This window comes from Pleurodeles waltl, chromosome 1_2, assembly GCF_031143425.1.
Source record: "Pleurodeles waltl isolate 20211129_DDA chromosome 1_2, aPleWal1.hap1.20221129, whole genome shotgun sequence".
In the NCBI taxonomy this organism is placed as follows: Eukaryota; Metazoa; Chordata; class Amphibia; order Caudata; family Salamandridae; genus Pleurodeles; species Pleurodeles waltl.
Window position 1 is genome coordinate 1,277,360,502 of NC_090437.1, and position 288,358 is coordinate 1,277,648,859.

At 45.6% G+C, this 288,358-nt stretch overlaps 1 protein-coding gene across 1 annotated transcript; it reads right to left on the minus strand.

The window, feature by feature from the left end:
• Positions 1-76,531: 76,531 nt before the first annotated feature.
• Positions 76,532-201,108, minus strand: DDRGK1 (DDRGK domain containing 1). The gene is made up of 9 exons (XM_069204951.1): positions 200,953-201,108; positions 161,915-162,061; positions 128,018-128,124; positions 126,486-126,587; positions 107,692-107,814; positions 98,579-98,617; positions 80,217-80,273; positions 78,337-78,385; positions 76,532-76,905 (listed from the first exon to the last, which is right to left on the minus strand). Exons 1-9 carry the CDS (start codon positions 201,038-201,040, stop codon positions 76,733-76,735), a joined length of 885 nt encoding a protein of 294 aa, XP_069061052.1. The 5' UTR covers positions 201,041-201,108; the 3' UTR covers positions 76,532-76,732.
• Positions 201,109-288,358: the final 87,250 nt, after the last annotated feature.

The following is a 288,358-nucleotide window of genomic DNA, read 5'->3' on the forward strand; positions in this document are numbered from 1 at the left end:
TACCCCAGTGCTTCAGGGCCTTCCTACTGGGGTTGGCTCATGATGTGCCTTTAGCTGGACATTTGGGGCAGGACAAGACCTTTGAGAGGCTTGCCACCCACTTTTACTGGCCCCTAATGCGCAGGCACTCAGATGCACATTGCAGGTCTTGTCAGACTTGTCAGGCAAGTGGCAAGAGTGGAAGGAAATGTAAAGCTCCCCTCCAGCCTTTGCCTGTTGTCAGTACTCCCTTTGAGAGGGTAGGCATTGACATTGTGGGGCCTCTGGATCCCAAGACAGCCATGGGCAACAGGTTTATCCTGGTCTTGGTGGACCACGCCACCCGGTACCCAGAAGCCATTCCTTTGAGATCAATCACTTCCCCTGTGGTGGGTCGTGCATTGATGGGGGTTGTTACTCGCATGGGTTTCCCCAAGGAAGTGGTATCTGATAGGGGTACCAACTTCATATCCACGTATATGAAGTCTCTGTGGAAGGAGTGTGGGGTAACCTACAAGTTCACCACCCCTTACCACCCCGAAAGTAATGGTCTGCTTGAGAGATTCAACCGCACCTTAAAAGGCATGATCATGGGCCTGTCAGAGCCCTTGAGGCGGAAGTGGGACGTCCTCTTGCCATGCCTTCTGTTCGCCTACAGGGAGGTGCCTCAAAAGGGACTTGGGTTTACCCCCTTTGAGCTGATTTATGGCCACCCTGTGAGGGGACCCTTGAGTCTGGTTAAGGAAGCTTTAGAGAAAGCTCCTAGTATACCCCCCCCAGGATGTATTCATTTACATGCTGGCTTTGAGAAACCAGACTCTCCGCTTCAGGAGTCTCGCTCAGGAGAACCTGGAAGCAAGCCAGGAGGACATGAAACGCTGGTATGACCAGAATGCCACTCTGGTCGAGTTTCAACCTGGACAAAAAGTGTGGGTGATGGCACCAGTGGAGCCTAGGGCACTCCAGGATAAGTGGACTGGGCCATTTGAGGTGGTGGAGCGCAAGAGCGAAGTCACCTACCTGGTGGACTTGCGGTCTCCAAGGAACCCATTAAGGGTCCTGCATGTCAACCGCCTCAAACCTCACTCTGAGCGGACTGAACTGTCAATGCTCCTTGCGACAGATGATGGGGTAGAGGAGGAGAGTGAGCCTCTTCCTGACCTCCTGTCTGCAGGAGAGAAAGATGGGTCAGTGGAGGGAGTGATCCTCTCCCCCTCCCTGACTGAGGAGCAGCAAGGTGACTGTTGCCACGTGTTGGGACAGTTTGCCTCACTGTTCTCCCTGATCTCAGGAGTCACACACTTGTGCACACATGATGTGGACACTGGGGACAGTACACCTATTAAACAGAAGGTTTACAGGGTGACTGACAGGGTTAGGGCATGCATTAAGGATGAGGTATCCAAAATGCTTACCCTAGGGGTTATTGAGCACTCCAGCAGTCCTTGGGCCAGCCCAGTGGTATTGGTCCCAAAGGCTGCTACACCTGGTGCCACTCCAGAACTCAGGTTCTGTGTGGACTACCGGGGACTGAGGGGCCCAAAGAGAGGTCAGCATTTTCTACACCAGATGGACACTTTCAATTTAAAGTGATGCCATTTGGGATGAAGAATGCCCCTGCCACCTTTCAGAGGTTGGTCAACCAGGTGTTGGCAGGACTGGATGAGTTCAGTGCCGCCTACTTGGATGACATTGCTGTGCTTAGTTCCACATGGGAGGAACATCTGCAACACCTCTGGAGAGTGTTAGAGGCCCTGCAGAAGGCAGGCCTCACTATTAAGGCGAGCAAGTGCCAAATAGGGCAGGGTTCTGTGGGGTACTTAGGACACCAGGTGGGGAGTGGCCAGGTGGCACCCCTACAGCCTAAAATTGACACGATTCTGGCTTGGGAGCCTCCCAAGACCCAGACTGAAGTGAGAGTCTTTTTAGGTCTCACAGGATATTACAAGAGGTTTGTTTAGGGATATGGTACCATGTTACCCCCTTAACTGAGTTGACTTCTAAGAAGCAACCCAGGAAATAGATCTGGACAGAGGCTTGCCAGAACGCTTTTGATGCCCTGAAGGCTGCCATGTGCACAGCACCTGTGCTGAAGGCACCTGACTACTCCAAGGAGTTTGTTGTGCAAACAGACGCCTCAGAGCATGGTATTGGAGCACTACTCTCACAGCTTAATGAAGAGGGCCTAGATCAACCCGTAGCCTTCATTAGCAGGAGGTTACTACCCAGGGAACGTAGGTGGAGTGCCATAGAACGTGAAGCGTTTGCTGTGGTCTGGGCACTGAAGAAGCTAAGACCCTACTTGTTTGGGACTCACTTCCGAGTTCAGACCGACCACAGGCCCCTGAGATGGTTAATGCAGATGAGGGGTGAGAATCCAAAACTGTTGAGGTGGTCCATTTCCCTACAGGGGATGGACTTTACGGTGGAACACCATCCTGGTACAGAGCACGCCAATGCTGATGGTCTGTCCAGGTTCTTCCCCCTTCGTGATGAGAGCTCCCATGAGGTTGGGTAGTTGCTACCCACTTTCAGCTGGGGGGGACATGTGTTAGAATTTTCATCCTTGGCGTGGTCTCCCTTAACTTTTTGCCTCTGTTCCCCAGGTTGTTGATGTGTGCTGGACTCTGATTTTACTGTTTTTGTTACTCTGGGCATTTTACCACTGCTAACCAGTGCTAAAGTGCAAGTGCTCCTTTACAAAATGTGTTTGTGATTGGTTTATCCATGATTGGCATATTTGATTTATTAGTAAGTCCCTAGTACAGTGCACTAGAGGTGCCCAGGGCCTGTAGTTCAAATGCTACTAGTGGGCCTACAGCACTGGTTGTGCCACCCACATAAGTAGCTCTGTAATCATGTCTCAGACCTGCCACTGCAGTGTCTGTGTGTGCAGTTTTAACTGTAAGTTCAACTTGGCAAGTGTACCCGTTTGCCAGGCCTAAACCTTCCCTTTTCTTACATGTAAGACACCCCTAAGGTAGGCCCTAGGTAGCCCCAAGGGCAGGGTGCAGTGCATGGTTAAGGGGTAGGACATATAGTAATGTGTTTTTATATGTCCTGACAGTGAAATATTGCTAAATTAGTTTTTCACTGTTGCAAGGCCTGTCCCTCTCATAGGTTAACATGGGGGCTACCTTTAAATCTGATTAAAGTGTAGATTCCCTTTGGGAGCGGATGGACATGTGGAGTTTGGGGTCTCTGAGCTCACAATTTAAAAATACATCTTTTAGTAAAGTTGATTTTAAGATAGTGTGTTTGAAAATGCCACTTTTAGAAAGTGAGCATTTTCTTGCTTATACCATTTCTGTGACTCTGCCTGTTTGTGGATTCCCTGTCTGGGTCAGTTTGAAAGTTGGGCTGGTTGCACCTCACACTAGACAGTGACACAAAGGGAGCTGGGGTGTAGCCTGCATATCCTGATGAGCCATCTGTGCTAGGAGGGAGGGGAGGAGTGGTCATTCACACCTGAAAGGGCTGTGCCTGCCCTCACACACTGCAGTCTCCAACCCCCTGTTGAGTGTCTGGGGCCTGGCCTGGGCAAGGCAGGATTTCACATTCCAAAGAGACTTTACTTTGAAGTAGGCCTACTTCAAAGGAGAAATTGGGTATAAGAAGGGCACCCAAAACCACAGACTTTAGAAACACTTCTGGAACCAAGAGGAACCTCTGCCTGGAAAAGAGCTGAATAGCTGAGGAAGAAGAGCTGCCCTGCCTGGGACTGTGCTTTGTGGAGCTATCTTGCAGTTGCTGATTCTGCCAGAGTAAGAGGGCAAAGACTGGACTTTGTGTGCCTTCCATCTTGAGAAGAAATCTCCAAGGGCTTGATCTTGAGCTTGCCTCCTGTTGTTTGAAGTCTCAGGGACAGCAAAGACTTCTCTCTGCCAGCACCTGGAGTCTCTGGAGAGACTCCTACTCTGCCCTGTGGTGCCCATCCAGTTCCTGGGACCCTGAAAGGAGAAGCTGGCAGCCTAAAGACAAGACAATCCACGCACAGAGAGCCGTGCGGGGAAAAGATTGACGCAAATCCGATCTGCGGCTGAAAAAACGACGCGCCGCCGGCTCCGCAGCTGAGAAACGACACTTGCGAGAAACGCGACCGAAGAATCGACTCACGGAGCAGGAGAAACGACGCGCAGCATCGCTGACGGAGGCTGGGAGATCACAACCTGCGCTGCGGGATTTTCGGGTCATCGTGCGGCTGGATTTTTGACTCAAGTACCGTCGTGCAGAGTTATTTTTGACGCACACCCGCCCGTGCAGGGTTAGTTTTGACGCACACCAGGTACATTTTCACTCTATCAGCGCTAGTGTGTGTTTAAAACTACTTAAAGACTCTTTTTGCATTTTTATTGATAACTTGACTTGTGTATGCTGGATTTTTGTCGTTTTGGTCTTGTTTTGTTTAGATAAATATTTCCTATTTTTCTAAACTGGTGTTGTGTCATTTTGTAGTGTTTTCATTAAGTTACTGTGTGTGTTGGTACAAATACTTTACCTATATAACAAAGGGTACACTGTTCCAAAAGAGTCTGTCTATACGGGCGTTCACGAGTAGGTCATATCATAGGAGTGCCCTCAAGCATCAGTTCCGACGCTAGGCATCATAAAGTGGTAAGCAGGGGTTAGCTGAGGGTGATTCTCTTTTACCCTGACTAGAGTGAGGATCCTTGCTTGAACAGGGGGTAACCTGACTGTCAACCAAAGACCCCATTTCTAACAGAGAGGATGAGGGAAAACGAAAAGGGGGCATGTAGGAAGAAGATGACCTATGGAAGTGATACAGTAAAAAGGAAGATGTGAATAAGCAAGAAATGATGAGGAAAAGAAAGTAAGGGGTGAGAAACATAAAAAGGAGAGAAAAGGAAAAAAGAAGGAAGGACAATAAGAACAAGCAAAAGGTGATCGGTAACCAGAGGGCAGGCAACAGGATTGAAAGGGACAACTAGAAGGCTATCAGGGCAACATCAGCGCACTAGTTCAATAGGTTAATCTCCTAGGTAACAAAAATGATTAGTACAGTAGTTCAGTGGTTTTGCACATGATTGCTGCCTAATAGCTGTCATCCAGGGGGTTGTTTTGTAGCTGTGTTCCTCAAATGTAACAAATTGAAAAATTGAGTAAAACAGATTTTTTTAAAAAGGAGATAGGCAGACAAAGATGACAACCAAAGAGGTCAGACATAAGCAACGAGATGAGTAGAAGAGAAGCATAGTCAAGATATTGATTTGATAGAGAAAGCGTAGAAGGCGAGAGAGGACATGGAGATTAGAGAGAGTTTGGGGAAAAGAGAATGGTAGGATGTAGATTGAAGAGAGAGGAGGCAGGATGAGGGAGTAGTAGAGGAGAATGGAATGGGAGAAAGAAAAGTGGGGAAGTTAAGGTGCAAGGAGACAAGATAAAAACGTTAGAAAAAGAGAGGAACAAGGTAAGGACAAGCGAGAGAGATAGACTGGAAGTGGATAGAGATAAGAAAAGGTGCGGGAGGAGACAAGAGATTCATGACGATAGCAACGTGACAGGAATGGTAGGTAGAATGATTAGGGTCGCAAGATTCAGTATCACTGGTGCTCAGGGGTGCAAGGAGCTCACTGCGACCCTGTAATGGACCTCTTTTAATACCAAGCCAAAGGTGAGGGGAGGTCAATTTTTTCTGGTTTAAATCAAGGCCGATGATACCTTTGCTGTGCCACTGAATGAGGTAGCTTGCACACGGCACATACTTGCATATTAAATTGTTGCTTTCTTCAGTGCACGCCGCCTTGACTGTAGTGCACGAAGCACCTATATTGCCGCACATAAAGGAAAAAAATTTGAGGGATCATTGGTTGGGACACAGAGGGTTTACAAGCATATGGGCATCTACTTACCAGTTATCAGGGCATCGCATTAGGGTGCCGGAAGCAAGTGTGAATGAGAGTGTGCGTACCAGCGCCAACTGTTACCTGGGCTCTGTGCCTAGGCATGGGGTGGATGTGAGGGAGTGAGTCTGAGCAAGAACGAGTGAGTGCTGGGCAGCCCTGTGGTGCTGCTGAGGACTTGGGTTCTGCCAGGGAATTCATATGGTTGGCTGAGGCCACGGGTCTAGTTGGGAGTGTGGTTTTACTGTGATACACATTGTGCTAAAACTGTCAGCCCCAGGCGCTCCCTGGATTGATTGTGGGTAACATGAGGGTGGACCTAGTGCTGACAGCAGGTGCACACCTTATGTTGGTACATGGAGGGAATGTATGGTTCCCTCAAATGCAGTGTTTAATTTGAGCCAGTGGTTCCCGGTGAGGTGCACCGGCACTTATTTTATGGGGCCAGCACTTATTTTTGTGCATCAGACATTTACTACGAAAAAAAATGTCACAAAGGGAGAAAGCACAAAGCTGCAAGAGTAAGCTGAAAGGGCAGAGGGTGGCTGTAAATTGATTAAAGAGGCCCGAGATGGCTTTAGGATAACGCTGCCTCAACGTTCTGTGCTCGCACATTTAAAAGTAGCCACGTGTTTCAAAGGAGAGCTTTGGGTTTGTATTTACAAATGAAGCACTGCTCAAATGTATATGCAGTGGTCAATGTTTAACTCCGTTGGGCCTATTATCGTGTATGTGTTGTTCATTGAGAGTTTATATTGCATATTGTTGTGTGCTTATTGACATTTACGCTGAGATCACATTGTAATCAAACTGTGTTAATCATGTGTGTGTTGAATACAGTTTTTCCATACAATCAACCTGTGTTGTCTCTTATTGGGGTCGTTCTCCTGGGGTGTTGTGGGAACGTGCTGTGCTGTTGCTTTACACATTGCCTCCAACATACGCTGGACTGCTCCGTGCCAAGCTACCCAAGGGTGTGCACAGGTTATCTAACAGGTGTACATGACCACCCCAGACAGGAGTGACACATTCCACCTGGTTGACCATAGCTTTAGCCAACTGAACCGAGCCGCCTCCAACAGTGCTACATTGTACATCACATATGCAAAAAGGCTTAAAGGATGGGTTTTGCACTGAAACGGTGCCCTTTCAATACAAAATCTATAGTTCAGAGAAGGCCCACACCTGTGCGCTATTGAGCAAGCACGTGTATGTTGTTGCAGGGCAGTCAAAAGTGCACCAGTGCTGGCGGAGAGAAAAATGTCCCATATCCTAATTGAGATGGTGCATTTTTCTCTCGCTCTCTGAGGCAAGGTAGAGCAGCAACTATGGCAGATGCACTTTGTTGCATCAAATATTAGTAAATCTGGGCCGCGGACTGTAACCTGCAGAAACTGACCTCAGCAGTTAGCAACCATACCATAAGTTGTGGCAGCAGCAAAGCATGTGTGCCTTGCACGTCGAAAAGAAATGAGAAGTGTAGAATCCATTGGTACCCCTTTCCCCTGCTTTGGTGGTAAACTGATTGCTGTACGGGAACTGCTAGACAGACACACGCACGCTCCCTCCCCTCCCCCCCTGACTTCTCTCATATTCGTAGCTATCAAATAGCGCAGCAGGTGCAATGACACCGGGGCCCAGGGATTGGAGGGCCCCAGATTGCTCCAATTAGTGTTGTTTTTACTGCCACTCCAGGGGATGGGCGCCTAATTTCCTTGCTTGCATTAAGGCCCGTGGTAAACTTTGCTAAGCTGCTGCTCTATTTCATATATTTCCAATGTTCTTCCAGTTTTATTTCTGGAAGTATGGAGCGAGACCAGGTGCGGCAATATTTGGAATTTGAAGGCTACAGCTGTTAAGTTTTACTGCCCGCGCTGTGTTTTACAACCGGCTCCATTCAGCAAGAGGCTGCCACGGAAACCAACGCGGTGAGGATGTTTCCATGGAAACGGCCCCTCGCGGTTCCATTACTGTGAGATAGACCCGAGTTTTATGAGCGATGGGTGGTAAGAAATAAAAAGTGGATTTTTAAGAATTATGGCTTTCTAGAATGCGAGCAATCCTGCACGTGATGATAAAATTGCTGCTGTGAGTCAGGCTTCAGCGGGCACAAGCAGCTCTTCAAACTAAGTTGCTTACAAAGGGTTCTAGCAGTTCGATCACCTGATGATGCAATATCAATGAGAACGCTGGGTCAAAGGTCTAATTGCTTGCTAATCCTTGTGACAACTAAATGAGTCTAGCTTGACCCGATTGCAGAGCATGGCATATGTCCTCAGCATTATCCCTGTTTGTCATCGGTAAATAAAGGACTCTCCACAATGTGCCTCGATTAATGGTAGACAATTTATGCGGGTTTACACATGCGTGTAGTTAAGGAGACCATGCCAATGGTTTGCAGAAATGAGCTACTGTTGCCATCTCAAAGGTTACAATAACCTGCTGCGATAATTGTGGTCGGTGTTACCGCATTCTGTAATTCTGCTAGAGGAGGGATCGTTATTTATGTGCAGTATTACCCTGGCATTACACGCAACCCCCTATTAATTCATGTGGAATGGGAGTAACATGTATAAATCGATATTAGCAAGCCAATTCAGGCTTCTCATTCTGGACATTTTTCCTGGGACAAACTCTTTCACGCATGACCCGGAGGATTTCTCACTAGAAACCCATTACCACATGTGGTATCACTGCATGCTTTCTAATACTGATTTAGGTAGAAACTCTTCGTTCGCTCAAATATTTATTAAGAGACAAATATTATGATAGCCACAGAGTTTTACATGAGCTGTCTGGGCGACAGCGAGCCAGGAGGGAGCCACATACATAAGACGGGGCAGCTGCTACGGCCACACGAAGACCCCTTGAAGCTGAGAGCCTGGGTCCGTGATTACCAAAGATAACACTGCCACGGAGTTGGGTATCTCTTGTCTGGTGTTCCAGCCGGGTCACAGGAGCTCTACTTTGCAGAATGTTGAGGCTCCACTGTGCATCATTTCACTGCTGGCTGTTGTAGGTGAGGTGCACCTGAACGTACCGAAGCCAGATGTTCTCCTAATACTTGTAGGTGAGCGGTAGAATGAGCCATTTAGTAATGGGCCAAGATGAGAGCAGGAGGTAGAGACAGCGTTTAGGTGCTCATTGCATTACCACGAATCTCATCTTGCACAAACAGCAAAGGCAGAAAGTAAGGGAGAGTACACCGCTGGAAGAGCCATTGCCTGGCCAGTAAAGAAAGGTGCTGCAGGAAGACATATTAGGGTCAGGCAAGTGTGAGCGAATGACGTCAATTCCTCAGGCATCTAAACCCGCACGAGGCAGTGCATGAGTGCGTCTCCAGATCGCCTGCAACCTGAAGAGTGACATTGTGGCCCTCATTCTGACCCTGGCGGTCGGCGGAGAGACGGCGGTCGGACCGCGAACAGACCGGCGGTATTAAAAATGGCATTCTGACCGCGGCGGTCCCCGCCGCGACCGACCGCTACTTCTCCACTCCGACCGCCGCGGCGGTCATGACCGCGGGGCTGGAGTTTGCGCACTCCGGCCCCGCGGTCGTCCCAAGACCGCCAAGGGTATTATGACCCTGCCTACCGCCGCGGTTTCTTGCGGGCGGGAACCGCCGTGCGAACCATGGCGGTAAGCACTATCGGGGCCAGGGAATTCCTTCCCTGGCACTGATAGGGGTCTCCCCCACCCCCCACTACCCACCCGAGTCCTCCCCCCACACCCTCCACCCCCCTGCCACCCCCCAGAGGTGGTACGAACCCCCTCCCCACCCCCACCCCGACATGCACATACATGCACCCCGACATGCACACACCCCCAACATGCACATATACACACCCCCTACACACACATACACAACGGGGACACATACCCGCACACATACATGCCGACATGCGCACCTGCCGAACAGCACACATTACCCATAGACACAGCAGCACCCCTCTACACACTCACACGCACACCCCCATGCACGCCCACATCACACAACACCCCCCCACCCCCTCCCCTCACGGACGATCAACTTACCTTGTGCGTTGGTCCTCCGGGAGGCGACGGGAGCCATAGGGACGTGACCGCCAACAGAAGACCGCCAACAGAAGACCGCCACACAGAAATGTGGGTCGTAATTCTGTGGGCGGTGTTCTGCTGGCGTGGCGGTGGAGGTTGACCAGTCTCCACTTTCCCGCCGACCGCCAGTGTGGCTGCTGGCGGTTTTCCGGCGGAACGCTCCCAGCGGTCAGAATGCGCACAGCGGCACACCGCCGCGGTCGGCGGTCTTCACCGCGGCGGTAACTCAGCGGTCTTGCGAAAAGACCGCCAAGGTCAGAATGAGGGCCTGTGTGTCTATCCCAGCGTACAGCCGTCAGCTGCCATCCTGGAAGCAGATTAGTGTGTGCATAACGGTGCACAAGAGAGCAGGGCATCGGTGCTCCACAGCTTTGGCCATAAACGTCTCAGAAGGTGGTGAGTTTTAACACAACGGCACAGGAGAGTGGATAGAGACACTAACCAAAACATTTGGGGATATGCACAACAACTATGCTTTAAGACCTAAAATTCTTGGATGTGTTTCCCAAGGTGATCATAAGTGCCAAACTGACAACTGAGTGCATTTGTCTAAGAGACTCATTTCAGAAAGAGAAATAAAAACTATGCTTGCACAGTTCAGAATATTTGAGGAGAGATCACTGTGTTCTGGTACTTCGGTGATGGGCAACCATGTTTATAATCTAGGTTTAAATTGGTGCAAATGTGTTGTTAATTGGGGTGCAACCATGTGTGTACATCTTTTTGAGGGGTTGTTTTCCCATCCTCTGGAGCAACGTAAAGGGCACAGTGAGCACTTCCAGTTTTCGGAGGAGACACAAAGTGCTTTAAACTATTTTGCACACGAAGCAAAATGTTACTCCAGCTCCCTTTTCCCTTCCTAGTCCAGAAGAATCAAACATACAGTGGGCCAAGCCGAAGAACCTTTTTGTGAGCTATGCACAAGTATGTGGTATGAATCTGAATGCAGAACGGGCTACTTCACTGGTTGGGTGCAGAGGGACAGGAGGTTTTATAGAGCTCACCAGAGCTGAGTAAAGAGAAGAAGAGAACTCTAAATGTGCTATGAGGTTTGCATAAGGAAGTTGGCGCTACATTTCTTTACTCGTTTGAGCACAATCCTTCAACAATTTAATTTTGGGTTCAGGGTGGAAGGCAAGGATGAATAGGTGGGGGACTACATCACTAACTTAAGGAAGCTTGCATCTACCTGCAAATTTGGACCAACAACAAAAGAAAGGATAAGAGACTAATTTGTTTGGTGGTGTAAAAGCAATATGATAAAGGAAGAACTTTGGTTAAAAAAGAAGACACATTTGAAGGAGATGGCTGGAACTGTGAGAGGAGATGAACACATGTTGAAGTGTATGGGTGAGTTAAGTACGGAGAAGGAAGTAAAGGGAGTGTGTTTAAAGGATGCTAGAAAAAACTGTTTTGTAAAGGAGAGGAAAGTGTCACACGAAGAAAAAAGAGATTTGGGTAATCGTGTTATAGATGTGGGAATCTAGGCCAGAAGGCAAATGTGCAGGAATGTCCACAGATGATTGTGGCATGTAATGTAGAAAAGAAGAAGTAGTGAACGAAGAAATTATATTTCAAATAGGAGGTTTGGGTAATAACAGTCCTTCAAAAGTGTTAAGAGTTGATTGAGTGGAAATTTGTTTGATGTTTGACTCTTGTTCTCATACAATACAACGCATCTCTAAAGACCACTGCTACCAGAGAGAACACCCACAAGTGACCTAACTGAAGACATCCTAAATGATGTCACAACAGGAGTGAAAGAGTAGGCTCTTAAGGCTTTTTCTGAAAACATCTTCTTTCAGGTTACTTTTGAGACCAAGAGGGAGAGCATTCCAGAACTTTAAGGCCAGGAAAACCAAAGATCTACCTCCTGTTCTGGCCTTGTGAATACGTGGGAGCTGGAAAGGTTTTAGTTGATTGGATCTCAGCAATCCCGTCTGGGCATAAGGCATAAAGCGGTGGCAGAGATAAAGAGGACCTTTGTGGGTATCAGTCCTAAATGCAAAGATGACTGCCTTAAACTGAACCCTTTTATTTACTGGGAGCCAATGAAGGTGCCGTAGGTGTTCTGCTATTGCTGCCGGAGGGATCTTGAGAATCAGACAGGCAGCAGTGTTCTGAATGACTTGAAGAGACAGGATCAGGAAAGAGGACAGCCCCAAGTACAGACTGTTGGCATAGTCAAACCTGGAAGTGATTAAGCCATGGACTAACATTTTGCAATTCTCGATGGGGATAAGATACATCCTTCTTAAGGATAAAGAAACAGGTGGAGGATAATTCCTCGATTTGGGGCTCACAGGTCAGATTAGTGTCAACCCTATCCCCATATTTCTTACTAATGGAGCTGGAGGGGGGCACCCATTTCAAATGGCCACCAGATGCTAGTACCAGGAGAGGTCTTGATGCCCCAAAAAAATCTCAGCCTTATCTGAGTTAAGTTTTAGACAGCTTGAATTCATCGAGTCAACAACTGCTTTGAGACAGAGTTTAAAGGAGCACCGGGTTGAAGGCACATTTTCCTGAAAAGTCAAGAGGAGTTGGGTGTCATCCACTTATGACACGACTCGGACTTCCCAAGATTTGACTAATTTTGCCAGTGGCTCCAGGTTAGAAATGGAGTCTCTAGTTGGCAGAGGTATACACCCTTGTCCAAGTAGGGACCACAATCCTAGTCAGGGTAACTCACACACAATCCAAATTATCTTGTGCCCACCCACCCTCTGGTAGCTTAGCATTGAGCAGTCAGGCTTAACTTAGAAGGCAATGTGTAAATTATTTGTGCAATAAATCATGCAATGACAGTGAAAATACCACAAACATACACCACAAAGGTTTAGAAAAATATAAGATATTTATCTGAGTAAATTAAGGTGAAAACGATCAAGATTTGATAATCACAAGTTGAGATATCACTTTTGTATTGATAAGACGAGTCTTAAGTCTTAAAAAAAAATCAACAAATGTCTCTTGCATGAACAAAGTACCTGGTATGCATCAAAATTACACTCACGAAGACTACAGAGGAGGAGATGCGTGGAAAAAGGAAGGTATGCATCGGATTTCTGGGCTCGCACAGACGATGCATCGATTATTTTCCACGCAGCAAGGGCTTTGCATCAAATTCCGGCATACAGACCTGAATCCTCTTTACGATGTGGTGTCTTTTGACGCCCAGGGACGATGCATGGAAATCCTGGGTGTGCGGGACAAAGTCACGGATGCTGCGTCGATCTGGTGGGCGATGGGTTGGAGTTTCTGTCCCACGACAGGCGCTGCGTCAATTCATCCCACAGGAAGTCGAGCTGCGTTGTTCCATCTCGGCGATGCATCAGTCCGGTGGGCTGTGCATCGAAGTTCCGGTTGCAATGCTGGTGCTGCGTCGAGCTCCACTCGGGGAGCCGGGCTGCATCGTTCCGGTTTGGCAATGCAGTGATTCTTTCACTGCTGGGGAAGATGTGCGCCGATTCCAGCAGGCTGTGCATCGATTTTTGCCGCACAAGGAGTTTCCTTGCAGAGGAGAAGTCTTTTTGGCCCTGAGACTTCAGGAACAGGAGGCAAGCTCAATCCAAGCCCTTGGAGAGCACTTCTCAGCAGAGCCAGAGGCCAGCAAGGCAGCAGGGCAACAGCAAGGCAGCAGTCCTACACAGCAAAGCAGTCCAGGTGAGTCCTTTGGGCAGCCAGGCAGGTCCTCTTGGCAGGTTGCAGGATCTGGTTCAGAGTGTCTGACCAAGGAAGTGTCTGAGTTGGTAGGGTAAGGGACCCAATTTATATACCTAAGAGCACCTTTGAAGTGGGGGCGACTTGAAAGAGTGAGTTTGAAGTGCACAAAGTCCCCTTTCAGTACAACTCTATCTGCCAGGGTCCCAGTAGGGGGTTTGGCAGTCCATTGTGTGAGGGCAGGCCTCTGTCCTTGGAAATGTGTGAGGCCCTCCACCCTTCCAGCCCAGGAAGACCCATTCAGTATGCAGATGTGTGCAGGTGTGACTGAGTATCTGGTGTTTGTGGTTGTCTGGATGAAATGCACAAGGGAGCTGTCAACCAGCCCAGCCATGGATTGAAGACAGGCTGTAAGGCACAGAAGGATTTCAAGTACAGAGAACTGCTCACTTTCTAAAAGAAGCATTTCTAAAATTGTAATACAAAATCCAACTTCACCAGTAAGCAGGATTTTGCATTACCATTCTGGCCATACTAAATATGACCTGTTTACCCCTTTCTGATCCGAATATACCACTCAAACAGTATATGAGGGTAGCCCTAATGTTAGGCTATGAAAGGAGCAAATCAAATCAAATCAAATCAAATCATTAACATTTATAAAGCGCGCTACTCACCCGTGCGGGTCTCAAGGCGCTAGGGGAAAAAGGGGGGGGTTATCGCTGTTCGAACAGCCAGGTCTTTAGGAGTCTCCGTAAAGCGGAGTGGTCCTGGGTGGTCCTGAGGCTGGTGGGGAGGGAGTTCCAGGTCTTGGCCGCCAGGAAGGAGAAAGATCTCCCACTCGCCGTGGAGCGGCGGATGCGAGGGACAGCAGCGAGTGCGAGGCCAGAGGAGCGGAGGAGGCGGGTGGGGACGTAGAAGCTGAGGCGTCTGTTGAGGTATTCCGGTCCCTTGTCGTAGAGGGCTTTGTGTGTGTGGGTGAGAAGTCGGAAGGTGATCCTTTTGCTGACAGGGAGCCAATGCAGGTGTCTCAGGTGTGCGGAGATGTGGCTGCTGCGGGGTATGTCGAGGATGAGGCGGGCCGAGGCGTTTTGAATGCGTTGCAGGCGATTTTGGAGTTTGGCTGTGGTCCCGGCGTAGAGGGTGTTGCCGTAGTCCAGGCGGCTCGTGACGAGGGCGTGGGTCACGGTTTTTCTGGTGTCGGCGGGGATCCAGCGGAAGATCTTGCGGAGCATGCGGAGGGTGAGGAAGCAGGCGGAGGACACGGCGTTGACTTGCTTGGTCATGGTGAGAAGAGGGTCCAAGATGAAGCCGAGGTTGCGGGCGTGGTCTGTGGGGGTCGGTGCGGTGCCGAGGGCCGTGGGCCACCAGGAGTCGTCCCAGGTGGACGGGGTGTTGCCGAGGATGAGGACTTCCGTTTTTTCAGAGTTCAGCTTTAGGCGGCTGAGCCTCATCCAATCTGCGACGTCCTTCATACCCTCTTGTAGGTTGGTCTTGGCGCTGGCGGGGTCCTTGGTGAGGGAGAGTATAAGTTGGGTGTCGTCGGCGTAGGAGGTGATGATGATGTCGTGCTTGCGTACGATGTTGGCGAGGGGGCTCATGTAGACATTGAAGAGTGTCGGGCTGAGTGATGAGCCTTGGGGTACGCGGCAGATGATCTCGGTGGGTTCTGAGCGAAACGGAGGGAGGTAAACTCTTTGGGAACGGTTTGAGAGGAAGGAGGCGATCCAGTCCAGGGCTTGGCCTTGGATCCCGGTGGAGCGGAGGCGGGTGATTAGGGTGCGATGACAGACGGTGTCAAAGGCAGCCGAGAGGTCGAGCAGAATGAGGGCGACTGTTTCACCGTTGTCCATCAGGGTTCTGATGTCGTCAGTGACTGAGATGAGGGCGGTTTCAGTGCTGTGGTTGGTTCGGAATCCGGTTTGTGAGGGGTCGAGCAGGTTGTTGTCTTCCAGGAAGGTGGTCAGCTGTTTGTTGACAGTCTTCTCTATTACTTTGGCTGGGAAAGGCAGAAGAGAGATGGGGCGGAAGTTTTTTAGGTCGCTCGGGTCAGCCGTAGGTTTCTTTAGTAGGGCGTTGACTTCGGCGTGTTTCCAGCATTCGGGGAAGGTAGCAGAAGAAAAAGAAGAGTTGATGACGGTCTGGAGGTGCGGGGCGATGATGTCGTCGGCTTTGTTAAAGATGAAGTGCGGGCAGGGGTCCGAAGGTGCGCCGGAGTGGATAGAGGTCATGATGGATTTGGTTTCTTCCGTGTTGATGTGGGACCAGTTGTTGAGGGTGATGGCCGTGGATGCCGGTTCGGTGGTGTATGGATGGGTCTGGTGTCCGAAGCTGTTGTGGAGGTCGCTAATCTTGCGATGGAAGAAAGTGGCGAGGGATTCGCACAGATCCTCTGAGGGCGTGACGGCGTTGGCGTTGGCGCTGGGGTTGGAGAACTCCTTGACGATGCTGAAGAGTTCTCTGCTGTTGTGTCTGTTTTTGTCCAGTCTGTCGGTGAAAAAGTTCCTTTTGGCAGCGCGGATCAGGTGGTGGTGTTCGCGGGTAGCGTTCTTGAGGGCGGTCATGTTGTCAGCGGTGCGGTCCTTGCGCCAGGCTTTCTCAAGGGCGCGACAAGTTTTCTTTGATTCTTTGAGGGTGTCAGAGAACCAGAGAGGTTTTTTGGTGTTGGTCTGTCGATGCGTGCGTTTGAGGGGAGCAAGGATGTCTGCGCAGTTGGAGATCCAGTTTGTGAGGTTGAGGGCTGCGTCGTTGGGGTCGGTGGTGAGGGTGGGTTGGTTGGCGGCGAGTGCGGAGAAGAGTTGCTCTTCGGGGATCTTGTTCCACTGTCGACGAGGGATGGGTTGGGTGCGGAGGTGGCGGGTCTCGCGTCGGAATGTGAAGTGGACGCAGCTGTGGTCGGTCCAGTGTAGGGCGGAGGCGTGGCTGAAGAAGACGTGTTTGCTGGCGGAGAAGATGGGGTCAAGCGTGTGTCCGGCGATGTGGGTGGCGGTGTTCACCAGTTGTTTGAGGCCGAGGTTGGCGAGGTTGTCGAGCAGGGTGGTGGTGTTGGGGTCGTTGTTTTGTTCCAGATGGAAGTTGAGGTCACCTAGGAGGATGTAGTCCGGCGAGGCGAGGGCGTGCGGGGAGATGAAGTCGGCGATGGCGTCGCTGAAAGGGGCGCGTGGCCCGGGAGGACGGTAGACGAGGGATCCTCTGAGGGTGGTCCTCGGATCGGTGCGAATCTGAAAATGCAGGTGTTCAGCGGCGAGAGGGGTGTCTTCGGTGGAGGTGGTGACGCTGATGGAGTCTTTGAAGACGATGGTGATACCTCCTCCTACCTGGTTGGTGCGGTCTTTTCTGGAGATCTTGTAGCCTTCAGGGATGGCAGTGGCGATGTCAGGGGCCGAGGAGGCGTTCATCCAGGTCTCCGTGATGAAGGCGACGTCCGGTGCTATGGAGTCCAGGAGGTCCCAGAGTTCAATGGCGTGTTTGTGGACGGAGCGAGCGTTGACTAGGATGCACTTGAGGTGGTTGATGGCGCGTGGGCTTGTGGTCGTGGTTGTTGCGTGGTGGAAGGTGCGTTTGCAGGAGTTGCAGGCAAAGGGTCCATGGGTGCGTTTGGGGTGAGCTTGGAAGCAGGTGTTGGAGCGTCCTGGGTTGAGGGCGTGGAGGGTGGTGGGGTCGTAGCGGGTCAGCGGGGCTTGGGAGAGCTGGGGACCAGGGGTCGTGGCGCTGGGCGCGGGCCATGCGCGGATGGGCGCAGACGGGCTTGCCTCTGGCGCGCCCGCTGCGCGCGCCCGCTGCACCGTCGCGCAGCGGCCGCCATATGAGGTAGGGGGGGGGGAGGGGTCAGGTGGGGGCGAATGGGAGTTGGGGGGCGGGGGCGTGCAGGAGGTCGCGGCGGGAAAGCGCGAGGGAGGGGGGACAGGTAGAGTGAGAAGAGCTGGGGGAGGGGGGTTTAAGGGTGGAGGGGGGTGAGTGTTAGGAGGTTTAGGAGATAAGGGAGAAAGATAGGAGTAGGGTTGAGAAGATAGGGGAGGGGGGGTTGTAGAGGTGGGTGAGGGTGAGAGGTAGAGTGAGAGGATAGGAAGATAGGTAATAGAGGGGGTGAGGGAGGGGGGGAGAGATAGAGAAATAGATAGAGAAAATAGATAGGGAAATCGATAGATAGAGAAATAGATAGAGAGATAGGAAGATAGGAGGAGGTGGAGAGTGAGGGAGTTAGATAGTGGGATAGAGAGATAGAGAGATAGGTAGATAGGAGGAGTGAGGGAGGTAGATAGTGAACGGGTTAGATAGGAGACATAGAGAGGGGGATGCGAGTGGGGGAGGGGGATGAGGCAGGAGCAGGAGGGCAGGCGCGGGGAGAAGAGGACGGAGGAGGCAGAAGAGCCGAAGACAAGAAGAACAGAAGACAAGAAGAACAGAAGAACAGAAGAACAGAAGACCGGAAGGAGAGAAGAAAGGAAGATCAGAAGACCGGAAGGAGAGAAGAAAGGAAGACCGGAAGAACACAGAAGAACATAGAAGAACACAGAAGAACACAGAAGAAGATACAGAAAAACGAAGAACAGAGGGCAGAGGGCAGAAGACCACAGAAGAAGATGAGGAAGAAGAGAAGAAGAGTGAAGACGGGGGAAAGAAGAGTACAGAAGAAGATTACAGACGAGGAGCAAGGAGGAAGAACAGAAGAACAGAGAAGAAGAAAAGAAGCAGGAGCAGGAGAGAGGGTGAGTAGCGCGGGGCAGAGCGAGGGGCTGGGAGGGGGGGGGGTACTTACTGTGAGGTGGGTCTCAGGAACTCAGGAACTCAAGAACCTGGAGGAGCTGTAGCGGCAGGGGGAGCGACCTACCCTTGGGTCAAGGGTCGCTACCACTGTCGCGCAGCGGCCGACATATGAGGTAGGAGGGGGGGAGGGGTCAGGTGGGGGCGAATGGGAGCTGGGGGGCGGGGGCGTGCAGGAGGTCGCGGCGGGAAAGCGCGAGGGGGGGTGACAGGTAGAGTGAGAAGAGCTGGGGGAGGGGAGTTTAAGGGTGGAGGGGGGTGAGTGTTAGGAGGTTTAGGAGATAAGGGAGAAAGATAGGAGTAGGGTTGAGAAGATAGGGGAGGGGGGGTTTTAGAGGTGGGTGAGGGTGAGAGGTAGAGTGAGAGGATAGGAAGATAGGTAATAGAGGGGGTAAGGGAGGGGGGAGAGATAGAGAAATAGATAGAGAAAATAGATAGGGAAATCGATAGATAGGGAAATAGATAGAGAGATAGGAAGATAGGAGGAGGTGGAGAGTGAGGGAGTTACATAGTGGGATAGAGAGATAGAGAGATAGGTAGATAGGAGGAGTGAGGGAGGTAGATAGTGAACGGGTTAGATAGGAGAGATAGAGAGGGGGATGCGAGTGGGGGAGGGGGATGAGGCAGGAGCAGGAGGGCAGGCGCGGGGAGAAGAGGACGGAGGAGGCAGAAGAGCCGAAGACAAGAAGAACAGAAGACAAGAAGAACAGAAGAACAGAAGACCGGAAGGAGAGGAGAAAGGAAGATCAGAAGACCGGAAGGAGAGAAGAAAGGAAGACCGGAAGAACACAGAAGAACATAGAAGAACACAGAAGAACACAGAAGAACACAGAAGAACACAGAAGAAGATACAGAAAAACGAAGAACAGAGGGCAGAAGACCACAGAAGAAGATGAGGAAGAAGAGAAGAAGAGTGAAGACGGGGGAAAGAAGAGTACAGAAGAAGATTACAGACGAGGAGCGAGGAGGAAGAACAGAATAACAGAGAAGAAGAAAAGAAGCAGGAGCAGGAGAGAGGGTGAGTAGCGCGGGGCAGAGCGAGGGGCTGGGAGGGGGGGGGGTACTTACTGTGAGGTGGGTCTCAGGAACTCAGGAACCTGGAGGAGCTGTAGCAGCAGGGGGAGCGACCTACCCTTGGGTCAAGGGTCGCTACCACTGTCGCGCAGCGGCCGCCATATGAGGTAGGAGGGGGGGGAGGGGTCAGGTGGGGCCGAATGGGAGCTGGGGGGCGGGGGCGTGCAGGAGGTCGCGGCGGGAAAGCGCGAGGGAGGGGGGGGACAGGTAGAGTGAGAAGAGCTGGGGGAAGGGGGTTTAAGGGTGGAGGGGGGTGAGTGTTAGGAGGTTTAGGAGATAAGGGAGAAAGATAGGAGTAGGGTTGAGAAGATAGGGGAGGGGGGGTTGTAGAGGTGGGTGAGAGGTAGAGTGAGAGGATAGGAAGATAGGTAATAGAGGGGGTGTGGGAGGGGGGGAGAGATAGAGAAATAGATAGAGAAAATAGATAGGGAAATCGATAGATAGGGAAATAGATAGAGAGATAGGAAGATAGGAGGAGGTGGAGAGAGGGAGTTAGATAGTGGGATAGAGAGATAGAGAGATAGGTAGATAGGAGGAGTGAGGGAGGTAGATAGTGAACGGGTTAGATAGGAGAGATAGAGAGGGGGATGCGAGTGGGGGAGGGGGATGAGGCAGGAGCAGGAGGGCAGGCGCGGGGAGAAGAGGACGGAGGAGGCAGAAGAGCCGAAGACAAGAAGAACAGAAGACAAGAAGAACAGAAGAACAGAAGAACAGAAGACCGGAAGGAGAGAAGAAAGGAAGATCAGAAGACCGGAAGGAGAGAAGAAAGGAAGACCGGAAGAACACAGAAGAACATAGAAGAACACAGAAGAACACAGAAGAACACAGAAGAAGATACAGAAAAACGCAGAACAGAGGGCAGAAGACCACAGAAGAAGATGAGGAAGAAGAGAAGAAGAGTGAAGACGGGGGAAAGAAGAGTACAGAAGAAGATTACAGACGAGGAGCGAGGAGGAAGAACAGAAGAACAGAGAAGAAGAAAAGAAGCAGGAGCAGGAGAGAGGGTGAGTAGCGCGGGGCAGAGCGAGGGGCTGTGAGGTGGGTCTCAGGAACTCAGGAACCTGGAGGAGCTGCAGCGGCAGGGGGAGCAACCTACCCTTGGGTCAAGGGTCGCTACCACTGTCGCGCAGTGGCCGCCATATGAGGTAGGAGGGGGGGGAGGGGTCAGGTGGGGGCGAATGGGAGCTGGGGGGTGGGGGCGTGCAGGAGGTCGCGGCGGGAAAGCGCGAGGGAGGGGGGACAGGTAGAGTGAGAAGAGCTGGGGGAGGGGGGTTTAAGGGTGGAGGGGGGTGAGTGTTAGGAGGTTTAGGAGATAAGGGAGAAAGATAGGAGTAGGGTTGAGAAGATAGGGGAGGGGGGTTGTAGAGGTGGGTGAGGGTGAGAGGTAGAGTGAGAGGATAGGAAGATAGGTAATAGAGGGGGTGAGGGAGGGGGGGAGAGATAGAGAAATAGATAGAGAAAATAGATAGGGAAATCGATAGATAGGGAAATAGATAGAGAGATAGGAAGATAGGAGGAGGTGGAGAGTGAGGGAGTTAGATAGTGGGATAGAGAGATAGAGAGATAGGTAGATAGGAGGAGTGAGGGAGGTAGATAGTGAACGGGTTAGATAGGAGAGATAGAGAGGGGGATGCGAGTGGGGGAGTTGGATGAGGCAGGAGCAGGAGGGCAGGCGCGGGGAGAAGAGGACGGAGGAGGCAGAAGAGCCGAAGACAAGAAGAACAGAAGACAAGAAGAACAGAAGAACAGAAGAACAGAAGACCGGAAGGAGAGAAGAAAGGAAGATCAGAAGACCGGAAGGAGAGAAGAAAGGAAGACCGGAAGAACACAGAAGAACATAGAAGAACACAGAAGAAGATACAGAAAAACGAAGAACAGAGGGCAGAAGACCACAGAAGAAGATGAGGAAGAAGAGAAGAAGAGTGAAGACGGGGGAAAGAAGAGTACAGAAGAAGATTACAGACGAGGAGCGAGGAGGAAGAACAGAAGAACAGAGAAGAAGAAAAGAAGCAGGAGCAGGAGAGAGGGTGAGTAGCGCGGGGCAGAGCGAGGGGCTGGGAGGGGGGGGTACTTACTGTGAGGTGGGTCTCAGGAACTCAGGAACTCAGGAACCTGGAGGAGCTGTAGCGGCAGGGGGAGCGACCTACCCTTGGGTCGCTCCCCTCACAGCAGTGGAAAAAAACGAGTGTAGGAGTTTTCCACTACCAGGACATATAAAACACATAGGTATATGTCCTGCCTTTTACCTACACAGCACCCTGCCCTATGGGTTACCTAGGGCCTACCTTAGGGGTGACTTATATGCATCAAAAAGGGGAGTTTTAGGCTTGGAAAGTACTTTTAAATGCCAAGTCGAAGTGACAGTGAAACTGCACACACAGACCTTGCATTGGCAGGCCTGAGACATAGTTAAGGGACTGCTTATGTGGGTGGCACAACCAGTGCTGCAGGCCCACTAGTAGCATTTGATTTACAGGCCCTGGGCACATGTGGTGCACTTTACTAGGGACTTACAAGTAGATCAAATATGCCAATTGAGTATGAAACTATGTTACCATGTTTTAAGGGAGAGAGCATATGCACTTTAGCACTGATTAGCAGTGGTAAAGTGCGCAGAGTCCTCAAGCAAGCAAAAAAAAAGAGGTAAGAAAAAGAGAAGGAGGAAGGCAAAACGTTTGTGAGTGATGCTGCAGAGAGGCCAGTTCCAACACTCAAGATATATATTGAAGAGAGGGGGACTCAGGGACAAGCTCTGAGGCACACCACACTAAAGGTTTTGACGTAGAGATAAAAGGTGGGAGAAAATCAGCCTAGGAACAGTCAGTAATGAAGGACTTCAGCCATAACAGGCCTTGGACTCTAATGGTGATCTTTTCTAGAATATCAAACAAAATAGCACGAGAGACCATATCAAATGCAAAAGAAAGGTCAAATAGCATTACCATAACAGGAGTATTTAAATCCCATTTTTTTTATACATTCTGAGACTTCAAGCAGGGCAGACTCAGTTTGGTAGCCTGCACGAAAACCCAATTGGGAGTCGTGCAACAGCTGATTAGGCTACAGAAAATGTGAAATCTGCTTGTTTACCCTTTTCTCGAGTAATTTGGCCACTGTAGAAAGAATTAAAATGGGTCTAAAATTGCTGAGCACTTTAGGGTTCTTAAGCAGGGGAAGCAGCAGGGCTTGTGTCCAGCTGGAAGGAACCAACCCTTGATACAAATGGTCATTTAGAAGTTTGTTTAAAATTGGATTCACTGCAGGAGCAGCAGGTTTTAGCATGGCAGGGGGGAACCAGACTTGTAGCATGCAAGTTCAGCTGCCGATGCCTCTAGGGTTATAGGGACAAAGCTGGAAAATGCCAGACCAGGATAGAAGTTGGTCGTCTCTCCTTGATTGGTGGGGTCTGCACTGGAAATAGTTCATAAATGGTTTTAATTTTCTTAAAAAAGAAGTCAGAAAGGTCCTCACATACCTCCATGGAGGGAGAAAGGATTTTTTTTTGCAATGTGAGATAGAAAAGAGCGTCAGAGAACCAAGGCGCAGAATGTTTTAATCTCTTTGAGGTGTGAGATTTCAGAGGAGCAATGGAGTCAAAGGCTTCCGTCAGCCAATTATTAACGCATTAATAAACATCCTGCACTAAATTTCCTGTCCCGCGACAGGGGGTGGACTGTAGCGACTCCATAAATTGGGAGTCAGAAATTTTATGCCGTGGTCCAGACAATGTCTTAGCCAGTCCTTGCGTGCTGCAAGAAGCAGCAGAGACTACGTTAAAAAGAACCAAAATGTGGTCATACCAAGTAAGTTTCAGAACCGGATGCACCAATATTGTCACTGGATTAGCTAAAATGACATCCAGAGTATGGCCTGCTTTGTTTGTAAGGAACTTAATTAATTGTTCAAGGGTGAATCCTTCCATAAAAGACAGAAATTGCTGGGCGGGATTATTATTAGGATTGTGAATATGAAGGTTGAAATCTCTGGGTACCAGGTAATTGGCATCAAGAGGGTAAAGTTGGCCAAGAGCATCAATAAGGAACTGTAGAGGTTTAAATGGACAGGTTCTGTCAGGTACCATAAGTACATGCAACCCATTAATGGTTCCCTAGTTCTAAAGTCACCACCGCAGTCCGAAACGCCACATTCTGGGTAGAGGGAGGGAGCCATGCAGTAGCCACATTAAAACTCGGCTCGTAATGGGCACGAGGTTCCGACAGGACCTTGAGCTGAGCCTGAGCAAGCTTCAGGCTCGATCCTGGCTTTAGCTTTCAGTGGTTTGACAACCTTTAATAAGGCTATGAAGAAAATTCATTCAAAATAATTTTAAGCTTTTTGTCAAAAATATAATTCACCAATGAAAATAGAGTTTTGATTTGTGTACTAGAAATATAACTTCTGAAATATTTATTTGTGTCACCTAGGAGCAACTGGAATTAAAATTAATTTGGGTGACCACTTCTAATCTAGTGTCTACCTATGCTCCAGTGACTGTGGCCTCGTGGAGGACAATGTAGCTACTTCTGGAGGCAGAAAGCCTGAGGCGGTGAAAATAGTAGCTACTTAGCAGGAATGAGTCACCAGGTAAATACCTAAACAGGTGGCAACAGGGGGACTGCCACAAGAGTTTCCTCTTTCATATGGAAAATCCACATTGGGAACCCAGATATTAGCAACTATTCAACCTCTTAGCCATTTAGATATTCTTCTGTTGTAACACCAAGAGGGAAATCTGATCCCTGGACAGGAAGAGGGTATGGTCCCTCATTTCCACAGAGGTAGACCAGAAAGGGCTTACAAGTTAGGAAAGTTTGGGGCGATCTTGAAGGATGTACTCTGACAAGCTTTAGGTCAATTTAAAAGGGAAGCACTGAATAATGAGGTTATTTTTCCATGGAAAAGGAGCCAAAATCGGCTGTAGGAAATTCTAGAATCACTGGCGTGTGCACAGGATAAGAATGGCACCTCACCACCATTTCCTTAGAACATTCCTAGACAGACCCAGGAAAACACCTAAAGGGAGAAAGACAATTCTGCCTACTGCTGCAGATGACTCATGGACTCCACTGACACCTAAGAACTGGAACTTCCCTCAGAGGGTCATCGAGCTGGTCTCCTATTGCTGCTACATGGACATACAAGGAAGAATAGCGACCTGCTCTGGTGAAGATCAAGCTGCCAGTTATGAGTGAGCTGCAGTGGACCTTGAGAGCTGGAGAGGAAAATTGTGCCTTGAGGACCTAGGGGTTATGGAGAGACCAGGGGTGCCTTTTCGAGCATCCAGACGCTTTGGGGACTTTATTATGTTTTTAACAATTGAGAAGATAGAGGCAAGGTGAAGAAGTTACCCCAGAGAAGGTGTGCACTCGATGGGCATGATTTACCAGTTCATCCTGCCAGGAGCTTTCTGCTTCAGCAGACCCTTGCACCATCCGGTGAAGATTTCCTCATGGACCTCTGCCCAGATAAGGATTCGGAGCTCCAGAAAAGGGACTATGGACCTTATTTACAGTTTGGAAGACTTTACAAACATGAGAAAATGTCATTTGCTCTGTATTACAGGTGCACAATAACCTATGGCACTTGAAATAAGGTGGCAGGAGATACCCCCAACATTTAGCAGTGTCCTGCCCAGCAAACTCTAAATAAGGCCTTAATCATGAAGGTAAAACCTAGGACTGGGGTTAGGTGCCAAAGTTACTCTAACTGTCATGCACCTTATTCCTCTGCAAAATCCAGTTTTGTCGCGCTCTGAGCTTTTGGCATCAAATCGTAAGACTTAGCATCATCTTGATTAAGAGATAGTTTTTCCCCACTGAAGGATTATGAGAACCAGAAAAGTAACAAAGTCCCTTGGCAAAAAGTTTGAACGGTGTGTTTCACTAAACATACGTGCACCTGGGTCCATCTCTGTCAGCCTGAAATCGTGCCTAGTTTCCTGTCTATTCAGAACGTGTGACACTTACTGGTGCCTTGTATTTTCTTAGAGTTTTTTGCCTTAAAAAACATATCTTGGATTCTCCTCATCTGATTTTAACCATGTTTGGAATATTTTATTTTTCATTAGATATTTCTTGATTTTTCTTAATTGATCTGGGAATTTAATTGTTTTGAGTTTTTAATGTAATTTTTTTTGGTACTGCTTGAACCCAGAACACACATCTTTGGGCAATCGCCTGTATTTATGTCGTATCTACTAAGAGATATGCAGAGATTCACCTAGAACTGTGTTTTAACAGAAAGGATTTGGTTTATAAGGTTGATAGTGGCACCCTGTTACAAAGTTACAACTGAGTTACGGACAAGTTACACCTTAATAGTTACTTTGCTCTTTACATAGCAGTGGGCATGATCCTGCAGCAGTGGCCGCCAAATATGTCAGCATTTTCAATGGGCAAAGATAGATGGTGGACAAGTGCAATCGGAGTATCGAAACAATCCTAATCTCTCTTTAAAGCTGTGCCTAGAAGAAGCATTCAAAGACTTAGGATCCACCAGTAAGAAATAGCGATATCCAATTCTCTGGTGCCCCCACCCCAGGACCACCCAGTTGTACATTTAACTTTCTAGTGCACACGTTCAATACCATCACTTCACCAGATTTACCACCACTGTCTGCTGCCTACATTTTACCGTTACCTAATTTTGTTATCTCTGGTGGTATCCCTAATTTTACATTTGTTTGTTGTAACATATTTCCTTGTGGATCTGGTCTTGGGGTTTTTACCTTCAGAGTGCATTTATGTTTCCTTCTTTGCTTTTGCCTATCCTTCCTGGGCACAAAACCCACAGAATTTAGAAACCTGATGAATCAAGCCAAACATATATCTCTGCAGGCCACCAGACAACAAGTCCTGGCAAAGCCAATAGATCTGGGTACAATGTGCTAACACATGCGGCAGTAGCATATTAAAGCAAGACACCTAGGAGTGAGCCAGCAGGGCAGACAGAGAAGCCTATATTAGTAAAATAGTCCCTCACTAAGGTCAAAGCAAGCACTCAAATGGAGGCAGAAGAATACACCCCATCATCCAATAGCAGTAGGTGAAAGATACCTCCTTCAATGGGCTGACCCAGACATGATTGACGAAGTCTGAAGCCAATAGTTCAAAGAGGATGGTCAAAGAAAGCCAATGATTGTAAGGGACTGACCTAAACCTCATTCTTTGTATATTGTTAGCAATAGGTCCAATCAACAGCCCTGCTCTTAAAACCAAGAAGTAAACACAACTGCAGTACCCTCTGGAAACCAGGGTATGGAAAAAAATCGGTCCACTAGCCCCCTACATATGAGGGCCCCAAAACCTGACTAGGAGTGAATAAAGAAAGATCCAATCTACATTTTTCTCAGGGCCACTGCCTTTTTTCTTCTGTTTTATCTGCCCTGTTTATTCTGTTTTATTTCCTACTGGCTGTCTTTATTTTCTATTTTCCGGCCCTCGTCCTTGCTTGCATGCACCCACATCACGTGTCACATGTGAAACGGCTAGGAATTGGCATATGGGTAAGATGGCGCAGGTCTAGGCCAAATTAGATGTGGGCATACCAACAAATAACAAAGGCGAGCCGAGCAGAGACAAGGGTCGGCTCTGGCTCTAAGATCCCATGTACGAGCCGAGCCTTGAAAATATTTGCCATGTGAATCCCACAGCATCCTTCGTGTTAGATTATGATATGGGTTTTTAACAATCCTAAAAAAGTGTATTTCTTTACACACAGAGGTGTGTCACCTTAGTACATCAGAATATTTCTTTGCATCGAGAAATATTTATGAAAGTAAGAGCTTTTAAATATGCACAGAAAATCATTCCTGCCCCCCACCCACACTGGAGACAGTTAGTGAACTATGAGGCAAGTCAGTTGTTATTTGTACCCCATATATATGGCCTAGATTCCTGTGTCTAGAGCAACATTTTGGGCTATTAAATTAAACACTAGTGTGCACTCGTGAAAATGAACAAAAAGGAGGCCTGGTGAAATAAAGTATATATCTGTGATCACACAGTTTGGTCAAGCAAGGAAGGTGGTATTGATCCAACATTTCCCAGTTTCACATTGTGCAACTGCTAGATGGGAACCTCCTTCTGACTTTAAAAGTTAATGCTTTTGTCATTAATTCTTGGAGGACGAGATTACAGCATCAGTGACAAGCAGGATCCACATTTCATTGTTGGCAGTTTTCCATAGTACAAACCTTACCCAAGGACATAAGAGTGCTTGTCTATAGACAGAGAGACACAGGCTAGGTTGCCCCTTTCTTTTCCACAGTACGGTTTGCCGGGGTTGGCAGGATGCAGAGCCCAGGTGAGGATTTGAACATGGTTCCCATATTGCATGGTCGCCAGCTGTAGGCACTTAGCCACATCATCTCCCCTGAAAGCTCGGCTGTTTTGGATTCGAGGTTCCAACAGGACTTTGAGTTGAGCCAGACTTCTGGCTCGAGCTTTCAGAGGCTCGCCCACCTCAAGCCAAGATACATCCTATGTCCCCACAGTAACGCGCTAAGTGGATGCACCATGCAGGCTGACATCCCAGTTGCAGTGCGACGAGGGGGCAGAATTTGCCTTGTACCAAGCCACTACCGACAGAGTTCTGGCCAATAGCTCTGCGCACGGTGTAGCATCCTTCCCAAAGCATGGAAGCTACTGATCCCTGGAATCCCACGTAGATGGTCATATCTGCTGTTGCTCATGCGTATGAGGTGGGGCATGGTCATGTAATCCTAACTCCTACCAACAGGACAATGTAGAAAGGAAGCACCAACATTTTCCTAAAACAGAACAATAATGACAGCTTGTTGTGCGCTTGAATGACATATTTTTTTACAGTACTTCAATCTTTTTGATAGTTAAAACTTTCGTTTTATATTTCAATAACAATTAGTTAAATAATGCATCGCAAATAGTTAAATATTTTAAACTGTTCGGCTTAGGGCATGTACATGCACAGAATACCATAAAGGGCACACGTAGGGGTCGGTGTACTCCTCTACATGAGAGGCTTGCAATCAGCAATGGTCATGTTCTGCAGGGTTTGGTGACAGCTTGTGAACACAGCAGAAGATGGAAAGAGAAAGGACTAACAATTGATTGGTCACCCTCTATTAAAATCATTGGTTAATATCCTTGTCACATCAGCATTGGCAGTCGCAACAAGACTAAAGCCTGTTTAATACAAGCATTGATAAAGTCCCTACTAAATTAAAAACGCGTCTCGCGTGCATGTTTGGGTGTACTTTTGTAAAGGCGGAGCTCTGTTTCGTCTGTGAGCTGCATCTGCCTAGACCTCTCCTACAGTTCCCTGGACTTAAAAAACTCAGGACCTCAGATACAAGGCTTTTGCTCCACTGTTGCGGATTTTTTTTTGATGCAGTGTTGGCGCTAGCAGTGCTTTACACTGCTCCAGATTTACGAACTGGCACATTCGGCTCAATGCGTCAATTTGTAAACCTTTGCGTAACATTATACCTGTGCCTGGTATAATGTATGCAGGGTAGGCGTTCCCACGGGCAAAGCCACGCAGAACTGATGCAGTGAAATTTAGAACATTTCACTGCGCCATACTGCAACTTTTATTGGCTGCTTGTAAGGAAATGCCTCCTTGGCATGGTTACCCCCTGACTTTTTGCCTTTGCTGATGCTAAGTTTTGATTGAAAGTGTGCTGGGACCCTGCTAACCAGGCCCTAGCACCAGTGTTCTTTCCCTACACTTTGCTTCCACAATTGGCACAGACCTGGCCCTCATGTAAGTCCCTTGTAAATGGTACCCCTGGTACCAAGGGCCCTGATGCCAGGGACGGTCTCTAAGGGCTGCAGCATGTCTTATGCCACCCTGGGGACACCTCACTCAGCACATGCACACTGCCTCACAGCTTGTGTGTGCTGGTGGGGAGAAAAAGACTAAGTCAACATGGCACTCCCCTCAGAGTGCCATGCCAACCTCACACTGCCTGTGGCATAGCTAAGTCACCCCTCTAGCAGGCCTCACAGCCCAAAGGCAGGGTGCACTATACCACAGGTGAGGGCATATGTGCACGAGCACTATGCCCCTACAGTGTCTAAGCAAAACCTTAGACATTGTAAGTGCAGGGTAGCCATAAGAGTATGTGGTCTGGGAGTTTGTCAAACACGAACTCCACAGTTCCATAATGGCTACACTGAAATCTGGGAAGTTTGGTATCAAACATCTCAGCACAATAAATGCACACTGATGCCAGTGTAGGATTTATTGTAACATGCACCCAGAGGGCATCTTAGATATGCCCCCTGAATACCAACCCAACTTCTAGTGTGGGGCTGACCAGTTTCTGCCAGCCTGCCACAACCAGACGAGTTGCTAGCCACATGGGGAGAGTGCCTTTGTCACTCTGTGGCCAGGAACAAAGCCTGTACTGGGTGGAGGTGCGCTCACCTCCCCCTGCAGGAGCTGTGACACCTGGCGGTGAGCCTCAAAGGCAGGGCATCCCAGCTAGTGGAGATGCCCGCCCCTCCGGCCACTGCCCCCACTTTTGGCAGCAAGGCTAGAGGAGATAATTAGGAAAACGAGGAGGACCAGGACAGCCCCTAAGGTGCTCTGAGTTGAGGTGACTCCTGCATTTAGAGATCCTCCATCTTAAGTTTGGAGGATTCCCCCAATAGGATTAGGGATGTGCCCCCCTCCCTTCCGGGAGGAGGCACAAAGAGGGTGTAGCCACCCTATAGGACAGTAGCCATTGGCTACTTCCCTCCCAGACCTAAACACACCCCTAAATCTAGTATTTAGGGGCACCCAAGAACCCACGAAATCAGATTCCTGCAACCTGAACCAAGAAGAAGGACTGCTGAACTACAAGCCCTGCAGAGACGACGGAAGATGACAACTGCTTTGGCCCCAGCCCTACCGGCCTGTCTCCTGACTCGAAAACCTGCAACCAGCGACGCATCCAACAGGGACAGCGACCTCTGAAGCCTCAGAGGACTGCCCTGACCCCCAGGACCAAGAAACTCCTGTGAGCAGCGGCTCTGCTCAACAACCTGCAACAAACTTGCAACTTTTCTACAACTTTAAAGACATCACTCTTCCCTCCGGAAGCGTGAGACTTCACACACTGCACCCGACGCCCCCAGCTTGAGATCCAGAGAACCAACACCACAAAGCAGCTCAAAGCAGGTGTAAAATGGACGCAGGGCTTTTTCCTATGGGGGACCTCCTTGCATTGCTGGAGTAGCGTCATGTTTTTGACGCTAGTTCAGCAATGCGTGAGTTTAGCTCCAAAAGATACGTCAGGATTTCTGTTGCCATGGACTCTTTATTGTAATTACAGCATATCCATGGTATAGTTAGTGGAGTAGGGCAGCACAAGAAATCTGATGCATGGGGCTGATGCTTCAGATTCTTGGAAATGAGGCCCTCAGTACTTGCATCCAGCTTCCCTCCTGGCCATCGGGCACAGCGTTGGTAGCAGTGATTGTTAACCCTAACTCTTGTGGACCCCCTCTAATCGTTAATGGAATCTGCGGACCCACCTCCCCCCCCAAAAAGAAACAAAAAAAAAACATTACTGCAGTTCGGGAACCCCAGTCTAAACAATTTATAGAATTCGACCCTCAAAACAATAAACAAAAATACAGAAACAAGTATGCATCAGACAAATACACACATGATGAAATATTTTATTTCATTCACAAATATACAAAAATCGAAGTTTTTATTTTAATGAGAAAGTGGAACGTTTCTACATTTGGTTTCTAATTCTAAAGGATGAAACAAAATGCCAAACTGTAGCATACCACTTAGTATTTTTGCACCCAATGCATGCGATCTTTTTATTGGTGCTTCAGTGGAGGCCACGGATCATCCATACTGCGGTCTCTTTGGCTTACTGGCGCTGCCTCAATGAATAGAGTGAGGATACCAACTTAATTTTTAACCTCCAATTTAAAATTCCTTCACAAGTAAAGAACATTTTAAGATTTTTTCAATTTTACAGTTTGCTTCTTTATTTATTTATTCTTTATTAATCTGATAATATGTCTTAGTTTCCAGGAAATAGACTCTCTGAGTAGGTGTTCCAGACCCTCTGTGTAGGTGTTCCAAACCCCTGGAGGTCCACGGGCCAAAGGTTTAGAAACTGATGACCTAACCAGATGTTTACACCTCTCCCCCTGACCTCACGCCCCGCCCGCATGCAGGCAAAGCAGCATGGAGTTTATAGATTAGACCACACATCAGAGAAGGGAGGCCTTTGCTCCACTGCAGATCTGATTTCCACACAGAGGTTGGGATTTAGTTGCCTTCCTGGGTAGCTCTTTGGCCAGATAACTATAGGATCTAAACCTAGCCTGGAGGAGTATATGAGGCCCCTATCCATAATAAGTCTCACCAAGGAAACCCATTGACCATGTATGTGAGTGTCAGTATGCCCTCCAATGGTTTCCCACAGAAAAGCAGGTGCATTTTAAACTTTATATCATTGCTAAAGTCTTTAAATAAAAAGGTGCTATTATTTGTCAGACTCTCCGTCACTGCAGGAGGCTCTCACTCAGATCTAACAATCTCGTATTTTTATTATTCATTCCGAGAGCTCCTAAGAGCTGAGCAGGAGGGAGAGCCCTGCAGTTTCTGAGTCTGCCTCTGCGGACCGTTCTTCTAGTTTGTATCTGAGTAAAGAATGGTTTATTTGGATTTAGTAATAATAATTATTTTCTTTGTCTAAGGATATCCTACTTTCTAATCCATCAGGTTTTAATCTACTAGCATCATGAGGACCCAGGACGTACATCTGCGCTCTATAAATATTTGCTCGTTTTGTCATCAACCGAGAAAGAACAAGGAGAAGTTGTGCCCTCTAAGTTCAGAAGGGAAAGGAAAAGGTCTGCTGCACTTCTGCTATCCTGTAGATCTGAAGGCCTACCTGGTTTTGCCGTTCTAGAAGCCCAAAGACTGTCTGGGGTAGACAGGACCGGCCTGTGACTACATTGGGACGCCAATGCATCCCATCAATCTTTGCAATTCAGAGAGGCTCCGTCCCAAATGCATGTGCAGTGGTGTGGAGTAAAAAGGTTGTATTATCTCTTGACCATTGAGAGCTTTCTTATTTTCCTTTCCTCAGCAGGAGGACCGACAAAATTCTCTTCCCAGATCTAGCCACTTGGAAAAACCATACACAGTGGATAGGATCCCTAAACCCCTCTCACTGTTCCCAATGGCCTTTCCCTATATGACTCCTGCCACAAGCCCAGGCTTCCAGGCACCATCATCCTTGGTCAAGGGCTCCAACTGTGCAGCAAAAGGCCTACACCTTGGACTAAGAGTGCATTCCAAGGTAAGACTAAGTACTGCTTGGGTTTCTATCATGTTGCTTCTTCCCTTAGGTGTAGGGAATAGAAGTTGCCTATTTATACCCCTTGGTTTCTAATGTGCAAATTATATCATTTTAAGTGCTGCTTAAGGTATGGAAGGTTACATGTATTCCTCCCAGATCTCTCTTTTCCAGAACGTCTGGTTGCCATGTGGTTCACTGGTGCATACAGAATTTGTATGTATGTATGCATAATTGTGGTGCCTGAACCTAGCAAGAACACAATCAAATATTGAACCTTGGCAGGAGTCTGGAGTTAAAATTCAGGATTATTTAGAATGAAGGCGGTGTTCGTGGGTGCCAGGTTGAATCATGCAGAGATGTAGTGATCTCTAAAGAGGTGGGACTTCAGCTTACTTCTAAATTACAGAAGACTTGAAGGAGCTCTGATATCAATGAGGAATGCTGTCGTTTCAGATCATGGGAGCACAGATGTCTTGTCTTTTGCAGTGTTTTTTAAATTTACAGTCTGGGCTGCTGTTCTGATGTCAGGTTCCAGGAGGTAAGGTGTCACTTTCTTAGAAAGGACGGTTGGTAACTTATGTCTTGATTTTCTTAGCCTGGGTTGTTTGTAGGTGATGTCAGTGTGAAGACTGAAACTAAACAATACTACAATCAACGTCAGGTAGGGGATGAACCTATCCATGCTCATTTTGGAGAGCCAGGTGAACTTCCAGTTGTTTGTTACTATTGGTGAACAGTTGAAATCCTATCTTGGTTGGGTTGAGTTGTAGGTAGGTGCTGGACATCCAATTCTGAATGAGTACAAAGATAGGTTTTAAGTCGATGAATGTCATAAGTGGTGGAGATTTTCCAGGAGAAGTGTGAGTCATCTACGTACTGATGGATCTTTATGCTGATGTAGGTAAATATAATACTAAGGGGTTCCATGTAGAGGTCGAACACCATGGGAGCTATGTTGGAGTCCTGGAGTACTCTGCATGAGTTTGGTAGTTTCAGTGCTTAACTTGTAAATTAAGAAGCTGGCAGTCAGTCCAATTAACTGTCAGTGCACCCAATGCCAAGGCTGTGTACTCTTGATTTCACCTCATGCCTCTTTAATCCTCCACAAGACACTGCCTGTCGCAAACTCTTGCAGGTTTGCTTTTCATGATGTGACAGTTTTTCCTTCTGATGCAGACAAATAGGGCGGTCCCAAAAATAAGTACAGTTAGCTCATTCCAGCAGCCAGTGGCTCAAATTAAGCACTGGGTAGTTTCTGAGATTTTGAGGTTCCCACATAGACAAACTGGCGATAGCTGGTGAGGTAGGAAAGGAAACACTGAAGTACAGTGTCAAAGAAGCCCATAGGTGTTAGCAGTGTGTTGATTAGCGCTTGGTATGTTTCTGTATGAGGGCTGCAGAGAGCTCAGATAGCATTAAGAGAGAGGGTATTAGCTGTGGCCACTCAAACTTCTGGAATCCAATACTACGGAAACCAGGCCGATACGAAATAGTTCCTTTTCGGACAGTAATTTAAAGGAAGTTCCTGGTTCAAACATTCAAGACTTACTCTTGGATGTAATGCTCAGACATAGTTAACATACAACCAGTGGCCAATATATAATGTTAGAACACATTAGCAGTCTCAGAACAGGGCTACACAACAGCAGAAAGGCCTACCCAGAATTATACTTAAACCAGACTACTGGAAATGTGCTGTAAAAGATGCAATTGCTTAAGTCACAGCCCTTGAACATTCAGCCAGTTTAACAGACCTTACACTTCATGTGCAGTAGCAGCAGGGGAACTTAGAAAGTGGATAAAAGGAAGCAGAAACTATTCTTAACCGAACTTAAGGAGGGGAGGTGGGAAATTGAGAGTAGGGTAGATAGTTAAGCTGATTAAATAAATTAGATTCATATCCCTCTTTTTTAGGGTAGGGAATCTAATTTGTAAGTGCTCTTTTTACTCCTTTAAGGTCTCTCTTTTCTTTTTCTTTTTTTACACAATAATACGATTCTCATGCAAAAAAAGAGAAGAAAAATTGATTGTAGCAGTAGAATATTTCCAAGCTTCCAAAGTTGACAATGAGGAAACCCAGTAATGAAGGATCCCATAAGGATGATAACTGAGGGGTTTTGTGTCTTGTCATCGAGCCTACATAGAGCAATACTTAGCCCATTGTGTCAATGTCAAATACTTTAAGTTTCAAAGACAAGCATGACTATTTAATTAAAAATGTATTGTAACACTGAGGAACATAAACACTCATGAAAGCCATATAGCTAGAATTTGTCCCATTTTCTAGAGGAAATAAACCTGTTGGGTTTACTACTGTGACAGGCAGATACACAACTTATTGAAAAGAAGTCAGACAATATAGGAATATTATATGAGTGGTTGCCTGATGAGATAAACTAGGTAAATGCAAACCAGATACAATCACCTGATGTCTTCAATAAGCTGCTAGAAACTGCCTCTTCAGCAGGCTTCACCCACTTCATGACCAATGTTGAAATTATCTGAGGGGGAAGGCCTATACCAACTTGGTAGAGAGACTCCTGGCTGCCAGAATAACACTGCAGACTTCAGGAGGAAGGTCAAAAGCAGCCAAATGCTGTTGTTTAATTTCCCCGCATGAAAGTGAAGGGTGTGCAGGTTCAGGGGCAGAACCCTCCCCTGTTGCTCCAACTGAAGATCCTCCTGAACAGGCATCCTGATTGGGGGATTGATGCTCATGCTCAACAACTTTGGATAACAGACTCTCCTTGCCTAATTTGGAGTCATATGAATGACTTAGGCCTGGTCATTCCTGATCTCCTTGAGAACTCTGGGCAGGAGTGGTATGGGCGGAAAGGCGTACAGGAGGCTAAAGCTCCACTCAAGGTGAAACGTGTGTTTGTGTGAGAGGCAACTTACAAACTCCAACATGCAGAATTGTGGATATTGTGCATTCTCTGCAGTGGCAAACAGATCCAAACAGGACGGTCCCCACTCTTGATATATACCTTGCACCACCTCCGGATGGAGACGTCATTCGTGATCTGCTAGGCATCAACGGCTGAGTTTGTCCGCCCTGGCATTCAGAAAGCCCACCAGGTATTAAACCACCAGGGAAATGCCCTGGCATTCCAGCCATGTACAGAGACGCAGAGCCTCTTGACAAAAGGGTCCACAACCCGACCCTGCCCTGTTTATTGCAGTACCATATGGCGGTGGTGTTGTCCGTAAACACCTCAACCAGCCTTTCCTTGATTCAAGGAAGAAAAGATTTAAATTCCAAGCAGATCACTTGAGCTCCAACAGCTTAATGTGAAGCACAGACTCCCCTGGAGACCACAGTCCTCTGAACTTCATGTCTCTCAGATGGCCGCTCTAGCCCAGGAGTGACGTATCTGTCATTACAGTCAGCTCTGGTTGGGGAAGGGAGAGGGGTGTGCCACTTACCCAGTCGCTTACCTCCAGATCTGGACCATGTCTGAGAGATTTCCCTAATGCTGTGCCCACTGGAACTTAAGGGGAATCTGCATATGCTAATGGTCATGTGTTACAAGCCAGATATAGGAGACCATGAGTCCCAACAGTATCAGAGTCAGTCTCACTGAAATCCAGGAGACGGGGCTGAAGCATCGGTATCATAGCCTGATTATCCTGGAATTGCCGTTCAGGAGTAGAAGCCTGAAACTGCACTGTGTCCATGAAGTAATGAACAGTGGCTCTACTTGGGGTGCGCTCATGATATATTTATTGCAAGCAGATCTTCTCATACGTGGTGCTCTCCCTCCCGGTCAGCAGGCAAATGCCGGTAGAGAAAACGTCCACTAGTAACGTTCTGTCGGCTCGTTCCAGTAGAGCCTGATAACAATAAACACACCTCGAGGCATATTTCAACACATCCTTCCTCGTTAAACTTAAATGAACAATAAATGATTGAATAAAGTTCACACAATAAAATAAACAATGAATAACTTCCTCAAGAAATAAAAGATAATAGATCATTCACAGTAAAGATATACTGAAACCAAAACAAATAATAAACGACAACAAGATTATGTTACATAATCTTTCAAAAACACAGGTGGTCTTCTGAGTCTAGAAAATCTAGTGCTTACATGATTAGGAATTACACTAGTAGCATCTAGACCGGCTGCTAAATTTGCACCATGCTCACCACTTCCACCACCAACCTGACCACTTACACCTCTGCAAGTCTCACAAGGATTCACCACATCTTCATTGTCCATTAACATATAACCACTGCACTCACCACTCTGCTCTCCATTCATCTCATTCAATTCAGATCCTTACTTCGCCACTCTCCTTAAATTCCAGCGTTGTCCATTGGTGAGCAGCACGTACCACTTGTGAACTTCCTGCACTTTGAACGTCCCAAAAAGTTGCTCCTCCCTTTCTTTACCCTTCCTGATTTAACCTTCACCCACTCTCCTGGCTTAATCCTCCGTCCGCTACAAACTGCTTTATCTTCTTGACCACCATAGGGAAAATCTTGCCTCTTAATCAAATTTCCGATCCACAAAGGTTTAAGTTTACAAATGGGTTTTCTACCTCTTATGACCATAAATGGTATCATGCATGTGCTTAGGTTCTCTGTGGTGCAATATGACCAAACCAGCTCCAAGGTTGCTAACTGTAACCCCCCTTTGATCATGTGATTAGCTCGTTCTACAATTCCATTGGTATGGGAGTTATATAAGGCTGTACGTGCATGCTTTACACCACACGACTCCAAAAAACCTTTCATTTCACTCAAATTCAATTGTGTACTATAGTCTGTGATCAGAAACACAGGAAAACCCTCCTCAACAAAAATGTATCTCAAAACTCTTATAGTTGCTGACGTAGTGACGTCAGCCATGAATTTAACAATCAGCCATTTAGAGTGCACATCCACTATAACTAGTGAAAAATTCCTTCCTGTACCTGTGTCTGACAGCGGTCCAATGAAATCCAAGCATACGCTATGCCATGGCTTGCCAGGGTCTGTTATACTGCCACAACCAGATTGTGCTCCAACTTTCAAACGCTTTTCACTCTGTATGCATTCAGAACACCGTTCAACCCATCTCACAACATCATCATCCATGCCAGACCACCAAAACTCCATTCTAAGCCTTTTCTTCGTAATGGTCTGTCCCAGGTGTCCCTCATGAGCAATGTCAAACAACCTTTTCCGTACACCTGCAGGTGGAACAATTCTTTCCCCACGCAACACCATCCTTCCATTTATTTCCGATGGCTCATCCAAAATTGTGCTGTAAGGCCATCCAGGCACTGGAAGTGTGCTATCTCACCTCTCCCCTTTTTTTATCAAGACTATAATGTTTTTTAATACATTATCATCATTCATTGCCAAATGCCAGTCTGTCTCATTTACTATGCCCTTACTCCAACAAGCACACTCGCAACAGCCCCTTCTTGTTCACATTCCAGCACTTTTTCTTCATCCACAAGTTGCCAATCAAGGGCTAAGCGTGAAAGACAATCAGCCTGAACATTTTTCCAACCCGGAATAAATTCAATTCTGTAATTGTACTCCTGCAAGTGTGAGACTAATCTGGCCAGTCTTGCTGATCCCTTGCCAGTTCCACCAGGTGAAAGAATCTTTAACAAAGGCTTGTGATCAGTACGAGGTGTGAAACTACTGCCCCAGAGATACGTGCGGAAGTACTCCACACCCCATGCTGCCGCCAATGTCTCTCTCTATGACCACGTAATGTCTCTCAGCAGTCATTAAGGTCCGGGAAGCAAAAGCAACAGTTTTTTCAGTGGATCCATGCATTTGAGACATAACTGCCCCGATTCCTATTGCACTAGCATCAACAGTTATTATAGTTTTCTTCTTGGTGTCAAAAGATACCAATATTTCAGCATTGCACACCTCCTCTTTTATCTGTTGAAAACACTGCTGTGCCGCTTCCCAATCAAAGTTTGTTCCTTTACGCATAAGTACTTTCAAACTTTAAATCTTACTGGAAAAGTTCTTCACAAACTTGGAGTAATATTCAATTAAACCTAAGAAGGATCGCAGCTGTTCTTTGTCTTTTGGTGCTGGTGCAGATTTGATAGCTTCCAACAAATCTTTTTTTGGTTGATCTCTTCCTCAGACAAAGAGCGACCAAGATATTCCACTTCTTTCACCAGGAACTGACATTTTTCTTGCCTTAAGGTGAGTCCAAATTCCGACAGTCTATCCAACATCATTTTCAAGGTAACGTTGTGATTTTCGAGTGTTGCCAAAAACTAGAATGCGATCCTGAAAATACATCATATTATCCAAACCCTTGAAAATTTAATTCATCATTCTCTGAAAGACACTAGCAGCAGACACTAGACCGAAAGGCATCCTAGTGAACTGATATGTGCCTTCCATGGTGATGAACGCTGTCAGGGCTTTTGATTTTGGATGTAGCTTTATTTGATGCTATGCATGTTTAAGATCCAATTTTGAAAAATACTTTGCACCTTTAATTAACAAAACCAACTCATTGATATTTGGTAATGGGAAGTTGTCTGTCACTATATTTTGATTCAACCCCCTTAAATCCACACAGAATCTCATTTTTTTTTTTAGAAATGCCCACAGGTGATAACCAATGTTCCCTCAAATTTTTTTCCACTGTGTGCGGCAGTGTAAGGTGTCTGTGCGCTGCAGCCAAGGATACGTGCGCCAAGAAATTGACCATTCATGCAAGCTCAGTGCATAACTACCAAGATCATTGCCATTTGCCTCTCCATAGCTTTGTTTTACCACTAAAGCAAAAAAGGAAGGGCATTAGAAGTTAAAAAGAAGAAAATAGTATCTCATTCATGTCAGGAGCAGCGGATGGGCACACATTAAGTTGAATCAATCAGTGCTTGGTACCTGCTTCACACAGAGGAACGGAAATGATGCTTGGCTTCCAGTGACAAATTACAAGACTGTAGAGAAGAGTGCCAAACAAGCCAACAAATAGTAAGTGACAGGCAGGCTCCAAGCCCTTTACTGTACACAACAGAGTCTCCCAAGCAAGACGCAGGCGCTGGCACATGCACTCACAGCAAGCCACAGAAAGTTGACAAAAACGGCCATCCACTGTGTGTCTTCATGTGGCGGTGGGTTTTAGTAATATTTGAACCATTTGAGCTATAAACAATGTATTCTGGTAGCAGATTTTTGGTTATGTGGCAATTCTATAACTATACAAAAATGCTGCAGCCACACAATTGCATAATTTTAGTGGCCATGAATATAGGGCATCTTACAAACTGAAGTTGTGGCGGGGGCTCAACAAACAGACAAAATTAAGGCATAGTTTGCTTAGTCCCAGGATCGTTAATGCGGACAGTGACTTTAGCCCATCCATAACCCTGAGTATTCCTCACAATAACCAACTACCTAGTCTGTGACCTGCAGTACAGAGTACAGCATTTGGCACTTATCCTTCTTGTGTTCTCCAGTTTTGCAGCATGTTATTAAGGCTAGGGATTCTGATTATCCAAATCAGTCAATTAGAAGGACAGTATATAAAAACAAATAACCCATTTCAGAAAGCACTGTAGTTATAGAAGTGCAATCTTCTCTAAGAAAATAACTCAAAATGTAATAGCCAAAAGCATCTTTCTATCACAAACTGTAAGCCCCTTATGTTTATTGCCCTTTATTTATAGCTTTTAAATCGCACTGTCCAAGCCTTGAGGGTGCCAGAGTCTTTAAGAAAGAAAACAATTGCCGTGTCATCTTAACAACTGTGCACAAGTTATTACAAGCAGAAGGGGGTAAAACATATCCAGGACTTATTTTGGAGGGGTGATGTTTATTTTTCTTATTCAAGCATTTACTGCGAGTAAAAGACATATATGGGAAAGAAGGAGGAAGAGAAAAACAAAAAAGCGTCAAAATGGGAGAAAAAAGAAAGCTGCATGAGTGAGCTGAAGGGCCAGGGACTGGCTTTAAATGAATTGAAGAGACCTGAGATGGCTTCAGTATTATGCTGCCTTAGTATTCCGTATGTTTAAGAGGAGGGCTTTGGGCACCGGCAAGTTTTTTTTATCTGCAAGTTACGCACTGGAGAGAACACAATGCCCTCAGTGACAAAATAAACATTTTATGTAGCAAGGGATCACCCCAGCCAGCCAGCCAGCCTGCTGATAAGCATAACTTATTGCCCTGAATGCAGCCCGGTGCCCTCCAGCCAGTCAAAGCTAATTAAACTCCGTGGTTTGCTGTAACTCCTGAAAAAGCACAAACCTTATTCACAGGGATTTCTCTTCTGGATACTGCTTGTCCTGCACTGCTGCAAAGGCAGGTAGTGAAAAGTGCGCGCTTTGTAAATGTGTGTGAGCAGTGGGAAAAGACATTGTGCGCGTGCGCAGACACATGCACCTTAAAGGGAACATTGGTGATAACCATTCTGATGCCCACACAGGTTCAATTACTCCACTCTCCAACATTTCTTTGAGTAATTCTTTAACCTCTCTTCTAACTAATACTAACACCTTCCTGACCTTGTGTTGTACAGGAATAGCCCCTTGTTTCAATTTAATTTAATGAATATAACCTTTCAATTCTCCCATTTCCTTTCTAAACACGTCCTTTGCTCCTAGTAAAATATCTGCTAAAGTGATATCTTCTACAACCATGACATGGGTAAAAGCACGAGGATTTATGATAATATGAAGGTCATATTGCTGCTGCCAACCTAAAATAGGAGGACCAGACTCTGCCACATAAACCTTGCCTATGATCTTCCTTTCTTTGAATACTATTTCGGTGAGCAGATAAACAATTATATCAATATGTTCCCCTTGATAGCCTCCAGGATTTATGTCTTTTGGTAACAATCTAGTTAAAGGCCATTTTTGCATGAACACACCTTTTGGTATAATGGTGTACAAGGAACTAGAATCTACCATTAGCTCCACTGGGTTATTCTTTATGATAAATTCTGCTTTTGAGTCTTCATTCTTCCTGTTTCTACTACTACACGGTTAGACTCAGACACACACAAAACTCTCTCAACTTTGTCACACCTGAATGTGTCCCCTACTGCATCAACAATCATAGCCACTTTCCCTTTATTAAGTTCTTTCTCCTTGCAAACTCTAGCAAAGTGCCCTTTGCGACCACATCTCCGGCATTCTTTCCCTACAGCAAAACAATTTTTTGACTCAGAAGTGTGGTACTATTACAGCACTTTTTGCACATTTTGCTTTTAGCTCTACTGTTGCTGGAAGATGAGTTACTGTTCCAACTCCAAAATGGTTTAGTAGTGACAGCTACGTCACTCTCAATCAATGATATTTCTTCAGAACATCTTGCCTCTTTCCTTTCCATCTGCTTCATACAAAACTCAGACTCCTCAACTACTTTTGCAATCTCTATAGCATCCTTCAACATAGGATCCTTCGCCGCGCACAACCTTTCTTGCATTTTCTTGCTTCTACATTGTACGATGAGCTGATCTCTGATTAGTTCCTCTGTCATTGCCCCAAATCTACTTAACTGAAAGCGCCCTTAAACGGGCGACAAATTCGACCACAAATTCACCGTCTTTTTGCAGTTGGGTATAGAATATAAATCTTTGCATGACAACATTTTCAGTTCTTGCAAACCTCAACCTTTGCCTCTCTTCTATAACTACATCTTCAGGAGGTTGTCCTGCCTGGTCAACAGCCTTGGGCAAATATTTAAATACATGATGGCCCTCTTTGCCTAAAGAACTAAGCAAAATAGCTCTTTTTCTATTAGAAGAAAATCCTAAACCATCTAAAGCTTTAAGATAGTTGTCGAACATATCTATCCACTCCTCCCATTCTATTGGCGGACTCCCTGGCTGCATCAAGAACTGCGGTGGAGAATTGACTGCTGTAGCTGCAATATCCATCTCTTACTGTAACAATATAACTTATAGTGTATAAACACATACACTTATACTTAACAACAAAACCAGTTCTTCTAAATGCATACACTTATATTTGCTGTATTATTTTTTTGTTTTTTTAAAACTTGCAAAATGGACTCTTAGAGTACCAATTATAAATTTTACGTGATGATTTCTTCTTTTCTTTTATACATTTAAGAAGTACCAGGTGTGCCTATCACCGTAAGAAGCACAGTAGTTTCCGTGGTAATGTCATAAATGAGCGTTATAACACAATATGTATCCAGTAAAAAAACGGAACTGTGAGCAAACGCCTTGAATGCAATTTTATACAATGAGAGCTTTCCCTACGCTCTAAGATAGCCACCGATGACTACGGTGAACGTGGTTTGTTTCTCTAGGCGATTGGGCTCTTTTCCATTTACCTCAGAACACAATAATGCCAGCACGCTCATATCTCAAACAACTTCAAACAATGTGTCCGCGCTGACAAAGACGATCTCAGCGCGATGCTGCAAAGCATTTACAGGGTAAGCCAAGAAATGTCTTAAATATGAAGTATTCCAAATGTCTATGTGCTTGAATCATCCGGCAGCGTTAAATAATCAAGGCCTTATGTGAAAATCCAAAATAGCGGGTTCCAAGCATCCACGCTGAGTGCTCAAAGTTGTAACTGCTGCACATGTTGCCAAAAATGAAGTAATGAACAGCGGCTCTACTTGGGGTGCGCTCAAGATATATTTATTGCAAGCAGATCTTCTCATACATGGTGCTCTCCCTCCCGGTCAGCAGGCAACTGCCGGTAGAGAGAACATCCACTAGCAACGTTCTGTCGGCTCGTCCCAGTAGAGCCTGATAACAATAAACACACCTCGAGGCAGATTACAACAGTCCAGAAGAGCTCAGATGAAGAGACGTGTGTGAGAGTGAGTCAATCGTCGAGGTAGAGGAAGAATGGAACCTCTGACCTCCACAGATGTGCTGCAACAACCACCATCATGCTGATGAACACCCAAGGGGCACTGGTAAGTCTAAAGGGAAGTACAAAAAACTGAAAGTAATTTTGACCCAGCGTGAACCGCGGATAACGTCTGTGGGCAGGCATGGCAGGAATGTGGAAATATGTGTCCTGAAAGTCCAATGCCGCCATCGAGTCTTATTGGTTCAGGGCAAACAGGATTTGAGCGAGCATGAGCATTTCAAATTTCTCCGGAGGAGATTGAAAAGGTGCAGGCCTAGTATAGGACAAAGACCTCCGTCCTTTTTGGGAACCAGAAAGTAGTGGGAATAGCAACCATGTCCTACTTCTGATGCTGGCACCCTCTTGGTGGCGCCCTTGGCTAGGAGAGCCAACACTTCCTGATGAAGCAAAAAGAGGAGGCCCTCCATCAGCTGGCTGTAAGTTGGTGGCATGGGTTGAGGGGTGGTCACAAAGAGGCTAGAGTTGGTGAGAGAGGCCATGGAGAAGCCCAAGGACCTGGCTATTTCTCTGCTATATGTGAAGTGCACCAGAGCTGAGTCCGCCTTCTCACTAAACAGGAGAGAGCCCTCAAAGGGAATATCCATGAGCAAGGCTTGGACATCCCCGGAAGAGCCAGTGGTTCTCAGCCAGGTGTGGCGCCAAAAGGCCACCAACAATGAAATTGCTCTGCCAAATGAGTCTGTAATGTCCAGTCCACATGCAATGATGAACTTTTCACTGCCTCCCTCCCGTCAGCAATATCTTGGGAGAGTATGGCTTGGGCCTCCTCCAAGACCATAGGCAGCATTTGGATAACTGAATCCCAGGACTGTATAAGAGTATCAGCCCAGAGAAGCACGTGGTCTTCACGGACAACAATGCTATGTAGGCAGAAGAGAACATCCTCTTCCGAAAGGTATCCAGCCTCTTGTAATCCCTATCCAGTGCAGTGCTCCTGAACAGGATAGGATTGACATGGAGGTGAAGGCTTGGACCACCAAGTAATCTGGAATGGGGTGCTGGGTAAGAAAACTGGGGTCTCAAAAACAGGATTTCAGTTGTTGGTTGAGGAAGGTGTGAGCCCTTCTCAACCAAAAGCCACAATCCTGGTCCGGGTGAACCACAAAAAGGCACTACATTAACCAGTGCTTAACCCTTTGGTAGCTTGGCACAGAAGCAGTAAGGCTTAACTTACAAAAGCATTTATGCAGCACTTAAACAGCAATAAAGTGAAGTCACACACAAGAAAAATCCCACACTAATTTAGAAAAATAGAGTATGTTTTAATAATTTTACTAAATTATTTGGCAAAAATCAGATTAGTAGAACCAGACTTATGAATTTTTTAAAGTTTAAAGTGAAAATAGCACCTAAAAGAGCAAAGTACCAAACTCAGACATCTAGTCGCACAAGACTGGGACAAAGCAGAAAATTATGGTCGACCGCAGTTCCGATACACTAAGTCGATTGGGCCCAGTTTCTGCTTAACCTTGGACTTAGAAGGAATTATGAGGACAAAAACTATGAGAAGGTGAAGTTCAGTGGGACAAGGCAGCAGGTGGTGTCCATGGAGGAGGCATCATCATTGGGGTGCCCATGGACAAAGTTGTGGTGATGATTCTAAGTTTGAACTTACTCTCTTTTTTTAGAAGTCGAAAATCTTCTGCAAGAAGAAGCTATAGGCTGTAGCCTATTAAGACTCCATAGATACCACTAGTGCGAGGAGCTGCTATACAGGATTAGCTGATTTTGAGAAGAACGTAGCAGGAGCTACTGCGAAGTCAGGCTGACCTGCAATGCACCTTGGGTGGCTCAGCGAGCAGGTAGGTCCAGGTCTCCTCTAAGTTCTCAAAACACAGAACAATTTTTGGCTGAACATTTTCTAAGTCCCAAGTTTTGGATTTGGGTTATCTGGACATCTTCAGCACCACTTCCAAAGGTCAAGGACAGGAGGGGAACCACTTGGAGGGTCAGGACTACATTAGATGGGTCCAGATGCAGGTTCAAGATGTTTGGAGCCTTTTCTGTGCCTAAGGCTCTGATCAGGAGGCCAGCCAACTAGCTCTCGGAGTCACTCTGGAAGTCTTGGGTTCAAGCAGGAAAGCATGTTTCAAGAAGCAGGACAGTCCTCTTGGTGCAGCAGGACAGTCCTCAGAAGTACACAGCAGGCCACAGGTAGCAGTGCAGTTCTGAGAGTCCTTTCGCAGGTCTAGAAGTGAACTGAAGAGTGGGGTGTCCAATAGAAGTCTTCATTAGACACTTGCTGTCATGCTGGTCAGACCGCGAGTCGGCATTTGGAGTTTTCATCCTGTAGGGGAATTGAGCATGCAATGCAGCTTCATCTCTCATTCGAGTGAGGATTATAGTTCTAAAGGCCACTAATACTCTATAAGAACCTTGCCTTTAGAAGTATGTGGTTCCACGCCTTCGGGCTTTGTCATGAATCCTTTGATCCTGTGTAGGGCTACTAGAGACCAAACTAATTAGTTGGCCTTCAGGGACTGTTTTCCAAATGCGCTGCTTTAGAGAGCATTTCATATAACCCATCTGTGAGCAGAACTGAATGGGTTTCTTTTTTTTTAATTGTTGGGGCTGCCGGTTTGTGGGTTTTAATGCACGCTTGTCTTCAGCTGTTAGTGCCCTGAAGAAGGTATGTGGTCGGCTGACAACTTCACACCAAAATGCGCACTGGTACCTGTGCTTCTACTGTACAGACACCTGGTGAAATCAATGTATACTGTGTTTAAGTGATATACCTACTAATGATATGCAACGCAGACAAAGTGATTACAGATGGGAATAACTTTCCTACATTTGATAATGATACGTCTGACTGATGAATTCATAGTACATAAAATGGTCTACTAATCTGTGTTCATTTTGATGATGGTCCCTACAGGGTTCTGTACAGTGCTGATTCCATTAATGTTTTTATTGTGTTTGAAATTTCAGTATGGCTTTTGAGGTTTGAGTGGTACGGATGGTTAGTGCGAGAGTGTAAGACTATCTGTAGCAGTTGGGGGGCGGTATGGCAGTCAATAAATGTTTGCATATACATCTTTGTTATAACTATGTGGTAAAAATTGTATATATATTTTGAAAATTTAAATAAAAAAGAAAAATGTATTTATTATTGTAAATTGTTTCTGTATGATTACTTTTAGTGACGACCCCAATTAGAGGGCACTTTGTTAGAGGTGGGTTGTTTTCTTCTTCTTACGTTTTCCCCACAAAAGTGTATAGAAATTCCTAGAATTTCCTGCCTTCCTGCTTGGGCCCAGTATGTCTTGGGGCACAGTAGGCTAGTGTGAAGTTCTTTATGTGCGAGTTGAGGTGGGTCTTTGATGTGCAAGTAGGCTGTACAGAGCTCCACCCCTCACCCTGCTTGGATGGCCTATCCTGCCAAAGCCCAGTCTTCCTATTGTGTGGCTGTCTGGGAAGAATACACAAAGGCCAACTGCCAACTACACCTAGTCTTGTGACACAGGAAACAGGCTGAAGTCACTAGATGGTGAGGACAAGAAGATGCCAACTTTGTGAAAGTGGCATTTTCAGAACTGCGACTTAAAACCTGACTTTACCATTAAAGAGGGTTTTGAATTGCAATTCCACAGACACCAAACATGACACTTTCTACCTGTTCCCAACCAAAATATTTCACTTAATGAATTTAATACAGTAACCCATTGTTACACTACGCAATAGATAGGACTTGCAATAGTGAAAAATGAATTAGTGAGTTTTTCACAACCAGGACATGTAAAACTTAAAAGCACATGTCCAAATTTGTAAATACAATGCACCCCACTCTAAGGGCGTTTAGGGCCTACCTTAGGGGTGACATATGAAATAAAAAGGGAGTTTTAGGCCTGGCAAGAGGTGCATTTTGTTAACTCGAATCTGCACACAGGGTGCAATGGCAGGCCTTGAACATGTTTTAAGACCTACTTAAATGGGTGGCACAATATGTGCTGCAGGGCTACTAGCATCATTTAATTTACCACGCCCTGGTATAACGTATACCACTATACACCGCAGACATTGCCAGAAGCCTGTCACTATTTATTAGTGTGGTATAAATCAGAAAGAATTACTCACTTGATTTCTATTTGAAGCATGCAAGGCAGGAAGTGCACCAGCGAATTAGCCCAAATGTACTAAAAGATCAAAAATGAGAGAAAGACAGATTGAAGTAGAGTAGCGTAGTTGACAATCAAGTAGGACCAATAGCCTATGGGGAGTAAGAGTGCTTACTAAATGTCTGAGCTAATTGCAAATGTAGTTTCTAGGCAGCAAAAAAGGGGTACCTATATGCGGAAAAATAGTTCAGGCAGCAATACTGCCAACATCAACTTATGTTTTCAAATATTCATATTTGAGTACTTACTGTATTTATTTTGGAAATGGGTAAAGAGCAAAAATACACAATATTCAATTACTGCCACTCACAGTGGGTGCAGCATATGTCGGGGCAAGGCGCAAATGTGAGGTCAGGAGATTGAATTTCCCCTCGAGCAAAGTGTGGGTAAATGTGTGAGGACAAGGTATCCAAAATGACAGCTAATTGAGTCAGCAGGCCAAAAATAAAGACTAAACAAATTTATTGATACTGTAACTATGCAAGTCAATAATTCTTTTTAATTAAGATTCAGATACAAAAAATACAACAGTTATAATGGAATTATGAAATTAGGGCATCCAGTTCCACTTATCTTAGATATATACCTGTAAGATCATGCAATACATTTATTGCATTGCACATTAAAAGTTTATTCATTTTTTTGAGAATCAAAGTCAAAACAAAAGACAAAGTCTAGTCTAACATCAGACACAGCACTGTATGTAATAAGTTTACATTGGGCAAGTTTGCAAGCTGCATTGGATTAAACAGAAGATTAAGTAAACTGTAAAATGTCTTGGAGATTAGACAGAGGATACTGCTAAACTAGAAACGGACCACTCAGGATTTGTTTTTCAGTTCCTTGGAGAAAGTTTTAAAATTGTTTACCTTAATAGAAAATTAAAAAAAGGCTAATGCAGTAAGATAATTTCTTCTGTAGTGATGAACAAGTAGGATAGTCTCAATACATCTGAATCTGCTTTTGGGTTGAAAAGTAAAGTTCTACGTTGTATTTTTCTTATTTACATAGGTGGCTAGCATAAACTAAGTCACAAGAGCAGCTGATGGCCTTTAATAGCCTGAAGACTACAAGCTTGCGAAACAGAGTTCTTTATGTCCCAAAATGTCTGCATGTATTACATAGTCCCTGAAGTTTTTGTTCCCTTTGAACGCAGAGGGTTTTCAGATTGTTTGTCAGTGGCTGATTAGAATTATTTTCTTAAATGAATTGCTAAAAGGATTGTAAGTGGATGGACATACAAAGTTTATTAACAATTGTATCATGAATTGTGGGGCTTAGTAAAGTTTCTCTCAGACAAATTCAGACACCTTTGAATTATCTCTTGATCAAAATATCAGGGCTAACCACCTTTCTACAACGCATTTGCAGAATTAATCTTATTCATGGAAAATTTATTTTTTAATTTACAATTTCTTCTAAGCTGTAAAAATTGAACAAAGTCTTTTACTGTACAGGTGTAAAAACTAAATAGCGAGCTACGTTTAGTTGCATCTGTCTTGATCTCTAAACACAAGTAGCTAAGTTAGATAAATACAAATATACTGTTTACAAAGACTACAGTTGCTTAACCACTGCACTAATGCTAGTAGTTGGTCTACGGAACCCTTCGATGTAACGAAGACAATATTGCTACGGTGTTACCATAGTCTAAAGTTGTTACTAAAAGGCTTATCTATGCTGAAAATATACTCAGAATTATCCATGTATAGGTTTACTAGGCTCAGCGCAAACCAATCGCAGACAACTAGAATGGAAATGGAGGATCAGCAAATCAACCGAAGAAAGCACAGCCTACAAGAACGCAGTCACCACGCACCACCAGAGCCACCACAAAAGCCACCTTTCAAGCGCACCTCAACACCAGCGCTCACAACAGCAAAGAGCTCTTTGCCATCATCAAAGAGTTCATGAACCCCGGGGCAGACACCTCATCCATCCGTCCCTCCCAAGGCCTCAGTGACGACCTTGCCATCTTCTTTCACTGTAATATCCAGGACATTTACGGAGGCCTCAGGAACCAAAACCCACCAGAATAGCTCACCATTACGGACCTTGCACCCCACCAGATACTGAACTCCTGGACACCCATCACCAAAGAGGACACCCAAAGACTGATGAATTCCATTCACTCGGGAGCACCATCAGATCTGTGCCCTCATCATATCTTCAACCTGGTCGGTGCCACCATGGCACCGGAGCTCTGCCGAACCATCAACCTATATTTCAAAAGCGCCACATTCCCCTCAAACTGGAAATATGCCGAAATCAGCCCGCTACTCGAGAAATCCACCGCCGACCCTAGGGAGCTGAAGAACAACAGACCCATCTCTCAGCTCCCTTTCCCAGCCAAGGTAACAGAGAAGGCTGTCAACCAGCAACTCACCAAGTTCCTCGAGACACACCGTATCCTAGACCCTTCCCAGTCTGGATTCAGAAGCAACCATAGCACCGAAACCGCACTCTTAGCAGCCACCGACGACATATGCATCAGACTGGACAGCAAAGGCACGGCTGCACTCATCCTCCTTGACCTCTCTGCTGCATTTGACACCGTCTCCCACTCCACCTTCTGCGACAGGCTACAAGACGTCGGCATCTGAAAAAAAGCACTGGTTTGGATCAGATCCTTCCTCACCAGAAGAACACCACTGTTCACGTCAGTACCCAAAGACACAAGCTGCAGAGTGCCCCAAGGTTCTTCACTCAGCCAGACGCTTTTCAACATCTACGTGGCCCTGCTTGCCAAGATCATCAAACAACACAGGCTAAACAGTCTCCTACGCCGACGACACCCAACTGATCCTTTCCCTGTCTGAGGAGTCTGCAAAGGCCAAGAGAAGTTTCCACTACAGGATAAGAGCAGTCGCCGCCTGGATGGAGGCCAGCTGCCTCAAACTCAACACGGAAAAGACAGAGATTCTCGTAATCAGCTCCACTCCTTCTGCCTGGAATGATTCCTGGTCGCCCATCACTCAGGGAAACACCCCCGCCTCCACAGACCACGCATGCAACCTGGCCATCATCTTGGACTCCTCTCTCTCCATGACCCACCAAAGTCAATGCCGTCTCTTCGTTATGCTTTCACACCCTTTGACTCCAGCAGAAGATTTTCAAGTGGATCGCCTCAGACACGAGAAAGACAGTCACCCATGCACTTGTCACAAGCAAACTGGACTACGGCAACACACTCTATGCCAGCATCACCAAGAAACTACAATCAAGACTACAAAGAGTCCAGAATGCAGCAGACAGACTCATCCTGGACATCCCTGGACACAACCGAATCTCCTCCCACCTCAGAGACCTACACTGGTTCCCAGTCAACAAGCGCATCACACACAGACTCCTGATCCACACCTAAAAGCCACTGCACAACATAGGACCAGCATACCTCAACCTCTGTCTCGCCTTCTACGTACCCAACAGACATCTCCACTTCTCCCAGCTCGCCCTCGCAGCTGTCCCCAAGATCTGGAAAAGCACAGCAGGAGTACGATCCTTCTCCTACCGGGCAGCCCAGACACGGAACACGGTACCTCTCAAGCTCAGGCAGACTGCATCACTGAAGCAGTTCAGGAAGGACCTCAAGACCGGGATCTTCGACTGAGCAGCACGCCCACTTACAGCACCTTGAGACCCTATGGGTGATTAGCTGCACTTTAGTAATCTTTGATTGATTGATTGAAACACCAGCAGTGATTTCTTTGACCTTCAGATAAAAATCCTACTTAAATAAAAAGGAATTCTATGTCATGGCGATTTAGCACATACTTAAATGACATCAGAGATATATATATCTGGGCCAGTGTCTGCCTCAAAGGGATATTGGTATATAATAATTGCATGCATGGTATATAAAGAATGGTTGTCGAGTATGACAAGTTCATTTTTGGGGTCAAAAGTAAGCCAAATTTTCTTATCACGTTTGTACTATCTCTGATGTATGATACGGTTTGATTCACAAATGGTAAAAAAAAAAAAAAAAAAAATCAACCAATGGGCTCCAGAAAATAAACTACAGTCCACAATAACCAGCCGTCAGTTTTTTTTTCTATTTTAGATAATGTTCAAATGATTCAAATTTATAGAGTGGTTTTAATGATAAATTCCTGTTTTTCAGCGGTCACCCTTCAAACATGGATTCGGCTGTGATGGCTGCTATCTGTTGATGTATATTCGGTAAAGGACCTTTTGTCAATTGTTAGTGTTCAGAGTTAGCAAGTTGCTGCTAAATTTCTAGTTCATATTTAATTTTTTGTAAAAGCAATAGAATCACCCTTATGGGAGATTTAAGGAGGATTGTTTATTCGGTCTCAGCGCGGGCAAAGCTTCTTCAACAACCAATGAGCGGTTGAAGTAGATTCACTTGTTCTGTTTCTGCAAGCTTTTCACTTCATTGGTTAGAAGGTGTTCAGATGTTAACAAGTCACTATGTATCAAAATCATAGGGGTATTGAAAAGAGACTGGTTGCATGTGGTATCCATGATAGCATTAGCCATTTTGGCTACAATGTCACAGTTTCATGAAAAATCCATTGAGTACAAGTATTTGTAAACTTTATTGAAGGTCGACCTAGCAGTAGCTGTCCCATTCGCCACTTATGGTTGTTTCAGGCTGTACAGGAGAATTCAGACTTTACAATGTGTGAAGGACATGCACTACTTAGGGTCCTACCTGGGGGGCTTAGAGTCCTTAGAGTTAGGCTTTTGCTCTGATTGCCTGATAGGATTTTGAAAGATTGAAACAAGTTTTGACCTACGGCAGAAACTTAAGACCCTATGGTTAAGGTATGGCGTACAAGCCTACAGTGTCAGACCTTTATAGTGTTGAACAAGCAGCTGAAAGAGAAGACTTTTAAGATGTTGTTTATTGATGACAAATATTCTAATGAAAAGGGTGAAAGTCTATCTGATGAAGATGGAGACATGATTGATTCCCTGCCTTCGCCGAGAGATCGCTGAAAGAACACCCCACCCCCCTTTCTAGTGCGCTGAAGTACTGGTTCTAAGTTAACCTAAAAGCACATTTGGAGCTGCTAGGCACCAGCCTCTGAATGACCTTGGTAGGTTTTCCAAATAAGTAAAAGGCACTCCTTGGAAATATGTTGAAGCTGTTTATTAAGTCACCAAACAAGGACCCTGACCGCAGCCTTCATCAACTGTCCTCAGTCTCCCCCTCATGGAATCCTCCCTCCGGTTACATTCTACATTCCATAGCTTGTCAGGAGCAGTACAATGAAAATAAAAGTACATAGAATAGATTGTCATTTGACATGTCACAAGATATAACACATCCCCTTTCCTAAACATTAAAACAAACTAAACATAACAACGAAAAAAAGAAAAAAAATGAAAGGGGATGTGTTATATATTGTGACATGTCAAATGACAATCTATTCTATGTACATCAAATGGAACATCGGATGGTTACGGATAATGATAATGAAATCGAAGTGATGGTAGTATGTGGTGTAGAATCACAATACAAGGTAAATCAATTAGGTGAACAATATAATCCTCCAAAATGTACTGTGAAAATGAATGACAAAAAAGTTCAAGCATGGGCAGATTCATGTTTGCCTTTTACATTGGTGGATGAGTCCGTTTGGGAGAGCATAGGCAAGTATGAGTTGTGTCCTACTGATGTTGAGCCTGAAGGGTATTGTGGGACTAAATTGCCTATAAAGGGATATTTCACAGCAGATCTAGAATTTCTGGGAAGGAAAGCAAAAGGCAAAATTTATGTGGTCGAAAAAGGGAGAACGTTGCTGGGTTGGAGGGAGCAATGAGCGTTAGGAATGATATTGAACCCCAATCATCCTGACCAGGTGTTGCTGACAGAGCTCAACAAGAAAAGTAAATGGTGCTCTTTATTTCCAAATTTATTTGCTCAAAGTTTGGGTTGCTTGAAGGGATTTGAACACAAAATTGTTTAAAAAAAAGGGTGTGATCCCAAAGGTACATAAAGTACGGAATGTTCCATTAGCATTACGAGAAAAATTGAAGGAGTTGAAGCGTTTATGTGATGCTGGTGTGATTGAGCCTATTGAAGCCTCCGAGTGGCTGAGCCCTATAGTTATAGCGAGGAAACACAATGGCAAGATTCGCATGTCTGTGGACTTGCGTGATCTTAATGAGTGTATATGGGTTGACCGGCATCCTCTTCCTTGCATTAATGAAATGTTGATGTCCGTGAAAAATGCTGGATATTTCACTACGTTAGATTTATCAAATGCTTATCATCAAATACAACTGCATTCGGATTCCAGGCATCTTACATCTTTTGTAACTCCAGAAGGGGGTTATAGATTTACGCGCATGCCTTTTGGCTTAGCATCAGCTTCAGCAGTGTTCCAAAGGGTCATGCAGAGGATATTGCAGGGCATGACAAATGTGCTTGTTTTCCAAGACGACATATTAGTGTGGGAAAAAAATGAAAGACTGCATGATGTAGTGCTATCGACGGTTTTGAAAAGATTAGAACAGGCTGGTCTTACCATTGGTTTGGATAAATGCAAGTTTGGGGTGAAAGAGGTTGAATACTTAGGACACACACTGACAAGTGAAGGGATTAAACCCAATTGTAATTTGGTGGAAGCGATTGAAGAAGCACCAGTTCCTCAAGATAAAGAACAACTGCGTTCTTTTTTGGGGCTTGCGGAATATTATTCGAAGTTTGTGGATCATTTTTCTGAAAGGGTCCATGTGTTGCGAGCACTTATGAAAAAAGGAATGATATTTAATTGGACACAGGAATCCCAATGGGCGTTTGAGGATATTAAGGGCTCTATTGTAAAAGCGGTAGTGTTAAAACCTTTTGATCCTGCTGATAAGACAATAATCATAACAGATGCCAGCAATTACGGTCTAGGAGCAGTGTTAATGCAGAAGTGTGATGGTCGGGAAAGAGCAGTGGCATTTGCGCAATAAACTGGGTTCCATCAGTCAGTAGCACAATCTTCTTTTTCTTTTCTTTCTTGTGAAATACTTGCCACAAAGGCTGCGAGCACACTGTTCACTTCACCGACGTCTTCAGAAATGAGTCAGGGGTCCAATATCTTCATACAGGTTTCGCCAGTTCCAACCATAGGGTGCTTAACCTCCGCATCCCACCCTCGTCGCCACTTTTCCAAATAAGTAAAAGGCACTCCTTGGAAATATGTTGAAGCTGTTTATTAAGTCACCAAACAAGGACCCCTGACCGCAGCCTTCATCAACTGTCCTCAGTCTCCCCCTCATGGAATCCTCCCTCCGGTTACATTCTACATTCGATAGCTTGTCAGGAGCAGTACAATGAAAATAAAAGTACATAGAATAGATTGTCATTTGACATGTCACAAGATATAACAGTAGGTAAGGCAAGTTTGAAATGGACCAGTCCTCATTCTGGACGAGGTAGCTGTGGGATGCTCCCGCTATGAATGTTCACAATCTAGTGCCAAAGAAACACAAACCCCTGAAGAGCAGATCCTCACTGTCAGGAGGATATCCAGGGCTGTAACTGAGGGCCCTAATGACATGATAAACATGTAAACTTCTTACTTCACAATTCAAAACCTACTGCTATGCGCTACGCTGTCCTGTGTGGGGCAAGGGTATGCATGGGGTAAAGGTATGCATGCTTTTGCAAACTTGTTCTTATAGGGGTAACTTAGATTAAACCAATAGATTATGTTCTACATAGTATAATCTAGGCTCTGAGGATGGACAAGACACATTTTTGCTGCAGCAGATGTTTACCAAAGACGAGGTGCTGTCTATGGAACAGTTTGGAGCGTGGGGGTCTTTCGAAAGCAGACTACAGATTTATTTAAGTCACACATTTCCATATAGCATAGCATACCTCATAAGAATATTCACTTTTTGAGAGTGGAGAGACCAATCATTGAAGAGAAGCAGTGCATAGGTACCAGTATTGACCGCAGTTGCTGCCCTCACTGCAGACAAGTGGGAAATGAGAGGGCGAATGGTGGCAACCTGCTAGGCTCATGTGCTAACTCACCTGAGAGCATGGCAATTACACTAATGGTGGCCCTCTACCGTCTTGGTCACCAATATGTTCGGTGGTGGCCAAAAACTAGATTTATTGCCCGAATATTCAGTCTGTAATGCTACAATATATAATAGACTGCCCTTTTCTGCAGATGTAGTACAGCTGTGCGAAAAGGCGAGGTAATACCAGGCAACAACTACAGGCACTAGTCCTCAGCTACAAATCTCAATGAACACAACAAACTTTTTGAAGCTAAATCAGAAAATAAGAAAGCTGCCAAGTTCATATGCTAATAGCTACAGCCCTTGATTTTATAGACTCTCACCTTCCTTATGCACCCTAGCTCGTGGCTTGGGCCCTTACGTCAGATGAGTGCCAATAACTAGAGTTATTGAGTGACTATGCAATCAGTAATGCTACAGTATCATTCATCAATGCTGGAGTATTCCATGAGGACGGAGTTCAGCCACATGGGAAGGAGACACTGAACATTCTGCTGGCTTTTAATGCTAGATTTTTCAGTACGTCCACTGCAGTGAATATTTAGAAATTATTTTTAAAATCATACATTAAAATATATTTGGTCTCCGCGTGACTTCAGAGTCAGACTCGAACGATACAAAGAAGAGTAAACTCGGATTGGCCTCCCTCCGTTAAAATCAGAGCAAAGAGCCGCGAGTTGTCTACAGGAATCTGGAAGTACAAAGGAGCAGATGCACTGATCTGCCGTTGTGTGGTTTCTAAGAGCAAAAAGTATGTCTACAAACTACCAACATTCCACCACACATCCATCTTTCTTTTCTATAACCTTGTCTTTGTCCTTCACATTTTTCTCCAAGTTATTCCTTCACTGTTGCTATAGAAACAAGTTGTTGTGCGGAATCGTATTGAACGACTTTGCTGCCATCTGCTGGGCAAACGGTATACTAGCTAAAGGTTTAGTTCTGATGTTTGCTAAGTACGAAGCAGTTTGATTTAAGCCAAGACAACTGTCTCACTTCCCACACAATAATAAAAAAATAACACATGCACCATCATTAAAATAGGAAATTTGCCTTTAGCAACATCTCTTTTAACTCCTTCGCTGCCAGGCCTTTTCCCCCCTCAGGTACCGGGCTTTTTTTTGGCTATTTGGGGCAGTTCGTGCTTAGGCCCTCATAACGTTTTGTCCACATGAGCCACCCACGCCAAATTTGCGACTTTTTTTCCAACATCCTATGGGTTCTAGAGGTACCCAGAGTTTGTGGGTTCTCCTGGAGGAGACCAAGAAATTAGCCAACATACAACATTTAGTTAAAAAAAAAATGGAAAAAAAGGGCTGCAGAATTAGGCTTGTGTTTTTTTTCCCCCCTGAAAATGGCATCAACAAAGGGTTGGCGGTGCTAAAATCACCATCATCCCAGCTTTCAGGAACAGGCAGAAAACCACATTTTTCAACAACATTTTGCCATTTTACTGGGACATACCATATTTTCACTATTTGTGTGCTTTTAAACCAATGCTGGATAAAAAAAATACTGAAATTGAGGTAAAAAAACCAGCAATTTCTCTCCACATTTTATTCTGTAACTTTTTCCTGCGATGTCAGATTTTTGAAAAGCAATATACCGTTACGTCTGCTGGACTCTTCTGGTTGCGGGGATATACAGGGCTTGTAGGTTCATCAAGAACTCCAGGTACCCAGAGCCAATAAATGAGCTGCACCTTGCAATGGGTTTTCATTGTATACCGGATATACAGCAATTCATTTGGTGAAATATAAAGTGTGAAAAATAGGTATCAAAGAAATCTTTGTATTTCCAAAATGGGCACAAGATAAGGTGTTGAGAAGCAGTGGTTATTTGCACATCACTGAATTCCGGGGTGCCCATACTGGCATGTGAATTCCAGGTCATTTCTCAAAAGACGTCTTTTTTTTTTTTTTTTTTTTTATACACTGTCTTACATTTGGAAGGAAAAAATGTAGAGAAAAACAAAGGGCAATAACACTTGTTCTTCTATTCTGTGTTCCTCCATGTCTCTTGATAGAAATGGTACCTCACTTGCGTGGGTAGGCCTAAAGCCCACGACAGAAAACGCAACATGGTCACATCACATTTTTACATTGAAATCTAACGTGTTTTTTGGAAAGTGCCTTGCTGTGGATTTTGGCCTCTAGCTCAGCCGGCTCCTAGGGAAAGCTAGTGAACCTATACATTTTGAAAACTAGACACCTGGGGCTATCAGCAGGTTCTGTTACTCAGAATCCTTAGCAAACCTCACAATTTAGCCCAAAAAAACACGTTTTCCTCACATTTTGTTGCTGCAAAAGTCTGGAATCTGAGGGGAGTGTAGGAGGCTGGCCTGGCTTGTAGTGGGTACCAAGGGGTACTTACACCTTGCACCAGGTCCAGGTATCCCTTATTAGTGTAGAGGAGTGTCTAGCAGCTTAGGCTGATAGAAAAGGTAGCTTAGCAGAGCAGCTTAGGCTGAACTAGGAGACGAGTGAAGCTCCTACAGTACCACTAGTGTCATATGCACAATATCATAAGAAAACACAATACACAGATATACTAAAAATAAAGGTACTTTATTTTTATGACAATATGCCAAAGTATCTCAGTGAGTACCCTCAGTATGAGGATAGTAAATATACACAAGATATATGTACACAATACCAAAATATGCAGTAATAGCAATAGAAAACAGTGCAAACAATGTATAGTCACAATAGAATGCAATGGGGGCACATAGGGATAGGGGCAACACAAACCATATACTCTAGAAGTGGAATGCGAACCACGAATGGACTCCAAACCTATGTGACCTCGTAGAGGGTCACTGGGACTGTAAGAAAACAGTGAGGGTTAGAAAAATAGCCCACCCCAAGACCCTGAAAAGTGGGTGCAAAGTGCACCTAAGTTCCCCAGAGAGGACAGAAGTCGTGATAGGGGAATTCTGCAAGGAAGAACAACACCAGCAATGCAACAACAATGGATTTCCAGGCGAGAGTACCTGTGGAACAAGGGGACCAAGTCCAAAAGTCACGATCAAGTCGGGAGTGGGCAGATGCCCAGGAAATGCCAGCTGTGGGTGCAAAGAAGCTGCCACCGGATGGTAGAAGCTGTGGATTCTGCAAGAACGACAAGGGCTAGAAACTTCCCCTTTGGAGGATGGATGTCCCACGTCGTGAAGAAGCTTGCAGAGGTGTTTCCGTGCAGAAAGACCGCAAACAAGCTTTGCTAGCTGCAAGGGTCGCGGTTAGGGTTTTTGGATGCTGCTGTGGCCCAGGAGGGACCAGGATGTCGCCAATTGCGTGAGGAGACAGAGGGGGCGCCCAGCAAGACAAGGAGCCCTCTCAGAAGCAGGCAGCACCCGCAGAAGTACCGGAACAGGCACTACGAAGAGGAGTGAACCAGAGCTCACCCGAAGTCACAAAAGAAGGTCCCACGACGCCGGAGGCCCCAGGCTTGGCTGTGCACAAAGGAAATCCTGGAAGAGTGCAGAGGAGCCGGAGCAGCTGCAAATCACGCAGTTCCCAACAATGCAGTCTAGCGTGGGGAGGCAAGGACTTACCTCCACCAAACTAAGACTGAAGAGTCACTGGACTGTGGGAGTCACTTGGACAGAGTTGCTGAGTTCAAGGGACCTCGCTCGTCGTGCTGAGAGGAGACCCAGAGGACCGGTGATGCAGTTCTTTGGTGCCTGCGGTTGCAGGGGGAAGATTCCGTCGACCCACGGGAGATTTCTTCGGAGCTTCTAGTGCAGAGAGGAGGCAGACTACCCCCACAGCATGCACCACCAGGAAAACAGTCGAGAAGGCGGCAGGATCAGCGTTAGAAGGTCGCAGTAGTCGTCTTTGCTACTTTGTTGCAGTTTTGCAGGCTTCCAGCGCGGTCAGCAGTCGATTCCTTGGCAGAAGGTGAAAAGAGAGATGCAGAGGAACTCTGATGAGCTCTTGCATTCGTTATCTAAAGAATTCCCCAAAGCAGAGACCCTAAATAGCCAGAAAAGGAGGTTTGGCAACCTAGGAGAGAGGATAGGCTAGCAACACCTGGAGGAGCCTATCAGAAGGAGTCTCTGACGTCACCTGCTGGCCCTGGCCACTCAGAGCAGTCCAGTGTGCCAGCAGCACCTCTGTTTCCAAGATGGCAGAGGTCTGGAGCACACTGGAGGAGCTCTGGGCACCTCCCAGGGGAGGTGCAGGTCAGGGGAGTGGTCACTCCCCTTTCCTTTGTCCAGTTTCGCGCCAGAGCAGGGCTGGGGATCCCTGAACCGGTGTAGACTGGCTTATGCAGAGATGGGCACCATCTGTGCCCAACAAAGCTTTTCCAGATCCTGGGGAGGCTACTCCTCCCCAGCCCTGACACCTTTTTCCAAAGGGAGAGGGTGTAACACCCTCTCTCTGAGGAAGTCCTTTGTTCTGCCTTCCTGGGCCAAGCCTGGCTGGACCCCAGGAGGGCAGAAACCTGTCTGAGGGGTTGGCAGCAGCTGCAGTGAAACCCCGGGAAAGGTAGTTTGGCAGTACCCGGGTCTGAGCTAGAGACTCAGGGGATCATGGAATTGTTTCCCCAATGCCAGAATGGCATTGGGGTGACAATTCCATGATCTTAGACATGTTACATGGCCATGTTCGGAGTTACCATTGTGACGCTATACATATGTCGTGACATATGTATAGTGCACACGTGTAATGGTGTCCCTGCACTCACAAAGTCCGGGGAATTTGCCCTGAACAATGTGGGGGCACCTTGGCTAGTGCCAGGGTGCCCACACACTAAGTAACTTAGCACCCAACCTTTACCAGGTAAAGGTTAGACATATAGGTGATTTATAAGTTACTTAAGTGTAGTGGTAAATGGCTGTGAAATAACGTGGACGTTATTTCACTCAGGCTGCAGTGGCAGGCCTGTGTAAGAATTGTCAGAGCTCCCTATGGGTGGCAAAAGAAATGCTGCAGCCCATAGGGATCTCCTGGAACCCCAATACCCTGGGTACCTCAGTACCATATACTAGGGAATTATAAGGGTGTTCCAGTATGCCAATGTAAATTGGTGAAATTGGTCACTAGCCTGTTAGTGACAATTTGGAAAGAAATGAGAGAGCATAACCACTGAGGTTCTGGTTAGCAGAGCCTCAGTGAGACAGTTAGGCATCACACAGGGAGCACATACATATAGGTCACAAACTTATGAGCACTGGGGTCCTGGCTAGCAGGGTCCCAGTGACACATAACAAACATACTGAAAACATAGGGTTTTCACTATGAGCACTGGGCCCTGGCTAGCAGGATCCCAGTGAGACAGTGAAAACACCCTGACATACACTCACAAACAGGCCAAAAGTGGGGGTAACAAGGCTATAAAGAGGCACTTTCTCACAGGGAGCCACAAACTTCTGCCTACCCAGCGTTCCCCCTTGTCTCCAGATAACAATTCTACCTCACTTGTGTGGGTAGGCCTAGTGCCCACAACAGGAAATGCCCCAAAACACCATGTGGACACATTCAAATTATCAAATACAAAATTACCTGTTTTTGCGGGGGGCATCTGCGCTTTTGGTCCTGGGCTCAGCAGCCATATAGGGAAACCTACCACACCCAAACATTTCTGAAAGCTAGCCACCCAAGGGAGTCCAGGGATGTGTGACTTGCATGGATCCCCCAGTATTTTCTTACCTATAATCCTCAGCAAACCTCAAATTTAGCTAACAAAATCATATTTTTCCCACATTTCTGTGTGTGATCACTGCACCGACACAAATTTCCTACCACCAAACATTCCCCTCAGTCCCCCAGTAAAAATGATACCTCACTTGTGTAGGTGGGCCAAGTGTTTGTGATAGGGAAGAGCCAAAAACATGTTGAAAATGAGGGGGAACCAAAGCTTGTCCAAAAGGGCAGTTTGAAAAAAAACGTTTTTAGGCTGACAAGTGGGGCAGAATTTTTATCAGTACAGATGTGCTAGCGCACCTGGTCCTTAGTAAGTAAACTTACAAGGGGCCGCGTATAGGCCGATGAAACTTTTGGATCGCATGGAGTATCCTAGCTATGTAGTAATCGATGAACATCAACTATCAATGTAATCAATCAATAACCACTAAGAGAATCATTAAACATGAGACAAAATATCGACATTTCGTGAATAACCACAACTCAATAAAGCGTTTTAACAATTTTATTTCTATATTAGTTAAAATTTTAATGCACCGGTTAATTGAACTTTATTCAATCAGCTCAGAATTTAATTCATTAGTGACCACCAATAACATAACCTAATCAGTACTTGAGAAAACATATACTCTAATGCTTCAGCATAAAACAACAAAGATGAATATAATAACATTAATAGCAGAGTTTAGCAATCAGTTCGTCAATCATTTGTCACTGTCAACGTCACCCGAGGATCCTACCTAACCCAGATTAGCATCAGCATGTGGGACTTCATGCGAAAAACAATTTAGAACATGAATTTGAAAAACATCTAGCTAAGAGAAAAACAGCGCAGTTGGGACCTAGAAGGAAAGGCACAATAGTTAATCAGTCACATTGTCATAGCTACCTATCCACAGAATGGATCAGCAACAAAGTCAGTCTTCGTCTTCAGGTCATCAATCGATCCGCAACTCATCAGGCTCCAAGAGCATGAGCTCAATGACAGAATTTCAGACCGCGTCTCTTGACGTCATCAGTATCTCCCTGTAACTTCCCGCTTCTCATATTCCGCATCTGAAGTTTTAGCCCCTTGTCATGACAAGCACGCTACCCCCATAAGGCAGGTCCAGAACGTAACGGTTATGTCATTGGCGCATCAGCGCCGCAGCCAAGGACGTAACCATTACGTCTGTGGCGGAGAAGGGGTTAAAGAGAGTAATGCCCATATTACTTACTGGTACCCTACATTAATCCAAACCCAACTCCTCCTTGTCAAATTCTTTAACATTCACATCAATCCTCCTTGTGAAAGGCCTCTCGCAAGCTTTATTTTTGTACGTATAACTCGTTTTTCCTCCTCCAGCCCCCTACCTACAAGTACCTGCCCTACTCAGACCTCCTTTAACTACCAAGCCATGCTACCAAGCATGTACTGGCCCATCATAAAGGAGTGTAATGGGGTCAAATGACTGTCCAGGAAGAGTAAGGCTCATAGTAAAGATGATTACTGGTAAGTAATCATGACATTACCTCCTCACCAGGGGTCTGTTTGGTCCGTGTAACTTCAGGCAAAAGGCCACGGCTCCGGCATTGCAATGCTACTAACTACACTAGCCACCTAGCTGAAGTTTCAGGGACCCAACAGGCTAGCTTCTGTCACAAACATTAAATGAAACCACTATAGACATCCAAAGGGAACAGAGCATAAAAAACCCTCTTGCCTAAATGACCAGGCACCGTGTCACCACTAGCAAAATGGCGTAAGACCAACAAAATGTCCAGCTATATACTCCAGCCCACCTATGTAGTCCAAAAGAGCCCAACCTAGCCCAAGCAGTTCTCTGACTGCATCATTCCGCAATCTCCCAGGGGTGGGGACCTCATGTGGTTATGTACTCGAGGCCAGGACACCTTGCAGAAGGTAAGAGGCATAACCATGCACTGTAGCGAAACAACCCCAGGGAGTTTGAAACACCTGCATGATAGCCAACAGGGCACGAGAGATTAAGCAGCAAATTACAAACCAAAATGTTTCTTCTGAAATTTGGGCCACAAATGGGATCACAAGATATAGGAGCCTTACACAGATATTGCATTAGGAATTAAGTGCCAGAGGATGACTGCACTATTGAAAGGCCCCTGCCACCTCAGCCAAGTGTATGCTACCAGAATTTTGAGTTGTAAATATTGTGCTACAGAAAAATCATAGTACGAATATCTACTACAAAAATATTTTGTAATATATACATAGGGAAGTATAGATTTAACTCTATATATATATATATATATATATATATATATGCAGTCAACAAAAGTAAACTATACTTTCCTACATATACTTATTTTCCACCCTGTTCTCACATGCAACCCCTTTAAGATCCCTAATCTAACCAGCCCTAAACGTTTGTTCCCATTTGAACTTCACATCAAGCAAAATGCCAGCACTAGAGTATTTTAAGGAGACACAAACAAGTCAAATCAAGGCAGTTGTCCCCAATTCACAAGTTTCAGAAATATATCTGTCATCAAGGAAAAATCCATGAAGGATAGGCCCACTTGGCTAAAAGTATTCACTGGTATATAAGATGCTTTAATTGATTACAGATGATTCTCTGCCCATGACAAAAGGACTGTGGTCACGTGAGACAGTGAAAGAAACATGGTACTTCGCTGGAGGTCTATGGAGCTTTTCATAACCAAATTGTTTGTCCTCACCAGAAGAGCTGGTCCCTCAGCCTGTGGTGCAAAAGCATGAGTTAGGATCCAACCCATTTGCAGTACTCTCCAATTCAAAGACTGCCTAGTTTCCAGGAGGCCCTGGCTGCAGACTGGCCCAAGGATGAATGCCCAACCCTTCTTGTTGGTATCGGAGTGGGAGGATTATGATCCACTACATGGGACAGAGGATTTCTCTTCAAACATCACTGAACAGACTGCTTGAAATTGGAGGAAAAGGTATCCTAGTTTTGTGATCCTTGGACTGAAGATTCAAACATCCATGGACATCCAGAACTAGGGGTTTCATTGTTTTGTTAATATTGTTTTATCGACAAGAGAAGGCATCCCCACTTTGTTTCAGCATACATCATTCACCAGTTACAAAAAGCATAAAAATGTAAATATACAGTTGACCAGAGAGGAGCCAATACAATTTAGCAAAACCATTTAGCTCATTCAGGGTTAGTCATAGTACAGCTTCTCACATCAAGATGCCACAATAGGGCAATTATAAAGACCTGTAGGTTCCTCCTGTTAATGTAGCAGTATCCCACTCCCCCCACCAAGGACGGCATGCGCTTCAAATGTACCCCGTCTTATTGTACAGTTGGAAGTGTCCCAAGGCGATAGTGATGCCCTTTAATGCTGAATAGTCATGATAACATGCCCACACCTCAAATGGAGCCCATATTTTTTCCCCTTCTTCTTGGCCTTCTTCCTCTTTAGGTGATATAGGCTGCTCGCAGGTGGAACAATGGAAGCAACTTGGCTAACCACTGATGAAATGAGGGGGGGGGGGGGATCTGGCTAATCCATGCAGCGGCAATACAGATACAGGCCACAGCCATGGCAATAAACACCAAACACTGCCCTTTGTGCCCACCTGCATTTTCATGAACACCCAACAGCACAAGTTGTCGAAATAGTACTACTTCTGTCTGCAGAAAGTGTGATATCTCATGTTTAAGGGAGTCTAAGGCCCTACAACTACAGAACATATGCACTAAATCAGCTTCCAAGCTTTGGCATCGTGGACAAGAATTACTAGTCTCCCTTCCCCAGCTCTCAATTTTGGCTGGCGTATAATACAAATTGAAGAGGGTTTTAAAGTGTTGTGACTGCAGCCCCACCGACAATGGCAATGAGTGCCCAAGTTCTAAAGACGCAAAAAAACTAACGTCAGTGGCACCCACTGTTTTCATCTAATTGTCTGCCTGTTTCTTCAAATCATTGGGCATGAGCCCCTCCAGATATTCGTAGATCTGGCGGATCCTGCAGCCCGCAGTGTTGCAAAGTAGTTCAATTAGTGTTATCTTGTTGAAACCAATATCCCTGCTGTACTATCTAGATTTAAAAAAAAACGAAACTGTAGGTATTTGAGAAAAGCCTGTCGATTTGTAGCTCCCTGCATTGCACCATTGAATTTCTATCAAAGAGGTCTCCTAATTTCACTATCCCCTTAGCTTCCTACCTGTACCAATATGAACCATGGAATATCGATGGAAGCAGTTGGAACTCCACAAAGGGGTGTTTCACTGAGGGTTTCAGTTGAAGCCTGACCAAACAAACCACAAGCACACAGGTCTATATAGTCCCCTGTAACCTTAACCATAGATATGATGGAGACTGAATCTAATTTAGGAGATCCTTTAGGTGAACTCTCAGAGTCAGAATCCAGGAATAAGGAAGTTAAGTCTTTAACAGAGATGTGTTAAAAAGGTCCTATGAATTGAACAGTCTTACCTGGAATCAAGCACAAATTCTTATGGTTCAGAATACACTCAAAATCCTGGAGCAGGCGATTAAACTAAATATGTAAGAGTTTGAACCAAGTGGCATGAAGGTACATAAGCGAACCTGTCTTCCATATAAGAGTGTAACCAAACCCCTTGAGCATGTAGAAGGTGTATAATTTGACTGATGTACACAGGTTGGGTATATGTATGCTACCTATGAAAAGAAACCCCAACAAACCCATTATTCATTGTTACTGTATGTTCCCCTTGGTTCCATATAGGCATAAGGGTTAATCATATGTTACATAGCCATATCATAGGATCCACAACAGTTGTAAATACCTTCTGTCTACATCCAACCCAAAGGGCAGGACCAAATTTGTACTGCAAAGCACAGGAAGTGTTAATGAAGAGGGTTCATAGGGACATGAAAGTAAGTGCATTTCAGATCTATGAAGTTCCCTGAACTTTCATCTAGAGCTTCCACTGAAGATATGATAATTCCAATGGGGCCCACACTGTTTAAAGGCAGAAAGCCAGACTCCATTTTAAGGAGGCCGAAACTCAATGTTCTGTATTTTTGCAGAATCAACGTCTGCCTTTGACGCAGATGTCATCTGTCCTTATTTTGACAAGAACCTAAGAAAGTGTGAAGTCATTTAGATATCAACACCAACAAGACACCTGATATGACATCAGTCTGCAACAAGTGCCTGGTTATGTCAATTACAAGGGCAAACAAGAACAATAGCCAAAGCAGTGTAGTCTGAATTGTATTTTTACCTTATTTGTTTAAAAGAATGTGTCCTAGGCTAGCGTCTTGAGGCTCAGTGGTTATATCAAATATTCCTACACTGATGTTGGAAATTACATGTTAGATAAGATATAGTATAAAAAGACTGCAACTTGACCACTTGTCAGGAGAGGTCCTTTGCCCCAAATTATCGTGAGCAAGATACCGCCAGTGAATATCCTGTCTGCCAGAGATGCTGCTATATCACACTTTCTAGTGAAAGCTGATATCGAACCAGCGTCTGGAGGAGTTGATGAAACGAGTCTTTGCTTTTTGCAGGTAACGTGGCCTCCTTGACTCCTGATAATCACAGTGCTTTGCTGTAAACAGATATGCAGTCTACTCATTCTACAAAATCTAGATGCAACTAATGCTACTCCTTCTGAGCACAGCACATAAAAGTAGGTTTTAGAGTGTTAGATTTTCATTAAATGACATTTTAACCATGGTACAAATGTTCATGTTATTCTTGTTGTTTGTAACATGCATTTGTGCAGTTTTTATCATATTCTGTGTCGTTATTTTAGATGTGCTGAGCAATAGGGTGCACCTTTTGAAATAAGCATGCTTTTTAATTAAAGCGCCTTTTTCTTTGGGCAGTTTTGTGTGTGTGTGTGCTATTGAAGAAAATAAAAAACATTTGTTTCCAATCACATTGAAGCCACTTCAACTATGTACTGGGTGGGTCTCTACTAAGCTGCACAAACCTGTCTTTCACATTCAAGCATTGGTGCATTGAACTAAGTTCACTTATGCCACCTGTAGGTGAAAAAACAAACCTTGTAGAGCTGAGCCAGAGACTCAGTTTAAGATACACTACTGGGGTTACCAGCCCATCAGAATTACTGGGGACCTTGCAATTATACCCATACAGCCCTAAACTAATCTATGCAGCGAAATCTTAAAAAGTCAGTTCTTCTGCCCATGTCCACAGTACTAGTGGCACTGCAAATTCTGCTGTAAAAAATACAAAGATCCCAAATTAGGTTTTCAAGGTCTTAAAACACCTCCTTGTTTCTGGTGCTTAAAGTCCTGCTGCTTCTGAACCAAATGTCCATGAGCGATCGGCCATCAATCTCCCTCTTAGTCTCCAGGCTTCATTAAAGAAGCTGGCCACTTATATAGTAACATCTGGCTAATAGCCATGGATTCTTACTAGCATTGCTTCTTGGGTCTTTTTGTTTTTTTAGCTCCTCGTAGCATTTCCTTTAGTTTGCATTATTTTTGGGCCTAGTATAATGGGCATAAGGGGATTAAAGGCCAGATGGGCAAAGTATTTTTGTGGTTGCAAGTGCTCTAACAAGGAGTTTGCGACTGGAAAAATGTTTTTTGCAACTGACTAAATCCTTTTGCGATTCAGTAACAGGTTACCAAATTGCAAAATGGGTTTAGAAAGGCATAATGAATCAATATTTGGAAGGGGGTGCTTACGGCGTCCTTTCCAAATAGTGATACGTTATGGTAGGTATCAATGTTTTGTAAATGACATCAAAAACATTGACATTTTATTATTGACTCTCAACAAGAGGTGGTAAGTCGTTTACAAACTGTAAAAAAAAAAAAAAAAACCTTTGTAGGGCAGTAATCAATGGTCCAGGGGACTGCTTTCTACTCTCAAACAACGTACCTAAAAAAGGGGAATGTCTACTGGTACTTTCTGTTTGCAAATCCACACACTAATAGTCATATACTTATTATTTTTGGCCTCCGCAGCCCGCCAAACTCAAAATTAGGCCCTCAGCCTGTTTTTCTAACCTCTTTACTGCCACTGTGGCCTGGATCATAGTGATTCCAGTCACAACAGGTGTAGTTCAGAGCTCAGCGCTTGGCAGTCTTTAAATGTAACACTCCCAACCTGACCTTCAATAGGTGGAGTCTCGGTGGGTCCTCCTCAATCAACAACTGGAGCCCACTTCCAGGCTAGACTGTTCTTCAGATGAACCCCGACTGCCCCTTCAGTAATACTTGGTTATTCAATAGTTTAGCAGCTGTAACCATGACTGAGCCTTTGGCAATCATACGAGTGGGGTATTGCAGTGCCTGCCTGGAACCAAAATGACAGTCTTGTGGGGAAGTGTGGGAGGGGGGAGGACAAAGGCTAAGGACACTCTCAGGTCATTTACTGGGCTGTGGGATACTCAACCCTCACCTAGGCTGCAACATTAACTGTTGAGTCACAGGGGGGCTGACAACATGGGTTAGTAGATGCACTGGGTGTTCACAATTACGTTGACAAATCTTTGTACACCATCCTGCTGCTCCTCTGAAAGGCCAGAGCACATTGTACCCACCACTCAGCTACTTAGCCTCCTCTGGTCTTCCCTGAAGGACGGTCAGGTAATTGAGAACACACTCAAGCTGGGAAACTGTCCCATCAATAGGCAGTCAGATAAGGGGCACCCAAGGTGGGGGAAATACACCTTCATGGAGCAGGTGTTCTTCTTCCACCCTACGACCGCTATCTTAGGACTTGTGCCTTGAGATTTAATCTTCAGCTGAAAGGCTATATGCTGAAACCAAACCAGGACTTCCAGGGTTCACACACCAATCAAACTTTTTACATTGCATGTAGCAGTCATGTAGGGGTCCACCTGGTTCAGGCCTTGTGTGGTTCAATGAGCAGTGGTATCTCTCAGACTAAATAACCTCAGACCCACTGGTGTCACCAACACAGGTTGCATGTGCCGCCTAACACTTTCAAGTTTATTTTTGAAGTGCACAGTTAATTAAAACCATTACACCAACAATAAAAAAACAAGGAAAATATCCAAAATAAAAAAAGAAGAAACTGCTCAGATTAACCGGTGACAGTTACATATTAAATTCTCATGTATTTATCTTAAAACACATTGGGCTATAATCTGCATCATGTTTTCACTGAATTACTAAGATTACAGAATGATTACTCATTCATTTCTTTTGGAAAGCCTTGGGGTTCTAGTACAGTGCAAAGCGTTCTCTCTATATTATGAGCACAGTCTGGATGTGTTGATGCTCTGAGGTGTTAGCTCTGACCACAATCCTATTTGTTTAGTTTTTTCAAAGTGGCAGTTTTAGTATGGTGGCTGAGAGCCACTACTGTCATCAGGGTCAGACTTATTCCACTGCCCCACTCCTAGGTTCTGAGCCTTAGTTCAGGGCAGAGAGATGATGAGCTCCTGTGGCTGTTCGGTTATGGGATCTCTGACAGCAAGTAATCTTAAACCAGTGCTCTGCGAGCCCATTTTTGGTTATGTTTCTGGTTGTGCAAAAGTGACCTTACTCATCCACTCTTGGTGTCTAAGAATGCAATAAAGTGACCGTGCTTGACTATCTGTGCGAGGAGAGGTCAGAGCTCCTGTATACAGTGTAGGCTCATCTTAATTTCAGGAGTTGTTCTTTCAATTTTTCACTCAACCCTCATGAGATATTTCACAAGATAGCAGTTCAGCTATATGTCTGTAGGATTAAAGCAGACTATGATGGCCTGTCTACGGTGGTGTAGCCCCCTGATGTTAAACATCGCTTTTAGTATGCTTTTTCGGTCCTCCAATGTGGACTTGCATAGACAGATTATGTGTACCATTGTTTCGGGTCCTTGGCCAGCATAGCTTCCTCTCTTCGGTGCATTGCCATTGTGGCAGGTGTAAGAGTGATTGAAGGCACCCCAGGCGATATTTCAGGAACCTTCCTGTGTGGGCGCTGGACCCAGATCTAAGGAATCGTTGCGGCTTCAGTGCATAATAGCTAACTATTGTTACCCAAGCATGATGCCACTTTGGGACTGCTTTTTTTTATCAGCTACCATTGAAATGTGATTGATTGGTTTGTTTAGTGTGTCCTTAAATTGAGAATAGCTGGTATTTGTGCCCAGTATGGGATTTAGGCCAAAAGTTGTTAATGACTATGCGAGGTGGGCTCGGGCTGGGGAGTAGTCTCTAGTGGCAATTGGTTTTCTGGTTTAGTGTCTTTATGCTAGTGTTTTTTTTTTTTTTTTTTGTTTAGCTTGAAGCAGCTTTTACTAAACACCCCTTGTCTGACAAGGGTTTGTTTTGTAAGGCCAATCTCCAGCCTCAGCTGGCAAGTTAATGCGTATCGAGGCAGATGGGATAGAGACCTGGAGGTTTTGGCTATGATCTTATCCAGAAGGAGGCCGCCTCTTCCCCTTAAGACCTTGCGACCAAAGGCTAGGGTTGCTACCAATTTAGCCTGGATTATCTGCAGAAGAGGTGTGAATGTTGGTCTGGCAATTGTTGGTCTGAGAAGATGAAAGGCCATTAGTAGGGAGTTGACTTTCAGCAACATAGTCTTTTTATGGTGATTAAAAAACCTTAGTCTGTTAAACGGCAGTCAAAGGTTGCATCAAGTTTTGTTGTTTCCAGGTGCCATGTCAAGGAGCTGGTAGCTCACTTCCCTATAAGCATGTTTTTCCTTTATTCCTATTTATTTCCATTAGGTTCATTCTTGAGTAGACTGATGTGGCATTCAGAAGTCTTTGGAGGCCAATCTTTGTGCAACTGATCAAAACTAGAGCAACGGCGTACATCAAGCTTGGCAGGTGTTTTCCCCATATTCTTGGTGCATGTGAGTTAACCTTGTCTAATGCTGGTGGTAGGACTGCCTGAAACAGATTGAAAAGGATGGGAGGAGCACACACCCTTGCCCTAGGCCCGGATTAGTTTGAATATTCCTGAACTGGTGAGTACCATTCCCCAGTTTTATTCTGGCCAATGTGTCCGTGGAGGGACACCTGACCCAAAAACTGAGGGTCAGTTCACTCAGAAACTACTTGTGAAACAACATTGATAATTACACTCTCAGATTTCTCTCTTTCTGTAGCAACTCAATGTGTAAGATGCAATCTACAAACAAACTTTGGTAAATAGCAACTATCCTCGGGCAACCACCGCCAGTCAAGAGTGCCTCTTAGCCTTGGGACAGTCAAGCCTCCCAATTTGCATCTCATACAATGTAGTCCTGACTCCGTTGTATGATCATACCAAGTCTTGCAAAGTTATTGCTACTTGAGAGGAGGTTAGGGTAGCGGTTGAGAATGACTAAATAGATGAATACTGTTAATGCATATTCAGTTTGCCCTCACTATCGTGACCAAGCCCTGGAAGGGAAGGCAAGAGGAATGGAGTGAACCAGAACGGTTTCTAGATGTCTCACCACATACTCTTGACACTGTTCAGTGAAGTCTTTTTATATTGTTTTCGCAGTTAGGAACTTTCTGACTTATCTGAAATGTCCAACTCTGACCATACTTAAGGATAAGGTTTCTGAAAGTACCACTGAGCTGAATTTTATCAGATAAAAATAAAACAATAACAGTAACCAGAAGACACAAGGTTCTGCTATGAAAAGGGTTGTCAATGGTTGCTACAGGGCATGGATAATGTGGCTAAATGTGGACATCTGGAACCTCACAAACCACCACCTAAGCAAGTTGGTGGCACTGCTCAATTGTTTACTGACAATGCAGGAGTTCTGATTTGACTTCTTTGAGGAAGGTGCCCAGTCTGCCATCCTACCCATGCCTTCCACTAGTGCTAAGTGCTGCAGGGTTTCCAGTATGTTGCCATATTTCGCTCTCACTGTTGCTGTCAAAGTACCAAGCTAGCTATTGTAGGAAGCTGGCTCTTTATACAGTGGACCAAAAAAAATTACACTGTGCAACCAGTCCACGCAAACCCCAGAGGAATTACAGAGGCACAAATGACACCCCAAATGCTCTCTTTGTGGTAGTGTGGGTGAGCGGTTAGGCAAATCAGAGGGTACTGCTAAGCATGAATTGCACACACACAGGCAGTGAGACACACTCAATAAAGATATTTGACACTAATTTATAAAAATAAAACATACATTTATATAAATTTTGATACCAAGATCATTGGAATCAGGTGAGTACATTTTGGGTTATGAATTATTACAGTTCTCAAAAGTGCAATTTTTGTTAATCTATGGGAGGAAAAAACATACTGCATTCAAACACTTAACAACGATTTACAGGACTGTTCTCCAGGACTTAATGTAAGTAAGGGGCAAGGTCCGAGGCCAGACCAAAAGGTCAAATCAGGATGCTCTGGGACATACGTGTGCAGAGGTGTGGTCTGGCGTCGGGTGTCCCATTCCACCCAATAGAGAACGATTGTGTTACAAAGATGCTGCAGGTAGGGACCAGGAGACCAGTCCAGGTGAACCACCAAGGGGGTTCAGTTCTTGAAATGCTCTGGGATGTAGGGACACCTTTGGTCCTCTCCTTCTCTGTCTGGGGCGGCCGGGTGTGGAGGTGCCTTGAACCATCAGGCTTCCATCACCAATAGCAGTCGCAGTAGAGAGAGCCTGTCGAAAGAGGCTGCAGGCGTGGACTGGGGGTCCAGTCCGACCGAACCAACAAATGGGCTCAGGTCTCACAAAGCTCGGGGACGTAGGAACACCTTTGGTTCTCTTCTCCCCCGTCCGGGGCGGCTGGGTGCAGAGGTGTAGAGGACAGTTGGGTTCCATTACTGGAGGCAGTCGCAAAGTCACGATATAGAGGGGTCTGCAGAAAGAGGCAGCATGCAGCATTGGGAAGTCCACAGTGGGCCAACTCAAGGTGGGCTTATCTCTGGAGAGCCTGGGAATCACACTGACACCGCTGGTCCACTTCAACTCTGGCTAGCAGGCACCGGTGCAGTGGTGCTGTCCGCTGTCGGGTTTTGGCAGTCTGGGGTCCTCTCAGTTCTTTTTGGGTTGCCTGCAGATGCAGTGTAGCAGCTCCTCTGCTCCAATGGAGATTCGTTTGGCGATTAGCAAAGCACTGGCAGGTCTCCAGGCTACTTGGAGGATGCACAGCGGCAAGATGAGTGTGTCTCCACGAAGGTCGTGTGCAGAAGGCAGGCTGGCACGGCTGGCGCCAAGTCAGTCATGCTCCTCCATTCTCTGGTCAGCAGTCTTCTTTGTCCACTCCATCTTTTGTGTCCATCGAAATCTGAAGTTCTGGAATCAGGGGGTCCCCTAAGTAGTCAATTGACAGTAGTAGCCAATGGGCTGCGTACCCCTGGGGTCACTATGCCCCCTAGATAACCGCTTCCTTTGGGGAGTGGGCATCACCTTGTCCCAGAATTCCTAATTCCACCACACACAAGATGGTGTAGTTCGTAATTCTGTGTTCACTTCAGGCTGGTCACCCTAGAGCTGTGTCCAGCCTGCAAGTGCAACACATCTCCTGCATAGCTAATTTTCCCACCTGTCCAGGCTCCAAATGGGCCCTGGCCAGCGGGATCGGCATCTCCTCACCTCTGAGGGAAGCCAGATCCGCATACCAAAGGCTCTTTGAAGCCCCCTGCCTTGGAATGCAGATTTGCAGGTCATCCTTTTGGGATGGGTGTGTAACACCCCTGCCAGAGCAGGCTTTGTTACTGACCGCCTGAGAGCAAAGGCCCTCACTCTTGGGGGTCAGAAACTTGTCTGTTGGAGGCAGACAGGTGGAAACCAGTCAGTCAGCACACCAGTAGCTGATAGGTTTTTCAGGCTGCACGTATTAAATCCATCACTGGAATCAGTGAAGGTTTATTAATATTAGATGTTTGGTACCAAACATCCTTAGTTTCAGTGAAGCCGTCATGTAGCTAGAGAACTCGTATTGACCAGTGTCTAGTACATGTACTTAAAATGGCTTCCCTGATCGCTTACTATGTCTAAGGATGGATAAAGACAGCAGGTGCATATAATGCAGATATGTCCTCACTTGTAATCTAATGCTCTCTGCCTTAGGGCTGTAAAGCCTGCTGTAAGGGTGACTTACAGATATTACAAACAGTATTTTAGGGGACATGGCACACAAGTGTGTCAGGTTGTTTTTCACTTTTTGGAGCACCTTGTCACACAGCCTGCAGTGGCAGACTGTATATGTTTGTGCTGGGTTCCTTAGAGTGCGACACGTTATGCTGCAGCTCTTAGGGGGCCATCTTTAATACCTATGTACTAGGTCCCAGAGGTACCACTTACTAGGGAGTTACAAAGGCGCTAAAGGCTTGGTCACTTGGGGTCAAGTGACCATTGCCTTGTTTTTTGGGAAGGCACACTGGCACTGGGGACCTGGTTAGCAGAAACCCAGTGCACCTCAGTCAAAGTTGCATCAAATACCAAGCAAAAAGTAGGGGTGGGCTACTGAACCAAAACCTAGTTTCTTTCAGCTATCAGTGGTGTGGGTAGATTGAGCCCACACCATTGATCCTAGTGCCCTGAATTACTTTGGTGCCCCATAGGTACACTTTGAGTGTGACATGTGGGACATCTTGGGAGAGGAGCAGGGTTTGTAGCGTAGGCATAATAAAAGATGTGCTTGTAACACGTTGACCTCTTGGGGAATCCTGGCACTTGATGACAAATGTTTATCGCTACCCAACTGAATGGTACTTATTTTATTGGTTTCTGAAGGGTGAATGGCTTAGTGGATCAATCAATATTTTAACCAATGACAATGAAGTCAAATACAGGTCCCTAGAGTGGATACATTAGTCCACTGAGTCACCAGAGCCAGCATCTCCAGCTGTTTGAGTCGTGTGGTAGTGGAACTGAGGCACCTGGAGCAATGGCCTCTATGTTTGGGTGGCTTTCTTCACAATATCCTAAGATGTTAGCCTCTCAGTTATTTTGTCAGTATGAGCAAAGATGACTATGTGAATTCAAGTGAATGGCATTATGTGATACATAACTTTCATGCACCTTCAATACTGATGACTTGTTGTGATGCACGTATATAAACATATTACTTACAGCTCACTCCTACCACTATAAGTACCAGCATGAACTTTGTTGATTGCATAGACGCTTGGAGCGCATTATTGACTAATGACGCAAAGACATATGGTGGCAGACAGACGCATGCTAGTAGCACAAATGATGAGGGGTAGGTTTCAGTTCCCAGTAAAAGGGTGGCACGCGTATCGCTTCCGTTGATTGCAGGGTCGGACTGGGACACAAAAAAAAAACCTTGGCACTAAATTAAAAGTGGCTCCATTAGTGAATTTGAAAGCTAAAAAAGTGGCCCATTTTTGCAACGTGGGGCAGTTTTGAACTTGCAAATACAAGCTGCGTTAGTGTTTTGCGAGATGTGGAAGAATTGCATGGATTTGAGCTTGCTCAAAAGTGTTTTTTTAATTTTTGGAAAATCAACAGTGTAAACCTGCTCAGCAGACCGTAAAACAGGTTTGCGAACAACTAAAATACACGGCCCACACAGTACTACTCTATGCATCACTTCAAGACCAGAGTACCACCCACCAGAGTCACTGGAGATGGATGAGATACTTTCTGGGATGACCCTGCATCTTAGCACTTCCTTTATGCATATTACTGCCTCGCTCTTCATTAATTGGTATGTTTGCGCAATACCATCTATTCTGTACTACACCAATTACTCTGTGGGCGATGCCCTGAAAACTCATTTTTGTCTGAGTACAGACTAGACTGAACCCTTCACAAGGGGCCCTTTTTGTGTGCAGTGAAACACAAGCCCTATCTAGGAATGGCAACAAGCAGTGGTCCAGAGGACCACTTTCTACTCTAAAATAACTGACCCAATAAAGGGAATTGCCATCCTAGTATGTGTCTTTGTAAAACAGAAAATACTTTAATCACAAGGTTCTAAGCAATCTACATACTCCAATAGCCATATACCTGTTATTCTGGGGTTACCTACCCTGGGCTATTCTCTCACCCGCTCCTCTTGTAATGAGCATAATATTTATTTATGGCAGAAGTCACAGCACTAAAACTTTGGTCCCCTTGTTCCATAGAACTCCATTCCCCTTCTTCTAGATTGCATAACTCTAGATCTATTTATATTATGGTCTTTTATATGGTTCATATGCATTCATTGCTATGAAATACACAATGTTGATTGGCTGCCAAATAGCAGGCTACAACACCCTGCTGACAGGGACATGGTAAAATCCAGGTAACCCAAGTAACTTTTTATAGTTAAAGGAAATTGGGCAGTTCTACACATTTGGGTTCAACCAATTTATTATGTTTCCTTCCAATCCTATTTACATATGTAGAGCAGAAAGAAATGCTTTTGAAGGGAATGCTTCAATGATACACAGACTGAAACCTAAAGGTCACCTTTGTCTCATTCCAGCCTGTTAATAAAGGCATACTGTGGTTTATGGATGTGTCCTCTATGCGCTTGAGTGAGCTGGACCATATTCATGCCACCGGCTGTGTCTCCACTCGGGTATCCGGCTTGAGGTTGATTAGGCTGTTGCTTGCTTGGGCCAGCTCAGTGATGGAGACTCTGCCTCTCTGTCGGATGAACTGAGCCACTGCGGTCAGCTCCTCGGGTGTGATGTAGATGAACTTTCCCCTGTCATCAATGACACCTGAGAAGACATAGGTCAGTGAGCTAAACAAGTAACAATTAAAAAAGCATCCTCCTGGTATGCATGACAAGCTCCCACTATGCTTTTGTACAATTTAAAATCTCGCTAACATCTCGTTGGACTGTCTCTTCGATTCTAGTGGCTGTATTTCCACCGGTGATGCCACTTGCCTGCAGGGTAAGACCCCCTGTGGACCAAACAGCCACCTGACAGCCTTAGACACCGCCCTTCATCAAAGCACTCCTCATGTCTCCAACGCCATGATTCATACTCAAGCACCTATGGGTCATATCTCATACCTTCAACCCCCTCCATAATTCAAAACCCTTGTCTCCATCCTATCCGTCCTACCTCACAAAACTGACCCCGTGTCGCTGGTCATAACCAGTGACTACACCTTATGCCTGTGACCCCCAACCCATGAGTCTGCTGCCTGGTGCTGTCAGCCCTTGCCACTTCCCATACCAAAATGAACCACCTTAGACCAGGTCAACATTATTAAATCAACTGAAACACCCTCCTGCCCTGCTTGAGATTCTTAGTCAAAATGAGAAACTCAAAACCACCAAGTCAGACAAGATTGCACCGCTGGCAAAACTGTTCCCTCCCCAAGACTGAAGAACCGTGGCATTTCGTCTTGTCCTCTCATACTCCATTCTTGTGGGACACACCTGGTCTAAAATTTGGGCAGTAGTCTATTTCAGATGCTAAACCAAACAACCACTTCTCTACAATACAACTTTTGTTTTATTTTTCGATGTCATTCATGTTATTTCCAATTTATCATGGCTGTTCCACTCTTCCCACCATCCTCTGTTATCCCTAGTGGCTCTCAGTCCATAAACCGCTCTTTCCACACATGCTTGCTTGATTCCAGAAGTGTCCAGGCCTCTTCCATCCTACATGGCATCCTCGACACTTAACGTGGCCGCTTTCACCTAGATTTCTTTACTCACAAACACAGTTACTACCACCAGGATTAAATCGCTCAAATCTTCCCATTTTCCTCTCAACAACCCTTCACTTAATATCTAGAACACAAGATGTGGTACCCTCACAAAGAACCTCAAATACTACATCCTGCCCTTTCTAACTTCACAGTATTTGTAATACTGTCTGGTTATCGTCTGTGAATATTAAGGTGTAAGGATTGTGTGCGGGATGCAGCAGTAACCAAACCAAGACATATGTACTGCACACCTTTCTGTTGACTATGGATGCTTTTTAATCTTTCATAATCCTACTGATCATGTCACCAGTCTTAATCACCTTGGTTGGATCCCTGGCCTGTCAATGTCAGATTGCAGATATCCCTCTGGTTTTCCATGCTAATGGTTTTTCGCTATACTTAACATGGGTACGTTTTACTTTTTCTTCTAGCCAATCCAACGAAAGATGCATAAGGCTAATAAAATATATTTCAGTTTATACCTGTTAATGTACCATCAGCGAGCAGGTCCTGTATCCTGTTAATAGCGTCCTGATGAATCAAGAAGAATAAAATTGATTATGTTGTAACTTAATAATGAATTCTGGATACTCAAAAGCATGTACGAACAAACCATATAGTATACGTTCACAATGCACACTCGCTTTCTCGTGCAGCACTCGCTCTATAACACACCCACCACCCCTATTGTAAACAGTAAGAAGACAAAAATACTTTTTTTCCTAATTAATTTATTGAGTTCCTAAAGCAACTTCAAACTAGAGGCGTCTGACCTCGTTGAAACCATCATGCGCTAAGAAGAGATATTTTTCCACCATTTTTAAGTTCCTTTCGAGACCCGTCCTGTTAGATGAAGTCTAGTGCGCTAGACAATTTCCCAAAGTAACACCACATCCTCTGTAGCCTGAACTCTTCAAAGTACAACTGGCTCTATAAACCCAATGTGCTACATGTGTAACTGAAATAATCTTACTCTTAAACTCTGGGGGGAAAACTCAGCAAAAGACACAGATCTCATTAACTTCTGTCCTCTAACTGGCTGCTTTATTCCTGGCGAAGTCTATCAACAGCTACATAGCAACTCAACCATCCAAGCTCTTCATGAAAACAACCAACTTAGGGAATATTCTTCTGGCTTCAGCTGCAAAACATATGCATATAGTTAACATAGAATCACTGGGAGGTATGTTAGCTAAGTTCAGCATCTAAACCTACATATATGCGAATGATATTCAGTATCAAAATAACAACTCAACTCATCCACGGGAAATTAAATCAACCATAAAACTGATAGCATCAATTTAAATTCATTTAACAAAAATGAACAAAGATTTTGCCTCTTGTATCAACCACCTGTCAACAATCTACCAAAAGTGTAATATCCCCTGAAGGCAGTCCATTATACAGCTGCAAAGCCCACCTCAGATAAACAATGGTCTAAACACATTACTTGAGTTTTGACACAGTCATGCTGGCTCCCAGACTATACCGGGCGCATTTTGACAAAGTCTTTTTTTTAAATACAATGCCCTCCACCATGAAACCTCAAAATACCTGGAAGAAAAAGTATATTCTCAGGTGGCACTAGAGCACTTTGCAGCAAAGAAGAACTAAGCTTGGAAATCCCTTTGTCAAAAAAGAAGAGACCATCATTCAAACTTTCTCTGTCTGTGCCCACATATTTGGGACGCTTTTCTCATAACCTTCATAAAGCACCATTCTCCAAAATTTCCAAAAGATCTGAAGCTTCAAAAGACACCTAATCCGTGACATATAATTTGGCCAATACACTGACCCAACACCTCACCCATGTTTTTGTCTACGCTCACACCACTCCATGGGCACTACACACAAATGGGCCATATTAACCTACTGACAGCACTAGTCAGAAATCTCACCTCCAGCAAGTAATGCATATGGACTACCACAAGCACACCAATTACAACAAGAGTTCTTACATGAAATTAGATCTTTAACAAGGAAAGGAGTAACTAGGATAAGTGTGATCACAAAAGAAATGAGGGAATACAAAATAAACTTGAGTGAAAGAAAAGAAAAATAAATAACATGTAGTTTGAATAAGGCAAGGGGAATTGTACGGAAATTAAATTTTTAATGGCAGAGCTAAATCTGTCAGTATGTGAACATAAAATGAAAGGTGAAATCATGGGGCCAAAACAAAGGTCGGGAGACACAATAAAAGAGCGAAGAAGGAGGAGCAAGGTGCAGTCTCGTAAAATTCTTCAGAAGGCCAGGAAGAAGGTGACTGAAAGCAAATCAGAGTCAATTAAGACAAATCAGCAAATAAATAGAAAACTGCAACACACAGGGTTTTTCTTCGGCCTAGACTTTACATGTTTACCTGTGCCCTTAAGCCAAAATGTGAACCCAGGTCCTCCAGAAGCACCACCTTTGTGTTCTAAAAATAAATAGAAATAAACAAATGAATACCTGTCCAACCATAAAATGTCAGTTTTGCAAATGCGACACATAGCTTGGAAATATAAATATCTGAATTTCTTTAGTGCCTGTATTTCATAGGTCTAAAAGTGCCACTATAGTGTATGTCTGATAGAGACTTCTAATTGCAGACTCCTTACTTTAGAATTTCCCCCAGGCATCAGCCTGGATCTAGAGATTTTTCTCAGGCTGTACCCCTGCATGTCGTTAGATGGTGTCGGTCAGCTTTGTGTCCGTCGTTGGCACGTGCGCGCCAGATATGATGTTGCAGGACCTAAATTGGTGCCACTCCAGTGTGCTAAAATAAGTTGTTTTCTTTCCGCATCAGCCAAGTGCAGATCTGAAGAACAGGTACCCCACAGTCACTTTCTGATTGTCGAGGCACAAGAAGAAGTCGAAGAAGAACAAGCGTTCTTCAACTTCACCCCATCGGTCGGCCAAAACGATGGGGGACAATGAGTGTCATCGTTCCAGGCCTCCGTCCTTGGAGCCTGCGTCTGAGCCAACTCTTCGTCTCCCAGAGTCTGCGGGACTTGGGAGTCCCTGCCCAACTCCACGAGTTCTATGAAACCATGCAATTCATATTTGGGCAGTCGGACTCCAATGCAGCGCCTTTGGGCACCATGGAGTGGGCAGGGCCCCCTCATGTTCCACACCGGCAGCTTCGGCCTCGGTGGGCACTAATGGATCCACATCTGGATCCAAACTGGCATCAGTGGCACCAATTTGACCTTCCCCAATGATGGTTCCAACAACGACGCTCTTGACACCACTTGTGCCCAGGGTCGGCATCAACCCTATCCATTTCCAACATGAAGCTGAAGCGCAATGCCGATTCCAACTTCAACAGGGACTTTGCTCCTGAGGTTGGATTCTGACCCTTATTCTCTAGGGTTGGGGTACAGTAAGTATTTGGAGGGGTCACTAGACCCTTAGGAATACCAGCTTGAAGACCCATGGACTGGCGGACAGACCTGGGTGAGGCTAGTGGTCTGGACACTTCCCCTGTCACTGGAATGCTTTCTCCCCCTACCGTAGCTATGGAGGAGGAAGCGGAGGTGGCGTGGAGAGCGGCCAAAGTTGTGGGCCTCAAGCTGCCTTCATTGACAGTCAGGACTAACCTCTTGACAGAGGTGCTTCAGCCTGGGACTTCCACTTCTGAACTCCTTTTGGCTTTTAATGAAGCCCTCACTGATGTCCTGCTGAGGACCCAGTACAAACACAGCACACGGACGCCTGTGAAGAGGACTATTACCTGCCACCACCGACCGGCTTCAAATGACCCAGTGTTCCTAATGCAACACCCGACTCCTGACAGCTTGGTTATCCAAGCCTCCACGTGACGGGGTGCATTCCCTTTCGCACTCCTGGATATGGAATCCAAGAGGCTGGATCAACTGGGGATGAAGATTTTTTGTTCCTCCAGCCTAGCATTACAGTCTGTGAACACAGCATGCCTTTTGGGCCTTTACACAAATATCTTATGGTACACAGTTGTGCAAGTATTGGCACAATTCCAGGAGGAGGCCCAGGCCATTTTCTGCAAGCTGGTGCTTACAGGAAAGATGCAACTAAGTTCACAATCCAATGTGGGCTGGATACGACCGACTCACTAGGCAGATTGGTTGCAGCAATGGCGGCCTTAAAGCGTCACGCTTGGTTGAGGATGTCTGGCTTTTCGCGGGATGTCCAATCCACCCTTATGGACATACCCTTTGATGGCACCTGTTTCTTCGGAGACACAGCAGACTCGGCACTCTAGCGCTTTGAGGAGCCCCGGACTATGGACAGGTCCTTGGGCCTCACAGCTGCCCCTCACTCCCCTCAGTCTGCTTTTCGCCCCATTCGTGGCTACGGAAGGGGCGCCCTACCACGTCCGTTCCCCTCCAGCCACCATGCTGCCCAGCCTCTGAGTGGCCAGGGATGTGGAAACCAACATCCTCATGGATCAGGGAGCCAGCAGTCTAGCCAGTCCACTGCCTTCTCCCCTGCAGTAGCCTCCAAGCCTTCCTAGTCTGATGCTCCCCCACCAGGGACCGGTTGGAGGCAGGTTCACCATCAACAGCCCCGCAGTCCATCACGTCAGACAGGTGGGTTTTGCAAATAGTCCAAAGGGGTTACTACCTCCTCTTCGATACTGCCCCTCCATCCATGCCACCATCCTACAATCATATGACAGAGGATTACCTGGCAATTCTCTACAAGGAGGTTATGGCGCTCTTGACAAAGGGAGCCATAAGTAGTTTGTGGTTGTTATTCCTGCTACTTTCTGGTGCCCAAAAAGGACAAGGGCCTCCACCCTATCCCAGACCTTCAGTCCCTCAATCTATTACTCAAGAAGGAGAAGTTCAGAATGCTCACTCTGGCTCAGGTTCTATCTGCCCTGGACTCAGGAACCGGGATGGCAGCGTTAGACTTGCAGGAAGCCTATTTCCATATTCCCTACCTGCCGGCCCACAGACTTGCAACTCATGGTAGGCCACAAGCATTTTCAGTTCACAGTGCTCCCCTTTGGCCTTACCAGCGCCCCTCGGGCGTTCACAAAAGTGATGGCAGTGGTCATAGCTCACCTGCCCAGGTTAGGGATTTCAGTCTTTCTTTATCTCAATGATTGGCTGTTGAAGGCAGGTTCTCCCACCTCCAGACTACGGCGGACCTCCTGCATTCGCTGAGGTTCACTATAAAAGTGCCGAAGTCACACCTGACTCCCTCTCAGATGCTCCCTTTCAGAGGTGCTGTTCGGAACATGATGCAGTTTATGGCTTATCCTCCCGAGCGGTGAGTCCAGGATATTCAGGCTATAATAGCGATGTTTCAGCCTCTATCCTGGATTTTGGTGAGAATGACTCTGAGGCTGCTGGACCTCCAGCATCCAGTTGGTGACATATGCCAGATGGCATATGCGGGCTCTGCAGTGGGATCTGGAGTCCCAGTGGGAGCAGCGTCAGGGGAATCTCTCTGACATGGTCCGGATGTCGGAGGGAACTGCCCAAGATGTGCAGTGGTGGCTTTTGAGCCACAACTGGGTCAGAGGCAGACCCCTCTCCCTTTCCCAACCAGATCTCACAGTAGGGACAGTTGTGTTGCTCCTGGGATGGGGCGGCCACATGGGAGATGCGGAGTTCAAAGGCATCTGGTTTCCGGTGGAGTGTGGGCTCACATCAACCATTTGGAGCTCAAGGCGATCAGACTGGCACTGAAAGCATTCTTTCCCTCTCTCAAAGGGAAGGTGTTCACAGACAACACCACTGCCATGTAGTACAGCAACAAGCAGGTCGGGTGGGAGCATGGACCCTTTGTCAGGAGGCTCTGCACCTCTGGACGTGGCTGGAACATTAGGTAATTTACCTGGTGGTTCAACACCCTGCAGGCTCTCTGAAAGCCAGAGCGGACAAACTCAGACGACAATGTCTGGTCGATCATGAATGGCCTCTCAATCCAAAGGTGGCACAGGGTTTCTTTCAGCAGTGGGGAGAGCCTTGGTTAGATCTGTTCACTTCCACAGAGAACGTGCAATGTCAGCAATTTTGCGTGTTGGAGTTTCGAAGGCGGCACTCGCTCAGTGACGCCTTTCATCTCGAGTGGAGCTCAGGCTTCCTGTACACTTTTCTGCCCATACCACTTCTGCCCAGAGTTCTCAAGAAGATCAAGAATGACTGGGCCCATGTAATCCTGTGGCTCTGGACTGGGCACGAAGATTCTGGTATCCCAAGCTACTGAGCATGGCCATCGATCCTCCGATCAGACTGCCCCTTCGGGAGGATCCTCTGTCGCAGCAGCAGGGGAGGGTTCTCCACGAGAACCTGTCTAGCCTCTGCCTTCTTGTGTGGTGTTTGAGCGGTGGCAATTGACAACTTCTGACCTTCCACCCAAAGTCTGAAATCTTGGCAGCCAGGCGTCCCTCCACCAAAAGGGTATACGCCTGTTGTTGGAAGAAGTTTGTGACATGGTATACAGACAAGTCTCTTGACCCCCTCTCTGCCCTCTTTCAGAGTTCCTCCTGTTAATACTTTCTTTGGCCCAGCAGGGCTCTGCTTTGGGCTCCCTCAAAGGTTATTTGTTTGCTATCTCTGCGTTTCTGAGATTGCCTGGTCAACCCTCTTTTTTTAAGTCCCCTATATTTAGGAGGTTCCTTGAGGGTCTAACCCATATGTTTCCTCCTTCACCATTCATGCCTGTTAGACCTGGCATCCATGGCGTGGTTTCCCCTGTCTCTTTGCCTCTGCTTCCCGCATTTTTGACTGTGTGCTGGACTTCGTTTTTGCTAGTTTTAGAACTCTGGGCACTTTACCACTGTTGACCAGTGCTAAAGTGCTTTCTGTGTAAATTGTCACTCCAATTGGCTTTTCCATGATTGGCATATTTGATTTACTAGTTAGTCCCTAGTAGAATGCACTAGAGGTGCCCACGGCCTGTACACCTAATGCTACTAGTAGGCCTGCAGCACTGGTTGTGCCAACCCCCATGAGTAGCCCTGTAAACATGTCTCCGTCAGTGTCTGTGTGTGCAGTCTTGCACTGCCAATTCGACCTGGCAATTGTACCCACTCGCCTGGCCCACACCTTTCCTTTTACTACATGTAAGGCATCCCTAAGGTAGGCCCTAGGTAGCCCCATGGGCAGGGTGCAGTGTATTTAAAAGATAGGACATGTACTGGTGTGTATTATATATCCTGATAGTGAAATACTGCCTTTAAGTATCTTTTAAGTGCAGTGTCCCATTGGGAGCAGATGGTGACATCGAGTTTGGAGTCTCTGAACTCACAATTTAAAAATACTTATTTTGGTACAGTTGGTTTTCAGGTTGTCAGTTTGAAAATGCCACTTTTAGAAAGTGGGCATTTTCTTGCTTAACCATTCTGTGCCTCTGCCTGGTCTGTGGAATTCACGTCTGGGTCAGACTGACAGTTGAGTTGTATGTGAATTTCCTGTAGAGAGTGACACAAAGGGATCTGAGGAGTGCCCTGCATATCCTGATGAGTCTCCTTGGCTAGAGTGGGGAGGGAAGAGCTGACACTTACACCTGAAAGGGCTGTGCCTGTCCTCACACAATGCAGTCTCCAACCCCCCAAGTGTGTGTCTGGAGGCAGGACTGGGCAAGGCAGGATCTTGTGAACAACAGAAACTTTCCTTTGAAGTTTGCCTACTTCAAAGGCAGAAATGAGAATAAGTAGTGGACCCAAAACCCCAGAGATTTAGATTACTTCTGGGTCAAGAGGAACCTCTGCCAAGGAGAAGAGCTGAAGAGCTGGGGGAGGACTACTGCCCATTTGCCTGTGAGTGTGCTTTGCTGGGTTGGCCTGCAGTTGTTGCTTCTAGCTTAGAGAGACTGGACTTTGCTGTGTTTTCCTGCTAGAGGAGTGTCTCCAAGGGCTTGGACTGAGCTTGTCTCCTGTTTTAAAGGCTCAGGACCATCAAAGACTTATTCTGCCAGCAGCTGGACTCGCTTGCTGAGACTCCTACCCTGCCAAGTGGTGCCCTATTCAGTCCCTGGGCCCTTGAAAGGAGAAATTGGTGGAACCACAGCTGAACTCCATGCACCGGAGCCGAGCGGGACAAAAATCGACGCAGCACCTGCCTCGCTGCTGGAAAATCGCTGCAACACCCGCTTGCAGCTGCCGAAATTGACACATCACCCACGCAGCGCGGCTCTTCACCATTGTGTGTCAGGATTTCGCACGCGTCATTGATGGGCATCAAAACCCCAGTGAACCTGCACGGACCCGAGGATGCCCGGAAATCAACACATCGCTCTTCTGCGGGAGAGGGAAACAATGCATTGCCTACCCGACTGGTGAAGAATCGACGCATGGCCTCACTTGTGAGTCAGGACCCGACACATCGCTTACTTTTCCCGATGCATGCTCGCCCATGCAGATTTATTTTGACGCATGCCAGGTACTTTGTGTAAAAACAACACATCCATTGAATACTATGGATTAAGACTCTTTTTAAATTAAAATTCATATCTGTGCTTCTGTATGTTGGATTTTTGTCAGTTTAGTCTTCTTTGCTTTAGATAAATATTGCCTATTTTTCTACACTAGTGTGGAGTCGTTTTGTGGTGTTTTCACTGTGTTACTGTGTGTGTTGGTACAAATACTTTACACATTGCCTCTGAGATAAGCCTGACTGCTTGTGCCAAGCTACCAAGGGAGTCAGCAGGGGTTGTCTGAGGAGTGTAACTCCCTCACCCTGACTAGATTGAGGATCCCTGCTTGGGCAGAGTGCAAACTGACTGCTAACCAGAGACCTAATTTCTAACAATGCTCCAATGGAATTTGAATTTGGTTCTAAACTTCTTAATGTGCGCTTCCTTTGAGGAGCTCCATAACTGTCCTCTCAGGTCTCTCACATTACAAACGGCCTTCCTTGTGCCCATTACATCTGCCCATAGGGTGAGAGAGCTGCAGGCATTGTCATCTATGCCGCCCTACTTTTCCATCTATCCTGATGAAGTGGTGCTTCGCCCAGGGCTTCCTTTTTACCAAAAGTAGTCACGCCCTTTCAGGTAGACCAATCTATCACCTTGCCTACTTTTTATGCACCCTCTCATCCTTCTAATGAAGAGGAGAGAATCCACCGCCTGGACCTAATAAGAGTGTTGGCGTTCTATCTTCATCGTACCAATAGTTCCAAGTGGATGATCAACTCTTTGTTGGGTATGTGGGTGCAAAAAATGGTTGGGCAGGGCGGAAAGATTGGTTGTTCTCTGCATTAAAATGTGCTACGCATTGGCTAAAAAGCAACCCCCGCAGAGTTTGAGCTACTAGGGCGACAGCTCCAACCACTGCGTTAGCATGCAGAGTTCCAGTTCTGGACATCTGTCAAGCATCGTGGGCTTCACTGCACATGTTCACTAAACACTACTGCCTGGACATTCAGGTCCGAAGGGACGGTAGTTTGCCCATTTGGTCCTGCAGGACTTTCTGGTGGGATCTTGGTTTGCAGACCCACCTCCAGGGATGGTATTGCTTGGGTATCTATTTTAAGATAAGGCATCTGAAACTAGAAGTCTCTATCAGATTGCAGTCACTTACCTTCCCTAACGCCTTATCTGGTAGAGATATATTCTACCTAAAAATTCCTTGCAAACCCACTGATCCTCCCAGCTCTGCGAACTGATTTCTAGTGACAGGAACTTTTCTTTCAGGACCCTAGTTTTGATGCACCAATGGTCAGTGTCCTTCACGGCTATGTTTTTCTGGCATGGAAAGTTGTGAAAGAAAACTGGTGTCAGTGCACGGGGGTTGTCGCCTATATAGGTCTGACAATGTGCACAACGCCGATGATGGACATGGAGCCGACCAACTCCACCTAACAGTGCGCAAGGATACTTTTCGAGAAAAATCTCCGGATCCCGACGGACGCCTGGGGGAAATTCTAAGGTAAGGAATCTGAAACTAGAATCTGCATCTACCAAATAAGGCGTTACAGAAGGTAAGTAACTTGTTCATTATGTTATGTTATATGTTCCTGGTGCGTGTTTTCCTTTAAAAGACTGTGTACTAGTACGGAGGTGTTCGCTGGTAGAGAAAGAATGTCCATTTATTTACATTCTGACCACAAATGTATTCCCACGATCTGTTGTTACAACTGGTGCCTCCACCGACAGCCAGCATTCTCAGTGTAGGCATGATGATATCTGCATACCTGCTGTGGCTGGGAGGGCTACCCTGCCTTTCCCATCTTCATACCCACCCTTCCCATTCACAAACCTGGTAATAAGCAATAATGAACATTTAAAGAAAACACGTAAATAAAGTAACAGAGTGAACAATACAGAGATACTGGTGCAAGGTAGATGAGAAATAAGAGACTTGGAGGTAAAAAAGAGACTTCAAAGACACGTGTATGACTGAAAGAAAAGAAAGATGAAGCACCTCAGATACCGAGATGAGAGGAGAAAAACAGGAATGGAAGAGAGACTACTAATACACAAATATGTGATAAAAAGAGAAACAGTGATGGAAGAGAGGTCTCAAATATATATCGGAGACAGAATGAAAGAGTTTTCGGGGACATATATAAGAGAATGAGAAGAAACAAATAAGTGAAATAGAGAAAAGAAATGAGTATCAAATGCATATAAAATAGAAACATCAAAATCACATACATGAAAGAAAATGACCTAATAGAGATCTAAGAGAGACTTCCAGGTTGTTAAAATAACAGAAAAAAGATAGCGCGTGCAAGAGAAAATGATCAGAGGGAAAGGATCAAAGAAATTATCTGGGGAACAGTGATAGGACTTCAGGAATCTAGCAGAACTAGCCTGAGCTGACACCACTTGCATTGGATTGGAGGATGGGTGGCCCCAGACTAGTCCTCCATGGCCATAGGGACATCTTTCTTCTAACAACAGGCCTCCTCCCCACCACAAATGGCTCCCAACTAACAATGGAGTCTTGCTGCATTTTCGCAGAGGTCCTTAACAACTTTTTACCAAACGTATTGAAGTTAGAGGGCAGAATGTTCATACAACAATCTGGTGGGAAGAAATTGTTTATTTGACAATAGGCTTTTAGGTTATAGCGAGAGCAGAAAGGCCCTTCATCTTTCCTCCAACTTTCCCTCTCTCCTATTTCCACTCCTCACCACACACCAGTATTCTATTACATCATTCACTCTTAGCATTCCCAAAACCAGCTCAGGCATTCAGGGAACAGGTACACGCAGATTTCTACAGATGGGGAATTGTATCCCTTATGCAAATGCATATTTTTGTATTTTTAACTCCCTGGGGAAAAATTGTTCCCTGTGTAGAAATCCCTTCACTGCACTCCCACCAAAACACAGAAATCATCAAAGCAACTCTCCTGGCACAAGAGAGTGGATACTACAATATTCACTGCACTCTGGAAGCTCGCCCCATAATGCTTAGCAAGCACTCTTTTAAAAAACATTTTTGCCTATAACTCAGCCTGTAATGGTCCTAGGACAATGGGACCACCACCAAAACATTCAGCATAACACACTCTTGCTGTACAGGTCTGCACACTAGGTTTGTGGGAACCCCAAAATAATAACCCCTCCCACTACTCAGTGTCTGTCATTCTGTTTTCATGTGGTTATGCCCTGTAGGGGCTAATTATATGGTCACATGACCATGTTTCTTCAAAAAACGGTAGTTTTGATGTAGTGTCCTCTTTGGGCTTTTCTGAGCATTACGGTCAAAATACTACAATATTTGCAGCACTCTGAAACTCACTCTATAATGCTTTGCAGGGCATTCCTTTTACAAAACATTTTTCTCGTAACTCGGCCTGTGGTGGTCATAGGACAGTGGGACCACCTTCAAAACATGTTCACTACCAAGTGCTCTTTCTGTCTAGATCATCTCTGGGTCCCCACACTAGGTTAGTGGGGACCCCAAAATCATAACCCATCCCACCATGAAGTGTATTTGTAAGTTCTCTTATAGCTGGAACTTTTGTTTTACAGCTGGGAGTAGTTTGTGTTTTAAGGGCCTAGTTTGAAAAAATATTCCAGTAGGCCTACAACCTCTTTAGTTATATGCAGGGCCACTGGAACTATGTGGCAGAAAGGACCAAACTTTGCGGCAGAGTTGACCAATTAATGTGGCAAAAGAAGCCTAGTTATACATTTACAATACCAACAGCTCCAACTAAAGTAAACGTGAGACCTACTGTTCGCAAATGCTTGATTACATGTAGATATGGACACCTCTTTTGCCTTGCAGGCCTCAAAGGATTGGGAGGATCTTACAGATGGATGGGTGGAGCTTATAGTTCTCTACGCTGGCCACCCCCTTACTCAAACAATTATTGAATTTCATATTTTGAGACTGAAAGCTTACTTCTGTGCGCACATGCATTTGATTCTCTCAAACCTGCTTAATTGATACAAAATACCTTTGCTTTAAATTAACTTTCATTGCATTAACTCTTGTGCACAAACAGTTATCGAAAAGAAACAAATCATACACCGTTTTAACACTTCAAGTAGATATACTGAGGAAACTTTTGCAGGCAATAAATATGCAGAATTATGGAATAGGGTGAAATTACGATAGTAAATAAACAAAACAAATAACACCTTACAGATTTAAAAAAAAACACACATTACTAACATGTGATTAAACAACAAAAACATGTTAAAATCTAGAGTAAAATATTTTTGGCTACATTTCATATCCTATGGATTCTCAGAAATTATATTTTTTAGATTCAAGTTTAAAAAAACCTGTTAAGCAGATTACTTCCTACCGCCCTCAATGTTTACAAACCAACAGCCATATTTGCAATTAAATTAAATGTTCTACTAATAGACTAGGTATACGACTTCTACAAAGAACATATGTCCAGCATAGAGAATTCTGTTTCGACATATACCACAGTCTTTCTTATAATAACCTTTCTTTTGATATTAAACCTCTTAGCAAAGTTCAACTGGGGAAATAACCTACCCATTCCACTTACATTCTATCAATACACGTTATACTCAGATGAGTAAGCGTCATAATTTCTCACTTGGGACTGACAACACCCACGTAATTCCTCTCACTATGACATGATCTAAGTTGGTGACCTTTGTGATAAAAAGGCTCTTTATCAGGAGGGAAGAATTAAAGGTTTTGTCCATACAATCCGAGAAAGGCCTGAAAGGATCATGCTATTATACCAATATTGATAACTTGTTCTTGAATCTCAGGGTCAATTGTGTTCAGGAACGAGTGACACTGAATCCGCCACGGAAGCTGGGAAAGACATTGATGCTTGGTCAGTGAGGACTTGCTGGTTGTGTCGGTAGATGCAGCCCAGCTGGAGAACTGACCACTATGGACCGAAGACATATGAGGAAAAACCAGTCCATGGAATTCAGTTCTCAGAGCTGGGAAATGCTACAGATCGGATCCTCTTTGAAACGCGCAGTGACACCGGAGCACGAGGTTCGGGAAACCTTAAACTCTGGCCTTCAACATAATGGGAAAAGCATTCAGTTAGAGCCATGTTTGTCAGGAAATCATGAGAGGGCTGATCTTTTCTGGTTTAAAATGGAAGCCTGGGGTTGGCCCAGTTTAATACGTATCAACTGAGCCCCTTTCCTTAAACTGATCAACACTGGGCTTAGCACCTTATTTACATGTAACCATCAGTTAGCACAGCATCGATGCCACACATTCAACAATCGATTCCTTTGACCAGATGTGACGGTGGCAGCAGATCCAAGAACTCATCGGGTATCATACATTGAGAGACTTTTATCGCTTATCCCAATTCCTACCAGATGCCCTCTGATATATTTAGCTGCTGCTTAGCTGTCCACTCCTGGATGACTTTTCACCATAGCAACCATAATATCAACAAAACTGAAAGTTTCTGCTCTCTTATGGGAATACCTTGTTGCCATGTGTTACTATGACAAAGAAATACATCTTTTCTTTCCAACATGATATGCCTAGCTGCCCTGAGAACTGTGATGTACAGCCATTGTTCTGAGACTAATGCATATTTACAAGTGCTCTCCTTTTGATGCTGCTGTACTAAATGGAGGCTTGAATCTTGATCTGTATCATGCAATTTTACAACAGAGCACGACGGTCGCCCACACCTCAAATGTCCATGTTACTTGGTCATGCACTCTGCTTGTACTGCACTTCCAAGGAGCACTGACAACCTCTGGGGTTAGAAGCATCATATCAAAAACCAGACCTACACAAATAAGAAAAATATAACTAAATACTTTCGCTCTTCAAATGTACCATTAGCAATGTATCATTAACCAGTGCCAGGTTCTTTGGTTTTACTGAGGACTCTGAAGATTCAGGGGCCTTGTGCCTAAGGTCCCATAGCCTTGCATGAAAACCATTGTTGTCCTTTTTGCATTCTCAAAGCAGACAGCTCCAGCTGCCTGCCAGGAGACAGCTCTGTATACAATATTACATAGACCCAATCCTTGCTCACGTTTGCGTGGCTCTGACGTTCGTCTCAGTTGCCTTGCTCATATTTGTTGCTTTCCTCTCTTTTTGTGTTAGACCACCGCACAGGAGCTTTTTTGTTTCGCCTTTAGTGGGTCCGTAATCCTTTCAGCTCTGAATGCAGCATCACAAACGGAGCCACGTTTTAAACAATACCAGTTTGATGCCTTTCAGTGCTACCTAGCAGTCACTAGAAAAACTGCTGCTGACATGCAGAAGATACATTGATCCTTGACAGACTAGTATTAACAAGCATTGGTAACACCAATTGACCTCGCGTGTATGTAAAAGGTATGCAAGACTGATTAGCATTGCCAATGGTTGTGGGAAATGCTGTTGCAATATATCTTCTGGTATTTCATAAATTTGCAAAATCTCTTTGCTGACCATCTGGAACCCATATGACTCTAGTGGGATTAGTGTCCTCTGATATGCAGGGGCAAAAGGGACACTTACTTTTTTGAGATGCAAGAAAAGAATCAAGGGAACCTGCAGACATAATTGCATTTCTGGGGCAACCTTCACTAGAAAGAGGGCGTGTTGCTCCCTTTCCTCAAATACTCTCACATTTCTGAGGTGGCATGTTCCACTGTAGCTAAAAAGGTAGAATGGAGAAATTGCAGTCATGTATGTTCAGGAGTATAAAGAGAATACGTAGCATGTCTCCCCTCCAAAGTTAAGTGCCTCATTTTCTGTGAGATTATGTGCATGGAGGATCAGGTAAAAAAAATTCAGAAAAAGAAATGTAAGAAAGTCCAGCTGGCGAGAAGAAACACATGCAAGACGTGGTGTGCAGGGAGTAAGACATTCTCCTGGGGATAAAGAATGCAAGCGGAGCTTGACACACAGGATGAGGGGAAGCAGTGAGGGACTCAAGCCCAGAGACAAGGAAGGGAGAGACTGTGAAAAACAGCTTAGGGACGAGTGGGAGAGCTGCACGCAGAGAGAGAGAAGGGAGACAATAGGTTTAGAAGGTAAACAAAAAAAGGCGACGGGAGAAGGGCAAGGACATGACTGGTGTACTAATAATGTTAACAATATGGAGCCCGATTCACAGAGGTAAACTTAGACCAAAAGTCTAAGTTTACACTAAAAGTTTAAGTTTAGACCTAAAGTCTAAATTTACTCATAGTAAAGTTAGATTTTTGGTCTAAACTTAGACCAAAAGTCTAACTTTACTATGAGTAAATTTAGACTTTAGGTCTAAACTTAAACTTTTGGTCTAAGTTTACCTTTGTGAATCAGGCCCATGATGTTTAAAGTCAGAGAATTAATGGCACTGGGTTATCAATACTGCAGTGACTCAAGAGTGATAATCCCTTTACAGATTGACGTTATCTTGTATTCTAGATCAAAGGGCCATAACATGAAACTAGATGAACACTTGTGGGCTGGTGAAAAGTGACGTGCAATTCTGCTCCATGGAACACTTAGCAAAGGTTAAGAGAGCAGAAAGAGGCAAATCAACACTAGTTTTAGGCATATAAGGGAGCAATACAAACTGTAAAATAAAGAAAAGGCAGGTGATCAAGTATACCCTATTCTAAGCCCTTCTCATTTGCTTTTACTTTCATGACTTGAGAAAATCTTTTCAGGTTTTCACAAATACTCGTGCTGCAACATCTGTGCATGTAGACATTTTATAACTGCCCAGCTACTTTTGCAGGTAAACTCACCCAGAACTGGTCCCAAAACTCTCCCTTCTACTAATGTCTAGATGTTGAAAATCTACCAAGATGGCACAATTTCTCCATGTGCAAATGTGCTTGGCACACGTACAATTCCATCAGGGCTATTGACAAAAGTTGACACTAAACATGCAAAGCAAACATTCTATGCATCTATGTAAAATTTAGGTGCACATCATTTTTGTGACTCAGGGCCCCCATGATTACATTTAAATGTAGCTCCTGACACACTATCAAAACAATATGTTTTTGAAAGCGGATGTTGTGGTGATTTAATGCTAAACGTGGCCGTTTGCTAGTCATGGTAAAATGTACTGTACTATGAGAAGCACACTGGAGAGTCACACTTTCTGGACTCGATACATCCTCTGAGTGTATCTGTGGGCTGCACACTGGAGGTTTCTCTGACCTATTGCACGTACTGTTCCATCCTCCCACCAAACTCACCGAAAAAGGCTCAAACTTACTTGTGATGACTGAGAACAAGAAGTTGTAAGGGAAGTTCAAAGCACAAGAATTACTTTCTGATATAAGGAACATGTATAAAATGTTGACATTTAGCTAAGATTCTACTTTGCGCGTTTGAATTAATGTACACATATCACTCATTGCCATACTGCAAAGTATTTCCTTCACCTCTTTCGTATTTCTAAACTCCATACGTCCTTCTGAAACCCACAAGGGTTACGTCCAGCCTATATAGAAGAAGAATAAATAAAAATACATTCAGAGGTTCTGGCAAGGGCAAACGTGGCATGCGCAGTGGCACACCGAGTGGGGCTGTCAGCGGGAAAGTATTTAAAGTATAGATCGGGAGGTGTTTGGCTCCACCCAGGTGAGTATTTCTCTCTCAATTCAAGCTACTGTTAGTGTATGAGGGGCTCTTTTAAATCTGAAAAGTGCACTTAATCACCACACTGTGTCACATTCAATTCCTTATCTCCTGTATGCACTATACATAGAAACCAATTATTTTTAGCTACTTTTTGCCAACATTGGCAAAGCTAATACGTCAGGCTTCAAAGACACAACCAGCACTCGTGCATGCAACGCATGTACTAGGGTTTGCGAATATCTGCATTTACATGCTTTGGCATATAAACGCCAGACATTGGCTTTGCCAATGCTTGTTTTGTAGGTACTACACACTGTTCAGATGCTGCTTCGGTGCTCACAGAACTTTATGTTGCACCGCGGTTAGAGCACAGCAGAGTCGACAATGCACATTTCAGGGTACCTGTGAGTAGACGGCATCCACCTACTATTTGCACAAGAGTGGATGCCGTCCACCCTGCCAACATGTTGGGTCCCACTGAAATATGCTGAACTCGCCCCGGTGTACTTTTCCGACACAAGGACAAATTCAGAAGCGCCAGCACGTTGTCTCCTTTCCTTTTCAAGCAGCAAGGCTGCAGGCGGCCAGAGGGGCATTATTTTTGCATTCGAGCTGGGCCCAAAACAAAGGCTAAAGGTAAGGGGCTTGGAGCGCTCTGGAGCCTTACACCTAGATGCAAAATGCAATGGAAGGAAAACAAAGCTATACAGCTTATTACTTCACATGTCTTTAAAAGAGGCATGGTTTTGACTTTGTTCAGTGCCTGCATATGGGAGGTGAATGCACTGTAAGATTGTCAGATGTGTTGGTAAGTTTCAGTTTTTACACAAATAATTTAAATTTCACTATTTTGTTTTATTTCTTTTATAGTGCTACTCATCCCAGTGTAGGGTGTCAGAGCTATTTACATCACACATACTCATTATACACTGACAATAAATCATGTGTGTAAATCAATGTTTTGATTACACAATACATTCAGTATTATAAGGTGCAGGAGACGCATGTCCTTCATAGCTCACTGTGCTATATTAGAAGGATTACAATTTATGAACTGCAAGTAACCAAAGGATCTCTGTGTTCAAAACAGTAACCCACTTACCTAGCCACATAAAATAAAAATGTCATATGCATGTTAGATGATGTGCTTTTCAGGAGACGCATTAACTCTCTATGCTACTGAAAACTGAGACTAGGCAAAACCGAGACCTCTCCAGTAAATGTGTTAACATCCAGTGTTTACCTCATCATTCTTATCGTCACCTGAGATTAACTGAGCACGCAAAGGTCTTTGCAGCAAGTGCCTTAACCCCATAAGATATTTTAAAATGCAGACTATATTTAGTCCCACGCTTCTCCTCGATGCCAGTTTCTTTGTGGCAGAGTTTCCAAAAGCATAAATGTATAACCCGAGGCCCAGAATTTGCATCGGCGTTGCATCACTTTTTTAGCACAACCCCTAAAGCAAAATCGAATTTGCTAAATCTTGTAATACGCTAAAATGTACTCATGATAGACCTGCGAAACATATGTGTGCGGTCTTAAGATCTAATGCTACTTCTTGTGATGTCACTTTATATGAGGTCATGGGTTGTGATGCCACTTTCTGAGCTGCTATGTCATGCTCAATGATATAACTTGCACACCGTCTAACTTGGCTAGTCTCCCACTTCTGTTTTTTTTGTTGTTTTTAGGACTTGCGCCCGAGAGTCGATGAGCACACCACACGTTCATAAACTGAGCGACTAATTTCTGAAAGGACGTGAACTTTACCCTGCATGCCAGTCAACAAAATTAGAAGAAACAATAAATAAAAAATATCACATGGGACCTACTCCCTGGGAGAGATCAGCTTATTGAAATTAAAGTTTAGCTGAACAATCAGTACACTCGATCCAGACAAAGGAGCATCACTTCCCATAAAATACAGAAGAGGAACACCAGGGTCGCGCGTTCATTGCTCATTTTCCTTTGAGAGCTGTTGACAATTATATTCAACAGGATCTCAGGAGTCAGACAGGGAAATACTGGTCCAGCAGCTAAAAACTAAGCTTGTGTCCTACCCCAAAAGACAAAAGTACATGCATGATTCTCAACCTTTTGTAAGTGGTACTAACAACAGCATAAAGATCACTTTGATTCACAGAGACCAAGAGTAGTGTATTTACACACTGTAGAGGTTTAGCTATAAATGCAGAAAATCCACTGACCCAGGAGACTGGCCACAAGTGTAAGCCTAAGATTAAGTGATGGGACGATTTGTTTCTCCTGACGTTCAGTAACACCCTCTAACACACAGCTTTGAAGGTATACACATACATCTTGCATGTGGAAACTCATGCAACTTTCCTCCTCTAAAAGGCTAGATAATTGCTTATTCAAGGTGAGAAAGTGAAGGACATCCCCTACATTTTATTCAGTTGTGGGGAATGAGTGTCTTCAGGAAAATTACATTTGTGCATAATGTATGGATCATTTATGCATGGGGAATTTCCCACTTAGTGGAAATTCGGCATGCGTGTAAAAGCTACTCCATGGTCATCCCAGGTAATCTGCAATTGTCACAGAATTACAGTGTATTCACGGGAAATTTTGGGAGCATCTAAAAAGTTGAAACTCTGCTCCAATCGTTTGGCTTTGTGAATGCCTGTTTTGTAATCCTTTCAATATTTCGCCACCATACCTGAAGATAGATCTACCGTGTCACGTTTCTTTTCGTGCTAGAGCACAATATCAGCATCCATTTAAACAAAGGCTACCTGGGCGCTACAGCTTAGATAAAGTTACTGCAAGCTATTATCCAGCTACTATGCACTTAAACTACTTTCTGAGCCACAAACTTTACTTATGTTTAATGGCACCAGGGTGTGAAATATTTACTCCTAAACAATATGCCCCCCACCTCCCTCAGAGGATTTCCCCTTTGTTCCCACCACCTTTGTTCCCACCACCTTCCTACAGTTCAATGCAGTTTTGTCCTCATGGGAAAGTGGAGGGAATGCACCTTATATCTTCTACATGGTGGGTGCAAACAGGACGCTTTCTCCTGATGATATGTGCAGACTGACGATCTTACAGCCATCCTTTTTCCAACATAATGTAGAAATGTTCAGAGCATGTCCTAAAAGTTTTTTTTTTGTTTTGTTTTTTAAATGGGGACAAGAGTAGGACTCTAACCTCCACTTTTCCACAGTGCAGTAGATTAGACAAAGGTCTGACCAGGCTCTCGTTGAGCCTGTGTATTTTACTGGCAAGTATGAATGACATTTCCTCCATATGTATTTTAATGTAGTTATTATATTGACAAGTGTGAATGAAATCTCTTATGTGTTTTAAGGTAGTTATGTGCACAGGATTGTATAATATGCAATCAGGGTGAATAGTGTTACTATATTGGTGATTTTATACTTGGACAAGTTTTAAAGGTGGTCTGGTTTATTTTAATAGCTATTTAGGTTTATTTTCTAAGATTTTAATAAATCATGCAAATAAAAAAAGTCCCCTCTTTGAGCCTGTGGGGAAGGTGGCTCCCCTCCTATTCCCTGTGGTGATGACAGTCCATGGCTCTTTAGTATTCAAGCCTTGCAGTTTGGCAGAATGCAACATGACTTTTTAGTTGCAACGAATAAGGCCTTTGTGAAATTATTCTTTTAAACCTCACAATTAAATCCTTGGAGGAAAACCATGACTTACCGCTGGGCTAAGCAATTAGAACTTTTTCAATGACTAGATATGAAACAAAATTATGCAATTAGAATTCCTTAACAAAGATATATTTTCTAAAATGTTTAAATCTCTTACCTTTATGTAATTAACAAATTCTGTCAGGAAGCTTCGGGACTGAAGAAGGCAAATGAAAATAAATGAAAATTAGCAACACACATCAAAAAAATATTTTACGCACTCAAAGTGATACTCTGGTCAACTGCAGTTTTAAAATGCCCCCAATAGTTGGAAGATCAAAACATCAACAAGACACAATATTTGAGCTAAGCATAACAGACGTTTCTCGAGTTTCATCTCTTTTTAATACGTCACATCAATTTTAAGGGTTTAGCACTGAGGTCATACACTTTAACGACGCAAGACTTGACAGAAATGGCTTTAAGGGATTTCAAAGCTGGTTCCGGGGTGTACTCCAGCCACACCAATATGTGATGAGAGTACTCACTGTCTACTTCTTTTTTTCAGATGCACGTCTATTATATATTATTGCCCTCTGTGCAGGGCATTAACAGTGAATGGTGCTCACTGAGGTTAATTTCCCAATGCACAAGCAAAGGAGGCACCATATAATGGTAGGAAAGATTGTTAATAGTTGAACCTGAGAGCATATGTCCCATAAGCTATTAGCCACTATGCCTCTATCTCTTGAAGTATTAGTAAATTAATGCACTGCCTGCTTGACACCCATGCCACTGGACCTGGTATGCAGGCAAACAAGTAGCTAGTTGGTGTGTGTAATTATATATATGATAATAATAATTGACAAAGGCATTTTCTCCTGCCAAAAACAGTCTGTCACATTTGCTGTAATAAAGGTAATTGAAAAGTGAAGTGCACCGTATATATATATATCACAGATTCCTTTATCAAATTGAAGGAATAAACCGCACTCCAAAGTTGCCGTATATGCTGCTTCTTTATTTTCTGGGCTTCAATTAGATTAAATGCAATTAATGCTGCCTTAGGCGTTTCGGTCTGCCAAGACCTTGTTCACAGGCATTTCCGGTTAGGGCCCCTTACTTCCGTTTTTAAATCCACAATTTCGAATTTAAACATGCTCAACACTCCTCTTTTCAACCTAAATTTGCATATACACGTTTATAGAGATTACACATTAGGCAAATAAATTGCTTTCTAAACCCTAAAAAACATGTAATAACAAATCAAAATTAACCATGAGTGAGCACTGTGTTTCCCATTGCATTGTGGATTTAGTAGTTGCCACACATAAGTTATGTTTATGTGTTTCTGTTTATCTTTTACCCCAAATTTCTGCATGCGCTTGTTATCAATAACAGCTTATGTTATATTTCACAATATTATTTCACAAAAGGGAGGTATCCACCGCATTTTCTGGGGTAATTTTCACCGTATCTGACATGCTTTATGGTTATAAGGGTCCATTGTACACTATGCATAAAAACCTATATCAAAAAGACCATATGTGAAAAAACACATGTATCAAGGCAAAAATAAAAATAAATGGAGTCTATGTTATTGGCTAGAAAGTGTACGACCATTCACAAATGTACAAATAATTCTTCGTCCAGATTCATTCCCCAAGGGGTCAAGGTGTGAATCTCTAGAATGTATCTTGACTCTAACTGTCGTAATTTCCTTTCCCTGTCCCCTCCTCGTTCATTAATGGGTACTTGATCGATTGCATAAAATGTCATAGTTTCCTATTGACTGCCATGTCCTTGTTCCATTTGTTTGGCCGTGGCATAGCTTCTGTCTACATTAATGGTTGCACGAATGTGTTCCAGTATCCTTTTCTTGGTCTCACAGATGGTACTCCCCACATATTTCAAACCACAGGGGCATTCAATCAATGACATATACCGTGAATCGATTCTTATATATAAAATCACCACGAGGGCTGCACAGTGTAATACTTTTCATAATTTCATCATTCATAAGGCTCTCTTTAATTGCAGGAAAATTCACCTTTCCTAAACACATCACGAAGTTAACGGGTGGTTAACACAAAATTTCTTCTTCAATTAAGTGCTGGTAAAAAAAAGACTTTCAGAATGAGAATATTGCTTTATCAGCAGTAGCAATCATCCACACAATTTAAAGGCTCACCGCAGCAGGTCTATCCCTGATGCAAGACTGTATCAAAGAACCACCCCAAGCAAGTTTAAATTAATGTTGTCAAATCAGAACTCGATGAGCAAGAGTTAAATACACCAGGGGTCTTCCCCTGTGGTGTGCAGACCCCTGGGGGTCCACTGCACCTACTAAAAGGGTCTGCCAATGCTTAGAAAATACATTATTATCAATCAATAAAATCTACATAAATCAAGAAGCAACTGCAAAACTCAAATTGTTAAAATGTTCCGAAATGTGAATGAATTTGAATTTAGAGACTAAAAATTAAGTAGATAACCTCAGTTTGACTCATGGGAGTGGGACATCAAACTGAACATAGTATGGACATTGGATTCCCTCAAATGAATTTAGAGAAGGTCCAACCTCATTACAATTTTAAATTTTTATTTTTTGTTTAGGTTTGTCTGTGAATAAATAAAATACTTAATGAATTGTGAATTTGTTTGATGAATGCTTGTTGATAAGGTACAAATCATCGAAACTGCTGTGGCTGGGGTCCCCCGCTTCCAGTAATGAATCAGTGGGGGCCCCAGATTCCAATAATAATTGTGAGGTCCCCGGATTCCTGTAATGATTAAGTGTTTTGAGGGGTCCACAGAAGTTAAAGGGTCAGGAATCAAAGCCATACACCGTGCCAGACTACACTTTCTTTTTCCCGTGTTCAGACTTGCTAAACCAGCACTTTCGTGTCAATGCACTGCGAAAGAAAAGCACCCTCTAGATTATGTTTTTAGTGCCTTAAAATACTGTTTTCCATTTACAATGTTACTAATAAAACTACACATTGTTTCATGGAAACATATTTTAAATATTATCATATTATTATATGTTCCTGGACATAAATACACATTTCCCCAAAAATTGACAGGGGTGCCTGCAGTCTCAGGCGAGCAATAAATGATGACCATGAAATGGAGGATGGTACTCAGATGCCACAAATGTTTCTAAAGAGTACTAAAATGGGTTAATAAATCACAAAATATAAAAATACATACATAACAAGTAACATATATGATATGGTCTGTTATTGCCATCTAGGGTTCAGGTGAAATTTTAAAACCATGCGGCCTTTGGCCTCCTGGCAGGGCCGGCTTTAGTGCTGGTGGCACCCTGTGCGACTGTGTTCTTTGGCACCCCCCACCTCATTTCCACCTCCTCGGATTCACTCACTACCACCCGGGGCAACTGTGCCCCTCATCTCTCCAGAGCTCAGTGTCGTAACATAGGCCCCTGCAGCCCCTACTGTGTGGGGGGGGCCCAACTCCAGGCCCTCCTCTCAGCACAGTACACAGTGCAGGGGCGGCAGGCCTCTGACTGGGTCCAGGGAGGAGGGAGACCTCTACAGGTACTTTGCAGGGGTGGGGAGGGGGTTCTTCAGTTTCATTAGGCTACTTTCATACCCCCCCCCCCTTTCACATACATCCAATTTTTTTAAAGCACTTGTGAAGGCTGGCTTTACTAATCCACTCAGCTATCCACATAAAATATCATTCTGTTCTTTGCAGCAGGAATATTATCCCTCTACACTATCTTATTGCGAGTCAAAGCTGCACTAGACAAAACTCCCATCTCTCTCCCTAGTAGGAACATTAATCACAAAATGTATTGTGACATTTTAATTGTTTCCTAAAGGCTGGCATTAAATGGAGGCTTCCATTGGTTACAATGGGCCTCTGGGTGCTTTGAGGATTAGTGTCAACATTTTTTATGCTAATCCTGCAAAGTGCTGGACTAGCTTAAAAAATTCTGACGTTAGTCCCCTAACTAACACCATGTGCGTCGTATTTTAAATATGATGCCCACATTGTGGCGTTAGGGGGCAATAAGGGGTGCATGAAAAGTGGCGCAGCACTGTGTGCAGCGCCACTTTTTTAAAATATGCCCCATAGGGGCATATTTAGGAGCCCCTAGTGCCATTCTAACACCACATTAGTGTATTTATTTTTTTACGCTAATGTGGCGTTAGAAGGACAAAAACGTTGCGTCATATTTACAAAGTGGCGCAATGCATGCATTGCGCCACTTTGTAATCCTTTGCGCTACACTATGCCTACGCCAGGCATAATGTATGCAAAGGGGGCATCCCCCCGTTAGGGGGAGGGGGGACCAAAAAAATGACGCAAAGAAATCTGTCAGATTTCTTTGCGTAATTTTTTTCCTGCACTTTTAACGCCTGCTCAGAGCAGGCATTAAAAGGAGGCTTCCATTGGTTACAATGGGCCTCTGGGTGCTTTGCAGGATTAGCATCAACATTTTTGACGATAATCCTGCAAAGAACCAGACTAGCGTAAAAAATTCTGACGCTAGTCCCCTAACTACCGTCATGGTGCGCCGTATTTTAAATATGCCACATACATGGTGACATTAGTGGGGGGGGGGGCACTAAGGAGTGCAAGAAAGTGGCGCTACCCATAGAGTGCAGCACCACTTTTCTTAAATATGCCCCGTAGTTCTGGTTTTTGCAACAGGCATATTAACCCTCTAAACTACTTTATGTTGAGTCAAAGCTGCCGCTAGGTAAAACTCCCATCTCTCTCCCTAGCAGGAACATTATTCACAAAAGGTGTCTTGACATTTTAATTGTTTCCTGAAGTAAATGTAAATTAGCACTTGTATAGCGCACTACTCACCCGTTAGGGTCTCAAGGCGCTGTACTCATACCGCTATGGAACCCCTCCTGGCTTTTCCCTGTGAGGCGCCCACTCCTGAGCAGGGTGAAGCCAGGCATCCAAGCGCTGTTGGGGCCGTTGTGGAGATTAAGCAAGCTATTGCCCAGAGTTGCAGAGTGGGACCCATGAATTAGATTAGGCACCGAGGCGAGAATTATCTGGTCAAGGGGAATTGAGCCCAAGACCTGCCGAAGCGGGACTTGAACCCTGGTCTTGAGCCAGATCTCTGCCTCAGGGTCTGCCTGCTCTAACCATTGAGCCACACTTCTCCAACAGTCTGGACCCACAAGGAACTTTTCAGCAGGTGTTTTTAAATTCCAAATTTCGGAGGTTATTGCTAAGCACAGCGCCCCCCCCTGAGGTCAGCGCCCGGTGCGGCCCCACCGCACGCACCGCCCAAAAGGCAGCCCTGCCTCCTGGTTTATAAGGTCACCAGAGCCCCTCAATAAGTATAAAATAACTTGTTACACTGTTAGTTGTTATCTATCATAATTTTACTGGCAGATGTGCGAAGTGTAGTAAAGTATTTATTACCCCAGTTGAATGTGAGGGGGGTGAGGCTCCCAAGAGGCAAAGCCGCGTCCCTACCCCTACAATGGTGATAAATCCCATATTATGAACTGCATATATGTTTTCTCCTATGGTATTTTTCCTGCATTTTGTTTTAACAAAACGTATTTAACCAAAGCCACGATTTAATCGAAACTATAAAGTGGCAGTTTTACACTTTACAATTAGGGGGATGCAAGGAAATCTACGACTCCCATAGATTTTGTTAAGCCCCCAAAAAATGTATACATTTTAGTCTTTCAAAGTGCCGTAATCTAGCTTTGTGTGATTGTACTTTAGTTGTTGCAGGAGTGATATAGTTTCACAGCCACCATCCACTTTGTAATTATGGCAGGAATATTCTGCTCCAAGACATCCGTATTTTGGTTTCCTCATAACTTTGATACCGAAACTATTCAATTTTTAAAATTCACAATTTTCCAGCATCCCTGGTTTTGTGCAGTCCCTCCGAGAGGGAGGTGTGGGAGGGTTGCATTTGTATAGGGAGATAAAAATCACACTGCGGAGGCTTAGTGACTACAAGAAAAGCTGGTTCCATAGGTACAGCAATTGTTACATACAATGTGTGAAGCAATAAACAGTGTTTTTCTAATGTCAATTTTGCTTTAGTGTGCACTGTAGTAATAAAGACATAAATGTATGTTTATTAGTACAGTGTGTGTGTATATATATAGTTACACATACACACACATTATACTATACATTTCTAGCATTGCTTTGGTAAAGAGTTTTCAATAGGAAAACATTTTTGGTTTGTTGCATTTGATGATTCTGCATGAAACTTTCCACTGAAATGGTGTAAATTCCAAGGTTTCTGCCTGCCAAATTTTATGTAGATCCATCCCAAAGGACGAAAACAAAGAAATATTTGGGAGGTGTTTCAAAATGATTGTTTATTTTTCAAATGTACTATCCTCCGAGGATCCAGATCCACAAATGATCAGTGAAGATGTACAAGACTTCCTTGGATTAACCATTTAAAGCCCTCAGGCGCATTTGTGTAGTGTTTATTTCTCAAAAATTACTGAACAATCTACACTGAATCGAGCAAAGGCACTTCTACTCTAATTAAAGTTAGACTTCTATTCCAAATGTTGGTTAATTCCATTCAGTGTTTTTTGTGTAGCCAAGGGCAAAGTTTCCAAAGAAAATTAACAGTGAAAATGTAAAAAAATGCTGAGCAACGGCCCCACGCCTCCCTCTCAGACGAACTGCACAAAACCAGAGATGCTGAAAAATTGTGAATCATAAAAATTGAACAGTTTCGGCATCAAAGTTATAAGGAAACCGAAATATGGATGTCTTGGAGCAGAATATTCTAGCTATAATTACTAAGTGGATGGTGCCAGGGCAACTATATTACTACTGCAACAACTAAAATACAACCACACAAAGCTGGGTTACGGCACTTACAAAGACCACCATTTATTATTTTTTGGGGGATTCTCAAAATCTATGGGAGTCGTAAATATCCTTGCATCTGCCTAATGGTAAAGTGTAAAACTGCTAGTTTAGAATCAAGTGCAAATACCCATTTTTTCAGGAAGTAACTTTCCATCTAGAGATTTTCCTTAATATATGTTACTGAAGATTTCACAAATACTTGGCATATGTGCACACTTACACAAGCACTGCCACTAAGTCCCTCATTTAGGAGTGTGTTTGAAGTGTAAAATAATTACAGAATATGTGCGGGAAGTACATATCTGTGCTTTTACCTGGTTCTCTATTTAGTGTTAGGTGGTATTATTTCATCAGAAATGTCGTATTATCACTTCACCCCTTTGAGAAATCATTCTCTGAGAACCCCTGCAAAAATCTGCGGCTAACTTTGCACCTTTAAATATGGAATAATGTGAAAGCAACGTGTTATAGCAACGAATCTGCCCCACTATTGATGGAAGTCTAAGAGAACGAGTGAAAATTGGGTGTGAAAAAAAGAGATTTATTTTTTTTAAGAAAGGGAAAAATTAGATCTTCCACCCGATTCGAGTTCCACTCCCCCTCACATACCTGGGGGCACCACTGTTCATATACCCATCTTTAAATTTGAGGCTACAGAAAATCCACACCCTGGCGGATCTGACGTGGTTGTACATTCCATCTGTAGACATAAATATCCTCAGAATCCGCAGTCACACTGACTTTACCTGTCAAGCACGACTTCTACGCCTTCGGTAAGACGGACAAAAGGTTCAACTACAGCCATATTTTTCTCATTGAGTAAAGAGATGCCACTTCTCAAATCACTCAAATGAAGCTGGCCCTGCATCACCCGCCTAATCACGTATGCAACTCAACTAGGACCGTCTTTTTAATTAATTTAGGCACAAATGATGAATATTAATTTTGCAGCATTTTCCATAGAAGCTGATGCAGCAAACTTCTTTTGCAAGCAGCAGTGCCTAATACATTATGATTTTTGCAGCATTCGAAAGTAGAGCAAACTGGATTTGTCCTATTTCAAGTTATGGAAACAACAGCATGAGTGCAAAAAAACTTTAATCCAGTTACTTGCCAAATGCAAACGTTTCTATAATGTAGTCAGGACTAAGATTGGAGAAAAACCATCTAGCACATAGCAAAACCTAAAAAGTTGCATTTGCATTGGTTTTGCACTAGTACAAAATGTTATCTGATAAACTGTAGCAATTCCAGATGACCAGTTACAAAATATCTCTAGCAGATGATGATGCTGGCACATGGGCCTTTGGACATGAAACAAACTGCTATGATAAAAATTATAGGGCCTTCATCACAAGAAATGTGCTATTCCCGGAGCAAACTGTCCACCAAGTAATTATCTACAAGGTAAAATGATTACTGGGTGCACGATCTATGCATGATTCAGAGATTTGCACTTTGAAAGGAGCAAAACTGCACATCTCCGCCGTGCACTTGAAAAATGTGCTACGTGTATGCACATTTTTCACCAGGTTTATCATGGTAAAATCTCGTCGGCAAATAGTGTGGGCACCAAGTTTGAATACTACACCTCAGTGCAGCATCTTGTGAATTCCTGTGCAGAAAAAAGGTGCAACGCAGTCTGTCTTTTGTGAAGTGTCCATATCGCCCTGGATAAGTTTGCGCTGTGTAAAAGTACCAAATATAAAACGTGCATTCTGCCCGTCATCCACAGTGTAATCCCACCCTGCAAGATTTAAAGACAAGGCATTACGCTTTGATGCTATAAAGAGATACCCTTCTAATAGGTGAACTGCCCAGGGTGAATTAAAAGCTGGGCACAATCCCTGCTTCATCAAGTTGTGTGATCCTAGACAAATACTTTGTTTCTTCCTCTTTTGTTCATTATGACGTATGACAGCGCCCTCCAATCCACGAATTCATGATCCTCACTCTATAAAAACCTGTCTTGTGATAGGACTATTAGCCTATGATGTTGCTCCGTCTATAAAAATAATCTAGGCAAATATTGGGTACACATGTCAAGCGATTTGCATCATAGCTTACCACTAACAGCATTGTCATCAGGGCCTGTCAGAAAGGTGTCTCAGAGAAGGTTCAAAAACTGCACCGAGAAGCGTTTATTAAAAGTGACACAAATAGCCTCACGTACTAAGGTGAAACGTGTTAAAGAAATTCGCCCTTTTTTGCATTCTGAAGACACCTCACCATATTTCAAAATGAAGTTCGCTGCATTATTTACAGAGCCACATATTTTCAAAAATCGGCTCGTGCGCGCGTTTTCAGACCGAGTGACCGAACGGGTCGGTCCTCCCTGTTAAAGTTTTGGCTCAGCCCCGTGTGCCAGCGGCGGAGAACACCTGGCCGCGCGCCGGCGGCAGCTGGATATGGGCGCGCGGCCGGGCCTACCTCCTCCTCGGTCGGTCCCTCGTCGAGCCCCTCCTCCTCCACCACGAAGCCCTCCTTCAGCTTGAGGTACTCCTCGTGCTCCCGCTGCTCGGCCTCCTCCCGCGCCCTCTGCTCATCCTCCTCCTGCAAAAGCAAAGAAAACTTGTCAGGTTAGAGCACAAAAATTATTATTATTTTTTTTACTTGCGGTATTTCTAAATGAGGAGGAAAACAACGTCGCTGCGTGTAAAAGCCGGGAGAGCCTATTCTGAGAGGAGGCGGCCGCTCCACGGGCCTGCCGTCAGACACTGAGCGCACCTGACTGACTGCTGCCTGCGCAGCCGGGGCCTCTTATATAGGAAGCTGCTGTAACAACGCGCCGTGGGTAGTTCCTGCTCCCACCAACCTGCGGACCACAGACCCGTTCACCAAGAGAAGCTCACACTGCTTCAAGGACATTTCTTGCAAGGCGTCCGCGGCCTTCAAAACACTGCCCGGCGCGTGTGTTGTACTAGTTGTGCACTCTATAGTGCAGAAGCCACCCACCAGACACTAAAACCGATCTACAAACATAACCTGCAGCAGTAACAACCAGGGCCAGATGTACAAAGCTTTTTACTTGTCGCAAACCGTCAGCCACAAGAAAAAAGCATTTCCCAATATACAAACTACATTTTCTGATTTGGTGATTTATTTACCGAATCACAATAAGGGTTTGCGAGTCACAATTAGGAAGGGGCATTCCAAGGGCGTTCATTCCTAACTGCACGTCGCAGCGGGATGTACGATTGTTTTGTGACGATGAATGCAGCCGCAAAACAATCGCAGTTAGCACCAATTTCAAATTGGTGTTAACCCATCTGCAAACGATGGGACCCCTTCCCCCTTTGTGAATGGGAGAGATAATATTTTTTCAGAGCAGATGGTGGCCTCACGCACCACTGCCTACTCTGAAAAAAAGAAAAAGAAATCTTTTCCCATTTTTGTTTAAAAAGCATCCCATTTTCCATTAAGTAAAACTGGCTGCATTTAAAAAAACAACAAAAAAAAACTGCTTTCTTTAAAAAGCCGTCACAGATATGGTGGTCTGCTGTCCCCGGCAGGCCACTATCCCTGTGAGTGCGGCCATTCCCAATGGGGTCACAAATTGTGACCTACTTCAGGAATATTGATGTAGTAGGTCATTTGCGACCCCACTGGGAATCGTAAACAGTGCACTTAACACTGTTGTACATTTTGTTTTGTGACTCACAATTTGCGATTCCCAAAGGGATTGCAAATTGTGAATCACAAAACAAAAGGGTGTACATCTGGCCCTTAGGGTCCTGCAATTGGATTCCCCCACCAAACCAACTTGTAAAGAAGTGACAAGGTCAAGAGGGTTGGCCTTGACATGGCGCATGTGGACAGCTAAATAACACCCATGAACACAGTGACTTACACCCACCCTGCCCCCCAAGGACACACAGAGAAACGCGCAATCACACAAGCACAGCAACACACCTGGAGACACCAATACACAGAGAGCACCATGCATGCAGTCACCCAGGCGCAGACACACAACAGTCCTATGGACAGAGCTACAGGCGGCAGATAAAAAAGCAAGCTCAATCCATACAGAGCATTACATTACAAACACCTTTGCATAGAGAGCACCAGGCATGCAATCACCCATGTGTAGACACACAACAGGTATAACGCAGAACTACAGATGGCAGTCATAAGAGTAAAGCTTAATATAGACACACAACATTACACCTAGAGACATAAACTCATATAGAGCACCATGCCTAGAGTCACCGCGTGTAGACACACAACAGGACTACGGTCAGAGCTACAGATGAACGACAGAAGATGCAAGCTCAGTGCACATACAGCATCACACTTAGGGACACCTTCACATATACAGCGCTATACATGGGATCACCCAAGCATAAATGCACAGCAGACTTGCAGGTAGAGTTACAAACAGACTCCACGCACACACAGCATCACACTTAGAGACATCAACACATACAGAACAGCATACACAAAGTCACCCACAGTGAGACTGGGGACTGTAACCCCAAACTTCAGACAGAAATCGGATACCTTACCAATTAGACCAAAAGTCACTGTGTGTTTGTCGTCTTGCACAGTTGAGAACTCTGGGAATATATTACACAAGCATAGATGTGAGACTATGTGGCTTATTCACAAATTGAACTTTGTAGTGGGTTTAATACTACTTCGATAGTACTTCTCGCAAACTACAAAATGGTATTCATAAACCTACATGCCTCGCCTGTTTTTTGTATGCAGAGATTTCTGCCCGGATAGTGGAGGTCTCAGTACATGTAGGTGTACATTTTAGTAGCAAATGCAAGAGAAATAGCTGGAGTGATTGACTGAAGTAAGTTCAACACCGCAAATGGCCTGTCACACGCAATACAACGAACTACCACAGAAAGTAATGGGGACCGGGAAAATAACACTCAATAGAATGTAATGTTATATTTTTTTAAATATTTCATATTTTAATTAACACATATGCATATTTTTAATAGTTAAAAATGTATTCCATTTGAAATTTTAAAATTAAATAAATATAACATTTTTGTTTAAAAACAATTAAAATCAACTTTTACACGTAATAAAATACATTTAATTTGAATTAAAGAAATATTTTTATAAAATTTGCTAGATGAAAACTAAAATATAAAATTACGGTTAGTCGGTTTTAAAAATAATTTTTTACATTTTAAATAATGATTATTAATTAAATGAATATATTTTATTAATGTCATGATTTACTAAACAATTAATTTGACAAGTTAATGTGCTGTAACATTTTATTTTTTACATTCTAGATTATTAATTATTTTCAGTTAACTTATTTTATTCTACACTTAAAAATTTTTCGAAATTTTATAATTATTACATTCTATTATTTTTTCCCTGTACTTTACAGTGGAGAAATCTCTGCACCAGCGGCGGAAACCTTCGCCTATGAGAGAAACGTTACTAGTAGTAACTTTAAACATGTATATCTTGTTCTAATAGGATCAACACCCAGTTTTGAGGGGGTGGAAACATGTAAATCTGCACCTAGTTAGAAATGGTGAATAGAAAGTACTGTAGTAAGTTAAGACGTGTACATTTACGTTTGGGATTTAGCCTCTATATATGCAAGTTTTTGTCATTCAACCCAGCTGATTTCTCAACTGGGTCCACACAGGATGGTTTGCGAAATCTTCTACAGCGTTAAAGCTCAGAGGGATTCCAGGCCCACAGAGTATAAGCCTGTGGGACTAATGTGAGAAACTGGGTTGTAGGTGAGGCCGGTGAGAGCCCTTCTCAATCAACAGCCACAATCCTTGTCGGGGTGAACCACAATTGTCACTAAATTAACCTGTACTTAACCCTCTGGTAGCTTAGCACGAAAGCAGTCTGGCTTAATTTAGAGGCAATGTGTAAAGGATTTATGCAGAAATAAAGAAAAAACATAGCCCAAAAAAAGTCCTCACCAATTTAGAAACAGAGTAAAATGTAATAAATGATTTGGCACCAAAATGACAAAAATCCAATCAGTAGAACCAGAGATATGCAATTTTAAAGGCTTTGAAGAAAAGTAGTGCTTAGAAGCAAAAAGCGCCAATTGCATTTATCTGGTTGTGGTGGAATGGATCCAAATCACAAGTTCAGGTCAATTGAGATGGAGTGTGTGCCGGATACAGAACAGAATTTCGTCCGCTGTCAAAAATACCTTGTGTCTTGGGTGTCGAGAAGCAAAGTAGTGTGTTGGCCTGCGCTGTGTTGGGGTTGAGAAGCCGATGTTGAGATGCATTGCGCTGATGCCGGTGAAGCCGCCAAACAGGAGTTGTGATGCGGGATTTAAGATGAGTCATGCAGGATCGAGGTCGATGAAGCCGCTGGGGCTGCAAGGACTTGCGCTGAGGTGCGTCGAGCTGGGTCGGTTGTCGGGGCAGAGATGCTGGATCAGTTATTGCAAAGCTGCCAAACAGAAGTTGCGATGCACGGTCCAGCATCGAGATCTGTCGAGATGCACTGAGTTGCATCGGCACGGAGGAGCCTGTAGTGTCCCTGTTGGCACAAAACAGGAGGCCAACCGACTGACCATTGGAGACACTCTGGAGGTACTGGGTCCAAACAGGCACGTTGACCTCAGCAGGGTAGTTCACAGCTGTAGAAGAGTCCTTGAGCAGCAAAGCAGGCCTTGGGCAGCACAGCAGTCCTTGGTCAGAAGGGCAGACTTCACACAGCTGGGCACTCCTTTTTCTGCAGAATTCTCTGGTCAGAAGTGATCTGAAGAGTAGATCAGAGGGTCCCCCTTATTATACCTGGCACCCACTTAGAAGCAGAAGATTCTGGAGTTTCCCCACTACAGAGGTGTTTGGAATTTCTCACCACTCTGTCCTGGTCCCAGTCTGTTGAGGGGCCAAATAGGCTACTGGGAAGTCCTTTGTGTGTGAGCTGAAACAGAGCCTTTGTGATAGATGACACCTCTCCTGGCCCCCATCATGCCAGAGATGGCCCATCCAGGCACACCCAGTTCCTCTATTGCGACACTGTCTGGAAGGAATACACCACGGCCAACTACCAACCACACCTAGTCATGTGACCCAGGGACAAGCTGCAGGCACCAAATTGTTAGGACAAGAAAATGCCAACTTTCTAAAAGTAAAAGTATACTAAAACGTGATGGATGGAATGCCTGAAATAATCTCAGCCGCTAGTAATTACTCAGGCCGCATCCCAATCCATTGTTATTTTGCACACCATGCAAATCAGTCTTGACCCTTCTCCAGTTGGAACAGTTCAGCCCAAACTGCCAAGCAAAAGTCCTCCCTGAAATGGAACACATGAAACTCCGGACCTGCTTCGCGCTAGTTTGCATATAGCTGAGTACAGAGGTGGCATGGTGTGCAAAATAACAATGGATTGGGATGCAGCCCGAGTGATAACCAGTGGCTGCGATTAATTTAAACAATCTATCCATCACTATTTTGTATGTTATTGTGGGATGGGTATGGCCAGGCATGGGTCCCTTGCACACTGTGTCACTGGAACCAAGTTGCACCTAGCTGATGAGCTCATAACAGAGTGAAACTGGTCCACTGGTCAGTTGTAGTGTCAATTATATTTTCCGTATGCCCACCACAGCATACAGCATGAGAAACAGGGCCAGGGTCAGTCCACTTCAACCCTTTCTTACATGACTGACTGCACAGTATGCACACTCACACTATAAGAATCAACCTTCAGTGAAAGGGACTAGTGGTGCAATGTATGCTTTTACATAAAAATAATAGATACAGCTTGGCTTCTGAACAATACTTGTTTTCATAAAGTGTTTGCATTCATACAAAAACTGCTTACAAAAATAAGCATTGGCTATATTGGCTGTGCCAATGCTTGTTTTAATTTGCTTTGCTAGTCTTAATTTACTGGAAATTTGAATGCTGCATCCAACTTTAATAGTACTTAAATTAAATCAAATTAAACACTTGTTTCATTGCCGATAGATTAAGTCACTTACACGCAGAAGTCTACAGCAGTGCTATACAAACGTCTAGAAGCCTAGTAAAGAAGGATATCTGACACACAAGAAATAGGTTTTATCACAATCTGAATTGCTTCAAAGCTCTCGGATATTGGTGGTGTTGCTACATGCTCAAAAGTACTTATACTATGACCCTTACAAGGCTGGTTTGCAGTTCAAACTTTGAACACAGCAGATAACGCATTGGTCTGAGAGACTTATGATACATCTCTCTAGCTTTTAAGATGTAGGCTTTTTCTGCAGGTTGTGCAAAGCTGGACAGAACTAATAATATTTATAAAAACGTTTCTTTTTTTGCAAACATTACCCAAAATATTTTATTGGTATTATCTCAATCAACAGGCAAGTATTATAAGAAGGAACTGACGACGCAGAAAGACGGGAAAACTATAAGCTGGTATCCGTAGGCGGTGGTCTTCAAACTTTTTAATGCTGCGGCTCCCCCCACCCCCACTGTAAAATAGCCCATGGGGGCCCCCCAGAATTCTTCTCAGTTTTTCTGTTAAATCGGCAAGGTTTAAATATAACTAGGCTTATTGCATTTAAGTTATGTTACCTATTTTAAAAATGCAATCTCATGCATGATTGCCAAACATACTGCTCTGGTTAACAAGGCATTTCTTATGTGTAAAAGTATACCCAATGTGATTCTCAGAAATGGGGGCGGGGAGGTTTGTGGACTATTTGTCATCCTTCCCCTCTGGACACATACTACTAGTCCGATATAAATTACAAAAGACATCAGTGATGGCCGATAAGAGAATGGTTGACTGCTGCTCATTTTTTTCTGCTTAAAACAAAACACTGTTATCAGCATCATGCTTCTTTTAGTCAGAGCCTGGATCCTACTCCCCCCCTCCATCCCCCCCCCCCCCCACACACACACACGATCAGTTAAGGACCCCCGCAGGGAGGCCCGCTTCCCCAGTTTGAAGACCAGGGTCTGTATGTCTCATGTAAGTTCTTCCTCGTCTCCAAAACAAAATATACGTCACTACAGTGGTGACGTGGCGTAAAAGTGTCAGACGGAACATCTTCCTTAGACTATCCCACACAGCGCCGTCCCCTCAATAATTTTATTTTGGTGGTAACCACATATAAAGTGACCGACAGAAATGATTAACAATTGTTCATTTTTAGGCTTTGCAAGCTCAGGAAAGAATGTCGTGCTGTATTATGATGGGCGTCTTGCTTGTTTCTGTTCAGTCATTTCAGAACTAGTGGTAGAACTAGGGGTGCTTTTAGTCACTACCAGCTGGGCACTGCTTAAAATATATCAACTTTCTGCCAAGACTGCACAGCTCAAAAACAGAGATGTGGGACGATCTGTCATTCCTTCCATTAATAATTCTTCACCCTGAATCATCACATTTAAAACAATGTCTCCTAATGAAGGAACACGAAGATAATTTCACAAAAGTTAAGAAATATAACATTTTCCTCTGTCTCCACTGCCCTGTGTGGGCGGCCACATCTTGCCACTGGTAACAGTAAAACGTAAGTTTCAGACTCCTCCACTCAATACCTTAGTAACATGTGCCCACCCCCAGCAGCAAAGGTCGCTTCTAAATAAAACCATGTACAAAACAAATTTAAAAGGTACAGTAAGTTATGGGTTGTGCACCATTAAAGGCTCATGTTTGACCAGTTATGCTGGTCAATAGAAAATCAGGGTAGACACCAACATGATCACTGAAGATCTTGGCACCCATCAGGAACACAAGCGTGATATTTAATGTCCTTCAAGAAAGAGGCAAGTTTGACCCTAGGCCTACAGCAGACCCCATTCTAAACATCCATAACGAACTTTTTCTCCAGCAACATCATTGTTAGACCTGGCATCCTTGCCGTAGTTTACGTCTAACCTTTTGCCTTCAACCATCCTGTTTGCTGACTCTGTTTTTGCTGGCTTTAGGACTCGGCACACTTTACCACTGCTAACCAATGCTAAAGTGCTTGTGCTCTCTCCTAGAACATGAGAAGACTGGCATACACACAATTGGCATATTTAATTTACTTGTAAGCCCCTAGTAAAGTGGTGTGTAAATTAAGGGCCTTTAAATTAAATGCTACTAGTGGGCCTGCAGAACTTCAGTAGCAGTTTAAACATCTTAGGACAAAACCTCAGTTTCGCACCAAGGCGCTAGCATGTAGAGATAACTGTGTGGTTTATTTACTCGATTGTTTGCGTATGTAAGAAATACAGCTTTATTATGCTAACTATATATTGGACTGAACAATTAACTTTTTGGGTTCATTGTGGGTATTTTGAGTTATTAGCTTATGCCTACCTTTTGCCTAACTCACCCTGAAGAGCCTTGGAGTGCCAGACTTGTTCTTCCACTGATATTGGCTTGTAAACTCTTGAAAACAACGTAAGAGCCTTATCCTATCAGCCAGCCCAAGGAGAAGAGTGGTAAACATAATTTACCAGTTCACGTATTCATTGTGGCTGTGGTATTAACGTGGCTTGCCTGTCTTGAAATATTTATACATTAAGGGACCATAAATGACTTCTGCACCTCGGCCTACTGCCCTGTACCTCTGTTGCTGGAAAACATCTCTCTTAAGGACAGTCAGATGCTGCTTTCAGATCACCTCTCGGGAGGAGCAACAGCATCCGGGCCACTCTCTGCCATGGAAGAGTATAGATCTGAGGCTGCATTACCAAGACTAGAGGCAACGACAGGGGTATCTGCGTGAAATACAATGTACTCAACACAAACTACGTCCACCATAAATACTGTCCCAGGAAATAATCAATATCCATAAATACCTTGTCAGAACAAGTGATATTCGCCAGGGGGTATGTGATATGAATAATTAGTCAATAACAGGAATATTGTAGCTGTCATTAAGCCTTCCTATAAGGCATAATGTATCCCCTACAAACAGGACACACAGAAATACTGTATCAGGACACATGTCTTTGCCAAATGGTTTCCACTAGGAATACTGTGTTTGAAGAATGATGGAAATCATGGAGTCAGTGACATGAAAAGTAGTCCCACACTGATAGGGCAAGGTGTACATTGGATAGAAAGCTTATGTGGAGAGAGAGAAAGACACAAAGACAGGAAAGGGGGGGAGGTAAGAGTGTTATACCCGAGCAGAGCTCCATCAGCACTAGTTCTTTATGAGCTCAACAACACCGAGATTGAGATGTGACGTTTGAGCGGTAGCCACGTCTGTCTTCTTTTAAAAGCAGCACAAGAAGTTGGCAAAGATGTGTGGGAACGCTCACTGAGAAGGAGCGAGTTAGGGTTTAGTCCTTTTAAAAAAAAATCCTGGGGTAGATGCAGTGCCTCAGAACATCCATCTAAGCTTCTCCAAACTATGATAGCACCTCTGGGGGCATAAGGATTGGTTCCTTTCACTCTGGACAAAGGCTGTGTTGCTCACTTGCCTTGCCATGCTGTGTAGAAGCAGAGGTGATGCTGGCCAAGACCCTGTGCAGAGGGCAAACTCCTGCAAACTGTACCCGTTCTAGCATCTACTCTGTTCCTCCCATCCTAGGCCTGCCGCAGAGCTATTCTGTGGCCCACACCCCCCTGCTGCCCCGATGTAGACTGCAATAAATGAGGGGTGGGAAGGACTGAACTACTCAAGACTAACACACCCAGTTCCTCCTAAAATCCCTGCATATTCCTAAATAGAAATAAGTACATTAAGTATGTAAAGCCAGCTTCAATTCACTCACCCACATTATGCTGCACAGTTACGCTGAGCGATTACCTCGTACATTGTTACCCCAAGCCCTCTTTGATTAGTGCGCACCCTTCACTACTTTACATTTTCTACAAAGAATTACAAAGCCCTCCCGTTCAAACAACACACTGTTTCCATAACTGCTCACTCACATCCTCTGTGATGCTTAATGCTTACGCCCACTACTCTCATCTTAGTATTTAAATGGTGCCTTCTCATGTCTCCTATATACGTTTGCATTTTTTGACAATTTTTTAAAAAGTAATGTTAAGACTCTTATTTATTTTTTAGATGAGAAAAGCTCCTATTTTTACTACGCATTTTTATGGTTTGGCCTTTGAGACCATTTTATCTGTGTAACCTGATTCACCGTCTATCGAAACAATACACACATATTTACATAGATACATAGTAGGGCTTCACAAATTCCCTACTAAATTGTCATTCAGACTTAGCTTCCATCCATTACTGCATGGCCAATGGGTGCGCCAACATTTGCCTTTGGCTTCCCTCACGAGAGTGACTGCACTTTTATTGTGCATATCTGTAGGAAGGTAGCCTCTTTCTAGCCTTGTTACCCCCACTTTTGGCCTGTTTGTGAGTATATGTCAGGGTGTTTTTACTGTCTCAGTGGGATCCTTCTAGCCAGGGCCCCAGTGCTCATAGTGGAAACCCTATGTTGTCAGTGTGTTTGATATGTGTCACTGGGATCCTGCTAGCCAGGACCCCAGTGCTGATACGTTTGTGGCCTGTATGTGTTCCCTGTGTGGTGCCTAACTGTATCATTGAGGCTCTGCTAACCAGAACCTCAGTGTTTATGCTCTCTCTGCTTTTAAAATTGTCACTGCAGGCTAGTGACTAATTTGACCAATTCTCATTGGCACACTGGAACACCCTTATAATTCACTTGTATATGGCACCTAGGTACCCAGGGTATTGGGGTTCCAGGAGATCCCTATGGGCTGCAGCATTTCTTTTGCCACCCATAGGGAGCTCAGACAATTCTTACACAGGACTGCCACTGCAGCCTGAGTGAAATAATGTCCATGTTATTTCACAGCCATTTTTCACTGCCCATTAGTAACTTATAAGTCACCTATATGTCTAACCCTCATTTGGTGAAGGTTAGGTGCAAAGTTACTTAGTGTGTGGGCACCCTGGCACAAGCCAAGGTGCCCCCACATGGTTCAGGGCAAATTCCCTGGACTTTGTGAGTGCGGGGACACCATTACATGCATGCACTACATATAGGTCAATACCTATATGTGGCGTCACCATGGTAACTCTGAACATGGCCATGTAACTTGTCTAGGATCATTGGAATTTCACCCCAATACCATTTTGGTATTGGGGGGACAATTCCATGCATCCCCGGGTCTCTAGCACAGAACCCGGGTACTGCCAAACTTGCTTTCCGGGGTCTCCACTGCAGCTACTGCTGCTGCCAACCCCTCAGGCAGGTTTCTGCCCCCCTGGGGCCTGGGCAGCCTGGTCCCAGGAAGGCAGAACAAATGATTTCCTCTGAGAGAGGGTGTTACACCCTCTCCCGTTGGAGCTAGGTGTGAAGGGCTGGGGAGGAGTAGCCTCCCCCAGCCTCTGGAAATGTTTTGATGGGCACAGATGGTGTCCTCTCTGCATAAGCCAGTCTACACCGGTTCAGGGATCCCCCAGCCCTGCTCTGGCGCGAAACTGGACAAAGGAAAGGGGAGTGACCACTCCCCTGACTAGAACGTCCCAAGGGAGTAGCCCAGAGCTCCTCCAGTGTGTCCCAGACCTCTGCCATCTTGGATGCAGAGATGTGAGGGCACAATGGACAGCTGTGAGTGGCCAGTGCCAGCAGGTGACGTCAGAGACCCCCTCTGATAGGTGCTTACCTTTCTCAGTAGCCAATCCTCCTTTCTGGGATATTTAGGGTCTCTCCTCTGGACTATTCCTCAGATAACGAATGCAAGAGCTCACCAGAGTTCCTCTGCACTTCCCTCTTTGACTTCTGCCAAGGATCGACCGATGACTGCTCCAGGACGCCTGCAAAACCGCAACAAATTAGCAAGAAGACTACCAGCAATATTGTAGCGCCTCATCCTGCCAGCTTTCTCGACTGTCTCCTGGTGGTGCATGCTCTGAGGGCTGTCTTCACCCTGCCCTGGAAGCCAAGAGGAAATCTCCCGTAGGTCGACGGTATCTTCCCCCTGCTAACGCAGGCACCAAACTTCTGCATCACCGGTCCTTTGGGTCCCCGCTCATCCTGACGAGTGTGGTCCCTGGAACACAGGAGCCGGGTCCAAGGATCTCCCACAGTCCAGTGGCCCTTCTGTCCAAATTTGGTGGAGGTAAGTCCTTGCCTCCCCACGCCAGACAGTAATCCTGTGTACTGCGTGATCTGCAGCTGCTCCAGCTTCTGTGCACTTTTCCAAGGATTCCTTTGTGCACAGCCTAGCCTAGGTCCCCAGCACTCCGTCCTGCACTGCCCAACTCGCTGAGTTGGACTCCGACGTCGTGGGACCCTCCTTTGTGACTCTGAGTCGACCGCTGTCCTCAGATCTTCTAAGTGCCTGTTCCGGTACTTCTGCAAGTGCTGCCTGCTTCTGCGGGGGCTCTCTGAGTTGCTGAGCGCCCCCTCAGTCTCCTCCTCCAAGGGGCGACATCCTGGTCCTTCCTGGGCCCCAGTAGCACCCAAAATCCTCAACCGCGACTCTTGCAGCTAGCAAGGCCTGTTTGAGGTATTTCTGCGTGGAAACACTTCTGCATCCTCCAGCACGCCGTGGGACATCTTCTGACCAAATGAGAAGTTCCTGGCACCTTCAGTTGTTGCAGAATCTTCGGCTTCTTCCACCCGGAGGCAGCCCTTTTGCACCTTCATCCGGGGTTTAGTGGGCTCCTGCCCCCCTGGACACTTGCGTGACTCTTGGACTTGGTGTCTTCAGTGCTTTGGTAGCAGTTGTGGTTCTTGCAGAATCCCCTATCTCGACTATACTGTCTTTTTGGGGTAGTAGGGTAACTTTACTCCTACTTTTCAGGGTCTTGGGGTGGGGTATTTTGGACACCCTTACTGTTTTCTCACAGTCCCAGCGACCCTCTACAACCTACCATAGGCCTGGGGTCCATTTGTGATTCGCATTCCACTTTTGGAGTATGCCCCTAGGCCTATTTCTACCTATTGTGTCCTATTGTGATTCTACATTGTTTGCACTACTTTTCTTACTGTTACTTACCTGATTTTGGTTTGTATACAAATAATTTGTGTATATTACTTACCTCCTAAGTGAGGGTATCCTCTGAGATACTTTTGGCATATTGTCACTAAAATAAAGTGCCTTTATTTTTAGTAACTCTAGTATTGTGTTTTCTTGTGATATTGTGCTATATTATATAAGTGGTATAGTAGGAGCTTTGCATGTCTCCTAGTTCAGCCTAAGCTGCTTTGCCATAGCCACCTTCTATCAGCCTAAGCTGCTAGAAACACCTCTATTCTACTAATAAGGGATAACTGGACCTCGCACAAGGTGTAAGTACCACAAGGTACCCACTATGAGCCAGGCCAGCCTCCTACAATATCTGCATTTAAAGTCTCACTTCAAAGCCAATGCTGGTGGGTTGGTCAATGTGATTTGTTTTCTTTTTTTTAACAAAAGATTTTGTTTTTACAAACCTTATATTATTTTTTTGCTTGCCACTCTGTCACTGAACCACTCGCTTACCTCCACATCCTGTACAGATTGCTTCCACAATTAATGATTAGTTTACACTTCCAAAATGTAGGTTGGCCATCTTGGAATGGTAAAACAATGATAGAGTATGGCAAAATCCATTTAAAGATGGCCACCTGTAAGCTTGCGCAGGCAGTCACCTTTCTACATTTTCTTCAAACTTTATCATTCTATACTGTTCGAAGATCTGCAACACATTGCTTTCAATAAGTTGCCTATTTTGAATTAATAATAAAGTAGGGCCCCAAAAACCATTCTACCAAGATAGCTGCCTGTGCACCTGCAAGCACCGGTAGCCATCCTAAACTTGCATAGCATACTTCATTAATCTTTAAAATACTAAGACTAACACATTGCTTCCAAATGGGCCAGTCATCATGGTATGTTAAACAAAGATAAAATATGCCTAAATCATTCCAAGACGGCCACCTGAAGGTGTGCGCACATTGAGGTGCTTGGCATTTTGGAATGCTTGTTGCCATATTTTTTCATTTCATTCCAAGAACCAGTCGGCCATCTTGAAAGGGTAAATTAATAATACAGTAGGTCAAACAAAACAAACATTGGTAAAGCCCATAAGACTGTGGCAGGCCACTGAAAGACAGACCTATTGGCTTTGCCCCCTGCTTACATAATTTGTTTTTTATAGTTCAGAGTTCTTATACGTTTCATTTGGTTCAGTTTCATCTTTACCTTCATCCAAGCCTACACCTTTTTTATGAGTTTATTTGCAAATGTGTTAAGCGATGCTACGTTTGTTTTATTGTGCTTATCAACATGCATTGACTTACGGTACAAGTTTAAGTGGTACAGAAACATGCACAAAATCGACTTCAAATCCATTCTGATGTTAAAGTTAAATATGGTAAGTTTGTCAATCGGTCTGCGGTCAGGTTCTAGTTAGTGCGATACAGTTTGACACTTCCTCTCAGAGGAGCTGAAGCTGGGATGGACCGGTTAAGAAATTAAAAACCTTAGATCTGCACTCTCTGATTGGCTGGGCTCCTCTGCATGGCAATGCTCTGGGGATTTCCCCTTTGCTTTAGGACTTTTGTGATGGGGAAATGGTTCACCAACTGACACCTTATCAGCGAGAGAGAACTTCCTCTTGCATTGCAAAATAAAGAGCTTAAAATGTTTGCATGCGGGCCAGTTGAATATAGTTACTTGGGTGCCTTTACATCATTTTGAGACAATATTTAGTTTACTTTTCTCAATTGTTCGTGCAAATGTTCTATAGGAGGAGTAGTGTTATTTACCATATGCAAATAAAACCAAAAGATCGCTATTTCTGCCTGCAGCCAATTCAGTCTGGCATACAACTGCTTTAGAAAAAAACGCTTTTCATATGCACAGACTTTAATTTTATTGTCAGACGAAACAGGAGACCTGAACTAAAAAATATTTAGTATAAACGTGTGTTCAGAATAACGAATTTGATGATTATTTACTTAAAAATTGAAAGCAAATCCTTTTTGGCACAATATCCAACAATATATAAAGTAAAACGAGATCGAAAGAGTACTTCCCTTTGAGCATGAATTTCCTGCAGCTCACAGAAGTACTGGTCTCTGTAGAACATTCTTAGTTGGCCTCCAAGATGAAGTAGAACTGAACTGAAAGCACCGGATTTTGTATAACTTTGTATAGTTAAAATACCTTGCTGGTGTATCCAAATGTGGTCTGTTGACGTCTTACAAGCATAAACACGTTGACACGACATAAAAATGCAAGAAACTTCAATTTAAAAGTTATGAAGTATTATATTCTACTCTAGCTCACATATGATATGTTATTAGACACTCAGTGACTTAAACAGTACTTATCTATGTGCAGCCGTTTTACAAAAACAGAAACACCTTGTTTCCTTAACAGTGGGGTCCACGAATTCCTGAACCTGAATTAAATGCCTAACAAACAATTTCACTGAAAATACATATACACAGTTAATCGAGAACTCCGCCGAGCTGCTTTTGCAATTGTAGCTTGAATAGGGCAGCGGAAAAAGAGATCATTGAGAAGTGACAGAATACAGAGCATAAACGTTCTATAAAATTTCGGAGATATTTCTGTATTTTGTAGGCTGTTGGGTTAATTTAAAAAAAAAAAAAAAAAAAAGGATGATAGTGGTCATTTGATAACTGGACGGTACAAGTCCTGTACTCAGATAAGTTAACTTTCCACCATACATTAGATTTCAGAAGCAATGATATGGGACGATGTATTCCATAGCAAAAGAATGTAAAATAATATCCATGTGAAGTAATAGTAACTTCTTGATGGATCTACCCCACTTCTACATTTATAATTCAGGTACAGTAGATGTAAACTTGGAAGTGGAAGAGAAACGATGCACTGGGTTCCTGCTAACCAGGTCCCCAGTGCCAGTGTCCATTCCCTAAAACAAGACATTTGGTCACTTCATCTCCAACTGACCAGGCCCTTCAGCCCCCTGTAAGTCCCTAGTAAATGGTACCCCTGGTACCTAGGGCATGGGTACTTAAGAGGGTCCCTCAGAGCTGCAGCACAACTTGTGTCACTCTGAGGAACGAAGCACCAACCTTATGCAGACTGCCATTGCAGGCTGCATGACAAGGTGCTTCCAAAATTGAAAACACTACATGGCATACAGCCTGTCTGCCATGTCCCCTAACACTGCATGTAATGTATGTAAGTCACCCCTATAGCAAGCCTTCCAGCCCTAAGGCAGGGTGCATTATTACATGTGAGGGCATATCTGCATGAGCAGATATGTCTCTGCTATGTTTTTGTTGACTCTCAGACATAGTAAGTGACCAGAGAAGCCATTTTAAATGCATGTGCTGGACACTGGTCACTACGAGTTCCCCAGCTACATGATGGCTTCTCTGAATATAGAGATATTTGGTATCAACCATCTCTGATTAATAAACCCTCACTGATGCCAGGGAGGGATTTATTAATAACTGCACCCAGAGGGCACCTTAGAGGTGCCCCCTGAAATCCTGCCAGCTACTAGTGGGTTTATCGACTGGTCCTGAACAGTTCAGCCACCAAAGACCCATTTCTGGCCCTCCTAGGTGAGAGCCAGTGCTCTTGAGGGCCAGCGAAAAAAAGCCTGCACTGGGTGGGGGTGTTATCACCTCACCCAGACAGGATGGACATGCCAAAGCGGGAAACTTTAAAGGCCTAGTCACCTTTGCAATGCGACCTAGGTCTCTCCAGATGGGGGAGATGATTGATCCCCCTGTCCTGAACCCAATTTGGCAGCTCCACAGGTGGGAAAATTAGGCACATTAGGAGGTGAGCCCACTTCATGCTAGTACCACACCTAAGGTTGACGAGCTGAAGTGGACATCACTTTTCAAATTCCTCTATCTTGTTTGGAAGGAATTAGGCCACTAGTGTTAGGGTTATGCCCATCTTCCAGCAGAAGTGGTCACAGAAAGAGCGTAGTCACCCTAAAGGTGGGCAGCCCTTTGGCTACCACCTGGCACTGCCTGTAATGCCCCTAAATTGAGCATTTACGTGGCACTCCTCAACCCTACATCTCAGATCCTGAATACCTATAAAGCAAAGGACAAAGAAGAGTTGCACCTGCAGAAGAGGAAAAGAAGCAGCAGCTGACTTGGAACCAGCCCCTCCAGCCTGCAGACCTCGACAGACTCTGCCCAAAAGATGACCCTCCCTGCAGCTCAGCCTCCATGAAACCCAGGAGGACTGCCTGCCTTCTACAAAGACTCAGACTCCCGTGGGCAGCAGAACTGCTCTGCAACAAAGTTTCAAGAAAGGAACCTGCAGTCCCTGGAACAGCAAGGACCCGACACCCAAAATGACCTTTGCACCCGATGACTATGATCCTAGATGAGGCCAATCAACAGTGCCAGCCCGGTTACCCTGCTGCCTGTAGTCCGAGTCCACTCAGAGTTCACCCCTCTTGGACTCCCCCAAGTTGCCTGCAGCCTCTGCATGTAGGCCTCGCTCTCCTGCAGCCTTGTGGTGAGAGGTAACCAGACACATCCAGCAACCACTGCACCCGTCGACCCCATCTCAGGTGGGTCACTGGTGCCAACAACATCCCCCCGCCTCCAATGAGCTTGAGTCTACCCTGGGTCAACCCCTGCCGGACACCCAGACGATACCTGCAGCCTCAACACACAGAACCCCCTGACCACGAATGCTTCCGGATAAGGAAACCAGATACCTAAGGCTACCCCTTCATCCGTTGCCCCTGGGCCCTAGAGAAAAGCACCAAAGGTGCACCTACGTCCCTGAGCACCCCAACTCTACTACCTACCTGTTTGTGGTCCCTGTCTGGCTTCCCAGCCAGATCCTGCAGCCTATTTGTCATGATGTCCAATTCCGATAGAGAACTATTGGGCTCCCAACGCGTTACTGCACCCGGCAGCCCCAGTGCTGCTCGGTGTGACCTGTTGGTGTGGGTCTGATCAGTGTCCAATACTCAACTTCGCTCCCTGAGCTTGACCTCCTAAGACATTGTTAACCCTGTGTTTGCTGAATATTGTTTTCCTCCATTGGATAACATTGAGAGAACCCTGAAAACTGCACTGTGTTGATTTCTGAAACTGCAAAGTATTTATGTTGGAAAGTCTATTTACCTGATTATGAAGGTGTTGGGTTTGAAATATATATAAAAATAATTATTTTTCTAAGTTGGTCTTGAATTTATTCTTTGAGTATGTGTCTCATTTATTGCCTCTGTGAGTACAGCAAATGCTTAGCACCACCCTGTGATAAGCCAAACTGCTCGCCCACACTACCACAAATAGAGCAATAGTCGTATCTACTTTTGCCTCTGCAAACCAATTGGGGATCCACTGGACTCTGCACAATGTACTTTATTTTAGTGCACCATACAGAGAGCCAGCTTCCTACGCCGCTCTACATGGTTTCTCACATACTGCCATGAACACCTACACACATCATCTTTCTAAAATCTTAACAGTTTCTTAACCCTTTTTAAACTTTTGTTTAAGGAGGACCACATTAAAACCTTTCATGAAATCAGTTATTTGCATTGTTCCTAATCTGTTGATACTCGATTTACTGCATTAAACATGAATAGATGAATAAATGAAATAGATCTGTAAAGCGCAACTGATACCCGTAGGGGGCCCTAACACCAACCATGGAACATTCTAGTACATAAAAGAAAAAAAAAAAATATCTGCCCTGCTCCGGATGCCTTTTTAAATCATCAGTGCTTTTCGTCTCCACTTTCAAAATCATGTCGTGTTTACATGTCTGTCCTTTTAAGTCTCTTGTTGAAGGCATTAATTTTTCTTTTATTCTGGGTATGCTAATTTTCTAAGCCTTTCTTCTTCCAGGTGAATGAGTTTTACCTTGCCCTTGGGGGAGTTGTTGCAGCTGTTTCACCTCCTACATGCATGAAAACACAAACCTGTAACTGAGCCCCCCCACTCCTTTCAAAACGGTACCTTAGACCGGGTGACTAATTGTCGGTTGCGTAACCTTTAAGAGATCAGTTTTTCAATCTTCACGTGATCTGTGTAGGAGTGCGGGGACTTGATGAGCGCCAACCACAAGGTTTCGTGTTAGCCTGCGATATTAATACCATAGAATGTGAAATACAAACACTCTTCGAAATAAAATCAGGCTGGAGGAAAAGAGCTCGAAAATGACACTTTTCACCCAACTTAAAAAAAAAAAAAAAAAAAAAATGTTTGATTAATTTCGTGGTGGTTGGTGGCTGTGTTTAAGAAGTTGTCCTGTCTAGCAGATAATCAGCACCTGCTAAAAGTGAAACCTGCAATATTGGAGCAAAGCTAACCTAATGATCCAGAAAAATCCCAAAAGAGGCGGGAATTGAACCCTACCTGTTTTTCCTCCTCCAGACGCGCCCGTTCCTCCTCCTTCCGCCGTTCCTCCTCCCGTTTTGACTCGAGCTTCTTCCGCTCCTCGCGCTCCACTTCTTCCGCCTGCAATAATAAAAAGGCGCTCAAAGAAACGCATCAGACTTCGTAACAACATGAGCTACTCCTCGCGTAGCAGCGGGCATGGGAATACATGCTGTAATGGTGTTCCTGACACTGAAACAGCGGAGCGCACAGCTCAGTGGCAAGTGTGGGACCCTCGCTGAGCGGCTGACCTAGATTCACTCCGTGCTCATTGCTAGAGATTGCTTCTCAGAAGTAACAATGCACTCAGCTCAGCAGCAATGCTTCTCAAAGTAACTGCACTCAGCTCAGCAGCAATGCTTTTCAAAAGTAACAAGGCACTCCGCTCAGCAGCAATGCTTCTCAAAAGCAACAACGCACTCTGTAGAGCAGCAGTGCTTCTCAAAAGTAACAAGGCACTCAGCTCAGCAGCAATGCTTCTCAAAAGTAATAATGCACTCAGCAGCTATGCTTCTCAAAGTAACTGCACTCAGCTCAGCAGCAATGCTTCTCAAAACGTAATTAGTTCAGCTGCAATGGTTTCCAAACCAAAAATACCAAGAACAACGCAATGCACAGTCATCTTGTTTAAAATAACTATTAAACACACAAAGGTAATTTTCCTTTTACCGTAGTGTTCCTACAAAATACAGGCAGATTAGATGATTATACTTACATATACACACATTATATATATATATTTACACATTTATTATTTGTTTCACTCTTTATTTGACCGTATTCACACTCATTTCCTACTTTGTACCCACATGTTCACTTCTAAGAAACGTGTACAGCGCATTAACAAATGCACATATAATTATTATAATACAAATACAATTATTTATAACAAAGACAAAAATTTTCAGCGACATACCTATCCCAAAAATTGAAAAGGAGTGAAGGGTGACACGCCCATCGCCCAAATACTCACTCCATAATGCCTCCTGAGCCATAATATATCTGAATAATGCCACATAGTGAACATGGTCGTCAAATGAGGTGCAAAACTCAGGATACTCTACAAGTAGGCACAATAAATTCATTAAAACTAGCTATAAAGAATTTGTAACTTTTGCCTGTTCATCTGGTTCGGCATATGTAAGAGCCACATCTGCTTCCTGTAGAAAGCGGATAGTCAAGACGCTGTATGGCACACATCATCGCACCATTCCACACCAGGTCACTTATCTGGCTGCGGAAATGACCAAGGCCGGGCCGTTCACTTTTACCAGAATCATAGAGATACCACAGATGAACACTCACTGTGGGCACAGCACCCTTGTCTACAAGTCCAATGTCCAGTTTATTACTTATTTTCACCTAAATGGTTCCATTGCCCTTCTCCTATTTTCTTGCACTGTTTGCATGGGCTTTGCAGGGTCCAGAAATGTTGCCTTCGAATGCTTAAGGTTCATCCCTTGAAAGAAAATGCTTTGAAATAATGCTTGGAATAAAAAGAATTATCTTACCTCCCTTTGAGCTTTTCGTGCCTGTTTCTCCTCTAGTTTCTTCTGTTTTTTGGCTCCAATTTTTCCAGAGGCCTGAGTCTCTGGGGCATCATCTCTTTCTTCCAGATCTACAATGTTTGACATACCACAGGGTCAGCTTAACTTCACGCATCTTTTATTAACATAATTATATTACTTTATCCAAATAATGGTATTAGAATTTAACACTTCAGTAACAAAAAAAGTTTACAAAATAAAACATGAGGGAACACGTAAGTGACATCATTACTGAAGAAAGAGGATATGGCCAACTGTTAGTGAACATGATTATGTTATGCAGTGCTTGCAGACCATTATTTTCTCAATTTTTGTGAAAAGGAGCTTGTGATCTGTGCCATCTTATAAATGTGTCGCCTGCCCCAGTAGCCTGCCACATTAATTTAATACCCCTTGGTTTTCTTCTTCTCAGGTTGCATTCTGACTAATAAGAAAAATCAATTTCCCTTGGTTGATCACAAGATAATTTTCTTCTTTGACCTCACGATTTGAAGGGGGATCATCAATTTCCACTTTGTAGCAACCATACTGGGCATCTGTCAGTATCCACATAGTGCAGAGGCCTTGATTACATGTGGCCTGGAAAAATTCCCATTATTACCCCGCTCTGGAGTTACTGTTAAAGGAGGGGCAAATAATTTTGGAGGCGGGGCAATAATGGGAATTACAAGTTTCTGGAAAATGAAAGCGACAAATTGGTGTTTTTGTACTGATTTCTCCATTTTAACACCCATCCTTCACACTGAGATGTCAGCTGCATTCAGAAGTTGAAATCCTTGAATGAATAACATGTTACAGGTACATCGGAATTTAGGCAGCCCAGAGGGAAAGAGGTACTGCAAGACCAATGCATGTTACTATTTTCACAGATGTTTTTTGTAAATTTGTTTTTGTCCCTTTCATGGTGTTAAGGGTAATATGATATGTAATCTCATCTCTAAGAGTATTTAAGACATTTGTAATTGAATCTGTCACTTTTAGGTTGATGTAAAGGGCACTGAATCTAGTCAGAGAGTTCTGCATTATGGTTCTAACTATAACTAGCAAATTTCAGTGGCTTTTTTGTTTTAATGCTCAACCGTAACTCCACTATAACCCTGGATATTTCTGTGAAGTCCAAAGATTTTTTTAAGCATATGTTAATGTGTCTGAAACAAAGCTAGCCTGAAAGTATTTTTTTTCTCATTGAATTTTCGGGTTTTTCGATCATATACCACATGCAACAGTTCACTGCACCCACTAACCATGGGCAGCCAGTCCCCCATTGCGCACAGCCTTTGGTCATGCACACCAGGGACTGGACACAGAGGGCATCATTACGAGTTTGGCGGACAGTTTAGGCCGTCCACCGAACTTCCAACAGGGAGGTCGCTGCCATAGTGACTACCTCCCCGCTGGGCCCATTAAAAGTTTCCCACTAGATCAGCGGGCGGAAACCTGAGAAAACCCTACATCATTGTCTGTGGCTCGTAATCGAGCCGGCTGCAATGATGTAGGGAGGGGGGCCCTCTGCACCCGTTCTCTGCCAGCCTTTTCATGGCGGTGCTACCGCCATGAAATCGCTGGCAGAGAACAAGGTCATAATCACCAGGGCAGCGCTGCTTGCAGAACTGCTCTGGCAGATTATGACCAACGCAGACGGCGGTCCCACCGAGGCACGACAGCCGTAGTCATAATATGGTGCTCAGACTGCTGCATTGGTGGCGGTCCGACCGCGAGTCTTGCAGACTAGTGACCGCCAGACTCGTAATGGGGCCCAGAGTCTGATCTGCGGCCTGGCACTGTGCATAACTCTCCATGTGTGATCCAACCCTCTTGCACACAGCCTTTGACTGTGCATAGTGGAGGTGGGTTGCAACGCTTGGTCTTCAGCCGAACCTGATGCACAGCCTTCCATGGCAGGCCTATCACCTCTGGACATCGACTTCAGTGGTGCACAGTGTACTGAATACTTTTTTTTCTTTTTCCCCAAAATTAACAAATACGTGCAGATTGATAGATAGTGATCTTAACTATCAAATATGCAGCCAGGCCCTGTACCCAACTCCCACAGACACGCATTATAGTGGCAGGCTGACAGCCCTTACTTTCCTTTTTTGTTTATGAAGCACTACATGTAACTGGTGAATGAAATTCAGCTGAGATTTGCTAGTCACTGACATCATAAAATATTTGCTGATTGTGGCACTCAAAATGGCTGAACCCCCTTTCCTTTTGGCTGGCGAGTCACATGTCATTTTCCGTTTTGTTTTTCTTTCGTCGGCCAAGACTTTTTCACAACTCTGGGTAACTCTGAGAACTCCCCAAGGGCCAGTGATGACTGGGATAGCCTCCTTATGGATATTTTTTGTTCACAGCACAAAATATGCGAGTTGTTGCGCACTTGTGAGTTTCAAGATGGCAATTTTTTCCCCTGCGCCATTATCTAGCCAATCACACCTCTTAAACTTAAAATGTGATTGGAAGGATTTGAGAATCATGGCTCACAACTGAAACGGAAGAGCTATACAAAAGTGTTAAGCTTTCATGACACGTTTGATGTAAATCTGCTCTGGATTTGGGCTACAGATGTGAGAAAAGTTTCCTAAGGAAGCGAAAATAGGAATTCTCTTCTTTTGTACTCACCCCCTCCCATTTAACTTTTTTGCCTTGCACTGATCTGAGCGAAAACTGGGATGCAGGACGTCAGCTGTCTGATATAGCGATCTGGCAAATTTTGTGCAAACCCATCAATGGGATCAAAAGTTATATGGAAATCAAAAAGTGCCTTTTCAATGGAAAGTGTGGTATAACTATACAGTGACTCTTTACTGTGCAATACCACTTCATATATTCAAATTCTTTGACATAAATAAAGCTGCCTTTTTTTCCCGTGAACAAAGAAATGTGAATGAACTTAAAGAGTGAGCAAGTCACTTATTATTCAACGAACAAGTTATTCTTTTTTCATAACTTCCCCAATGGAACACTCTAAAACAGTTTTGGTCTCTGTTGCATCTAGACTGGAGTGTTAAACTCTGAATTGTGTAAGGCACGGCCCAGTTAAAGATCTGTGATGATTTTGGAAAGTCTGTCTCTGCCTTAGAACATGAGTCAGAGGGAACACTTGATATCTTCATCTCAAAGGGAGGATACCGTTTTAAAAATCTATAAACATATTGTGGGCACTGGCGCTTGAAGTAGGGGTGGCGGTGCTGTAACACACCCCAAAAAAACATCCTGCAGTTCAGAAGGCGAAGAAGCAAGATGCCTTGAAATGTTACCTATATCATGTCATGTTTGCTGTGCGTTCAAGGGTCAATCGTCAGGCTATGTCCTGTGACAAAGTGGTTCATATTAGGAAAACTGGAGTTTATTTTTATATCTCTGTCTGCAAAATGAGAGGATTTTGTAAAAGTGACCCAGATGGCAATCTTGCAGGGAGGTGGGGTAGGGTACATGAAGTGGAAGGAAAGGCTGTGGGATGTCAGTTTTTTTTTTCTTTTTTTAAATACAACATTTGAATACCTGTAAATAAACTATACAAACACTTCAAAATAGCAGCAATTAGGAAAGCACAAATAAAGCATATTTTTGGTAATTTTGAAAGGTTACAGAAATAAAGATTTTAATAGGATCAAAACAAATCAAAACATTTTACTTGGTGATGCACAAATGATAAATATTTGCTGAAATCAGATTTCCGCACATCATTGTGTGCACTTTATAGTTTTACAAATAAAATTGAAACTTCATGCCTATGCAAACTGAGTGCCACCTCAACGGAAAATGTGCCATCTGCAAATGACATCGTGCTTCCTTACCGGTGCTCCTAAATGCACCACCGGATACAAACCATACCCTTACTACTCTCCTGCTGAATGGGAGTAGCTCATTTGCTACGCTGGTTCTTTGTGTAACACATGGATTTTTCACAAACCCTATGCCTCCAGCGACGCAATACTGATGAACACACCCGGGTAGGATTGATCGAAAATCCTGGAGTAGAAGAGCATCTGCTGATGACAGGTGAATCCGTTATACACGGGTGTGGAATTTAATAAAATATCTATTTGCTCATGGGACAGATTGTGTCATAATTACTTGTCCTGTTAAAAAAAAAAAAAACTACTTCCCCCCTTTGGAGCCATGTAGTGCAGCAACAAATTATGGCTGCAATCAGTTTATGCCAGGGCTAATATTATAGTAGGGCTTGATTACTAGCAATTTCAAGCCCTAATATAGTAATTTCCAAATTCTGCCATCTTTCTGCAGATCTGCATACTGAGGCTGGAGGAAGCAGTAAGCAATAGTTCCAGGGCTGGCATACCTCTGAGTCTGTGCAAACCTACTGACTTGCATGTTGTAAGGATTTCCACCAGCTCTTCTCTAATATTTTCCCATACTGAGAAAGGTTGGAAATTTACTCCTGACAAGGGCAGCAGAAGCAGATATTCTTCCAGGGTTGGGGAAAAAAGTGTTTAGAGGGAAAGTGAACTTGTAAAGGCTCAATAGATTTTTGCATGAGCAAATCTACACATGCATATTTGCATGTGCTAAAATACAGTTGAGAAATATTTTCTATGAGTACCATTTTCTGGTCTACTTCTGTAAATTCTTGTGAATTTATGGAGGTCACTAATGCAAAGACATATACCATGGGTGTGCTTTTGTGACTTTCTTTAGGATTTGGGCCCTTAATTAGGTCTGGCGTCAACCAAAACATTTTGTTTTCATTAAAATTCTGTTTCTCTCTCTATCCAGCTATCGGCTGTCTTTACTGTGAGTGACAGCATTCTGCTCTTCCACAAGGAGCATAATGGCACACAAAGCAGTTCAGTGCCAGGAACTACTGTGGCAATGTGTGCTTTTGAGAGCTAGGGGCCAGATGTAGGTAGGTTGAAAATTGCGACTTGCAATTTGCGAGTCCGTGCGACTCGCAAATTGCAAGTCGCAATTTGCTATGCAGAAAGGTGTCTCAGACACCTTCTGCAACTCGCAATGAGGTCGCAAAGACCCACCTCATTAATATTAATGAGGTGGGTCGCAGTTTGCGACCCCATTGCGAGTATGGGCACTCACGGGGATGGTGGCCTGCTGGAGACAGCAGACCACCATGTCCGTGACTGCTTTTTAATAAAGCAGTTTTTTTTTTTCCATCTGCAGCCCGTTTTCCTTAAAGGAAAATGAGCTGCACTTGGAAAAAAATACCGAAACCTTTAGTTTCGGTTTTTTCCAGAGCAGACAGTGGTCCACTGGACCACTGCCTGCTCTGAAAAAATATTTTTGTTTCCGTTCACAAAGGGGAAGGGGTCCCATGGGGACCCCTTCCCGTTTGCGACTGGGTTACCATCCACTTCAAGTGGATGGTAACTGCGATTTCATTTGCGACCGCGAATGAAATTGCATAGCGTTGTGAGTCGCAAATAGGAAGGGAACACCCCTTCCTATTTGCGAGTCGGAAATGTATTTTGCGAGTCGGATCCGACTCGCAAAATGCATTTCTGCATCGCGGAGAGGCTTTTGCGCCTCGCAAACGGCATTTTTCGCCGTTTGCGAGGCACAAATCCTTTCCTACATCTGGCCCTAAGTCTTTTTTGCTTTTGCTGTTACAATGGTGAGGGCCTGGAAGCTCCCACAACAATAAAGGTTTAGAAAAGTCATGTAAAAAAAAGACACATTGACAAAACCAGAAGACTGACCACCAATGTCGGATTGGTTGGCTTTGACCAGTGTTTGTTTATTTTCATGTTTCCCATAATCTTGTTAGAAATGGCTACACTGAATTCCATTATGAATATTTTTGGCAATACTAGCGTGCATCAACATATTTTACTCAATTATGCTTCAGAGAAATTGTACCTAAAATTTCACAGTAATTCAGAAAAACGTTTTTTTTTCCTCCTTACAATTTTTTTCTGAACATTTTATTCTGAAAGCAAAGAATAATCAATCTTGCTTACAAGCTTCTGCAAACATTTGCATCTAATCAGAGAGCATTATACATAGCCTCATATTGTTAAACTTTTCAAACGTGTGAACACATTTTATTTTTTATTTTTTATTGGAACCACTGTCAGTAGTGAAGTACGACCTTACAACGTCTATTTAGAGCGCTTACCCTAATGATAAAGGCTTTGCATTAATGAAGCAGGAATATAAATTTGAACTGCATTGATATGTGGACACAAATATTACTTCAACTGCAGAGAATTCCTTTCCCTGTAAACTGGCAGCCCAGGGGTGTGTGCTGCAGTGGGTTGAGCATACTAGTCCCAAGGACAAAATAAACATGAACATTTGTTGAATCCAAGCAATATGCCCTAGGCATCGGGCTACAGATATTCCCCGGATTATATAATAATTCATATTAGGGGAAGAAAACCATGACTTTGGAAATTATTTTTGTATATCTGATTTACAGTACACATTAAACCCCAGTTAAATGTGATGTGTTTTTCTTAAGGATACCGGGGATCGTGCAAGATATCTGTCAAAAGAGCATAGTAACTCTGTGGACATGAATCATATTACATCTATTTTGAGAGAGACTACAATGATATAAAATATTTCATTATATAAAAGACAACAATTGTGACCTGAACCATGCTCCTCTAATTCTCCCAAAATCAAGTTTCCAAGTATTTACCCAAGCCGTGCAGTTTTGGTCATTTTCTCCAAACCTACATGGCCCCTTCGTTTGCTGAGAGGTGTATTTGGATTCGACAAAGCTCCAATCATCCTGATATTCATTTTCATCTGCATTAAGAAGAGGGCTACTGACAGAAGACTGCAAAACCCCAATTAATTAGCCCGCGTGATTGTAGGTCTGACAATGGCAAATCAGATTTTCTTCCATTTTTATAGTAGGAATCTGGTCCAAAAGCATTAGAGCGTTTGACAACAGAACCAGACTATGTTGCACGTTTTGGGTTTTTTTTTTGGGAAAGGGAGATTAAACGATTTATCAAAAATCAGACAATGCTGAGCTGAGCCATGGATACAAACCAAGGGCCAGATGTAGCAAAGGGTTTTACCCATTCTGTCCTTATGGGAAAATGTGTTCGTACATATGGCCCCTAGTTCCCCAGGTTCCAAAGTTGGCAGACCTAGGCACTAGGCCATTTCACCTCCTTCTTACCACTCACTAGACACTTTCATTTTGAGCGTTATTAACAATCTCCCACTCGGTGCACTTTTCAGCCGGGGGTCCCAAAGTCAGCCCACACTACAGGTGCTCTCAAAAGCAAAGAATGTCCCGTTAGTTGCACGAGTTTCCTTTTCTAAACCTAACAACTTTGGTGAAAGAAACCACACAACCCAAACGCGCCTACACACAGTCTGGGTTTGTTTGCCTGACCACATTTTCACTGGTGAATTGAGTTGTTCTGAGCATAAACACGTTCCCCTTCTGCACAGATATTGCAATATGGCCTATATTTCAACACGTTTTCAACAAAATGATGCACAACAACAGTTTCAAATTAAAACAATAAACAGCTAGGTTTCCCCACCCCAAGTTATCCATGTTTAAAACCCAGGAACAAGGACTCGTACAAAAAAAAAAATCTCATGTATACCTTGGTACAGGAAATGCCTATTATATTTAATAATATGTATATAACCGATGTGTAACCAAGATTCAAGCGGCTGAGGCAATGAAGTATACGTCAAAGACCTGGAGTGGAAAACGAGATTAGAGTTTACAAGTCTTCCTCTAAATGGAACCTGTATTTTAATGAGTATTGTTATTCACAGTATGAACGTGCCAGTAGACCAAAGAAAGACAATCTGCCTTACTCAGTGTCCATTAAAATGTGTCCTGCCGCATACACCTGATTATGTACAGCTCATCATCTATATAACTACTAATGTCTATTACCTTGTGGCCCGTTCCACCTGCGCCCCCCAGACTTGCTCAAATTCTCCACTGAAAATTCTTCAGACAATTCACAGTGTTCACTCTAGACCACAGGACCTTGTCACATTTTTAAGTTACCCTTTGCTCTTGTACACCCCTATCTGCAGATATGCACAGTGGTCAAAGTGGGCGGGATTGGAGGGGCACGATGTGCCCCATAATGTTAATTTAGGGGGAAGAAAAGTGCCCTTCCTTTATGTGAACAGACTTCAGTCCTGGGTCAGTTAATTCTGTGACTTGAAATGCTTCAGCTTAAGTGTAAGGCAGAGAGAAAGACAGAAGCCTGTGCTATGAAACCGAGGGAGGGGCAGACAGATAAATAAGCCTTCTTGACAGGGTGCCTGCTTGCTAGAAGGAAATGTAAATGTGGGCAACTTGCCAATCGGCACAAGAAAAGGGTGCTTGGAAGTGATCTAGCTCTAGACACACTTTCTTAAATCTGGTGTCCGTTTAATCTTTTTCAAAATTCTGAAGGGTGAGAAGACATACATCAGTATTTATCAACACAAATAACAGTGAAACCTGTCAGCCACACAATTGATTCCAGAATCCAAATTAAGGTTCAAAGGGCTTTATCACCGACTCAAAGTCAAGCTTTCATAAATGAGTCTCAAAACCATGGTATAAATGTATAGAATCACCAAAGGAGGATTAAAGCGTTGCACAACGCTGAATTTAATCAGCATGTGCAGATCCAATATTTCAATAGCGATAATGCAGGAAATGAGAAAAAGCGTGCATTAAATCCAAATTCAAGTTTTCCTGACTAACAATTAAATATAGATCCCTAACTAAACTAAATACTAAAGGGATTTCAGGAAAAAGATTCAGCACTACAGAACTTCTGAAGAAGCTCTTATGAAGAGAGGTGTGAGTAGCATGAGCCCACTTAGGAAAACAGAGTGTGAGGTCTGTACCTCAGAAAGGTCGTTCTGATCAAGGGGCAAGGGGAATCTGAATCTACAACTGACTAAACCACACTTAAATCCTGATTCTTCCAGAACCTGACATCAAAGCCAAAACCTTCCACTGGACAACGGTTCTATAAATCTATTGTCTGACTGACAGTTGAGCCTTTGAAACTAAATCATTTCACCTTTGGTCTACTCTCATGTTGGGGAATTTCAGATTTGAGTTCGACTGGCATTTTCAAGTTACTCATCTGGACCTTGGTCACAGGCCTTCTTATCTTCTTTGTACAATGGCATCCTTATTAGCCAAAGACTCATACCATTGGACCAGCAGTTTAGGAAGATATGCAATAAAACAAGCTTTCACGATGAAGGTTAGAAATGCAAAAAGAACTTGGGCCTTCACTCCAGGCTAAGCTAAAATAAACATGAATACACTTTTAGTTTAAAGCGTTTTCCACATGCTTCTCCTGGTGAATATAAAATGATTATGGAAATAACATTTCCAAAGTACTATAACATAAACATATTTGCAAAACGATGAATAAATGTGGTTTGCATTTAAAGTTATATTCATACGTGCACTTTACTTGCATGCATTTCAGTGCACCACGTTATATAAACAACATTTTCACACATTTACACAGAAAAAAAAAAACTCCTTTATTTCACGGTATATGAGACATAATGGCACAGCCAAGTTATGCTCTCTCAGAAACAGTGAGCTAGATGTATCAAGCGTTTTTGCATTCGCAAACGGTGCGAATGGCGTTTGCGAATGCAAAAATGCCTTTCAGTATGTATGAAAGGCACTCGGTAGTCAATTTTAAAGAATCACTAAAATAGCGATTCCTTAAAATTGCGAACCCGTTTAGGAATCCTTATTTGCGATTTCTAAACCACATGTATCAAGCTTTTCCTTAATGTGAATTGGGCATAAGGAATCGCTATTACCACCAAGTTGAACTTGGTGGTAATCATGTGCAATTTTTTTTAAATGCATGAAAAATGCATTTTTAAAATTGACATGTAACGCACACATGCCCCTTTGGCATGTGTGTGCCTTACATGTCCTTAAAAAAAATGTTGGGGTGCAGCAGAGGGGGCCTTAGGCTCGCAGCACCCTGGGTTTTGCATTTCCCAAATTTGCAAATTCCAGTTAGGAATTCGCAATTCGGGAAATGCAAAAAAAAACGCAAATATGGGCCTACAGGCCCATAGGTGTGAATGGGGCCGGTATCTCAATTTGCGATTCGGTAGTAGCATTTGCGATTTTTAAGAAATCGCTATTACCGAATCGCAAATATGATACACACCATTTTGCGATTCAGAAATAGCGATTTCTTAAAAATCACTATTAGAGAATCACAAAATGGTTTGTTGATACAGCTAGCCCCATATTCTTTAATTGATGAAATCACTTGATGCTTCCTGATGACACAGATTTATTGTTTTTGAGGGGTATTGCAATGGAGTTACCAGTTGAGCTGTGAGGCTTTTTTTTTTTAAAGTCAGTTATAACAAAATTTAACTACTTAATGTCTGGGTATTACAGAGATCTATATTTTGGAAGCACAGCCAATTTTATACTGTGTGTAATGCAAGTTTCAAATAATGACTTTGATGTTCACCATGCTGTCTATCACAGACTTAGACCTCGTAGCACTAAACATACCAAGTCACTATTCTCCACTGTATCAACTAGGATTCAATTCTGTGGCTCTCTGGTAACACACAGACCTTTGCAGTGCAAGAACTCATAGAGGTTTCATAATGTACGATAATGCATTTTCCAGTGATTAACTTGCATTTATTTTTCATTTAAGCTGTGTGTTATTTTATATGTAGTTAACTGAAGGTGAAAGATGAAAAAAGTTACAGAATATTTAGTTTTTGGCCACACCTTTGACTCCCACCCACACTGACCCATCCCAACCCCCTCTCTATGCAGCATTATAGTTCCCATCCTTTTTTAAATGCACTTCGAACGCTGGTTATGCACCCATCAATGTCTATGCACCACATGTGGTGTGGCTGGGCTTTACTTTTGTGTAATGTCTCTTCACACCAACACCACTTCCTTCGCCCATGCCACTAGCCAGCGTGACATCTTTTGCTTTGAGTAAAGTGGGCTAATACCAGCTAGATGCAGCAGCTCTATAGAGAAATGTCAGCTAACCAACAGGCACTAGCAAAGCAATAGCTCTTGCTAGGTTATAAGTGAAAGCTTTTTCACTGACTGCCGATTTTTTGGTGTGTGTATGTGGCTCAGTGAGCGCATGAAGTGTAAAAATTATTTCAGTTGGAGGGATGAATGAGTGCATGGAAGTGCATAGATAAATGAGTGACTGATAACATGGCAAGGTGAATGCATGCGTGAACAGTTGACTAAAGATTGCGGAGCAGAATGAGTGAATGGGTGAGAGAATAGAAGGTATGCAGACAGGCTAAGGCCTCAGGGAACAGCAGTGATAATGCTATATAAACTGACAACTGTCACTTATTTTTAATATCACAACACAAAACTGCAAAACATTTTAAAGTTGATTTTATTCCCACTAAGTATCTACACTAAATACAGGGACACTGATGTTGTAATTAAGTTAAGCAATGCATATGTAAAAAAAAATATCTCCTGTTGCATTTCATTACTGTGACTACTGTATAAAATAGCAATATCAAATCATTGTGTCCAGGAATAGAGCTCACATTTTTTTCACAGACGTTTTTTGGTCGAGCGTAAGCGTATGGCCTGTTGCATACTTTTAGTATACTTACTTCTGTGGGCTTAAAGCCATTTCATTTGTTCGTTTCAGTACCATTGAAAAATCCCTGCTTGCTTCTGGTTAGTCATGCCTCTTTGTCCCTCCTTTTTCTCTTTGGGAGCAGGGACTAACTACTGTATGATTAGGCTTTGTTGTGTATCTGTTCTATGGGGAACTTTTTTTTCTTGGTTTCCTCCTCCTGTGAGTTAATGTGCTTACAATGCTGAGCTCACGGGCACTGTACACGCACCCTACTGCTTTGTCCAAAGTGCTTAAATTGCAGTCCCCCACGCTGTATTCTTGCTTGTCCCGCCACCCAATTACCCGCCACCCAATTACCCTCCTCCCGCTGTTGCTTAACTCCTGTGCCACGTGGCCGCTTGCCCCGTTACCCCTTGTGTTCTTTTGCCTCGCTGCTTCACGCCCACGGTGGTATGCTGTTTCTTCCTCATTTTCAGGCATCTTGCTGTTTCTTTGCGATGTCTGCGGGGTCTTTTTTTTTTTGCAGTTTTATGTAGCGCGACCTCAACACAAAGGTATTGGAGTCCTTTATAATTTTTTTGTTGTTTTATATAGCGCAAACTCGATACAAAGATATTACAGCACTTTACGTGAGCACTGGTTACATTACACAAGAAAACATTCCTTTTTGGTAGCAAGGGGAGGTTAAGTGATTTGTCAGCAATCACAGGATGTTGAGCCGGTGCCAAGACTCGAACCGTGTTCCCCAGCTCCATGGTCAGCAGCTCTGGCCCTTACGCCACATCCTGCGTTCTTGGGGCAGTCTGGGAATATATATATATTTTTTTATATACGGCTTGATAAGACAGGTTCTGCTAATTTGACTGTGCTGCAAAACAGGTTCCAGTCATAACAAAATCACTGTAATTTATTTGCATCGACCTTCCCGAGATGAAGAGGAAAAAAGCGCTGTCAGGATTGTAATCTGTGACATTCTCGTTCTGTCAGGACCTCTGCAGTGGGTGCATTAACCATCTGACTTGAGTAGAGCTTAACACTGGGCGATAGCACATGCTCTTGATAACCTCCGGAAGGTCATCAACCAGGCACATAGGTTAGTTCTAGGCAAGAAGGTGGTGAAAGGCGTTGTCTCCAAAATGGTGGAAAAGGAGTCGTGATTCCAGACTCAAGCGCTTCAAGGTCTCAAGCTTGATAACAAAAAACATCTAGCCTTGGGATGCAAGTTGGGCCTCTTCAAATAGAGTTCAGTTAGCGCAAACTTGATACAAAGGTATTACAGCGCTTTACATGAGCATCTTTTACATTACACAAGAACACATTCATTTTTGGTAGCAAGATTAAATGATTTGCCCAGAATCACAGGATGTTGAACCGGCCCAAGACTCGAACCCTGTTCCCCAGCTCCAGAGTCGGCGGCTCTGGGCCTTACGCCACATCCTATCCCCCAGGGTTGTTTATATTGTGCGTGGTGGGGCAGTCTGGGAATAACCTGTTTTTTTTTTTATATAGTGCTTGGTAATACAGATTGTGTCACTTCATAGCACTGCAAAGCCGGTGCTATTCTTAACAAAACTCGCTATAATTCATTTGCATCAACCTTGCAGAGATGAAGGGGTGAAAAGCTATGTCAGGATTGTAGTCTGTGACATTCTCGTTCTGTCACGACCTATACAGTGGGTGAATTAACCACCTAACTTGAGTAGAGCTTAACACGTTGGCATGTGCTCTTGATAACCTCTGAAGGGTCACCAACCAAGCACATAGGTTAGTTCTAGGCAAAAAGATGGCAAAAGGTGTTGTCTCCAAAATGGTGGAAAAGGAGTCGTAACTCCAGACCCAAGCACTTCACGGCATCAAGCTCTATAGCAAAAAACATCTAGCCTTTGGATGTAAATTGGGCCTCTTCAAATAGAGTTGTTAGTCAAGGCAGCCATTTCTCTAACCCTGCATCGCAAAGAAACAAACACAAGGGTGCCACAGTGAGAGGAACAGCATATCATAGAGCACGAAAGTGGAGCAAATTCTATCACGTCCTCCTCTCAGAATTCACTGGTGTCATGGCTTTAATGAAAGTTTCCTCACAGCAACTGTGAACTTGCAGATACCACTTGCAGAAGCGCTATCTAAAACAGTGCTCGAACAGTACTGCTTCCTGTTTGAAAAGGCACCACCTCGAATACCCCCCAAAGTCACTGTCACAGGCGCAGAGCGCTTCCCCATCACCCTCGGGACTCCTGTGTATAAAGATCCACACATCGTCTGTCACAGTCCAGTAATGTCTTACCTGCTCTCCTCTATTCCATCCCCAGGCTTCATGTAACCACTCCACCAAGTTCCCATGCATCATTTGATGTAAACGCTATGCATTATTTCTGATTGCCGTGGTTACCAAGTACATAGAAAATCAATGTCAGGAAAATATCTTTCTGACCCTATCAAGTGGCCTTTTTCTTACTCCTGCTACTGGTGATCCACTCAGTGCTTCACCACACCTCCTTGTTCTATAGGAATATACCTGTCTTTGTTTATATGGGTACACACACCAAGTACTACATCTCAAAGTCAATCCTGGACAGTTACAGTAAAGACTCCATGGGCAGGAGATGTTTTAAACAGGAGAACTGTTCTTTCACATACTGTGGCCACCAGGACCAGCCACTGCTTGTACATATGTAACCCAAATGTGTCATTGTGATTGAAGTCTTTTTTTGTATAAGACAACAAACAGGCAGGACCCATGCCAGGCGTGCAGGGTAACCACTGTGTAAATAAGTTCCATATAAATTATTTTTATGTAATTCATCTCATGTGGGTAAAATAAAACTCAGACATGGTTCTGGACCTACCTTGGATTCCCAAAAAACATACATTTGAATCATTTTCATAGCCCCAAAAAATGTCAATGAACCAGCCCATTGGAGCCTCACTGGGCACCACTGGTCTAGGCGAAAAAACACTCTATCGTCCAAACCCAGGCTTCCCGCTCTACTCTAAGTGGTCCAAATGTCAAGGCCAAGGCTTCAAATTTTACAACACCAACAGAGATAATGCTGACTTCAAAACCATCAGCCAGTGTGCAAATGTATGCACTGAAAAGGCACAGTCAAGGCCCAAAAGTTTCAGGTACATGCATCTATTCTACAGAGTCCAGTCCTGAGCCGAGGGCTGTCAAAATACTATTAACCCAAGGCAGTGCTATAAATGAATACAGAGTACCAGCGCTTCTGTATTTCAATTTAAAACACTGACTGAGGGTCACAGATGTTGCACCTCTGGAACCTATCCTGTCAGCCCATCTACCACTAAAGCTCTGTTTCACCAATCTGCACACATTGGAAGCCTCCTGTTCAGTTAAGCTGCCTCTTCTGTTATTATCTTTGGATACAGTCAATGTTTTTTAAAAGTTAGGCTGGTATTGCCAATGTAGAGGAATAATTCCTTTAAAAGTTTAACACACAGAAATATGGGGCTGCCCCCTTTTCTTTGCTCCGAACTCTTTGGAACCCCTCATTCTTACAGTTGCCACAAAAGTGCCTCTTTGTGGCTTGTTTGGTGCCATAAAGGTTTAGGTAAACATACTAAAAAGGGTTGCATCTCTAGAGTATCACAGCCAGTCTGTAGGAATGAGGCAAAAACACTCCCAAGATGGTGGCCTTGTTGTGTCCTCTCTCCTGCAGTGACAGGCCTGGGTGGGTTGCTGTGGCACCTGGCATACATCCACTACACTCCAAACCAAAACACATAGGCAAAAGATATTGTCATTTACAACGCCAATAGCTCTAACTCTCACAAATGCAAGACCTATTGCATTGCAAATGTGTGTTTCCTTTGACGGCCAACCAGGTTGTGTGTGTGCTTTAATAGTAAAGTTGCTATAATGATTGTTGGAGTTACCTTTTCTTAAAGAATTTTATAGAACCAACATCTCAGTTGAACACTGCACAAACAGTACAGAAATATGAGTAAAATATGCGTATTTTGAAGACTTTTGCAAGCAGCTTTTCTACACAGTTAGGTTTCCACAGCAAAAAAAGATCAAAATGAAAATGCACTTTATGCTGCTAAATCGTATGTTCCTTTTTTGAAGTTATTTGTGGAAGGTAAAACAACACTACGTGAAAAGCCAATGGGACTCAGCTTTATTACTGGTGAAGCCAGATGCACTAACAGCCCTAAACCAATTGTAAATCATTTACAAAAGTCGAGGTCGGACAAGCAAGTTTTAAAGTACCAAGTAACCAGGCAGCCACGAACTCCAAGGATCACTGTGGTTATTGGGCTGTTACTGGGCTAATGAGAGAAGATTACAGGGCACCTGCCATCTGTCCTGAGCATACAGTCATAGACATACAGTAAAATGAACACTGTACTTGAGAAAAGAAACTTGGTTTCCACCAACTTCAGCAACATACAATAACACCAGACTTAGGGCCGAATTATGACCCTGGCCATCTTCAGACCGCCAGGGCTGCGGAGGTGGACTGACCGCCACCAAAGCGGTGGTCCAACCGCTTTGGCAACGGTCAGACAAGCACATTATGACTGTGGTGGTTCAGCCATGGTCAGTACGCCAGCACCACCAGTTTCTCTCCACTGGAGGGACTGGCAGTCCTAATCCATGCGGCCGCCCTGGGGATTACCACCCCCTCTCCATCAGCTTCTACATGGTGGTTGCACTCTATGCACTGCAACATTGCCGCCGGCTCAATTATGAGCCAGCGTCAATGTTGTGGGCTGTTCCCTGCTGGGCCGGTGGGCGGAAACACTGTTTGTCTGCTGACGCAGCAGGGAACTTGTAATGGGGCCTGCGGGAACGTAGCCACACTGGCGGCACCCTGACCGCGGGAGTTTGGCAGGCAGCCTTTTCCACCCACCAAACTCGTAATGACCCCCTTATTTTCTAGTAGAACTATTGCAAGCGAAGAAAGACTACAGGGTGGCAGGTTCTAAAGTAAGTTTGGTGTCCATCTTGGAATGTGTTTATTTATGCTGTTGTTATCAGATAATGGATGACTTAGAATAAAACTCCACGGCCATGGAGATCCGAGCAACGTTTAAACAATTATGGATATGAATAGTAATTGTTATTTTTGATATGAGTGAAATAACTAAAGCTAGTTTGCACATACGTGTAAAACACAACTTCAAATATCAAGAAGTTATCAATGGCCCACCATCAGGAGGTACACGGACTCTGAAACTGCTGAAGCAAGTCTAGGCTTGTGGACAATGTATTTTATTTGCAAGCTTCAGCTTCATGGTTACTACTGAGAACGTTACCTGAGAGTGGGAGAGGCAGAGACAAATTTCCAACATTGATTTCCACACAGAGCACAAGACGTTCCTTACCATACTGAAAATAATGTACCAGAAAGAACGAGAAGTCTGACTGGTTGCACTGTATAGCACCGGGGTCTCCAACCTTTTCTGTAAGAAGAGCTAATTATATTAAATGAAAATTATCCTGAGCTTCTGATATTATTAGTGTTGTTATGCTGACCATATTACGCAAGATTATAGTGGCCTCCCTATGCAAGATGACCAGCAGTGATGACCTCAATGCATTAGGCAGGGTTACAAGTAGTATGTATAAAAGTCACAGATAATTTGTAATGTCTCCAGGTGGAAATACTTATCAGTCAGAGCTGCAAAGCTCCTAGCACCAAGGTAATATTAACAAGTCTCCCCCACGCCACAGGAGTTATCACTCACATTTTAGCTTTCAAAGTATTTTGGAAATCCAACCATTTTTCTTCATATACCATCTTGTGGGTTCTGAAAATACACACATTTTCATCTCAAATACATATTTTTCAATTTTGGTATGAATATATAAATTCTGTCAATCAAAGCTTTCTCATTCAGGAAACTGGGCCGCATTCAGGAAAGCTGCTCAAAGGCAGCTGGAGAGCTACCAGTAGCTAAAGAGCTACTCGATGGAGAAGCCTGGTACAGCACCAGGCATGTGGAATTTTTAAACAGGATTGAAAACAGAAATGACAACTATGCAGTGCGTAGTGGTCACACATGTTGTGTTTCTCTTGCTGCAAAAGGAGGTTTTGCCTCTTGTCAACCCGTATTTCATTTGGAGTCCTAGATAAAATGGTGCCACTCACAGCGAGGGGAGACAGTGGCTGAACCTGCCTTACCCATTGCCCCATAAGCATGCTGTGGAGGGCGGTAGAAAAAAAGGGGTGATAATTTACCAGACCAGTGGATGAAGAGTTCTGACCCAAAAATCCCTATGTATGTATATATTTCATTTAATAATTATTTTAGAAATCATGAGTCTCCTGGGGTCAGACTGGCCTATTGAGCAATCAAGCAGTGCCCGACGGGCTGGTCTTGTAGATCAGTATGTGTGCCGGCTTTCTGACTATTAAAGGTCTGTTTTGTGGTCTGCAGGGATGGTTTTACTGTTAATATCCTGATATTAAACATTACCTGCAGCAAGCTGAAATCATACAGTCTTCCAGACCTTGCAAAACACATATACCGCATGTCTTCACAAGTTCAAAGCTGCCCCATATATGCAAACATGGGCCACGTTCTTAGCTATTTAACTCACTAATGGGGGCCACTTTAATTTTGGTGCCGGGGCATATTTTCTGTCTCAGTCCAACCCTGGAGCCTCACAAAAACCCCTGTCTCATAGGCCAGACCTAATTAATGGTACATCTGCTCCTTCTCCCCCACTTCTGCCTTTTTGGTAGGCTCCTACTCTCTTACAATGCACATGTTCTGTAGAGAGTTATGAAAACCTTTATTTCCTAAGCTTTTAGCTTTATATTATGCACATCTATGGTTGCTTTCCTACTTTTGTGGGTTTTTCACCTTTCCCTTGTTGCTGAACGCTGATTCAATGACACATTTCGATGAAGACAAACCCAATACATTGGTTTGATAACTATGCTACGTTGTCATCTCATTAAGACCTGGATGAAGTGTGCCAGACCATTACGCTTCTTGCAATGATTAACTCATATCATCATTGTTAACCTTGTGTTGGACAATATAATGTCTCCAATTGCTGCAAAGCTCTCCGACACTCGTCTGGATTAGGTTCCCCTACAGAAAAACTGAAATAAATAACCGCGGGAGAAGTAGGGGTAAAAATCTATATTGTGGGACTCTACCCTAAAAATAATCAACCCTTCCACTATTGCTTTTTAGGCTTAACTTTCATGGTGTTAGAGCAACAAAACACAAATTAAATGAAAGAGCTACATGAATTACTTGAAATAATTCCTCATGGTTCTGCGCTTCAGACGCGCACTTTCTCCTTTTTCTTTTATTACTAATCTTGCATTTAGAGATAGTAGGGAGAACGGAAGATGCGGATTTTGTAACTGCAAAAAAACTTCTAGCTCCAGTTTTCGCCCTCCACATAACACGAAACTGCAGAAGACCATGGATCACTGCCCACTTTATCAGCACAGATGTATTTTTGTTCAGTGGTTAACTCTGGATCAAATGTTAAACTGTGTATGGACTAAAACCACTTTAACTGGGCAACCTCATTGTGTTCATAAGTTTACACTTTAATCTGTTTTTGGTCCAGAGCTCGCCCCCCATGTCCGCAGCACCAACCTGCTGTCTCCTGCCTCTGACCCCCGCCCCCGCTGCTGCTAGCGTGTTCGAGGCCCTCCTCCACCCGCAGGCATCCTCCTGCGCCTCATCCCTGGTGTCTAGTGGGCTCTAGTAAGCTTCACTTGACCCGTGTGCCGCTTTCCGCCGTCCAGTAAGTGTTTCTATTTTTGCAGCGCCTTGCCTCCTTGCGCTTCTGCCCCCGTCGTGCCCCTTCTGATTGTGCCACTTTTCGCCGTCTTGTAAGTGCTTTCTATTTGTTTTTTTCAAGCGCCTTGCTTCCTGCGCATCTGCCCCCGTTGTGCCCCTCTGATTGCTGTACCCCAACTGTATTTTGTGCCATTAGTGTATTTTTGTGACTGTTTTTTCAATTTGTGCCCGACTTGTTTCTGCCTTGTTTTTCTTGTCTTCGCCCCTTGTGCGCTCCCCCTTGCAGTCCTCTCCCTGCCGCTGCCTCCCTGCGGCCCGCCCCCCTAGCGCCCCCATTCGCCGCTCCCTCCTGCCTCCCGCCTCCCAGCTGCTCCTCCCTCCCCCCTCCCTTCTTAATGGCTGGCGCTGCGCGTCGCGAGTGAGCGACCTCTGACCTGTTTTTGGTCCAGAGCTCGCCCCCCACGTCCGCAGCACCAACCTGCTGTCTCCTGCCTCTGACCCCGGCCCACGCTGCTGCTAGCGTGTTCGAGGCCCTCCTCCACCCGCAGGCATCCTCCTGCGCCTCATCCCTGGTGTCTAGTGGGCTCTAGTAAGCTTCACTTGACCCGTGTGCTGCTTTCCGCCGTCCAGTAAGTGTTTCTATTTTTTCAGCGCCTTGCCTCCTTGCGCTTCTGCCCCCGTCGTGCCCCTTCTGATTGTGCCACTTTTCGCCGTCTTGTAAGTGCTTTCTATTTGTTTTTTTCAAGCGCCTTGCTTCCTGCGCATCTGCCCCCGTTGTGCCCCTCTGATTGCTGTACCCCAACTGTATTTTGTGCCATTAGTGTATTTTTGTGACTGTTTTTTCAATTTGTGCCCGACTTGTTTCTGCCTTGTTTTTCTTGTCTTCGCCCCTTGTGCGCTCCCCCTTGCAGTCCTCTCCCTGCCGCTGCCTCCCTGCGGCCCCGCCCCCCTCGCGCCCCCATTCGCCGCTCCCTCCCGCCTCCCGCCTCCCAGCTGCTCCCCCCTCCCTTCTTAATGGCTGGCGCTGCGGGTCCGTGCCGCTGGCGCGCCGGAGGCGTGCCAGATGCAAGCCTGTCTGCGCCCGTCGGCACTGGGCGCTGTCCAGGCGCGACCCCCCCTGGCCCTCACGCCCCCGCGCCCCATGCCTTCGCTACTCGGCCAGCGAACTCCTCGCCCTCAACCCTGGCCCCTCCTCAGAGTGCTTCCTGGCCACCCCGAAGCACACCAAAGGACCTTTTTCCTGCCGCACCTGCAACTTCACCTGCAACAAAACAACGAAACCAGCAACAACCAACACAAACCACCTGCACTGCATCCTCCTCAACACACCCTCCGCATGAAAGCACACCATCGAACTGTGGGGCCTGCTCGACACCACCGCCCCAGACGTAGCCTTCCTGACCGAAACCTCGTGGAACGACTCCTCGGCCCCTGACATCGCCATCGCCATCCCTGACGGCTACAAGATCACCAGAAGAGATCGCACCAACGGAATCGGCGGAGGAATAGCCATCGCCCACAAATCTACCCTTAAGATCCACACCCACACGGACGACACCCTCAAGACAGCCGAACACCTCCACTTCCAGATTCACACAGACCCCAACACTACCCTCAGAGGAACCCTCATATACCGCCCTCCAGGACCTAGAGCCCTCTTCAGCGACGCCGTCTCCGACCTCGCAAGCACCCACGCCCTCGCCTCTTCAGACTACATCCTCCTGGGAGACCTAAACTTACACCTGGAGAACAAGAATGACGTCAATACAGCATCGCTGACCACCAACCTCTCCAACCTCGGACTCCGTCAGCTGGTCAACACTCCCACCCACATCGCCGGCCACACCCTTGACCCACTCTTCACTTCAGGCAACCACATCTCTTTCAGCCACACCTCCGAACTCCACTGGACCGACCATCACTGCGTCCATTTCTCCTTCAAGAAAAACACCGAACACCATCGCACTCCTCTACCGCCTCACCGCCGCTGGGGAAAAGTCACGAAGATCAACTTAACAACACCCTCGCCAAAAACCCACCACCCGACCCCACAGACCCGGACTCCGCCGCCATCAACCTCCAACAATGGATCCTCGACTGCGCCAACACCCTAGCCCCGCTCAAGAAACCCACCGCCAACCAAGAAAAGAAAAAAACAGCCTGGTTCACAGACGAACTAACCACCTCCAAACGCACCTGCCAGAAACTCAAGAAAAAATGGATCCTCGAGCGCACACCCGAGAACCTCGCTACCCTCAAGGAAGCCAACCGTGAACACCACCAACGGATCCGACTCGCGAAGCGCTCCCACTTCACAGAACGCCTCAACAACAACGCTCACGACTGCAAGGAACTCTTCGGCATCGTGAAGGAACTCGCCAACCCCAACGCCACTGTCAACGACATCCCTCCATCCCAGAAACTCTGCGACGATCTCTCCACCTTCTTCTACCAGAAAATTGCAGCCATCCATGACAGCTTCAACACCTCACCTCTGCCAGACCCCACCCCCAACAACTCCTCCCACGCCGACCACATCACCACCTGGAACCAAGTAGACGACGCCAAAACCCTAAAGACCATGAACTCCATCCACTCAGGATCTCCCTCTGACCCCTGCCCACATCACGTGTTCAACAAAGCCGACGTCACCATCGCCCCCGCACTCCGAAAGATCATCAACCTCTCCTTCAACACCACTACCTTCCCGGACAGCTGGAAGCACGCAGAAATCCAACCCCTCCTCAAGAAACCTAAGGCTGACCTCAACGATCTCAAAAACTTCCGACCGATCTCCCTCCTCCCTTTCCCAGCGAAAGTCATCGAGAAGATCGTCAACGCACAGCTCGCCCACTACCTAGAAGACAACTCCATCCTTGACCCCTCCCAATCTGGCTTCAGACGAAACCACAGCACAGAGACTGCACTCCTCGCCGCCACAGATGACATCAGACTACAAATGGACAACGGTGAAACCTCAGCCCTGATCCTCCTAGACCTATCAGCCGCCTTCGATACAGTCTGCCACTGCACCCTACTAACCCGCTTACACGAAGCCGGCATCCAAGAAAAGGCCCTCAAATGGATCTCCTCCTTTCTCTCCGGCAGAACCCAGAGGGTCCGACTCTCACCTTTCCGCTACAATGCCACCAACCTCATCTGCGGCGTACCCCAAGGCTCCTCACTAAGCCCAACGCTGTTCAACGTCTACATGGCCCCCCTCGCACAACTGGCCCGCCAGCACAACCTCAGTATCCTCACCTACGCCGACGACACCCAACTCGTCCTCTCCCTGACCAAAGATCCTCTCACCGCCAAAGCCAACCTCCACGAGGGACTGAAATCCATCGCCGAGTGGATGAACAACAGCCGCCTGAAACTCAACTCTGACAAGACGGAAGTCCTCATCCTCTGGCGCACTCCCTCGGCCTGGAACGACTCGTGGTGGCCCATCGCCCTAAGCCCCCCACCCACCCCAGCCAGCCACGCACGAAATCTCGGCTTCATCCTCGACTCCACCCTCACCATGTCCAAACAGGTCAACGCAGTCTCATCCTCCTGTTTTAACACCCTCCGAATGCTCCGCAGGATCTTCAAGTGGATTCCAACAGGAACCAGAAAGACAGTGACCCAAGCCCTCGTCAGTAGCAGACTCGACTACGGCAACGCACTCTACACAGGCATCCCAACAAAAGACATCAAACGACTCCAACGCATCCAGAACGCATCCGCCCGCCTGATCCACGACATACCCCGCCGATGTCACATCTCCCCTCACCTGAATGACCTCCACTGGCTCCCCGTGGACAAGAGGATCACCTTTAAACTCCTGACCCACGCACACAAGGCTCTACACGACACCGGACCCGCCTACCTGAACACCAAACTCAACTTCTACGTTCCCTCACGTCAACTACGCTCTGCCAACCTTGCCCTCGCCATCGTCCCCCGAATCCAGCGCAAGACCTCTGGCGGCAGATCCTTCTCCTACCTCGCCGCCAAAACCTGGAACTCACTCCCGACCTCACTGCGCCAGACCCAGGACCTCCTCACCTTCAGGAGACTCCTCAAGACATGGCTCTTCGAACGATAGCAGCACCCCCCCCCTAGCGCCTCGAAACCCTAACGGGTACATAGCGTGCTTTATAAATTATTGATTGATTGATTGATTGGCAGAGAGTGATGTTAGCAAAAAATAATTTTACTATAATCTTGTATCTATCTGAATGAGGAGTTATTGGGCTTATCAGCCAAATTGATCTTGTATGCCATCAGTATTTAGAAGTGCGTGCTCTGGATGCAAGCCATGAAATAACCTACCAGGCTTTAAAATACGCAAAGCTAGAGAGCCCTGGCCATCAGCTGCTGTCTACACTTGAAGCCAAGGGACTCAGGGCATTAAACAGGAAGTTTGTTACAGACCATCTGATGGTAGCGAGTAAAAAATCCATATCACCAAACTCATTTCTGGATTACGTATTTGTCTCCTTTCACGTATTCCACAGGGTCACAATGTTTATTGTGGAAGAACGCCGAGAAAGCGACCATCAGCCTCGAACGGTAGAGATCACAAACAAAAATCAAGATTTTGCCCACAGGTACAATATATGCCTTCAAGACTCAGGAACAACTTGGAGTAGTTTAAGATGGACGGAACTCGCCCAGGAAAAATATGAGTGGTGGAAAAAGACTGACCCGCGACTCAACTCAATCAAAGGTTTCTACAAATCCAGGTTTTTAGCACTAAGATTCGGCCTAACACCAACAAAAGATGCACCTGCCGTGGGCCCTGGAACCTAGCTCGTCGAAACAGAGGCTTTGTCAGGGGCCAGAAGAAACCTTTTTGCATATTCTGTGCATGTGTCCCCGCAGAAAACACTAACGTCACCTCCTTAAAACTCAAGGAGTAAGATCATACGGTCAGGCCCTTCTTTTGAGCTTGGAAGGCTCAAGTGCCCATGTAATGGCCTGCCTGGTTAAGTTTACCATCATTGTGGAGAAGCTATTTAAAGCTGGTGTACAACCTGCCTGAACATCATACCACCAAATGTGTCCCCTTTTACTATCTGCACTTCTCACACACTATCACTTCCATCTTGCATGTTTTGCACTATTACAAAAATACTGTGATGGACTATTGGCTTTGGTGTGCATGTCTTTGAATCATGGAATCGGTTTGATCTTGATAGTATACAGTATTTTAAGTTATGCTCTAAAAGCGTTCTTTTGCTGATGCAAGTGTCTTTTATCTGTTTTTATATTTGTAACTTGCCCTTTTTTCATCAAGTAAAAGCTTTAATTAACTGCATGATTATTAAATACTATAAAATATTTATTGTTGTTTTTTATTAACTATCAAGAAAGTATTTACTTAATCTTGTATTTAACCTTCCTATACTGTAAAATACAATATACTGCTATTACCTTAAAAAGATCATTGACCTGTTTCAAATTGGTTCTTTATTAGGCATTTTCAGCTGGGTTGTTTGTGCTAGAGCTTAATACTACAAAAAATTCTCATTAAAAAATAATATTCATGAGAGGAAAAACGTATGCATATGTTAGGGGGAATAAATTGGAAAGTCAGCCTCGGGAAAGCAACCTTTTAGGGTCGAGTCTGCGAGTGCAAGCGTTAGCACATGTGTCTGGCATGCAAGACTCTGTTGTTTTCAGTAAAGAGCTTGGAGCCTGCCTGTTGCTCACCATTTGCTGGTTTGCGTGGCACTATTCATCACAGCCTCGTAATTCGTCATGGCATGGCTGGCATCCTCTGTGTGGAGCAGGGATCAAGCACTAATTGATTTCAACTTAATTAGTGCCCGTCCGCTGCTCACGTGATCGAGGTACTATTTGTTCTCTTTACCTTCTTGCGCCCCGCAAAAGAAGGCTTGTGACTGGCAAAAACGTGTCCAGCAGGACAAATAAAATTGCAAAGTTGTATTTTTTTTAAACTAAATTTTTAGGGTCGAGCCTGCGTCGCATGCGTTTCGCTTGCGAGACGCTTTAGGAGTTAGAAAAGGGCTTGGAGCCCCGTTCAAGTCACGTCAGTTGTCTTTCATTGGTTCGTGGGCTTGCCGGTTAGAATCTGCTTGCTTTTATTAGTGGAAGGCATGCACTTTTCCGGTGGTTAGTCCTCCTCGAGCGCAGCGACCAAGTACTAAAAACATGCAAGGCTTGCTGTTTCCCGTCCGGTTTGTGGACTACTTTTTATCTTTTGTTCAGAGCGCGTTCTCGCTTGGCAGAAGTCGAGCGCTTTGCATAACATCGACCCTGTTACATAGTTAACTGCACTTTTGCCAGTTACGTAGATAATTGCACTTTTGCCAATAGGTTTTATTATGAATGAACTGTAGCAGCGCAATCGCGCTGTTTTTTCCTTTTAATGTGGAAGGAAAACTCCGGTTGTTACAAATGAACTGTAGCAGCGCGATCACGCTGTTTTTTTTTTTCAATGTGGAAAGAAAAATCCGGTTGGGAGTTTACAACTGCTAATAGCTGTAACTCGGAGAAATGCGAGACCCTAGTGCATTGCAAATGCTTGTTTATTTTTCCAAGTCGTCTTTTCTCAGTTTCCATGCACGTATTCTTTTGTTTTTGCACATGGGTGCTGTCGTCAAAAGATGGCAATTAACATGTTCTAAATGTGCGAGACCTATTGCATTGCAAATGCTTATTTTAGAATATACCTTGAGGGGTCCCAGTCCTTAGCCTCAGACCCCAGTACTAGGTGCAGTGGTAACAAGCTCAAAGTTAGTGATGATGGTGTATTTTTAAGTACTGTGTCCGAAGTACAGGTTATCGCCATCCTTCGGTAAGGGATGAGGTACATTGTTTCAGGGCAGTTCTTCTCTTAAAATCTTACCGCACTAATATCTTACCGTTTTGTGCCACGGTGTGTTAAACACCCCGGCAAGATCTGGCTACTGATCAAGTAACCCATCACATTCTTCTTAAAATGTGCGAATAACCCATCCACATTTTTTTTATTTCCAAAATGTGCAGTTTTCCACACCTGCGTAACTCAGTGTCTTGCTTAATTGGGTTAGCCGCTTCGTTACACAAGAACAGACCCGTCTGAAAAAACGACAGACCTCGAAAGCTCATTTTTTCCTAAAAATTTCTCTGAGTTCTGTCAACTCGTTCTTGCTTTCAACCGCAGATAAAATCTGTACTTCATCGCCATCTAGCGTTCATAGAAGGAAGCTTGTGCAACTCGGAGAGGTGATATTTGAGTGCATCAAAGTAAAGCGGGGCGCGGTTGTAGATGCATGGGCGTAGGAAGTGTGGGGGACGCAGGGGATGTATCCCCCCCAGATTTTGGAGGGTGGGGGACACGGGGGACGAAGGTGGGGGCGACAAGGGGACACAATAATTTCCTCTCTCACATCTATTATTCAGAGGGCCATTAGCGCACAAAAGCGCTACTTATAATAGCCCTGTACCGATCATCCTCCAATCTGATGGGAACAGAATGAAGGTGAGTCAGGAGGGCCCCTGCGCCCTCTGCTCTTTTGTTTGTCCTGTTCACACCTGTGGGCATTAAGGGTGCTCATAAGAACAAAGGGCACGAGAAGGAGAAAAGAGTTTTGGATGATTACTGTCTGCATCACCTGCCGCCTTGAAGAGGAGCACTGCAGGATGCCTTCAAGAGGAGCTGCAAGACATTGAGCAAGATCTAAAGAGATAACAGAGTCCCACTCAGCCTGACACCTGCAGGCTAGAAAGGAGACTCTGTGAAACACAATGTTTGTATTTGCCTAAGATCACACCAGTTGGTGAAACAGTGAAGTCGAGAGTGGGCCCAGATTTTACCTTTTCACACAACAATATAGCTATTAGAAGGGTATATTTTTCTAACATTTATGCTTAATGCTTTTTTATCTAGGTAAGGAAGGGCTTGATTATAGAGTGGCTAACAGGGAGAAGCCATATTTCATTTTGGGCCGTTATGTCTAGCGTTATTATTTATGTTGTTATCGTTACATACTTCAGCATATTGAAGTATATTATCTTTTCTCTATCTTTTCTTCACTGTACTCTGAAACAATCTACTCTATGCCACTGCAATCTATGCTGTACCACTCTACTCTACACCACTCTACTCTGCAGCACTCTACACTACGCCACTGCAATCTATGCTATTCTTCTCTAACCATTTCACAATACACCCCTACACTCTTCACCACTTTACTCAAATCCAATGCACTCTATGCCACTGCACTCTATGCCAATCTACTCTGCACCGCAGCACTCTATTCCACTTATTTCAATGCCACTGTACTCTGCGCCACAGCACTCTAGGCGACTGCACTCTATGCCACTCTATAATACACCACTGTACTCTGCGACCCTCTAATCTGCAACATTGCACTCTGCCACTGAACTCCACGCCACTCTACTCTGCACCACTGCATTCAATGCCACTGTACTCTGTCCCACTGCACTCTTTTCTGCACCACTGCACTCTAATCTACTCTACTCTACACCACTCCACTGTAGGCCCTTCACTCTACTTTGAAATCATCTCCTCTATGCAACTGCAATCTACGCAACTCCACTGTATGCTATGCCAGTCTAATCTGCCCTGCACCACTCCAATGTACCCTGCGCCACTCCGCTCTGCTCTGCACCGTTCTATGCTACTGCACTCTACATCACTATGCTCCACTCTGCAACAATCTACTCTTCACCACTATACTGTACTCTGCAGCAATCTACTCCATGTCACTGCACTCTATGCCACTCTATTCTACTCTGCACCACTGTACTCTAAGCCACTCTTCTCTACTCTGTATCACTCTACATGACTGCACTCTACACCAATGCACTCTATGCCACTCTACTCTACACCAATGCATTCTATAACACTCTACTCTACACCACTGCCCTTTATGACACTCTACTCTGCAACACTGCACTCTGCCACTGAACTATACACCTCTCTACTCTGCACCACTGCACTCTACTCTGCACCACTCAACTATATGCCACTCTACTGCACTCTACACAAATGTACTATATGCCACTACACTATGCCACTCTACTCTGCATCACTGCACCCCACCATTGCACTCTACACCAGTCTACTCTACCTTGCACCACTCCACTCTACCATGCACCGTATCACTCTATGACACAGCACTCTAAACAACTGCAATCTATGCAGTGCCACTCCACTCTGCTCCCCTCTACTCTTCACCACTCTACAATACTGCACTGTACGCTAAACCAGTGCTGTCTTCGTCAATGCACTCTACACCACTTTACTCAAAACCAACGCACTCTATACCACCACACTCTACGCCAATTGCACTCTATGCCATTTCAGTCTAGACCACCCAACTCCACTCTGACACTTCAGTCTGACATTACACTCCATTAAACTAGACTCTGACACTCTATTCCATTAAACTCTAACACTTTCTCCACTCTGTAACTCCCTACACAACTCCCTGTACGCCACTCCATTCCACTTTACTCCACTCTATGCCACTCCACACCACTCTATGCCACTTCACACCACTCTATGCCACTTCAATCTACGATACTCTACTCTATGCCACTCCACTATTCAACAATGTACTATGCTCAACAACACTCTACCCAACATTCTCTATGCTAGTTCATGTTACTTTACTTCACTCTACTCCAGTTCACTCTCATTTATGCCTTTCCACTCTACGACACTCTGCCACTCCACTCTATTACACTGTGACACTACTCCACTCTACTACTACTTTATGGCATTGGCGCTTGATTAGATATTCAGATCTCCATTGATTGCCTTGTCACTCATATGAGACGTGAGTCAGATTTATCTTCGCCGTTTTGGTTACAAGCACTATGTAACCCTTTTAACTCAAGCTTAACGAAGGCTTAGGATGATCCTGATACCTGTCTAGGGGATCGAAATATCGTCGGCCAAAGTACCTTGACTTGAATTTGTGATATTGTACATAAGTTGGCATAAGCATAGGTACTATGAGCTAATGACTTCTTGATTCACTATTTGAGTCATTCATGTAAAAGTGGGTGTATAACAGCGTGTAAATCACTATTGTGGATGCTAACCTTGCAGGAAAGTAGCCTCTTTCTAGCTTGGTTACCCCCACATTTGTCCTGTTTGCCAGTGTGTTTGAGGAGTGTGTCTACTGGGATCCTGCTAATCAGGACCCCAGTAGATATGCTCTCTCCCTTAAATTATGGTTGTTGCATACTGGTAACCCAGTATTTCACCCAAGATTGGCATACTGGTGCCCCCTTATAAGTCCCTAGTATATGGTACTTAGGTACCCAGGGCATTGGGGTTCCAGGAGATCCCTAGGGGCTGCAGCATTTGTTTTGCCACCCATAGGGAGCCCATGCAATGGCTTCTACAGAACTGCCATTGCAGCCTGCGTGAAAAGGTGCATTCACTGCCAGTTACACCGTACCAGGTCACTTATAAGTCACCCCTATAGCAGGCCGTCCAGCCCTGAGGGCAGGGTGCAGAGTACCTGTGTGTGAGGGCACCCCTGCACTAGCAGAGGTGCCCCCACGACCTCCAGGACCATTTTCCCAGACTTCAGGAGTGTGGGGATGCCATTTTACACGTGTACTGGAAATAGGTCACTACCTATTCCCAGCTACATAATGGTAACTCCGAACATAGGTATGTTTGGTATCAAACATGTTGGAATCATACCCCAAGGCTTTTGCAAGCATTGGTTGTATGATTCCATGCACTCTGAGGGCTCCTTAGAGGACCCCCAGTATTGCCATTCCAGCCTTCTGAGGTTTTCCAGGCAGCCCCAGCTGCTGCCACCTCTCAGACAGGTTTCTGCCCTCCTGTTGGTTGAGAAGCTCAAGCCCAGAAAGGCAGAATAAAGGATTTCCTTTGATAGAGGGGTGTTACACCCTCTCCCTTTGGAAATAGGTTTGGAAGGGGTAGCTTCCTTCCCCAGGCCACTGGAAATGCTTTGAAGGGCACATTTGGTGTCCTCCTTACAGAATCCAGTCTACACCGGTTCAGGAACCCCCAGTCCCTGCTCTGGCACGAAACTGGACCACCACCCCAGGTGTGCTGCTCAGAGCTCCTCCAGAGGGTCCCTGGGTTTTGCCATCTTGGATTCCAAGTTAGCAGCAAACTCTGGGACCATCTGAGTGGCCAGTGCCGGCAGGTGATGTCAGAGCCGTCCCCTGATAGGTGCTTACCTGTTTAGCTGACCAATCCCCCTTTCAGGGCTATTTAGGGTCTCTCCTTTGGGAGGTTCTTCAGATTCAGATTGCAAGACTCTGCATCCTTTACTTCACTTTCTCACCTAAGAAACTGCACCTGGACCCTCCAGGAACTCCACAAACTGCAACAACGAAGCAAAGACGACTTCTGCAACATTGTATCTCCAGCTCTTGCCAGCAAATGCAACTGTTTCCCGGTTGTGCATCCTCAGAGGACAGCCTGTCTTCAGTCTGCACCAGAAGAATTAACGAATCTCCCTTGGAGTGAAGGAGTCACTCCCCTGCTTCAGCAGGCACCTCTCTGCAACGATGACCATCTGCATGAGTCCCCTCTCCTGACCATCTGCATGAGTCCCCTCTCCTGACGAGTTGCATGGATCCTGCATCACGGGTGGTGGACTGAAGTGGTCCTGATGGTCCTGACATCCTACTGTCCAACTTTGGTGGAGGTAAGAGCTTGCCTTCCCACGTAAGACAGTACTCCTGTGCACCACATGTTTTTCAGTTGCCAAGGCTTGTTGGCATCCTTCTATGAAATTCTTTGTGTACCATGTAGCTTCGGCCCCAGCACTCCTTCCTGAGATGCACCGCTTCCTGAGTGGTTCTCTGGCAGCGTGGGATCCTTTGTTTTTGTGCTGCGTGGGCCTCCTTTTGCAACTCCTTTGTCCCCATGCTGGGGACTCCTATGTGCGCTGCCTGGTATTCCGTGGGCTCTCTGAGTTGCTGAGAAACCCCTCTGACTCCTCCTTCTGGGTGGCCATTTTTCGCTAACCATGAGCTTTGCCTGTGCCAAGGCTTGTTGGCGGAATCCAGCGATGCAAACCAGACTGCAATCATCTATCCGGTGTGGGATATCATCTGCACCAACCACGAACCTGCATCCATCTTCTTGGGTGCAGTATTGACTTTTGTTCTTCACCAGTGGTTCTTCTTTTGCACCTTGATTCGGGTTAGCAGGGGCTCCTGTCCTCCCTGGACTCTTCTGTGCTTCTTGGACTTAGTCCCATTCTTCCACAGGTCTTTAGGTCCAGGAATCCACCCTTTGTGTCTTGAAGTATCTTCTGGTTCTTGCATTATCTTCTTTCTCGTATTCTTGTGTGTTCTAGGAAAGTTACTGTGATTTACTTCTGCTTTCCTGGGCTCTGAGGTGGGTTCTATTACTTACCTTTGGTGTTTTCTAATACTCCCAGCCCCCCTGTACACACCACACTTGCCTAGGTGGGAAACTGACATTTGCATTCCACTTTCTTAGTATATGGTTTGTGTTTCCCCTAGGCCCATTTCTAACCATTGTGATTTTCACTAATTGCACTGTTTCCTAACTGTTTTTATTGCTATTGCTGCATACTAGTGTATATAATTGGTGTATTACTTACCTTCTAAGGGAGTATAGTCTCTATGGTATTTTTGGCATTTGTGTCACTAAAATAAAGTACCTTTATTTTTGTAACACTTAGTATTTTCTTTCATGTGTGTGAGTACTGTGTGACTACAGTGGTATTGCATGAGCTTTGCATGTCTCCTAGATAAGCCTTGGCTACAGCTACCCCTAGAGAGCCTGGCGTCTAGACACTGCCTACATGTCACTAATAAGGGATAAATGGACATGGTATAAGGTGTAAGTACCATAGGTACCCACTACAAACCAGGCCAGCCTCCTCCAAACCACTGTACTATATAGGTTACTTTTTAAATTGGTGATATTGGGTCATCCAGATAACTTGTGTAATGCCCGAATACCAGTCTTTCTCGATTTCCCCTGTTGATGTTTTCCCACTACATTTGATCTTTTATATTTTGATTGAATAAATGCATAAAACATTCCATTTGCATACTACTTTAATATCATTGTTTATGGGAGTGGTGTTGCATTTTATTCAAGGGACCCCTGTTCCTTTAAAGTTAGTTTACTGCTCCATTCTAGGACACTCCACTTACTCCATGATACTACGCCACACCAGTCGGTGACACATCATTCTCCTTTATGCCATTAACTTTCACCCATGCTGAATAGTAGTCTCACTAGTGTACAGCATGGCTAAAACACATTGGCAAAGGCAATATAACTTGCATAGGCGAGACCTATTGGCTATGCCAATGCTTGTTTATAAGGTATGAACTTTAAGTTGACTTGCAATATCCTTATGTACACAGGGGGTATTTTACCCCATATAATACATGGTCACACCACCAACTTTCCCACAAACCACTTAAAACCCTAGAGCATAGCTTCTGTCATTCCAAGCTATTAAAATACAGCAGAAGAAAGAAAAGCAACATTATTTTTTTTTGCTTTAAACAGCTGCATTAATTATGCTCTGTGACCTGATCTGCCTTTTACCTTGGCTGCTAGCTCTGGCAGAAGACAATGTAATGTCAGAATTCGACTGTAATAACCCTATCATAGTCATTTTCTGATGTCTTTTCTTTATAATCAGTAAATGTCTTTTCTTTACACGCAGTGACTTGGTGCATCACAAACAGCTGTTTCTAAAGAAATTAGTGACTGTAGTTTATACAGAGATTAGAGAGTCCATGTTTATATAGCCTGTAACTCCAAGAGCTTCTTCAGTTGAAATGCTCCTAGTTATGATTGATGTGGAGCTGAGCTTCCCAAGATCACACAGAGGAGCAGAAGTGTTATTAGAACTATGGTTTCCGAGCACAGTTTACAACTGTTGTACCTAATCGCTTTTGATCTCTCCCGTGCGGTTCCAATTGGCATGAGGCGAAGGGCATGATGGGTGTGGGGAGCAAAGAGTATGTTCTTCCTTTTTACCCTCCTACCTTTATTTGCTTGGTGCATGAAGATGCAAGGTTAATCAACATGTTATTTTCACATTTGAGCTAATTACTTTGTGAATGTAAATAACAATAAAAGATACTTTCAGACTGTGAAAACATGCCTTCCTTTCTCCCTATTTCACTTTATATATATATATATATATATATATATAATTGTGTATATTTATCGGAGCCTGCAGTTCGTAAACAACGAGCGATTTGTATAGGGTTGATTGAAAGTCCCCCAAGGCTGTCCCTGTCCCCCCCAGAAATGTATTGTCTCCTACACCCCTGTGTAGATGCATAAAGGAACGACGTGTTTGAAGTAAATAAACTTTTTATTCTGCCGATAGTGGCATCTGATTAAGTAAGAGAAACGGAAAAATGGTGGCATAACATTTTATTCTGATTAACGCTGCATAAAACTACAATCAGTTGTAGAGGGCATTTGGCAACATCTGGCCAGTGAAATTGCATTTATTTATTTAGTAATATGAAATCACTTTTGTTAATTTATTCATAACACCACGTTGGAACTGACGTCCTTTTTTAACCATATACACACCTTCGTCGTCTTCCTCCGCCTGCTGAGCCCGCCTCCGGGCGATGACTCGGTTCAGGTTGCGGCGCCTCGGCATCCCTTCTCCCCGGTCCTCCACCTGCGGCCGAGGCCGCGCCGCCACCGCTGCATTCTGGGGTCGTTCTTCCTCATCTAAAATACAACGTAAAGCCATTCACTGAACGCTGACAACGTGGATAAAAAAAAATAATACAAAAAAAAAATCACAGAATCCGCAGGGCCCTGACAAAGCTACGATTCCTCTCCATCCTTGGCCCTGTCTCTAAAAACGATGGGCCGCACATGCAATGCTACTGAGCAAACAACATCTTCACGGGTGTGAATTAAACCCAGATGTTCAGGGTCAACTGATGGATGTACTCACATTTGAAATGAATGCATGTGTGGGACTCCCGCAGGGCAGGTCGTGGGTGCTCAAGAGGGGTGAAACTTGCCAAAGCTCTCAAACTCGAGATATGTGGTGGACACAAGGCGTCTGTAGGGCGCGTTCCGCCCTGAAAACGGGCTGAGTTTTACTCCTGTCAAAAGGATGAGTAAACCCGTTTTCAAGATGGAAAAGGGGTGGAAAAAAATCAAAATTGGTAGAAGAGAGTGTTTTTCGAGGGTGGCTCCTTGGAATGTCTTAATCCTCCTTTCCCAACCACAGCCACAATTAAGAACGGGTAAAGTGGATTCTTCTTAATTACCGGTGTTATGTGTCATACCACAGCGACCACCGCTTTGTGGTTTATTTCTAAATGCATCCTGATCTGGCCGATCACACCCAAAGAGAGTATACACGAGAGAAATCCCGACCAAAAACACTCAGGCATGTTTCGACCATGTTACCCACAGGATTAAGGATAGTTCGCTTCGGGTGGGATACCACCCTGCCCGCTCCCAGGAGGTCCACTTTTACCACACCTGGATCTACTGGGTGAGTGAAGATCAGGGCCGATTTTCCTAGCCTGGACCAGTGAAACCAAGCACAGACTGGGCAAGATCTGTAAGAGCACAGACAGGCACCCATCTGCAGCCCCTCTCATGGCATAGTGAGAACACGGAAGGCTTCCCTTGGCCGCCCTGCCACACAGACCTTGCTCCATACCCAGGGCTTAAAGTGAGCCGGTTCCTGCCGTTGGTCAGAAAGCAGGTTCTGAGACAGGTCCCCTTCGGGCTCTACGTTTTTACCCCCGTCCGAGGGGTGAAAAAAACATCTTAACTCAGCAGCAGAGACCACCCTTCACTGCCTTTAATGTAACTTCAAAGAAGCTCGTTATAGATTATTTAGTCTAATCATTTCAGAACTGAAACATTTCAGTATTTTACACAATGGAGCCATTGTTGTTGCTTATTTACCTTATGCAAGTAACAAACATTGTTAAAGACAATGATCCTGACTTATTGCAGGTGTAATGTAAATTGCAGTATTATATATCTGGATACAACGACAGAGAAAAGCAGTAAAATAACAGTCGAGTGGCACACGATGCTGAGCACAGATTTTTAGTTTATGTGGTTTTAAGCCACACCCTTACTTACATCAGCCACGCCCCTTACATGACCCCTCCCAGTTTTTTTATCCCACTTAAAGCCCTGGAGCCACACAGGTGATAAAGGGGAGCCAAACCAGTCGGTTATTCCTGAAATAATTGAGGGGGGAGGGGTGGCATTATGTGGAATTTTACCAGAAAAACTGCACACCGCATCTACATGTTATTCCCCATTCTGAGGGGAATAACTTGTAACTCGTGCAAGGGGCCTGAAGTACTGATTATGTACAACCCTTCCCCCTCCTCCCTGCACAATTCAATTCGTAATCAATACCCATGTGTTTGAGATGACTCGCAGATGGAGAGGCATTCTGAGTGTGAATATTGCTACTGGAAAGCAGCACCATACAATCTCAGTGACCCCTAACTGTGTGTCAGCTGCCCAGGACTGTGGTTTTCATGCCTCTAATACCTTCTGGTGTCTTGGCAATATTGCAATTGAAACTTAGGGCAGATGGGATCATGTATGTTAAGTATTAAACATCATACACTACATTATATTAAAATAATATTGTATGATTAGCCCTCAGTGCTGCAATGGGGGCATAAGAATGTACTTCTAATGTGCTCGGTTGAATTGAAGTTTTGAGAGTTCCCATATAAGACCAATTTTATTAATTTCTATAGAACTCCACCATTATATATACATAAGTGCCTTGAGATATTATGGTGTATTGTAATAAACTTTACTGTCCCTTTAATGTAAGAAAAGGCCTATCAGTACTATTAACTTTAGGGTTATGGATGGGAAGCACGTTGCAGTGTTACAAACCCGGATGGATGACACAGCTGTACAAAACAGTCTCATGTGAGACCCACTGCTCTCTCCACTAGCTGCCGGTGAAACAAATAATTAATTTCAATACACTTCGCCTCATCTATAGAGTCTTCCAAAATATCGGTTCTGTGACTAACTGGATTATTATTTGGGCCAGTGGCAACTTGTAAAGTATTTATGCAGTACCAAAACAGTAATAAAGTCATAAAAGTAACACAATAAAATCACAAAATAAGTAAAGTTTAATAAACAAAATGACACCAAGATGACACAAATCCAATAAAGGGAACAAGAAATATGGATTTTTAAAGTTTTAAGTATGAATAGTGCCAAGAAGCACAAAATGTGAATGATAGTCAATTGTTATAGTCATTAGACCTGTCAGCCTTAGGGTGGTCTTCCCCTAAACATTTTGCCATTAACCTCCTATTTTTCTGAATTTGTTTTTGCTATCCTTAGGACTCTGTACACCTTACCACTAATAACCAGAACTAAAGGGTTTGTGGTCACACCCTAAAACATGGTAAGACTGGCAAACACCTAATTGACATATTGGATTTACTTATAGCTCCTTAGTAAAGTGGTATACCATATACCTGCAGCCTGTAAATTAAATGTGACTAGTCGGCCTGCAGCGCTTATTGAGCTACCCACTTAAGTAGCCCCTTAAAACGTGTCCCAGGTCTGCCATTTCTACTTGAATTCAGTTTTAAACTGCCAATTCCACTTGGCAAAACAACCCCTTGGCCAGGTGTTAAATTCCCCTTTTATTGCATTTAAGTCACACCTAAGATAGGCCATAGGTAGCCCACAGGGTAGGGTGAAATGTCATTAAAATGCTGAGCATGTACATTTACGTTTTGCACTCCTGGTAGTGAAAAACTCACAAATTAATCTGGCACTATTTTGAGGCCTTTCTCTCCCCTAGGATAACATTGGGTTGCCATATTGCATTTAATTAGTGCTAACCTTTGAATGGGAACAGGTGGAGAAATCATATTTGGTGTCAAAAAAATTGTAATTTAAAATCCTCTTTAATGGTAAATTTGGATTTTAAATTACAATTTAGAAAATGCCACTTTAACAAAGTTGTCATTTTCCTCCCCTGGCGATTTTGTGCCTGCAGCCTATGTCTGGATGTAGGTGGTAGTTAGACATTTTTATTTCTCCCAGATAACCACACAATAGAGGGATTACGTGTGCCTGGAAGGGCCATCAATGACAGGATGGGTGGGGAGGGGGGAGCTGAGCACAGCCACACTTACAAGTCAATAGGCTATGACCTATCCTCACACAAAGGACTTTACACTATTTCATCGTTCATGCAGTGAGGCTGGAGCCAGGGTAGGTAAGGCATGAAACACCAAGCACTTCAAAGGGAATGCTCTAGAAACGTCTCCCTCAGACCCTCAAACCCACTCCTCAGTTCTAGGAGTGCGGAAGGACTCTAAGAGGAGTGCCTGCTGCGGTGTCCTGCTGTGTACTTCAGAAGACTGCTTTGGTGCCCATGAAAGGACTGCCCTGCTGCCTGAAGCCTGCTTTGACCCCTCAGAGGCCCAACCTGTTGCTTGAGCCCGGTTCCAATGCTTGAACCCTGGACTCCCATGAGTGACTCTAAGGGCTAATTGGCTGGCCTCCTGATTAGAGCCTCAGGAACAGAAAATAATCCAGCCATCTTGAACCCGCACCTGCACCCAGCCTGAGTGAGTCACAACCTTCTAAGTGGTGCCTCTCCAGGCCTGGAGTCCTGCAAGTGGTGCTAAAGGTGCCCAGATATCCAAAATCCATAACTTGGGACTCAGAAAAGTTTTGGCGCAAAACTGCTCTGAGAACCGAGAGGAGACTAGGACCTTGCTGCCTGTCGACATGCCTAAGGCGCATTGCCAGTCAGCCTGACTTTACAGCAGCTCCCGCTACATTTTTCTTCAAAGCAGCAAACCCTCTTCTGCGGTCCTTCGCAGAAGAGGTATTCTGCCTTGTGGAGCACTCGCAGGCAACAGCTTGCAGCTTCATTCTGCTGGAGGTTTTTGACTTCCAAAAAAGAGACTAAACCCGAACATGGAAATCTTCACCCTAACTTCATCCGGTGGCTCCCTGATGACGCCTCCTCTTCAGACACCATTTGTAGCCTTGCCCTGCTTAACTTTACCTTCTGAGACGATTTTTGGTAAAATCTCTCCTTAGTCCAAAAGGTAAGCGGCACCAATCAGGCCCAGTCCATTTCTTGTATCTGACCCAGACTCCATCACGGTCAGCCATCTTTTTCAACTTTGACCAGGTCTTCCATGACTAGATGTCCGCAGTTGGGGCTTTGATCTTTTGGGCACTCGTTTTCTCCACAAACTTTAAAAATTCATACCTCCGGTTCTACTGATTGGATTTTTGCAGTTTTTGAGTCAAATCATTTATTAAAATTCACTCTCTCTTTCTAAATTGGTGAGGGTTTTTTCCTGTGATGTGTTTTAAATTTCTTGCTGTTTGTATGCTGCATAAATCTGTTACACGTTGCCTCTAAGTTACGCTAGACTTCTTTTGTGCCAAGCTACCCAACAGCTAAGCTCCGGTTAATTTAGTAACTTTTGTAGTTCACCCTGACAGGAACTGTGACGGTTGCTGAAGCAGGACTAACATCTAATTCAACCAGCAAATTCATTTCTCACAGCGGTAGATCAAGATCTGGATGCAGTTTGACGCTGACCACGATAAAGGACAGGTCGGAATGCCCTAACAGGTTTATCCTGATTAACGATTTTACCTTCTGACATTAGTCATTTAAGTCACAATCCACCACAGGAGTACATTTCTAAGCCCCCTTAGGACCTTACACTGTCAGTCAGAGTCCACAGCGGGGCCCAGTCCAGGTCCAAGTGACACTGATCAGCTGGATAGTTGTAGGAATGACCTAGTGTAACTTGTTGTATATCTATAACTTGAATAGAAGGTCAGTCTCATGACCCTTGGATTCCACTTCAATGCCTGGGTACAAGAGAGAGCATGTCCAGCCCTTCAGTGCTCTTCTCAGATGGCAGACAGCAGTCTCCGTCCTCTTCTCATCTTCCTCAGGTCCAGGAGTTTTCCGAGGTGGGTAGCTGAAGATGCCACATGTATGCCAAGCACAAGCTGGTAGGTGGGAATGATGCATGGGCACTCTCTAACCATTTCAATAAAAGTTAATTGTCCAAACCTACCCACTTTGGGCATTTTAAAGATGACAAAAGTCTTTAGCCACACTAAACTTGGATCTGAGGACTGGAGGTGTGTGTGGAGAGTGTACTATGGCAATTATACAGGGAGTGCAGAATTATTAGGCAAGTTGTATTTTTGAGGATTAATTTTATTATTGAACAACAACCATGTTCTCAATGAACCCAAAAAACTCATTAATATCAAAGCTGAATATTTTTGGAAGTAGTTTTTAGTTTGTTTTTAGTTTTAGCTATGTTAGGGGGATATCTGTGTGTGCAGGTGACTATTACTGTGCATAATTATTAGGCAACTTAACAAAAAAAAAATATATACCCATTTCAATTATTTATTATTACCAGTGAAACCAATATAACCTCTCAACATTCACAAATATACATTTCTGACATTCAAAAACAAAACAAAAACAAATCAGTGACCAATATAGCCACCTTTCTTTGCAAGGACACTCAAAAGCCTGCCATCCATGGATGCTGTCAGTGTTTTGATCTGTTCACCATCAACATTGCGTGCAGCAGCAACCACAGCGTCCCAGACACTGTTCAGAGAGGTGTACTGTTTTCCCTCCTTGTAAATCTCACATTTGATGATGGACCACAGGTTCTCAATGGGGTTCAGATCAGGTGAACAAGGAGGCCATGTCATTAGATTTTCTTCTTTTATACCCTTTCTTGCCAGCCACGCTGTGGAGTACTTGGACGCGTGTGATGGAGCATTGTCCTGCATGAAAATCATGTTTTTCTTGAAGGATGCAGACTTCTTCCTGTACCACTGCTTGAAGAAGGTGTCTTCCAGGAACTGGCAGTAGGACTGGGAGTTGAGCTTGACTCCATCCTCAACCCGAAAAGGCCCCACAAGCTCATCTTTGATGATACCAGCCCAAACCAGTACTCCACCTCCACCTTGCTGGCGTCTGAGTCGGACTGGAGCTCTCTGCCCTTTACCAATCCAGCCACGGGCCCATCCATCTGGCCCATCAAGACTCACTCTCATTTCATCAGTCCATAAAACCTTAGAAAAATCAGTCTTGAGATATTTCTTGGCCCAGTCTTGACGTTTCAGCTTGTGTGTCTTGTTCAGTGGTGGTCGTCTTTCAGCCTTTCTTACCTTGGCCATGTCTCTGAGTATTGCACACCTTGTGCTTTTGGGCACTCCAGTGATGTTGCAGCTCTGAAATATGGCCAAACTGGTGGCAAGTGGCATTGTGGCAGCTGCACGCTTGACTTTTCTCAGTTCATGGGCAGTTATTTTGCGCCTTGGTTTTTCCACACGCTTCTTGCGACCCTGTTGACTATTTTGAATGAAACGCTTGATTGTTCGATGATCACGCTTCAGAAGCTTTGCAATTTTAAGAGTGCTGCATCCCTCTGCAAGATATCTCACTATTTTTTACTTTTCTGAGCCTGTCAAGTCCTTCTTTTGACCCATTTTGCCAAAGGAAAGGAAGTTGCCTAATAATTATGCACACCTGATATAGGGTGTTGATGTCATTAGACCACACCCCTTCTCATTACAGAGATGAACATCACCTAATATGCTTAATTGGTAGTAGGCTTTCGAGCCTATACAGCTTGGAGTAAGACAACATGCATAAAGAGGATGATGTGGTCAAAATACTCATTTGCCTAATAATTCTGCACTCCCTGTAGTGTCCACCCACATCTAACACGAAAACCCAGTTCAGGGTGGTCACTGTATACACAATTAAACCAGAGACTGACATCTGGTAGAGCAAACGTTGGGTTTTCCAGAAACCAGACAGTGGATACAAAATAATTATTTTGCATTGTACTTCCCTTCCTTTTAAGTTCCTAGTATTATATTTAAAACACAGGAAACATGTCCAGCAGGATTAGGCACTGTACTGTCAAAAAGGTTGCTCACAGCCCAGTCCTGCACATTCTGCCAGGTTCAGAGGAGTCATTTCTGCCCATTCAACTCAGCCTATTCTTTGCTCCTGGGAAGCATTTCATACCTTTTCACATCTATTCAAATGCTAAATACTGGTTGGCAGAAGTGGAAGAACAAATGCAAATTTAGCCTCCAGGAACTTCAGGAAAGGAAAAGGTACATTTCCAAAAGTTACTTTTCTTTGATATTTATTAAAAATCCAACTTCATAATTGAATTGCATTTATTAAGCTATTAACAACAGCTGTACAATTATTTTTCTAGCTAGTCCCATTCCTAGGAGATACAGTATTAGGACTTCGGTTTTCAACAAGGGACAGCTAGGCTTGTCACAGTGTAAAATAACTTTTGAGTGCTAGGGACTATAAGGACACATGAACATTAAATGAGGACATGTTGTATATTTAAATACAATGCACTCTGCCTTGTGGTTTACAAGACCAACATAGGGGTGACAGCAGTGCTTAATTTGTGCTTGTTCTTTCCGGTGCTGAGCACCAGCACTTATTTTTGAGGGCCGGAGCTTATTATTCTTCCTCAAGCATTTGCTGAGAGCAAAAGACACATATGGGAAAGACGGATGAAGGGAAAAACGAAAAAACTTCCCCAAAGGGAGAAAGTAGAAAGGTGCAAGAGTAAGCTGAAGGGGCAGGGAGTGGTTTTATATGGATTGAAGAGGCCCGAGATGGCTTCAGGATTACGCCGCCTCAGTATTTAATTGCACCGCATGTTTAAGAGGAGGGCTTTGGGCACCGGCACCTTTTTATTTACAAATTAAGCACTGGGTGACAGCATTTAAGTAAGAAGTTTTGTCCGGTCCGTGGGGGTCTGGAGTGGTCTGGCTGACAAATTGCAGTGTTTCTGCTGCCACAATCAGGCTACAATGGTACTGTCACTGTGGTGGATGGCACAATAGGTGTTGCAGTCCACTAGTGAGATTTAACATAGATTCCTTGGGTACATTTTGTACCATACACTAGGGACGTACAAGTAAGTTACAGATACTAATTAGAAATATGCCAATTTGACCATGTTTAAAGGACACGGTCAAAGTGCACAGAGGTCTACCACTTGCAAAAATATTGGGTCCTAAAAAAATCAAACAATACAGGGTGATTTTCTAGAAAAGACAACATTTCCTACAGGTTCAAAACAGATCCCCACACTAGTGACTCATTATGCCCCTGCTATATCCCATGAAAGAAGCCTTTTTGTGCTTTTGCAGGTGCTCGGATACCGGCATGTACATCTTGGTAGTGGATCTTTCAGAGTTCTGACCTCTCTCTTTGGAACAATCTCCCTTCGAAATTATGTTTGACCTTCTTATGGGCCTTGTTTAATGAACTAGTGAGTGCTTATTTATTTGGTTAGCACCCCCCTTCTTTAGCACTGCTCATGAGGGAGAGAGAGACACATTTGTTTTGCAAGCCATTACACAGCCCCTACCAGAGAGCCTCAGAGGAAGCTAAAACAGTATTTCTCTTGTCAGAGATCTGCGCTGAGTCCAGAATCAGTGACAGGGTATGAGAAGGAGAGAGCTAACATCTGATAGCGTAATTTACCAATGGCTGGTAGGGTCTACAAATGGACACATTATCAGAGGCCATTTGCATTCCATTAAGTATTCATCAGATCCAAGGAGCAGAAGACCGATGAGTCTGCTGAGCCCAAACACCATGTTTGGTGGTCAGCAAGTCATCCATATACTGTGGATGAGCCGCTGAGTCACAACTGCTGAAACTATGGTAGTTGCTGGATGAGTTTAGGACAGTGTCAAGATGGAGTCCAAAGTTCTGCTCACTGGTTTGTCTTGCACAGGACACTGACCTCCATGCAAGTCAGATGCCACATGATTTCATGCCAAGAATTCAGTGAGAATCAGACATCCAAGTGGGCCTCGGAGACTAAGGAAGGATGGAACACACACTAGTTCTCACATGCTTCTGACACCTCACTGCTGTCTGCCACCTCAGAGCAGGTGAAGAACACTTCTGGTTATTTATTGCAAGGAAGGGAGGATGTGCCTCTGCATGTAGTGAAAGAAACAAATTTTAACACTACCTTATGTATATATGTGCGAGCCATAACATATGTAAATAAGCATAAAGCGGATGATTAACTGTTATACGGTTCCAACAAATAAAGTAGGACTGTGTATTTGGTGAATATAAGTGTAAGGGTATAGGGATTCAGTCCATCTACCATCGGGAAATGTTGACACGATTCCTAGCAAGCTCACAGTGCCCCATCTGAGCCCCTAAACATACCAGGGTACCAGATGGGTTTCGCAGCCTCGAACATGACTACTCAGATTCCCAAGGAAATAGTGGAAACAGATCTACCTTTTCACTGTCACTCAGAGTACCCAAGAGTAGACACAAGAAATGATGTGAAAATGTCTTTCAGAGCTTTTATTGCAACAGACGTATTCTTGCATAAAAAACATGAGTCCTGATTACTAGGCAAACGACACAGAGCATGGTAATCAGCATTACAAAAATGTATTGATATAGAAGTATTGATTCATTGAGATGGTGAAAAAGATAAACAGTGCAACCATGTTTCTATGATTGTGTTAGTATAATCCTATCTGTAACTACCTACACTGCTGAGACCATAGTGAGGGCACCCTCTAAAAGTTATATTTGGAAAGCACAAACCCCTATACCTGGCTAAGATGAACCAGGACACTAGGAACCCGGTCTGGGGTAGTATAGGCTGTGGAGCTGTGAAGGCCAGAGGTCGAAATCAGGCTCAGCATCAAAATCGGCTAAGCTGCATCTTGGGCACTGTGTGCCACGTTTCAGAGTAAGCCCCGAGTGAGTGCTCCTCTATCGCCTACGGCACAGAGGCAGTTTTTATAATACAAGCACCATCCGAGTCGCAGTGTGTCAGAGGTGCAAGCTCGAAGCTGTGATATGTCTACAAATGTGGAGCTGTTTCCACGGACAATCATAATGTTTAGGCATTGTGTTCTGTGTGCCCAGCCTTGGACAGAGTGTGCAGACTAGATGGCATCAGTGCTTACTCGGAACACGCAACATGTACAATAATTTTGCAGTACAATATCAAATAAATAAAAAGCCATGTAAAAGGTTATCGAAAGAAAGAAATGCTAAGTTAAAAACATGTTTCTCTGAGTGGCACTGCTATGTGTTGTTCAGCCCATTTCATACTGCTGTGGGTTGCAATCGGTTCAAGTAAAGCATACCCTGCTGCAACAAAGGTCTGAAGTGCAAATAAACTTCAGAGTATGACACCCATCATGCTCTCTGTTATTAATTACTGGGCCAGAGCAGGGAATAGGCATGAGCAGTGTGAGCAGCTGCCCAGGACTCCACGCCTTGTCACCACATTGGGCCCCACACTAGTGTGCCACCATTTATTGGCAGAGGGCAGTATGAGAAGGAAAGGAGCCCCCTCTCATGGGCCTGACAGCCTTAGTCCAGCTCTGCTAAGGCCAAGGGGGAGGGTCCCCTCCCCTAGGCCTCACTGCCACTTTAGAGTGGTCAACACCTAAAGCACACCCACCTTTAGACTAAGAATGGGGTTGGGAATAGCGGTGCCCATACATTGTATTTTCCTTCTCTGTGTCTTTTCAAACACCGCTCCCACTGTCTGGCAAATAGGTCTTCTTAGCATGTTGCTTTGTTTTTCAAAATAATGATCACATTATCCCATTAGCAGTGAAACACCACATTTCCATTTGAAAGGCACCCATCGCCCTCTCACCAATGACCTGTGTAACCTTTGGTTGTCTAGAAGACAAAAGGCAGGAAGCCAGGAGCTATTTGTTTTGCATTTGCAGTCTGCCAAGGAGCGCTCTGACATACACCACTGTCAAGCCAACAGTAAGTTGCATTGTGGGGTTTTTAGTGTCTGCTTTTAAAACTTTCATTGAGTACTCAAAATCCTAGCATGCAAAGTGCTGTTGACTAAAAAGCCAAAATTGGCTGGTGGTGCTATAAGTGATGTGGAGCTACTTGTCATCAATATTTAAAGATTTTAAAAAGTTGTCCCGTACATTTAAAAAACTGCGTGTTTCACACAGAAACTGAGAAGTAGGCTCTGCACACATATTTCAAGAGGTTTTACTCTTTCATCCACATCACGCAATTAAACAAGCACTGTGGGTTGGGGGGGTGGGAGGGGTTGTGGCCAGTCTCCAAACGCACTGCCTCAGGCTGAGAGACCCCCCAAAGTCAGGGGTGCTGGGACCCAGAGGAGGCAAGGCACACCTCAGGACCGCCCTGAACCTGGCCTTGTGGACTGCAGGCTGCTCAACACAACCAAGATGGTGTTAAAGGACATGCCGAGCAGAGTCTACGGATTGAGGGTGTGGGTCAGGAGCACATGGGAAGCCAGACCCACGTCTACACAGTGGATCTGGGCCCCCAACAGGATCTATTCCTCCCGCAGTGCCTGAACTACAGAGCTGTTACGGGCCTTGGCCCATCTGGGCGGGCTCCGGGTTGCCTTATCTTCCAAGCATAAAACCAGCTGCTGCCCTTTTTCTCTGAAGAGGAAGCCCACACAACTTGGGACCTGGCAGACATATGCAGGCCCTATTAGTTGAAGCCCAACAGACTTGGGAGATCACAGATGTGAAGTTGTGCTGCAAGATATAAATACTGGCATACTTGGGCCCCCCACAGATATAGAAGGTCAGCCTATTTCTGCATCCGGTTGGGGTGATGGCTAAAGGGCCCTGGATGCTTTAGCAGAACCTCAAATCAGAGCAACAACACTAAGACTAAGCATCCGCTTCGGGAACTCATTCACCATCCTTACAACAGCGACATCAGCTCCACAGGGAACACTTGGTGTGATATGTGTGTGTGTGGGGGGGGGGTGGGGGGGTGAGGTCATTTCTGCACTTGATGCCAGTTTCCTTGCAGCAACTGTGTGTTGCTGGTGCGAGCCCAATGAGCGCAGGACACACAGACACTTGGCAAGGGCGCCGGGAGAGCGGCGAGCAAGGTCCTTTCACCCGCTTGTTAACATTCGAAGTTAAGGCTCTGACAGAGAACACAAGACACTATAATTTTGCCCATTAGGATAGGAGCCGGTGGACCAGGCAGAAGTAGGCCACCCAACAAGGGTAGTACCTTGGATCTCAACGTTTGAGTTACAGGTGGGAATACACCAGTTCACCATAGCCATGAATGTGGCAGAAACCAGAATCACCAATCAATTGAAGACCTCCTACACCAATCCATGGCAGGCAGAGCTGCCATGGACACTGTGGGTGGCAAGGGAGCCGGTATCAAGGTTAGTCATGTAGAGACCTCATCTCCTGATCACAGCATCACTAAAGATTTCTTGCTTCAAACCTTCTGAGAAATAAAGGATGACATCCAGCCACTCAAAACCTACCTCTGCTGCGACTTACAAGATGTGCAGAGAGAGATGAAGTCGACCTGGGAAACCATGTAGAATAAGTGGAATAAGGCCTTCACTAGCCAGAGGAGGACTGCGACCATCTTCAGCAACACATGATGGCCCTAGAAGAGCAACATATCATCCTACGGGAGAAATGCGACGATTCTGAGAACAGATCGCACTGAAATAGCATCCACATTAGCGTGATAACCTTAGAAATATCAAGTTGTTTTCAGCCGAAATATGTACAGAACATCTTCGAAGCTATACTTGAGGGACTGGGCCAGTCAGTCATGAATGACACTGAGACGAGACATAGGGTTTTCCAGATGCAGACCTCCAGGGGATCTGCTTCAGATGTCGTGGCAGGAGTGCACTTCTATGGGGAAAGAGAGTGTATTATAACCACGGGCCAGGGAGGGCGGCCCCATCTCATTCAAGGGTTCAACTTTACAGCTCTTTCAAGACTTGTCTCTCATCACCTTAGCCAAAAGTTAATTGTTTAAAACGGTCATAGATGTGCTGAAGTCCAAAGACCTTAAATATAGGTGGGGCACCCATTGCTGAATCTTCTCCCATTGAAATGTAAACTACGCACACTAGCTTCTATGGAAGAAGCAAAAGCTCTTTTGGGGCTGAGTAAGCCAGATGCTGCTGCACCGTCGCCAGCTGCCATCCCAGATGTGTGGAAAGCAACAGAGACTTGGACAAAGGTGTCCAACAAGTGTCAACATTGAGGCCCCACAAGACTGCAGCATTCAAGGAGAGTAACCTGGCGCATCTGTGCTGGGCCAGATAGTGGTTAACATCAAGAGCTTCCTGTACCCTGATAACCAACATGGCCCAGACACAAGGGGCGAGGCGGTCTCTTTTTCGCATATACACTCCGCACACCCGACGGGAGGCACATGTTCCAAACCAGGAAACGCCACTGAAAAGTGGAGGAGAAAAAATGTGCAAATTAGGCAAACCAGTTCCACGTGAAACTAGCGCTGGTCCCCTTTGATAATTTTTAAGGGAAACGTCGTCCTTTAAATATGCAGCTGTGGCCACTGTTTTTCGTTTCTTTACACAACAGTGAGGCTAGACCTGCCACATACTGTGGCTGCCTTGAAAGATTACAGCGGATATCCAGAGCATTGCACCTGCCTGTGACAATGGATTAATAGGCACATGAATAGGCTTTTAGTAACACTGGGACAACCATGTTTGAAAGATTCGGAGAAAGTTTGTTTGACGAGGCAGCCTTATTTGAGAAAGCTGTGTCCGGCTTGCTGCACAATCTCTTGATAAAAATCCATTCCAACCAAGTTATGAACTTTCGTCAAGCTTTTTGTTCATGGGGTCGGAGCGCTGAAAGCTGACTTCAGAATAGACGAAACAACTAATGACAGAAGATAATCACAGGACATAGAGTTACCAGAATATCATTGAATAAAGATTGTCCAACCAAACTGTTGCATTCTAAATACATATTACAAAAAAACGTTGCGTCATTAGAATTAATACTAGGCCGTCCACATCAAATGGGAAGATGCTTCTGAAAATAATATTTAGAACAAGATATTTCTGCCAGACAATATTTCTTGAACGAAATTGTGACCCCGCCCGCACTCCCCCCCCCCCCCTCTTTTTTTGCAGAGGACGCAGTGCTCCTGTCACATACAGAACTAGCTAGCTCTTGAATGCATTTTAAACTATTGCAACAAAAAGAAACTGCAGATTAATACTGCAAAAACAAAATATATGACCATAAAAGGGCAGCCCTAAATTGAGGCGTTCCTTTAAATTATATGGAACCCTGCTGAATCGCATCTACCACTATGAGTACCTAGGATTTAGATTGGACTCCAAGGTGGCCTCCTCAGCTTTGCCAAAAGTCAAGGGAACAGACTGATTGGACCCCACCTTTGAAGCCTACAGAGCGCAAGCCCTTGCAGCAGGCCTATATGGCGCAGAGAGGTGGGGCTATAAAAATGTGAAAGGTCTGGCTACGGCAGTGATTGGCTTTTTACATTGCTTACTTTTGCTTGGTCCTAGGACCTCTATGGTTGCATTGAGGCATGAGCTGGGTGTTTAATCTGCTGAGCAGCATGTAGCACTAGGTCCGAGCCAATATTGGGTAAGAATTTGGACAAAACCTTATCTGGACGTTAGGAGAGAGGTTTGGGTGCAAGCCAAACAAGTTAAATTACCCTGGTTTAGTCTTGTGCCTAACATTCTGCAAACCATAGGATTTTCTGATTGCTGGTTCGAACCAGGAAAATTGACGAGGGATAACAGCAAGGCCAGAAAGGAAAGGTTTAGGCCATATATGTCCATTAATCTGTCAGGACAGAAGGTAGACCACCATCAGAAAATGAAGCCCACTCCCATTTTAGAACCATATCTTGACAAACTGAACCATCCTCTCAAAAGATCATTGTTTGTATATTAGTTTCAGAGGTACTCTGCCAGTGAAGCAGTACACCAGCTCATGGAAAAAGGGTGGGAGCAGCCCATCTATTTGCTGATGTAAATTTGGGGGCTGGGAGGGTTCAGTCTGTAATGCAATTTATGTTGTTTTGTACTTTCTCGAACGCCAGAGGAGAATATCTCCACCTGTTTTTTATTGCTTATGCGACGAGAAATTGGAAGTATGCCTTGATATAGTAAATGTTCACTGACTTATTAATCAAATCTTGTGTGTGTGTGTGTGTGTCTGCGCGTGTGTCTTGGAGAGTAACTAGACAAATGCATTAACCATGCTATTTAAGGAGTTTTTAATGTAGTTCTTACCTATTTATTCTAACTGTATATAACATTGACTGTTCTACAGCTGCCTGGGTTTGTTTGCGGCAAGCTGGTGGGCCATTCGAGTGATCTGATCTACTTTGAATGATTTTTTCAATCTTTTTGTGGCTTTCCAACCAGATGTCCTTCAGATCAGCTGTAACTAATCCACATTTATAAGTATCAACACTCTAGGGCCAGCTGATGGCTATGCATGAGTAATTTTTTTATAGTGTCAGGGCCACTTTGAGATACTCTTCATTAGTGAGCCAATTTGCTTTGGTTGGTTCTAAAATTATCTATGCGGCCCAGCAACTGATGTCTTTGTGGTGAGCTGTTATAATGTGTTCATATAAGACCCAACACTCCAGAGTTGGTCAATGGCACGACGCTACCACTTGTATAGTAATAGGGCCATTAAGAGAAGCCCTATTATCTACATGGCTCCATAATTCTTCTTACTTCGATCAGCCCGAATTAATGCATTTTTATAAGCATTAGCAGTTCAGAGCCAACTGTTTTGCTGTGCATTATCACGATTTATTGTAAGTGTTATGTTTTAATTATTGAAGTATGTAATTAAATATTAAAAGTGTGTATATTTTGCTATGTATATTGCATTGCCTGTGTATGGCAGGCTGACACAACAAAAAATAAATAACTGAATAAACATCTGAGATCAAAGATCCTGATGGCTGTCTGTCAATCATCTGCTATGTACCAAATATCTCTTCCATCATCCTACATGTACTTTAAAGCGGCTATAGCTTTTCAACCTTTCCACTCACACAACAAATCCAGTGCAGTTCGCTTTGGTCACACTAAGGCAACGGCAACCATTTTATAGCTTGTGTGTCAGTTTGGGAGCAATTTTAGCTACTTTCTGCTGCAGAAGGATTCTATGTATACGCATTTATCAATAATCTAAACCTGTTGGCAGTCTTATATACATTAAAAACAAAGATTCATTTTGTTCGCCTGAATTAAAATAGTTAATGGTTGTATTTGAACTATTGTTTTACCTGCACAGCAGAGAGAATGAAATAGAACTAAAACAGGAAATGAAAGTAGAGAGAGTCTTGAAAAAGGTTTTAGGTGGCAAGAACAAGATTAAAATGATTTGTGTGAAAAGTGTGAGGGAGTAGGGCTAGTATAAGAAGGAAAAAGAGCGTGGACTGAACATAAGATTGTGATATCAGAGGAGGCAAAATCAAAAGAGGCAAATTTTTATCCCAGTCCCTCCTGGAAACTGCCTCATGCTACTCCAGTCGCTCTTCCCAACATTGCACACACCCTTGAGTGGCAAACAGGATTCACCAGTAATGTCCTTCACTGGCTCTCCTCTTACCTTTCTAACCAACACCAGTTTGTTCACATGGGCCCCTCCAAGTCACAAAGGATACATATCACATGTAGATTACCACAGTTTTCAACACTGTCTCCTGTTATCTTCAACCTTTACATGGAGCTGCTTGGTCCTCTACTCAGAGATAACAGAATCAAGATTCACAAGTATGCTCACAATACACAATTCTACTTGAAAATTTCCTCTGCTTCGGACAGCCAACACGTCAAACACAACTTGTACATCATCAAAGCCTTGATGTCGAGCACCAACCTGAAGCTCAACCCAACCAAGAAAGAAATCCAATTTGGCAAGAACAACAAACAAGATTCAGGACAAACATGGCTCAATGACATGAACCTTGACCGCTTCGAACCCCAACTCTCACTGAATGCGGAAAGAGTCACCTCTTTAAAGAACACTACATCACAATCCATTAACCATCCACAACTCAGCTTCCTCGCCTATTACTTGCTGACTTTAGGCTTGCCTTTACTGTAGGAAAGTACCCTCTATCTTGGCATGCTTACCCCCTTTTTTTGCTTGATATCAGTTTGTTGAACTGTGGTCATTGGGATCCTGCTAATCAGGACCTCAGTGATTATGCTCTCTCTCCCAAAACTCTGTATTTCTATTCACAATTGTCACATTGGTGCCCCATTAAAAGTCCCTAGTATATGGTACCTAGGTACCCAGGGCATTAGGGTTCCAGGGGATCCCTATGGGCTGCAGCATATATTTTGCCACCCATAGGGAGCCCAATCAAAGGGTTCTGCAAGACTGCCATTGCAGCCTACGGAAAAGGTGCAATCACCCTTTCACTGCCATTTTTCACTGCAGCAGGTCTCTTATAAGTCACCCCTATGGCAGGCCTTCCAGCCCAGAGGGCGGGGTGCAAAGTACCTGTGTGTGAGGGCACACGCAGAGATGCCCCAACAAACTCCAGACCCATTTTCAAAGACTTTGTGAGTGTGGGGACGTCGTTTTACATGTGTACTGGACATAGGTCAATACCTATGTCCGGCTACATAATGGTAACTCCGCACATAGGCATGTTTGGTATGAAACATGCTGGAATCATACCCCAATGCTTTTGAAAGCATTGGCTGTATGATTCCATCCACTCTGGGGGCTCCTTAGAGGCCCCCAGTATTGCCATTACAGCCTTCTGAGGGTTTCAAGGCAGCCGAAGGTTCTGCCACCTCCCAGACAGGTTTCTGCCCTCCTGTGGCTTGAGAAGCTCGAGCCCAGGAAGGCAGAACAAAGGATTTCCTTTGGGAGAGGGGTGTTACACCCTCTCTCTTTGGAAATAGGTGTTACAGGCTTGGGAGGGGTAGCCTCCCCAAGCCGCTGGCAATGCTTTTAAGGGCACACTTGGTGCCCTCCTTGCATACACCCCTCCTTGCATACACCAGGTTACACTGGTTGAGGGACACCCAGTCCCTGCTCTGGAGCTAAACTGAACAAAAGAAAGGGGAGGGACCACTCTCCTGTCCATCACCACCCCAGAGGTGGTGCGTGGAGCTCCTCCAGAGGGTCCCTGGGTTTTGCCATCTTGGATTCAAAGTTGTCAGGGAACTCTGGGAGCATCTGAGTAGCCAGTGCCAGCAGGTGACCTCAGAGCTCCCTCCTGATAGGTGGTCACCCAGCTAGGTGACCAATCCCCCTTTCAGGGCTATTTAGGGTATCTCTCTTGGGTGGTTCCTTAGATTAAGATTGCAGGACTCCATCAGGAATTCTCTGTAGCCCCCACTTCGACTTCTGACTGAAGAAACTGCATCTGAATGCTCCAGGACCCGACAAGCTGCAACAAAGAAGCCAGACGCCTTCTGCAACATTGTATCCGCAACACCTTCCAGCAACTGCAACATTTTTCTGGTCGTGCATCCTCTGAAGACAGCCCCTCTTCAGCCTGCATCAGAAGGAAGAAGGAATCTCCCTTGGGGTGAAGTAGTCACTCCCCTGCTTCTGCAGGCACTAACTGCATTGACAACTGGCTGCGTGGATCCCCTCTCCTGTTGAGTTGCGTGGATCCTGCATCACAGGTGGTGGACTCAAGTGGACCGACGGTCCTCTCTTCCAGCTGTCCAACTTGGGTGGAGGTAAGCCCTTGCTTGCCCACACATGAAAGTACCCCCGTGCACCGCATCCTTTGCAGCTGCCAAGGCTTGTTGGCATCCTTTCAACAAGATCTTCAGGCATCTTGACGCTCCAGCCCCCAGAACTCCATCCTGCGACGCACAGCTCCCTGAGTGGTTCTCTGGCTGCGTGGGCCTCTTCCCTGACCTTTGTGTCCCCGTCCTGTGGGACTCCCTGGGTTGCTGCCTGGGTGTCTGTGGGCTCTCCGTGTTGCTGAGGGTCCCCTAGGACTCCCCCTCCTGGGTAGAGTCCACCTGGACCCCAGCAGCTCCACTTTTCACTAACCGTGAGTTTTGCGTGTGCCAAGGCTTGTTGGCGAAGACGCAAACCCGACTTCAATACTACTTCCGGCGTAGGACACCACGCACCACTTGCACCTTCAGTCTGGCGGGTAAGGGGCTCCTGCCCTTGCTGGACTCTGCTGTGCATCTTGGACTTGGTCCCCTTCTTCCACAGGTCCTCTTGTCCAGGAATTCACAATCTCTTCTGAGTTTTGCATAATTCTTCTGTTCTTCTCTGTGCCTGTTCTGGGAAACTTACTGTGATTTACTCCAGCTTTCCTGGTCAGTGGGGTGGGTTGTAGCACCATGCTCCCTTCTACACACTACACTTACCTAGGTAGGGGACCGACTTTCGCATTCCACTTTTTTAGTATATGGTTTGTGCTCCCCCTAGGCCTAGTTCTCTCTATTGTGAATTTCACTAATTGCACTGTTTTTTTAAACTATTTATATGCCTATTTCTGCATACTAGTGTCTATAATTTGTGTATTATTTACTTCCTAAGGGAATATAGCCTCTATGGTATTTTTGGTATTTGTGTCACCAAAATAAAGTATCTTTATTTTTGTAACACTGAGTGTTTTCTTTCTTGTGTGTAAGTACTGTGTGACTACAGTGATATTGCATGAGATTTGCATGTCTCCTAGATAAGCCTTGGCTGCTCATCCACAGCCACCTCTAGAGAGCCTGGCTTCTAGACACTGCCTACACTACACTAATATGGAATACCTGGACGTGGTACAAGGTGTAAGTACCATAGGTACCCACCACACAAGACCAGCCTCCTACATTTACCATGTATAGCACTTCATTGTCTTTTGGCTAGGTTAGCACTATAGAAATAACATATACATACATGCATGCTCCAATTGTAGAGAGCACAAGACAACTAAAGGCACTAAATGTTAAATGATCATTGTTCTTTTATCACAGCTCAAGGTCGAAGCTCAATGCAACACTGCTTATGGGTCTCATTAGGGTGATTGGGGTGAGCCAACTACATACCTGATCTTTGGACATCATCAAGACAACGTCCTAAATGTAGAACATACACCAGTTAGCACTGGCAACACAAAGGCCAAAGGAAAATGGCATCAATGGAAACCAAAACATGAAAGTCTGACAAAGCAGCACCCTGGGCCTTTAATACCCTCAAATCTAGCATGCTGAAAGAAATGACATCCATTTCTATTTAAAAAATATTTAACTCAAATCCTACATCATCTACTTCCCTGGTGGTCACAGTAATATAAACAAATCCTCTCACTCTAGTCATTAATATGATTTTGAAAAAGGCCCAATGAATACAAATTATACAATCTCAATCAGGGATGAGATTAAGGTTCGTTTAATTCGTGGGTTTTTCAGGTGTACAAAAAAAAAAACAAATTGCCGTCCATGAGAGCAGAAAAACAAATACAGAAAAGATATTTGGCCACTTGGAATGATTTCCACTCCGGATATGGAGTACTACCTTCCCCAGCACACAACTAGCTAAAAAACAGAAACAGGATAAACATCACTAGGCTATATGCAGGGTCAAAGGAATTAAAAAAGAACAACGTGAACTTAGGACAAAATTCTTGCCTAGGGTGCTGGGGTTGAAACCTCATAGTGAAACACCCAGCATACTTGCACATTGGGCAAAAAGAGACACAATATAGGGAACATTAACCCAAAATATACTTTTTAATCTTTTAGAGTTCACAGAGCCACATCTCATCCTTGGCACTGCTGGAGAAAGAAAAAAACTTTAAAGAAATGATCAAGGAGTATTTTCACCACAGATAGAGCCAGATAAACTGGTTGGCTAAACAAAAGATTCCTAGAAATTAGATCAAGCAATGGAACCTCTAAAATATTAATCTTTCAAAATGTAAGGTGATTTACAAGACAAAACATCAGCCTTTGAAGTACCTGAAAAACTTGCATAGTTCATCAAATGGATCTACCCTGATGATCCAGAAGAGTTTGAAGCCCACAATAGCTTTTACATCTAATGTCTACTGTACTGAGACCTGCACAGACTACTGGATATCAAAACAACTCAAGTCTACGTTGTTTTGCCACAAAGTAAACCAGGAGGACCTCCTCCTTTCAATCAGCCTTGCTCAGCTTGCAGTACCTTTGTTTCTCTTGTTACTTACAGCCTTATTTGCTATTTTCTTTATTGAACCATTGCAGTGATAACTGTACTCATTAGATTAATAACACAGGGACAGGAATCATCCTTTTCAAAACCAAGTCATGTAGGAAATCTGCCTTTCCTGCATGGTCACTCCAGATTTTTTGCCTCTTGAGCGACCCTATATTTTTGCTGGTTTTAGAACTCTGGACACTTTACCCCTGATAACTAGTACTAAACTGCATGTGCTCCTCCTTTCACAAAATGAACTTGGTATACAAGTAATTGCCATATTTAACTTCCCTAAATAATACAAGAACGTGTACCCAAGGCATGCATGTTAAATATCACTAGTGGACTGCAGCATCTTTTGTGCCATCCAATATAATGATAGTGTAAAACATGGTTTCAGGCCTACAAGCGTGCCTGAACTGTAGCAAGGTAAAAACCTTAATTCTGTTTTTGATAGGTCAAAATCTTGTTTTTAAATATTTAAGTCAACCCTTATGTAGGCCCTGTAGCCTACAAGGCAGGCTGCATAACATTTAAAAATAGGACTTGCAGAAATTTAAAGTTAACATGTTCTTACAGAGAAGTCTTCTGTATCCAGCTGTCTGGTTGCTGAAAAATGCTGTGTTTCTCCTACAAGACACCGGTCTCTGGATTTATTACAGGTACAAAGGCTGCATCAAACTGGATTTGCGTTTTAGATGTGGGCTGACTCTGGAATCACTTCACACTTCACCCACACACACACAGCACTCAGAGCCCATGTTTTGTGTGACTGAAGAATTTTGCCATCTTGAAAATGCCCCAAGTGGGTAGGGTTGCCCCTGGGAACTTTTACCAAAGTGGTTACGCAGTCATTCCCAAACAATAGCTGGTGCCAGGCATAAAAGTGCCATCCTCAGACACCTACTTCAGAACACTCCTGGACCTGAGAAAGATCAGAATAGAACTGAACCTAGTGTCTGTGACATGAGCAGAGATCTGTACGGACTAGATCTTCTCCCTCTTGTACCTAGGACAAAGAAGTGGATTCTAAGGGTTGTAAGGCTGACGTCCTATTCAAGCTACAGGGATACAACAAGCACCAAGAGGTCTTTCTTGCAACAGCCTAGCTGACCCGTGGCAACTGAAACTTGACTGCAATCTGCTGTTGGCCTCTGCTTGACACCATGTGAGATCTTAAGTGCCTTCCCTGAGGTCCTGATGGGCTTTAGAAGTGTACTTCAGTGGTGGTTTGGGACTAAAAGAACTAAAGTCAGTAGGTAAAAAATATTCGACCAGGACGAACCTGGTGGGTGTATCCAACCCGCGCTCATCACAGTCAGTGTCAAATTGTGCCTAGTCCTCAGCCTACTATGACCATTGACCATCACTGGCCCTTTATGTTTTGTGTCGCTATTCATTCCTAAATCTTCAAAAATGTATATCTCCTGTTCCCCTTATAGGGTTTTTGTCATTTTGTTCATTACATTTTACTCTTTATCTAATTTGGTTCACTTGTTTATTGTTTTGCAGTTTGACCTTATTACAGTTTTGATACTGCACAGATACTTTATCCATTGCTTTAAGTTAAACCGGTCTGCTCTGTGCCATAGCTACGAGGGGGATGAGCTCAGGTTTATTTAGTGATTTCGAGGGTTCACACTCAGAAGGGTGTGGTTATTACGTGAAGTGGTTAACTACCCCCTCAAATAATACCCCAGTTTCTTACAACTTTCTTTCGAGTGCTGCCCCAGTTGTATTTGTTAAACTAGGGACATGTGCCTGGTAGAACAAAATTAGGGTTTTCATCAAGCTGACAGTGGATATACAAGAATTGTTTTGGCATCCTGTTTCCTTTCCTTTCAAGTGCATCCCAAAGTGCTATAAAAAAAAAAAGACAGCAGACCTGTTAAGCAGGATTTGACATTCAAGCAGGAATTGACACTAATGTCAAAAGGGATGCTGACAGGCTCTTTCTTGCAAATTCTGAGAGGATTATAGGAGTTATCCCCAGAATAAAAGCAAAACGTTGCAAATAAAGAAATAGGTTGGGAAAGCTTCTTGTCAATTACATACAAATTAGAAATACAAGAGCAAAAAAATCAAAGTGAGAAAAAACTGAAGGCACTGGCAAACAGATAAGTCCTGTGCTTTGTGTGTTTTATAGAAGAAAATGAAATCAATTATTTTCTTTGCGAATACAAGGTGTGTACTTTGATCTCCTATCTGTGACAAATGCTGCTTGTAAATAGAGCCAACTGGGGTACAAAAAGAAGTGTGAAAGCGGCTAGCCCTTTCCAAGTTGACTGCGTATAGCTTTGGGGTACAGCAAGGCGGATTCCAGGGCATCAAAAGGTGAGTAAAACGCCATCTTCTGATCTTCTACTATATCAGAAAGAGTGACCTGATTCAACAAGTACATTCACCTCAACACTGAAAAAATAAATACCTAGAAACATGGGCCAATAATACTCGTCTTCCGAATGCTGTCAAAACTCTCTTTTCAATGCTACAACACAAGCATCATTTAGAAAATCTGAAGTAAACAATCTGAGGTGTACTTTAAACTCTAAAAACGATCTGTCAGGAGAATGTTGGCCAGAAGCATGGCAAAGATTACCAAGATGTTGTATGCCTGCTGTAATAAACTAGACAATATTCTTCATTAGTAATCCTACTTTATGGTCATTTATAACAGGGCTCGCAAAAGCAAGGGTCTTGTAAACCAACAACTGATGGAGTTGCAATGTACACAGTGCTTTTCTCAAGCACATTATCTTCCTTTGTCCAGTCGAAACAATCTTCTGACAGAAACAAAATTAGAAAACATCAACAAAATTTGTTGTCTAGGCCACCTTTAACTAATACCCAGGCAAAGGTAATATCTCTTCAGCCAAACAAACCCTTCCTTAAGATCAAACCTAATTTGTCTCAATGTTATAGATGTGTTTGCAAGCCAGAGAATTATTTCCATGTGGATAGATACTGATGCACACACTTTTGATTAGTGGTGAACATTTCTTTGCATCACCCTTCGTCAAGAGCAGGACTGAAGGTGACATATCTTACCTCCCATGAAGTTAATACTCCAGACACCATAACAATTCATAATTAGCGGCAGCAGTCCTTTGCAGACACACACAAATCCTGGTTCTTATCAGTAGTAAAGATAACAGAGAACTACATGCTATCAGGGACACTGGGTGTAAGGAAATACCTCCTTGGCATGGCTACCCCCTGACTTTTTGCCTTTGCTGGTGCCAAGTTATGATTTGAAAGTGTGCTGAGGCCTGCTAACCAGGCCCCAGCACCAGTGTTCTTTCCCTAAACCTGTACTTTTGTTTCCACAATTGGCACACCCTGGCATCCAGGTAAGTCCCTTGTAACTGGTGCCCCTGGTACCAAGTGCCCTGATGCCAGGGAAGGTCTCTAAGGGCTGCAGCATGCCTTATGCCACCCTGGGGACCCCTCACTCAGCACAGACACACTGCTTGCCAGCTTGTGTGTGCTAGTGGGGATAAAACGACTAAGTCGACATGGCACTCCCCTCAGGGTGCCATACCAACCTCACACTGCCTATAGGTATAGATAAGTCACCCCTCTAGCAGGCCTTACAGCCCTAAGGCAGGGTGCACTATACCATAGGTGAGGGCATAAGTGCATGAGCACTATGCCCCTACAGTGTCTAAGCAAAACCTTAGACATTGTAAGTGCAGGGTAGCCATAAGAGTATATGGTCTGGGAGTCTGTCATGCACGAACTCCACAGCACCATAATGGCTACACTGAAAACTGGGAAGTTTGGTATCAAACTTCTCAGCACAATAAATGCACACTGATGCCAGTGTACATTTTATTGTAACATACACCCCAGAGGGCACCTTAGAGGTGCCCCCTGAAACCTTAACCGACTACCAGTGTAGGCTGACTAGTTTTAGCAGCCTGCCACATACCAGACATGTTGCTGGCCACATGGGGAGAGTGCCTTTGTCACTCTGTGGCTAGTAACAAAGCCTGTACTGGGTGGAGGTGCTTCTCACCTCCCCCTGCAGGAACTGTAAAACCTGGCAGTGAGCCTCAAAGGCTCACCCCCTTTGTTACAGCACCCCAGGGCACTCCAGCTAGTGGAGTTGCCCGCCCCCTTCGGCCACGGCCCCACTTTTGGCGGCAAGGCCAGAGGAGATAATGAGAAAAACAAGGAGGAGTCACTGGCCAGTCAGGACAGCCCCTAAGGTGTCCTGAGCTGAGGTGACTCTGACTTTTAGAAATCCTCCATCTTGCAGATGGAGGATTCCCACAATAGGGATGTGCCCCCCTCCTCTCAGGGAGGAGGCACAAAGAGGGTGTAGCCACCCTCAGGGCTAGTAGCCATTGGCTACTAACCCCCCAGACCTAAACACACCCCTAAATTGAGTATTTAGGGGCTCCCAGAACGCAGCAAGATAGATTCTTGCAACCTAAGACGAAGAAGGACTGCTGAGCTGAAAAACCTGCAGAGAAGACGGAACCACCAACTGCTTTGGCCCCAGCTCTACCGGCCTGTCTCCCCACTTCTAAAGACACTGCTCCAGCGACGCGTTCCACAGGGTCCAGCAACCTCTGAAGCCTCAGAGGACTACCCTGCATCTAGAAGGACCAAGAACTCCCGAGGGCAGCGGCTCTGCTCCACAAAAACTGCAACTTTGCAACAAAGAAGCAACTTTGAAACAACACATGTTTCCCGCCGGAAGCGTGAGACTTGGCACTCTGCACCCGACGCCCCCGGCTCGACTTGTGGAGAACAAACACTACAGGGAGGACTTCCCAGCGACTACGAGCCCATGAGTAGCCAGATTTGACCCCCTCTGAGCCCCCACAGCGACGCCTGCAGAGGGAATCCCGAGGCTCCCCCTGACCGCGACTGCCTGCCTCAAAGACCCGACGCCTGGTAAAGACACTGCACCCGCAGCCCCCAGGACCTGAAGGATCCGACCTCTAGTGCAGGAGCGACCCCCAGGTGGTCCTCTCCCTTGCCCAGGTGGTGGCTACCACGAGGAGCCCCCCCCCCCCCCCGCCTGCCTTCATCGCTGAAGAGACCCCTTGGTCTCCCATTGAATCCTATTGCGAACCCGACGCCTGTTTGCACACTGCACCCGGCCGCCCCCGTGCGCTGAGGGTGTACTTTCTGTGCTGACTTGTGTCCCCCCCGGTGCCCTACAAAACCCCCTGGTCTGCCCTCCGAAGACGCGGGTACTTACCTGCTGGCAGACTGGAACCGGGGCACCCCCTTCTCCATTGAAGCCTATGCGTTTTTGGCACCACTTTGACCTCTGCACCTGACCGGCCCTGAGCTGCTGGTGTGGTAACTTTGGGGTTGCTCTGAACCCCCAACGGTGGGCTACCTTGGACCCAACTTTGAACCCTGTAGGTGGTTTACTTACCTGCAAAAACTAACAAACACTTACCTCCCCCAGGAACTGTTGAAAATTGCAGTGTCTAGTTTTAAAATAGTTATTTGCCATTTGTGTGAAAACTGTATATGCTATTTTGCTAATTCAAAGTTCCTAAAGTTCCTAAGTGAAATACCTTTCATTTAAAGTATTGTTTGTAAATCTTGAACCTATGGTTCTTAAAATAAACTAAGAAAATATATTTTTCTAGATAAAAACCTATTGGCCTGGAATTGTCTCTGAGTGTGTGTTCCCCATTTATTGCCTGTGTGTGTACAACAAATGCTTAACACTACCCTCTGATAAGCCTACTGCTCGACCACACTACCACAAAATAGAGCATTAGAATTATCTCTTTTTGCCACTATCTTACCTCTAAGGGGAACCCTTGGACTCTGTGCATGCTATTTCTTACTTTGAAATAGTGCATACAGAGCCAACTTCCTACACTGGGTTTCAGCCCCAACATACCAGACCTCACTCCTCATCCACCTCTCCTTAGTATATTGCCCGCTCCTTAGTCGTCGTAATTGCAAGAGTTTATGGTGCTTTTCGGAATATTTAAGTTAATTAGGTGCTACCAAGCTAGAAGCACCATTTCTCATTGCACCAATCATGTACCCAGTAGCATGGTTTCAGTTTATCTTTATTCCTACAAAAGTACAAATGTTAAACCTAAAAAAGAGAAAATATGCAACAAACACATGGCTTGGTGTTTCTGCTGAGTAGATGTACATAGGACCCACGTGCAAAAATTAAAAATACTGGAAAAGGCAATAGGTCTGACTTACAGTCCTGAATAAACGTTTTTAGGTTGAGCATAACAGCACAGACGTGCTGCTTTTCCAACCTGTTGGTATCTATGTGGGCTTTTAACCCCACCCATCACTTTCATTCGTTTGTGGGCTTGCCTTTTAAAATCCCCCTGATTTCATTTACGAAAGGCATGCAAACGTCATGCTTTTTCCGGTTATTTGCCCTCTTCAACAGCAGCGGCCAACTACTGAAAACATACAAGGCTACATCTTTTCAGCATGGTTTCTGGACTTCTTTAACTTTTTATTTCCTACGCAGCGCAATTGCGCTGGAGTTTTACAAAGCGAGATCGTGCTGTTTTTTAAAAATATATATTTTTTGTAAATTTCTTTCATCCCCATCCACACCCCAGCATGCCCTCCCCTGGAGATTTGCGCTGGCCACCACTGCACATATGCATTGCCATGCGCCTTCTAGTTTACAACGCTAATAGTTCTAACTCAAGCAAACGCGATACCAATTGCACTGCAAATGCTTGTTTTCTTTGGTGTCTCTCCTTCGCCCTCATGCTCACGGCACCCATAGCGCTTTAAATCAGATTTAACTATTTGCTGCAGTCAAGCGTACACCAAGGTTTATTTATGCATGCATTTTGAAACTAAATAAGAGTCGATATTGCAGCTTCATTATGGAGTCCATTGTGACAGGGAGCTTTTATCTCCTAATTATCTATCTGTGTGTTTCGCTCATTTTGTGGAGCAAATATTTCGAAAGGTGTCAGGTTTGCGAGGCTACCGTCTCAGTGCCTTTTCATTTGATTGTAATGGTGTCACAAGCCACGGTCTTAAAACAGTCCCATGCTTTAATTTAGGCAGCCCGGTGTGAAAATTATGCATGACCATATGGCACGGCGTATAGATTTTCAGCAAGGAGAGAAAGGAGCCACACCAATGTCTTTCTGGTGTTCAATCCTAGGGGTATCAAGGGACTCTCTTCTGTTTATCACTCAAAGTATTAAGTACACCTCTCATCACAATGTTCATACGCCCCTATTTAGGCCAATTACAGCATTTTACACACATCGCTTGGATCGTGGATAGTTACGAATTCGAAGCGCTAGCACTCTTCCTGCCTGGAGTGGCTGGGGGATAAAGTCACCTGTCTCCTTCATGTGCAACTTAAAGTCATTTGTTTTCCTGCCACCTGTGCCTTTGTCCTGCTTTGACGCCACAACCTCTGTACTGCTCGCTTCTGGTGTGTAACATCTGCCAAAACATACAGAGACAGGAGCAGAGAACAGTAGCCGTTGCCTGTCAACTCCTTCAGCAGCGAGCTTCTACCTCTTGCACATTTTATCACATATTTTTTTTAATGACGATTCTTGAATTAACACATTTACACGAAATAAATCTAATTTATTAAGTTCTAATTTAAAAGATTTCGCCTGTGTTAGTTGTTTATGTTTTTATTATAATTCAAATTATTACCATTAATAATAGGATTTGCTTTTTTGTTATATTACTCTGTGTCCATAATATGTGACAGCAGAGCTTAATTTGTAAATAATCACATGCCAATGCCTAAAGCTTTCCTTTGCAACGCACGGATGCTGCAGTTCAATGTGAATACTGACGCACCATTATTCTAAAGCCATCTCGGGCATGTTTAATATAAGTACAGCTACTTTTAATGCTTTTAGAGCAGTGCTTAATTTGTAAACAACCACATGCCAGTGCCTAAAACTTTCTTCTGCAACACGGGCCTGTTATAGGTCAATGTGAATACTGAGGCACCATATTCTAAAGCCACCTCAGGCATTTTTATTATATGTACAGACACTTTTAACCCCTTTAGCTCAGTACTTAATTTGTCAAAAATCTTGTGCAGGTGCCTGAAGCTTTTCTTTGCAACGCGTGGCTGCTCCAGTTCAATGTGAATACTGAGGCAGCATTATTCTAAAGCCATCTCAGGCATTTTAATACATGTACAGCCACATTTAACCCCTTTAGTGCAGTGCTTAATTTGTAAATAATCACATGCTGGTGCACAAAGCTTTCCTTAGCAACACAACGCTGTTGAAGTTCAATATGAATACTGAGGCACCATTATTTTGATAAATGTACAGCCACTTTTAACCCTTTTAGCTCGCAGTCCTTAATTTGTAAACAATCATGTGCCGGTGCCTAAAGCTTTCCTTTGCAACATACGGCTGCTGCAGTTCAATGTGAATACTGAGGCAGTGTTATTCTAAAGCCATCTCGGGAATTTTTAATATATATATACAGCCACTTTTAACCCCATTAGGTGCAGTGCTTAATTTGTAAATAATCATGTGGCGGTACCTAAAACTTTCCTTTGAAAACACACGGCTGTTGCAGTTCAATGTGAATACTAAGGCACCATTATTCTAAACAAATCAAAATGATATACACACAGTTCCAAAACACAAGAGGGTTTCTTTCCCCTCTGTTACTCTATATAATAGGTAAACATGTTGTGTACACAATATCCTGAGATATTACCCCATACACTCGTGAGGAATCCCAAAGGTGCCATGTGACAAAGGTACAACAGTGAAAATAAAAAGGACCAACTTGGCGAAGGTTCCACAATGCTTACCCTCCAAATATTAAAGGTAGGGCCTCATCGGGGAAAACCATCAGGCTTGAAAAATCCACTATGGTCTAAAAATATATATATACAGACCATAGTGGATTTTTCAAGCCTGGTCCTTTTTATTTTCACTGTTGTACCTTTGTCACATGGCACCTTTGGGATTCCTCACGAGTGTATGGGGTAATATCTCAGGATATTGTGTACACATCACTGTTGATGACAAAGAAATTCTTTGAAAATGGTTTCTTTCTGCTCTATTCTTCTAGGTTTCTGATTTCCCTATTAAGGGATTCCTAATTGTTTAAAGGATTAGGTACGTGCTAAGGTCCTGACAAATCGCATAAGATCATTTATTGACTAAAAAACTGCGAGAAACATGTTGACTTATTATATAGAGTAACACAGGGGACCCTGTGTTTACTTTTACCTTTACTATTCTCTGTTGCGAGATTTAGTAACTGTATAAAAATTGTGTCATTTGGGGAGCGTAGACATTATTTTACCATATCCCTATTTGTCGTTTTTAATTATGTCAGAGGTACAAGTATCAGAATAAATAGCATTTTTTACCTCTAGTCATTTTTAACTACCCTTATACCAATCCTTAATCACTTCTTGACCGGTTGTGCATTATTCTCAAAAGATCTCCGGCAAAGAGCCCCCTCGGGGCGCCCGTCAGGCATTGCAGCGCCGGCCTGTCGAGGAGCAGAGCCCTATGATGAAGCATGTCACCGGAAGGTGAGTGAGGGCTCTTCCTTCGAATATATTGATTTCCACTCAATGCAGAACCATTAGCCTGAAAGAAACCCTCTTGTGTTTTGGAACTGTGTGTATATCATTTTGATTTGTTGACTATTGGGAACCATACACACGGGACCAGGAGCCTTATGCCCCTCCCTGTTGTTGTTGTTTGACCATTATTCTAAAGCCATCTTGGGCATTTTTATATATGTACAGCCACTTTTAACCCCTTTACAAATGAAGCTCTGAGTTGCTAAATAATCAGATGCAGGTGCCAGAAGCTTCCCTTTACAACACGCAGCTGTTGCAGTTCAATGTGAATACTGAGGAACTATTATTTTAATATATGTACAGCAATTTTTAACCCCTTTAGCTCGCAGTTCTTCATTTGTAAACAATCATGTGCTGGTGCCTAAGGCTTTCCTTTGCAAAGCACGGCTGCTGCAGTTCAATGTGAATACTGAGGCAGTGTTATTCTAAAGCCATCTCTGGCATTTTTAATATATATAAAGCCACTTTTAACCCCTTTAGCGCAGTGCTTAATTTGTAAATAATCATGAGGCAGCACCTAAAGCTTTCCTTTGCAAACACACGGCTGTTGCAGTTCAATGTGAATACTAATGGCAGCATTATTCTAAAGCCATCTCGGGTGTTTTTTTATATATGGACAGCCACTTTTAACCCCTTTAGCAACTCAGGGCTTCATTTGTAAATAATCACATGCAGGTGCCTGAAGCTTTCCTTTACAACACGCAGCTGATGCAGTTCAATGTGAATACTGAGGCACCATTGTTCTAAAGTCATCTCAGGCATTTTTAATATATGAACAGCCAGTATTAACCCCTTTAGATTGCAGTGATTACTTTATAATTACAGTTTAATGCCAAAAGTTTATTTCTGAAAAAGGGTTTTATTGTGTTTAAATGATAAATGTATATGTTTTTATTAATTCTCCTTATTGCAAATATGATCATGATTCAGGCCAACTTAATGTCCTTATTTCACTAGGGTGACCCTTCTAGTTTATTTCTCCTCCATGGCTGTCTTGTGTCTTTTTTTTAGGGAATTGTGTTAGCCAGCCAGAAACTCTGATGGTGGGATGGTGAAAGTGGTACCCTATTGGAATTGGCATGGCAGATTTAAATTAGGATGGTAAACAGCAACATTTTCATTTTTTGCTGAAGACAGAGGAAGAAGGTAAATGGAAATGCTTTAGTTATATGCAGGGCTACTGGAACTATATGGAAGGAAAAGATGACATTATGAGGCAGAGTTGACCAATTTAGGTGACAAGAAAAGTCCAGTTATGAATTTACAAAGCCAATAGCTCTACCTGTAGCAAACGCTAGACCTACTTCATTGCAAATGCCTGTTAATAAATCCTGCCGTGGTGAAAAACGAAAACTAGATTATTACTTGCTACTCAAAATGTATCCATGAAGAAATAATATGATGTGATCACTCTAAGTGCATTTCTGAGATGAAAACAGACCCTTGTGCATTAAAGTACAAGCACTTCATAGGGATCACAATGATACACCAAATATTCAAAACCATGAGGTGAGAGTAATATTATCTAAAGGGTGGAGTCAAACTGCACTCTATGTGCTTTAAAGAATTGGTAACCATAGGTAAGTACACAGCAGTTGTGTAGACTGAAAATTCTGATAACCAATAAAACATACTTGCCACTGTCATTTTGTGACAGTATTCTTGTTTGTTTTAACCCCTTCTGTGCCGAGGACTTAATGGTTACAGTGCATTTGCGCGATGACCTCATCAGAGGCCACTTCCCCACTGCGCTGGAAGCTCAGCTTCCAGCACAACTGATCATGTGCTGGGGGCCTGAGAGGCTTCGAAGGGAAGGAAAGGAATTTCCTTCCCTTTGAAGTCTCTCAAAGCATTTCGCGATCCGGCTTCTGAAATACCCACTAGACACCAGGGATTTATTATGAAAAAGAAATTGGCATAAGGGGAGCGACCCCTTGAGCAAGAGTCGCTCCCCAGGGGAGCAATTTTTTTCAAGGCCTTTTCTGCCCCACCTGGGGGCAGATCAGCCTATTGTTATTAGACCGATCTGCCCCCAGCGGGGGCAGAAACCTCTAGGCACCAGGGATACATTTTTTTTTTTTTTTTCCCCAGAGGTGGGGAGCGACCCCTTAGGCAAGGGTCACTCCCCTAGCGGTCAAAATATATATAGGCCATTTCTGCCCCCCTCGGGGGCAGATCGGCCTATTTTTATGAGGCTACTAGCCACCAGGGAGGTTTTTTGGGTTTTTTTTACGGCGAATTCACGGAAGGGGAGTGACCCCTTAGGCAAGGGTCGCTCCCGGGTTGGGGGGGGGGGGGGGATTTATTTTAGACCATTTCTGCTCCCCCCTGGGGGCAGATCGGCCTATTGTTTTTAGGCCGATCTGCCCTCAGGGGGGGCAGAAACCTCTAGGCGCCAGGGATTTTTTTTTTTTTTTTAAGAGGTGGTGAGCGACCCCTTAGGCAAGGGTCGCTGCCCTGGGGGGCAAATTATGTTTAGACCATTTCTGCCCCTCTTAGGGGCAGATCGGCCGATTTTTGTTAGGCCAATCTGCCCCAAGGGGGGCAGAAACCACTAGGCACCGGGGAGTTTTTTTTTTGCACCAATTTCACGCAAGGGGATCCACCCCTTAGGCAAGGGTCACTCCCCGGGTGGGGTTATTTTAGGACATTTCTGGGCCCTTTTTTTAAAGGCCCATCTGCCCCCAAGGGGTCGGGGCAGAAAGCCCACCAGAGACCAGGGAAGTTTTTTTTCCAAAATAAGAGGGTGGGGGAATGTCCATACCCCCACCCCAAATAATTGAGGCCAAAGTTGTTCTGCCCACCAGTGGGCAGATGGGGCAATTACCCCTGATCCACACCCCGGGGGGCAGAAATTTGATTATATTGGGTTTTGGTTTTACATTTGGGCCATGAGAGCTTGGCTAACTCTAAAAATGGGCCCACTTGGAATGGTGAGGGCTGTACTTTATGGACTTTGGGACGCTGCCATGTAGAAAAATCCACAAGACCTAGACACATCTGAAAACTAAACATCTGGGTGAGTCCAGGGTGGTGTGTTTCACATGCACCCCGCACCATTTTCTTACTCACAATGCGCTGCAAACCTCCAACTTTGCTGGAAATCACAAATTTTTCCCACATTTTTGTGATGGAACCTTCCGGAATCTGCAGGAATCCACAAAATTCCTAACACCCAGCATTGTCTCATCTATACCGATAAAAATTCTGCTGCACTTGTCAGCCTAAATATTTTTTTTCCAAGCTGCCCTTTTGGACCCGCTTTGGTTCCCTCTCAATTTCTACATGTTTTTGGCTCTTCCCTGTCACAAGCACCCACCTACACAAATGAGGTGTCATTTTTACCGGGAGACTGAGGGGAACGTTGGGTGGTATGGAATTTGTCCCAGTGCGGTGATCCCACACAGAAATGTGGGAATAATGTGATTTTTTAGCTAAATTTGAGGTTTGCTGAGGATTCTGGGTAAGAAAACATTGGGGGATCCACGCAAGTCACGCCTCCCTGGACTACCTCGGGTGTCTAGTTTTCAGAAATGTCTGGGTTTGGTAGGTTTCCCAAGATGGCTGATGAGCCCAGGACCAAAAACGCAGGTGTCCCCCCCCCCCCCCACACACACACACAAAAACAGTTTTTTAGTTTTGTATTTTATCATTTTGATGTGTCCAGATAGTGTTTTGGGGCATTTCCTTTCGCGGGCAGTAGGCCTACCCACAAAAGTGAGGTACCATTTTTATCGGGATACTTGGGGGAATGCTGGGTGGAAGGAAATTTGTGGCTCCTCTCTGATTCCAGAACTTTCTGTCACCGAAATGAGAGGAAAAAGTGTTTCTTTGGCCACATTTTTTGGATTCTAGGTAACAGAACCTGGTCAGAGCCCCACAAGTCACCCCATCTTGGATTTCCCTAGGTGTCTAGTTTTCAAAACTGCGCAGGTTTGCTAGGTTTCCCTAGGTGCCGGCTGAGGGAGAGGCCAAAATCCACAGCTAGGCACTTTGCAAAAAACAGCTCTGTTTTCTTTGTGAAAATGTGATGTGTCCTCGTTGTGTTTTGGGGCATTTTCCTGTCGCGGTCGCTAGGCCTACCCACGCAAGTGAGGTACCATTTTTATCAGGAGATGTGGGGGAACACAGAATAGCAAAACAAGTGTTATCGCCCCTTGTCTTTCTCTACATTTTTTCCTTCCAAATGTAAGACAGTGTGTAAAAAAGACGTCTATTTGAGAAATGCCCTGTAGTTCACATGCTGGTATGGGCACCCCGGAATTCAGAGATGTGCAAATAACCACTGCTTCTCAACACCTTATCTTGTGACCATTTTGGAAATAGAAGGGTTTTCTTGATATCTATTTTTCACTTTTTATATTTCAGCAAATTAATTGCTGTATACCGGGTACACAATGAAAACCCATTGCAAGGTGCAGCTCATTTATTGGCTCTGGGTACCTAGGGTTCTTGATAAACCTACAAGCCCTATATATCCCGCAACCAGAAGAGTCTAGCAGACGTAACGGTATATTGCTTTAAAAAATCTGACATCGCAGGAAAAAAATAAGAGTAAAACGTGGAGAAAAATGGCTGTTTTTTTCAACTCAATTTCAATATTCTTTTATTTCAGCTGTTAGTTTCTGTAGGAAACACTTGTAGGATCTACACAAATGACCCCTTGCTGAATTCAGAATTTTGTCTACGTTCCAGAAATGTTTACCTTTCTGGGATCCAGCATTGGTTTCTCACCCATTTCTGTCACTAACTGGAAGGAGGCTGAGAGCACAAAAAATAGCAAAAATGGGGTATGTCCCAGTAAAATGTTTAAATTGTGTTGAAAAATGTTTTTTTCTAATTCAAGTCTGCCTGTTCCTGAAAGCAGGGAAGATGGTGGGTTTACCACCACAAACCCTTTGTTGATGCCATTTTCAGGGAAAAAACACAAGCCTTCTTCTTCAGCACTTTGTTTTTTTTTTTTTTTTAAATAAACAACATTTTCGCTATATTTTGGCTAGTTTCTTGGTCTCCTTCAGGGGAACCCACATAGTCTGAATCCCTAGGATGTTGGAAAAAAAGGGCGCAAATTTGGCATGGGTAGCTTCTGTGGAGAAAAAGTTATAAGGGCCTAAGCGAGAACTGCCCCAAATAGCCAAAAAAGGCTCAGGACAGGAGGGGAAAAGGCCTGGCAGGGAAGGGGTTATGGAATATTTTAATTCATTCACTAGCATTTTACTTCTGTATTTTTTTTAAATCATTGTTTGTTTAACACTTGCAACAAAAAATCTGATTAGAGTAGATCTGGGACATTTTAAAGCACATTCTGAAATGCAAGAGTGCATTTGTTGTATTTGTGTTGCATTTTCATGGAGCCAAACACAAATTATATGTAAAAGCAAAGTATAGAAATGGCAAAGAGGTATCCCGGTGATATGGATATGGATGCAGTTACCCTACTCATTGTGATCAAATGAAAATCCTTAAGTAAATAAATAAGAGTGATGAACTTCACAGATACTTATGTCATTTTTCCAAGCCATTCATTATCCTTTCTAATTCACTACAAAGAAGGTCCATAATTTATTAATTTTCTCCATAATACCCGACATGGTCAAGAATATCCGCTGCCTCTCCCTAACCCTTTTCATTTTCTCTATCCAGTCCGAAAAACAAGCAACCAGCTTGGATCTCCATTTCAGTGGAAGCAATGATCACGCCACCAGCATCAAAATAAATAACAATTTCTAGTGCCTCATCTCAATGCCCATCAAGGCCGAGTTAAAGTGCAAGTTGAGGGTTTGGGGGAATTTGTGTCTGTAGCTGAGTATCTAAAAATCTAAACATACTTCCCCAAAACGTACCCAAGTAACTACAGTTTCATATAATGTGTGACCAATCATCACTGTTGACTGCACCCCACCTACATCATCTGTTAGGACATTTCCTATGTATCATATTAAAAAACTGAGGGGTCCTATACGTTAACCATTTTGTAAAGAATTGCATTTTACTGAAATTGGTCCCCTTCAGGGTGGAAAATTTTAACTCATTGGTCCTCTGCCAATATTCTCTTGTCAGTAGCGCATCCTGCTCCTTTAACGATTTACCAGCAATATGACCATAATGATCCAGTTCCTCAACTTATAGTAAATATTTATTTCAAACCAATAATTTCTTCATTCCGGGGGGGATTTAATTAAATTTGTAACCAAATCCTTTCCACTTATTATAGCTGTCCATAGACCTCCGATGCTTCTCTGACAACATTGGGATAGGATATAAAAAATGATTTAATTCAGAAACATCGACATCAGGGAAGGACGCTATACACATCTCTCAAATAAAAAAATAAAAAAATTAAGAAAAAATATATATATTTCCTCCTTATAGGTACAAGGTGCAAGTCCCTGTTCTAGGACACTTCACAGCACTAATAGAATTATTTAAATCCTGCTACCAGGCTTGCCATGCCATAAACCTCCCCGCAAAATCACTCTCCTTGTAGATCTTCTGCAAATAAGTAAAGTTCTAAATGTCAACACTTCTTTTTCTTTCCAACCTGTACATGCTTCCACTCTCCAAGCATAGCCTTCTCTAAGTCACATGCATGTTTGCCTAAATCCCTATTAGTAAGTCTCTACACATTTCCCACACCTCATTTCAAAGATCACAACCTCTCCTTTAAAAGTCATACCTATGCAACCTAAACATACCTAATTAACTGTAGCTCATCTATTAATACTGCCAACCAATGCATGAATTCACACATCGCCCTCTAAAGACAACACCTAGCTTTATTAATTTAATACACAATAAATTACATGGCATGGAGTAAATTTGATGGCATGGTTTCCTTAATCACAATACCAACAATAAGCCAAAAAAAAACACTACTAACACTGTGGCGTGTTACCCGACGTAAAGCACTATTATACCTCTTTAAGTATAGTAAGTGTTATATTAATGCAATTACAATACAGTACAATATATAACACACACTAATACCATAACACTCAGCAGTTGGGCAGCCTAATGTAGTTCATTCTGACTGCTTAATAACTTCCTTATACTGCTTGACTCTCTCACACTAACATGAGATAAAACTGCTATGGGTCCTGTTCATCACCCAGTACTGTACCAGACCACAGTGATAAACCACCCATCACAAACTGAAGAGGCATGGAATAATTTAAGAGATCTGTCACATGCCTTTGGTCAAAAGAGAAATGTAATGTAGTTCACCGCTGCAAGTTTCAACTAGGTACGCACTTAACCCGTTGTTTGACATCTCACAATGGCAGTCAAGATATCAGATGATAGTAGCAAAGCCCATCACAGCAGATCTCTGATCCATATCTTCCTTGGACCTGCCCCTGCATAGGACCATACATTTTAAATAAAATATCTGCAAATGGACACCCTGCAACAACCAGTTAACTAAACTATGAAAACAACAAATTATAAAGAAAGCTGCAGAAAGCTGCTAGCTTACTGAAACCATAGATTGTGTGCCTGCCTCTCACACTTCATCCATCACACCGCTTAGCGCTGTGTCCCATAACACAATAACTGCACGTCTGTGGTCCTCACATAGGTCATGCAAACACTTCCCACACAGAATCTAAACAAATATAACACCCTTCCGCCTCTACACGGTGTAGCACTGTACCCATGTAGGCAAGTGCTTCAGCGCCCCACAAAAGGGTAGTAAGCTCCATATAAATGTTGCAGTGTAATACAATACACAATATTCTTTTTTTGAGGAACTGTTAATCATTGGAACGCGACTTTTCCAATATGGCCACCACGCTTACTACAGCAGTAGAGAGAACGCTTGTCCTACGTCAGTTTTCTGAGTTCCTACTCCTTCAAAGTACACGACTCAGCAAGAGAAAGGCGCTGACAGCAGGCGCCTGACGTGATACTCTCGGAAGAACTACGTGAGCGCCCTTTAGGTCATAACGCGGGAACTGCTACGACTGCCTCTCACCTGGCTGCGCCCGGCCACGGCTGCGGGTAACGAAGAAGAGCAGCGCGGCCACTATCAGCGCCGCTATCACATACAACACCGGGTCCATGCCTGCAGCACACGTCACCGCTGTCACCCCAAGGGTGCTCAGACAGTGGGACGGGATTGGCACTGTTCGCCAATAGAACTGAGGCAGAAACCCAGCTATGGACACAAAAGAAAGACAATAATTTCAGCGAGTCTTGCTACGTCGGTGGCCATCTTGTTACGGCTAGTTCACAGCGTCTTTGAGGTTTCACCATATACCTTATCGTAAAGGAGCTGTTGCAAGATAAGATCTGCAGTCAAATGCGTAATAAATAATTAGAAAATAAGCGAGCTGAGCTGCCTGTCAGGGAGAGCACTGTTTTTTAGAGCACTTTCCGGAATGACATGACTGCCTTTGAGAGCTGTACTAAGTTTTTTTTTTTTTAATTGAAAATGGAAAATATTAGTTTTAAGAAACAATCTTTAGTAAAACATCTCTTCCAGTGCATTAATTTGGAAAAATATTCTTGAGTTTCCCGTTAAGCCTCCCACTTCATATTAATTTGTGGCATTCCTGTGTTTGCACTTTGCAGTTTCTTATGTGTGCACTTGCATGCCTCAAGTGACACGCTGAGTGACGCTCAATCGAATTTAGCTGAACATTAAACTATCTCGCCAACGAGCAGCAAAGAAAGAGGAGTTCTACTTAGTGTTATGGACTATAATAGGGTCGGGAGGCTTGTGATTGGTGGACATGTTGTATAAGGCATGATGGGAAATGTAGTTAACTTTTTTCTGTATTTTTATTGGCTGCTGAAATTTGAGTAGTAAAGAAAGAGAAGCATAATCTGAGCCTCCAGTCCTGCCATAAAAGTCGGGTGCTCATAACTTTGTTCTAATGGAAATAGCTAACTGCAAACACCAGAATAAAAAAGAACAACCATTACCAAAGCCTGTATGGCTCACCAATGAGAAAAGAGCTATTGCTTGCTTTGTGATTGTGGTTTTAGCCATGTTGTACAGCAACTGTCTTGCATCATGACTGAAAGTTTTTTTTAAAAAGAGTACGTAACGACGCCAGCTGAAAAAAGCCACTCTCTGGTAGAGTGTCGAAACACAAAGCAAAAAGCAGCCCCTAAAGTAATGTGTCCATACTTTTGTAGAGGGACAAACACACAAAGAGGAAGGAAGCCTACGGCAGCTGACCAATAAGAAGCAAGCAAACAAGAGTGTCAGTGAAGCTAAACATTGGTAAGCAATAGGTGGACTCTAAGCACACTGTTGAAAAACAAATGATCTCCAAGACAGAGTGAATGTGCTGTCTAGGCAAGACCTAAAAAGGCGACTGACTAGCAAGGATCGCAGCCAAACCTGAAGATGCAGTCCGACAGCAGGTGTGATCCTATGTATTAGACACCATTTGATAAGGACTGTGCTGGAGCATGAACCCCTCCTGTCTTCTCAGTATGCAACTGACCCTATTTGTTTGTGACCACTGACCTCATTGCTAAGGTGACCAGATTATGAAGGCCAAAAAGGGGGACATTCCACAAACATGGTAGTGGGACTGCAATTTTCCGTTGACTGAGGGACACATAATAATTACTTCGGCATCAGAAAACACAGAAAATACAGAAAACAAACACAATGGGGCACTAAGGGTAAATAAATCCAGCATTTACACACGACATACCTCGCCGCCAAAACCTGGAACACGCTCCCTACCAACCTATGACAGACCCAAGACCTACTCACCTTCAGAAGACTCTTCAAGACCTGGCTCTTCGATCAGTAACAACAACACCCCCCTCCATCTCCACCCCTCTCCAGCGCCTTGAAACCCTCTTGGGTACGTAGAGCGCTTTACAAATTCAATGATTGATTGATTGATTGAGCTTTTACACACACTATTATCCATGCTAATTACATTGATTTCTGATAAGAGTATCTAACTAATCCTACATTAGAACCCTCTATGTTTAGTCAATCCTCTCTGAAAACTAGGACGTGTTGATTTAATTGATATTTTTTCCGAACAGATAGAGAAAAACTGAGACTGATCTAATCAATAAATAAAATGTTTCTTCTTCACCAATGTACATATCTGCGACATTTAGTCACCCACTCTGCACGTACAATGCTGACAATCCAGAGGAGTGAGTATTGTAGTGTCACAATCTTGAGGTGTGCATAACACCCTCTTCTTCCCATGAGCCATCTGAACATACTCTCAAGTTATCTTTGAAGACTGCAGACAGTCCACAGCCACAATTGCCTTCGGTAGGGTTAATGTGTACTACATGCGGGAAATATCTAGCATTATTGGCAATTCCCACTTTGGCCATTACTGTCACCAGGCATCATACCAAACCAGGGACTGGTGGAGTGCAGTGGGAGTTGAAAGGAGAAACATAAAAAAACAAAAGGAAAGAGAAACAAGGGACCAGAACTGGCATGGTTAGAGATTAAGAAAGGGGGAACAGTGGAGGTGGAGGAAAGAAAGTGTGAGGAGGAGAGCCAGACAACCATATAGTGAGGGTGACAGTCAGAGGAGGTTGAGGGTGATCAATAGAAATATGGTGGGTACTCCACAGAGTGAGACCGTAGTAGTGTAGAAAGGTAACCAGGGACGCTACTTCAAGCAAGGGTTAATCCCCTCCTCTCCTAGAACGACTCTGCCACCAGCAAGGCTGCTTATGCCTGGTGCACTCAGCTCCAACTTTATCCAGTAGAGGCAGCAGTCTCCTCATTCGACCCGACTCTCAATTTTAAGGCCACAGGAATGCTGCACAATGCAATGGTAATAAGCCAGAGTGGGCATGAGCAGACTGCAGGCCTTTGAAGGTTGTTTCGTCCAGCGTTAGCCATGTAGCACTCTGCTCAGGTTGAGCCAGGCAGCACCCAGTCTTTAAATTGTATTATCTGTATTACAGTTGAGGGATAAATAAATCTGATCCCACTAGGAGCTAGCACACAGATTGAACTTCTCAGCTGAATTGCATGGCAGTCTCGACTCCTTGAGTTGGAAATTTCGGAAATGCTTTACTGGACCTGCCAACTCACACAGTGCCACTGTGTGACCCACAACATTGGCTCGGTTGGGAAATAGGTTATTGGTAAGGGCAGGTAAGTACCTACACTTAGCAATAGGCCACTAACCTCCACTTAGGTCCAGTTTTGTCTCAATAAATTAAACCCAGCTCAACCCTTGGTAGCTTGTCAATGAGCGACAAGGCTTAACTTAGGACACAAATGTGTAAAGCATTTAAAAATCACAAACTAGAAAATAAGTAAAACACAAAACACAATAAAAATTCAACACCAATTAAAAAAAATAGATTATATTATTATCTTTAAAATGACACCAAAACAAATAAAATCGGATAAGGGGAACCGGAGATGTACATTTTTAAAGATTGAATGCTTTTCAGCTCTTAGAAACGAATAGCGCCAATCTGGTCCTCTGGTCGCACCTCGACCGGGGCAAAGTTATAGTTTGAAGCCGACCGCAATAGAGCCCTGCTCGGCTACAGCTTGCTGGAGGCCTCAGTCAAAAGTTTACCTTCGGACTTGGTCGTTTTCTTGAATATTTTCTTCAGCGGGACCAAGTTGCCAGTTCAATCTGACCTCCTGGATCTCTTCCTCGAATACGCGTCGAAGGAGCCCTCAGTGGAGATTTTTACCTTCGGACGTAGTCATTTTTTCGGGGTGAAAATTCTTCAACCGGAGCAAACTTGAATCTTGATCCGACGTCCCTGGAGCCCTCTTCGGATACACTGCCTGGGAGGTCTCAGTCAACTTTCTACATTCAGACTTAGTCACTTTTTCCGAGATTTTCTCGAGCCCGCAAGTCAGGCTGGGTCGCTGTTGAGGCATGTCGGCTAGAGTTGCCTTGGCGGGTTGGTCCCTTTATGGAGCTTTTCCCCAAAACTTCTCAAAACTTCTCAAAACTTCTGGATCTTCTTCCAGATGTTCTTTTGAGGTCCATAGCTCACCCCAAGGTTCCAGAAGCTCTGAGATGCTCCTAGAGGGTGAAGACTACAACTCCCAGACTCCACCAGGCGCAAAGTCCAATTTGGCCACTGGACAGTAGTCAGCTGGTCAGTTTCTTCAGGAGTTGGTGCAGGGGGCTCTGGTTATTAATTTTTCACCTGTAGCAAACAGGGAGTCCCTCCTTGGACAAGTTGAAGCCAGACAAAGTCCTTCTTGTGGTGGAGCCCAAGTGTGCAGCTGGTGCAGTCCTCCAGAGTGCAGTGTCCAAGTGCAGGTCAGGGGTCCAGCAGGACAGTCCTTCTTCTTCTGTAGTTCTTCCTTGTTGGAATCTGGTAGGGATCTGAGGTGTGGGTGCAGATCTGCCAGTTTTATTCTTGCTCCTGGGTGAAAAACAGAGGGTCCTGGTTCTCCAATCAGGCCCAGGGTCCTTTCTCCTGGGATGACCACTTCATGGGAAGTGTGGTAAAAATCAGTCCCAGGGGGCAACATTCCTCAAAAATCCATCATGGCTGAAAATGATTTTTGTAAGTTATATCTGGCTGAGCCCACCCATTGGTGTGGCTAAAAATCCTAACACACACCTCTCCTGCCCTCTCATAATCTAATCAAGGGGGCACCTAATTGTCCAGGTTTCCAGTATGTGAGGGAGGTGCTGGGTTGCACCAAATGCCCTTCCCTGCCTTTGGAGACCAGTTTGGCAGCCCTGCTCCCTGCCTGCTTCCCCGTCTGCTGAGGGAGATCTCCTCTCCCAGGCACATCTCTTTGTGTTGGGCCCAGGCCACTTCACACCTCATCAAGGCAGCCTGGCCAGGCTGACAGAGGCTGGCCAATCAGAGCGAATCAGCAAAACACTACAGGGCTGAAGTTGGCAACTTTTTAGATAAAGTTTAAAACTCTTTACCTGAACACAGTATATTAAATCCAACAATTGTAAGTTGTAGGATTTATCATAACAATTAATTTGATACCAAACTTAAGTTATCTGACACTTAAGGGGATTTTATAAATTAAAATAAAGTCTCCCCATTCTAGCCTATGGAGGCCATTCACTACAATGACGGAAAACGAATTTGACTTATAAAACTATTTTTATAAGGTCCCTGCTTATAGTTACATGACACCCACACCTAGGGGTACATAGGGCACACCTTCAGGGTGACTTATATGTAACAATGAGATAGTTTAAAACTACTTTTTAATCCCAAAGTCGAATTTGCATGTAACTTTAATTTAAAAGCAGCAAGCAAGGCAGGCCCGCCTTTAAAATGACACTGGGCACCTCAGCAGTGCACCTTTGGGTGCACCACCTATGCTTGGGTCCCTAAACCTACATGCCCTACCACATACTAGGGACTTATAGGTAGGTGGACTTAGCCAATTATAATTAGCCTAATTTGCATACTCATTTTATACAGAGCACAGGCCCTGGGACTGGTTAGCAGTACCCAGGGCACCAGCAGAGTCAGGAAAACATCAGCAAAAAGTACTAAATGGGGGCAAAAAGTCAAGGGGCCTCTGCAATCAGCCTTGTTTTCTCACCCAAGCCCCCTGCCCACACACCCAGGCGACTCAGCCCAACCCGGGGAGAGTCTTCCTGGCTTGTCAGGCGAGGAAAACTGTGAAGAAAACAGGCTGTCCCTTTGCAGGGCCTACTCTGCCTTACTTCCTCCTGCCATGGTCACTCCCTCTGGGTAGTGAATCCATCCCAACAGTGAAAGGACCCATCTTAAACTGTAACTTTCTTCTAGGGGGGTGTACGAGGCTGGCCGATCGACGACACCAGACTGCTTGGTTTTTGTTTTAGGTAAGCTGCCTTTATTGGTCTTTTGACAGTATAAATAATGTTGTTGTTGGATAGTTTTGTGGGTTGGAGGGTTTAAATGTCTTTTCCTTCTGGCCGCTACATCTCGTCTTCTTCTTTCCTTCTCTTCCAGAGGCCTCACGGGAAGCGTGTGGGAACAGAAAAGAAAAGATACGATAAGTGTGTGGTTTTCGCCTTCCTCTTTTCTTTTCTCTCTATCTCTTTCCACTCTATTTTCTCACTACCTAGTTTCCCTATCTTTCTTTTCTTCTACTCTCCTTGCTGTCTCTTCTTAGTCGTTCTTTAGTCCCTTTTTCCTGTCTTCCCCTCTGCCCTGGTGTTAGCAGGATTTCTCTTCTTTTCCTTTCTCTTACTCCCTCGTATTGTTCTCTCGTCTCTCCTTTTCTTTGTCTGCAATATTGTAGGTGCACTGGTCTCTCTAATGTCCTTGTCCTTTCCTTTCTCTTTGGCCTGTTCCTTTTGTTTCCCTTGGCTTCTCTTGGCTCCTTGTATTCTTTTATATTCCTTATATCCAGTTCTTACACTTATTTCCTTCTGGTTTGCTTACTCCTTTTCCCTCCCCCTTTTCCCCGTGCTCGTAGTGCAGTGCCCGTGGTTTCTTTTACCCGTCTCCTCCTGCCTCCCGCCTCCCGCTCCTTTCTCCCTGTCCCGCACTCCCGTACCTGGATTGGCCACGCTTCCCCTGAAGCGTGGCGGCTCACTCGCGTGCTCCCCTGGGCCAGTGGTGTGAGAAAGTAGCCTCTTTCTAGCCTTGTTAACCCCACTTTTGGCCTGTTTGTGAGTGTATGTCAGGGTGTTTTCACTGTCTCACTGGGATCCTGCCAGCCAGGACCCAGTGCTCATAGTGAAAACCCTATGTTTTCAGTATTTTTGTTATGTGTCACTGGGACCCTGCTAGCCAGGACCCCAGTGCTCATAAGTTTGTGACCTATATGCATGTGTTCCCTGTGTGATGCCTAACTGTCTCACTGAGGCTCTGCTATTCAGAACCTCAGTGGTTATGCTCTTTCATTTCTTTCGAAACTGTCACTAACAGGCTAGTGACCAATTTCACCAATTTACATTGGAATAATGCAACACCCTTATAATCCCCTAGTATATGGTACTGAGGTACCCAGGGTATTGGGGTTCCAGGAGATCCCTATGGGCTGCAGCATTTCTTGTGCCACCCATAGGGAGATCTGACAATTCTTACACAGGCCTGCCAGTGCAGCCTGAGTGAAATAATGTCCACGTTATTTCACAGCCATTTACCACTGCACTTAAGTAACTTATAAGTCACCTATATGTCTAACCTTTACCTGGTAAAGGTTGGGTGCTAAGTTACTTAGTGTGTGGGCAGCCTGGCACTAGCCAAGGTGCTCCCACATTGTTCAAGGCAAATTCCCCAGACTTTGTCAGTGCGGGGACACCATTACACTCGTGCACTATACATATGTCACGACATATGTATAGCGTCACAATGGTAACTCCAAACATGGCCATGTAACATGTCTAGGATCATGGAATTGTCACCCCAATGCCATTCTGGCATTGGGTAGACAATTCCATGATCCCCGAGTCTCTAGCTCAGACCCGGGTACTGCCAAACTACCTTTCCCGGGGTTTCACTGCAGCTGCTGCTGCTGCCAACCCCTCAGACAGGTTTCTGCCCTCCTCAGGTCCAGCCAGGCCTGGCCCAGGAAGGCAGAACAAAGGACTTCCTCAGAGAGAGGGTGTTACACCCTCTCCCTTTGGAAAAAGGTGTCAGGGCTGGGGAGGAATAGCCTCCCCCAGCCTCTGGAAATGCTTTGATGGGCACAGATGGTGCCCATCTCTGCATAGGCCAGTCTGCACCGGTTCAGGGATCCCTCAGCCCTGCTCTGGCGTGAAACTGGACAAAGGAAAGGGGAGTGACCACTCCCCTGACCTGCACCTCCCCTGGGAGGTGCCCAGAGCTCCTCCAGTGTGCTCCAGACCTCTGCCATCTTGGAAACAGAGGTGCTGCTGGCACACTGGACTGCTCTGAGTGGCCAGTGCCAGCAGGTGACGCCAGAGACTCCTTCTGATAGGCTCCTTCAGGTGTTGCTAGCCTATCCTCTCTCCTAGGTAGCCAAACCTCCTTTTCTGGCTATTTAGGGTCTCTGCTTTGGGGAATTCCTTAGATAACGAATGCAAGAGCTCATCAGAGTTCCTCTGCATCTCTCTCTTCACCTTCTGCCAAGGAATCGACTGCTGACCGCGCTGGAAGCCTGCAAAACTGCAACAAAGTAGCAAAGACGACTACTGCGACCTTGTAACGCTGATCCTGCCGCCTTCCCGACTGTTTTCCTGGTGGTGCATGCTGTGGGGGTAGTCTGCCTCCTTTCTGCACTGGAAGCTCTGAAGAAATCTCCCGTGGGTCGACGGAATCTTCCCCCTGCAACCCCAGGCACCAAAGAACTTAATCACCGGTCCTCTGGGTCTCCTCTCAGCACGACGAGCGAGATCCCTTGAACTCAGCAACTCTGTCCAAGTGACTCCCACAGTCCAGTGACTCTTCAGTCCAAGTTTGGTGGAGGTAAGTCCTTGCCTCCCCACGCTAGACTGCATTGTTGGGAACCGCGTGTTTTGCAGCTACTCCGGCTCCTGTGCACTCTTCCAGGATTTCCTTTGTGCACAGCCAAGCCTGGGTCCCCAGCACTCTAACCTGCATTGCACGACCTCCTGAGTTGTCCTCTGGCTTTGTGGGACCCTCTTGTGCAACTTCGAGTGAGCTCCGGTTCACTCCACTTCGTAGTGCCTGTTCCGGCACTTCTGCGGGTGCTGCTTGCTGCTGAGTGGGCTCTTTGTCTTGCTGGATGCCCCCTCTGTCTCCTCACGCAATTGGCAACATCCTGGTCCCTCCTGGGCCACAGCAGCATCCAAAAACCTTAACCGCGACCCTTGCAGGTAGCAAGGCTTGTTTGCGGTCTTTCTGCACGAAAACACTTCTGCACGACTCTTCACGACGTGGGACATCCATCCTCCAAAGAGGAAGTTTCTAGCCCTTGTCGTTCTTGCAGAATCCATAGCTTCTACCATCCGGTGGCAGCTTCTTTGCACCCACAGCTGGCATTTCCTGGGCATCTGCCCACTCCCGACTTGATCGTGACTTTTGGACCTGGTCCCCTTGTTCCACAGGTACTCTCGTGAGGAAATCCATTGTTGTTGCATTGCTGGTGTTGGTCTTTCCTGCAGAATTCCCCTATCACGACTTCTGTGCTCTTTGGGGAACTTAGGTGCACTTTGCACCCACTTTTCAGGGTCTTGGGGTGGGCTATTTTTCTAACCCTCACTGTTTTCTTACAGTCCCAGCGACCCTCTACAAGGTCACATAGGTTTGGGGTCCATTAGTGGTTCGCATTCCACTTCTAGAGTATATGGTTTGTGTTGCCCCTATCCCTATGTGCCCCCACTGCATTTTATTGTGACTATACATTGTTTGCACTGTTTTCTATTGCTATCACTGCATATTTTGGTATTGTGTACATATATCTTGTGTATATTTGCTATCCGCATACTGAGGGTACTCACTGAGATACTTTGGCATATTGTCATAAAAATAAAGTACCTTTATTTTTAGTATAACTGTGTATTGTGTTTTCTTATGATATTGTGCATATGACACTAGTGGTACTGTAGGAGCTTCACTCGTCTACTAGTTCAGCCTAAGCTGCTCTGCTAAACTACCTTTTCTATCAGCCTAAGCTGCTAGACACCCCTGTACACTAATAAGGGATACCTGGGCCTGGTGCAAGGTGTAAGTACCCCTTGGTAAACACTACAAGCCAGTCCAGCCTCCTACACTGGTTGTGCAGCGGTGGGATAAGTACTTGCAACTACTTACCACTTTGTCATTTTGTACTTTTCATAAGAGAAAAATATACAAAACAAGTTCAGTGTATGTACACCTAACCAAAAAAGTTTTGCTTTTCTTCTCTCACTTCTTTGCTAAGTGCTGAAAAGTACCTCTAAACTTTCAAAAAGTTCTTAAAAAGTTTTAAAAGTTTTTTTTCTGTTCTTTAAAAAGTTCTGAAACTTTTTCTTTCTTTTTCTGTCCCTTAAACTCTTGTCTATCATGTCTGGTACAGGCCAAACTCTTGATCTGGCCAGCATAGCTTATGACAACCTTAGCTGGAAGGAAGCAAGGAGTCTCTGCTTAGATAGAGGTTTAGGGGTAGGGAAGAATCCTTCAAGACAACTGTTAGTTAATATGCTCATTGAACAAGATAAGACCTTAGTTGGCACTTCTGGTGAGAAATTAGCTGATGGTTCTCAATCTGACCCTGGGGCACCCCTAGCAAAAGATTTAGAAGGGAACCTTCCCAACCTGCCCATTAGCAGGCCACCTAGCAATGCTGGAACTAATGTGACTTCACATCACAGTAAGTGTTATTTCTCATCACAGTAGGAGTGTTACTTCTGTAGGCCAGAATGTTAGAGTGCCATCTGTTAGGGACAGGTCTCCCTCTGTTCATTCACACGATTCTTCTGTGTCAAGGCATGCCCAACCCACCCTCCCTGAAGACAGAATGTTAGAAAGGGAGCTCAATAAATTGAGAGTGGAAGAATCCAGGCTGAAGATCAAGAAGCAACAGCTGGATTTAGATAGACAAGCATTTGACTTAGAAAAAGAAAGACAGAGGTTGGGATTAGGACCCCATGGTGGGAGCAGCAGTATTCCAAATAGTCATCCTGCAAAAGAGCATGATTCTAGAAATCTGCACAAGATAGTTCCCCCTTACAAGGAGGGGGATGACATTAACAAGTGGTTTGCTGCACTCGAGAGGGCCTGTGTTGTACAGGAAGTCCCTCAAAGGCAGTGGGCTGCTATCCTATGGCTATCATTCAGTGGAAAGGGTAGGGATAGGCTCCTTACTGTTAAAGAAAGTGATGCCAATAATTTTACAGTTCTTAAGAATGCACTCCTAGATGGTTATGGCTTAACCACTGAACAGTACAGGATGAAGTTCAGAGAAACCAAAAAGGAGTCTTCACAAGACTGGGTAGACTTTGTTGACCATTCAGTGAAGGCCTTGGAGGGGTGGTTACATAACAGTAAAGTTTCTGACTATGAAAGCCTGTATAACTTAATCCTGAGAGAGCATATTCTTAATAATTGTGTGTCTGATTTGTTGCACCAGTATCTAGTGGACTCAGATCTGACCTCTCCCCAAGAATTGGGAAAGAAGGCAGACAAATGGGTCAGAACAAGAGTGAACAGAAAAGTTCATACAGGTGGTGACAAGGATGGCAAGAAGAAAGATGGTGAGAAATCTCAAGATAAGCATGGGGATAAGGGTAAAACCAAAGATCCTTCTTCAAATCTTAAACACTCTTCTGGGGGTGAGGATAAAACAAATTCTTCCTCTTCTTCACAACCTGCACACATTAAAAAGCCTTGGTGCTTTTTGTGTAAAAACAGAGGCCATAGGCCAGGGGATAAGTCCTGTCCAGGTAAACCCCCTGAGCCTACCACCACTAATACATCAAGCTCTAGTGACTCTAGCAGTAGTGGTATTAGTGGTGGGACTGCTGGCAACAGTCAAGTTAAGGGTGTAGTTGGGTTCACTTATGGGTCCATGATAGAAACTGGGGTAGTCAGTCCCAAGACAGTTTCTGTCACACCTAGTGGCATTGGCCTTGCCACACTGGCTGCTTGTCCCTTTACAATGGATAAGTACAGGCAGACAGTTTCAATATATGGTGTTGAGGCCCAGGCGTACAGGGATACAGGTGCCAGTATCACTTTGGTGACTGAAAACCTAGTGGCTCCTGAATAACACATCATTGGACAACAGTATAAGATTATTGATGTCCATAACTCCACTAAGTTTCTTCCCTTAGCTATAGTTCAGCTTAGTTGGGGTGGAGTTACTGGCCCTAAGCAAGTGGTAGTATCACCTAGCTTACCTGTAGATTGTCTCTTAGGTAATGACCTAGAGGCCTCAGGTTGGGCTGATGTAGAGTTTTATACCCATGCAGCCATGCTGGGTATCCCTGAGGAATTGTTCCCTCTCATTTCTACTGAAATGAAAAAGCAAATGAGAGAAGGCCTGAAAACTCAGGATCCCTCTCCAACAACAGGTAAAAAGGGTATCACAGTATCCCCTAACCACCCTACCATTCAGGATACCATTCCTGTGGTGGGAGAAACCTCTCCTGCGGTGGCACCTGTTCCAAGGGAATCATCAGCTAGCATAGCTGTACTCCCTGAGGTTAAAGTACCTCTCTGTGGGATAACTAATATTGGTGAGAAAAACAGCACCATTTTAGTTAACATGGAGCATCCCTCCAACCCTTCCAGAGAAACTTTAGTGCAGAAACCCTGCACTGCCTCACAACACTTATGACAGCATCCCTGCCCTAGTGTGGAGCTCATAGGACAGCATCCCTGCCCTGCTCCAACTAAAGAGAAACAGCATCCCTGTTCTCTCTTCCAGCCATATGGACAAAGTTTTTGCCCAGCTATGGCTTTACTGAGACAGCATCCCTGTCTGGCATTTTCATCACTACAAATAGGTTCAGTGGACAATTCCCACTGCTCTAAACTAAAACTTACTGATAGAAACTCTGAAAATATATCTTCACATTGTTGCTTAGCTAAAAAACTTCAAACAGGGTGGTTTACATCCCCACAGGGAAGTAACCATATAGTGGATGATAAAGTGAGTAACCAGTCTATTGCAGAGCTACTCTCTACTTATCACCACTTAGACAATAAAGTCTCAACTGGCCAAGGTTAGCCTTATTGTCCTTCGTTTGGGGGGGGGGTTGTGTGAGAAAGTAGCCTCTTTCTAGGCTTGTTACCCCCACTTTTGGCCTGTTTGTGAGTGTATGTCAGGGTGTTTTCACTGTCTCACTGGGATCCTGCCAGCCAGGGCCCAGTGCTCATAGTGAAAACCCTATGTTTTCAGTATGTTTGTTATGTGTCACTGGGACCCTGCTAGGCAGGACCTCAGTGCTCATAAGTTTGTGACCTCTGTGTATGTGTTCCCTGTGTGATGCCTAACTGTCTCACTGAGGCTCTGCTATTCAGAACCTCAGTGGTTATGCTCTCTCATTTCTTTCCAAATTGTCACTAACAGGCTAGTGACCAATTTCACCAATTTACGTTGGCATACTGGAACACCCTTATAATCCCCTAGTATATGGTACTGAGGTACCCAGGGTATTGGGGTTCCAGGAGATCCCTATGGGCTGCAGCATTTCTTGTGCCACCCATAGGGAGATCTGACAATTCTTACACAGGCCTGCCAGTGCAGCCTGAGTGAAATAACGTCCACGTTATTTCACAGCCATTTACCACTGCACTTAAGTAACTTATAAGTCACCTATATGTCTAACCTTTACCTGGTAAAGGTTGGGTGCTAAGTTACTTAGTGTGTGGGCACCCTGGCACTAGCCAAGGTGCTCCCACATTGTTCAGGGCAAATTCCCCGGATCTTGTGAGTGCGGGAAACACCATTACACGCGTGCACTATACATATGTCACGACATATGTATAGCGTCACAATGGTAACTCCGAACATGGCCATGTAACATGGCTAGGATCATGGAATTGTCACCCCTATGCCATTCTGGCATTGGAGAGACAATTCCATGATCCCCCGAGTCTCTAGCTCAGACCCGGGTACTGCCAAACTACCTTTCCCGGGGTTTCACTGCAGCTGCTGCTGCTGCCAACCCCTCAGACAGGTTTCTGCCCTCCTGGGGTCCACCCAGGCCTGGCCCAGGAAGGCAGAACAAAGGACTTCCTCAGAGAGAGGGCGTTACACACTCTCCCTTTGGAAAAAGGTGTCAGGGCTGGGGAGGAGTAGCCTCCCCCAGCCTCTGGAAATGCTTTGATGGGCACAGATGGTGCCCATCTCTGCATAAGCCAGTCTGCACCGGTTCAGGGATCCCCCAGCCCTGCTCTGGCGCGAAACTGGACAATGGAAAGGGGAGTGACCACTCCCCTGACCTGCACCTCCCCTGGGAGGTGCCCAGAGCTCTGCCATCTTGGAAACAGAGGTGCTGCTGGCACACTGGACTGCTCTGAGTGGCCAGTGCCAGCAGGTGACGTCAGAGACTCCTTCTGATAGACTCCTTTGGGTGTTGCTAGCCTATCCTCTCTCCTAGGTAGCCAAACCTCCTTTTCTGGCTATTTAGGGTCTCTGCTTTGGGGAATTCCTTAGATAACGAATGCAAGAGCTCATCAGAGTTCCTCTGCATCTCTCTCTTCACCTTCTGCCAAGGAATTGACTGCTGACCGCGCTGGAAGCCTGCAAAACTGCGACAAAGTAGCAAAGACGACTACTGCAACCTTGTAACGCTGATCCTGCCGCCTTCCCGACTGTTTTCCTGGTGGTGCATGCTGTGGGGGTAGTCTGCCTCCTCTCTGCACTAGAAGCTCCGAAGAAATCTCCCGTGGGTCGACGGAATCTTCCCCCTGCAACCGCAGGCACCAAAGAACTGCATCACCGGTTCTCTGGGTCTCCTCTCAGCACGACGAGCGAGGTCCCTTGAACTCAGCAACTCTGTCCAAGTGACTCCCACAGTCCAGTGACTCTTCAGTCCAACTTTGGTGGAGGTAAGTCCTTGCCTCCCCACGCTAGACTGCATTGTTGGGAACCACGTGTTTTGCAGCTGCTCCGGCTCCTGTGCACTCTTCCAGGATTTCCTTTGTGCACAGCCAAGCCTGGGTCCCCGGCACTCTAACCTGCATTGCACGACCTCCTGAGTTGTCCTCCGGCTTCGTGGGACCCTCTTGTGAAACTTCGGGTGAGCTCCGGTTCACTCCACTTCGTAGTGCCTGTTCTGGCACTTCTACGGGTGCTGCTTGCTGCTGAGTGGGCTCTTTGTCTTGCTGGACGCCCCCTCTGTCTCCTCACGCAATTGGCGACATCCTGGTCCCTCCTGGGCCACAGCAGCATCCAAAAACCGTAAGCGCGACCCTTGCAGGTAGCAAGGCTTGTTTGCGGTCTTTCTGCACGAAAACACTTCTGCACAACTCTTCACGACATGGGACATCCATCCTCCAAAGGGGATGTTTCTAGCCCTTGTCGTTCTTGCAGAATCCATAGCTTCTACCATCCAGTGGCAGCTTCTTTGCACCCACAGCTGGCATTTCCTGGGCATCTGCCCACTCCCGACTTGATCGTGACTTTTGGACTTGGTCCCCTTGTTCCACAGGTACTCTCATCAGGAAATCCATTGTTGTTACATTGCTGGTGTTGGTCTTTCCTGCAGAATTCCCCTATCACGACTTCTGTGCTCTTTGGGGAACTTAGGTTTACTTTGCACCCACTTTTCAGGGTCTTGGGGTGGGCTATTTTTCTAACCCTCACTGTTTTCTTACAGTCCCAGCGACCCTCTACAAGGTCATATAGGTTTGGGGTCCATTCGTGGTTCGCATTCCACTTCTAGAGTATATGGTTTTTGTTGCCCCTATCCCTATGTGCCCCCATTGCATTCTATTGTGACTATACATTGTTTCCACTGTTTTCTATTGCTATTACTGCATATTTTGGTATTGTGTACATATATCTTGTGTATATTTGCTATCCTCATACTGAGGGTACTCACTGAGATACTTTGGCATATTGTCATAAAAATAAAGTACCTTTATTTTTAGTATAACTGTGTATTGTGTTTTCTTATGATATTGTGCATATGACACTAGTGGTACTGTAGGAGCTTCACTCGTCTCCTAGTTCAGCCTAAGCTGCTCTGCTAAGCTACCTTTTCTATCAGCCTAAGCTGCTAGACACCCCTGTACACTAATAAGGGATACCTGGGCCTGGTGCAAGGTGTAAGTACCCCTTGGTACTCACTACAAGCCAGTCCAGCCTCCTACAAGTGGTCCTCGTTTCTGCAACGGGTCTCCACGGTTCTGGATCCCATTTTCGGTTCGCTCTTCCGAAGAGCAGTTTCGGCGTCTTCTGGGTCTGCGTCTTCCATCGTCCTTCGTTCTTCTCCTCCTGTCGGCTCCCTCAAACTCCAGCTCTGAATCCCATCGTCCTCCCCGTGAAAGGGAGGAAACCTCTTTTTGACCATCTCAATTTCCTGCGGCGGCGGCAGGGAACTAATGGGAAGGCCGTCTTCCTGGGCCGCTTCCGTGTTGTCAGGGGCAGCGACAGCACAAGCAAGATCAGAGTGTGGGTCAGACTGGTTCGACCTATCACAAACACTCCCCCTAGAGAGCGTCTGTCGATGACGCTCCGGGGCAGGATGGCGGGAGAGAAAGTCTGCATTCACCTTGAAACGGCCCGGAGAGTGGAGCAACTAGAAAGAAAAAGGTTGTAAAGAGAGAAACCATCTTAGGATCCGAGGGTTGGTATCCTTATTGCGAGCAAGCCAGGTGAGAGGAGCATGATCCGTCAAGATGGTGAAAGGACGACCACTGAGACTCAATGGCCCACTTAATGGCCAGACATTCCTTTTCAATGGTAGGATAGTGTTGTTCCCGCGGGAGAAGCTTTCTACTAATGTACAAGATGGGGTGGACAGAACCGTCTGGTTGCAGTTGGGACAACACAGCCCCTAGTCCCACGCCGGAAGCATCAGTTTGTAAATAAAAGGGGCTACTGAAGTCGGGACAACACAACACTGGGTCAGTAGACAGAGCATTCCTGAGACCGATGAAACTGCGCATACTCGCCTCGGATAAGGAGGAAAAGGTTTTAGGTGAATCATTTTTCAGTAAGTTGGTAAGGGGCTCAGTTATGGTTGAGAACTGGGGTATAAATCTTCTATAATACCCTACTAGACCGAGGAAGGCACGTACTTCTTTTTTTGATGTTGGTACCGGGATCTGTTGAATAGCTTCCACCTTCTCTATTTGCGGGCGGACCTGTCCCTGTCCTGGGACGTAGCCTAAATACCTAATGGTGGTAAATCCCAGTCTACACTTCTCGGAGTTAGCAGTTAACCATGCTTCCCTTAATGCTTGTAAGACCGCTGTTAAGTGTTGGAGGTGGTCAGACCATGTGTCGCTAAATATCACAATGTCATCTAAATATGCTGCCGCATACAAGTGATGGGGACGTAAGACCACATCCATTAATCTCTGAAATGTGGCTGGAGCTCCATGCAACCCAAAAGGAAGGACAGTGAACTGATACAACCCGGAGGGTGCAGCAAATGCAATTTTCTCTCTGTCTCCTGCTTTCAAAGGGATCTACCAATACCCCTTCGTCAGGTCTAGAGTGGACATGCACCTGGCGTGCCCTATTTTTTCCAATAGCTCGTCTATGCGGGGCATGGGATATGCGTCGAAATAAGTAAGTTCATTGACTCTCCTGTAGTCTACACAAAATCGAGTAGTCCCATCTGGTTTGGGTACTAATACCACAGGAGAACACCAGGGACTACTGGATGGATCTATAATACCTGTCCGTAACATGTTTTGGACTTCTTGTTCAATCAAGGTTTTCTTGGCCTAGGGAATTCTATAGGGCCTTTGTCTTGCTATTGCCTCGCTCTTAGTACCGATACTGTGTTCTGCTAATGTAGTGTGACCGAGAAAAAACATCTGTAGAGGACTTTATCGTCTGTGAGAGAGAGTTTTTATACGTCTCGGAAAGGGAGGTATTGATCCGTGGTTTACTCTCCTCCTGGGTTTGGGAAGGGGAAAAGGAGGGATATGGTATGTCTTCTCTATGGTCAGTTGTGAAATGTTGGATTTTGTGTATAATATCAGTTTCCTGCCATTTTTTCAACAGGTTTATGTGGTAGATCTGTTCTTTAGTGTGCCTATGGGGAAGAGCCAATCTATAAGTTGTGGTGTTGATCTGCTCTAATACTTCGTATGGTCCTTGCCACCGGGCTAACAATTTATTCTCACTACTGGGGAGAAGGAACAGGGCCTTGTCCCCAACGTTAAGAGTACGAAGTACACTTCTGGTATCGTAACCTTTCTTCTGATTTTCTTGGGCTTTACGGAGACTAGTGTGGGCCTTATCCCAAACGGACTGCAGATTCTCTCTCAATTCTTTAGTATAAGTCAGGAGGTTTTTGGCTTCCTCATCTGTCTCTTCCCACTGTTCGACTAACATTTCAAGGAGAGTGCGAGGGGGTCGGCCAAATAACAGTTCGAAGGGACTATGCCCCAGGGATGTTTGAGTATGTGTACGTATCGCATAAAGTACAAGGGGTAGTTTCTTTTCCCAAACCCTTCCGTCCTCTGCAATGCTCTTCCTGAGTAATGATTTAATGGTCCGATTGTATCGTTCCACTAGACCGTCAGTTTTGGGGTGATACACTGAGGTCCTGATTTGTTTTATTCCCAAGTTTTTGCTGACTTCCCCCATAAGTCGGGACATAAACGGGGTACCCTGATCAGTCAAGATCTCTTTATGGAAACCGACCCTCGAAAAAAACTCAATCATTGCTTGAGCTACTACTTTCGTGTGCATACTGGGGAGGGGAATTGCCTCGCGATAACGAGTGGCATAGTCCACCAACACCAGGACGTATTGTCTCCCTCTACTGGACGGAGTGAGGGGACCAATAAGGTCCATGCCCACCCGGGAAAAAGGGGTTTCTATTACGGGGAGGGGTTGTAACGGGGCAGGGGGTTGAGTGACAGGATTGTAGAGTTGGCATTTCCGACAATTTTGGCAGTACCTACGTATATCCCCGTAGATCCCGGGCCAGTAAAACTTTCGGAGGACCGCCTCCTCGGTCTTGTCCCTTCCGAGATGCCCAAAACCTGTGCTCGGTAGCTGCCAGGGACTAATAATTGTCTCTGTTGGTCACCCCCAGACTGGGGTATCCTATATAAAAGGTGATTATGGATGTGGAAGGTCGGTCCTACCCCTGCTTCCTCGTTACTCAGTGCCTTCGCCCATGCATTCTTTAAGGAGGGGTCATCCCTCTGACTCTGTCTAAAGTCACCTGCCACTGTGTATACCTTTCCCATGACTCCCGGTGTCTTAGTGTTTCCATAATTTTCCTCCCAATGTTGTCGTCTCTGGATCCTTTTCTGTTGTTTACTTAAATGGAGCTTGGATGGTTGGTTTTCGGCTACCTCAGTATCATAGGGTACTTCTTCCCACCATTTTTTCATCATATGTTCCTCCCCTGCTTTACTTAACAACCGGGAAAAGGCCGTATAGTCTGTCCCAATGATAATATCTTCTTCGAGGTGTGGCAACACCCCCACCTTGAGGGGTTCCTCCTCGCTCCTCCACTGAAACTTAACCATAGCTACCGGATAATAGGCCTGGTCCCCATGGACACATGCGATTAATACATGGGCCTGGGGCACTCCTTTTCTTGGCCCCACCAGGTCTTGACGTATAACGCTCTGACTACAACCCGAGTCAACCAGAGCTACCTTCTCCTGTCCATTAAGAAGGATAGGGAGGGTATATGTAGGTTTTGTCTCTTCTGCCCAGAATACCCTTCCTTTTGTGACTCCGATTTCCATTGGTTCTTCCATGTCTTTTTTTTTTTAGGGCAAAACCTTGCGATGTGACCCCACTCTGAACAATGATAACACTGAGGTCCGGTTGAGGGATATGAGGTTTGGGCCGGATGGGGTATACGTACTCGTTCAGGTTCATGTGAACCCTGAGGTCGTGGGAGAACTCCTTTTCCTATACTGGGGCGCACAGAGGAGGGAGCTGGGTTTCTGTTAGGATTGGCTCTAAAATCCGAGCTCCTGTGAAAAGCACAGGCTAATTCAATGGCCATTTCATTGCTCAGCCCGGGGTGTTGGCGAACCCAGTTCCGGGTGGAAGTGGGCAGGGCATCCAGAAATTGTTCTAGTACTATGACGTCGAACATCTCTTCACAAGTCTTTTCTGTGGGCCGCAACCATCGCCCACCAGCATGTTGGACCCTGTAATAAAGGGTGTGCGGGCTTTCCTGTAATAGCCATTTCATGTGTCGGAACTTGGTCTGATAGCTCTCGCTGTCCAGTCCTATTCTTTCTAGTATGGTCTTTTTGATCTCTTTATAGGGGAGAGTACCTGTAGGATTTATGGCTTGATAGGTTGCTTGCAACTGTCCGGTTAACAGTGGGGCAATGTACTGACCCCATTTTTCTTCTGGCCAACTAGCTGAGCTGGCCGATCTTCCTGGTTCTGATATTTTCGTAGCACACTACTTGGTACATTAGGGTGTACCTTCGTGTGGGCAATGGTTTCCGTTAGTTTCCTCAGGGCAGTCTCGTGTACAAGTTGGTTGTTGGCCATGATTGTGGCCTGACTTTTAAGTGCGGTTTGTAAAGCATCACGCTCCTCTTTAGCGTCCTTCATTTGTTGCTCCCACATCAACTGGAGATGGCGTTGTCCTTCCGCTAGTTGGGCTATGACATCCACCATGGTGGGTTTTTCCTCCATTTTGGTTATAGGGGACCGGTTATCCCACTTCTGACACCACTTTGTACGCGGCTGGCCGATCGACGACACCAGACTGCTTGGTTTTTGTTTTAGGTAAGCTGCCTTTATTGGTCTTTTGACAGTATAAATAATGTTGTTGGATAGTTTTGTGGGTTGGAGGGTTTAAATGTCTTTTCCTTCTGGCCGCTACATCTCGTCTTCTTCTTTCCTTCTCTTCCAGAGGCCTCACGGGAAGCGTGTGGGAACAGAAAAGAATGGATACAGTAAGTGTGTGGTTTTCTCCTTCCTCTTTTCTTTTCTCTCTATCTCTTCTCTCCACTCTATTTTCTCACTACCTGGTTTCCCGAGCTTTCTTTTCTTCTACTCTCCTTGCTGTCTCCTCTTAGTCGTTCTTTAGTCCCTTTTTCCTGTCTTCCCCTCTGCCCTGGTGTTAGCGGGATTTCTCTTCTTTTCCTTTCTCTTACTCCCTCGTATTGTTCTCTCGTCTCTACTTTTCTTTGTCTGCAATATTGTAGGTGCACTGGTCTCTCTAATGTCCTTGTCCTTCTTTCCTTTCTCTTTGGCCTGTTCCTTTTGTTTCCCTTGGCTTCTCTTGGCTCCTTGTCTTCTTTTATATTCCTTATATCCAGTTCTTACACTTATTTCCTTCTGGTTTGCTTACTCCTTTTCCCTCCCCCTTTTCCCCGTGCTCGTAGTGCAGTGCCCGTGGTTTCTTTTACCCGTCTCCTCCCGCCTCCCGCTCCTTTCTCCCTGTCCCGTACTCCCGTACCTGGATTGGCCACGCTTCTCCTGAAGCGTGGCGGCTCACTCGCGTGCTCCCCGGGGCCAGTGGTCCTTGTCTCTGCAACGGGTCTCCGCGGTTCTGGATCCCAGCTTCGGTTCGCTCTTCCAAAGAGCAGTTTCGGCGTCTTCCGGGTCTGCGTCTTCCGTTGTCCTTCATTCTTCTCCTCCTGTCAGCTCCCTCAAACTCCAGCTCCGAATCCCGTCGTCCTCACCGTGAAATGGAGGAAACCTCTTTTTGACCATCTCAATTTCCTGCGGCGGCGGCATGGAACCAATGGGAAGGCCGTCTTCCCGGGCCGCTTCCGTGTTGTCAGGGGCAGCGACAGCACAAGCAAGATCAAAGTGTGGGTCGGACTGGTTCGACCCATCACAGGGGGTCTTCCTCCTCTCTCGCTGCCAACTTGGGTAGTGAGGTGCCCAACTCCCCTATCCCTAACTTTGCTAGGGCAACACCTAGCTTACCCAAAGAGGTCACCCAACACTTGAGCAAGCCCACCATGACCAACAGGGTCAGGGGGTCTAACTTGCTTTTGGCCCTGGGGTCTGCCTCACAGGCCAAGTGAAGTGCTGCTATGAAGGCCAGCACCCAGCAGAGGCTACTGACAGCTGTCAGCACCCAGAACCACACCCTAAGCTCTCCACTGACAGGTGGGTGAGCTGCTTTAGGGGCAACTGTGGTGTCCTGACACCCTTCTTGCTGTCTGGAATGGGGGCTACCACCTCCTGTGGCAGACACCTTCCTTCCGCTCTCCCTTCTGTCAGCACAGGGGCAACACCCTGCAGCTGGACAGCTGCCTGACTACTCAGGACTTCCTTTGTGTCAGGTGAGTCCTCACCAGTGCCAACTCTGGGCTCCCCCCCTACAGGGGCAGAAGGCTTCTGGCTCCCTGGAACTCTCTTTAAGCGCGGACCACCCTTCCTTTTCTTCTTTCCTTTTCTTAAGGGGCCCCTGTCTCCTAACTGTAGGGACTAGCTCCCCAGGACTTTGGGTTGGGGGGCAACCTGGGTGATCCCCCCATCTGGAACCAGACTCACCCATGGGAGGTCTTTGCCCAGGATACAATCCATGGGCAGGTCCGCTCTGACTACCACCCTAAACTAGTCAAGGATGCCCTGCCTCTCTAGCGGCACTATGGCTACAGATTTTGGAGGTGACCTCACCTGTGGCTATCCTGCCTCTCCTTGTCTCTCCTGGGATTTTCATGTCTGGGGTCACCAACCAGTCACTCACTATGGTGTGACTGGCACAGGTGTTTCTCAGGCCAGTGGTAGAGATCCCATTCACCTGAATGGGGTGAAAGTGCCTACTCCCATCCTCAGGGATCACCAGCTTACCATCTGGTCCTGTCTTCTAGCCCACTGCTATGAGGACCTCCTCATCTGAGGCTACACTGGACAGCCCACCCTTCCTTGGACAGGCTGCATCTCCCCTGAAGTAACCGGTCTGCTGACAGTCAAAGCAAGCCTTACCTTCCAAGAGCTTTTTTCAACCCTGTGTCTCTCTGCTTTTCAGAGTGGGATTTACTCCCCTCCTTCTTAGGGTTCTGGGGTACAGAGGGAGTGTCTGTTGTGGGCTTACCACCCCTCTCCTTAGGTTTTTGGGGACCTGACCCCCCCCTTCTTGCAGTCTCCCCCCTAGGGTTTGACAACCACCCTGGTTCTTAACCACTCATCAGCTGCCTCCCCCAGCTCTCTGGGGTTGGTCAGCTTAGAGTCCTTAGATGCTGGCGTAACCTCTCTTGGATACAATTGGTCAAGATGTGCGCTCGCATGATCAAATTGTATAATCCGTCATAAGTAGTTACTTTACTACCATGTATCCAGCCCTCTAGTGCCTTATGTGAGGTTTCTACAAAGTCAACTCAAGACTGGGTATTGTCCTTCTGGGTATCCCTGAACTTTATCCTATACTGCTCTGGGGTCAGACCAAACTTCTTGGTTAATCACCTCTTCATACTAGGGTATGAATCTGCCTCCTCCCCACTTAAGGTTATAAGCCTATCCCTCCAAGAGTTGGGGACCTACTCCCATAGAAGCGAGCCCCAGTATTGAGGCTTAACCTTTCTCATCTGGAGGGCCATCTCAAAGGCCCCCAGCCACTTGTCTATGTCATCTCCCTCTACATAATCAGGAACCAGCCCCTTGGGTAGTCTGGGACAAAACCCCCCACCCATAGACACCTCAACTTCTCTGTCGCTGCAACCATCTCTCTGTTCAATTCTTTCCCACTTGTCCTTCTCTAGGGCTAACGTCTCTGCCTGCAAAGCTATGAGGGCTACCTGGGCCTCAAGTTCTCTTTCCCTGAGGTCCAGTTCTGCTTCCTTTTGGTCTGATGCCACAGACCCTCCCCTCCCATTATCTCTGGATGGGGCCCTAGGTGCTGAAATTACAATCATCTTCCTCCTCCTGGTGGTCGGAGAGGACATCTTCCCTCTCCCTTCCTACCTCTGAAGATTTCTCTGTCTGTTTCTGCGCTACCCAGGCTTCAAGTGCCTTGACCATCACAGCCTTCCTAAGGTTGTTAGTAGCAGGCAATCCCCTCTTCCTACACAACACCCTAAGCTCAGCTGCAGTAAGTGTGGGTAGGCTAGCCAGAGCAAGCTCTATGGTCTTCCCCTAAGTCTTGTGTCACTTAAAAAAACTTTGGCACCAGTTGATCAGAACAGTTTAGAAAAATCATAAATTAAGTAATAAAAAAATGAGTCCAAATTTGAAAAATCAAAAATACTTTTGCTCTAGGTCAATTTGGAGGATCTTTAACGTATTTCACTTAAAACTGTAGTGTGATATTAAACACAAGTACTGTATCCCACCACTGCGCATCACAAATGTTGGAAAATGGGTTATTGGTAAGGGCAGGTAAGTACCTACACTTAGCAATAGGCCACTAACCTCCACTTAGGTCCAGTTAGGTCTCAATAAATTAAAACCGAGCTCAACCCTTGGTAGTTTGGCAAAGAGCGACAAGACTTAACTTAGGAGACAAATGTGTAAAGCATTTAAAAATCTCAAAACAGTAAGTAAAACTCAAAACAGAATAACATTTCAACACCAATTTATAAAAATAGATTATATTTTCATCTTTAAAATGATACCAAAATGAATAAAATCGGATGAGGGGAACAGGAGATATGAATTTTTAAAGAATTAATGCTTTTTAGCACTTGAAAATGAATAATGCCAATCTGGTCATCTGGTCGCACCTCGACCGAGGCAAAGTCACAGTTTGAGGCCGACCGCGATGGAGCCCTGCTTGGCTACAGCTCGCAGGAGGCCTCGGCTAAAAGTTCACCCTAGGACTTAGTCGTTTTCTTGAACATTTTCTTCAGCGGGACCAAGTTACTAGTCCAATCGGACCTCCTGGAGCTCTTCCTCGGATACGCGTCGTGGGAGCCCTCGTGGGAATTTTTACCTTTGGAGTTAGTCGATTTTTTGAGGTGAAAATCCTTCGACGGGGGCAAAGCTGAATATTGATCCAACGTCCCTGGAGCACTCTTCGGATAAACTGCCTGTGAGGTCCCAGTCAACTTTCTACGTTCAGATTTAGTCACTTTTTCAGAGATTTTCTTCACCAGGACGAGCCTGCAAGTCAGGCTGGGTCGCGGTTGAGGCAAGCCGGCTAGAGTTGCCGCTGCGGGTTGGTCCCTTTATGGAGCTTTTTCCCAAAAGTTCTCCAAACTTCACCAAAATTCTGGATCTTCTTCCAGGTGTTCTTTTGAGGTCCACAGCTCACCCCAAGGTTCCAGAAGCTCTGAGATGCTCCTTGAGGGGTGTGGACTACAACTCCCAGAATGCACCTGGCGCACACTCCAAGTTGGCCATTGGACAATGGTCAGCTGGTCAGTTTCTTCAGGAGTTGGTGCAGGAGACTCTGGTTAGCAATTTATCACCTGTAGCAAACCGGGAGTCCCTCCTTGAACCGTTTGAAGCCAGGCAAAGTCCTTCTTGTGGTGGGGCCCAAGTGTGCAGCTGATGCAGTCCTCCAGAGTGCAGTGTCCTAGTGCAGGTCAGGGGTCCAGCAGGGCAGTCCTTCTTCTTCTTTAGTTCTTTCTTGTTGGAATCTGGTAGGGATCTGAGGTGTGGGTGCAAGTCTGCCAGTGTTATCCTTGCTCCTGGGTGAAAAACACTGGGGTCCTGGTTCTCCAATCAGGCGCAGGGTCCTTCCCCCTGTGATGACCACTTTTTGGAAAGTGTGGCAAAAATCACTCCAAGGGAGTAACATTCCTCAAAAATACATCATTGCTGAAAATTATTTTGGGATTTTACATCTGGCTGAGCCCACCCACTGGTGTGGCTAAAAATCCTAACACACCCCTCTGCTGCCCTCTCCTAATCTAATCAAGGGGGGCCCTAATTGTCTGGGTTTCCAGTATATGAGGGAGGTGCTGGGTTGCTCCAAATGCCCTTCCCTGCCTTTGAAGACCAGTTTTGCAGCCCTGCCCCCTTCCTGCTTCCCCATCTGCTGAGGGAGATCTCCTCCCCCAGTTACATCTCTTTGTGTTGAGCCCAGGCCACTTCACACCTCATCAAGGCTGATTGATGAGGCCAGGCTGCCAGAGGCTGGCCAATCAGAGCAAATCAGCAAAACACTACAGGGCTGAAGTTGGCAACTTTTTAGGTAAAGTTTAAAACTCTTTACCTGAGCAAGTTATATTAAATCCAACAATTGTAAGTTGTGAGATTTATTATAACAATTCATTTGATACCAGACTTAAGGTATCAGACACTTAAGGAGACTTTATAAATTAAAATAAAGCCCCCCCATTCTAGCCTATGGAGGCCATTCACTAAAACGAGAGAAAAACAAATTTGTCTGTTTTACCGCACCAGGGCTTATAAAACTATTTTTATAAGGCCCCTGCTTATAGTTACATGGCACCCAGCCCTAGTGGCACATAGGGCACACCTTAGGGGTGACATATATAAAAATATGGAAGTTTAAGATTTTGGAACTACTTTTAATCCCAAAGTCGAATTTGCATGTAACTTTAATTTAAAAGCAGCCAGCAAGGCAGGCCTGCCTTTAAAATGACACTAGGATGTTTCTGGCCATCATTAACACCCGTCTCATGTGTTTTCAAGAATAGTGGGAACCGATGTGCTCTCTGTATTTCCATGTCCCAGTTCCAACCGACAAGATCCGGAAAGGCCTTTTTAAACAATGAGACTATATAAGCCCTTGTGTCTTGTCCCTCAAGACCATCTTTAATGCCCAGAATCCGCAGGTTGTTGAGGCACTGGCGATTCTCTGCCTCTTCCAATTTCCATTGGATATCTGGGAACTGTAGTTCCTACACAGCAGCCTGCTTGACTACAGTCTGAACTTCCGTCTCCAATCTGTCAGTGCGGGTTTCTATTATCATAATCCGCGCACTTATATCTTGGCAATATTTCACAACCCTTTTAATTGAGGTCTGTAGTTGCTTATTTACCAGCTTTGCTTTCCTATTATCCTTCCGTACTTGCTCGTGTGCACCATTGTGTGGTAGATAAGCTCCAGTGAAGGTGGCTCCTTATGTTCTGGAGACCCGGACATTAAGGGGGTCATTACAACATTGGCGGTAAAAGCAGCTTACCGCCGTGCAGAAGACCGCCAATACACCGCCGCAGCCGCGGAATTCCGCCACAGCTATTATGACACACATCTCGGAATCCGCCGAAATTCAGATACCCACACAAGTCCGCCACACCAAAGGTCAGTGTTAAACTGGCAAAAACCAAACCTCCACGCCAACAGAAACATGCCCATGCTATTACGACCCACGAATCCACGCAGCGGTCTTTCAACCGCGGTATTCCATTGGCGGTATACAACGCCGCACTCAAAATACACACACATCTCCAAAACACCGCACATTGGACAATTCCAAATACACACACCTGATACACATACAAACACCACTCCCACACACCCAACACAATATAAAACACACACCCACATCACCCACAAACACCTACGACCAAAAATTATTCACGAAGGCCAGAGAGAGAGCACAGAATAGACAATCCCACCACACAGAGGCACACAACACCATAACCCACACAACATCCACGCACAAAACACCACACAGCACACACCACTACACATCACCACACACATCAACACTGACACCGCCCCATACATCACACACACCACCCCATGTCACGCCACAAACACCCCCGGTTTTCCGAGGAGGAGCTCCGGGTCATGATGGAGGAAATCCTCCGGGTAGAGCCACAGCTATTTGGCTCACAGGTGCAGCACACATCCATAGCCAGGAAGATGGAGCTATGGCGCAGAATAGTCGACAGGGTCAACGCTGTGGGACAGCATCCAGGAAATCGGGAGGACATCAGGAAGAGGTGGAACGACTTATGGGGGAAGGTGCGTTCAGCGGTCTCCAGGCACAACATTGCGGTTCAGCGGACTGGCGGCGGACCCCCACCTTCTCCCCCACAACTAACAACATGGGAGGAGCAAGTCTTGACCATCATGCATCCAGAGGGCCTCGGAGGAGTTGGTGGAGGAATGTACACTGGTAAGTCAAATCTTAACTATCATATCCCCCACCCTACCTGCATGCTATCACACACCCCCACCCTCACCCCCTCCCCTATCACTCAAACTCCTCACTAATGTACTAAGAACACAAACCACACATCCCAACACCAAGCCCTGCATGACACAACTAAGCATGGACACCCATCACTAAAGCATGCTCACTGCACATACCCAGAACCCCCCCCCCCCCCAACCATCATCACACAAGCCCCCACACTGGAATGCTTGCACTGGGGTACACGGTGAGCCACCAATTGCACACCATGAGACACACACATGCATTAATCATGCTCTTATGCCCCTGCAAGATCACGAAGGACCGTCACCACACCGGAGGGTCCAGACAACTCCACTCCACCCACAGAAGAGGCCCACAGTGACAATAGCAGCTCTGCCCTACTGGATCCTGATGACCAGCCCGGACCATCGTAGGCCTCGGGACAGTCGGTTCCCCTTGCACAGGCACAGCCCAACACTGACCTTCCACCCTCTGGTAACACCAGCACAGCACCCACCCAGCGGGCCCAAACCTCCGTACCCAGGACAGGTCAATCAGCGCTGTGTCCACCACTACAGGGAACCCAGGATAACCCACCACCCCAACAACAACAGGGACCTGGGGGCAGTGTTAGTGGGCACACGGTCCAGGGGACGGAGGCACAGGAACACAGAGGAACTGGGAGGGCTGCTGTGCGACAGGGGGCGGACAGGCCAATGAAACCCACTCTCCACAAGGCCCTCTCCTCCATCATGGGAGCATACCACCACTCCCAGGAGACGATGGCGACGGTCCTGGTCGTTTCAGGAGACCCAGCGCCTGCAGTAGGACCAGTATTTGGGGTTCAGGGAGGAGCTCAGGACCATCAGCTCCACCTTGGGCACCATCGTAGGGGTGCTGAAGGACATACAGCAGATCTTGAGGGACACCGTGGCACTCCAAGGGGCCCCTGACACTAGCCAGGACGAGGAACTGCCCACCACCTCCGCCGGCGCTAGTGGACAGGACGCCCGCCACAGGACCACCACACCAGCACCCCACCCCCTGCAGACGGAGAACCACCACGCAAGCGGTCCCTGAGATCCAGGAACAGGACAGAGCAAGATGGCAAGACCCCTGCCAGGAAATGAGATCACCCTGATTGTCCTCCCACTGTCCCACTTTGTTACCCTGTCCATACTTAAACTGCCCCAGCTCCACTTCCTATGCCCATATGGGCAGTGCACCTGTGAGACTAATAGACTGGACTCTGCCATGGACATTCCTCCACCACACCCCTCACCATTTTACAATCCCCCTCCATTTTTTAGCACTTAAATAAACACCCTTGAACCACAAAACAATGTTGAGTCAGTCTATGATTTGGTAAAATGTATTATCAATGACCGTGTCAAAATGCGTTTCTAATTGTAAAGGCAACATACCTATGTCACACATCACAAGTCCTTGAAGGATGCATGCAGATGACACACGTTGGTAGCCACACCTGTGAAACCGTAATGGAAAGGTACAACTCAGTTACCAAATAATGGTATGAAATTACACACAGGATAGAGGAAGACGTGTGACAGTGAATGTAATGGTAAAAATGAAAATGTTCTCACCTGTGTGTCACTGGAAATATTGCTGTATGACTGACTCCCTGTTGTCGTTGTCTTCTTCCTCAGCTTCCTCCTCATCACTGTCCACAGGCTCCACAGCTGCCACAACACCGTCACCTGGACCATCCTCCTGCAGAAAAGGCACCTGGCGTTGCAATACAAGATTGTGAAGCATCGAGCAGGCGATGATGATCTGGCACACCTTCTTCGGTGAGTAGAATAGGGAACCACCTGTCATAGGGAGGCACCTGAACCTGGCCTTCAGGAGGCCGAAGGTGCGTTCGATCACCCTCCTAGTCCGCCCATGGGCCTCATTGTAGCGTTCCTCTGCCCTGGTCCTGGGATTCCTCACTGGGGTCAATAGCCAGGACAGGTTGGGGTAACCAGAGTCTCCTAATAGCCACACACGGTGCCTCTGGAGTTGACCCATCATATCAGGGATGCTGCTATTCCACAGGATGTAGGCGTCATGCAATGAGCCAGGAAACAGCATTTACCTGAGAGATGTACTGGTCTGCCAAACATACCATCTGTACATTCATCGAAAGTATAACTCTTCCGGTTCCTGTACACCTGTTCACTCCTGTGGGGGGGACCAGAGCTACATGGGTCCCATCAATAGCACCTATGATGTTGGGGACATGTCCAAGGGCATATAAGTCACCTTTCACTGTAGCCAAATCTTCCACCTCAGGGAAAATGATGTATCTCCTTACGTGTTTCAGCAGGGCAGACAACACTCTGGACAGCACGTTGGAAAACATAGGCTGGCACATCCCTGATGCCATGGCCACTGTTGTCTGAAAAGACCCACTTGCAAGGAAATGGAGCACTGACAGCACCTGCACGTCAAGGGGGATTCCAGAGGGATGGCGGATTGGTGACATCAGGTCTGGCTCCAACTGGGTACATAGTTCCTGGATAGTGGCACGGTCAAACCTGTAGGTGACGATTAAATGTCGCTCCTCAATTGTCAACAGGTCCACCAGCGGTCGGTACACCAGAGGATTCCGCCATCTTCTCAATTGTCCCAAATGACGGTGCCTAGGAAGGATAACAGCGACCACAGAGTCAACTTTTTTCCAGGTATGTTCCCACAGTTACACAGAACACGACACCAAACACAAAACCCTTCCTGTATGTGTGTTTAGTGTAGGCCTAGCTATGTGTGACGCAGAAGTAAATGAAGCCATGTGGGCCCCTGAAATGGCGGCTGCCTGACCTCTAAACTGGGACAATGGGATTGTGAGGTAACTGCGCTGCCGTTGCACACCGTCACGGTAGGCGGTCATAGACCGCAGCGCAATGCTGCATTGGTTAACATTGGACCCTATGGGTCCCAGGAGCCAATGAACAAGTGCGCCGCCGGTGATGATACACACCGCCGCGGTCGTCACCGCCGCGGACGTCACTGCCATTTTCTATCTGTTCAATCACTAGATACCTGATCTTCGACAGGAGAGGACATAAACTGCAAGTGCTGCTGTGACCTCGGTCTGGAAGTGACGATGGCTGCTGCGTCTGGGGAAAGGGCCCCTGCCTTCACTGCTCAGGAGTTGGAGAAACTAGTAGACGGGGTCCTCCCCCAGTACACGCTACTCTACGGTCCTCCAGACCAACAGGTTAGTACACAGGTAGCACATTGTATGGGCTAGGCCTGGGTGGAGAGGGCTGGTTGTAAGAGGGAAGGGGGCAGAGTTCAGGGAACATTAATGCATGTGAATGAATGTGCCACATGGCTAGGGTAGGGAGGGGGGACACTCACATCGACGGTGCAGTTGTTAATGACTTCTCTTCTTCCCTTGTGCATGTCATGTAGGTCAGCGCCCACCAGAAGAAGGACATTTGGCGTGCCATCGCCAAGGACGTCCGGACCCTGGGGGTCCACCAGAGACGGGGCACCCACTGCCGGAAAAGATGGGAGGACATTCGCCGCTGGAGCAAGAAGACAGCGGAGGCTCAGCTGGGGATGGCCTCCCAACGTGGGAGGGGTGCCCGTCGCACCATGACCCCCCTGATGTTCCGGATCCTGGCGGTGGCCTACCCTGAGTTGGATGGGCGCTTGAGGGCGTCACAGCAGACACAAGGGGGTGAGTACAACCTCATTTTGGGTACTTTGCGCACATTTGAGGGGCTGTGGGTGTACCTAGGCCAGGCAGAAATATGTAGGCTAGGCCCCTCCGTAATGAAGGGCATGTGGCACTCGACCCCACCTCATTAGTGGCCCAAGTACAGGTATAGATGCCCCTGTGGCATCCATGTGTGCAGATGCCCACCATAGGCATGTAGGCCAGATCCCTGGATTTGCTTCTGTAGAGGCCAAGAGCACGGCGTAGTGCAGGGGGCTGCTGTGTCTGTATTGTCCGCCAACGGTAGCGGTAAGCCATGGACTCAACCTGTCTTTCTTCTGTCGTCCCCCCTCCCTGTTCTTTTGTGCATCAGCATCATCAGGTGGAGGTACAGTGGCACCGGGGCGCGAGGGAGCTGCATCCCACATGGCCATGGAGGGCCACACCACGGACTCAAAATGCACCAGTGGGACGGAGGGCGAGCTACACGTCGGTCACCGGATCACCAACCAGCGACACGGACTCGCCCGCCGATGGGAGCTCCTTGTGGTGGCGGCACCATCTGTGCCCCCCACTTCTACAGGTACAGCCGCCACCTCCCCTACCAGCACCGCCCTCCTAGCAGCCCCTCAGCGTTCGCCCCGTGCCCGCTCACCCAGGAGGGTGGGCATCACCTTCGCCCCAGGCACCTCAGGCCCTGCCCCAGTCACCTCAGGCCCTGCCCCAGTCACCCCTGCTGCCCTCAGTGAGGAGGCCATTGACCTCCTCAGGTCACTCACTGTTGGGCAGTCTACCATTGTGAATGCCATCCAGGTTGTAGAAAGGGAGTTGCAACACACTAATGCATTCCTGGAGGGCATTCATTCTGGTCAGGCTGCCCATCATCGAACCCTGCAATCTCTGGCCTCAGCACTGATGGCAGCCATTGTCCCTGTCTCTAGCCTCCCCCTTCCAACTCCCTCCACCCAGACCCAATCCCCTGTACCCCAGCCTGTCCCAAGCACACCATCAGACAAGCATGCATATACCTCAACACACAAAAGTAGCTCAGGAAAACATAGGCACCACACAACCCACAAGCACACACACAAGCATCACCCACATGCAGACACAGCAACATCCACTGCCTCCACTGTGTCCCCCTCCTCGTCGTCTGCCTCCTCCCTCCCAGTCTCGTCTACACTCTCACCTGCATGCACTACATCTACAGGCACCAGGACTCGCACCAGAACACCCTGCACCACACCCCGCGCACCTGCAATCCCCACCTCCACTCCTATTTACACGTCCCCTGTGTCCTCTCCCAGTGTGTCTGTGACGCCCCCTCCCAAAGTACACAAACGCGGGAAACCCACACAACCAACATCCATCCACCTCACGACAGCCTCCAGTACCTGCACCCAAAACACCTACAGTGACATCTCCTACAACCACCTCCTCTTCCTCCACTCCCAGACCCCCTCCAGCTACCCATCCCAGTGTTCGTCAGAAACTGTCCCTCTGCAAAGTTGCCCCCACCTCCACCCCTCCAATTCATCAGTCCCGTCGTAGTGCCTCAGCCAAAAAGCCTCCAGTACCAGTGGTGCGTGTTCAAGGTGTGTGGAGTGCACCTGCCACCAGGGCAGGCAGTGTGACACGGAGCCAAAGCACTGCCAGTCCACCCCCTGTAAAGGCTCTGAATTTGGAAAGTGGCCGACGGGAGACTCCTGGAGGCACAACAACTCACAGGGGTCCCAGGGGGATTGCAGAGTCAGCTGTGACTCCTCCAAAGGTGGGGAAGGGCCAGAAGAAGTCTGCACAGCCTGGTGTGAGCATCACGGCGGAGAAGGGCGGCATCCTTCCCGGTGGCCGGGACGCCACCGCCAGCACCGTCGTCACTGGTCAGAAAACTACCGCCAGAGTCATTGCCTAGGAGGGCCCAAGTATCGTCACTGGTCAGGAGACCACCGCCAGAGTCAGTGCCCAGGAGGGCCCAAGTATCGTCACTGGTCAGGAGACCACCGCCGGAGTCATTGCCCAGGAGGGCCCAAGTATCGTCACTGGTCAGGAGACCACCGCCACCGCCGGAGTCATTGCCCAGGAGGGCCCAAGTATCGTCATTGGTCAGGTGGCCACCGCCACCGCCGGAGTCATTGCCCAGGAGGGCCCAAGTATCGTCACTGGTCAGGAGACCACCGCCGGAGTCATTGCCCAGGAGGGCCCAAGTATCGTCACTGGTCAGGAGACCACCGCCGGAGTCATTGCCCAGGAGGGCCCCGGCAGCCACAGTCCTGCTGGGCAATGAGGGACCGTCATGCCACACACCAATGCCCAGTCCAGAGAACGTCATGCCACACACCAATACCCAGTCCAGAGACCGCCATGGCAAAGCACTGCTGAACAGTCCAGAGACCGCCATGGCAAAGCACCGCTGAACAGTCCAGAGACCGCCATGGCAAAGCACTGCTGAACAGTCCAGAGACTGCCATGGCAAAGCACCGTTGAACAGTCCAGAGACCGCCAGGGCAAAGCACCGCTGAACAGTCCAGACACCGCCATGGCAAAGCGCCGCTGAACAGTCCAGAGACCGCCATGGCAAAGCACCGCTGAACAGGGCATGCACCGCTGAAGAAGGAAAAGACCGCCACATCAAGCATCGTTATCCCATGTGCAGCTGGGACAGTGACGGGACAGGAACTGTCACGGGGAGACTAATCCAGTCTGAGCACCAGTCCCCCTCCAGAACCAGTGGAGAGATCCATCCACTCTGTCAGTCCTTCACAGGATGAAGCACTCTGGGCACCAGTCCCCCTCCAGAACCAGTGGAGGCTGTTATCTACTTGAGAGACTGTGGCTTTGCACTCCCCAGGATGGTCCAGTGGGCAAACCACCCACTGAAAGGACTTGAGAGACTGTGGCTTTGCACTCCCCAGGATGGTCCAGTGGGCAAACCACCCACTGTATAGACTTGAGAGACTGTGGCTTTGCACTCCCCAGGATGGTCCAGTGGGCAAACCACCCACTGTATAGACTTGAGAGACTGTGGCTTTGCACTCCCCAGGATGGTCCAGTGGGCAAACCACCCACTGAAAGGACTTGAGAGACTGTGGCTTTGTCTCCCCAGGATGGTCCAGTGGGCAAACCACCCACTGTATAGACTTGAGAGACTGTGGCTTTGCACTCCCCAGGATGGCCCAGTGGGCAAACCACCCACTGAAAGGACTTGAGAGACTGTGGCTTTGCACTCCCCAGGATACATCAATGGGCATGGAGCCCCGTCGTGGATGTGGCGTGTTGCTGTAATCCGGCTGAGGTGCCCCCCCTTCCCCCTAAGGTGCCTGTTGTATTTCTCTCTGATGCCCCAGCAGTGTTCTCTCTGTTTGTGGACAGGTATCTTGTGTGGGCCTCGCCAATGCATTTTTGGACTAGTGGTGCACGGACATTGATATGTGCATATCTGCACTACTTCTCGTAATGTATATACTTTTGAATGATTTTATATATATCTGTATATATTTGAAACATGTATATTGATACATTACAATGTTTGGACTGATTTAGTTTTGTCTTTGCATTCTTCCGGGGGGTTGTGGGTTGTTACTGTGATGTTTCTAAATGCTTTGGTGTGTGTGTTGTAATATGCGAGGGTGGGGGTGGGGGTGTTGCATGTGTGTCCCCCTGACTTTAGCCTCCCCTATGTCGTAGGTGCAGTACTCACCGTTGTCTTCGCCGGCGCTGGCGTTGGTCTTCGTACATGAGTAGGAATACAAGGGCCGGTAGGATTTGTAATTCCGGCTCCATGGTGTCCTCCTTCCTCGTGGGATGTGTTCAGGTGAGCGTTTTCCCATTGCTGAAACTGTTTCCGCCGTGTTTTTATCCACGGTGAATCCGCCCAGGAAAAGGTGGCGGATTGGCGGGTTGTGATACTATGGGCGGTACATTGTCTTCGGCCTGTCTGTTGGCGGTGACCACTGCGCTGCTTGTCTGTACCGCTGTGGCGGCTGGTGTGTTAAAGTGGCTGTCTTTGTTGGCGGTTTCCGCCAAGGTCATGATTCCCTTTTTTTGTTTGCCGGCCTGTTTGCGGTATTACCGCACCTTTAACACCGTCCGCCAGGGTTGTAATGACCCCCTAAGTTTGAAGAGGGATTATCACCAGTGCCACTATTTAAATACATCTGTTGGGTTGCCGTATAATCCCATTTCATCTCCCTGTCGTTCAGATGACCTTCCTGATTAGCTCCCTCTTGATTGGATACATTGGTAAGCTGTAAGCATTTCAGATTCTTTCTACAGGTCCGCTTGCTCGAGTCCCATATACTGACAGAAGAACTTTCTGCTGAATCAATATCTATTGAAGAAATCTCTTCATCTGACTCTTTCGACTGATCAGATAAAGAAAAAAAGCTCTCTGCATTATCTGTCTGACCAGTCTCCCCCCACTCTTATCGTTCTTGTACCTGAGAAGGGGCCTCCAAAATTATCCAAAAGTAAATTATCAGCCTGTCGCGCCTGGCTGCTACTGGATAACTCTGTTTTCAACAAAGTGAGAATCTTGCTTACCCCTTTTATAGTCTCTCGGAGAGCCTCAAAATGATTTACATGAGAAGGTTCAATTTCCTGCACAGCCCGCTCTGAGTCAGCACCCTCCCCTGGTACAGTCTGTAAGGAGTCAATCACACTGTCCCCCTGCAAGGAGTCTGGATCGCAAAGCCGACAATCCCCACTTAATGGAGTCATGCCTGCTTCATCCTGCATGCATACTTCCTTAGACATGCTGATCATATCGACATTCCCAATACCGCCTGGAGTAGAAGCTTGCGAATCGAGTGTTCCTTCATTATCAACACCCTGAGGGGGGCCCACTGTCTGCACTCTCAGCGATAGTTTAAACATTTCGGGGATCTGTGGTGCCACATCTCCTGCCATCAAACTGCTTGCATAAAGCAGCACCTTTTCCATCAAAAGACTGCTCTGCTGTGCTTTCCATTGTCCGAAAGTCCGAATTTTTCAGGGGACCTTTGTGGTCCGTTTTCTCTGCATTGCACTCTCCACACGTCTGCCCCCCTCTTTGACATTCTGTGGTTTTTAAGGGGTTTTGACGTCTTTGGGGACATCAGCAAAACGCCAAATACCGCCAACCCTCCATCGCAGTCCAAAACACCAAAAAGCTAATGGCAGGCGCGGCACGCTATGCCCGCCCACAAACCGGTTTGTCCTCCTCCAGCCGCAGCTCCACAGTTCCACACTCTGCAGAGCCGCGCCGACCAAAGCCGTAAAACCGCAGCCGAAATGCCACTTTCAGTCATCCCCCACGCTCAGTAGAAGGGGCGGCATTCTGCAGCAAGCCGGTGAATATACAGGTCTGAATCGGCCGATCAGCCGGCTGCCATCGGGCCTCCAGGCACGCTCCCGCTTCCCTAGGGCCATCATTATATACTTTGGTAACTTTTTGCTTCGTCAAGCTGTGTTAGAAAAAGCCTGGCCCAATGCAATGATAAGCGTGGACGGGGTATCTTTTTTTTCACAGCCAGATTTCGCACATGCTACGGTGGAAAGACGTTGGCGATTGCAGCAAATGATAGCGCCTTTTCAGGAAGTAGGGACTGAGGCGTATCTCTTAAATCCTGCTTGTTTAAAGATTGTATACAAAGGTTTCAACACATATATTTCTGTCAGAAATTAAGGCCAGGGAATATTTGGCCCAGTTGAAAGAGGACAGAAGGGATGGAGGGCCGAATGAATGTGGGAAATTTCTGGGATAGTGTGGGGGGGGGGGCTGATTAAGGTTAATTCAGGTCAGGGGGGAGTCGTTGTTCAACCATCCCCCCTTCTCCCCTTTTTTCTCTTTTTCTCCTTCTTTCCCCCCTTCTCCTGAAGGTGTTTTGGCTTGCGCTCTCTTTCTCTCTTTTTTTCTCTCCCTCCCATTGATTGAGTGATTTGTGGTTGGGCAACGGTGGTGGCATTGAGGATGTACATGTTTTTTTTAAAGGGTAATTACACAGCGAGCCAGGTGAAGGACAGTTCGACTTCCATCTTACAGACTCTGGTCTGGCGTTCTTACTTAATAGGGGTGGGGCGTGGATTGGGGGGGTTTGGGTCGGGATGGGCAGGGTTGTGGTGAAGGGGTTTCGACCTCAGATCCAGGTAGGGGGCATGGGGGTTATGGGGAAACACAGCAGTGGTGGTAGTAGTGGAGCATTCAAGTCAAGCATGGGTAGGAACAAGGTGCAGACAGAGTAGTGGGTTGGTCTATAGTGGGGATAGAACAATGTGAGAACATGGGCCAAAAAGGTAAGGTACGTATAGCAACAGTGAATGTCTGCGGGCTCAGGGATAGTAAGAAACGATAATTGGTAAGGGAGGGTTTGAAAGCCCTAAAGGCCGACATTGTTTGTATGCAAGAGACGCATATTATAGGATCGCAGAAACATCTGTTTTGAATTCCGGGATGGAGAGTAGTGGCGCATACAAACCAAGGCACAACTACTAGAGGGGTAGCTATCCTCACATGAATTAACTCATTGGTAGTTTAGCTTTGTGGATAAGGTGGGCCGAGTGGTGTTATTGGAGTGTCTAGATGCTGGGTCGAAGTTCTCAATCTGCTCAATCTATGGCTCAAATGTAGATGATTCCAAAGTGTTGAATTTTGTTAATAGGGAGCTTGCTTCCTGGATGACTCCTGTGATAATTTGTGTTGATTTTAATATACATTTAGATAATATTAATCCTATCCAAATGCACACTTTATATCAAGGAAGGAAACCCAAAGTTTGTGCTGCACTACAGCCATTGATATTGAACTTTGGTTTGGTGGACGCCTGGCAGAAGTGTAGGTCTTTAGAACTAAGCCATACGCATTTCTCTTTCCCACATAAGAAATCAGTCAGGTTAGATTATTTTTTTCTATCAGCTCCTCTACAAGAGGGCTTACGGTTTGAAAGATATCCAAGAGTAATGTCAGACCATAACCCTCTGGTGGTGGAAGTGTGGTTGGGGAGGGGTGGAGGCCAGGCCAGGACCTGGTCTTTTCATAGAGGTCTGTTAGCTGATCCAGCCTATGTGCAATATATGAGGGGCTGGATTCCTGAGTTCTTGGAGGTGAATCGTAGTACTGGCCCTAACCATATACTCTGGGACACGTTCAAAGCGGCTGTTAGGGGAGAGATGATTAGATATGCAGTTGGTAAAGAGAGAACACGTATTGGACAGCTGGAGTCAATACAAAGGAAACTGACCTCAGCTGAATGGCGGTTGGGGGAGGTAGGGGCTGACGACGCTGCAATGTTGGCTATTTTAAATGAAAACGCTGTAGTAAAAGCTGAGATTGTGAAAATATATATGGATATGGCGGCGGCCAAGTTCTTGGCTCACCTCCAAGAATGTTATGAGTATAGTGAAAAAGTGGGCAAGCTGCTGGCCCTAACAACAAGACAGAAGACAGTGCATAACAATATTAGTACACTCTTGGACGAAGGTGGGCAACTGGTTAGCGGCAACTCTGAAATTTTGAAGGTGTTTAGGGGTTTTTACCAGAAATTATACTCAGAAGAAACAAGCCTTCAGGAGGATAAGCTGATCCAATATCTTGCTAATATTTTGGTCGGACAGCCACAGGACGGGGAGAAAGTTGAACTGGAAGCCCATCCATTAGACAAGGAGGTAGGAGCAGATCTTAGTGGGCTCTCAAGTGGCAAGGCTGCAGGTCCAGATCAGATCCTCACCGAATTTTATAAGGTGTTTTATCTGGAGCTAAAGAAAGAGTTACATACTCTATTTTTGGAGGTACAAGCAGGGTCCCGACCTCCAGCATCATGGGCAGAGGCAAATATGGTAGTCTTTTTGAAAAAAAAGTAAGGATTCTCGACTATCGGGTTCATATCGTCCTATTTCTTTAATGAATAGCGATGTTAAAATCTATGCTAAGGTATTGGCCACCCCGTTAAGCTCAGTGATTACTAACCTAGTTTCTCCCTGGCAACATGGGTACATCCCAGGGAAAGGCACGACTGATCACGTTAGATGGGTAATTACATTATTCCGTCGACCCACAGGAGATTTCTTTGTGGCTTCCAGTGCAGGATGAAGGCAGACAGACCCCAAAGCATGCACAACCAGGAAACAGTCGAGAAAGCTAGCAGGATTAGGCGCTACAATGTCGCTGGTAGTCTTCTTGTTACTTTGTTGCAGTTTTGCAGGCGTCCTGGAGCAGTCAGCGGTCGATCCTTGGCAGAAGTCGAAGAGAGAGGTGCAGAGGAACTCTGGTGAATTCTTGCAAGTTGCTATCTGAGGACAAGCCCACTGGAGATACCCTAAATAGCCCTCAGAGGAGGATTGGCCACCTAGTCCGGTAAGCACCTATCAGGAGGGGTCTCTGACGTCACCTCCTGGCACTGGCCACTCAGAGACCTCCAGAGTGCTCTCAAACCTCTGGAAACAAGATGGCAGAGGTCTGGGACACACTGGAAGAGCTCTGGGCACCACCCCTGGGGTGGTGATGGACAGGGGAGTGGTCACTCCCCTTTCCTTTGTCCAGTTTCGCGCCAGAGCAGGGACTGGGGGTTCCCTAAACCAGTGTAGACTGGCTTATGCAAGGAGGGCACCATCTGTGCCCTTCAAAGCATTTCCAGAGGCTGGGAGAGGCTCCCTCTCCCCAGCCTTTAACACCTATTTCCAAAGGGAGAGGGTGTAACGCCCTCTCTCAGAGGAAATTCTTTGTTCTGCCTTCCTCGGACTGGGCTGCCCAGACCCCAGGAGGGCAGAACCCTGTCTGTGGGGTGGCAGCAGCGGTAGCTGCAGAGAAAACCCCGGAGAGCTGGTTTGGCAGTCCATAGTGGAGCCCCGGGGATGCATGGAATTGGCTCCCCAATACCACATTTGGCATGGGGGGACACTTCCATGATCTTAGACATGTTATATGGCCTTATTCGGAGTTACCATTGTGAAGCTAAATATAGGTATTGACCTATATGTAGTGCACGCGTGTAAGGGTGTCCCCGCACTCACAAAGTCCGGGGAAATTTCACTCAGGCTGCAGTGGCAGTCCTGTGTAAAGGTTTGTCTGAGCTCCCTATGGGTGGCAAAAGAAATGCTGCAGCTCATTAATTATAAGGGTGTTCCAGTATGCCAATTAAAATTGGTAAATGTAGTAATGAGCCTATAGTGACAAATTTAAAGGCAGAGAGAGCATGAGCACTGAGGTTCTGATTAGCAGAGCCGCATTGACACAGTTAGGCACTACACAGGCATACACATTTAGGCCACAAACTATGAGCACTGGGGTCCTGGCTAGCAGGGTCCCAGTGAGACATATAAAACACACTGACAAATAGGGTTTTCACTATGAGCACTGGGGTCCTGGATAGCAGGATCCCAGTGAGACAGTAAAAACACACTGACATATACCCACAAAGAGGCTAAAAGTGGGGGTAACAATGCTAGAAAGAGGCTACCTTCACACAGTAAGCACTTATGCAAGTTCAGTAACTATCCATATTCTAAAATGTCACAGGGGCTGTAGCAGTTGTGGCACCTAAATGTTCTTACTATTGCGTACCTCTTGGCCCTGTGCCAATATTATATTTCAGACCAGGATGGAAAGTCAGCAATCATCATGACAAGAAGCCAATCAGTGACTGCCTGCCGTCACAAACCTACATTTTTAGAGATGCAAACCATTCCCCATAGACTGTCGATAAATAGGTGCATCTCTTGGAGCTGGAAGTGTAGAGAGTTAATTATGCAAACGTTGGGACGCGAATGTCAAATGAATAGTATAAAGTGGTATTCCCTTCCCTAAGTGCCTGACTGCAGGTATATTTGGCATCCTAACTTTTGTTTTAGCGCTAGTGTCATAATAATCTAGTGTGTGCATAGAGACCTAGCCATTTCCATGATTGCGCCAGGTCTTGGAACTGTCCTGTAACCTGGAGGGGCACACCAAGCATGTCCTCTTAGTTGACAGAGGACAACTGATCCGTCCTGAGTATCACACATAAAGCGGTGCTGGGAGCATACATTGTTTTGAGATTGATAGTGTATCCACACCTTTTTCTCTATGTTACTGAGAGTGTGGCCTACAGCCCCTCTTGTTTAAAGTTCTGCTGTTATGTGAATATGCAGAGCCTTGCACAGATAAATCAATGGTGTGTGTTGCATGCATGTAGCACTGAGTACTGAAGTCAATGTGATACATTTTAGATGCCCCTGGTTTGGCTCAGCAAAAGAGGAAGGATGAGGACATATTTCCCAGAAAGTGGAAGTTTATTCCTGTGGCTGGATTGTGGAGATACAGACACTAAAGTGAGGAGGCTTAAGAAAAGGCTACTTTTCGAAATTCCATGAGTAGTTTTGTTAGCAAAGATCTACAGATTGGTTCTTCTTGAACACTGTCCTTCAGTTGATGGTAGGGATAAAGGATGGAATTGCAGTTCCTGTTGTGTTAGGCCATTAAGTTTGTAGGTTAGACCTTCATTTTTTGTCTGTCTCTGCTTACTGCTTCAGAGAGGCTGATGACCATATGCAGAAACCTCATACATCAATATGCCTGCTTCGTGTGTTCTCCAATTTTGAGACAGCTCCAGTGCTACCTCCTCTGAGAAGTACCCCTCTACACAAATGCTGTGGCAAGCAACCTGAGAAGGACACTTGAAAGTAAAACCACCCGTCTATTGTTAGAGACAGTGGATCTACATCCCATGTCTAGAAAATGTGTATAAAAGTGGGACCCAGACCGCCCCATTCCGTTTCAGCTCCTAGACCTTTGTGACCAAGGAAGGAAGTGTTCTGCAGAGTATTCAAAGGACTGGTGTGTGGTGAGTGGTGGTATCTCCCAGTGGTGAGGTGACATCACCTGAAAACTACACTGTCTTATGCTAGAAGTCAGGGTCTGCATAGTGCTTAGAAACCTGTTTGCTGTAAGATGAAAGGAGCCTACAGGTAGGTAGACTGTCCAGGAGAAGAAGCCTAGTAGGTACCAGGAACTGAGGGACTCCCATAGGACGCAGACTACCTGAGAGTGCACCGGCCCGATCGAGAATACAACTGCTGTGGTGGCTGTGCCGTCCTAATTGAGGCGACAACTGCTGTGATGACTGTGTTGGCCATATCAGCGTTACAGCTGACTTGTGGAGTAGTTGTCAATGTATCCAAACCTGATTCATGTTGCCACCATAATGCTGGGGTGACAAACTATTAAGAGGTTACCCAGGTGGGAATACCATGAGGATATCTAGCAAGTGTAGTGCTGCATGGTAGAATCATAACCACGATCCCTGCCTGGTGTATTGGATTGAAATTTGTAGTATTTATTACTGCTGTTTTAATTACAAAGTACTTTCTTTTCTTAAAAAGACAGGCACTGGGCTGAATGTTGGTGTTACTGTGTCCGTTTGGTTGGTTGCTGAGTTCTCAACTCATGCACCCCCACATTACCTCTCTGTGACTGCTCATACTCGCTACCATGATAGATGCAGAAAGTGTTATACTTGGCCCTGTTTGCAGAGCCATAGTATGAAAGAGTCCAGAACACTAGTGGCAAACAACCTCTATCACCATGGTTGAGGCCCAGCAGCCCCAGTCTTAAATATGGCGCCCCAAAATTGACAACTTCCAGGGACCAAGTGATAATCTGGAATTGTTTTGGATGCTTCTTGCTCCTCCTTGTCTATTGACTGGTCCTGCCAACAAATCATGTGTCTTCCATTGGGAACACCTGAACATAATGCTAACGTTTAAAATCTGGCAGTAGAAGCAAATAAGTGATTAGTGGTTTAATCTCAATTAATTAACGTCCTGTAGTTGGAGCCTTAAAAAGAGCAGTACTGTACTCTAAACCAGCGGTTCTTAACCTTTTGACTTCTATGGACCCCTACCTAATCTTTACTGGAATCCAGAGACACTATGGTGGAGGAGCATCGCCCGCTGCTGAAAGCAGAAAAGTAAAGGGATTTATAAAAGTATTTTATTATCCTTTTATTTTTCTGCTTTTGTAGGGCGGCAGAGTCACCATTCTCCACATGGAGGAGTGGTGGTGCGCTTATAAGTGTGCATGTCACTTTGGACGTCCGTCCGAGGCCAGCCAAACTGACATGCGCACTTAGAACTCTACACCCGGCTGTATTTTACAGCCAGGTGGAGGCCAGACACAGTGTCCCACTCCCTCCCTCAGTGGCATTTCTGCCCACTCAGGCCAATCCCGGCACTTCTTTCATGCTGTGTAACAGCATAAGGTAAGCATTGGGATTGGTTGGGGAGGGACGAAGAAGACGAGAGGCGCCTGAAGCGGCGGAACAAAGGGTTTTGGTTTTTTTACTGGCCCCCCACTGACCCCGCCTCCGACCCCTTCCTAGCAACAGTCACGACTGCGGAGGCCACCACTGAGTCATTCTGCAGCCAGGAACCCCGGCGTAAGCACTTTTGCTGGTTTTATTATCAGAAAAATGCACAGAAATACAGAAACATGCATTTTTGCAGTTTTATATAGTGCAAACTCGACCCAAAGTTATTGGAGCACTTTGCATGAGCACCAGTTACATTACACAAGGACACATTCATTTTTGGTAAGCAAGGGGAGATTAAATAATTTGCCCAGAATCACAGGATGTTGAGCCAATGCCAAGACTCAAACCTGGTTCCCCAGCTCCAACGTTGGTAGCTCTGGCCATTATGCCTCAAATACACATATGATATTTTATTTACTTTACAAACAAAAATACACAAATTATGAAATATTTTATTTAATTTACAAACAAATATAAAACAAATAAAAATGTTCATTTTAAAAGGGAAGATTGACGCCTTTTTACACCACCCATCTTCTGTATTATATTCTTTTTGATTCGTTTGCGCTGCTCCCACTAATCAGTCTGAGGACATCAACATTTACTTCACATTTTACAATTTTCTATATTACATTTTGCTTCATTATTTATATACAATTTATTCATCTGTAAACATTTAATTTACCTCCCATGAGGAGGTTCCACGGACCCCTAGGGGCCTCCCCAGAGCACAGGTTAAGAACCATTGTTCTAAACTATGGATTCGGTGAGGGCTGAAAATGTAAATGCACCAGCCCATTGCTTTGATTTCTACCAGTCATCCATCTGAGCCTTAAACTGGTTTTACACTCTCGTCAGATGCACATAATATATCGATAATTGCATAGATATAACTGCCCAACTTCAGAAAAATGGAACAATAACTTGTTCTTATATAGCACTGAATAGTGCACATCTGTTATTTCTAATAGCTATAAATAAGTGACACTGTGCCTGTGGCTCAGGGCAGAGGAGGGTGGCTGCAGCCCAGTGATGATAAGGGGTCTGTCCAAGTCAGAGCAATACATTCTACTGACAAGAAACACATTTGCCTGATGGCCAGGTGTGGAGGTGATATCAGGGTAGGTGCTGTACAGTGCATGTGCTGTGCTATAGGGCCTTTAGCAATCAGTTCCGGGAAGGGACTCCAAGAAAGCGAGCCCAGCCCTCCAGGATTGGCAACAGCAAGAGGCTGCTGTCCAATAAAGAACACATTACCCACAAAACAATGTGGATTATTAAAAGTCTGAATTCTATTAAAGATACAGAAGCTCTTATTATGCTTCTCTCAACTGTACTACTCATCAACAGCAATAAATTACTCCAACAACATTTCACTGAACTACAGCTCCAATGAAGGGTGTAGTAAACATGAACAGCATACTATAGTCAATCGAACACTCTTTCAGTCTGTAACATCCATGACCATTCTATTCCTCTTCTTTGTTGAGGGCACCTCTGCACAGCGTTATATTCCTGCTTCATCCTTTACTGAAACAACCACTGACTCTCCATTGTCATTGTTAGAACTGACAGCCTTATGGTGGTCACCCCTAACTTTTTGCCTGCCTCCTTCCTCTTTTTGGACACTGTTTTTGCTGGTTTTAGGACTCTGCGCACTTTACCACTGCTAACCAGTGCTAAAGTGCATATGGTCTCTCCCTTAAAATATGATGACATTGCATCATGCCCAATTGGCTTATTTAATTTTCTTATAAGTCCCTAGTAAAGTGCACTATATGTGACCAGGGCCTGTAGATTAAATGCTACTAGTGGGCCTGCAGCACTGATTGTGCCACCCACTTAAGTAGCCCCTTAACCATGTCTCAGGCCTGCCATTGCAAGGCCTCTGTGTTCAGTTTCACTGCCAATTCGACTTGGCATTTAAAAGTACTTGCCAAGCCTAAAACACCCCTTTTTCTACATATAAGTCACCCCTAAGGTAGGTCCTAGGTAACCCATAGGGCAGGGTGCTGTGTAAACAAAAGGCAGGACATGTACCTGTGTAGTTTACATGTCCTGGTAGTGTAAAACTCCTTAATTCATTGTGCACTGCTGTGAGACCTGCTCCTTTCATAGGCTAACCTTAGGGCTAGCCTCAAACTGTTTGAGTGGTAGCTTCTGATCTGAAAGGAATAACGAGGTCATATTTAGTATGGCCAGAATGGTAATACAAAATCCTTCTGACTGGTAAAGTTGGATTTACTATTACTATCTTAGAAATGCCACTTTTAGAAAGTGAGCATTTCTCTGCACTTAAATCCTTCTGTGCCAGTCTGGCCAGGTTTAGTTGACAGCTCCCTTGTTCATTCACTCAGACAATCCCTAAACACAGGATGCTCAGTCACACTTGCATACATCTGCATATTGAATGGGTCTTCCTGGGCTGGGAGGGTGGAGGGCCTGACACTTGCATGTCAAAGGACAGTAGCCTGCCCTCACACAAAGGACTGCCACACCCCCTACTGGGACTCTGGCAGACAGGATGGAACTGAAAGGGGACCTTGTGCACTTATAAGCTGCTCTTTGAAGTCTCCCCCACTTCAAAGGCACATTTGGGTATTTAAACAGGGCCTCTGCCCCTACCAACTCAGTCACTTCCTGGAGAAGAGAACCTGAACCAGAACTTTCAACCTGCCAAGAAGAACTGCCTGCCTGCCCAAAGGACTCACCTGACTGCTTTTCTGAGAAGGACTGCTGCCTTGCTGTTGCCCTGCTGCCTTGCTGCTCTCTGGTTGTGCTGAGAAGTGCTCTCCAAGGGCTTGGATAGAGCTTGCCTCCTGTTCCCTGAAGTCTCAGGACCAAAAAGACTTCATTCCTGCAAAAGAACTCCTTGTGCGGCGAAAATCGACGCACAGCCTGCAAGAAACTACGCACAGCCCGCATCACAGTGAGAAAATCACTGCATGCCGAACCGGAACGATGCAGCCCGACTTCGCAAGGAGAAGATCAACGCAGCACCAGCTTTGCGACCGGAACTTTGACGCCCGGCCCACTGGATCGACCGAGCCGGAACAACGCAGCCCGACTTCCTGAGAAGATTCGACACAGAGTCTGCCGTGCAGTAGAAATTTCCACGCATCGGCCACCGGATCGCCGCAGCCCCTGGACGTCATCCTGCAAGTGCCAGATTTCAACGCATCGTCCCCGGTACGTCTGAATACCCAGCAACCCAAAGAAGATCCCAGTCTACACGCCGGAAATCAACGCAAAACCTGCCCTGCGTGAAAAATCAAATACGCATCGTCTGTGTGCACAAGAAAATTCGACACACACCTCCCCGTTTTCCACGCAACTCCTCCTCTGCGGTCCCTTGTGGAGAATTTGAACGCAAACCAGGTACTTTGTGCTTGCAAGAGACACTTGTTGCTTTTTAAGAGACTAAAGACACTTTGGGGGTTATTACAACTTTGGAGGAGGTGTTAATCCATAGAGTATAATGGACTCGTAATACGGCTGGTGGTATATCCGCCACTTTACCGTCACTTTTGGGATGGATTAACACCTCCTCCAAAGTTGTAATAACCCCCTTTATATCAATTTTACAGTGATATTTCAACATACATTTATTGCAGCTTCATTGTTTTGACCTGCATCTTATTGGATAAATATATGTTTTTCTAAACACTGTGTGGTGTATTTTTGTGGTGTTCTACTGTGTTATTGCATGATTTATTGCACAAATACTTTACACATTGCCTTCTAAGTTAAGCCTGACTGTTCAGTGCCAAGCTACAAGGGGGTGGGCACAGGATAATTTGGATTGTGTGTGACTTACCCTGACTAGAGAGAGGGACCTTGCTTGGACAGGGGGAAACCTGACTGCCAACCAAAGACCCCATTTCTAACAGTCATCCTCCTATCTGCAAGGTCATCCCCAAAATTATTGCCTTCATCCCTTCTGTTTTCTGAACTCATGTTTGTTGGTGTCACGGTTTTCACTGGGCTTACCGTCGAAATTGATGAGGGTTGGGGAACGACCCCGATTCCGGCAGGTTCTGCTCTGGCCGAGGTAGGGGCGACCCCTTCCGGTAGCCACGGTGCTGTTTGACAATAGCAAGCCACTACAGTCCGTGCCCTCCAGAAGGAGTCCCAGAGGAAAAACCCCAATAGGGTAAAAAACCTCCAACAGGAACTCCCTGAAACAGAAGGAGGACACCAAGGCGTTAGAACTGAAGATCCGAGAGTACAAGAAGACTGGAGACGAAGACAGGTCAGGAAATACTGGATTCACAAGAAGAAACCAGCCGGAGCGTGACTACCACCAAAGGAGAGTGTTGCAACGCAATGAACAAGCAACTGAATTCCCCTTATATACCCCTAGACAGGAAGTAGGAAACAGGAAGTAGAAACACCACCATCTTGGATTGGGGAAAAGAGTATAACATTGAATAAAGAACATGCGTCCAACAAAAAGAAACAATGCATGCTGGGAAGAGAGGAAGTGGGTAGCACGCTGTGAAAGGGAAAAGGCATGCATCTAAACCCCACCATGTGCAGGTATCCGGCTTTTGCCTGTGGATACTGGTAAGTGCAGAAGGTTACCCAATGCCTAATGTAAGCGCAACAAATGCGCTAAGTGCGGCAGGATCTAGACCCAACTCGGGGTCTATCTCCCGCCGCGTCTGCCCTTTCTGTGTAGACAAAAGAAGGGTGCGCGGCGAGTGGCGCGACCCCTGGCCGGACTCGTGGCTTCGCCCGCGGTCTGCATTCAAGCCGACAGTAGGCCCCCCCGAGGCCCCAGGTTTGTGAGGGAAGAGTCGGAAAAAGCGACGGACCAAAAGAGGGGCATGAACTGAAGGGGCATCCTCCCAGGAACACTCACTCATAGGGTAGCCTTTCCAATGAATAAGATATTGGAGGCGCCCATGGAAAAACCGAGAGTCACAGATTTCCTGGACCTCGTACTCAGGCACATTATCAACCAACAGAGGGGGAGGACAGGAGAATTGTCTGTGAAAAGGATCAGGAAGGTAAGGTTTAAGTTGAGAGGCATGGAATACAGGTGTATCTTCCACATCCGGGGCAGGCGAAGACGCACAGACACTGGGTTAATCTTTTTGAGAATCAGGAAGGGACCATAAAAACGGGGTCTGAATTTGTTCTGAGTGAGTCGGAGAGGTAGGAATCTAGAGGAGAGCCAAACTTTATCATGGACCTGATAGTGAAGAGCCTCACAACGTCTCTTATCAGCTATCCTCTTCATGCGAGATTTAGTGGCCACAAGGTTGGAATGGAGGACACGTTGGACACCCCGTAGTTGTCGGACATAGGAGGAGATGGCAGGAAGATTGGAAGTATCTTTCAGGGGAGTCGGAAAGGCCTTTGGATGGAAACCGTAGGAGCCATAAAAAGGGGAGACCTTCGAGGCGCTGTGTATGGAGTTGTAGGAGAATTCTGCAAGCGGTAAATAGGTAGCCCAATTACTCTGTGTAGCATTGCAGAAGCTACGTAAATATTGTTTGAGGCCTTGATTGAGTCGTTCCGTCTGTCCGTTAGTTTGAGGATGGAACCCTGATGATAATGCCACTTCAATTCCCAAGGTCTTACAGAATAGTTTCCAGAATCAGGAGATATATTGAGGAACCCTATCTGATATAATGACCTGAGATAATCCATGAAGTCGAAAGATTTCTTGTGTAAAGATTTGACCTAAGTCTTTTGCCGTTGGCAACTTTCTTAAGGCCGTGATGTGAGCCATCTTAGTGAAGGAGTCCACGGTTACCATTATTACGTGATTTCCATTTGAAGAGGGTAATGAGCACATGAAATCTGTGGAGATGGTGTGCCATGGTCCTGGGGGAACTGGTAGTGGGCAAAGTAAAAATACTGGTTTAGTATGGGGTGTCTTGGCTTGAGCACATATAGGACAGGATGATACATATTCTTCCGTATCTGTCTTGAGAGTTGGCCACCAGAAGGAGCGAAGCAGAAGTTCTTGAGTAGCTTTCATTCCTCGATGACCTGCGATGGGGGAATCATGGCACATACGTAATGCTTCAGTCTTTACTAGTTTAGTGGGTAATAACAAGGCCTTATGATAGTAATACCCTTGATCTATATAAAGTTGCAGCCGCAACTTATTCAACTCTGTGTCTTCTAGACGGGCATATTCGGACTTGACTTGGTCTAAAAAAGTCTGTACTAAACCAATGATTTTGTTATTGTCAAATAGGTTCTGAACAGGAGAATCACTGCACTCTGGGTAACGTCGGGACAAGGCATCCGCCAGGATGTTCTGCGAACCAGGGATGTATGTGATATAAAAGTCATATTGGCTGAAAAAGAAAGCCCATTGAGCCTGCCGGCTATTCGGACACTGAAAGTTTCTTAAGCACTGTAGATTTCTGTGGTCTGTCCGGGCTTCAAAGGGTTCTTTCGAGCCCATCAGAAAGTGTCTCCATTCTGTGCATGCGTTTTTTAAGGCGAGTAATTCACGTTCTAGCACGGAATAGTTCCGTTCTGAGTCGGATAAGATATGTGAAAGGTAGAATACCGGGTGCTCTAAATCATCATCGTCTTGTCTTTGCAGTAAGGCGGCCCCAATGGCTCTTTCGGATGCGTCTGCGACCACAATGAATTGTTTACTGGTGTCTGGGTGTCGTAGAATGGGGGCTTGAATAAAGGCTTTCTTTAAGTCTTGAAAGGCTAACTCTGCGTCTTGTGTCCAACAAAAGCCCTTTTTTAGATGGTCTTTTTTAAGGGTTTGAGTAATATAGCTGGCTCTCTGTGCAAAGTCTGCTATAAATTGTCGATAGAAGTTGGCTAATCCCAAAAAACACTGAGTCTCCTTGATGGAAGAAGGAGATGGCCAATTCAATATAGCTTGCACTTTGTCTGAATCCATGGTGACTCCGGTTTGGTTAATGCAATACCCCAAGTATTTTACTTCCGTCTGGTCAAACTCGCACTTTTCCGGTTTGCAGAATAAATGGTGTTGTCGGAGTCGCTCTAGAACTTGGCGAACATGCTTAGAGTGTTCCTCAGGGTGAACAGAAAAGATTAAAATATCGTCGAGATAAACCTCTACTGTTTGTTGCAAAAGATCGGAAAATATAGAATCCATGAACCTTTGAAAAATGGAAGGGGCATTGGTGAGTCCGAATGGCATTACTCGATATTCGTAGTGACCAAAAGGTGTTCTAAAAGCTGTATTCCACTCATCACCTTCTTTAATTCTTAAAAGATGGTAGGCTCCTCTGAGATCCAGCTTGGTGAATCTTTTTGCCCCTCGGACTGCTTCTAGGATATCCTTAATGAGGGGTGAAGGGTACCGATCCTTAATAGTGATCTTGTTTAATCCTCTAAAATCGATACAGGGATGCAAATCTTTAGTCTTCTTAGGAACAAAGAAGAGAGGAGCCCCTGCAGGTGAAGAGGAGGGAGCAATCAACCCGCTCTGTAGGTTCTCATCAAGGTATTCCTTAAGAATCTGCTTCTCAGGTTCTGTGAGAGAGTACATTCGCCCCAAAGAAACCACTGTATTTGGTTCTAAAGGAATGGCGCAATCGTATTCTCTATGGGGTGGCAGATCAGGTTTTTCTGGCTTCTGGAATACGTTGGCATTTTCCTGATATTGCCTGGGAACTCCTTGTAGGACGTTAATAGAGCATCCCACCTTAGGGGGTGCAGTTAGAAGACCTTTTGGGGACCAATAATCCCCTGCTAGTTAGCAGTGGTGCTGGCAAAAGTGAGAGGATAAAGAAATAGTTCTTGTTTCCCAGTTGATGTAAGGGTTGTGTCGTGTGAGCCATGGAATTCCCAAGATCATGACGTGGTGTGGTGATGAAATTAAATCAAACGAAAGGTTTTCTTGGTGTTTCCCAAACTGTGGGCAGAAAGTAGGGGTTGTATATTGTACGGGTCCGGAGGCCAAGAGTGACCCATCCACTGTGTGTACTTGTTCTGGTACTTCCTTAGGTATTTGTGCTATCTGTCGTTCTTTGGCCCACGCTTCATCTAAATAGATGCCACTGGCTCCGCAGTCCAATAAAGCTAGGGTTCTTTCTTCTCGGCCATCAATCAAGTGAAGGATAACTGGTAAAAGAAAAAGAGCAGTTCCTTCCTCCCTGGAAGAACAAATGGAAGGTATTTCCCAATATCCCGTCCTCACCCTTCTCACTGAGGACGGGAGTTGGCGTTTCCCAAAGGCTTGGTTGGACGAATGGGACACGAAAGAATTAGGTGACCAGCTGCACCACAATATAGACAAAGTCCCTTTCTTCGTCTGTGTTCCCTTTCACTAGCTGATAAAGGACCTCGAGCCGTATCAATTTGCATTGGCTCTTCCTCAGTACCCCCCTTAGTTTCAGGACGGACTTCCTCGGTACGATGAGTGAAGGTGCGAGAGGTCACTGAGTGTGATGGCAAACGACTCTTCCTCTTCTCCATTCTTCATTCATTCAACCGATATTCTATCGTCAGAGTCTGATCCATCAATCCTTTCAGGTTCTCTATTCTAGCAGAGTGCACCAGTTCGTCCTTAATGTCCTCTCTGAGACCTCTGCGGAACAGTGTCACCAAGGTACGTTCCACCCAGGATGTTTCTGCTGCTAATTGTCTGAAACGGGTGATGTATTGTAATACATCTTGATTCCCTTGTTGGATATCGCAAAGAGCTTCTTCTGCTGAAGCCTCGAGTCCAGGGCGTTCAAACATCTGTTTAAAGGTAGTGACAAAGGTGGAATAATTAGACAGGCAGGGATCATTTCTTGTCACTAAAGGAGTGTCCCAAGCCAAGGCTGGCCCCGATAAGGTGCTAATCAAATTCCCCACCTTGGTCTTGTCTTGCACAAATTGCGAGGGGCGAAAGGCATAGTAAACTGTCAAGGCATCCAGGAATTCTCTCAATTTGTTAGGCTCCCCGGAGAAACGAGGTGTAGTGGCAGATACTGAGGGGACATCAGTGGTCCTGGATGCAAAGGCTTGTCGATAGACGGTATTTTCAGTACGTAGCTGTTGGAGTTCTTGAGCCTGTTGTTGTATTGTCATGAGCAGGGTCTGGCTGGATGGTTCTGTATTTGCCACTGGATTATCCATGGTTCCGGACTGCAACTGGATTTGTGGGCGTTGCAATCTGTCACGGTTTTCACTGGGCTTACCGTCGAAATTGATGAGGGTTGCGGAACGACCCCGATTCCGGCAGGTTCTGCTCTTGCCGAGGTAGGGGCGACCCCTTCCGGTAGCCACGGTGCTGTTTGACAATAGCAAGCCACTACAGTCCGTGCCCTCCAGAAGGAGTCCCAGAGGAAAAACCCCAATAGGGTAAAAAACCTCCAACAGGAACTCCCTGAAACAGAAGGAGGACACCAAGGCGTTAGAACTGAAGATCTGAGAGTACAAGAAGACTGGAGACGAAGACAGGTCAGGAAATACTGGATTCACAAGAAGAAACCAGCCGGAGCGTGACTACCACCAAAGGAGTGTTGCAACGCAATGAACAAGCAACTGAATTCCCCTTATATACCCCTAGACAGGAAGTAGGAAACAGGAAGTAGAAACACCACCATCTTGGATTGGGGAAAAGAGTATAACATTGAATAAAGAACATGCGTCCAACAAAAAGAAACAATGCATGCTGGGAAGAGAGGAAGTGGGTAGCACGCTGGGAAAGGGAAAAGACATGCATCTAAACCCCACCATGTGCAGGTATCCGGCTTTTGCCTGTGGATACTGGTAAGTGCAGAAGGTTACCCAATGCCTAATGTAAGCGCAACAAATGCGCTAAGCGCGGCAGGATCTAGACCCAACTCGGGGTCTATCTCCCACCGCGTCTGCCCTTTCTGTGTAGACAAAAGAAGGGTGCGCGGCGAGTGCCGCGACCCCTGGCCGGACTCGTGGCTTTGCCCGAGGTCTGCATGCAAGCCGCGGCTTCCCCTGCGGTCTGCATGCAGACCGCGGCTTTCCCCGCGGCCCGCATGCAGGCTGCGGTAAAATGCCGCGCCGCGGCTGCCTGAGCCTGCCGCTGCAGCCGCCGCGGCGGGACAGTTGGCTTTTAGTACTCTGCACACTTTACCACTGCTAAATTGCTTGTGCTCGCTCCTTAAAACCTGTTAGATTGGCTTATATGCAACTAGCATAATTAAACTACATGTAAGTCCCTAGTAAAGTGCCATTAACTGTGCTCAGGGCCTCTAAATTAAATGTAACTAGTGTGCCAGCAGCACTGATGGTGCCCCTCACTTAAGTAACACTTTAAACATGTCTCAGGCTTGCCATTGCAGCCAGTGTGTGTGTGCAGATTTAAACTGCCATTTCAGCCAGACAAAGTAAACCCTTTGCCAGGCCCAAACTTTACTTTTTAATACATATGTTACCTCTCGGGTAGGCACTGGACAGGCCAAACTGCAGGGTGCAATTTATTTAAAAAGTAGGAAATGTAAATTTAAGATTTAGATGTCCTGGTAGTGAAAAATCTTAAATTTATTTTTCACTACTGCAAGGCCTACCTCTCCTATACGATAACATTGGAGTAACCTTATTACATTTTATAAGGTTAATTTCCAAATGGGAACAGGTCATCAGTTTCATGTTTGGTGTCTCTGGAATTGTAATGAAAAATCCTATGATGGTAAAGTAGAATTTTAAGTAACAGGTTTGAAAATGCCACTTTTAGACAGTTTTCATTCTATTGTCTTAGCTATTTGGTGCTTGCAGTCTGACTCTAGGTCACATGACTGGGTGAAGTTGACTGTTGGACTAGACAGCCACACAAAGTGGGGAGCTTAGGTGTTATGGAATAGGGCGTCCCTGGCAGGATGGAAGGGAGGAGTTGGACCCAGCCCCACTTACATTTGAATAGGCTGTGGCCTACCTCCATACAAAGGGCTGGCCACCCACTGTAGTAAGTCTGGGACCAGGAAGCCAGGCCACCTGTGCACCTGAAAGGCATGCCTCTAGAAGCTTCTCCTCACTTCATAGGCACAACTGAGTATAAATACTGGACCTAAGTCACCAACTCTTCAGTACACTTCTGGACCTGTGGGTTCTCGGCCAGGAAGAAGGACTGCTGTGCTGCTAAAAGAACTGCCACCCTGCTGGACTGCTGCTCTGAAGGACTGCTTCCCTGATGTGCTGACTGGCTGTCCTCTTGCGTGGGTTCGGCTGGCCTCTTGATCTGCAATTTCACGTATACAACAGTCTTCCAGCAGCCTTACATCTGCACCGGGACTCTGCCATCTGTGAGTCTACCCTGCCAAGTGGTCCCACCCCAGTCCTGGACCCTTGGAAGGGGGCTTAAGGTGATCTGCCAGATGCTGTGAATCCAAGTATCTCCTCTGCTGTGCAGCACAAACCCAAGCATAACAAACGCATCGCCGCTATTGCGTGAATTGGACCCATCAGAAAGACCTGCATCGCCTTTAAAGCCTTATTGGAACTGCTGGTGCGCATCGCATCTTGGCACAAGCCCTTGCATCCTTCGTTAACGGAAGCCTCGATGACGATGCCGTCTTTGCATTGCGGCCTTGCAGCTTCACGGAACCGACCCAGTACCCTGATTGCGCACAGCATCCTTGACGCCAGACTTTGCATCTCAGGCCTCGTTGACTGGATCCCCAATGATGATGAAAGCCCTCACATCATAGTCTTGCATGATCTCAGAATGACTCATTGCTTCTGCTGCGCCATGCATCGTCAACGCCAATCTTCATAATGTTCAGCACAACAGGATTTAAAGCACATTCGTTCTGCAGGTCTAACTGGGTCCCTGAAGCCCGCACTTGCGATCGGCCTCAACTTGTGACTTTGTCCTGGTCCGGCGCAACCAGATATCCACAGTTGGCGTTTTGTGCTTTTTGGCACTATTTTTCACTGAAATCTTTAAAATTACATATCTCTGGTTCTACCAATTGGATTTTTTTTTGGGTCTTGGTTTATTTATTAAAGAAAGTCTATTTTTGTACTTGTTGTGGGATTTTGTTTGCATGGTGTTTTCACTTTAATACTGTTTGAAGTGTTGCATAAATAGTTTGCATATTGCCTGCAAGTTAAGCCTGACCACTCTGTGCCAAGCTACCAGGGGGTTGAGCACAGGTTAATTTAGAGTTGGCTTGTGCTTCACCCTGCCAAGCTTTGTCCTTGGTGCTTGCTTAGGGCTCAAGACCCAGTCTGCTATTTCTTACACTGACCTCTGGGGTTGGGGGTGGGGGTGGAAGGGGGGGGGATGCCTAAAAAAATGTCTATTTTTTGTCAAGATACGAAAGCTCCTATTATTGCACTGTAAAGCTTACCCAAACCATTAGAAACTATACTCTCATTAGGGTTAAAGTAAAACTCCTTAAAGACTGAATCCCCTGATTAGTCTGCTGCTTTCATTATAACTTTGAAATGTGCAGATCCAGGTTCTCCAGTGAATCAGACTCTATGTCAATCTCTTCGGGGTCACAGCTGTCTCTCGTGGTTCCACCCAGGCCTTCAGCTCCCTTGCAACCACATTCTTAGTGAAGCCTTTCATGGAAACCACAAACTTCTTGCAAAAAGACTTGTTGTTGCACTGTGTACTTCTCTAAATTGATCTACTCAAAATCCAGGTTTGCAGGTGCAGATGTAGACACTCCAGTGAGAGACATGATTTAGAGAAAAGCAAAAATGACAATGAGGGACTATTAAAAAATTAAACATGTCAGTTAAAGAGAGTAGGGACAAATAATGCCAGTGAGGATCAGAGACATTTGATTCAATTGGTCTAGATGTGGATAGTAGTGTACACCAAATTACTGTAATGCACTGCACAAACATAAGTCCTATTCTCACCTCTGATCACCAATGTTATAAATGGGATTTCTAATTGGCAGAGGTATGCACCATGTCCTAGTAGGGACCACAATCCTAGTCAAGGTGAGCCAGATACACACTGTAAACTAACCTGTGCTCACCCTCTTGTAGCTTGGCATAGAGCAGTCAGGCTTAACTCAGGAGGCAATGTGTAAAGTATTTGTACAACACTGAATACAGTAACAGTGAAACACTACAAAAAGACACCACACTGGTTCAGAAAAATCAAGAATAGTTGTTATTATTAAAACAAGAACAAACAACAAAAATCCAATAAGAAGATCCTCGGATAAGCAGTTTTAACGATTTAGGTGAAAATAGCACATAACAGCACAAAGTGCCAACTGTGGTTATTTGGTTGGGCTGGTCTGGGACAAAGTTAAGAGTTTAGGCTGACCACGATAAAATGGCCTGCTGAACACAGTACCATAAATGGTGGTGCTCGGTCTGTGTGGTGTTGCCATTTGAGGCTTTGTGGAGGTTCTGGTGAGGAAAACAGAGAGCAGAACACCTTAGTCCACTTCCAAAAGTCCAGGAACGGTGTGGTACAACTTGGCAGGGCAGACTCACAGATGGCAAAGTCCAGGTGCAGGAGCAGGTTGGTTGAAAGTCTTTTGTTTCCCTGAGACTTAAGAAAACAGTAGGGTAGTCAGCTGGCCCTTGGAGTCACTCTGAATTCTGGTTTGTAGAGATGCAGGTCCAGTTCTTCTCACTTCCAGGCAAGAGGGCAACAGGCACAGGCTAGGACAGCAAAGCAGGAGTCCAGCAAAGTAGCAATCCGCAGAGTGGCAGTCCTTTCAGCAGCACAGCAGTCCTTCTTCCTGGCAGAGTATCCACAGGTCCAGAAATGTGCTGAAATGGTGGTGTCTGAGGTCCAGTATTTATACTTTGGTGCCCTGGTTCTGGAAGTTAGGAGAAGCTTCCAGAGGCATATCTTTGAAGTGCACAGATACCCTGCTTCCCCTGTCCTGGCTCCAAGCTGGATGTAGTGACAATGCAGGCTCGTTAAACCCTATTGTATGTGGACAGGACAAGCCTATTCAGGTGTAAATGAGGCAGTGCTAAGATCCGCCCCCCATCAAACAGATGGTGGCCTATAAAGGCCCATCAAATCACACCTAATATCCATTGTGTGTGGCTGTACAGAGGGAATGCACAAGGCCCAGCTGTCATCCACCCTAGACGTGTATTGAAAACAGGCAGCGAATATACAGGGCTAAGAGCAGAAAAATACAAACTTTCTAAAATTGAGGGCAACAAGGGGTCAGGCCTATTTATTGTAAGTAAGGCTAGGCAGCTATAAGCCTGCAAACAAATAAAAGCCAATACTGACATTGAATAACAACTGAATTCCATCACAAACGTGATCACACAAATGAATGAATGTGATTGCTTTTTCAATTCAACAACAGAAGAAAAAAACACTTGGAAGAGTCTACACTTAAATCTTTCATCGGTCCATGCTCCTTAACTAAACCTTAACTAGAGGTCGGGAAAAAAACTTCTTATTCAGGCCATGTGCAGGGCCCCAAGGAGTTTGTTTCCAAAGAAAGGGGTCCCTCCTTTTCTGAATTCGTTTTTGTTGGTTTTTGGACTCTGGACACTTTACCACCGCTAACCAGTGCTAACCTTCTTTTGCTCTCTCCTTTAAACATGGTTACACTGACTTACACCCAATTGACATATTTATTTTACTTGTAAGTCCCAAGTAAAGTGATGCTATATATACCCAGGGTCTGTAAGGTAAATGCTATTTGTGTGCCTGCAACACTCATTGTGCCATCCACTTAAGTAGCCCTTTAAAGATATTTCAGGCCTGCCATTGCAGTATGTGTGTACAGTTTTAAACTACCATTTTGACCTGGAAAAATAAACCTTTTGCCAGGCCTAAACCTTTCTTTTTAATTCATATACGTTACCCCTAGGATAGGCCCTAAAAAGTCCTCAGGGCAGGGTGCATTGTATTAAAAAAATTGGACATGTACTTTTAGGTCTTACATGTCCTGGTAATGAAAAACTCTTCAATTAGTTTTTCACTACTGCAAGGCCTGCCTCTTTGATAAGACAATATTGGGTTAACTTATTACATTAAATAAGTGATAATTTTCAATTGGGAGCAGGTAGAAATGTTGAATATGGAAGCTAAAGAATTGTAATTTTAAAGCTTCTTTATTTTAAGTCACAATTATGAAAATGCCACTTCTAGTAAGTTGGCATTTTCTTGTCCAAACCATTTGGTGTCAGCAGCCTGTTTCATGGATCACATTACTAGGGCTAGCTGGCCGCTGGTCTTTGCAAATTGCTACCAGACAGTGAGATAAAGGAGCATAGGTGTTGACAGGATGGACCATCTCTGACTTGATGTGGGAGAGGAGCATTCATCTACCACACTTGCACATCACAAAGCCAATGCCTGAGCACACTCACAAAGAGTCTGACACCAGATTAGTCTATTTTAACCACAGACAAGTTGGAGCCAGGGCAAGGAGGCATGAAATCCCAAATATATCTGAGGGTGGAAACCTCCAGAACCCTCTACTAGTTCAAAGGGGGCACCAGGTATATATATTGGAACTCAAACCCAACGCTTCAGTTTACCTCTCAGAAGACTCCAAAGGACTGCTGTGCTGCTCTGCAAGAAGGACTTCTACCTCATTGATAGACTGGACCTGCATCTTGAATCCAGGGCCACCAGAGTGACTACAAGGGTTAACTGGCTGGCCTCATGATCAGAGCCCCAGGTACAGAAAAGGCTCCTTGAACCCAGCACCTGGACTTTTTCTGCTGTGAGTCCTACCCACCAAGTTGTGTCACCCCAGTCCTGTACCATTGGAAGTGGGCCTGAAGGAGCTCTGCCAACCCAGCTGTGGTCATGTGGGCAGAATCAATGCAGCTCAATTAATGTCTTCTCAGCCACATCGGAACCGCCGCATCGCGACACATCCTCGACACCGAACCTCACATTGCAGCCTGTAATCTCCTTGTAACCGCTGCTTCACAACGCATCCCCGACGCAGACCTTCACTTGCAAGCCCCTCGTTGGCAGCATCCTCACTGACGATGTAGGTTTCTGCATCGAAGCCCCGCAGCTCCTTCGTAACCGCCATGCACTTTGAGTGTGTGACTTCACCTCGCACGCACCTCTACGATGGCATCCACAACGACGATGCAGGACTCCACATTGCAGCCTCGCAGCTCCTTGGAACCGCAGCTACGTGACACAACTTCAATGCGGGATCTCGCAAAGCTCCACAATCTGGGATTTAAGGTACTTGGTTCAGCAGGCCTCACTTGGTCCCCATATCCGGTCCACGCTCTAACATGATCAGCCTGTGTTTGTGACTTTGTCTGGGTCTGGCACAACCAGCTGTCCCCAGTTTTGCAGTGTGTGTTTCTAAGCATTTCTTCACTTAAAATCTTTAAAATTGCATATCTCCTGTTCTACTTATTGGATGTTTGTCATTTTGGTCTCAAATAATCTATTACATTTTACTCTATGTTTCTAAATTGGTGTGAGATTTTTTCATGTGTTGTGTCTTCGCTTTATTACAGTTTAAAGTGCTGCATAAATACTTTACACATTACCTCCAAGTTAAACCTGACTGCTTTGTGCTGAGCTACCAGAGGGTTAAGCGCAGGTTAAAATTGGGGTTTGCTTGTGTCTCATTCTGACAGAGATTGTGGTTGGTGCTTGAGTTGGGTTCACCACCCTCAACCAGAAACCCCATTTCCAATAGTGCTCATGCTGCATGAATACCTGGATCCCTTGTATTGATCTTTGGTAATGAGTGAACCCAGATCACCAATGACCTAGGCCTGTCTCAGGGTAATGCAAACTTGCTAGCACAGGAGAGGTGTACCAAGCAATACCCTAGTAATGATAGAGAGCTAATGCCCTTACCAGAAGTTAAGTGACACAAGTGTGGTGTTCGCAGCATACCTGTTTTGTGTTGAGTAGTGATCAGTAGTGTGAACAGGTCTGTTTAGTGTCAGAGGACTGATGACTGTATGTCCATTCATGCAAAGTTCCACTCCTGTGCACTTAACTCACCCTTGGCTTACATGGTGATTTTGTGTAGCCCCTCCCATAAAGCACATGATAAATGTGGCTTAGGTGCTAGTATGTTTGTGTGCCTGTTCATGGTACATAAAATGGAAGGTTGTGGATCCCATTTTGAAAGCTTAGGGCCTGAAAAGGCTAGTGGAGTTGAGGACTGCATCCTCCAACCAGGAGATGTGGATTGATGACATTCCTGAGGAGTGGGGTGAGAACACACACACTGAAGGAGCAGAGCACTTCAAGGAAGTTGAGTCCCACAGCAGGAATATCAAAGGAACAGACACTAAATCACAGCCATGTCTGGATTCATATTGCAAAGGTGAGAGAACAAGATTTTCAACAACACTGTTCTATTGCCAGACTTCTAGTTGCTTGAACCGACAGTAGGTCCAAAGGTCTTCTTGTCTTCCTGCTGGATGATGGCCATCAGCCAGGAAGTCAAGACCACTTGCCCTGGCTCTGGAGAACTAGCCTTCTGCTTGCCTGCCTAGATCAGTAGGTCCTGTTAGGAGGAGGAGAGCACCTGGAGGGAGTGAGACCCAGTGAGGGTTCCGCAGAGTGGATCTCTGTGAGCAAAGTGTGAGACACCAAGGTCGGTTAGGACCACTGCAAGAGTGTGGGTCATCTGCCACAAGGGGCCTACTGTGAAGCCAGGGTTGTTGCCCTTGTGAGAGCTGAGATCAGTAAACCCCCAGTGTGGTAGATGTGGGCCACTGTGGAGCTAGGGTGTCGCCCTTGTGATAGCGGAAATCAGTGAACTCCGTGTTCCAAGAAGGGCCACTGTGAAGCTAGGGTCACCTCCCATGTGACAGCTGAGGTCAGTGACTCCTGTTTGCCTAGAGGGGCCCACCATGAAGCTAGGGCCATTGCCAATGTAAGTGCTGAAGTCAGCATCCTCCGTGCACCTGGAAAGGGACCATCATGAAGATAGGCCTTGGTTTGCCAGAGGGAGGGCAACTGGGAAGATAATTCCAAAACCCCTGTGCAGCCAGGAGCAGGCCACCATGAAGATCAAGCCATCACTCGTGTGCAAACCGAAATTATGATCCCGTGTTCTAGGTGGGGGCCACCATGAAGTTGGGTGCCTCGCCCTGGATCGTTGTACCAAGGATAATGTGAAGATCACTGACCAATTGCCACAGGGGCAGAGAGAGAACGTCTGACATCAACTCCGATCACCCAAAGACCTGAGAAGGCCTGACACGTCTTCAGGGAAAGACCAAGAGAGATCATGGTCCCTCAGCATTGGGAGACTGGAGCCTGCAAAGAAGCCCCCAAGTCCTCCTGTAGTTTCCGGCTTCCATTGGGTCGGGTAAGATTGTTCTAGGCCATCAGACCTGCTGTAGACTTGCACAAACTTAGCGCCTTGCATGGGTAGCATTGACTCTTTAGGCCAAATGAACACTTTGTCTTGTGGGGACTAACGTGTTCCATAATTGGAAGTAGCCTCAATTATCGAACAGGGAATAACCAACCCAAGTGGCAGTGAAAGAGGGATTTGGGGAATCCTTCCTGGATGACGATAGCGCTCCATCTTTAAGAAACTGGGACATTTATTTAAAGCCTGATTCAGAACTCGGCAGAGGGGTTACTCCATCACAACGGTGACGAATAGCCCGTCTAATAAAATCTAAATCCCATAGGACATAACAGGATTTAGATTTTGGCAGACTGGATATCCGTCAACATTGTGACAGAATAACCCCTCCGCAGAGTTCTAAATCTGGCCCTTAGTGTATTGGTTCCATGCTTTGTGTGTTAACATTAAAATACTCCCTTATTTAATAGCAAATATTTGACTGAACTGAACAAATCAGCTATTGTTTGTACTTTCAGTCTTGCGCCTGTCTTTGCCTTATCCCTGTCTCCCCCTCAAAGAAGCTTTGACTGCTCGACCTGCGCTACCACTGAGAGTCAAGCACTAAAAGGGGTAGTACTTGGCTCAGTTACTCAGATCCTATAGGAGGTTCATCCCTGGGACAGCAAGAATGAATAACCACAACCCCAACGTTTGACCCCGTAACCCCTACCTGCCCCGTGGGTCTCTGAAAGGGATTTTGACATATACTATTCCCATAAAACAAATAGGTTACTAAAAAGCTAGGTTGTAGGCACCCTGCATGAGCTTTGCAGGATCTATTCATTTGAGGGCAGGTTGCACAATTTAACTACCCGTGAGATCTACCGCTTGAAAAGTCAATGTCACTGGCACAAGCATTCTCCATCAGGGCTATGGATGTGACCTGAACCCCTTCCAGCATCAGATTGGAACTGCCACACTATTCAGTGCTCCTGAATCTTGATGTGGCTCAAGGCAGCCTCTTAGGCAATCCCACATTCCAGCAGACTACAATGAATGGGCCTCACTTTCAAGAGAAATACCACAGAAGCTCCTACTAAATGTACTACTGTATTTCCAAAACAAAGGAAGTTGCCCATATAAGCCTCATAGCGCAATCTATCTCAACATGCAAAACCCTAGAAAAACATGCACAGAGCACTTATGACACGGATGATCACAGGCAGAGGTATGTAAGTTCATGGATGTTAGGGACTGAAGGAGTGTTTCTGTTGGATGTAGTACGCTGTTTGTGTTTGCAACTTTATTGTTCAGTGAAACATTTTTGAAGTTATCTCATGCTGCTGCTGAATAGTACAGTTGAGAGAAGTATTACAGGAGCCTCTGTCTGACATGTAATCAGCATTTATTATCCTGTAATAACCTTAAGAGAAACTAGTACCCTGACAATTAGCTTCTTGCAGCACTAAGCTGCCATGCATGACATGTCCAAGCTGGAGTCAGGCTGACCACTGCCATGAGGCACTAATGTAAGCCGGAATGCGTAGCACTAGGCACAGCTGCCGGCTGTATTTTTATATCTAAGTCAGCAAAAAATTAGGTTTAGCTGTGAAATCCAGTATTTTTTACCTTTTAAAATATATTCTTAAAATGCAAAAAAAGTTACTTAAGAAATATCTCAAAGCTTTGCACGTAAGTTTTAAATGAGCCAGTCTCTCCTCCAACAGTTGAATCTGGTGAATGATGACTTAAATGTCGGAAGTGAGATGAGTCTCTGGTAATGGACTTCCCAGGGCAGTGGGCAGTCACCATAGGTCCTTTAATAGACACTACTTGAAAAGGTTCAGCATCAAAGGGCGTATCAGATTTTCTTCTCTGCATCTCTTTTGCAAGCACTCGATTGCCTTCTTAAAGACTATGGCCCTTATTACAATGCTGGCGGACTGCGGTAAAATAGATAAAAGTACCGCTAACAGGCTGGCAGTACTTTTCCCCATAATATGACATTGGCGGTTTGGCTGAAGCCAAACCGCCAGTGTATCACACCGTCCGCCACAGCGGTAATGACCGCCGTGCTGAAGACTTCAGACTCCAGCCAGGCGGCCGTCACTAGCCTGCCCGTGGGATTATGGCCCCGCCTACCGCCATGGTTTTCATGACATGCTTACCGCCACGAAAACCATGGCGGTAGGCACTATCAGTGCCAGGGAATCCCTTCCCTGTCACTGATAGGGGTCTTCCCCGCCCCCTCCCCCTACCCCTCCCCTGTTCTCCCCCACCCTCTCCAGACCCACCCCATGACATACACGCACCTTCACACACCATCGAACACACGCATACACACACTCATACCCACGTTCATCCACACATGCATACATCCATTGACAGACACATCCACACACACTGACATACATACAAGCACACATGCATGCACACTACACAACATACACGCACTCACACATCCATATATGCGCACACAGACAACAGGCATCACATACCCGCATACATGCATGCACATATATACACCCCCCCCACACACACACACACAACACCTCCATCCCCCTCCCCTGTTGGAGAACCCGACTTACTTGATGTCAGGGGGTCCTCCGGCAGGAGACAGGATGGGGCGCTGCTGCCAGCATAAGCGTCCGCAAGCAGAACACCGCCAGGCCGTATCATGGGTCATGATACGGTCTGAGGCGGTCTACTGGCGTGGTGCCTCTGCTGGCAGCAGCGCCACCTTACCGCCATCTGCCGGCATGGCCCCAGCCGAATTTCCACCATCCTGCAGTCATAATACGTCAGACAGCTGGTAGCCACGGTGACGGTCTTTTGGCGACCGTCGCCGCGGCGGTAAGTGGTATATACCGCCAATATTGCAATGAGAGCCTATGTTTTTCGCATGTCGTCTTTTGTCAGAGTACGCTTTCATCTTTTGTTTTTTAACCAAGTCCTTCTCCCAAGCTGTATTCTCATTTTTCTCTCTCTGATTGGTCCATTGAAGTAAATTGGTTGTCATTGTTCTCCCAGACATCAGTGTCGCAGGACTTTCACCTGTGGTTGAGTGAGGTGTTGACCGATATGCTATTAGTGTTGAATTTAACACAGCTTTCAAATCAAGCTTCTCAAGAGTAGCACTGTGTACTGCTTTAGCTGCGGCCAAAGAGGTTTGCTTTTCTTATGTCTTATATTTAGATGCTCTAAGAAAGCTTTGAATTTTCAACTGTTAAAAGGAAGACCATTGTCGGACTTCACTATGGCAGGAAAGCCCCATGTGGCAAAGATGCTGTCAAGTCTCTTATTGACTCATTTTTGAGGGGGAGAAGAAAGATCTTCAATCAATGGGAATCTTGAGCATTTGTCCACAATCTCCATTAGGTGATATCAATTGTCAAGTGGTACGGAAAAAGTCCATGGCTATTCTCTTTCGAGCATGTTTCGGGAGCTTGGACATGTTCAACGGGTGTTGAGTAAACTTTGTAGAATGGCAGAAGGCAGTTGCATAGATGACAGGCTTTTAATCCTTTTCAACCCTTTTTAAGTAAGGAAACCAGATTACAACCCTGGAGGTCGGTGTTGAAGCGGCGGTAAGACCGCCAACAGTCCGGCGGTAAAAAAAATGGAATCACGATCATGGCAGAAACCGCCAACATAGACAGCCACTTTAACACTCCAACCGCCACGGCGGTAGAAACAAACAGCATGGCGGTCACCGCCAACAGACAGGCGGAAGACAATGTACCGCCCACACTATTATGAGAGGTCAATCCGCCACCTTTTCCGGCAGAAACAGGACTTGGAAGGGAAAACACTCACCTCTACACATTCCACGAGGAACCAGGAAATCATGGAGCCAGAACTCCAAATACTCCCTGCGATAGTATTCCTGCTCCTCTACCAGGAGCACGAACGACGGCGGCGATGACCACGGTGAGTACTGCACCTACAACACAGGGAGGAGGGGAGGGGGAGGGAAAAGAGAGTGACACACACACGCAACACGCAAAACCCCCACCCTCACCCACAACAACATACACACAAATACATGCTGCAACATTACATTTACACCCCACGCCCCCTGGGAAGAACGCAAGGACAAAATGAAATGAGTTGAACGATTGTAATCAATATAAATCCATTAGTCAAAACTTTAAATACAGTATAAACAATTATGTACACCAACTATACAAGTCCGGATAGTGCACCATTCATAGTCCGTGGACCACTGGGCCCAAAATGCATGGGCGAGGCCCACACTCGATACCAGACTCCAAACGGAGAGAACACTGCTGGGGCATTAGATCGAAATGAAACAGGCACCGCAGGGGGAAGGGAAGGGGGGCACCTCAGCCGGATGAGTGCACAACGCCAGCTCCACGAGGGGGCTCCATGCCCATTGATGTATCTTGCAGAGTGCAAAGCCACAGTCTCTCAAGTCTCTCCAGTGGCTGGTTTGCCCACTGCTTTATCCTGGGGAGTGCAAAGCCACAGTCTCTCAAGTCTCTCCAGTGGGTGGTTTGCCCACTGCTTTATCCTGGGGAGTGCAAAGCCACAGTCTCTCAAGTGGATAACAGTCTCCACTGGTTCTGGAGGGGGCCTTGTGCCCAGAGTGCTTCATCCTGCCAACGACTGAGGTAGTGGATGTCTTTCTCCACTGGTTCTGGAGGGGGCTATGTGCCCAGAGTGCTTCATCCTGCCAAGGACTGAGGTAGTGGATGTGACACTCCACTGATGGTGGTGCAACATGCAAGCTGCCCAGGCTCTTGGAACTGACCACCAGCCTCGGACGACTGACCACTGGGGATGGCAGCCATGCCTGCGGTGGTGCCACTGGCTCAGGATGTCACGGGCCGCTGGCGGCGGTGTCATTAGCGGCGGTGCTTGTGGCTGCCTCAGTGGCATCGGTGCTGGCGGCGGTGTCAGTAGCGGCGGTGCTTGCGGCTGCCTCTGTAGCATCGGTGCTGGTGGCGGGCTCTGTGGCACTGGTGCTGGCGGCGGCCTCTGTGGAATCGGTGCTGGTGGCGGCCTCTGTGGAATCGGTGCTGGCGGCGGTCTTTGTGGCGGCGGTGCTGGTGGCGGGCTCAGTGACTGCGGTGCTGGTGGCGGGCTCAGTGACTGCGGTGCTGGTGGCGGGCTCAGTGACTGCGGTGCTGGCGGCGGGCTCAGTGACTGCGGTGCTGGTGGCGGTGCGTGTGGCGGTGCTGGTGGCGGTCTTGTCCGCCGTGCAGGTTGGCGTTGACGTGGACCTGCTCTTGATCTTCTGGCCCTTCACCACCTTGGATGGTGGCGCAGCTGTCTTGCCACTATCCACTTTTGTTTTGCCTGAGCCCTTGGTGGCAGGTGTTTTCGCCTTCTCCCTCCGGGATGTGGGCAACTTTTTGACTTTTGGAGGTGGCAGAATGTCCTTGCATTTGCTTGCACCATTGTGCCCGGTGATGTGGTGGCTGAGGTGCTGGGTTGGGACCTGGAAAGGCAGGCCCTGGGGGGAGTGGGGAGGGGTGAGGGGAGGTGTAGGGAAGAGGTCAACATTAGATAGGAAAAGCTTTTTAGACACACTGGGACGGGTAGATGGAGGGGGTTTGGGAGTGGAGGAAGAGGTAGTGGATGTAGGAGGTGTACGTTTGCTGACTTTGGGTGAAGGTGCATGGGCTGGAGGCTGTTGTGAGGTGGATGGCTGTTGGGTGGGTGTGTGGCTGCGTTTGTGTACTTTGGGAGGAGGGCTTACAGACACACTGGTAGAGGACACTGGGGATGTGTGAATGGTACTGGGGGTGGTGAGTGCACGTGAGCGGTGTGTAGTGATGGGCGTGCTGGTGATGGAGGTAGTGGCTGAAGATGTAGTGCATGCAGGTGTGAGTGGAGACGAGACAGGGAGAGAGGAGGGAGACGTGGAGGAGGGGGACACAGTGGAGGCAGTGGATATTGGTATGTGTGCATGGGTATGATGCTTGTGTGAGTGCCTGTGGGATGTGTGGTGCTTATGTTTGCCAGAGCTACCCTTGTGTGTTGAGGTGTATGCACGCTGGTCTGATGGTGTGCTTGGGATAGGCTGAGGTACAGGGGATTGGGTCTGGGTGGAGGAAGTTGGAGGGGGGAGGCTGGACACAGGGACAATGGCTGCCATCAGTGAAGAGGCCAGAGCCTGAAATGCTCTCTGTTGGGCTGCCTGGCCAGAATGAATGCCCTCCAGGTATGCATTTGTTTGTTGCAAATGCCTCTCAACACCCTGGATGGCATTCACAATGGTATACTGCCCAACAGTGAGGGATCTCAGGAGGTCAATAGCCTCCTCACTGAGGGCAGCAGGGCTGACTGGGGCAGGGCCTGAGGTGCCTGGGGCGAAGGAGATGCCCAACCTCTGGGTGAGCGGCCACGGGACACACACTGAGGGGCTGCTGGGAGGGCAGTGCTGGTAGGGGGGTGGCGGCTGTACCTGTTGATGCGGGGGGCACAGAGGGGCCCGCCACCGCAAGGGAGCTCCCATCAGAGGAGGATTCGCTGTCGCTGATGTCACCTCCTGTCCCTGCCGTGGACATCCCCTCACCCTCCGTCCCACTGGTGGCTTCAGACTCCATTGTCTCGCCCTCCAGGGCCATGTGGGATGCAGCTCCCTCCTGCTCCATTGCCACTGCTCCTCCGCCTGATGATGCTAATGCACACAAGAATAGGGAGACCACAAAAAGGGGGGGAAGACAGAAGAAAGACATGTTCAGTGCATGCAATACCGCTACCGTTGGCAGACACTACAGTCACAGCAGCCCTCTGCACTACGCCATGCACTTAGAGTTCCCTAATTAATCCCAGTGACATGTCGTACAAGGCCTATGCCCGATTGCTGCACACATGGGAGCCTGACTAGGTGTAGTTGGCTCTTACCACTGGTGGGGTTGGGGTGCCACATAGCCTGCCTCACCAAGGGACCTTGCCTACAAAACTCACCCTGGCCTAGGGGAACCCACAGCCTACCTCCCCCACCCAGACATCTCGTAATGCGCAGAGTCAGATGGATGTGAGCCCCTTGTGGCTGCTGTGATGCCCTCAAGCGCCCATCCAACTCCGGATATGCCACCGCCAGGATCCGGAACATCAGCGGGGTCATGGTGCAATGGGCACCCCTCCCACGTTGGGAGGCCATCCCCAGCTGGGCCTCCGCCATCTTCTTGCTCCAATGGCGAATGTCCTCCCATCTTTTCCGGCAGGGGGTGCTCCGTCTGTGATGGACCCCCAGGGTCCGGACATCCTTGGCGATGGCACGCCAAATATCCTTCTTCTGGTGGGCACTGTTCTAGAGGAATAGTATAGGGGAAAAGGATAATCTTTAACCATCCAGACCATCACAGTCATTGACCCACGTTCCCACCCTTGCCCTGACGCACATACACTCAACGTCCGCTCATGCAGGCCTCAGTCCCACCCCCGTATCTTCCATCCACACCACTCCAAACAGGCATTGCCCATACAGCATGCTCACAGTGTACTCACCTGTTTGTCTGGAGGACAGTAGAGTAGCGTGTACTGGGGGAGGACCCCATCCAATAACTTCTCCAACTCCTCCGAAGTGAAGGCAGGGGCCCTTTCCCCAGACACATGAGCCATCGTCGCTTCCAGACTGAGGTCACAGCAGCACTTGCAGTGTAGGTCCTCTCCTGTCGAAGGTCAGGTATCAAGTGAGTGAACGGATAGAAAATGGCGGTCACGCCCGCGGCGGTGCGTACCATCACCACCGGCGTACATCGTCATTGGCTCCTGGGACCCATAGGGTCCAATGTTAACCAATGCAGGTTGCGCGCCGGCCTTCGACCGCCTACCGCGATGGTGTACAACGCCAGCGCAGTTACCTCATATCCCCTTGTCCCACATTACAGGTCAGGCAGCCGCCATTTCAGGGGGCCACATGGCATTAATTTTAAATGTGTCACACCCATCTAGGCCTTGCATACACACAGTGACAGGCACATTGCGGATTGACAAATGTTTGCAATAAATATTTTTTTTAATACCTCAGTGTTGGCTGACTCTGTGCTCGCTGTTCTCGTCCATAGGGCACGTCCGCTGGGGCAGGTGAGGAGATGGCGGTATCCTCCGTTGTACAGACAGCTGGTGGACCTGTCGACAATGGAAGACAGACACATCATTATCACTTACAGACTTGATCGTGCCACAATCCAGGAACTGTGTGCCCAGTTGGAGCCAGACCTGATTTCAGCTATCCGCCATCCCACAGGAATTCCCACTCTAGTGCAGGTCCTGTCAGTACTCCATTTCCTGGCAAGTGGGTCTTTTCAAACAACAGTGGCCATTGCATCAGGGATTTCCCAGCCTATGTTCTCAAAAGTGTTGTCCAGAGTGTTGTCTGCCCTGCTGAAACACATGTGCAGCTACATCGTTTTCCCTCAGGTGGAGGATTTGCCCACAGTGAAAGGTGACTTCTATGCCCTGGGACATATCCCCAACATCCCAGGAGCCATTAATGGGACACATGTGGCCTTGGTACCCCCCGCAGGAGTGAACAGGTGTACAGAAACCGGAAGAGCTACCATTCAATAAATGTGCAGATGGTGTGTTTGGCCGACCAGTACATCTCCCATGTGAATGCCAAGTTTCCAGGCTCAGTGCATGACGCTTACATTTTGAGGAATAACAGCATCCCTTATGTGATGGGCAACTCTAGAGGCACCGGGTGTGCCTAATAGGTGAGGACAAGGACCCTATACCGTGTGAATGATTGTCTGGGGTTGTCCCTAAGGGTTAGTGTGTGTCTAATAGTTGTCCCTCGACATTTGCAGGTGACTCTGGGTACCCCAACCTGTCATGGCTACTGACCCCAGTGAGAAATCCCAGGACAAGGGCAGAGGAACGCTAGAATGAGGCACATGGGCGAACTAGGAGAGTGATCAAAAGGACATTCGACCTCCTGAAGGCCAGGTTCCGGTGCCTCCATATGACAGGTGGTTCTCTCTACTACTCACCTAAGAAGGTGTGCCAGATCATCGTGGCCTGCTGTATGCTGCACAACCTGGCTTTGCGACGACAGGTGCCTTTTCTGCAGGAGGATGGTCCAGAAGGAGGTCTTGTGGCAGCTGTGAAGCCTGTGGACAGTGAAGAAGAGTAGGCAGAAGAAGAGGATATTGACAACAGAAACAACGTTATCCAGCAATACTTCCAATGAGTCACTGTTAAGAAGACATCACTGCCTCCCACATCTCATACAATTGTTAGACCTATCATATGTCTGTCACTTTCACCCAGTGTATGGACTTTGACTTGTCACTTTGCATTTCCATTTCACAGATGTGGGTCCCACTGTGTGACCTCTGCTATATTACCTCATGGACTAGAGCTGTGTGACATAGGTATGTTGACAATACAATCGACATTGCTATTTTCCTTAGTTATAGCAAATACACATTTGTGAAAGCACAGACTGACTCCTGATTGTTTTGTGATTCAAGGGTGTTTATTTAAGTGCAAATTAGTGGAGGGGGTTGTAAAATGGACAGGGGTGATGGTGGAGGAATGTCCATGGCAGATTCCAGTCTATTTGTTTCACAGGTGCATTGTCCAAAGGGGCATAGGAAGTGGAGCTAGGGCAGTTGATGGATGGACAGGGTGACGAAGTGGGACAGAAGGATGACATTCAAGGTGGTCCTGTGCGGTGCCTCCTGTCCACTAGCGCCGGCGGAGATGGTGGGCTGTTCTTCATCCAGGCTAGTGTCAGGGGCCCCTTGTTGTACCACCGTGTCCCTCCTGGTGTTCACAATGTCCTTCAGCACCCCTACAATGGTGCCCAGGGTGGTGTTGATGGACTTGAGTTCCTGCCTGATCCCCAATACTGTTCCTCCTGCAGCCGCTGGGTCTCCTGAAACTTGGCCAGTACAGTTGCCATCGTCTCCTGGGAATGATGGTACGCTCCCATGATGTTGGAGAGGGCCTCGTGGAGAGTGGCTTCCTTGGGCCTGTCCTCCCCCAGTCGCACAGCAGTCCTCCCAGTTCCCCGGTTTTCCTGTTCCTCTGTCCCCTGAACTGTGTGCCCACTGCCACTGCCCCCAGGTCCCTGATGTTCTTGGGGTGGTGGGTTTTCCTGGGTTCCCTGTAGTGGTGGACACACTGCTGCTTGACGTGTCCTGGGGACAGAGGCATGGGCCCGCTGGGTAGGTGCTGTGCTGGTGTTTCCTGAGGGGGGAGGCTCTGTGGTGGCATGTGCCAGTGTGTGGGAAACTGACTGTCCCGAGGTCCCAGATGGGCCGGGCTCGTCATCTAGATCCAGTTGGACAGAGCTGCTGTCATCACTGTGGGCCTCTTCTGTGGGGGGAGTGGACATGTCTGGAACCTCCTGTCCGGTGATGTTGGGTAACGGTCCTGCAGGGGTGTAAAGGCATGATTATTGCATCTGTGTGTGCCATCGTGTGCAATGGGTGGGTGACCCTGTACCCAAGTGCTTACATTCTTGTCTAGGACCTTGTGTGATATTTGGTTTGGGGATCTGTGTGGGTATCAGTAGTGGACATGCTTTGGTGATGGGTGTCCATGCTTTGGTGTTGCATGCAGGGCTTGGTGTTGGGATGTGTGGGTTGTGATAGTGGGGCATATGTGAGGTGTAGGAGTGATGGGGTGAGGGTGGGGTATGTGATAGCATGCAGATAGGGTGGGGGATGTAATAGTTAAGATTTGACTTACCAGAGTCCATTCCTCCTGCTACTCCTGCGAGACCCTCAGGATGCAGTATAGCCAAGACCTGCTCCTCCCATGTTGTAAGTTGTGGGGGAGGAGGTGGGGGTCCATCGCCAGTCCTCTGAACTGCAATCTGGTGTCTTGAGACCACGGAACACACCTTCCCCCGTAGGTCATTCCACCTCTTCCTGATGTCATCCCTAGTTCTTGGATGCTGTCCCACTGCGTGGACCCTGTCTACGATTCTGCGCCATAGCTCCATCTTCCTAGTTATGGAGGTGTGCTGCACCTGTGATCCGAATAGCTGTGGCTCTACCCGGACAATTTCCTCCACCATGACCCTGAGCTCCTCCTCAGAGAACCTGGTGTGTTTTTGCGGTGCCATGGTGTGGTGTGGGTGATGTGTGAGGTGGTGTGTGTTGTGATGTGTGAGGGGATGTGTTTGTGTGTGTTGTCTGAGGTGCGTGGATGTTGTGTGAATGATGTTGTTGTGTGCCCGTGGATGCTAGTGTTATTTCTGGTGGTGTCTCTCTGGGCTTCTTTCTCAATTTTTGTCTTAGGGGTTTGTGGGTAATGTGGGTGTGTGTTTTATAGTGTTGTGGGTGTGGTGTGTGTATGTGTATCAGGTGTGTGTATTTCGAATTGTCAAATGTGGTTGTGTTTTGTAAGAGTGTGTGTATTTTGAGCGCAGCAGTGTGTACCGCCAATGGAATACCGCGGTTGAAAGACCGCCGCATGGATTCGTGGGTCGTGATAGTGTAGGCGTATTACTGTTGGCGTGATGGTGTCGGTTTTGTTATCGCCAGTTTATCACAGACCTTTGGTGTTGCGGAGTTGTGTGGGTGTCTGGATTTTGGTGGATTCCGGCCTGTGGGTCGTAATAGCTGTAGCGGAATTCCGCTGCTGCAGCGGTGTGTTGGCGGTCTTCTGCATGGCGGTAAGCGGGATTTACCACCAATGTTGTAATGAGGGCCTTGGTCTCAAAGAGCTCATTTTGTGGCAACAAATCCATGATGTCCTTCATGCGCCTTTCAATTATTTTCTGTCGCAGACTCTCTGGAATCAGTATTCTTGACCCTTGCAGGACAACTCCCTCCCTATATATGGACAGCTCATCTTTGACATTCTTGTATTTTTGATATTCACTATCACTGATAAGAGGTTAGGTATGCTGGTTCGACGACTGATGTGTAATTATATCTTTCAATTTCAGCATATCACTATTGTCGCTCGTGGCAGTGATAAACTGGGCCAACAAAATAGCAGCTAGTGTATTTGTTGAAATTGTTGTAGGCTTCATCCATCTTAGACCTTGTATAGGCTCTCTGGAAAAACAGTCCACAGGGTTCTGATCTTTCCCGGGAAGATGCACTATAGTATAATTGTACTCTTGTAACCATAGTCCTCATTGATCAAAGCAAGGAGGCATTTTGGCCTTTGGAGTGCCAAATTTAGTCAGTAAAGGTTGATGATCACTTACCAGCATAAAAAGGCTTTCCCTGCAGGAATACATGGACATGTTCACATGCCCAGACCATAGCTAAACTTTCTTTTTCAGGTTGTGAATAAGCACATTCTGTTTGCGACAAACTTCTACTTGCATATGCCACAATATGCCTTCGAGCATTCTGGTGTCTGGTGTGCTGTGCAAGCATAGCACCGAACCCAACTGGGCCAGCTTCAACAAAAATGTCCGTATGCAGCTTTGGATTGAAATATGCCATTTCACTAGCATTCTTAATGGCTTGTTATTTTCTCTTCAAACTCTTCCGACAATCTTGTGACCAATGAAATGAAACATTCTTTTTGGTCAAAGCTCTTAATGCAGCATCTACAGTGGCAAAGTCTGGTATCTAGAACAGTAACTGCCCATGCAAGGAAATGAACGCACCATAACAACATCTTGTGGGGTTTCAGCATTTGGGAGCCCTTGCACTTTAGCAGGATTAGGTGTAATACCCCCATCAGAAAGGTTATGGCTAAAGAGTTTTAGCTTTGTTTTATGAAACTCAAACTGATCTACTTTCAAAGTCAAACCTGCTTCCACAAATAAACAACATACTTGTGTAAGAGCTTTATCATGTTCTTTTTGTGTGGCTTCAGAGACTAATATGCCATGATTATAATTGAACGCATTCATGACAGGCTGTATGATATTTCAAATGATTTCTTGGAAAAGTTCAGCAGCTATTGACGCATCAAAACACGGTCTTTTGTATCAAAACAGACTGTAGTGTGGTTAGTTTTACGTATCCTTTGCGCATTAGCTTCAGGCTTTAGGACTTTGTGCACTTTGCACTGGTTATATTTTATTCGTTTGCTTGCAGCTTAGAGCCTCTGTGCACTTTGCTCTAAATGCTTTTTATTAGGCTTCGTACTGTTATTTTTCAAATAGCCAGTTCTACGGTCTTGTTTTATATTCATATCACACTGTTTAGCCTACTTCAGCACTGGAGTTCTCCATAACACATTCTTGTTCACTCTGTGCTTCAGTCAAGGATACAGGGGGTCATTCTGACCCTGGCGGCCGGTGACCGCCAGGGTCACCGACCACGGGATTGACAACCACGGGAGCACCGCCAACAGGCTGGCGGTGCTCCCGAGGGCATTCTGTCAGAAAGGGTAAACCGGCTTACCACTGCCCCACTGCCCCAATGAATCCTCCATGGCGGTGGAGCGCGCTCCGCCGCCATGGGGATTCAGACACCCCCTACCGCCATCCTGTTCATGGCGGGAAACCCGCCATGAACAGGATGGCGGTAGGGGGTGCCGCGGGCCCCTGGGGGCCCCTGCAGTGCCCATGCCAATGGCATGGGCACTGCAGGGGCCCCCGTAAGAGGGCCCCGCAAAGTATTTCAGTGTCTGCTTTGCAGACACTGAAATACGCGACGGGTGCAACTGCACTCGTCGCACCCCTGCAACTACGCCGGCTCAATTCTGAGCCGGCGTCCTCGTTGCAGGGGCATTTCTGCTGGGCCGGCGGGCGCTCTTTTGGAGAGCGCCCGCCGGCCCAGCGGAAATGTCTGAATGGCCGCTGCGGTCTTTTGACCGCGGTGCGGTCATTCGGCGGCGGAACCTTGGCGGACAGCCTCCGCCGTCCGCCAAGGTCTGAATCACCCCCACAGTCTGGTACATTGCCGATAGACGTGGTAGGAGTTTAGTCTTTGGCATTCCTGCGTAGGGACACTTTGTGATCACGCTGACATGTTAGTTATAAAAACACTTCCTTGTCCCAATACACGCAAGAGGGAGATTCCGACCAGGGAACCACAACTAGACGCTGACTGCCTCGTTGCAGATGCTGAACCAAGATCACAGGCCTTTGCTCAGGTATGAGGGCTGATGTCTCCCCAGTGATTCAGAAAAGCAAGTTAGAACCTTAACATGCTGTGCTCGAAATAGAACAAGCAGAGGGAGAGTAGAAACTATTAGACACCATGATAGCTTTGTTCTTATGTTTTACTCTCCTGGTGACTATTTCAATCCTACTGTGTTGTATGGTTCTGGTTATTGCGGCTCACGCCTTATTATCCAAAATGCAGTCGTTTTATTAAAACATTATATAAAACTTATACTGCCTTTGTCATTTGTAAATGAGATCATACTGTAAATGAGAGAGTTGGTTTGGATCTGAGTGACCATGACTTCCCGTAGAAGTTCCAAAGATGTCATGCGCTCGGCTGCTCAATCATCTCTTCCCTGTGGGAGAAATGAGGCACTGCTAGTTAGCCGGAGCAAAAACCAGATTTAGGGTGACAGAGTTCCTTACACGTGGGTCAGACTCAGTCCCCCACACCGTTATCGATCCTGCTGCCTAGAAATCCAGTAGTCCCATTTAGGACAATGAGAGCCAACGCGACATGGCGACACCAACGATTGGTCTGGCTCTAATTTTTGGATCTGGCTGACTCTCTCGGTCTCATATATATATTGACTCCTCGGTTCCGTAAGCGGAGACGTCCGTGGGGCTGAGGGTTTCCGCCACCACGGGATAGGTACATCCTATTACTTAGTGGTTGGATTGTTCAAGCTTGAACTTTAAAAGGAAAACCCCGATATTGGTGTGCCTTCTCTGACCTAGTGCTATTTTTTACAAATGGCGAATCCTAATGTAGTGAATATAGCAATCAATATGCGACAACCGCTCACAGGACATCTGGTGGCACATGGACTGACGGTCCAGGGGGGTCCGGTCACTTTTGTGGTGGACGCCCATGCAGCCTATAGAACAGAACTTTTTTATTCTTGGGTCGTATTTCCAGCAGTTGATGGGGTTACAAACAATTTTCACGAATACACTGTTTCGAATGCCCCTGGACAATACAGGGCATATGCATACTTAGAGATAATTGGCTTGATGGCGCCCTCCCACACACAGTAGCACAGGTAAGGTTAGGTCCACTGAGTAATGATGGTCCGACCAGGCCTTTATTGGCTACTTACACACCATATCCTGCGGTTGCTAACTTGGCAGTGGCTGACGTTCGTCGTTTATATATAGACTTAGCAACTACATACAGAAGACTGGTTCAGTTTGTAATGCAGGCATTAAATACTAATGCAGCGCGTGCTGCTCCGGCGCACCCACAGGCAGTGGTTCAGGGTATCAATCCGGCCACTGTACACTCAGTTATGGGTAAGGTACCGGCTAAACTTGAGGAAACTCAATTTTGGCTGGCGCAAAAAATTAATACGCTGGAAGCAGTATTTCCCCATACGGGACCTCAGGATAAACATAGAATTTTGACGATGTGTTTGCCGTATGGGATGGTTCCTACTGTGGATCATTGTAATACCTGGGGCACGGTGTTTGCCGCGCTCTATACTACGGCACACGGTACACCGACATTAGCTAATTTACCGGAGGTACTTAAACAAATTCAAGATGAATATGGGGCTGCCCCTGCCTTAGATTTGGGCATGCAGTTGATGGGCAATGTTGCTGCTGTTTCTTCTATTATTTTGAGTAATCTCAAGGGAGAGGCAGTAGCACTAGCAGTGCGAATGCGTCTTCGGGACGTTCTGCAGATTAATCAAGAGCGGGAACTCCCGAGAATAATAGCAGAAACATATTCTAGTATTGGTCGCGATAGCCTAGGGGCTAGACCACAAAAACCCCAATTACACGGTAAAAATAATAAAGAAAATGCTAAACAACAGCAACCTGAGGAGACTAAAAAGTGCTGGGAAAAGAAACAACAGCAAACACCTAAGAAAGATGGGTGCAGTCTCTGCAACCGGAGAGCCTGCAGAATAGGTATAATCTCAGGAATAGGGATAATTTGAAGACACCTGATAGATATCAATATACTGATACACGCCAATCTCGTTCCTTTCAGGACTCCTCGGACAAGAGAAGTGAGAGAGGTGGGCGGTCAGAGCGGAGAACGGAGTACGTGAAACCAAGACAGGATTCACAACGCTCAACGGAGGTTTCTATTAAACAAGAAGAGAAACCACTCCAACAAAAACAACAATTTAAAAAGAAGAAAGTGGCAGCTGTCTCAGTTAGACATGCCGCTCAAGAAGAGAGTTCTCTTGACAAACAAGACATGGGCGTTGGCACAGTTAGACAGCGCGGCAGAGGCCACAATAGTTCGCCGGAGTCTTCTAGAGCATCTGGAGGTGAAAGCAACTGATGACTTCATACAAGTCGAAACGGCGGATATGCGAGTCTCTGATCCTGATAGAGTATATCAAGTGACTCTGCAATTAGAAGGGGACATTGACCGCATTATACACGCCTTTTGGGACCATGTGGTAAAATCATATGATGTTCTGCTGGCCGAACAAGATTGGCCACCTGACTTTGTTCGCGACTGTCCGGTTGGGGAGGAGGTTATTACACCTTCATTCTCACCACTTGTTCCGAGAGAACTAGCGGTGTCCTGTAGTAAATCATGGGCTCTAGCACAAGCCCCCGCCCTATATAGAAATAACGTGGGGTGGGATAGACAATCACCTTATCATGTAATTCCAATAAAGGGCGAACCTCAGCCGCAGTATCCTATCAAATTTGAAGCAAGGGCATTGGTTAGGAATATTCTTACACAATTGGAGTACCAGGGTGTAATTGAGCCCTGTGTCTCGCCGATGAATAATCCCTTATTTCCGGTTGCTAAACCGGACCATTCATATAGGATAGTGGTGGATTACAGACATTTAAATGGTCATACACGCACATATGCAATATAGAATTCACATAGCGCAGCGCTTATGAATAATATAATGCGTAAAAAATCCAGAACAACGTTAGATATCTCGAATGGATTTTTCTGCCAAAATATAGCGCCCGACAGTCGGGACTATACCAGTTTCAGTGCGTTTGGCTCTCAGAAAAGGTTTTGTCGTTTGCCTCAGGGGTATAAGAATAGCCCAGGACTGTTTTCGGCTCGTGTGACTGAAATTCTGCACGAGTTGGACCCTGAAGCGTTATCATATGTTGATGACATATATCTGACAGACGATGAGATTCTGCAACATCTAAGGCGTGTATCGCGCATTGTTGTGGGGTTTGCTGAAATTGGCTATATGTTTAATTTTAAGAAATCGAAGATTGCCTTCCTCAGCGTCATTTTCCAGGGATATGAGTTGTCGAGTGAGGGCAAGAGCTTGGTGCCACATTTTTGGGAGAAATGTGCTCAATTGCAGCCTCCTAATACGGTTCAGAAGCTCCAGTCATTGTTGGGGTTTCTGAATTTTGGCAGAACTTACATTCCTGATTATGCTACGCGTATAAAACCCTTATACGAGTTGATTCGCCCACATTTTTCGAGTAGATTTGGGACGATTGAGCATACACATATCCTACGAGATTTGCAGACTGATCTCTTAGCAGTTAAACACTTACACACACGGGACAATAAGACACATTTGGTCATCAGGGTGATACCTGGGGCTGTTGGATTTACATATGTCACCTTTAATGAGGGTGAGACAGTCCCGATTGCATACAAGTCCCACTTGTATTCTGCTGCAGAACAACGATTTGCGCAAACTGAGAAAATACTCACTGCCGTACAGATGGCTGTGATTAAAGAAAGACTTCTTGCCCAGGGCCAACGCATTATTGTCGTTTCCCCGATTCCGGCCTTAGAGGCTGTTACAAAAGCGAGTGTCCCTAATTCGAAAGCTTTACACCCGCGATGGATACAATGGGCTACGTCTTTGACAGCCACTGATCTAAATTACATTTTTGACCCTAAACTGCAGACTCAAGAATTTCTTCAATATGAAATGGAGTACCCAGTTCCTGCTGGCACATTGCCTATTGACCAATATCAGGTGGTCATGTATACCAATGGCTCTGCGCAACCAGCGGTTGGGACTAAACAACAGTATTCTGCTGCATGTGCGGTGGTAAGCGGCACTATGGAGGGGGAAGTGTTCTGCCCCCGACATACTTATACTCACACCTTGGGATATTGTACAGCACAGCTGGCTGAGCTCAAAGCTCTATTGTTAGCATTGGAGCACACGGATCCGGCGACTTTAACGTTGCTGGTCTCTGACTCCTACTACTGTGTTCAGTCTTTCAATGAATATTTACACTATTGGAAGTTGAATGGGTTCAGAGATTCTAAAGGCAACACCATTAAACACAAATTGTTGTGGGGTAAGGTTGCGGATCTGAAAGAAACGCTTCCTGATGTCCATGTTGTACATACACTTGGACACCAGCGCGTTGGAATACACGTTGCTGGGAATACTTTGGCTGATGAAGCCGCGAAGTCGGCAGTGGCTGTCGCCACTGTGGCCGCAGTGACTCGTTTGAGTTCCAAACCAGACACAGAGATTTCGGCTGCCATAAGGGCTACGGCTCATGGCACGCCCTTTCCTAAGGGATTTCCTTCTAAATATAGTTACTGCTTGAGTAGTGCGCTAAATGCTGTTGTTAATATTCCAAGCATTGGTGTACGTGAAATGCCCAATAAAATTGAGAGACCTCGATTAATTTCTGCAGCACATGAGGGGGCGGCATCTGCACATGCTGGTGTGGCTGCCACGATTTCACTTTTACAGGCTCGTTACTGGTGGCCTGGTCTCCATAAAGAGACAAAGGAGTATGTCCTTTGTTGTGACGTTTGTCAACAAATTAAAGCTACGTCGGCTAGACGCCCGCAGCAGACGCCCCTTCTGATTTCAAATAAACCTTTCCAGTGTGTGTACTTGGATCATCGTGGTCCGCTGACACCAGATAGTGCATACAAATATATTTTGGTTGCTGTAGATTCGTGCTCCAGATTTGTGTGGGTCTGGCCACAACGCTCGGCTGACACTCGAACTGTTATTAAAGATTTGCGCATCTTCGTAGATATATTTGCAGTTGCGGCTTTTCATTCGGACCAGGGCCCTGCTTTTGCCTCTAAGGCATTCAGGGACACCATGGCTTCGTTGGGGGTCCAACTCCAATTCTCGTCTCCATTTCATCCCGAGGGAAATTCTGTTGTGGAACGTTTAAATCATGATTTAAAGCAATCCTTAACGGCCAGAGTTATAGGTACGGGTTGTAGTTGGCTTGCCCACCTGTATGGAGTACAGAGAGCACTTAATAACTTGCCTAGAAGGTCACTGGGGGGTCGTACTTCATATGAGTGCCTGTTCGGAACACGAATGTATGTTCCTGATCTAGATGGTCCTGGTGTGGAGGCGGCTGATACGCCTTTTGACATAAATGATCGTGTCACTGTTTTGCAGGATTTACAACAATTCCGTGAAGATAACTCTTCTGCAAGTGCTGCCTCCTCAGGAATTAAGGATGAGCCAGTAACACCTACTGGTTGGATACCCAGGATTGGGGATCTAGTGCGTGAAAAGGTCGCAGTGAAGAAAGAGTTTGGTCCTTCTTATCGAGCACCAGTCCCTGTATTAGGGGTTAGCGGCACGAGAACTGTAATTTTACCGCCGCTGCACGGGGCCAAAGGGAATCGCTTTGTTTCCATTGATAATGTCAAGTTACAACATGTGGCCGATTCTGCACAGCAGACCAAGAGGGACACCCAGTAGTTCCGGAATCCCTCTCACTACTGGGGAAGAAGTCCCGCTGCAGGTGATTTGCACCGACACTGTTTCCTCTCCGAGCTTGGGGAGGGTGGAAGATGATCTTGCCATTGTTCCACAGACGACGATTAATTTGGAATCTTTTGATCAAGTTGCTATACGTTCTACTGATGTTTCTGAACATGTGGTTTACAGTGTGCCACGGTGAGAGCCTCCTTCTGCTTCTTTGTTCACAGTTGCACCTTTTGCAAGAACTGCCTCTGGCTGCTTCAACGACACTGATGATGCCGTCTCAGGCTCCTCGTCCTCACTATCTTCAATCCGAGGTCTACGTAAGCTGCTGTGTTGGCTTAAACGCACATACTTTGTTTTTCCTTGGAACTATTTGTGGCTTTTTATGGTTGTAATGACTCTTTTTTTATGGTTGGGATTTGTGGTTACTTTTTTTCTAGTAATACATGGTCATTTTCTTCCTGAACGATCTGACATTGAGCACGTGGAGACAGTGTTAAAACCACATTTTTCGTCTCATATGGTTCAAAGAGACTTGTCCAATGTAAACATTTCTGCGATACCGATTCCGGATGGGATTGTGTGGGATAAAGTAATGTTTGATATATATGGTCCCACTGAATTGATTCAAATACCGTATGTCCTCAAGTTATCAATGAATGATATTGTTATACCAGGCATTGTTTCTGATGATTGGGATGTGAAGACAGTAGATTCTATGCTGACAGAATTGCAATATTATACTGTCTATGACGATGAAGATGCTTATCTATTTAGAGATAATCATGGTGACATGTTTTGCTACAACTATTATGGACACCACTTTATTCATAAAGCAAGTAGCCCTAAGTCCATATTTGATTATGTGCAATGGGAACATTGCCCAACTCCTCCACAAGGGAGTTCAAAAACATATTATGATAAATTTGCATATTTTTCTGGGCATAATCAACAAAATGCTAGGTCTTACTATTTTAAAGTTACTCCGTATGCTAATAAGCAAATGTTATTGACCGATACTAAATTACTGTATTCAAATTTGTTTGTATCTAAACTTTCGGTTGAGGGGTATGAATATTGGTTTAAGACTGTTGACTTAAAAAGTGTCTGGGGAACAAAAAATTGGCAGATGCAGGGACACATTATTTAGAGCATGTATTATCCCTGTGCAAATGATTTTCCTCAATGACACAGTACAACAGACTAGCTGTTTGGGCTTGGCAACGATTAGAGAGTTAAATTTGCCTAGGATACCTGTCCCTTCCAAATTGAACAATTGGCAGCGATATGTTAATGCTACGTTTAATGAGTTTACACACTGGGTCCAGAATGGTACACTTAACACTTCATTGGTACATCCGGGCGGGTGGTTATTATGCCCTGTAGACACTAATAAGTGTCATCAACGTTTTGTCACCTCTTCAGGGGGGTTCAGGACTAGTAGGGCAGACCCTCGCTACATTTCACCAGAACATGCTGATATCATAACTACATACAGCGTGGGAAAGCTTTGTCAGCAATGGTTGAAATCATCCACGCTGGATGCAGTTAAATCACATCTCACGTTACTGTCTAATGATACTGACGTACAAGATTTTTTGTAAGGACCTAAGGTACCTCGGAAGAAAAGATTTTTATACGAAGTATATAATGAATTTGGAAGCTTTCACAACAGGAGGCAGCGGCCCGGCAGAGGCAAATTGATCAGGAAAACCTGATACAGGCTTTGTCTGTTGTGGATAATGGCATGCATACCCTTTCTGACCGTGTTTACACAATTGACAGCATCGTTTCCTCTGCTATAGACTTATTAAATCGGATATGTCTTCTTTATATCATGGGCAGAGTCAGACGCGGTCCATCATGCAGCTGGGTTGGACTCTACAGACCTTGAAGGCAGGTCGCGTTCCGTGGCAGCACATTCGTGCCAAAGAGATCTTTGTCTCCTTTAATTTAACTCGTCAACAACAGCTGATGGCAAAAAAGGAAGCGACGTATGTCATGTTAAATATTGAAAAATTGGAGAAACTGCCTTTCACGGTTGCTGAGATTCCGTCAGCTGAGTGGTTGATTCATGGGGTTATTACTTTGCCTATCTCCACTCTGCAATTTCCTTCTTGTTTGAAGCACATTCCGGTGGGTAGATACGAACGGTTGTGAGACAGTTACATACACAAGGTGTGGGAGCTTCCCTTTCTATACAGATATATTAATGGTTTGAGGGAGGTTTTTCTTAGCGGTAGTGAATGCGAAACTTCTGTCAGCCATTCCATGGTTTGTAAACAGCTGTCCTTTCACGGGGCGTGTAACGCTTCGATTGCTAACTTAGCTTGTTATCTGAAGAGAGTTCCAGTCCCGGTTATTAAAAACACTTTCCAGGTGCTTTCTAACGGCAGTTACATTGTTCTTAACAGCGAACGCTGCTGTGGCATGCGTGCTGGAATAGTTTGCGTAGTCGTTGTCACCAAGGCCGTTACGTGCTGCGGGAATGTGTTGTTTTCCCCCACTCAAATTAGGGAGGTGGCAGACATCTGGCCTCATATTGCTACTTCCAAGGTGAATTTCGACAAGTTGAGTCGACTAAAGGCTTTATTGTTTCAAAAGCATGTGGCCCTTACATCTGCTAGCGAGGCCTACGCACTTCAGGTGGCAAGGTCATCAGCGGAAATGCAGTCCCTTTTGAATACTAACTTTCCGAGTCACTTTGGTGAGCTTGTGGGACGTATATTTAATGCGTCCAGCACTGCTGGAATTGCACATTTTTTCAAAGCCGTTGGTGTTGGTTTTGCTCACACCTTCTCTTCCATATTCGGTTTAATACCTTCGGCTATACACTCTATTTTCGGAAGCATTTTTGGGGGTTTCCCGATTACTTTGGCTTTATTGGATGGAGTCTTGTTATTGCTGCTGTTCTTCCGCAATGGCTGTCCCGCCACGACGAGATCCTATATTGCTGCTCCCGTCAGCGCAACTGTGTCGTGAACACATGATGCAGTCTTTTGGAGCAACTCTCCTGGGACATTTGGAGTGTGACTGGTTGCTGTCATTCCGACCAGTTTTGGATTGTGTGCAACCCGTGTTTCGGTGCCTTTGGTGCTCGTTTGAACATGCACTGGCTTTCTGTCTCTCACTGCAGCACCCTCCAGTGGTCGATACTGATCTGTTGATGTTCCTGATTAGGGCTCATTCCCAGACTTGTGCACTACAGTTGCGTTTGCTTCGTGAGGCAGTTTATGAGATTCCCTTCCTGGAGGAAGATGGTATTGTCTCATTCATAGGCCCTGCACGGGGTGCCGCCCTGAATGGTTTTGGGGCTTTGGAACACACCTGCTCCATGGTACTTTTTGGCGTGGATCTTCCGATATTGACATATATCGAAGTGGAGGAGCTCCTGCTTTCTATTGCTTCTGTCTGACAATTGGATTTTTCTCTCTCTCTCCTAAAACATTGACATTATATTGAATTTGGCTTTATCGTCACATGCTTCCCAAACTTATGACTTTGTTGTATTCTGACCTTGTTGAAATATATATTTTTATATATTGTTTTTATCTGGGGCATATTTTTCTATTATTGGAACCACTTGCTACCGACAAGGGGAGGGTGTAGTGTGGTTAGTTTTACGTATCCTTTGCGCATTAGCTTCAGGCTTTAGGCCTTTGTGCACTTTGCCCTGGTTATATTTTATTCGTTTGCTTGCAGCTTAGAGCCTCTGTGCACTTTGCTCTAAATGCTTTTTATTAGGCTTCGTACTGTTATTTTTCAAATAGCCAGTTCTACGGTCTTGTTTTATATTCATATCACACTGTTTAGCCTACTTCAGCACTGGAGTTCTCCATAACACTTTCTTGTTCACTCTGTGCTTCAGTCAAGGATACAGTCTGGTACATTGCCGATAGACGTGGTAGGAGTTTAGTCTTTGGCATTCCTGCATAGGGACATTTTGTGATCACGCTGACATGTTAGTTATAAAAACACTTCCTTGTCCCCCCAATACACGCAAGAGGGAGATTCCGACCAGGGAACTACAACTAGACGCTGACTGCCTCGTTGCAGAAGCTGAACCAAGATCACAGGCCTTTGCTCAAGTATGAGGGCTGATGTCTCCCCAGTGATTCAGAAAGACAAGTTAGAAGCTTAACATGCTGTGCTCGAAATAGAACAAGCAGAGGGAGAGTAGAAACTATTAGACACCATGGTAGCTTTGTTCTTATGTTTTACTCTCTTGGTGACTATTTCAATCCTACTGTGTTGTATGGTTCTGGTTATTGCGGCTCACGCCTTATTATCTAAAATGCTGTCGTTTTATTAAAACATTATATAAAACTTATACTGCCTTTGTCATTTGTAAATGAGATCATACTGTAAATGAGAGAGTTGGTTTGGATCTGAGTGACCACGACTTCCCTGAGAAATTCCAAAGATGTCATGCGCTCGGCTGCCCAATCATCTCTTCCCTGTGGGAGAAAAGAGGCACTGCTAGTTAGCCGGAGCAAAAACCAGATTTAGGGTGACAGAGTTCCTTACACGTGGGTCAGACTCAGTCCCCCACACCGTTATCGATCCTGCTGGAAATCCAGTAGTCTCATTTAGGACAATGAGAGCCAACGCGACAAGACCAACTGTGTAGAATAAGATTGTAATGTACCAGCAATGTTCTTCAATTTCCAACTGATGAATACCTTTATTTAAGGCAAGGTGAAAGAAGACCATTGCACCATTTAGCTGCATTAACATGTCAGCAATGTGAGGACCTAGATGTCGTTCTTGCTTATTTGGCTGGTTTCCCCAACGCTTGCCAATGTATATGCGTACAGCTCCTTCACTGTCCTTTTTGGGCACTACCACTATGGGAGACACCCATGGCGTTGGCCCAGTCGAACACTCAATTATATCACGCTTAAGCAATGATTCAAGTTCTCTTTCAACAGCTTCTTGTAAATGAAAAGCAAATCGTCTGTGTCTCTGAGCAACAGGAGAGACATCCTCATTAATATGAAACTTTACTTTCATAGTCGTAAGCTTTCTTAAGCCATGAAACAACAAAGGGAATTAACTTGCTGTTTTGCGATGAGCATTCATGTTGTAATTCCTGGGAATTAATTCCATACCAGCAGCGGTGCTGAAACTGAGTAGACAGCTGCTTGACGCTGTGCCTTGAAGCACATGTTTGGATGCTTGCACCTTCATTCTCCTGTGTTTCATTGTCTCTACAAATGAACCTTAACTTTTTATGGACATCAATGTAGCCCATGTGTACATTTTGGTTTTCAATGGCGTCAGTCGCAGTAAGGTAGATAGCTCATTGTATTTCTCCTTAGGCATAATGTTTATCGATGCACAACTGTGGATAATGAAAGGTATCAAACAGCAATTTATGTTCAGTGTAATCTTCAGACAATGTTTGAGAGACTTTGGTGCTTTAGCATGTCGACTTTTCTTTCACTGACATTTCTCTTCACATGTGGCTAGCCCAATATGCACACGTTTTTCGGAGATAAACATCGGCACAGCATAATCATTTTCCTTACTTTCACTTGATATCAGTGCGGAAGAACTGTTGGTGGTTTAGATGATAATCGACTTCGTTCCATGTCAATTTGCCTCAACCGTTTCCCCTTGTGGGTGTTCATCGAATGTTGCTTCTGGAAAGTTCTGGTGGCCATTTTGTCTTCACGCTGTGACACACTTACTTTTTCCTTCGCTCAGCAAACCATTACAAAATAGTTCTCCTTTCTACAGCCTTTGCATATCTGTCCAAAGGCAGGACATTTATCTTTGTGTGGAAACGAAATTCCACATCTAAAATCAAAGTTCTTTTAATGTGTAGATATTACTTTGTGTCCCTCAGTCTTAGCCTTTGGTTTACTTTTTACACTCATAACGGATTCAGTCTGCGCACCTCCGGCCTCCATGTCAGCAGGTTGTCTTTCATCACGCTCTTCAGCTCCAGCAGCCATTAACACCTACTCGAGACTGACAAACATCCATCAATAACTCTCAGACACATAGCTTCTTCATCATTAAATTTTGTAATCTTACAGTGTTTGATGAGTGCTTCACGTCTCTCTACAAATTCATCAATGGTTTCACCAACTTTTTGTCATTCTTCAGAACGATTGCTCTTTTAAACCTGGAATTAAAAACTTT

Bases quoted from the DNA above. Each gene is read 5' to 3' on its own strand.
- DDRGK1 (XM_069204951.1), bottom strand. From the start codon at position 201,040: ATGGACCCGGTGTTGTATGTGATAGCGGCGCTGATAGTGGCCGCGCTG. The intron at 126,588-128,017 runs GTAAGATAATTC...TTATTATTGCAG, and splicing joins CACGAAAAGCTCAAAGGGAG to GCGGAAGAAGTGGAGCGCGA. The intron at 76,906-78,336 runs GTATAAACTGAA...ATGTCTTCTCAG, and splicing joins CGCTGATGGTACATTAACAG to GTGTCATTGATGACAGGGGA.